The 288,358-nt window shown below is 41.2% G+C and overlaps 3 protein-coding genes and 1 pseudogene across 12 annotated transcripts; 1 reads left to right on the top strand and 3 right to left on the bottom strand.

Moving 5' to 3' along the window:
* Nucleotides 1-66,998: 66,998 nt before the first annotated feature.
* On the bottom strand, nt 66,999-112,439 carry LOC144601560 (protein NEDD1-like). Its single transcript, XM_078413757.1, has 13 exons — nt 112,225-112,439; nt 107,364-107,460; nt 100,590-100,706; nt 99,519-99,659; nt 96,320-96,549; nt 94,577-94,736; nt 82,334-82,439; nt 81,209-81,310; nt 77,933-78,084; nt 74,506-74,590; nt 70,596-70,743; nt 69,858-69,924; nt 66,999-67,106 (listed from the first exon to the last, which is right to left on the bottom strand). The coding sequence occupies exons 1-13, from the start codon at nt 112,437-112,439 to the stop codon at nt 66,999-67,001; spliced, it is 1,728 nt and encodes a 575-aa protein (XP_078269883.1).
* A 35,670-nt stretch (nt 112,440-148,109) lies between these two features.
* Nucleotides 148,110-274,052, bottom strand: LOC144601912 (dual specificity tyrosine-phosphorylation-regulated kinase 2 pseudogene; annotated as a pseudogene). 8 transcript variants are annotated; one of them, XR_013548389.1, is made up of 5 exons: nt 220,541-220,847; nt 201,735-201,892; nt 165,007-165,212; nt 151,693-158,146; nt 148,110-149,367 (listed from the first exon to the last, which is right to left on the bottom strand). The product of XR_013548389.1 is annotated as a dual specificity tyrosine-phosphorylation-regulated kinase 2 pseudogene, transcript variant X4 (transcript). The 8 variants fall into 8 exon arrangements; XR_013548392.1 differs by having other exon boundaries at nt 156,255-158,146; XR_013548388.1 differs by lacking the exon at nt 220,541-220,847 and adding an exon at nt 239,419-239,495 and having other exon boundaries at nt 148,110-158,146.
* Nucleotides 174,610-176,073, top strand: LOC144601646 (fascin-like). The gene has a single exon (XM_078413876.1). The coding sequence runs from the start codon at nt 174,610-174,612 to the stop codon at nt 176,071-176,073; it is 1,464 nt and encodes a 487-aa protein (XP_078270002.1).
* On the bottom strand, nt 262,831-274,877 carry borcs6 (BLOC-1 related complex subunit 6). Of its 2 annotated transcripts, XM_078414469.1 has the most exons (4): nt 274,064-274,877; nt 269,310-269,464; nt 267,029-267,112; nt 262,832-265,402 (listed from the first exon to the last, which is right to left on the bottom strand). In XM_078414469.1, exons 1-4 carry the CDS (start codon nt 274,494-274,496, stop codon nt 265,277-265,279), a joined length of 798 nt encoding a protein of 265 aa, XP_078270595.1. In that variant the 5' UTR covers nt 274,497-274,877; the 3' UTR covers nt 262,832-265,276. The 2 variants fall into 2 exon arrangements, with proteins under 2 accessions (XP_078270596.1, XP_078270595.1); XM_078414470.1 differs by lacking the exon at nt 267,029-267,112 and having other exon boundaries at nt 262,831-265,402.
* Nucleotides 274,878-288,358: the final 13,481 nt, after the last annotated feature.

Raw genomic sequence — 288,358 nt, 5'->3', positions numbered from 1 at the left:
ATGCCCCTTCCACCCGACAGCTGTCAGAAGCTCTGTTGACACTGTTAATGTTAAGATTACCATGTGTAAATTGATTTGACATTCTGCCCAGCATCTCATAAAATAATAGGATAGAATGGAAAATTAACAGAAGTTTTCAAATGAGAAGATACACTCAGCATGGATGCAAACCACTTGTCCCTGACAATGGTAACATCTTGCCATTTCACTGCCAACAGTCTTTAATGACCAAGTGTCAATTCCTCAACCATTTCTCTTGCTCCCATTCTACCTAACATATTCAAATAGTTCACGCACTGAAGACGACACAAATGAGGCGCTTTTAATAGCACAGTTTGTGGGTGAAGCGAAAGTGAATGAAAATCAAACACTTTCTGTTTTGCGTTACTTCCCTTGAAAATGTATGCTCCATTATACGGCATGACCTTTACAGAAATGTATTTAACACCCTTGAGTGGAGGTATGTAAGAATAGGAAACAGCTATGTAATTGTGGCGTATTTTGAGTCAAATACCCTAAAGTTGGAACTCCTATGACTCCGATGCGTGGGAACAAATGTGACCATTGTGTGCTAAACGCTGGCGCAGTCATTTTAAGAATGTGTCCTTTTAAACACCAATCCTCCTTTAAAGATGGTTGCTTAAAAATCTCTTGAATAACACCGTGCTTTTTAGCCATGGGAGTAAGTTTTATTTAAAACCTTGTTCACATGTAGTGCACTTTCACAATACCCACAAGGCCACTTCCTCGCAATTATTCAGGATTCCCCGGAGCACATGCCTTGCTATCAGTCAGCAAGATTGATGGCACTTGCACAAAGTGTCATGGTGAACATGCTGTTTGCAAAAGAACCAGCATCAAAATACTGCAGTGAATCTTAAACAGGAGCAAACTCCATCAATGCTTAAAGGGCTCATCTTTAGTAAGGTCACTTGGGGGGGGGGGGGACGAGTCTGAGGTCTTGACCTTCTTTAATTTAGGTCCTCATTTTATCTGGAGACACAAGAGACAACAGATACAGGCTCATGACCTGAAAAAATTGACAATTCCTTCCTCTGTTTGCAGGTTGTTTGTGTTCTCCTTTTTATCTTCCCAATTGTGATGAGTTGACCTCATAAGTCTGCACACACCCTATCAATAGTTGGTCGGTCCTCCCTCCCCCTCTTGCCACTGGTCCCTTCTCTCCTTCTTCTTCTTCCACCCCTTTTCATCCTTTCCACATTTTTTGTACTCCACAACCTTCCTCTTCCTGCCTCCCTTCGTCCTTCACTTTCCCTCCAAACCCTCCCCTTCAAACTTTCCTGTACCCTTCTACCACACTTTCTTTCTTCTCTCCTTCCCCCTCACCATCTCATATCCATTATCCCCTTCCATTCTTCTTACCTCACTCCTATCCTCTTCTGACCTCATTCCCTTCCCACCTCCAACAGCTCCATTGATTATCATCTGTTCTTGCCCTTTCCTCGCTCCTCTCCCTCTTAATTCCACTGTCTCAACTTTCTCTTGCTTCCCTCCTTCCCCAATCATGGCTCAGTCCTTATGCAATCTCCCCCTTCTTCCCTTTTTATTTCACTCATCCTTCCTTCCCTCCCACCATCTAGAATGTAGGTCTCAGTCATCTTTGATAGTTGAGGACATGGCTTGAGCTGCACAGTGGTGTAGCCGGTAGAGCTGCTGATTCATAGTTCCAGAGAAACGGGTTCAATCCGGACCTCCTGCTTCTTCCACGTAGAGTTTGCATGTTCTTCATGTGACCACGTGGGTTTCCTCTGGGTGCTCTGGTTTCCACCCACATGCCATAAGAGTGTGAATTGATAAGTTAATTGGCTCCCTTAAATTTCTCGAAGAGCGTGGGTGAGATGTGGAATGATGAATCTAAACTAAATGGGACTGCTAATTTCCCAACGAAGTGTGCACCATAGCTTTCAATGTGGAACTGTTGGAAATCGTGCCTCTAATGACCATCTCCACTCAGTCAGCTGCAACACTTTGCTCAACAATATCCCCTCTCTGGAATGGTCAGAGATCTTGGAGGAAAGACCTTTGTGCAAAAGTTCAACAAGGCCCATTCTATCTGGAACCTCACCACAAACTGTCAGCAATTCTCCATGTAATACCTCTTTAATGTATGAAACACACACTAAAAGATTCCTATACAAGAAAATTATTAGAAGCAAACTTTTTTCTAGGTACCACTTTAAAAATAGTGATGGGGCTGAGGTTTCGCCCTAGAGTATTAATTCTGCAGGAATATTGTGATGTCTGGGTGTGTTCTATTGAAGGCTGGAAAGCAAAGGGAGACAAAGAGGCATTGGATATTACAAAGGCAGAGCACTGACATTTGAGTCTATGAATTCTAAAAGCAAGTGTCAAGATTTCTGATGTCTCAGTTGTAAAATCACTGCCTGGTGCAATACTGAGCTGGCTGCTGAACTGATCTGAGCCAGATTCTCATCGGAGGTGTGATAATCAGTCTTGGTTAGTGGCTAAAGGAAAAGAGGGCAGGGATCTGATACTGGAGAATCTGAATGTAGAAAGAAGGAACTGCAGATGCTGATTTCCAAAAATAGGCACAAAGTGCTAGAGTAACTCATCGGATCAGGCAACATCCCTGAAGAACATGGATGGGCGATATTTCGGGAAGGGACACTTCTTCAGCCCAAGTTCTTGCTGTTGATTTTTTTCCATTTGTACTTGTCCATGGATCTGATCCTCCATTTGGTTTCCAAATGCAAGAAAATTCATCATAATTCATCACAATAGTTGAACAAACATTGAAGCATCATGAAAAATTGCTTTCTTCAAAGTGAAAACCAAAGTAATAAAAAGAACCACTTGAGCAGCAAACTCCATAAAGAAATGTCTACCATACACTCGTTCTTAAAAGGATTATTTCCTTTTTTATAAGTCCAAGATCTCTTGATGCGCACGCTGTGAAACTAATACCATTGTGGGTGTGCAGAAAAGCTGAACGGGATGTATTACAGGAACCTTGTTTGCTTTGCACGGATTAAATGAAAACAGCTCTTCAGTTCTAAAGGGGATTAAGGTGAGTTGTGCCAGGAAAACTCAGCAATCCCCTAATTCCAGTGCTTTCAGAGTGAGCTGGGATAATGAAAGGCTCTGATGATAATGAATCAGCCTAATTTCTGTTTGTTATGATTGCGGACGATTGCAGCTTAATGAGGGGGAACTCACTGTAAACACATACAGCAGGTGCACATTTACATGAAGAGACACTAATCAGTTGGCATCGGTTTCCCTCCCCCCCCTCCCCAAGTGCTGTGATTTAACTGCAAATGTCTTCACCATTACCAAAACAAGGGTATCTTCGCCCAAAGGTTTGTAAAGCCAGCACAGCAGGCTTCGAGATTACATCAGAAGAAACAGTTAACTTTGGCATTATATATTGTTTACAATGATGGAAAGCAGCACCAACTATTAAATTGATGCAGCCTATTGTAGGAATTATTTTCTTTTACTTAATTTTGCCTGATTATAAAATATTAGAGATGGGAATAACACGACTGTGGAAAAGAGAGCTATAAAACATTCAACCACACAATTAAGATTCCCTGACCTGCTGAGTTACACCTGCCCTTGTGGGGTTTTATTTTGCAAACCAGCAACTGCAATTACTCTGGAGAACATGCATGATCCATGTTCTCCAGGGATGCTGCCTGACCCACTGAGTTACTCCAACATTTGTATCTTTCCTTGGCAAAGCAGCATCTGCAGTTCCTTGTTTCAACATCCAAAGTTCCTTGTGTCTGCATTCCCTTAGTTTCCAACTGGTTTCGAAGGCAATGTGGCTTGAATTTGGGTAGAACTGGGTAGAACATTTAGAGGGAGTGCTGACATAGGTTGCCTGTTTTATATCTCTTTCAGCTTTTAGTGTTTGACGTGAAAGGAAATAAGCTGTCAGGAAATAAAATTGGAAGGGAAGGCAAACAAAATTCCAACACATTATCAAGCATGATACACCAGGGCAAAAAATCAAGACCTACCCCATTGGGTGCCAATTGAAAACAGTTCCTGTGTGACAGTGATTAAGCAAACATTGTTGGATAACACAAAATATGAATAGGGAACCATACAAGTACCAGTTCTTTGTTTTCTGAGCCTATTAACTATGCTGTGCTCTGTCAACACTTGTAAATGATGTCTTAATGTAACTCTTAGCGGCACAGTGTTGCAGCAATAGAGTTGCTGCTTTACAATGCCAGAGACCCGAGTTTGATCCTGACCATGGGTGCTGGCTGTACAGAGTTTGTACGTTTTCCCTATGACTATGTGGGTTTACTCCGGGTGCTCCACTTTCCTCCCACACTCCAAAAAGTAATTGATTTGTAGGTTAATTGGCTTCGGTAAAATTGTCCCTAGTGTGCAGGGCAGTGCTAGCATATGGGGTGTTCGCTTGTTGATGTGGACTCGGTGGGATGAAGGGCCTCTTTCCACGCTGTATCTCCAAAGCCTAAAGTCTGAAAAGTCTGCCTTTCTTGCAAATAGCACATCAGCTCAGATCCTGAATGGACAACCCAGATGGCTGAACAGATGATCTGTTGACTTGATTTTGAATCCTGCCAGGGGAGATCCAGAACTTAAATTTAGTTACGATATATTTTAAATTATAAAGACAGTGAATTGAAAAGCAAATAACCACAGTTGCTGGGAATTTGAAATGAAAATAAACAATGTTGGAAATACTAAAAGGTCAGGCAGCAACTGTGCAGAACAAAAAAGAGAAAACTGTTTCAGGTCAATAACCTTCCATCAAAACTAGAAGTTAGAAATCAAATGTGTCTTAAGGTATGGAGAAGGGGTTTGAGTGGTTTTCATTGGCAGCAGACTCAAGTCCGCACAAACAGTAATATTTTGCTATGCAGTAATTATAGAAGGATATTACTACTTAAAGGCAGACTCTCCATGTCATTCAAGAACAACACACAGGACAGCTTCAATGAAAGAGAAAGAGATGCCATAGGAGAGAGATAGCACCCAAATTTGTACGGGACATAAAAATCCGACTGCCTGAAAAATGTGGCAGGAAAGAGGTCTTATACACTAGGGGATGTGGATGGGAGATGTGTTGGGATCACCACGAGCGGAACCAGGCCAAAGGTGGGCAGAATGGTCTCCTCCAGGAGTGAGACTCCAAGAATGCAGGTTAATGTGGAAAGAAGTCTTATGATCCCACAGTTACATCAAGGCAAGCTTCATATCATGAAAATTGCTTCCCCATTGCCCATGCACCTGCCCTTCTTTCACCCCAATCCCATTCTCGCCTCACTAAAGGTAGGACAACAGAAGGATTATTAAGCATCTTTCATCGCCACTGTCTAGGCTGAAACTGTGATGAATAGTAGCGCAGACCTCCCAACATAACATTTTTCCTGCATCTAGCCTGTCCAATCCCTTAAGAATTTGATATGTTTCTATAAGATCCCCTCTCATTCTAAATTCCAGCAAATGAGCCCAGTCGATCCATTCTTTATTAGGAAATTATCCTTGTTTCCCCCTTCCAGAATAGCACCACTCATCACACAATGGTTATATTTTACAGCTGCCAAAAAGGCACAAATTTGGAGGTTACACAAAGTCTTTGTGCTTTTAGAAGTCTCACATCGTGATATAGTTGTAGATCTAGTCTCTGCGACATAGAAGCTTAAAGGTCTAAAGGAATAACAATAAGCCACCAGTCCTTATGAAAATTGTTTCTCAAGGAGGAGGTCCTTTGTAATCTACTCTGGCAATGCTTCCTCCTTCTCTGCTGGGAGATAAAACATTTGGTGATCATTGCCCTACACATAGACAGGGCATAAGAACTGTGTGGCTCCACACATGGACAGGCCACAGGTACAGTGAGGTCCTACACACAGACAAGACATACACACAGTGAAGTCCTGCACATGGACAGGGTGTACACAGTGGAGCCCTACACGTAGACAAGGTGTGTATACACAGCGAGGTCTACACACAGACAGGATGTAAACACAGTGAGGCCTCACACACAAACAGGGATAAGCACAGTGAAGCCAACATATAAACAGGGTGTTTGCTCAGTGTGGCCCTACACTGAGGAGTACACACAGTAAGGCCCCACACATGAACAGGCTGTACACAGAGTTAGGCCCCACATGCTGACAGGAATAAGCGCAGTGAAGCTTGCATATGAACAGGACATACACACAGTGAGACCCGACACACATACAGGGCCTTCCATGACACCAATGCCATTGGGAGCAAGGCCATTTCAGAAAGAGTGCAGAATAAGACTATATAACAATTTAGCTGAAGAAATTGACTGCACTAAGCTACACTCACTCGATAAGCCAGCTGTCAAAGCTTTGTAAACGGTTAAATATTCTTACAGTTTCCAATATTTAGAAATGTACTAAAACTATTAAAAACTGCAAAAACTGAAAATAATAATTTTTTTAAACAAAATGGCTAAAACCCTTATAAATAATTGTAAACTTTTACTTAAACTCATTAAACTTTTAATTAAACTCAAGTACTTATCTTATTTTCTCACGCCCTTCCCTTCAAATCAATGAAGAGCTCTATATGCCAGATCAAACTTGGTATAGATTGTTTGAATAGGTTTTCCACTCAAAGTACCAGGGGGTGTCCAGAATTCCCTGTTTCCACACTAGTATTTATGAAGTGAAAATTGTGGAGGACAGTTAAAGAAATGCTGATGTAGGAAGGAGCTTCACTATTTGTCTGCACCTGAAGTATCGAGAATACAGAGATGAATAAATATTTTGGTATTCTGAATGATTATCAATACTTACTCAAATTTTTGCTCAAGGACTTCAAACATGTTAAACCGGATAGTCAAAGTCTAAGAAGAATTAAGGTCAAGGTAGACACAAAAACCTGGAGTAAATCAGCGGGTCAGACAACATCTCTGGAGAAAAGGAATATGTGATATTTTGGGTTGAGACCCTTCTTCAGACTGAGAGTTAGGGGAAAGGGAAACGAGAGATATAGACAGTGATATAGACAGTGATACAGAGAGATACGGAACAAAATGAATGAAAGATATGCAAAAAGGTAAAGCCGATAAAGAAAACAGGCCATTGTGAGCTGTGGGCGGGGCGAGGTGAAAACGAGTTTATAGACAATGAGACTTAACAAGGCAATTAAGCTCCATGGATTGAAAAATATCTTTCCTCATCCCATCATTTCTTAGCTTTTCCTGTACATTTTGGAGAACTGAAAATTATACAAAAGTACTATACAGGGGTGCAGTGGTTCTTGGATAAGTCCATCCCACACATACATCAAGAGGCATCAACCCGATCAAAGAGAGGGCACGTTGAAAATAACACCTGGGTTTATCAGTGCAATGAAGTAGCAGCCCTGAGCAGCTTTGGTCTGTGGCCTTTGCTTGAAGGCAATTTGACAAATATGCTTGAAGGTTGGCTCGTGTCTAATTACACAAAGCTCAGTTAATGACCCATTTTGTTATTGTCAGAGATGAGTGTTTGTTGTATCATGTGCCTTAACAACTAATGGGAGGAAGATTGAAAATAATGGCAGTTGATGGAGGGGAGTGACAATTAGGAGCAAATCTACCTTGATGAGTTCTAATTAATCCAGCTGCCTGCTAGCCATTAAAACTATACTCCAGAGATAAATGTGGCAAACTGAAGCACCCTTTCCTTAATATTCATGAACACAGGATTTGGAATTAGCTGAAATGATGATTCTTTTCTCTTGCTGCTTCCCACCAGCTTGTTTTTTTCTCTTCGTCTGTGCTTTACTATGTTAATTCACCCAGGCTCTCTATTATATCCCCAGTACAGATAGTTTTGGTGAGGAAAGTTGAGAGGTCACAGATAAAAGAGCTCTGTCAGTCAGTCCTGCTCTACAGCAGCAAATGAGGAGGTACTGGGGATTTGACTGGGACTTACTAGGGTGGTGCAGAGGTGGAGTGGCTGCTGAACAATGCCAGAGACCCGGGTTCGATTCTCATTATGGGAGCTGTCTGTATGGAGTTTGCCGGTTCTCCTTGTGACTGTGGGTTTTCCCCGGGTGCTCCAGTTTCCTCCCACATTCCAAAGACATGCAGGTTTGTAGGCGAATTGGCTTCTGTAAATTGTCCCAAGTGTCTTGCACAGAACCAGTGCACGCAACAAAAGCTTTTCACTGTACCTCGGTACACATGACAACAAATTAAACTAACTAACTGAATGGATGATCGATGATCACCATGATCTTGGTAGGTGGGAGGGCCTATTTCCATGCTGTATCTCTAAAAATAAAACGTATTAAATATTTCACACTACCACACGTGATACAATGAACAAATTGAGAACCATGCAAGCAAAACGAGAAACAATATTAGCCACAGAACGCACTGCCGTTCTCCTGCACTATCTCCATTTCACATAACACTCAGAAGTCTATGTATCTTTGTTTTGAATGAACTTGATGACTCTGTTAATTGAGGCTTCATGGTCCTCCAGGGAAAAGAATTCCAAAGATTCATCATTTGCTGAATGAAGAAATTTCTCCTCAGATCATAAAGCCGAAATGAAGTGCCTCTCAGTCTGACGATAGACACAAATGGCTGGAGTAACTCAGCAGGTCAGGCAGCATTGCTGGAGCAAAATGGATAGGTGATGTTTCAGGTCAGGACCTTTCATTTCATCCTCAGTCTGAAATGGTGATCCCTGGTTCTAGACTCTTCAGCTGGGGAAAATATCCTTCTTGCTTCTGGCCTGTTAAGCCATGTAAGAGCTTTGTAGGCAACTATTCAGGATTTGGGTGCAAAGTATTTAGATAATTTTTAATTCTTCATTTTTAGAAACTAACCCACAAGCAGCCCCCTTCCCCCTCTCCTTTCTCTCCCCCCCCCCCCTCCCTAACTTTCTTCCTCCCCCACCCCATGGACACTGGCTACTCTTGCACCAGTTTCTTCCATCCCCTTCCATTACTTCCAATGGCTACACAATTTGCAATTTTTCAATTCCGAAGTTTAACAATCTGCAACTCGTTATCCTTTTTGGGCTTACACCTGTCATTTATCCCTGGCCTTTGTCCAACAACCCACCTATCAAACAAAAAACCCTCGCCTGCGATCACCTATTTCCTGCCCTTTCTCTTTTCCAGCTGTCTTTCCTGCCCCCTGCAATGTCTGAAGAAGTCACCTAACCATCTACTCCAGAGATGCTGACTGACCCGCTGAATTACTCCAGCACTGTGTCTTTCTACCACATAAACCAGCATCCGCAGTTCCTTGTTATTACACAATTGTTCTCAGTTTATATCAGTTTGCATGTATTTTTGAAGATCTGATATGGACTCCAATAAATTATGAAATTTATCAGGTACTGTTGCAAATTCCGGGTAACCACACAGTGAAAAGCTCATTCCCTTAACCCCCTATGGTCAGATATATAGATAAGTGGTTATGAGAATTATGGTCCAAATGCAGGCAAATGTGACAAGCCCAGTATGCCGATGGGACACAGGGCCTGTTTCAATGCTGTACAACTCTATGACCCCCATTTCCTCCTTCCAAGAATTCCATTTGCACACTTGATGTGGATTTTGAATTCATTTTTGGGGATCTGTGCTTCATTGGTGAGATCAGCATTTATTACCAATCCCACACTGCCCCATGAGCTGAACGGCTTGCTGGAACATTTAACAGTCAACCATATTGTTCAGTCTGGAATCAAATAAAAGCCACACCAAAAAAGGGTGGCAGGTATCCTCCCCTGAAATACATTTGTGAACCAGATGGTGATATCATCATTACTAATGTCAAGTCTTTTTTAAAATACTAGATTATTAATCGTAATTAATGTGCAAATGGCATGTTGAGATTTGCATTTAGATTGCTTGTCCTGGCCTCTCGACCACTAATCCAGTAAATTAATCACAGCCATTGTACTCATGTTATATAGGCATACTGAACCAAGACTCCAGGAAAGTCTATGAAGTTCCCAGGAATAGCCATGAGCCGGACTACATTCCTTCCAGCGATCAATCCAATTTTTTTGTAATTGAATTAGAACTGATATTTTCAAAAACAGGAAGATTGCTTAGTTTAGAGATACAGGGTGGAAACAGGCCCTTCGGCCCACCGAGTCCACGCCAACCCCCTAACATTTACATTATCCTACTCACACTAGGGACAATTTTCACTTATACCAAGCCAATTTACCTACAAACCTGTACGTCTTTGTGACTATGGGAGGAAACCGAAGATCTCGCAGAAAACCCACGTGGTCACGGGGAGAACGTACATACTCCGTACAGACAGCACCCATGGTCAGGATCAAACCCGGGCCTCCAGTGCGCGTTACAAGCGCTGTAAGGCAGCAACTGTACCGCTGCGCCACCGTTGCTTGAGTTCTCAGAGCAACAGGCCATAAAAAAACACAGGAAACAAACACTCGCAATATAAAGCAAAAAAAAATCTGGCTGACTAAATCAGGAGAAAAATGAAGGTAAACAGCGCTTCCTTTAGGTTGAGCTACCCTGGAAGAATCACGTGAATGTCATGAATGGCCACATACAGATCTCTGACGGGTGTGACAAGAGATATAGGGTAGAGAATGAGCTGTCACTGCATCAACTGACTGACTGTAAAATGACAATGCAACGTCTCAAGAAAGCTCGAGAGACTCGAGTGAATCCACATTGGGAGATGTACGAGAATACGTTTGAAAATCAGGTTATCATACAAACATCATCAATATATAATCAATGTAACCAAATCGTAATAACTGGAAGAGCTACTTAATTTACACAATAAAATCGGCCCGCATATTTCATTTCTTTACAGTATTATGATGTTAGCTACATAAATGTGCCATAAATATCAGTTTCAAAAATTCAGTATTTAATCTCCTCCTTCATAACCTGCCATTCCTTCCAGAGATTGTAGCCCATCCTAAAAAAAGTGTTAGGTTTGTGTAACTGTTCATATAACCTGCACTAATTATGAATGATAATCCCTTCAAGATAACCATGCTACACTTACTAGATGTGGATTGGAATTCATTGGATAATTCGCAGATAATATAGTACGGTGAAGAAGTGAGAAAGAGCACTGTCGTTTAACTGTGTAGGAAGGAACTACAGATGCTGGTTCAAACCGAAGACAGACTTCAGTCTGAAGAAGGGTCTCGACCCGAATTGTCACCCATTCCTTCTCTCCAGAGATGCTGCCTGTCCCACTGAGTTACTCCAGTTTTTTTTGTGTCTACTGTCGTTTAATTAATATTCTCTATGTTTAACTGGTGATCCTGTGAAGGAAAACGTAATGCTTCATTTCCATCTCCCACGGCTACCACACTATGGGCAAGGGAAATGTTGCAGCTTAATCCAGCAAATTTGCATCACAGTAATATTTTATTTCTGCAAGCACACACTTAAAAGTACAATTGGCATTGGGAGTGGGTAGGAATTTTTGATCGACTGACCCACACTACAGTGAAGCAGCTTATCAATCATTGAGACCCCACCGGGGAATTTGCCCTCTCCAGCTATCCAGGTGAATTAGTTGTGTGCGGACACAATTGCACACAATTTTCTTTTTCTCCACAGTCGAGGTAGGTATTTATTTTCAAAAGCTTATTCTATTGTTCACGTGGTTTCAAATACACAAGCAGGATCTAGAACTGCCAGTAGTCACGTAAAACCTTTATTAGATTTGAGATCAGAGTAACTACCTGCATTTATATAAAACTTCTCCCAAAACTAAACATTCCAAAGTGCTTCAAAGTGAGATTTTAATTGTTTGCCAGTTTGAAATCAAGTCCTATGATTGTTCCCCAGCCCTGTCAGGTCCACTGAAGCTCTTCCCTGGTGTTTAATTTACCTTGCAGTTCTCGGGTGCTTTTGTGATCAAAAGTTCACAGCTAAAGTAATGACAAGAGCCTTGGAAGCAGAGCTCTGAATTAGACACAAGTAGCTGCAGGCTTCTCGACCAAAGTATTCAGAAATGGAGCAACTGCAGGGAGAGATGTCAAGGATAAGAATGCAAGATGCAAGAGCCTCACTCAGCAGCCACATGCAGCTTTCAGATGAAAGTTCAAAGCACACAGGATCATGAGATATAAGTGTCACTATCCAGCCTCCCTGCCATTCTGTGAGGTTATGGCTGATCTTTTACCCCAGTGGCTGTTTCTTGGACTAACCGCATATTCCTCAATTCGCTTAATATCTAATAATCACTATCATGCAAACAAAGACTCAGCAAATGAGACTCCACAATCCTCTCGGAGAGTGAATTTCAAATATTCATAACTCACTGGGTAACTGCAGTGCCGCAAGGCTCGGTGCTGGGACCCCAGTTATTTACAATATATATTAACGATTTAGGCAAGGGAATTAAATGTAACATCTCAAAGTTTGCGGATGACACAAAGCTGGGTGGCAGTGTGAGCTGTGAGGAAGATGCTATGAGGCTGCAGGGTGACTTGGATAGGTTGGGTGAGTGGACAGATGCAATATAATGTGGATAAATGTGAGATTATTCACTTTGGTGGCAAGAACAGGAAGGCAGATTATTATCTGAATGGTGTCAGATTAGGAGAATGGGAGGTGCAACGAGACCTGGGTGTGCTTGTACATCAGTCACTGAAAGTAAGCATGCAGGTAAAGCAAGCAGTGAAGAAAGCTAATGGCATGTTGGCCTTCATTGCCAGAGGATTTCAGTTTAGGAGCAAGGAGATCCTACTGCAGTTGTACATGGCCCTGATGAGGCCGCACCTGGAGTATTGAGTGCAATTTTGGTTTCCTAATTTGAGGTAGGACATTATTGCTATTGAGGGAGTGCAGCGTAGGTTCACCAGGTTACTTCCCGGTATGGCGGGGCTGACATATAATGAAAGAATGGGTCGACTGGGCTTGTATTCACTGGAATTTAGAAGGATCATATAAAAACATAAAATTCTTAAAGGAATGTACAGGCTAGATGCAAGAAAAATGTTCCCGATGTTGGGGGAGTCCTGAACCAGGGGTCACAGTTTAAGAATAAGGGATAGGCCATTTAGGACTGAGATGAGGAAAAACTTTTTCACCCAGAGAGTTGTGAATCTGTGGAATTCTCTGCCACAGAAGGCAGTGGAGGCCAATTCACTGGATGTTTTCAAGAGAGAGTTAGATTTAGCTCTTGGAGCTAAAGGAATTAAGGGATATGGGGAAAAAGCAGGATCGGTACTGATTTTAGATGGATCAGCCATGATCATATTGAAAGGCAGTGCTGGCTCGAAGGGCCGAATGGCACTCTCCTGCACCTACTTTTCTATGTTTCTAAAGAAATATTTGCTCATCTCTGTCCAGAATGGCCAGACCCGTATTTTGAATCAGTGACCCTGGTTCTGGAGGACAGGCAGCATCTCTGGAGAGAGGGATTGGGTGATAGAAACATAGATAGAAACATAGAAAATAGGTGCAGGAGGAGGCTATTCGGCCCTTCGAACCTGCACCACCATTCATTGTGATCATGGTTGATCGTCCCCAATCAATAACCCGTGGCTGCCTTCTCCCCATATCCCTTGATTACACTAGCCAGAGAGCTCGATCTAACTCTCTCTTAAATCCATCCAGTGATTTGGCTTCCACTGCCTTCTGTGGCAGAGAATTCCACAAATTCACAACTCTCTGGGTGAAAAAGTCTCTTCTCACCTCAGTTTTAAATGGCCTCCCCTTTATTCTAAGACTGTGGCCCCTGGTTCTGGACTTGCCCAACATTGGGAACATTTTTCCTGCATCTAGCTTGTCCAGTCCTTTTATAATTTTATATGTTTCTATAAGATCCCCTCTCATCCTTCTAAACTCCAGTGAATACAAGCCTAGTCTTTTCAATCTTTCCTCATATGTGATGTTTCGGGTCGAGACCCTTCTTCAGACTGCACTTACACCAGCACATTTTATGTCTACCTTCTATTTAAACCAGCCATTTTGTGTCTACCTTTGATTTAAACCAGCATCTGCAGTTCTTTCCTACAAACACTGGTTCTGGATATATTCACCAGCAGAAACATCAGTTCCGCATCAGCCAAGGCCTTTGGGAATTTTGTCCTGTCTATTTACTCTCTCTGTGCATCCAAAACGTCTCCAGATAGCTTTCAAAGACCAGCAAAAAACAGAGCTGAAAGTTGATCAACATATCTTACAGTGTAAGTAAGTGAATCTTACTTTACATTCCCATGTGACCAGTTTTAATGCATTGCTCTGTTCAGAGTGCCCTCTCCTCATTCTCCTGATCATGTGGATATCCTGGAATAGGTAATAAAAGAACCAGATCTGGGATTAACAGAGCTTTGCTGAAGCCGTGAACTAAAGACCTACAGTCATGTTGTTTCAAAAACTGCCTGGATAGTGTCATAGAGGTATAGAGCGTGGAAACAGGCCCTTTGGCCTAAATTGCCCACACCTACCAACATGCTCCATCTACACGAGTCCTAACTGCCTGCTTTTTGGCCGATATCCCTCTAAACCTATCCCATCCTATCCAATCCATGTATAAGAAAGAACTGCAGATGCTGGTTTAAATCAAAGGTAGACACAAAATACTGGAGTAACTCAGCGGGACAGGCAGCATCTCTGGAGAGAGGAAATAGGTGACGTTTTGGGTCGAGCCTTCTTCGGGCTGGTCTTTGTGGCAACTGAATAGGAGCTGCATATATAGCTGACCCGAAACGTCACCCATTGCTTCTCTCCAGAGAAGCTGCCTGTCCCGCTGAGTTACTCCAGCATTCCAGCATTTTGTGTCTATCCTATCCATGTACTGTCTAAATGTTTCTTAAACGTTGCATTAGTACCTGCCTCAGGTTCCCATTAATTCTTTCTCCCACCATACTTTAAACCTATGTCCTCTGGTTCTCGATTCCCCTACTCTGGGTAAAAGACTCTTTGCGTTACCTGATCTATTCCCTAGATGCATCATATGGGCCCTTAGTTCTCATAATATTTTGGAAATCAGCAAACAGCAAACTTCAGGTGAGGCAACGGGGAGGGAAGTCCGTATGTTAAACTCTCAAACCAGTTACCTGTTATGCACAATAGCACAAGCTGCATTGCTGAACTGCAACATGCAGAACTTGCATGAAATCAGCATCTCAGGCCCCTATTTCAATATTTATAAGACCATGAGTAATATGCCATACAGCCTCTCAAGCCTACTATACTGATCATGTGGATCAGCAAGTGTAAGAAAATAACTGCAGATGCTGGTACAAATAGAAGGTATTTATTCACAAAATGCTGGAGTAACTCAGCAGGTCAGGCAGCATCTCAGGAGAGAAGGAATGGGTGACGTTTCGGGTCGAGACCCTTCTTCAGACCGATGTCAGGGGGGACGGGACAAAGGAAGGATATAGGTGGAGACAGGAAGGATATAGGTGGAGATAGGTGGCCCAGCCTGCCATGCATAACTTTGTCACGGGCCTTGTTAAAGTTCACATATACTACATATCAACTGTACATCGTTCCTCAAATCCAAATATTAAAATGATTAAAAAGGTAAATTGGCACAAATACCAACTCCACAGCCAGGCTAAAAATGAAATCATCTTTCCTCCATTGCAGGATGCTGTCAAACTGAACTCTATAATATTTTCTCCCCGGCATTCCCTCTTTCTCTATCCCTTACCCACCCAAGTCACACTAGCTTCTCATTTTCACCCTCCAAACAGCTTTATCATCATTACGTTTTTGCATATCTTTCATTGTTCTTTATCTCGCCACATCACGTCTATATCTCTCATTTCCCTTATCCCTAACCAGTCTGAAGGAGGGTCTTGACCCGAAACATCACCCATTTCTCTCCAGAGATGCTGCCCGTTCTGCTGAGTTACTCCAGCTTTTTGTGTCTATCTTCTATAATATTGTGTTGGTTAGATTCACAGGTATAAACACAGTAAAATGATTGCTGGCATAGCTGAAATGAAACTTCTGCAAAGTGTTATCCTCATACAACATTGTTCAGTTTGTTTGAAAGAAAATTCGATCTCACTGCTTCTCCCACTCCCACCACAACCGCCTTAGATCATTTCAAGGATTGCTTTTAGCTAAACAAATTAATTTTCTACACCATGGCAATCATTCCCTTTTTGCCCAAGATTCATGAGTGGTCAATATTTTGTGTAGCAACAGTAAGGAGGCGGCGATGTGTCCAGTTGGCCTGTCTTGCATCAACTGATCTAACAATATAAATCTATTTGGTGTGAAATATTATAATTGGCCTTTAAAATAAAATGCAACACTTAATTAATTCCAAATTGCGATTTTCGAAAGATCAGCTACTAATTATAAAACATCTCACTATGGATTACTGTGAAGATAATAAAGTCTTATCATTGAATGTTTTAGAGCAAATTGGCATTCAGACAAAAAAAAAAGCTGTGGTATTGCTGATAACTTGTCAAAGCAAAACACCAGAAGCTATTGAACTCCACTGTGAGTCAGACCTTCAAGGCGTTCCTCGGTGTCGCAAGTCCTCATCAAACCAGTGGCAGAATGAAATCCACCAGCCTTATTGAAATAAAAAGTAAATCTGCTATTTAACAATGGCGTAATTATCATGTCAATTAATTTGAGAGTGATGGAAGAACGGGATCGATAAGGCGGCACGGTGGCGCAGCGGTAGAGTTGCTGCTTTACAGCGAATGCAGCGCCGGAGACTCAGGTTCGATCCTGACTACGGGTGCTGCACTGTAAGGAGTTTGTACGTTCTCCCCGTGACCTGCGTGGGTTTTCTCCGAGATCTTCGGTTTCCTCCCACACTCCAAAGACGTACAGGTATGTAGGTTAATTGGCTGGGTAAATGTAAAAATTGTCCCTAGTGGGTGTAGGATAGTGTTAATGTACGGGGATCGTTGGGCGGCACGGACTTGGTGTGCCGAAAAGGCCTGTTTCCGGCTGTATATATATATGATATGATATGATATGATACGGAGCTGTGCAATTGCCATGGATGTCTTCAGCAATAATTCCACACAAGGTGCTCCATCCAGTTCTGAAACAGTCAGAAAACACCATCATGACATCCTTTTCAATCTTTAATTGCAAGAATGGCTCAAAGTTTTAATGACATTGATTACGAGTGTTTTCTGTTTATGTCAAAGGTTGTAACTGGCAGCTGCCTGCACCAAAGGAGCGATTATTGATGATTTTTTTTCCGGCTCATTGTGCAACGATTTACCCCATGAGTGCCGGGCCAGTGAATCTGGTTCCTCTTTTATCTCCGTCCTGCCTGACCAGTTTCATCCAACTCTCCTATTCAGTTGAAGTGCTGCATTCTCTTTGATCAGAAGAAAAAATAATCCAGGGTGCAATGAGCAAAGCAATCAGGCAGGCAGATCGAATTGTGCTCCAACAGGGTTTAAAATTTTTAAAAATAAAAACACGTTATAAGGCTTGATGGATTTCCAGACCAATAGTGCAGTGAAATTGGGAGAAACTTTCAGCTTTTGACATCATTGGCTTAGGTTTGCGGCTGTTTAACTCCTTCCTGGTGTAAGACTTTTTAATGCTTTTTTTTCCACACATATTCACGTTCCAATTTAGTCCAATAAAAAAGTATTTCTTGTTTTATTTCAGATTTCCTGCATCTGCAGCTTTGTTTTGATTTTCATACCATTATTTTTCTTTGTTGAAGACAGCCCTGCTTGCAGCAAAGCTTCTCAAGCATTTCACTCAAGTGGTCACCTTTTGTATTGGTGGCTCAAAGGATAATTGGCATTAGGCTATTTAGCAATGGAGATTTCCTATCCTCGATATGTTGTAGAAGAGCCAATCCCATTTCATAAGTGCTAGAGGAATCAATGATGTTGGAAATCAGTTAAAGTATGGGGAAAGCTCAGTTCACATGATGTCAAAATAGGACCAACTCTTTGTTTAATGCAACAAGCTGCTTAAGGTCTGGACAATGCATTGCTCCACAGGTGCTCCCACGTTTCTTTAAGGAGACGGAAAGCTTTATGAAATTGGCTTAAAAGACTCACCTCTCTTCACCGGAATGAGTTTTATGAAAGGTTTCAAAGGTTGGCGCATACAGATTTAGAGACAGTGCCAAATGCCTATTAAAAGAGTGTTATCTGCAGCTGTGGCCTCCAGTTCTGCCTCAATGACATTCTACATCCTCTCAAGTATCAGGCGTTCAAGCATTGCAGAATTCAATAACTGTAACTCTTTACTTTCTTTGAGATACTTCTTTAAAACTATTTATTTGCAAAGATCTTCCTCCTCTATCTGAATGTTTGTTTCTTTGTCTTTGCTTGTTTGTTTGTGTTTGCTTGATTAAGCTCTGATGAAATGCTTTGAGATATTTTACTATGTTGAATGAGCTATACAAATGCACACTTTTTGAAATGATATAGCATGAATGAATAGACACAAAGCATTGGAGTAACTCAGCAGGTCAGGCAGCATGTCTGGAAAAAAAGGATGGGTGACGTTTCGGGTCAGGACCTTTCTTCAGACTGAAATTACAGGGTGTGGGGGGAGAGCTGGAGGCGAGAAAAGACTAGGATAAATCAGGCCGAGCCACAAATGACCTCAGGCCACAGATGACCTGGTAGGTCCATTGTTGGTTAGGGAAGATGTGATCTCAAGAGATACAATGTGGAGAACTGTGGAACTGGTAATAACTACTCGGGAAGAGGAAGGGAAAAAGGAGGGAGTATGAGATGGAGTTTCTGAGAATGTGAGAATTCAACATTTATTCCGCTGGGTTGTAAGCTACCCAAGCAAAATATGAGGTCTGAAGAAGCATGTCATAATTTAGAGGACAACAGGGCCCCATGTGAAAGCCAGGGTTGAGCTCAAACACAATTCCCTCCAACACAGGTATTGATCGAAAATTAAAACAGATTGCATTTGTGGAGAGAAATGCAACCAACATTGTACATAATACCCTTGCTTCATTTTGTTGTAGAATATCCACATATGGGTGGATGTCGGGTCCCATCTAGTCTATCAGGTTCTGCATCAGTCAATGACTCAGAATAGAAAGACCGAAGGTAGACACAAAATGCTGGAGTAACTCAGCGGGTCAGGCAGCATCTCAGGCGAGAAGGAATGGGTGACGCTTTGGGTAGAGACCCTTCTTCAGACTGATCTCGACCCAAAACGTTACCCATCCCTTCTCTCCTGAGATGCTGCCTGACCCGCTGAGTTACTCCAGCATTTTGTGTCTACCTTCGGTTTGAACCAGCATCTGCAATGATTTTCCTACAGAATAGAAAGACTGTCATTACTATAAGAATACTTCATCTTAGCTATACACATACATTTTCAATCTCTGCATTGTTGGTGTCTGTTCAGTTTCCAGATCACTGCAGTAGCCCACAACTTCCATCCAAATTTGAACTAGAGCAAAAGTTAATTATATGTAATGGGAGAAGCAAGCTTCATTTAAGAGTCAAGAGTTAAGCTAAGATCATATTGTCCAATGCAAAACATACTATGTACAAGACTGTTCTTACAAATGGTGCGACTGAATTGGGAGCCTTATCTAGCAGCAAATAGCAGCTTAATAACCAGTCAAAGCATCTGAAGAATACTTTGTGCATGATTTTTTTTGGCAGGTGTGGTCAGTACGTGAAATACAATTGTAGTCAACAAGTTGTTGTCTGTCAACAGGTACTTGTATGTTTGATCTTAAAATATTCCACTTTTAGAGTTTAAAGTTTAGAGATCAGAGTGCAGAAACAGGCCCTACGGCTCACTCAGTCCGCGCCAACCAGTGATCACCCCGTACACTACCATTATCACACACACCAGGGACAATTTACAATTTTACCGTAGCCAATTAATCTGCAAACTTGTGTATGTTGGAGTGTGGGAGGAAACCAGAGCACCCAGAGAGAATCCACAAGGTCACAGGGAGAACGTACAAACTCCTTACAGACAGCACCCAGTCAGGATCAAACCTGGGTCTCTGGCGTTGTAAGGAAGCAGCTCTATTGCTATGCCATGCCACTGTGCCGCCCTTTTTTAATTAAAAAAATAGGCACTTTAGACTTTATTGTTACCTTTCCTGCTCTTAAATCTCAATGAACAAATGAATGATTGTATAAAATAGGGTATTGAATAGAATACCACTGAAGTAATGATTACTTTAGTTTATTATTGTCACGTATGTTGAAACGTTTTTGCTTGTTGGCTAGCTTGTCAAAAAGACTATACATAAAAACAATCAAGCCACCCACTGTACCCAGATAAAGGATAAAGAGTTTTAAGACATTAATTGGGACATAGTTACAGTACACGTCTAAATCTAGGCAATCTATGATGGCAAAGACACAAGAGCTTTGGAGTGAGCAATGCATACTCAATAGCATGATATCAAGACTGTAAAGCTGTAGTTATAAGGAGACTTAGGGCACCAAGATTATTTCCACTTGAACAGCGTTGTCTAAAAGGAAATACAACTTTTTTTAATGAACTGGAATTTTCATAGGAAAGGGAAAGGCTATTTTCTCTAGTTGGGGAGTCATTGACAAGGGGGTCATCAATTTCTAAATTATCATCGAGAGAAAGGAGCATGCTTAACGAATATATTTTATGCGGCTGATTCATGGAGTAAGCATGCCTTGCCTCAGGGAATAATTAAAGCAGAGATCATTGCTTATTTTAAGAGTTACTGAATAATTATTTGAAGCAGAGGAAGATAAGGCCACAGCAGCGAAATTTGTTTTGGATGCTTCTGTATCAAATTTGCATTACCATAATGACATTCTTCTGCGTTATACCATTCTATGATTTGCACTACTATGATCGTATTTTCTAAGCCAAAATCTTAATGTATAATGAAGTCCAAATAAGCAAAAATAGACACGGATTGGTGTAGATATTAGAGAGGAAGGCTAGATATAAGAAAAGCAATACTTTGCCTTGTTGGCTTGCTGAGTTTATCCCACTAGTTAACGGGTCAAGAAGCTCTCTAATTTAATCCCGTTGACTGAGGTTTTGTGCCTGAAGTTATTCCTTTTATTTAAGAGGACATAGGTTTACGGAGAGAGGAGGGAGTTTTAAAGGGGATCTAAAGGGATTTTATTTCAAACATAGGGAGTAAACCATCCTTGAGAAATATCTCTCTTTTTGGACAAGATAATCACTAAGATTTTGCACAATAAGGACAATAGACAATAGGTGCAGGAGGAGGCCATTCGGCCCTTCGAACCAGCACCACCATTCAATGTGATCATGGCTGATCATTCTCAATCAGTACCCCGTTCCTGCCTTCTCCCCATACTCCCTGACTCTGCTATCCTTAATCTAGCTCTCTCTTGAATGCATTCAGAGAATTGGCCTCCACTGCCTTCTGAGGCAGAGAATTCCACAGATTCACAACTCTCTGACTGAAAAAGTTTTTCCTCATCTCAGTTCTAAATGGCCTACCCCTTATTCTTAAACTGTGGCCCCTTGTTCTGGACTCCCCCAACATTGGGAACATGTTTCCTGCCTCTAACGTGTCCAACCCCTTAATAATCTTATATGTTTCGATAAGATCCCCTCTCATCCTTCTAAATTCCAGTGTATACAGGCCTAGTCGCTCCAGTCTACGTTGTATACCACGTTGTATCCAGCAACTGGAGTGAAGCCATGGTGTTCTACAGCAAAGAAATTGGCCCTTTGGCCCACCATATCCATGGTGACCCTTTCTCTCCATCTACACTAATCCTATTTGCCCACATTAAATATGCATCCTTCTATATCTTCACAATGGAAGAGTCTACTAAAACGTCTCAACCGTTGTGGCAGTATATGATTCCACCATCTCCTCTGGCAGTGCAGTCCAGATATCCCCCCAGCTGATATGAACTTTGTGGGAGGGAGTGGTGAAGGAGTCGTCCATAATAATGGACCTCATTGACCTGTGCGGAGATTAGAAAGATTTACACTGCCCCATTATTCTTGAGCCTTGTTTGACTTTATTAATGCAGAAATCCGAGAACTTGTGTTACCACCTCAACCCTCATAGTTGAAGGGACCGCTGACCCTCACTATTTCAGTTAATGTATTGACAATGGCCAATTTCAGAAGACACCCTGCATATGTGAAACCCTTCCTTCCACAAGATGTAAATGGGAAGGAGTGGACAACATTGAAAACAAGTGGTAAACACAATGAAAATGAAAATAAAAATACCAGTGCCAGAAAAAATTAAAAAGAGTAAGTGCTGGAAACACTCGGCATCGGTGGAAAAAGGAGTTAACATTTCAGGTGAGGAATGTTTCCAAAGGCTCCTTCAAGCCAAAACATTTTAGATAATGATAGTGTGGTGCAGCTGGTAGAGATTCTGCCTCATAGCGCCAGAGACATGGGTTCAATCCTGACCTCAGGTCCTGCCTATGCGGACCTACTATTGTGCCAGAGCTACTACACTCCAAACTCTCCCAGTTGACTGTGCCTGAATCCCCTGTCAGTGGATCATCAACTTCCTGACAGACAGGAAGCAGCATGCGAGGCTGGGAAAGCACCTCGGAACCGCAGACCCTCAGCATAGGAGCTCCGCAAGGCTGCGTACTCTCCCCTCCCCCCTTTACTCTCTCTCTCTACACCAACAACTGCACCTCCACAGACTCCTCTGTCAAGCTTCTCAAGTTTGCGGAAGACACAACCCTGATTGGACTGATCCAGGATGTGGAGGAATCTGCCTACACACGGGAAATGACACAGCTGGCGTCCTGGTGCCTTCGTAACAACCTGGAGCTCAATGCTCTTAAGACAGTGGAACTGATTGTAGACTTTAGGAGAGCACCCCCTCCCCTCCCCCCACTCACCATCAACAACACCGCAGTCACATCTGTGGAGTCATTTAAGTTCCTTGGAACCATCATCTCCAAGTATCTTAAATGGAGGGCACCATCGACTCCACGCTCAAAAAGGCCCAACAGAGGATGTACTTTCTATGGCAGCTGAGGAAACACAATCTGCCACAGGCAATGATGGTCCAATTCTATACTGCCATCGTAGAGTCTGTCCTCACCTTCTCCATCATGGTCTGGTTTGGCTCAGCTACCAAGCACGACATCCGGAGGCTGCAATGAATCATTTGATCAGCCGAGAAGGTTGTTGGCTGCAACCTTCCCCCCATTGACGACTGCAACGGCAAGGAAGCCAGTAGGCAAGATCATCTCTGACCCCTCTCACCCTGGCCACAAACTCTTTGAAGCACTTCCCTCTGGAAAGCGACTCCGGACTGTCAAAGCAGCCACAGCCAGACATAAACATAACATATAACATATACATATAACAACTACAGCATGGAAACAGGCCTGTCCGGCCCTACCAGTCCACGCCGACCATTCTCCCTGACCTAGTCTCATCTACCTGCACTCAGACCATAACCCTCCAATCCCCTCCTATCCATATACCTATCCAATTTACTCTTAAATAATAAAATCGAGCCAGCCTCCACCACTTCCACCGGAAGCCCATTCCATACAGCCACAACCCTCTGAGTAAAGAAGTTCCCCCTCATGTTACCCCTAAACCTTTGTCCCTCAATTCTGAAGCTATGTCCCCTTGTTGGAATCTTCCCCACTCTCAAAGGGAGTCCAAAGAATAAAGACCCAACCTGATCAACCTCTCTCTGTAGCCTAAGTGCTGAAACCCAGGCAACATTCTAGTAAATCTCCTCTGTACCCTCTCCATTTTGTCGACATCCTTCCTATAATTTGGCGACCAGAACTGCACACCATACTCCAGATTCGGCCTCACCAATGCCCTGTACAATTTCAACATTACATCCCAACTTCTATACTCGATGCTCTGATTTATAAAGGCAAGCATACCAAACGCCTTCTTCACCACCCTATCCACATGAGATTCCACCTTCAGGAAACAATGCACAGTTATTCCCAGATCCCTCTGTTCCACTGCATTCCTCAATTCCCTACCATTTACCCTGTACGTCCTATTTTGATTTGTCCTACCAAAATGCAGCACCTCACACTTATCAGCATTAAACTCCAACTGCCATCTTTCAGCCCACCCTTCCAAAAGGCCCAAGTCTCTCTGTAGACTCTGTTCACGAGTAGTAGCTCTACTCAATAACCAAAAGTCTGCAGTCTCGTTTTGCTCTGGTTTATTTCACTCACGTGTTTAAACTGTAATGTTGTATTCCTAATGTTTATGCTTTATTCTTAATTGTTTACTGTATGTTTTTTGTTGTTACTTGCAAGCGGAGCACCAAGGCACATTCCTTGTATGTGTACATACTTGGCCAATAAACATATTCATTCATTCATTACACATTCCCCTGCAACCACATGGGTTTCCTCTGGAAGTTCCAGTTCCTACCACGTCCAAAGTCCTGCAGGATTGTTGGTTAATTGGCATATGTTGAAAGGGTGATCAATGGTCAGCATGTACACAGTGGGCTGAAGGGTCTGTTACCACACTGTATCTCTGTAAATTAAACTCAGTTAACAGTTTCTCTTGAGTAGGAAGGAACTACAGATGCTGGTTTACACCAAAGATAAATACAAAATGCTGGAGTAACTCAGCAGGGCAGGCAGCAACTCCAGAGAGAAGGAATGGGTGACGTTTCAGGTTGAGACCCTTCTTCTCTTTCTAATTGTTGCCTGACTAGATATATGGAAGAGTTGCGTTCAATTCTAACTAATATTTGGCACCTTCTAACTTTTTGAAATTGTGCCAGAGTTGGTGTCAGATCGAGCAACCATCACTGTCAGTGAAATTACCGCACCATCCTTGAGGAGAATAATTTAAGAAAAACATATATTCTAAGATGTTGGCACATTCGCATCCACAAAGGATCAAAATGCATCCATCAATGTGGTTAGAGACAGAGTTGTGCAGCAACCTTGAAATCTACTGAATTATGGTTAGTTTCCAAAGTGTTCCACCACCTGCTCAGTTTCATTTCCTAAAATAAGGACAAGATACAGCCGCATCTCTTGTAGGACTATGTCTCATCTCAACAAACCCTCTTGGACACACCTGATAAATTCTGCCCCATCCAAACCCCTTGCAATTGGAGTCAACATTAGGAAAAGTTAGGAAACGTTTGAAGAAGGGTCTCGACCCAAAACGTCACCCATTCCTTCTCTCCAGAGATGCTGCATGTCCCGCTGAGTTACTCCAGCTTTTCATGTCTATTAGGAAAAGTTAAACACCCCCCCCCCACTATTATAACCCTATTGGTCTTGCACCTTCCTGCAATTTGTTTGCACACCTGTTCCTCCGACTCCTGCTAACTTCGGTGGTCGACTGTATAACCTCCGCTAAGTGATTGCCCTTCTCTTATTCCAGTTCTACCTATAATGGCCTCAATGGACAATTCTTCCAAGATAACCTCTCCAAGTACAGTTGAGATGTTCTTCATAATCAATAGTGCGGATCCTGCCTTCTTCCTTTGCATCAATCTTTGTTACATCTAATACCTTTACACTCTGAACACTGCGTTGGCCTGGCCTGTCCTTCAATCAACTACATTTCCCTGTGCTGATCCACGCTCTGAGCATATTTGACTGAATGGTGAGCTTACAAGCATTAAAGTAAATGCAGTTGAGCCTGACAGCCTCAACATACTCGCTAACCTGCAATTGTCCACTCTGCCCATTGGACCTGCTTGACTTATCCCCTACATGTGAGGCAAACGCCCACCTTGATCCACTGATACGATGCTTCCCACACGACAACCAACCGCCCCCGACCCCAAAAGATTCATCATTGATGCGAGCAGCGAGGGCTGTCTTCTGCTGAGAACTTGCATTTCTATATCACTCTTCACAACCCTGGACATCACAAAGCTCGTCGCAGCTCATTTTCAAGTTTAGTCGGTGTTCAAATGTAAGAAATGTAGTGGCCAATTTGTGCACAGCTGGATTTCACAACCAGCAATGTGATGACTATTACAAAATCTGTGAAGATACTTGAGGGACTAATACGCTTGTCAACATACAAGGGAACACTCAGCAGCTATTGTTCACATCGTTCTGCTTGGTTCAAAGTCTTGTGCTGAAGATGATACCTGTCAATAATGAATGGGACTGCTTCCTGCTCAGATATACGAACGATGTTACTCACATGGAGTCAAAATTACGTAATGCATAACCAAACTCACGTGGGTCGGTGTCGGCACTGCCACGTGCAAACTGATACCATGTTTCCCAATGAGAGAGCGCTTGCATTTTAAAAAACGACTTTGTAGGCCATTAAAGTTTATTCCAATTTGTTTCCCTTAGGACACACCACTCTTTGCTAGGGAATTGTTGTTGAGGCCTTGAACTCTCATTGTTTGGGCTATGTTTGAAGCTGTCTGCAACTTCTGGTAGAAATACTACTTCACTTGTCATGTTGGATCTTTCAAGACATGGGGAAAAACTGAATAATACCCTTGGTGAATCAATCATCTCTGAAGCTACAGACAAAATTGCTCAAGGAAGTGATTTCTGGAAACTGCGTAAATGAATGATTTGGAACTGTATAGCTTACAAAGACAATTTTTAAAAGTTACTTTAGAATGTAATGTACCTGAAATTACAGAATATAATATTTTAGAATTTAAGCAGTGAGAAAGTAAAGACTGAAAGCCTTGAATATTCTGGAAATATGAGAGACTGCAGATGTTGGAATCTGAAGAAACAAACAATCTACTGGTGGAACACAGTGGGTCAAGCATTATCTGTGGATGGAAACTAATGGTTGACCTTATCCCCACACCCCTCACCCCCCTCCCCTTCTCTTTATACTAGCTATCTTCCCTTTCCATTCTCAGTCCTTTATACAGTTTCAACTTGCAATGTTGACCATTCTATTCCATCCACAATATTGCTCGATTCGCTGTTTGTTTGTTGCTTTGAAGAAGTCCCGAAACATCACCCATTCCTTCTCTCCTGAGATGCTGCCTGGCCTGCTGAGTTACTCCAGCATTTTGGGAATAAATACCTTGTTGCTTTGAATGTTCTGTTAGGCTCTTTACATCTATGCCCCATATTTCAAAGTGTGCCCCAACTTACACTTACATCACATATCCCAATTAAGGACACAAAAGGTGTTGGTTTGTTGACCTGCTTCAACAGTGTTTATTCAAATTTGACTGAACCTGTCAGCAGAATGATGTACAGGAGGATCTTGAGGAGCAAGTCCATACCTCCCTGAAAGTGGCAACTGCAGTAGACAGTGGTAAAGACGGTATATGGTATGCTTGCCTTCTTTGGTCAGGGGATTAGTGAAGAGTCAGGAAGTCATGCTGCAGCTCTGTCAAACTTTGGTTAGGTCTCATTTGGGGTATTATGAGCAGTTCTGATCACCCTATTCTAGGAAGGATGTGGAGGTATTGGAGAGGGTACAGGAGAGGTTTACCAGAATGCTGCCTGAATTTGAGTGGGTTACAAGGAGGTTGGAGAAACTGGGATGTTTTTCTCTGGACCATCAAATGTTGAGGGGAGATCTGAAAGAAGCACACAAAATTAGGCCAGGTATATTTTGGATAGTCAGAATCTGTTTACCAGGATGGAAATGTCATAGATTAAGGCATAGCTTTAATGTCAAAGGGGGAAAGATTAAAGGACATGTACGGGTCAAGTTTTTTTCCTTATGCACAAAGTGGTGGGTGCCTAAAATATGCTGTCAGGGTGGTTGTTGAAGCAGATATAATAGTGGCATTTAAGAGTCTTTCAGATAAGCACATGGAAATGCAGTGATATGAACCACGTGTAGGCAGAGATTAGTTCAGCTTGGCATCCAGTTCGGCACAAACATTGTGGGCCGAAGGGCTTCTTCTATGTTCTGTTCTATGTTCTAAAATGAATGCATTCCCCTTAGACAAGAGCATTCATAACACAAGCAAAAGAATGGTATAATAGTGGAATTATAATAACATGGAACTGCAAATGCTTTTTGTTTTGCAGATGCAAATGCAGATGTATAACTGTGGAACTTTGCTCCCAGTTCAATTCTTCAGTCTCATCTGTTCTCAGAAGCTTTTAAAATCTTGGGGATATCAGGCAAACTTAGTACCCAGAACTAGGGAGTCATATGGCAGGTGGCAGCTACAGGAACACTGTGACCAGAAGAAATGGTCAGCACCCACTTTGTATTACAGAGTGCAAATGGCAGACAGTGCTGATACTTTAATACATGATGCACAGGGATTCATTGTGGAAACAAAGAACTACAAATGCTGGTTTATACCAAAGTGCTGGAGTAACTCAGCGGGTCCGGCAGCATCTCTGGAGAAAAAGGATGGGTGACGTTTCAGGTCGAGACACTTCTTCAGACTGAAAGGGGTAGACAATAGACAATAGACAATAGGTGCAGGAGTAGGCCATTCAGCCCTTCGAGCCAGCACCGCCATTCAATGCGATCATGGCTGATCACTCTCAATCAGTACCCCGTTCCTGCCTTCTCCCCAAATAGAGGGGGGGAGGGGGTGAAGAGCTGGGGAAGAGAAGAAGTGGCCATGCGCAATTGCAGAATGTCAAAAAATGCTCGTAGTCAATGTTTTGATGGAAGGTGTTGGTCAGTTTAATGTTATTTCTGTCAGGTTACTAGACAGTCAGCTGCAATGATTATATGAGATGGCTACTGGCAGTGCTGCAATTGAAAGGTCATATTGTAACAAAGCTTTAATAGCAAGGAGTCTGATAATTTGAATTTACTAAGAGATGATTCATTTGACTATATAATATAAGGTAGTAAGGACTGCTGTAAGGACTGTGCAAAATCTCTAAAATCAGTTAAGTTAATTGAGGGCTTTGTTTTTAAAATGGAGAGAATTTTCACTGTGTTAAACTCTGAAGACTGGTCACCTGATAATTTATCCTGTTTTTCTTTGGACAAGTACACAGTCAGAAAATTTCAGGGCCTGTCAGTAAATCTAAGTTTATCAGTGCGATCTTTAACTCAAGAAAACCAGTCCATAAGAACCATCAAAGATAGGCACAAAGTGCTGAAGTAACTCAATGGGTCAGGCAGCATCTTCGAGTTAGACACAAAGTGCTGGAGTATCTTTTGTATAAACCAGCATCTGCATTTCTTCAACACAAGAAACATCAGCCTCTGTGAAAACTATAGCAATAGAAATGAGATGGTGGAATTTTGCAATTACAATGCAAATTTATCCTGGCACAAAGTATCGTCAAAACAGAAGAATCTGTGGGGAAAGAAAAACATGTCCATGAAGATTTCACCTATTTAAGAGCTGAGCGTAAAACAGGGTTGATCAGTTTCCATTAGACAGGAGTCTCCAAGGCTCTGTCACTTCCACAATGGTACTCGGGGATCACGGGAAACAAATGGTTGAAATGCAAGAGGACGAGGAGGCTCACTTTAAACATTGATGTTACTTTTCACTGTTTAGCGGAGAAAATAACCCATTTTGTAAACAGCAACCTACCAAAACATTCTGGTCGTCATGCCTCTATTTCAGCAAATGATCAACCGACTCCCGTTTATAAATTATTTTCCATAGCCCGAGGCCAATGCAGCAGAGTGACCTTCTGCCCGCATTTTCTTTCCTTTTAAATCCATTATTCCCAATAAAATAGAAAGGAAGACCACGCTCTCTTCGCTGTGCAAAGCAGCAGGGACTGGTCCAGCAACATAAAGACAGTTCCTGAATGGAACATGTTTCTTCCCATTAACAGACACAGTTAGGTCTAGCCACATCAGCGGGTTGCTGACACTGTACAGGGGGGCAATTCTCACAACAGTCAAACCTGAAAATTATCAGGCATAAGGCTTTCTGTTCCAGAAACAGTAGTAGCTCCCTGAATGGAGTTTTTGTTCATGACCCAGCAAGGGAAACAAATATACTGCCAATCATCCACACTTTAGAAAATAGCCTCTTTGCTGAATGCTGCACCGTGCTAAGAATAATCTGCACCTGTGTTACTTAAAGAAACAGGGGCATAGATGTGTTCAGCATCAGAAAGGAACCACAACACTTAAGCTGGCTGTTCACAATGTCCAGTAAATCACTCTTACACTGCACTATTAGATGTTTCCTCCATTTATGTAATCAATATCTACCAACAAGAACATGAATTGCTTCTCAAAAGATGAATTTTCAGGTTATTCTTATATTAGTAAGAATGATGTGGCAACCATTTTGAAAACTGCAATGTTTTTAAAACCTCAATGGGATGCATAACTGGTTAAGATACTTTTGGTACTAGTGGTTGACACCTCAACTACTAGTATCAATAGTAATTTAACTAGTAACCTTAAGTAGCGAAGAAGATTTATGTGCCATCTGCAAATAGAAAGAACACTTGACCAATACCTGGTATTGGCTGCTAAAGTCAGTGCACAGCTACACCTTATGCAATGTTCTGTTCACACAAATACACAAAACCCACTATTTCATTTACATTTCCACTCCAACCATACAAACATGTATTGATATATCAACAGAAGCAATAACTAAATCAAGTAGCAGCTAGATTTATTCAGGGTTTGGGGAGGTGGCTGTAGTTGGGTTGTCAGATAGGGGTGTCACACCATGCCAGATAAGTCTGACAATTTTCTTTCCTATAATTCCCAAGTGCATGCACAATGCGACTAATGTGGGATACAAGGAGCAGAGATAGTCACTGTGATAATGGTGATTGTTGTCGGGCATAGCTGAAGCAACTCAGCGGGACAGGCAGCCTCTCTGGAGAGAAGGAATGGGTGACGTTCAGAGTAAACCCATCATCTGCAGTTTCTTCCTACAAATTACCATGAGAAATAGTTAAGGAAGTAGGCAAACACCATGGGTTCCAGCTACAAGACATTGCGCGTTTTTGAATCCAGGAAGTTTTCACTACTAAGAAATTACACAGCCTTTGTGTTTATGGATAGGAAATGTTGAGGGAGATATGGGCCAAACACAGGAAAATGGGACAAACTTGGATGGGGCATCTTGGTTGGCATGGATGAGTTGAGTTGAAAGGCTTGTTTCTGTGCCGGACTCTAGAGTCCATGACTCTGATTGAATGAATCACACCACTAAGGACATTGAAGAACGTAGCTCCCTGCTGTGTTTTTGCACTGCAACCATTGAGCAAGATCAGTAGTATCGACTGAGGACAATTGGAAGAACAGTTCCTACATCCCTTGGAAAACCCCACTGAAACTTAGTTTAGTTTGGAGATACAGCGCGGAAACAGGCCCTTCGGCCCATCAAGTCCGAACCGACCAGTGATTCCTGCACATTAACACTTTCCTCCACACACACAATGGACAATTTACAATTTGACCAAGTCATTGAACCTACAAACCTGTACGTCTTTGGAGTGTGGGAGGAAATCGGAGCTTCCGGGGAAAACCCTCACAGGTTACGGGGAGAACAAGGGCCCGTAGTCAGGATTGAACCTGGGTTCTGGCAGTGTAAGGATGCAACTCTACCACTGCACCCAGAGATGAAATACTCGAACAACAGTCTGCTCTGTGATTACAACATAATTTAGGACAGTGCTTCAGAGATTGCATTAAATCATAATACCCTCAAAAAGAATACCAGCTGCTCTCTAGATCTGTCTTCTGGACAGGCGTGCAAGCATACTAAAGTGTGGATTGCATGTCATTACGGAAAAACAAATCCATTATTAAAAGCATTTTTCAAAAGATTTCCTTATCATGAGAAATCTTCATCCATCGTGGGGAAAAATAAAATCATCAATTTTGATGGGTTTTGTTCCCTTTAAAAGTGGGTATCTCAAATTTAAATGTTTTCCCTCACACCAGTGTAAATATGAAACTGAACTCCTTCCACACACCACACTCTGCCATTGTACCACATACGTAGCAGTGAGGAACAATGTAACCGCTTATTAGTGGATCCGACTGAAGCTGAAGGCGAGCTGGAATCCACAGGGCTAATAACTGGGAACTGCTGTTCCTGCCGAAGAAAATAAAGAGTTTTGATTGCCAATGTAGGTGGGTATTATTTTAGGAAATTAATATTTATTTCAACGGAGTACTGCCATTTGCCTCTGCAATCCTAACCTGTTTATATTGCCGTTTCATTCTTGAAAGTAACGTATATTGCGAAATGGTCATGGTAGCATGGTGTCCAATTGCCAGACTCTGCTTAGTTTTAATTAACCAGGAATTTCTGACTTTTAAGGAATTAGTTTAGTTGAGTGATACAGGGTGGAATTGAGCCCTTCAGACCATCAAGTTCGTGTTGACCAATGATCATCCGCACACTAGTTCTAACTTACTTATTGTTAGGTAAGACGTAGTGTAAGATGTCTTATTGTAAGTTACATCTTACTTAAGATGTCTTAAGATGTATTGTATTGTAAGATGTCTTATTCACAGAAACCAGAACAAATCAAATTTAACACATTACCATCCTTTTAGCACTCTCCCTTTTGTCAGCTATTCTGTAAGGTCTAAAATGGCAACACAGAGAAATACTTATTCACCGATAATTTCAATGATATTTAGATGGAGTTTGCCAGGATCACCTAACCCATATAATATCACAGCATCAGTCGAAAAGTGGAGAATAGGACTCGATTCTTGAGCTACGCTGGGAATGATTGCCTTTGAAATGATTTTAACATCAACTATTTCCATTAAACTTCACGTCAATGTAACCAAGGGGAATATTTTATAATGATCTGAATCGTACATGCCACTCAGAAGATGGCTCTGGTTTTTAGGAAATCTTTAATTTTTGGACATCACTGCAGGAATTCGTCAAGCCAGTATCTTATGCGTAATCTACTCCTACTAGTTTACCAGTAATCTTCCTTCCATCTACAAGTCATAAATGGCAGTGATTGCATTTGCAGCTCCTCAGAAAATAAAATAGTCATTGCCTGGGAGTAGCAAAACCCACATTGGATTCAGGCATCCCATGCTAATGGCAAGTGGCATTCAGAATTTGCACATGATAACCATTTCTGACACGAGTTTAACCATCTAGCACTGATATTGAATGCCATTACTGCTGCCATACCCTCTACGTTAAGCATCCTGGTGTTACGATTGTCCGGAAATTGAAAAAGGCAAATAAATATGGTTGCAAAACAAAAGATCAGAATATAGTAGCAAAAAAAAAAGATTAGAAGCTGACTAACCTCTCAATGTCCCAAAGTCTTTCCACAATCAGCAAATAGAAATCAGGAATATAGTGGAATACTCTCCATTCACAGGATGAGTGCAGCTTACAACAGCAATCAAGCAGATTGATACCAGCTTTGGAGACACAAGGAACTACAGATGCTGGATTACAAAAAAATGGACTTCTTCAGTGAGAAGCAGGGTCCTGACCCACAACATCGTCTATCCACATTCTCCAGAGATGATGCCTAACCCGCTGAGTTACACCAGCACTTTGTATCTTTTTTTAATATACCAACTACCCAATCCTCTGCCCTCTGGCAAAGACACACTATGAATAAATATTCACCATTCACAAAACACACAGCAGCCCATCACCCAGACTTCTTCAGTAGCATCCCAAGCCCTTGACCTTTGCAACCCAGAAGGATAGGGCCAATGGGCATCAAACCATTTCACAATTCTTTCAGGCAATAGACAATAGGCAATAGACAATAGGTGCAGGAGTAGGTCATTCGGCCCTTCAAGCCAGCACCTCCATTCACTGTGATCATGGCTGATCATCCATAATCAGTACGCCTTTCCTGCCTTCTCCCCATATCCGTTGACTCCGCTATCTTTAAAAGCTCTATCTAACTCTCCCAAAAGCGAATCGGCTTCCACTGCCTTCCGAGTCAGAAAATTCCACAGATCCAGGGTGAAAAAGTTCTTCCTCATTTCCGTTCTAAATGGCCTACCCCTTAAACTGTGGCCCCTGGTTCTGGACTCATCGAACATCAGAACATGTTTCCTGCCTCTAGCGTGTCCAAACCCTTAATAATCTTACATGTTTCAATAAGATCCCCTCTCATCCTTCTAAATTCCAGTGTATACAAGCCCAGTCGCTCCATTCTTTCACCATATGACAGTCCCACCATCCCCGGAATTAACCGCGTGAACCTACATTGCACGCCCTCAATAGCAAGAATGTCCTTCCTCAAATGTGGAGACCAAAACTGCACACAATACTCTAGATGTGGTCTCACCAGGGCCCTGTACAACTGCAGAAGGACCTCTTTGCTCCAAAACAAGAGAAGTTGAGTATAGAAGGCCAACATGCCATTAACTTTCGCTGCCTGCTGTATCTGCATGCTTACTTTCAGTGACTGATGCACAAGGACACCCCGGTCTCGTTGTGCATCCCCTTTTCCTAACTTGACACCATTCATTTAATAATCTGCCTTCCTGTTCTTGCCACCAAAGTGGATAACCTCACATTTATCCACTTTAAACTGCATCTGCCACGCATATGCCCACTCACCCAACCTGTCCAAGTCACCCTGCATCCTCATAGCATCCTCCTCATAGTTCACACAGCCACCCAGCTTTGTGTCATCTGCAAATTTGCTAATGCCCCTTTTAATCCCTTTATCTAAATCATTAATGTATATTGTAAATAGCTGCGGTCCCAGCACTGAGCCTTGTGGTATCCCACTAATCACTGCCTGCCATTCTGAAAGGGACCCATTAATCCCTTCTCTTTGTTTCCTGTCTGCCAACCAATTTTCTATCCATGTCAGTACCTTACCCCCAATACCATGTGCTCTAATTTTGCCCACTAATGTCCTATGTGGGACCTTATCAAAGGCTTTCTGAAAGTCCAGGTACACTACATCCACTGACTCTCCCTTGTCCATTTTCCTAGTTACATCCTCAAAAAATTCCAGAAGATTCTGCCGCTATTTCATCGTTTATAATTGACTCCAGCATCTTCCCCACCACCGATGTCAGGCTAACTGGTCTATAATTCCCTGTTTTCTCTCCCCTCCTTTCTTAAAAAGCGGGATAACATTAGCTACCCTCCAATCCACAGGAACTGATCCTGAATCTATAGAACATTGGAAAATGATCACCAATGTGTCCACGATTTCTAGAGCCAGCTCCTTAAGTACTCTGGGATGCAGACCATCAGGGCCTGGGGATTTATCAGGCTTCAGTCCCATCAGTGTACCCAACACCATTTCCCGTCTAATGTGAATTTCCTTCAGTTCCTCCGTCATCCTTGGTCCTCTAGCCACCAGTACATCTGGGAGATTGTTTGTGTCTTCCTTAGTGAAGAAAGATCCAAAGTACCTGTTCAACCCGTCTGCCACTTCCTTGTTCCCCATAATAAATTCACCCGTTTGTCTTCAAGGGACCCTCATTTGTCTTAACTAATTTTTTCCTCTACCTTTCAGCACTATGAGAGTGTCTTCACCAGTGGGAATCAACTAACCACAGGCTTCCTAAGAGTAATGAAAAATGGAAAATGAATGCCCTTTTGCTTGCATTGCCACAGCTCGTTGAAGAATTAATAACATTCCTGTAGTGAACATCATGCAGATCAGTTTCAAAGAAGCTTTACCCCTCATTCACTGTAGTTTTGAAAATGAATCAAAGAAATCCTCGAGTCAAGGACAAACGTAATGGGGAAAACCCAGGCAGAATGATAATTTAGAAACTAAAGTCTCAATAAAATAATAATCCTGTAATTCCAACATGCTACGTGAAGTATCAAGCAATACATGGAGCACAGCAAGGTTCCATTCTGTTGTCACTCAGATATGTATCAAGCTTCAGTACGTGTCAGTATTCATATACATTTGTAATCTGGATAATTCAACATCTGACAGTATCAGATGCACAGTTTGATGTGAACCATTTTCCAACTGAACACTAAAGATTGAATGCTGTGAGAAAAATATTGAACAGGTGTTTCTTATGGGCTGGATCACGCAGTTTTTAGCCAGCAGTTCCACAAGGAACTGGCAGCCAGCTGGAGCCAGGGCCATGCCGCATACTGCTCTACAGAAGTACAAAATGTAATGGAGATCAGATGGCAGCATCTCTCGTCTTCACCCACTGCTGCTTTCAGCACTAAGTTCAATGGCAGGGCGGCACAGCGGTTGAGTTGTTGCCCTACAGCGATGGGAATCCGGGTTCGATCTCAACCACGGGTGCGGACTGTACGGAATTTGTACGTTCTTCCCGTGACTGTGGGTTTTCTCCACGATCTTTGGTTTACTCCCACACTCCAAAGAGGTAGACGTTTGGATGTTAATTGGCTTAGTATAAATGTAAATTGTCCCTAGTGTGTGTAAGATAGTGTTAATGTGCGGGGATCGCTGGGCGAATTTGGTGGGCCCAAAGGGCATGTTTCCACGCTGTATCTCAAAATTAAACTAATGTAATACTAAACTAACCTGAAGGACCAGATTATGGATCATATCTGGCTGATGTTATAGGTCAGCTATTTCTTGTGCAAGCCCATCCATTACATTGTGGTCACCAGCCATCATTTAAAACATAAGTAAAGTTTGGTGGGAATTTACCCTTTCTAAAGTCACTAACGATGGTTTTACGTAATTTTCACAAGATAATGTTTTGAAATACGTGTAGTTATTTCATTAATTTGTTGGGGTTTTTTTTAAGTCATTTGAATGTATTTCAACAGTTTTTCAATATATTGCAATAGTTTCATAGACATTGAGCTACAATGGAAATGGCCTCAGACACTGGGTGTCATCAGGACTGAACCAAGAAGCCAATTCTCTAAAGTAAAAGCCACCACCTGAGAATCTCAGACACTCAGGGACTGTTCTACTTCAAGGGATGGCCGTAATCATAGAATCATACAGCACAAAAACAAGCCCTTGAGCAACTGAATCAGCTCCAATGATCAAACACTTTAGTCCTAGCAAATCCTTTTATTCTACCACATTCCCAACAAATCTTGCCAAATTCTACCACTAATCTGCACACCAAGGACAGTATACAGTGGCGAATTGACACACCAAACTACCTGCCTCTGGGCTGCGGGAGGAAACCAGAACATCCAGAGGACTCTCACATGATATCAAGGGGAATGTGCAAACTCAACATAGACAATATCGGAGACAAAACCGAACCCTGGTCAGAGGAGCATGAATAGCTGGCCTACTGTGCCTTCACACTTCAAGGATTTGCAGGAGTGCAGATGCAAATGTTTATTGCATTTGCAATGTGAACACGAGCCAAACACTCGGCAGAGGTGTAGTCAAGAACAATCTTCCCCTGTTCTTTCAGTGAAGTTATCATATTTCAATCAGCCTTGTCTTCGAGAAAACTAAAATGTGTTTGTTCAGCATGACAAATCCACCTTGCATTTTTCAGACAGACATGGGAAATGAATTTCAGCCATTGTTCAATGGTTATATACTTTGCTATTTATCGCAATGGTTCATGCATAAACATGCACGTGTGTGGACAAGCAGAGAATATATTGTACTTTATCACATTCAAAGGACATTTCAAAATGCTTCGCATCCTATGAATATTGAACACCATTTAAAAATTCAGCACCGAGTGCGAGACAGCGAGACGAGATAAATCACCAGTTAATATAACATGGGCCAAGAGAGAAAAATGCATGGAAGAAATTGAATGGGAATCAGAGGAAAGATTTTACCCAAAGGGGAAAATCGAGAGAGAAATTGCAGCAAAAGGAGAACTCAAAAGTAGCTGCAGTATATGTAATACTGCTTGTAAAAATTATCATTACCTTTCAGCTGACACGCTTTTGAGAATAGTGAAATGCAACCAAGTGCTCCCAGGATTGGAGCAATGATGCATATAAAGTTCTAGAAGCCAAAAGACACCCTGCATCATGTACATGTCTGTACATTTTGTAATGAATAATGTTCAAGGTTAAAAACCCAGAGCAAAAAATATTACATAAAAGATCAACAAATGCTTGAAAGCAAGCATTTCACAATGGATTCAAATACTGAACTCACATCTGCACACCATGCACTTTATAACATCAATTACACACGCCATTATGTTTCATAACACTGAACATTCTACTGGGTTGAAAGTGCGAGATAAAACATGCAATTTATACGCTGTTCTAATATTTACACCTTCAAACCTTATTATTGCTCCAAAACAACCATGGGGATAGCAGCATGAAAACCAGAGTGGCATACAGGAAATGTCCATGATTCAGTTCATCACTACCCAGATATTGCCAATGACACAAAAGGTAGCATATTAAAAAAATACCATACGAAAACCATGAAGTTCCACATAAACAGAAATATTTAATTTTGAATGCTACTGACAAATGATATGTAAGACTTAGCACAGCTTTAGAATGAGTTTGCCATCTTGACTCATTCTGGTGCAAGTCAGGGTATCAATTAAATGATTCATGTAGATTATAATTATGCATCCAAAAACAAAATGAATTTGGCAGGATTACAAAGGTCATAGGATAACAATCCATTTCTTCCACTGCTATCCACATGAATAGTTTACGGAACATGCTGAGTAAAATCTCCGGTTCGGTATGTCTTCTTGTCAACCCCCATACATGCAGAGGCACTCTCAGTAAAAGCTGCCAATACATTCAACGCCAATGGATCCATGTGCCCATTCTAGTCCACCTATTACAAATCCTATTTAAAAGTATGGAAAACAAGACTTGCATATAATTCGAAATATTGAGGCCTCAAGTTTGATATGATACCAGGTTTTTTTAGCTGCCTACATTTGCAGTGTGAGATGCAATACTAGGGAGTAGTCTTTGTCCTAACTTAACCTCAATAACATGCAAGACGCCTGTACCTTAGTCAGAAGCCCACATTTCAACCTGTTACCTGCTTTAGATACAGCTACACCTTGGAGCAGAACAAGGACTGTATTGCAAATGGCGATGCAGATGATAGAGGGGAAATATTTCCAACAACTTAATTCACCAGCCACTGCTAAGAAGGAAGGACACAAATGTGGAGCACAGGACAGTCAAGGATGAGGGGCAAATGGTTGGTGGTAGCCAGTAATTTTGTACTATAGTACTATTTTAATTTTCCACCGCTCCAACAAAATGGCTCTGCAACTGTACAACTCTCCGAATCTTTACGAAACAGATCATGCCTTGCAACAGGAAGCCAACATTTCAGGCTTAAGGCAAGGAATAGGGCTGTCTCATAAGCCGTTGATTAACAGTGTACCCCATCCCATCCTACATGAAGTCAGAAGTGGGGGAAAGTGTTGAATTGTAGTGTTCTCTTCATTTCCAATAATGAAGCAATGCAGCACCTATCCCACTGAGTTACTCCAGCATTTTGTCTAGCTGCAGAACGTATGTCGATATAAATCATTTCAGGTAACCCCAACATTCCCCCTCACTCCATCCCTCCCCGACCCTAGCTGTCCTGCCAGTTCCACTGTTCACATCCATATATCCCTTCATTATTATTTTTTCCACAGCCAACAATGGACCACTGTGGGCTCCACCTTTCCTTGGCCATCGGTGCCAGCTCTGATTTGTTCTGAACATTTTTTAATCTCTAGTTTCCCTCTCCCCTGACTCTCAGTCTGAAGGGCTTCGGCCCAAAAAGTCACCTGTTCATTTTCTCCAGAGATGGTGCCTGATCCGCTGAGTTACTCCAGCCTTTTGTGCCTATCTTTGCTTAAGTGCTCGACTGGAGCGATTTCCACTCTTGAGCAAATGTTGCTTGCATCATTCACATTGTTCATGGTAATGGCCATCTGTGGCGAGAGTTGAGCCACCTTCCCTTATCATCAATGACCTTAATTACAACCAACATCATTCACATAAAAATCCCAAGGTAGAAAACCCTGAAACCCAGATAACCTGCACTTAAACCACAACTTTTAGAAAATACTTCAATGCAGACACATATTTTAACAGGCATTTCTCTATCAAGTCAGAGCCTTTGGAATGATTCCATATGCCTTGAGATAGTCTTTTATGAACTAATAATTAAACCTGATTTGATTGGCATGCTGTTAAAGGAACTCAGTATATTATTTGCCTTTTAAAACTGCAGACACTCTGTTGGCTGTTACATGCACCTGCTCATAATAATCTTACAAGTCTTTCCTAATTGGTATGCTGAACCATCATTCCATTTAACACGTTTTCCTTCATCTCGATTCCTATATTGAATATTTAATATTGGTAAACAACAAATGTGCAGAATTTATATAAAATGCATAGCCACAGTCACTATTCTAATTCTTCCCTGGAGCGCCAATCAGACATCAACATAAATTCAGGTCATATTTCTGCTCCTGTGCCAACTGAGGCAAATTCTGTAAATTATGCAAATTTAATATCTCGTCTTTTCCAGGCATATAAAATCAGCATGGTTGCTCTTTGACTATGACAAATATAAGCATAGGTGTATTTAATGTATTTCATGAAACTCCAACAGCAAACTGATTAACAAGTATTGGGAACTGTTTTGTGAAACAACAATCCTACATTTTTAATACACTATATGTATTATGTTGTACATTCTATGTAACAAGAGAGTCATAGTTTGACCCTCTCCTGATCTGGGTCTCAGCTTAACTCACGCACTGGCACGAGGACAGAAATCAACTGAAAGTCGCCATACGGTGATAATAATTAACCAGTATATCCAACATAAAAAAAGTAAGAATAAATATTTTTAAAAAGCATTGATTTGGCCAAAGGGTGGAAACAGACACAAAGGAGGCATAATCTGAAACCCCACATTTAGTACACAATTTTAGTCGTAATTGCTGATCACTATAATTTGAAGTTGCCTCGAGATGTTGAACCAAAAACTCTAGGCTTGGCGTAACTGTTGCACAGATGTTATTTCCATGTAAGCTTCATCCACACACTATCATAGTTTGAAGTGCTCTGTTCACAAACAGAGGAATACCAGAGAATGGCTCAGGGACAGAGGGAAAAGGTGTCTTGAAGATAAAATAAAGCCCAGTGAAGGAGGGAAGACCTCTTCTCGCAGCCTGAAGGATGCCATTGAGCCAATCCCCCCCCCCCCCCTTATTTTCCTGTTTCTCTGCTCAGCTTCATCCACTATCTTTCTCCCAACAAGTGATACAGGCAGGGCAAAATCAGCATTCATTCTTTTCTAGGGCAATATACTGAATAAATGTTATTTGGATGTAGAAGTCATGGGTGTGGGTGTTCAGTCGTTGAGATTGATAGATTTTGAATTCCAAGATGATTTAGGGATACTATGATTGAGTGGGAAATGGGCAAGGTGCAAAAACAGCAATTACCTCATTGAATCAAGCCATTAATATGGTCTACTCTTGCCTTCTGATAAAGCATTCCAAATTATGGTGTTTCACAATCTCCCACATAACTCCAGCACAAAGACAACATGAAATTTAGAGTAATGCTTTGCTTGAGCTGGAAATCAAAATAGTCACTACCTTCAGGACAAGTGTTAGTGATCACAATGGTCTGTGGTCTCAATGCACATACTCCTTGGTTCTCCAGCATGCTGTCCCTGGTAAGGTTAAATTCCTTATCAACACGGTGTCTTGGATCAAATATGTTTCAGGTCAAGATAATCACGTTAACCACCCCAGAGGATTGTTGTTGCCAAGAATCACTACAAAACAGTAAAATTCAAGGAAGGAGAAATTGAATCAACTAAATGCTAAAGTAGAATGGAGCAGCAAATGCAGTTGAGAGTTTGAGCATCAGAATGCTCCTCTGCCATGCAAAGAATATACTTTAGAACATCGACCTCAAAATAGCACACCTCGGGCATGGGATTTGATTCAAATTGCTTATTTAATTGCAGGAGTTGTATACACTTACCGATTTTTCCTCTATGACAACAATCATCTCAATTATCAACTAATTCATGCAACAACTGCCAACACAATGCGGTTGTTGTTTTTTATTTTGCTTAAACGTATGCAGCTATGAGGTACACAGATACCAAGGTATGTAATTTAAAGATGAAGACAGATTTGAATGCTGCAATATATTTCTAGTTAATGGATGGATACACAAGGGATATAAGCTGGATACTGGATCCATAGTTGAAATGCTCATCATTTTTGATTTGGATATTGTTTATCTCTTTTTAAAAATATGACACAGCAGTTTCTGCAAAGGATATACTTTAATCACACTTTCTCTGGACCATCACATCAAGGAATTAGATGTTAATTTTAGATACAAAAATCTATATTTGGCACAAATAAAGATGCAGGTTATGATTAATAGAACAGTGTCCATTAATGTGAAATGTCTGACTGCTTCAATGAATGCTACAGAATTGAGAAAATCAGAACTGTAATTATTGATAGCAGTTACGATGAGATAAATACCACCTGCCATGGTTAAAGTTTAAATAAATTAAACAAGAGGGCCATTAACAAAACCACAAAATCTCAGAAAATAAAGCAATTTGAGTGATTAAGAACAGTACATATGGAAAGGTTAGATTCTCAACACTGCTTGTACAGCAGACCATGAAAAGCTGAGTGACCCAAGAAAAAGCTGACCACGTTACACTCCATTGCACTTATAACCATTGATATTTTGCTTTGTTTATTACAGGGGTATATTTACACGAGTTATGAGCAATCGTATGTTGAATCACTCATCTATTTTCTGATGCACGAGAGTGTGTATCCTCAATACATACTGATCTATTGGCTTTAATACACACATGGAAACACAGAAAATGCTCAACCTCCTCACAGACATGTGAATGGTAACGGATGTTTGAAGCAAATTCACTTTAGTACTCAGAACATTTTAGCAGGGAAATTCACATCTTACGTCAAGGAAGATGTGCACAACGAGTTCCACAACAGGAGGGAACACTTGCAATCCCCAGATATATCAATGGCAACATGGGGCAAAATGCACAGGACGGCACAGCAGAGTTGCTGCTTCACAGCGAGAGACCCAGGTTCAGTCCTGACTTCAGGTGCTGTCTGTACGGAGTTCGTGCGTTCTCCTTGTGACCGCCTGGGTTTTTTCAAGGTGTTCCGGTTTTGTCCCACATTCCAAAGACGTGCAGGCTTGTAGGTTAATTGGCTTCTGTAAGTTGTTCCTTGTGTTTAGGATAGAACTAGTGTATGGGTGATTGTTGGTTGGCATGGACTCAGTGGGCCGAATGGAGTGTTTCCATGCTGTATCACTAAACTAAACAAGGCTAATCGAGAGGATAAGCGCTGAGGAATTGCTTGATGATTTTGAGCCCTTCAACTTCAAATCTACCGCTCAAGGGAGTTGAGCTATTGAAGATGAGCAACAGGACTTATACATAGAAAATACACTCAAATGCAGACGTGATTATGACTCTTGAAATGGTCCAGACTCTCAAGGGGCTTTGTTATAATGGTTACTAAACGTGTTAGTTCCAATTTTTTCTGTCAGTGTGCACGAGGTGCCACATTGGTACTCCTGCTACTGGCAGCTCCTGTTGGCTAAGAGGACTCCACCCAGCCCATCTGACATTCAACACACAATGGAGGGCATTGTGCCAAGATGGCAGTCTACGTACATTCAGACATAAGAAAATGCATTCCCCATGGGGAAGTTAGTCAAGTTAGCACCATGACTAACCTTTCCAGATGGTTCAAGCTCCAGGCACACGAGTACACCTCAGCATGCCACGGCAAATGCACGCGCTGCACTGTTGCAAACACAATCCTGTAGGTTAGGCAAAAACTTCCTCCTCCACCCAAACCCTATGAGGCGGATTCAAGATGGTCACTTAGGCCTGCAAACCAGATATTGAACAAGGCTCCAAAAATAGACTTTTAAGAGAAGGAAACCTTGAAATTTAAACAAATTTTCTACGACAAAAAAACCCAAATATAGTGTCATGGATTAACAGAGAAAGCTGACCTCCAAGGGATTACTCCCATGAGCATTCCACACCATTAGTTATACTATCGAGAATGTTTTCACCTCTCACCACAGAAAAGCCAAGTCCAATCTATGCTTAGAGCCAAAAAGTGAGCCAAGAATAAACTGTGATGGAAACCAGGTGAAGACATTAAAAACAATCCGCAGCAAATGCAAGAAAAGCAAATTAAGCCATTCTGCAAAAAAACTAAGAGCCAGAAGAGGGTAAAGATCTTTTCATGGATTTAGAGTACAGGAGTGTCCATTTGGGTAGGTGTTTGGTACAAGTGTTTGAAAGAGATATCCCTGTATCTTTTCTTATTTAAGCAGTGAGCTCTTTCTATTTTGAATGATAGTGTTAAGTCTGCTTCCATCATCCCTTCAGGCAATGCATTCTAAATTCTATAAAATTAATTTAAAAGGACCTCCCTTCATCTTCCCTCTGCCTCTTTGATAAACTTTGCTAAACCTGTGGTCATAAATTCCTTTAATGGTTTTCCCCCCTATCTGCCCTCTTTATTAAATCTCCTGTTAATCTTCTTTCAAGGAGAACCATTCTAACTTCGCGTAACTTAAGTTTCTCATTTCCAATATATCAAAGTGGAAAAAATGGTTCAAGTTTTTAAAGTGATGAGTGATGTATTGGAGCCACTATCTTCAGAAATGCAGGAACTTTCGCGGTGAACTTTTGTAACTTGCCTCTACAACCGTGGAAAGGTGCAGCACAAACTTGGAAGTGCCAATTTTCCAATTACAGTCGAATATTGGAATCATGGTAATCCGAGTAAATTGCCATCCGGACCTGCACCTGTTTAGACTGCAGAGAATATTAAGCATGAGGTGATTTCTCTGTTTTTTTCATTGAATTGTTAACATAAACAGAATTTAATGCATCTCAATTATTTAGAGTTTGTGGTTGTTTATAGAATTTTGTTTTTGAAACAAAGGGTTTTTTTCTCCTAAATCTTGAAGTTTTTTCAATGTTTGGAAATGTCAGAGACTTTCATAAACATTATAGCTTTTTGACAGCTAGCTCCAACTAGTTGCAAGTCAACCCTGCCTCCTGGAGCGTTACAGTGGGAGGCCTCCGCACTCTGCCAAGTTGGTTGGACCTGATTCCGGGAGGATGCTTGCTCCACCTGCTCAAGCAAAGAGCAGATTTAATTGGCAAGCTCAGGGGTCTCACAGCTCAGCAGATTTAGCCCAATCACACACATTTTTAGTAAAACACAAAGTGTTGAAATAATTCAGTTAGGTCAGGCAGCGTCTACGAAGGATGTAGATAGGCAACATTTTCAGGTCGGCACCCTTCTTCAGACCGGTTATAGCAGGAAGGGTGGGGTGGGCGGGGAAACAAAGAAAGCTGGAAAAGAGGTGGGAGCGAGACAAAGCCTGGTGACGGGTATTTGATTGAAAGTTGGGTGGAGAAGGCTAGAGATGAAAAGGAGAGTGAAAAAGAAAAACATAAAAGCTAATTACAGATCCCACAGGCTGGTTCAGAAAGGTAATGATGCATCGTGATTACTGTCTGCTTTTCCACCCACTCAGGCAAAGGGCTTTGGACATCTAAGCAGGAACGTGTTCCAACAATCAGGGAAAAAAGGATATCTTTTATTGTCACTGATGCAGATTTGAAGTACTGGTGTGGCAGATGGACTTCTGGTGTAGCAGATGATACATCTCAAAGTGCTCCGTGTCGAGGAATTCCAAAAGGGAAATCCATTTTGCTGCCAATATTTGATTTAAAAACATCACACGCCTAAAAAAGAATGAAAACTGCCCAGAGAGATTGTTGGTAATGTAATATGGCAAAAGTTGTGAAATCCAATTTCCCATTTTCATTGGTCTAAAGCATTGATTTGCACAGGATTGGAGCAAACATTAACAAAACATTCATCCCTCTCCAAATGATATCCTGCAACCTAGCAGAGTAAATTCCCATTGGTTTCCAATACACTGGAATTGAAAATGCATCACTTATGGAGTGAGAAGCTTTCTTGTTTGATGCACAAAAAGTAAATATATTCCTATGAAAGGGTTTTGACCCGAAATGTCACCCATTCCTCTCTCCAGAGATGCTACCTGTCCCGCTGAGTTACTCCAGCATTTTGTGTCCATCTTATGCCTATGAAAAGGTGGACACATTGGCCTGAAAATTGAGCGTCAGTTAAGATACGTTAAATGATGCACAGGGCAGTAAGCTCATGGTTTAAGCACAAAGTCACATGGCCCACAGCGCCGGCCTTGCACAACCAAATGCAACCAAAAGCCATTCCTTCCACTATTGTTAGAGATGGGAAGCATTGAGGCTTCAGTCAAGTGGTCTTCAGGACCTTAAGGGGCTGGTTCAGAGGGAGGTTGGCAGGAGGATGCTGAACAAATATCTGGGGGGTTTGAATTACTTGGCACATATCCATGGAAACAAATGTGAAACAGGCAAATAAAAGACCCATAGGCGGGTCCAATCCTGATTGCGGGTGTTGTCTGTATGGAGTTTGAACGTTCTCCCAGTGACCTGCGTGGGTTTTCTCCGGGAGCTCTGGTTTTCTCCCACACTCCAAGGACATATGGGTTTTGAGGTTAGTTGGCTTGGTATAATTTGTAAATTGTCCCTAATTTGTGTCGGATAGTGAGAGTATGCAAGGATCGCTGGTCGGTGTGGCATCGGTGACCCGAAGGGCCTGTTTCCGCACTGTATCTCTAAACTAAACTAAAGAAGCTGCCTGTCAGGATGTTCAAAAAGTGACTTCGTGACATCAGACCAAATCAGGTAGGCCCTTTTACATTTCCCACTCCCATTTCATTACTCACGTAGATTGTCGTGCCTGTGCAAGGGCAGGCCACATTCACTATGAGTTGCCCATCTGCAGGGAAACTTTAAGTGTCATCCATGTAGATGTTGAACACTACTGCTCAGCTTTTCCCACAATAACAAACACATGAAGCACACGAACAAAGTTTTTTATAGCAGAATTAGTTCTGCCATCACATGATAAACTTCTTAAAGCTCAAAAATCAGCATGCTTAATTCTAATACCCCAATAATAAAGTTGTTATAACCAAAATGCAGTCTAGCTTGAAACATTACTATTCCGGCAAAGTATTAACTTATATATTTTTTTAAATACAAAACTATATTGCTGGATAAGCCGATGTGTTCACAAAGGCTTTATGCAAGAGGGAAGATTAAAACTGATTTATTAACTGGCAATCAGACCTTTAAGGTATTAGAAGGTACAAAAATGCACATGATATACAAGAAATGTTCTCGTAATAAAGAACTCAGTTCTAGTAGTAACAGTCAGAACCCAAGGCCCAAAGAAAAATGAACATTAGAAATTAACATTCAGTGCATGCACAAGTATACTTTGTACTTTCAATTGTCAATCACAGCTTTGGCAGCAGACGTGCAATAAACTGTAAATTATTTCATTTCCATGCCCAGCATACATTCCATCCACTCTTTGTGCTTGTTTAATGTATGCAGAGGCACTTTACAGATTAGCTGATTTGATTCTTGCTTTCTCTTGTTTGTGTGGCATGTATTAAAGGGCAACTCCACCCTGATTGTACATGGAGCTGTGCTAAAAGGTAGCTGTGCTACCGACCATAATTAGCTGCCACAAAGCAACAATCAAAAACTTGCTAGGCCAAGGATATTTAAGTATATTCTAAAATGCACAGGCTCTTTGCAACCTGGTTAATCATGCCAACTTTCCAGACACACTCGATATCCTCAATCAGAAAGTTTCACTGAGATCATTAAAAATAAAATATATAATCTTAACAATTATGCTTGATTGCTACTCAAAGGGTACCCTTCTAATAAACCCCTCTATGAAACACATTCCCTTGGCTGGTACGTGTCTAAATTAGTATTTTAGCCTCACTCTCAAAATAGCACTGCCTGCTTCAGTGTAGATTTCTTTATTTGGCTGATGGATAAATGTTGCCCATGACTACAGCCAGAAATCAACTATACTTTACAAGAGTATTCTCTTCAGTTGCACATCTCATCTAAAAGATGGCACTTTACCAGTTGCATCAACAGATCCTCAGTATTACTCAGTACTGTTCAGTTCCATTAGTTACACTGTTGTCCTGCTTAGTTTCACTGTTCATACCCCTTAGTTATCACCTCTTCCACAGCCATCAATGGACCATTGTGGGCTCCACCTTTCCTTGATCACCCTTGCTGGCCTCGATTTGTTCTTTTCATACCTTTCATTCTTTTGTTCTTTGGACCTTTTCATATCTCTAGTTTCCCTCTCCCCTGACTCTCAGTCTGAAGGGTCTCGACCTGAAACATCACCTATACCTTTTCTCCAAAGACGCTGCATGATCCGCTGAGTGACTCCAGCATTTAGTGTCAATCCTCAGTCCAAGCCTATAATTCCAGCCTACATTTCTATGCTCAAATCTCTGGAATGGCCTTTGAATTCACAAATGTTTAGTTGAGAGATGGAGATTGCTACCAACTGAGCTACAGCTTGGAACTGATGGGAGAAGTCAGTGACCTGCAGCTATGTTGCTTTTGGCACAGGATATCCACAACACCTGCATCATGACTGGTGCAGATTGCAGCAGAATTAACCATTACCTAATTTGATCTACTACTTCCATCAATCCTACCCCAAAATACCAGCATCAACAGAAACTTTGGTACAAGAAAGGCCACGTCAAAGCTTTCAATGATCCAATGTAGCTTGTCTCAGGCACCAATTTGCAATGAATTTGATCACTCCAACAAGAGTCACGGAGAGTGTTCACAATATATGAGCTGCCGTGAAATCTGCCAAACGACCTGTGAAGAGACTCTTGGTTCTTCCACCAAATACTAGAGTAGGTGTAAAATAAAATGACCAGGTGATCAACAATGAGCTCACGGCTGAACTACCTTTCCCCCTCAAACCCATTCTTCTACTTTCCCCCTTGACCCCCGACACCCGTACGAATAATAATCTATCAATCTTTGCCTTAAAAACATCCATTGACTTGGTCTCCACAGCCTTCTGTGGCAATGAATTCCACAGATTCACCACCCTCTGTCTAAAGAAGTTCCTCCTCATCTCCTTTCTAAAGAATCAAATCAGCTAATCTGTAAATCAGAACATGCAGAATGATTTTTTTAAAATTATTAAATTTGTCTTTTTATCAAGCTTGTTGTTTGAGAATATTGGCAATTAACATTGGAACGATAATGTTAATTATCGTTCGATAACAAAAATCAATCATCTTTTCATCCCAACGAGTGGCTGCGCCTAACGGCTGCGGCTCTCTGGCAGTCTGTTTGTCTTTTTTTGTTTGTGTCGGTGTTGGGATGGTTTTTGTTTCTGGTTTTGGCTGTGTATGTGTGGGGGTGGGGGGGAAACCTATCTTTTATTAGGTCTCTTCCCCGGGGCGCAGCTCGGCCGCGGGACCTTCCATCGGCCGCGGGGCCTTCCATCGCCCGGCGCGGCTCGGCCCGGCCGCTGGACTTAACATCGCCGGCGCGGCTCGGCCGCGGGACCTAACAGTTCCCGGCGTGGCTCGGCTGCGGGACTTAACATCGCCGGCGCGGCTCGGCCGCGGGACGTTTCAGTGCCCGGTGCGGCTCGGCCGCGGGACGTTTCAGTACCCGGTGCGGCTCGGCCGCGGGACGTTTCAGTGCCCGGTGCGGCTCGGCCGCGGGACGTTTCAGTGCCCGGTGCGGCTCGGCCGCGGGACGTTTCAGTGCCCGGTGCGGCTCGGCCGCGGGACGTTTCAGTGCCCGGTGCGGCTCGGCCGCGGGACGTTTCAGTGCCCGGTGCGGCTCGGCCGCGGGACGTTTCAGTGCCCGGTGCGGCTCGGCCGCGGGGCCTTCCATCGCCCGGCGCGGCTCGGCCGCTGGACTTAACATCGCCCGGTGCGGCCGCGGGACGTTTCGGTGCCGCGGGGCCTTCCATCCCCTTGCGGGGGCTGTGCGTGTCGTTTGCCTCGGTAGGGGTCGAGCTGCCTGTCCGTGGGTGCGGGGGGAAGAGAGTGGAAGTTTTGTTGCCTTCCATCACAGTGAGGGGGTGTTTGGCGTCACTGTGATGGATGTTTGTGTTGGGGTCGTGTGTCCTGTGTCCTTTTCTTTTTTGCTGTGTCTTGTGACTGCTGAAATTTCGTTCGGTATTTATACCGAATGACAATAAAGTTCTGTTATACTGTTATATAACTCAACTGGCTCGGCTAATTAAGGCAATTCTGAACACGAATATCCAACTATCAAGTCTGAACTTTCAGTTCAATCATGCTCTTGATCCAACCATTAATTTGAAAAACGCTCAAGTCGTAGAATATGAAATTTTCATCAGCCGTCTCCCCAGTTGAGAGAGAGAGAGAGAGAGAGAGAGAGAGAGAGAGCGTATTGCACTCCAGAAGCTAATGACATCCATGATAATTATGCATCTCTTCAGGTGTTCAGTTGCACTGCACGGCCGAATGAATGATTTAGTGGCTACAGCTCACGGATTTGTTACTTGATTAAATTCTCAGCCAAAAGTGGAAGGATTTAGGCGATGCTGATTGCTGAAGAAGCTTTCTATCAAAATAGCTAATGCATGTCCTCAACAAGGGGCAAACTCAATGGCAACACTTTGCATATTTTCTTGACAAGGTAACTCAGTAATATTAATATAAAAACACTGAAAATCCTACTTATGTCAACACAAGTTATAAAAAAGGCTACAGTATCGAGCAGGAAATTCTTCTTTTGACTGTACATTTACTCCAGTTTAACCCAAGATTGAGAAACCTCTGTAAAAGGCAGGCAGCTATCCCTCGTATACAGGTAGTCTCGGTAATTTTTCTCATTCACTTCCTGAGAAAATGGGGTCTCAGCTACGCGACTAACAAATATATTTTATGAAGCAAATGAGGAAAAAAGGGGAGGGAAAATGCATCCAAAATAACTGTCGAGTCTCCAAATGCTTTGCTTTGGCAAAGAGTCTTAGATATTGAACAGACTGTTTCCAAATTTGGTTCCAACTGTTGGGGCTGTCTTATGTCTAAAGAAAATTTGAAATATTCTTCATCTGCAGAATTAGTGGTGCACTGATGGATATCTTCATACCTGTTTTAAGCCTCTTCAGGAGTCTTCTTGCAATGGAACCTGTTCCTCCAATACAGGGCACCCTCCTCCATCAAGACGGGGTAGCATCTGGAGATGGATGCGTGTTAAGTCAACACTGGCCTCTGCCACAGTTCAGTTTTTCATTTTCAGTTCAGTTTAGTTTATTGTTACGTGTACTGAGGTAGAGTGAAAAGCTTTTGTTGTACACTAGCCAGTCACCAGAAAGACAATACATAATTACAATCAAACCTTTCACAGTATATAGATACATGATAAGGGAATAACATTTAGTGCAAGGTAAAGCCAGCAAAGTCTGATCAAGGATAGTCTGGGGGTCACCAAAGACTGCTCTCTGGTTGGAGAAGGATGATTCAGTTGCCTGATAAACAGCTGGGATGAAACTGTGCCCGAATCTGGTGGTGTGCATTTTCACACTTTGGCATTGGTATGATTTTGGCTTCATCCTGACTGAACCTCCAACTCTTGAAATGGTTTGAGTTTCAAACCTTTGTCTTCTCCCCTGGGAACAAGTATAAATTACTCCCACTCCAGTTTCGTGGGAGCTGATGAGATCAACATGGGAACCTCACACTCTGCACAGGTAGGAAAGGTGAGGTTTGGGTACACAGGGTGGGTGGTTTTGGGGTAGGCATTGGGCTTCCTTGTACTCCCAACACAAGGATCTAAGGTTGTCAATGCCAACTGGAATGGCCGATAAATTGGACAAAACTGTGAAAACAAATCAATAATTACCAGATATATTTCCCATCTTGGTGAAACTTGTCTGACCCAATTTGGCCCAAGGTCTAAGTCTTGAATGTGAAGTTTCCTTTACTTGGCTCTTAAGACACTCGGACCCCAATGTGCCTGGACCACCTTGCGCAAGTGCAGTCTGAGAACTGGTTCAGCATCATGTTGCATCTAATTCCATCTTGTGGAAATTACATACAGGTAATTTTGACACATATCACGTGACAGACAATGGATATTGGAACATTGATAAATACTGCAATTTAACGAACAAAATACGGGCTATATCGATGAAGAACAGTCAGTGCTATGATTAGGAATAATTCATTGGTACTATAAAATACTGTTAACAGAGATGACAACCAAATGTTAAGATATTTGAATGCTCTATATTATGATTTGCATAGGAAATTTACAAAGCTACTGGCATTATAAGCTAATTAAAATAATAGAATGGCTTAATGATACATCATAATTACTGAAAAACAAAGTTCAGTACAAACAAAATACACTCAGAATATGAATTAAAGACGTATATGCACTGTATGGATGAGTGGGAGAGTGACAAGTTGGAAGATTACTATGAGTAGCAATACATTGTGTCCAATCAAGTTACCAAATATATATTGAAAAAGCAATGCAAATTTTCAGATGCAAAAGCTGCACATTACTCTGATCACTGGAGTCCATCATCCTAATATAACATAACAGGTCTATCAACATTTCAGAATAACATGGAGTCAAGCTCAAGACTGATCCTTAATGTTTCAGTAATCAAGTGTGAAAAATGACATGATAATCTTTGTTCTCCATAATCAAAGAAGAAAGGTATGTCAGATGTGATTTTATGGGAGTACAAGATAATTAACAAGATTGAGAGCAGAAAACTGGAATAATATCTTCAAATGCACTGAGAAAGCAGAGACAGGTTCAGGGCAGTAAAGGGCCATTTTAGAACTAAACTAGTAATCCTTCTTCCTGCACAATAAGATCATTAGCTCTGATGCATGGCAGAAATGAGGACACTTAATGTTGTTCAGAGGAGGAATAGATATAGAAACACAATCTCTAATGCATTAAACTCATACTTCTGTACCTCATGATGATAAACATTAAGGATCAAATATGATCCTTTAATATGAAATATGAAAAAGAGCCTTGCCTAGGGATCTGAATGAACTGATTTTGCCTCCGATTCTTGCTCGAGGAAATGTGTGGTCTAATTCTGCCCCACCTCTTGCCTGCAGCGCCAAAACCTCCCTCTGTTTCATACCTGGGGGTGCTGTGGCCTGTTCCTGATCTTGTTTCTTATATTCAGAACTCTACATTGCAAGATGACTTCAGCTCCAGAAAATAGAAAAAGCCAATTGCAACTAAAGGACTCTTCCCAATATATTGGTACAGAAATTGTCGTCACCCATTAGCTGCCCATCCTTGTTAATAAGAGCTGAGAAATGACTGCACATTCCTCATTTGGGCTTCCCAGTAGAATCCCTGGAGAATACCAGCTCCATTCCTCTCCTTGGCAACCTCTTCAACCAAACTGTCCGGAACTTGGAATCACATTTGAACTGCGGTTATACCTTTTACTTGAAAAGGGGGATTCCCACCACAAGACCTTCATTGGGCTTCTTCCACCTCTACCTCACTAAACCCATTGCTGAAACACTCATTCTTGTCTTTGTCACCTAGACACAGGTCAATACCATATGCTCCTAACATTTGGTACGCAGGTACATGGATAGGATAGGTTTAGAGGGATATGGACGAAACCCAGGCAGGTGGGACGAGTATAGATGGGGAATGTTGGTCAGGATGGGCAAGTTGAGCTCAAGGGCCTGTTTCCATGCTGTCATACTCTATGATCCAAAGACTCTTAAATCCTTCTGATTCAACCCAGCATTTGGTTATCAGTCCTAAAATCGACTCAACATCAATTGTTCTTTGATAATACATGCAACAGTCAGTAAAATGCCATGGAATACTTTCCCTAATTTACATGCATTAAATAGGATGTTGTATATCAGTGAGAGACACAATGCACTTCCTGAATTCTAAAATACTCCCAGTCATCCGGCGTCAGCAATAAGCCTTTAATCTAAACCTCGTTACCACCATTAAGAATGGACAGTTGGATCACTTTTCACGAAAGTGATAAAATGCAAATTGCTAATTTCTTTCAACGTCTACCATTATTTATTTACTGCCATGCCTTTTAATCAAGCTTCACAATTGGCCATATTCAATACACCTCCAAATTTATGTGATCCTCTTTGTTTAGATTCATGACATCTGTAGGTCCTCCCAGAATGTGAAGGGTTCAGTTCACAAGAATGATTTATATCCTGAACTGTTTATAAATTGGAATTATGGCTATGATCTGTGCTACCAAGCCAGCAAATCCATCCTCCCATATACTACTTTGTATGCATGGGCTATACGTTATGTCAGACATTATTTACCAGCTAGGGAGGTCCTGTATTAGTCTTAATTACTTGATCTGATATTAAATTTTATAAAGTGCATTCTCTCCTCAGAGGCCCTTTCAATACAGAGTTATTAATTCCCTGTTTAATTGTACAATCCCAGTTCTAAAGCAGCACATTTCCATGTTGGTTCCTTGACATGACTTTCTGCTGACTGGTTAGCATGCAACCAAAGCTTTTCACTGTACCTCGGTACACGTGACGATAAACTAAACTGAAACATGAATCCAAAGGACAAATTCACAAAATGCAAGTAGATTTGCTCCATCCAGTTGGTGGACTGAAACACTTGACTGCTATTACACATTAACATTTTCCTGATTTATATTCCTTCTGACGTCACAGAGACTGTTAACAAGCCTGGAAATTACTCACACTGATGCCTTCTGTGTCTTTTTGTTTCCTGTTTGTATAAAACTCATTCTACAAACATGTTTTTATCCCACAAGATCACTTCTCTCTAATGCCTTTGACCAATCCTTTATCGGGGCAAACTACCCTCACCCATTTTCTATTTTGCTTAACTCTTGTTAAAGTATCTGGGTTATGTGTAGGAAGGAACAGCAGATGTTCGTTTACACCGAAGATAAACACTAAATGCTAGAGTAACTCAGCAGGACAGGCAGCATCTCTGGATGGAAGGAATGGGTGACATTTCAGGTAGAGACCCTTCTTCAGACTGAGAGTCAGTGGAGAGGAAGACAGAGATAAGAAAGGGTAAAGTGTGAATACGATACTACCTGTCTATCTGGGTATTGTTTTTCCTCCTTTGATAACTCTGCAAATTCAATTCCATTTATCTCTACCAATACTATTAAAACATCCAGCTTATTGTGAAGACTTTGCACATTTCAACTTGTATCTTTCACTGATGTCATCTTAATTAATCTCCGTGAGAATAAGATAGAATTTTTATAGCTACATGATGTTCAACCACATTTACCATCCACATTGCTAAAATAAGAGCAAGAGCACGTGAACAATTGAAGGACGTGGTATTGAACCACACATCCTGCTAATCATTTGACTGGATGCAAGAGATAACTTTTGAGGCATCTTATTCCATTACCAACTTCTCAGAAGAATAGAAAAATTCTCCCTAGTGTCCAAGTCAATATTTACCTGAACCGATATTGATTAAACTCAGATCATCTGGTCTGTAGCGGCCAGCTTTATTCTTTCCTTATAAATTCCTTAAGCTTACCATTTGACGAAGGAGTGGGAGCACTGGTTCCAAACTCAAATAACAACAAAGACATCTTCACGACGTGGTCGTCAGTTAGTCGTTTATTGAAGCAAAATACAAAACAGATTAGTATATCTCCCGTCGTTAACTTGTTTGTTTGTATGTTGTAAGAATTTAGTTTCTCGCCGACACTCCTTTGTATCCTGTTACTACTTGTTAAAAACTTATTATCTTAGCAGGCTCTCAGCGTGTCACACACACTGAAGCATTACGTCAGTGCTGGGCAAGTTATACTATGATCTGGTCCCGCACAAGGCTCCTCCCAGTCCATATACACAAGCATATACACAAGCATAGTATTAACCTCTTGGTGTCCAAAATTAATACAGCTGGATACAAAGTAATGTAATAATATAATAAAATAACTAATAAACACAAATGGCTCCTACACACCGGCCCCTAATTGTTCTGTGTATAATACAACAATTACTAATAAACATTAAAAGAAGCCTTAAAACTTCATACATAATCAACAAAGCACGCACTATATATTGGCATCTAATCTACTATAGTGATTCTTCAATCTTTAAGGCCACCAGTCCTTGCTGTACTCGGGTATCAGCTTCCAGTAGCAGACATATCTTGGTTATCGTTCTTTCCAAGATGTTGCTCTTAGTCTGAAGTCGAACAGTACGCACAAAACCTTGCGCCTCTGGCATAGTCTCCAACATTCTGCCCATTAGACAGAATCTTATTCTCTTCCAGCTTAAGAAGCGGCCTGCTGTCAGTCCTCGCGATGCTTCACCTGCAGGATTTTCCTTTGTGCTAACATATCTCCATTGCGATACGTCAGTAGCATCCTTTACAAAAGAGATTCTGTTTGCTACAAATGTTTGAAAGCGTTTGGTTTCGTTGTTGGTGTACTTAAGCATCGTTGTGCTATCGGTCCAGAAGATAGATTTGTCCAGTTGAAGCTGTAATTCTTTTCGCAGCATTGTGTCAACTCTAGATTTTCCCACCATGAAGTTGTGATTGTATTGCTTGACCAGAAGCTTCTCTTGGCTTGCAATAGATATTTGATTGACAGCAGCAGCAGGGCAGCCATTTCCATCCCTGCTGTCGTGGTCTTTTCTCAGTTCACCATCCAGGGTTGTTCCACTTTGTAACCAAGATTTCTGAATAGTTTCGCTAGTGATGGATTAATTTAGTTTTCCACCATCAATAAAAACTGTAGAGTTCTCTGTGGAACTAGTTTTTTCAACAACTACTTTGGTTGAAATGTCTTCAAGGTGTGCTGGGTTTTCTCATTCTGGCCTTCCATCACAGTGAGGAGGTGACTGGAGGACTCACTGTGATAGATGTTTCTTTTGTTTGGTGTTGGTTATGATTGTATGTGTTATTGCATTTTTATTGATTATTCTTATTGGTCTTATTGTTGAACTGCGGGTAATTTTTCATTTCACTGCACATTTATGTGTATGTGACAAATAAATTGACTATTGGTGCAGGATCCCCTGCAGTTTCCAGTTCTATCATTTCTTGATCCAAAGATTCACGATTTCCTGGTGCTAGTTCAGAGTTGGTCTCAGTCATCTCTGTGCTCAGACAAGTATTTTCAGGACCAGATTCTCCAGCCAATGGATCGGCTTGGACTGCTTTGGAGAAGCTGCAGGTTTCTTCACCGGCCCCGATATGGTCACACGTCCGAGATGGGAGAATAGTATAATCCGCAATTGGCTTTTCCTTCTGTTCTGGTTTCTTTTCCTTGTCCTTTTGTTCAATATGAAGTATTTCAGAATGATTTTCTTGCACCTGTGCTTCTACATGTTCTGTAGTCATTGCCAAACTGCTTTTGGCTGTTTGCGGCTTTTCTCTTGCCTTAGCAAAGGTAGGGCCTTTGACAGTTCCTACTTTCAAATAAGAGTTCATCCCATCAGCTGCTGTCGAGCCGTTTCTTGATTTCCTAGCCTCAAGTACATTGAGTCTTGTCTTGGCTGCTGCTATCGCAACATCTAGTTCCAATCGTTCCTTCCGTCTTCTCAGCTGCACCTTCCTCTTCCAATCTTCTTCCAATTGTCTTCTCTTCTTGTCGAACTCCATTTCCAATTGTCTTCTCTTCTGTTCCGCTTCCTTGTTTTTCAATTGTTCATCTCTTTTCTTCTGTTTTTCCTCTCTCTGTTCCTGTGCCTCAATCTCATGCCTGTGTTCCATGATGGCAGCCTGTTCTTCGACAACGGCCAGGTCTGCCTTAGCCTTCATACGAGCAGAGTGCGTCCAAGATGCACGAGATGAAGAACGAGATTTGAAGATCAATTTAGAGTTTGAGACATTTGAAGCACCGTGTACTCCAAGTCAAATTTCTATTAACTTGGTAGCTTGTTTATGTCGTGAGTTTTTCTGTTTTTCTTCCAATCTCACGCTGGCTTTTCAGGGAGGCAACCCCCTCCAAGACGGAAGAGAACTTTGAAGATACACCTATTGAAGATACACCTATTGAAGAAAATTCATTGTCCCTTTGGGAATACATTCTGATGGCGCCACCTGCTGGCCGAACATCAGATTTACTTGTACGTCAATATCCCTTTAAGACGTACTGACGCAAACTCATATCTTTGGAATTCAAAACAAGCTGATAACTTGTGTTGCTCAAGGTCATTTCTATGTTCTCAACATTTTTCAGTTGTAGTTTTCTTATACAACATCTGAAAAACAGCTTTCCAATAAAGCTTACTGCAATAACGGCTTTCAAAGTTTAAAATCTCCATAGCGACTTTAACGCCGACAATGATTCCGTAGCTGTTTCAACTTCAGTTTTGCGACAAAACAATCCTAATTTTGTTGGTACCACAAAATTCTGGAGTAACTCAGCAGGTCAGGGAACATCTCAGGAGAGAAGGAATGGGTGACGTTTCGGGTCGAGACCCTTCTTCAGATTTTGTGAATTTTCCCAATTTTCCTCATTTTGTTAGTCGCTACAAATCTCAGTCTCCACTCCTAGAGCCAGTTCCTTTTAAATGACTCTTTAGAGACGGATTTACTTTATCTTCTCTCACCGAGGATAGCTCCTGATTTATTCTCCGGCTGAGCAAGCACTTACAGCTTATGGCTCACTAAGATAATTTCTTAGAATGCACTCCGGCAAGGATAAGTTCTTACCCTATGTAGCGGCCAGCTTTAGTCCTTCCGTTTGACGAAGGAGCGGGAGCTGTGGTTCTTGACTCAAATAACAACAAAGAGATCTTCATGACATGGCTGTTAGTTAGTCATTTATTGAAGCAAAATACAAAACAGATTAGTATATCTCCGGTCGTTAGCTTGTTTGTATGTCGTAAGAACTTAGTTTCTCACCGACACTCCTTTGTATCCTGTTACTACTTGCAAAAAGCTTATTATCTTAGCAGGTTCTTGGCGTGTCACACACACTGAAGCTTTAAGTCAGTGCTGGGCAAGTTATACTCATGATCTGGCCCTGCCCATGGCTCCTCCCAGTCCATATATGTAAGCATAGTATTAACCTCTTGGTGTCCAAAAATAATACAGCAGGATACAAAGTAATGTAATAATATACTAAAATAACTAATAAACGCAAAATGGCTCCTACATGGTCATTATTACATTGAGCTGAATGGAGCTGGATGCAGCTGATGGTTACCAAGGAAACTGCCAGAAATTAACCGCTCTCAAGTCATTCAGTCCTAAAAATGCACATTGTCCCTTGTGATTCAAGGATGTATGGAGTGCTGGAATTTGTTCTCCAAATTATACATCATTATATTTTTGAAAATTTATGAATAAGAAATTAATGTAACCATTTGCAGTGCAAGACTTGCCATTCTAATTATTTTGAAGATTTACATTGTCTGCCTGATATTAATTTCTGTGAGCAATAAAATTAAAGATATTCATGTTCATAAGTGATAGGAGCAGAATTAAGCCATTGGCCCATCAAGTCTATTCCGCCATTCAATCATGGATGATCCATCTCTCCTCCTAAACCTCATTCTCCTGCCTTCTCCCCATATCTCCCGACACCAGTATTCCCATTTAGATTCCAGCCCCAGTGTGCAGTGCCTTTCGCCAAACAGCTTTTGTACAAAATGTCCCAAGCTTTAATGGATCCCTCACAATTTAGTCTTCACGTCTTCCAGCACGCAAACAGGCCGTTTGACCCAACCTGTCCATGCTGACCACAGTGCTCCATCTAACCTAGTCCCATTTATATACCTGTGGTTGGCCCATAGCCCTCTAAAACCTTTCTACCCATGTAACTACCCAAATGTCTTTAAAATCTTATCCCTGTACCTGGCTCAACTATTTCTCCTATCATCTCATTCCATATTCCCTTCACTCTGTGTGCAAAAAGTTGTCCCTCAAGTTCCTATTACAAAAATTCTCTCTCGCCTGTCCTTTAATTCCCGATTCTCCTGTCCTGGGAAATAGACTATGTGCATTGATCCTATCTATGTCCCTGGCGCAGCGGTAGAGTTGTTGCCTTACAGCACTTGCAGCGCCAGAGACTCGGGTTCGATCCCGACTACGGGTGCTGTCTGTACAGAATGTGTACGTTCTCCCCATGACCTGTGTGGGTTTTCTCCGAGATCATCGGTTTCCTCCCACACTCCAAAGGCGTACAGGTATGTAGGTAAATTGGCTTGGTATAAGTGTAAATTGTCCCTAGTATGTGTAGGATTGTGTTAATGTGCGGGAATTGCTGGTCGGTGCGGACTCAGTCGAGCGAAGGGCCTGTTTCCGCGCTGTATCTCTAAACTAAATAAACTAACCAGTCTGTGCCAGAAGGAACTGCAGATACTGGTTTAAAGTGAAGATAGACACAAAAAGCTGGAGTAACTCAGCGGGACAGGCAGCATCTCTGGAGAGAAGGAATGGGTGACTTTTCGGGTTGAGACCTTCTTCAGATTCTAATCAGTCTCCACTGCTCCAAGCTATAAAGTCTGCTAACCTCTCCAGATAACTCAGGCCCTCAAGTCATGACAACATCTTTGTAAATCTTCAATTCGAGTTTAATGGCATCCTTACTACAGCAGGGTGACCAAAACTGAACATGATACTCCAAGTGTGGCCTCACCAACATCATGTACAACTGTAACATAATGTCCCAACTTCTACACTCTTTTCCTTGACCGATGAAGGGCAGAGTGCCAAAATCCATCTTCACCATTCAATCTAACTTTCAAGGAAAAGTCTTGGAACTTCTATTTGTGACAGTCTACAAACATCAGCTATTAATATTTTGTTGCACTGGAAGACCAAGCATACAAAAGCAAATCTCTCAAAGAATTGATCATCGTCCAACAGCACATTATGTTCTTCTGAGTGTGCATCCTTGGAACTGACTGGTGCACCCCTCTTACACACCTATTTGGTTCACAGGATATATAATTTCAAGCTCATTTATAGTGATCTCAGTTGTGCTTTTTCATGCTTCAATTGTTCATGGAGTAAAGACCAAATCAGCTCCACTATTTCAAATAAAATTACCCAATTTTAAAAAGGATGATTTAAAAAGTAACAAATCACTCAGCAGGTACATTACTTGATCACATCGTGCCCACTTTACAGTTGTCATTTGGACAGACATTGCTTGCTCTGAAATGTGTGGAGATGTATGGTTAGAGGAATAAACAGCTTCACAGATGGAACCAAGATGCACGAAAATGTAGAAGACAAAAGGGAAAATAGTAGAATCTTTCTAAAAGGCGTATCAGCTTACATAAATACTGTAAATGTGCTTCTGGATTCAAAAAGGAAGTGATTTCAGAGATAATAGACATACACACTGCACAGATCACGAAGTGGTTTGCCTTAGACATAGTAATGAGCACGTCTGGATAAGAAATATCGGAGGAACAAATTACATTTTTAATGAATTAAGCAAAATGAGTTTATAAAAGCATATGAATGCAGAGAAATTTCATTTCTATAACTGGTCATAAAATTGTTGCTTAGTCATTCGCAGTCAACAGCAGTCCTACAAATGCCAACAATAATCTAAAGCTGTTGCAACTTTACACATGGAATGGGACTTTGGGAAGATATACTTTCACAATTCATAACGAAACAATGCACAGAAGATCATTTCCAAATTGTGACTCATTTAGAAAACCCACAATTAATACAATAGTTGTCAGATACTGGAATCTTGTAATAAAAATAGGAAATGTTGGAAACACTCTGCAGGTCAGGCAACATCTGTGAGAGTAGAAACAATGTTAAATATTCAGGTTGAAAGACTTTCGTCAGAAGTAGAATCTTGTAGTTCATGAAGACTTTGGGGATGGAATCACCTTAATATTTTCAGTGTATCAATGGACAAGATGCTTAAAGTGTGCAAAATACACATTTTCTCATCAAGTTAACAATGTCAAAGCAAGAATTAATTATCTGAAAATATTGAAATATGCAACACCCCATTGCAATGAAGTCTATTCTGATTAGATGTACAGAGTTAGCAAATTATAATACCAGATTAAAAACCAAACAAAAGTGATTTTAAATTTCATTACAAGTTGTGTAATTAGATCATGCAAGTAGAATATATAAAATCCAATTACCATTCCAAACAATCAGATTTCATGACATCCTGTAAAGATGTCACATCGATGTGGTCTGGCAACATGCAATTTCAGTCCAAATGGCAAATGTTAGCTCAATGAAGCTCAGCAAGCCCTTCAGAATGCACAAAATATTCACTTAAAGTACCTTCTCAGAACTATAGGCACATCTTTGTTAGCAAAGGCCTTTGCACAAGGACTTTTTTTCTAGCTCATTAACCCAGTTAACCCAACAAAATTAATTTACTTTAATTTACTTTATATCTACTTGAACGGAATTTAAAAAATCAAACATAGTCAAACATTTTAAAGAAGTTTCCTTTATTTCAGCACATCACCTTTATGTGGTCCAGCAATCAGGATCAATCATGTCATTCTCAATACTTTAATTCCATCTTTCTATTAACTGCTGTCTGACATTCATTGCTCTCGGCCAATGGTAATTTTTACAGCAATCTTTAGGGTACCACTGGCACTTATTAATAAAGTACCCACATTCCTACCCCATCTGCAGAAGAGTTTGCAGATCCGTTGGCCTCTTCAGTCTCCTCAGCTCCCACAAAAACTACAAAGTAAACAAGTCACCCTGGCTTAGATGATCATCTTCAATCATAAAAGCACATGTCATATTCAAGGCAGGCTTTGTCCTTCCTGAAGATAGACACAAAATGCTGGAGGAAATCAGCAGGTCAGGCAGCCTCTCTGGAGAAAAGGGATGAAAATCTCTTCCAGCTTTCCTATCCCCACCTCCCCCAGAACAGTCAGTCTCAAGAAGGATCCCAAACTGAAACGATGTTTGTTGTGGATCAAGATTACTTCGCCAACAACATAAAACTCCACTTTTAATTACGTATTTTACTTTTTAAGGAACATTCCGTTCTCCCATCCAAGAACAAACATTGAAATGTGGTCAGTGTGTTCTTCAACATCAATTATTTTATAGTAAACAGCAGAAACACTCGTAGATGATCGTTGACAAATTATTAAAACACCCATAACAAGGTGACAAGATCCTCAGGAAGAAAAAATCTGCATGATTTGTGAAATATAAAACTGTGTGTGTTACTTTGAAATGCTTTGCAACAAACCCACTTTGGAGCACTGCGTCCAATTTTTGCATCCGCAACATCACAATCTGAAGAGCAACAAACAAGAACTCATGAAGTTATTTCTAATTTTTAATACTCTTGATGCCAAGCCAAAAGGGTTCTTTTCGTTAAAGAATTAAGAAATAGACTTGGACACGATCAGATTGACACAGCCAAAATGAAGTGTAGGATTTGAGGGCTAAGGGAATCATCATCATCATCATATATATACAGCCGGAAACAGGCCTTTTCGGCCCACCAAGTCCGTGCCGCCCAGTGATCCCCGTACATTAACACTATCCTACACCCACTAGGGACAATTTTTACATTTACCCAGCCAATTAACCTACATACCTGTACGTCTTTGAAGTGTGGGAGGAAACCGAAGATCTCGGAGAAAACCCACGCAGGTCACGGGGAGAACGTACAAACTCCTTACAGTGCAGCACCCGTAGTCAGGATCGAACCCGAGTCTCCGGCGCTGCATTCGCTGAAAAGCAGCAACTCTACCGCTGCGCTACCGTGCCGCCAATACCAGTTGGAAGATCTGGTCACATGTTTATAAATATATGTAAAATATTTTAATGTAGATTTAGATTAGATGGTGGTGGTTACTATTTATCCTAGATTTAAGTCCACAATGTAAATAGGCATATTATACCATCAACTTAAATATAGTTTACGATGTTCTAAAAGTGTGAAATCAATTAAATTGAGGCTCTAGTCCCCTCTCACATTTCAAGAAAGTGCACGTTGGTAGGTTAATTCGCTACTAAATTATCCCTTGTGCATTTGGGCATTGTAGAAACTTGGGGAAACGGTGGAAATGCGAGGATAATTGAATAGGATACCCCGATATTCAGCAGGGACTCAGAGGACTAAATGGTCTGTTTCTGTGCAGTATGGCTGACTAATTCCTCCATGCTATGCATAATGTTGCATTCAATTTAATATGGATATGCAATTACAAAGATTATACAATTGGAATAGATATCCAGAGAAAGTGTCAAAATCAAATCGACAATTGTTTTGAAAAATTAGTTGCCGTTTAAATCAGACTGTTTTGGTAATAGCGTTCAAATCAACTTGGCTGTCAAGCTGGTCTGGCTCATATGTAACTCCATCCAACACTTCATGTTGTCAAGCAAACCATTCAGTAGTGTACAAAGGCTCACTTAAAAACATTCATATTACCATTGGTCCAAACCATTTTCTTTTGGAACAGATTAACAGATCATCACAAATTCTCTGCACCATTCTAAGGAAAAAAACAGAACAAATTTCTAAGGAAGACTACCATTCCCTGTTACAAATATTAATTTTCCAAGTAGTTGTGAACAGGGTAATGTGGGTGGGGGGTTGGGGGGGGGGGGGGTCAGGAGGAGGAGGGATTTCACATTTTCTTGGTTTCTCAACACTTGATTTATTTATTTATGTACCCAGCAAATGAGTGGTGGTGGGTTCAGCCCCAAACAGTTAAAATTAGATAATATGTTAATGATGTAAAGGAGAGTTCCAAAATTTTGTTCCGATAAAATAGGCTTCCCCACATAATTCAGGCAATATGGGTTATTTTCCATTCACAGACGGACATCAACACTGCTCCTGTGGAATAGAGGGGCACATCTCTTGTGCTTCTGGTCCAGAAATTAGTCTGGGCAGTCCAAAGTTTTGTTTTATTTTGTGTTATGGATAGTTTCAACGCCACATTATTTTCTTTCAGATGCTTTAACTTCCATTTCTTCAGATGTACCAAATCTGCTTGCCCCCCTCTCAGCCCCACAAATTCACTCAGAATACCTTTTCGTTCATGCTTTGCAGTATTCCCACCACATTCCATGTGAATGCCTCTATTGTGCTACTGCACATATTTTCTCTTCAAATGCTGTAGAAATCCCCGTTATTTCCCAAATTATCTTAGCATTAAATCAAATTATTGTTTCATATACAAGGCAAATTATAGATCACAAGCAAAATTCCACTCCTGTTCATGGATTACATCTTGCCAACAACATTAAATCAGGTTTATTTCATCTATGCTCAATTTTTTTAATTTACTGCATTGAGTATAAAATTAGTTTTTATTCCTTCAAGGAATACTCAACATTCAAGTTCTGTTTTAAGTTCATAAGTGATAGGAGCATAATTAGGCCATTCAGCCCATCAAGTCTATTCCACCATTCAATCATAGCTGATCAATCTCTCCCACTCAACCCCATTCTCTCGCCTTCTCCCCATAAGCCTTAACACCCGTACTAATCAAGAATCTATCTCTGCCATAAAAATACCCATTGACGGCCTCCACAGCCAACTGCGCCAATAAATTCCACAGATTTGCCACCTTCTAATGAAAGAAATTCTTCCTCATCTCCTTCCTAAAGGAACATCCTTTCATTCGGAGGCTGTGACCACTGGTCTTAGACTCTCCCACTGATGGAAACATCCTCTCCACATCCATTCTATCCAAGCCTTTCACTATCAGCGGCCCATCTCCTTGCACAATGCTTCCTGAATTTAAAATCGTTTCTTCAAATAAAATATCTGCAATTTCTTAGTGATTTTATCCAAGTGACAGCAAATATGCACTTTGGTGGTTTGACAGAAAATATTAATTTGTTTTACATCCTTCCAGAATGAGAATTTGTATTCCAAATGCCAAATGGAACTTCATTGCTTTTTAAAATTTCTACGTTGAGTTAATTTGAATGACGTGACCAAGTGTTCGGAAGAATGATCATTTAAGAATAACCTTTCAAAATAATGGGAAGAAATTCACTTATGAGGCAAGATGGTCAGTGGACGGTGAAACTACAATGGAAACCAATTTTCAATGTTATCATTCTTCACAGGAAAGATAAAGTAGTCCCACCATTCACCAGTGCTAGCTGAAAAGATCTGGTAAATTCATAAATTACCATAACTGACCTCAAATCTGTTTTTTGTTTTCAGATGTAACTACATCAGAAAAGATAGAGTTAACAAGAAACATTACTGAGGTGTATCTTTTAAAATCACCATTCAAATTTTATTTTTTTTAACGGCTCATTTATTGTGCAGAAAACGGAGGCAACACTATAAAGTGTAAACTATATACAAATTATGCATACATTGATATTATTCATTATTTATCTGCAAATATAGAATGTGATCTTAAAGAGCACAAAATGTGCATAAAGGCAAAGGATCATGTATATTTACAAAGAGGAAAGTAGAAGCTTGAACTTTAGTTTTCAAATCCAAATTACTTAGGTTTCTTTGAAAACTTTTCTGTTCCACGGATATTGAGAGAGGAGTTGTACAGATACTAGGATATTAGTTTGTCAATCACGATTGTACATACAGGGCCTTCAACTCAGATAACAGGAGGGATATTAAACCACATGCTTTGGAAAAAAGTGTGTTCATGCAAGTAATCATTTGTCAAAAGTTGACAACTTCCCTTCTTGAATCCACTCCCCAACTTAGGAGTAATGTACGCATAGTTATTTTTTCCTTGTCAGGTAATAATGTGTCGAAAAAAGACGAACAGCCTTTGAGAAATTCAGATTTTCAGCCGGTGGGCAGATTAATTGTATTTTGACAGTCATTGTCAGGAGATCCACAATATGCACCATCCTACTGTTTAAACTCGACGATACTCCATCATGACTAACTGTGTGAGAGGGGAGCATTCTAGAGACAGTGCAGTAATTCTTTTACTAATTTATCTTAGAAAACACTGCAAACATAGGTGCCATTGCCACTGAACTAACCTCAGAGGTTAACCACTGTTTTCACTCATTATCCAATGAATTATTGGAACCAGACTTTGTGGAAATTATGCCAATTGGTTTATTAAAAAACTGTTTAGAGGTGGAACCATCTTCCCTGCACCGGCTCAAATCTTCGACAAGAATGGTCTGTTGCTTTCAGTCATTCAGGAAAGCAAATGAGTCTTATCATCAGCTGTGAAATCCTCAGCTCAATTGCTGCATTGTATTGATCTTGTAATGTAATTATAGAAAGGGATCCATTTCCAAAAATTAAAACAGAGATAGCATCTGAATACACTCAGAAGAAATCTTAGATAACAATACAACATCAGCACCACTCTAGGACACCATAGCTTGTAGTACATGATGTATTATATCATCTTTGAACACACATCAGCGAAAAATATTCAACTTCTGATTTTCTTCTTTTAAGGTCATAAATTCCTTTATCAGTTCTTCTCTGACTATTAAGTGCTTAAGTATAACATCACTCACTGGAATCTGAAAATAAGCAAATGGCACTCTGCATTATCAGTGTATGAAGGAAGTGCAGATGCTGGTTTACACCGAGGATACACACAAAATGTTGGAGTAACTCAACGGGGCAGGCAGCATCTCTGGAGAAAAGGAATAGGTGATGTTTCGGCTCAAGACCCTTCTTCAGACTGAGAGTCAGGGGGATCGGAGATGCTGCGTGACCCACAGTTACCCAAACGTTGTGTGTCTATACTTTGCATTATTAAATGGCTGCTCAATGTTGCAGAGTCTCCTAACTCACTTGAATGCAGTTGAGCTATCACAACTGGCGAGATAAACAGTCACAGGAGCTCACTGTACCTGAACGTCATTCTCAAAAATAGCCATTAGTTTTTGCATTGTCCTGAAATGGCATTAAAATAAATAGAACATGGGGTTTTCAGCTAAATTTCAGTCCTCTCAATTAGATCATTTTCAAGCCCCAATTCAAACACAGTTACGCTCAAAGAATTTTCCAAAAGTTGGCAGATAGAATTTAATCCCAACGGATGTGAGGTAATGTATTTTGGGAAGTCAAATAGCGGTAGGGTGCTATGGAACGGTGATGAACAGAGGGACCTGGCATTTCAAGCTACAGTTCCCCGAAAGCGGCAACGCAGGTAGATGGGGCGGTGAAGCCGGCATATGGCATGCTTTCCTTCATAGGTCAAGCATAGAACAAAAAAGTTGGGACATCATATTGCAAATTTACAAAACACTGGTTATGCAGGACTTGGAGTAACGTGTGTGGTTCTGGTTGTCGCACAATAGGAAACATTCGGCTGTGCTGGAGAGAATGAATAGGAGAACAACAAGGAGGTTGCCTGGATTGGAGGACTTTAGTTATGGGGGGACATGAAAAAGCTGGGTTTGATTACATTGCAGTGAAGGAGACTGAAGGGAGACCCATCATGTGCATAAGGTTGTACCAGGGCAGGGTAAGATAGGGCAATAGCCAAAATCTTTTTTTTTTCTCCCCTGTTGTAAGGGATATCGAATGCAAGTTTTTAACAAAATATTCACCAAATGGTAGATATCTGGAACTTACTGCCAAAGGAGTTGGTAGAATCACATACAATCACCAAGTTTAAAGAGACATTTCGAGAACCATGTAAACATACAGGAGAAAGAAGGATATGGACCAACAGGATCAGTGCATATGGGCCAAAAGGTCAGTTTCTGTGCTGTACATCTTTATAAATTACTTTGTGCAGTTTTAAATTTCTTTATTTGAAAATCTAGGAAGTGCATCAGTATGACTTGCAACAGGTTATTGGCAGCACTATTTACGGGAGGAAGCATATTTGACTCAACAAGGACAATCACAGCGTGTCAGAAAGGATTGAATCAGGCCTTCAGGCCAATCAGCTCTGCACTGATCCTCAAACCATCCTCCAGCAATCCCTTTCTTTTCATATTCTCCTCACATTCACAACTCCCCCTTGATCCCAATACATGCACACTTCAAAGAAACAAAGCCCAGGGTCAGGTTGCAAGAGCTAAGAGGCAGCAGCTTTACTTCCTTCATGGTGCCAGTAGTTGAAAATAAGTCATGTTTTTTTTAGAATTATTTTCCCAAAGTGACCCAATTTTGAGAATTAGTTTGCAATGCAAAACATATCTGGTACACCAAGATGATCCAAATATATATTTTTTAAACTATGACCAAATACATGGAGCATGCCAAGCTGATACCAGAAAAATTGCTATCTTGGTACAACATGATGTCAGTCATTTACAACAATGTGATTATTCCTACATGCAAAATCTTCAATAAGGAATATTCATGAGATAACCCTGTGGCAATTGGTGAAATTTAAATCATCAATAAAGTGAAAGATAAGAGTGAAGTAGAAAAGGGGGAGATTAAACAGATGATGTAAAAGTTTTTTCAAAGTAGTTCAGTACTTTACGTTTTGCTGTGGAGGAAATCAAATTTAACATTCCTAAAATTGCCAGCAGATTATTTTACTGGGATTTTCAAGATCACACGATTAAATATAAACTAGGGTCCATTAAAAGATGCATTACCCTTGTGTTCACTAGCAAGAGAGGGCTGACAAGACCTTCAGCAAAATGGTTCTACAGCAATCATAATCTCACTTCACTTGCAGGGGACAATTCCAACCAGTGAATGGTGAGGGGGAAATCAGCTGATCAGTTTGGATCAGCTGGCAGGCTATTCCCAGTCACTGATCCACTTTGAAACCGAGAGAATCACTATCACAACAGAAATGTTCAGCCATAATCTGACCGGAACTTATTTTGACTGCACAATATACCCTTCTGTTTCTTCGCAAATTTACTCCAAGATACAATTTTGTGCTTTTGCATGCCAGGATAAGAAGACACAAGGCAAGACTGAGCTTCTTTATGCTATGCTTTTCCACTCACTCTCCTTGTGAGATCTATTGTTTATATAGAACTGGTTATAGAAGCTGAATGGTGGTAATGGAATGCAATGAACATTACACATCTGGGATGTTAGACAAGAACTTCATAAATGTCGCAAAATCTCAAACTGGTCTAAAAGTGTTGCTTCGTGTTTCCTATCGTTAACACACTCGTTATTATCTACAATCATGTTCTGCTTTTACTGTAACTTAGATTCACTGAATAGAATCACTTCATCCTAACAAACAAACATATAGCACAATGTGCCTGGGCAAACTACCAAATGATGGTAGGAAATTATTACCACAATACCATTGTAAAGGATGAGAATTCTAGGCATACCTGCTGATTTTGAAATTCCTGAATCATGGCCAGCTGCAGTTGAACAATTTCTCTATGGCGCTCCTCACTGGTTACATGCAAGAAATAACCAGAGAGTCAACGTAACTCAATGGAAAGTCTTAAGGGGGTTGCTGATTAAAGTTCTAACAGAGCGCAAGTAAAATGTTACAGGTCTTATGTGCAAGACAGCAAAGCATTAAAAGGTGCAATGAATGGATGAAATTGACCAAAAAACACACAAAAAAAAGTTTTATCCCATGCATCACATCTCATCACAGATGTTTGCCACACCTGTCCTCTTGGAGAGGGCTCCCCATACTTTACACTCTAATTCCAGCCTATGACTTCTCTCATTGTCCTACATAGTTCTGTGTTTCTGGATTTTTTAATGTTGACAGTTACGTTGTTGTTGCAGGACCTCTATTGTATGCAAGATGTTCATTTCTTGGTGCCTCTCAAGGACCTTTGCCCAGTATCCCCCATGGGGTTGAGGGGGGAAAATAGATCAGCCATGATTGAATGGCAGAGTAAACGCAATGGGCCAAATGATCTAATTCTGCTTCTATGTCTAATGGTCTGTTTGAGTGAGGCCAATCTAGCACATAGTGCAAGCATTTCCAAGATATTTTTCACTGCCCATTGTTACAAACCCTTCAGTAAAACACTCCCTCAATCTAATAGATTAAATCCAAGTACCTCATTGCAAATCCTTAAATTGGGTGCATGAGATTAACAAACCTGAACTCCTCCAGGGCATCCTTCAATAGATTTTCCAGTAACCACACGACCAACAAAGGCACAGTAGGTTCTTCTTCCCCCTCTTTGCTTGGCCGGATAGATGGGTGACTGAGGGGCTTGGCCACAGTCTTGGGATTAATTTCTTTTTCTATGGCAAACATAAATAGATTTTGATTCACAGACATTTGGGAATATGGCCGACATCACCAGCATTAGAAATTGTGATCAACGAAATATGACCCACCCAGAAAACTTAGCGGGTCAATAAGAAAGTACTTAATACTTCAAAAAATGAAAAGGCATCTGGTGGAAATCTGAAATAAAAACATTACATGCAAGAAACACTCTTGCCGCTCCGGCAGCTTCTGCACAAGGAGAAACAGTTAAAATTTCCAGTCCAGGACACTTCATCAAAAGATTGTCGCTCATCTTTTCACACAATTCCCATGTGCAATATTCAGAAACCAGAAAACACAAAGCCTTGCTCACAAGCTTTGATCCAACTTCTCTGGCTTCACGAGTGATCTAAATTTAAAAAAAGCTAAAATAATGAAAGCAAGCACTAACTTTGGCAGTATACAATTTTTTCTCAAAGCAAGCCTGCCTGCCCTTTGACGATGTTCTGACTCACAGAAGGCATTTCTAAAATGAAAAACACCCACTAACTGTACCAACACAGGAAATTTACATTACAGTATAATATTAGCAGACATCTGGTGTTGGTTATAGATTGTCTCAAACGTAACAGCATGCAGACCTCATGTATGATTAAAAGTACTTGCACTAGTGATTTGTCAAATGACTATCTTCTTTCATTGTGCATTCCTGGTTGGCTTTCCCTCAAATCAGAAAAACTACATTATTTTGCTGCATGTTTTTACTTTTCATCAAAACTTCCTTCAATACTATAAATATTCCGAATGTCTACGAATTACTGATATCAGGGGACCACATCTTCATACTAGTAAACGCTCTTTAATATTCAAATCACCACACAACTTCTGATCTTGAGCTTAGTTGCAAGTACACAGAGCAAAAAAAAAATGTTATGGTGGCTGATTTTGAGTGGTATTTCATTAAGACCATTGAACATTACTGATCTGTGATCATTGAGTACAGAACAGTGAAGAAACCAGCAACAGAGAGCTGTGCAGAACTCGTATGTCTGAAGAAGTTTTGATTTTAGAAATTAAGAGAACTCAGTGCTGGGAAAGACTGGTAGAAGCTTTAGAAAACAGAATAGCTAAGTTTCACATTTTTACTTCTATAATTAATTATTTTAGTTTGGCTTTTTACTTTAAGTTAGCAGTGATCCGTGATTTCTGATGATAAAACTGAAATCATATTTTAAATTTTTCCACTGTTCTCGGATTGAGGAGAGAGCAATTTGAGAACTGGAAAAATCTTACAAGCTAGATTGGATCATTTGTAACTTTTTGTGCACGAGTAATTTATGCTAATGTACATACTCAGTGATTTGCATATCACAATTATTTTCCTATTAATATACCATGTGGAGAGACCAAAGCTATGACCTTAGTACCTTCTGCCAACTTCATTTCTCAGCCTCCAACTCAAACCCTTTCTCTGCCACTTATCTAAAGTAGAACCAAACGGATTGCAACTTTGACGTTATTTGTCTCAAAAGCTTCAAGTCTTAACCCAAAACATCAACAAATCCTTAAACCTCCATAGATGTTGCTTAACCCGCCGATTGATTTTTTGGTCCAGATTCCAGACCCGCAGTCTGCATCTTCTGCATAACTTTGACCACTTCTGAGAGAGGGAAAGTTTAATGGAGATGTGCGGGGCAAGTTGGTTGTTTTTTAAAATATATATACACAGAGTAGTGGGGGGCTGAAATGCATTGCAGGGGTGGTGGTGGAAGCTGATACGATAGTGGCATTTAAAAGGCTTTTAAATAGGCACATGGGAGGGCAAGGAATAAAAGCATATTGAATGTACAGGCAGGAGAGAGCAGTTTAACTTGCCATCTTGTTCAGCACAAACTTTATGGGCCAAAGAACCCGTTCCTCTGCTATGCTTTGTCCCAAGTCCTATGTCCCGTTTCCACTTCCATTGCATTGTTTGATATCATCCATGCCTCACCTCAGCTGCTCACTTCCATTGCATTGTTTGATATCATCCATGCCTCACAGCTGCTACAGCCCTCAATCTCACCTTTATTATCTCAAGATTCTAATGCTGGCCAGTCTCCTCCTCCACCTGTGCATTGTGATCTCAGGTTGATCCAAAACTTGTTCACTATTGTGTTTAAAGTCCAAAGCTGGTATAATTTTAAAATGGCCGTGGAGGGATTTGCAAAGATGGCATTCTCCCACTTGACAGATCTTATTCCTTTCCAGTCTTATAATCAAAATGAGAATTCTGCACTCCTCCAATTTTGCCGCATGAATATTTAATCATTCACACAGGCGACCGCAACTTCACCTGCCTTAACCTAGGGAGTTACCCAAAATTTTCTTTGTTGCAACTTGCATCTTGATCACGAATTTTGTCATCCATCCTAATATCCAACACCTCACACTTTCCCAGATTAAATACCGTCTGCCATCTCTCCACCCATGTCTATAGCTGGCTAATATTCTACTGAATACTTTGACAGCCTTCTTTACGCTCCACAACTCCAGCAATCTTGGTGTCCCTGCAGAAATCCACAAGTCACAGAACTCCGGCAAGAATAACAGCTCTCCACCTTTTACGAGTAAGCCAGTTCTGAATCCAAATGAGCAAGACACCATGAATACCATGCACTGTAATCTTCTAGATCAGCCTACCATGAGGGCCTTACAAAAATTAATGTAGGCAACATCTACTGCCCTACCATCATTGATTGTCTTCATCATCTCCTCAAAAAACTCAATAAGACGTGACCTGCTGCAGTAAAAAAAAATACATGTTGACTGTCCCTGATTAGCTCATTCTTTTTCAAATGAGTAAATCAGCCCAAAGAACCCCCCCAAGAAATGGCTTTCCTACCACTGGTGCAAGGCCAATTGGCACTATACGTTTCAGGATTATCTCCACTTCCCCTTCTTAAACAAAGAACAATTATTGGCACTCTCCAGTCCAATGGGACCTTGCCTTTGGTGAGAGAAGATACAAAACTCTTCACTCATGCCCCTGCAATCTTCTCTCTTGACTCTCTAAATAATCTGGGGATTTATCTACTTTAACGCTCTTCAAGAGCCCCAACACCACCACTTTCTTCATCTCAAACTGCCCTAGAATAGTAGTATCCCCATTCTGATCTCATTTTCCTCCAGGTCCTTCTCCTTGGTGAAAACAGATGCAAAACACTCATTTAGTACCTTGCCTACATCCTCTGACTCAAAGCATAAATTCCCTCGGGAGAAATAGACCCAGCAATTTATTCATGCTGATTTAGTTCATTAATAAAAATATACATGCTTAGTATTTCATCTTGTCCAATTTCCTGAAAAACGACATGATAATAGCCTGTACACAGAAGGGAGAGCTTACTTTAAGAATACCTTAAGAATGACACATACCTTAAGAACAGAAAAATTCCTTTGTGTCAGTTTGTTGTGTTATTTTGTTTATTTGTGAAGGAAAATTTCAAACCCAGACAAGCAATCTCACCTTCAAGGCTATTTTTCTCCATTTATCCAAGTATTAAAAATATTAAAAATTAATAATAGTACAGAACTTTATGTGCTTCTTCAACAAAACAAACCAAAGCACACAAAACATCTTTTGGAAATGTAAATAATATTCACCAAGTATCTAACCCTTTGACTGATCAGTAATGTTTCACCACAATTACATTGCACGAGCATAATTACAAGCATCTACCTTTATATTGATTATTATTCTCCAGCATCAGTGCTGTCAGAGTTAAGCCTTTGCAGATTAAGGTATAACCTACCAATCAATTCCAGCTCTGAATTACAGCAGTGTTGATTCTGGGCTTTGTCACATTTCTGTGCTGCTAAACAGGAGACTTTAATGAACTGGAAGAAAAAAGTTATAAATTAGTTGGAAAGTATTCGAGTACCTCACCAGTCCCTCAAGACAAACCAAGAAAACCTCCAGGAAATTATAATAGGAGATTTCTCTGCAATGTCAAATCAATAACAAGAAGCTATAAGTTTTGGAGTAGCAACTAGAAAGGACAAAAAAATGTAGCAGCTAGATGTTTCTTTCATTCTGCGAATTCATAGAATTATGTAAAGAGGTTGGGGAAGCACAAACAAACTTGGCCAGATGATAAATGGTCAATAGACAATAGACAATAGGTGCAGGAGTAGGCCATTCAGCCCTTCGAGCCAGCACCACAATTCAATGTGATAATGGATGATCATTTTCAATCAGTACCCCGTTCCTGCCCTCTCCCCGTACCCCCTGACTCCACTACCTTTAAGAGCTCTATCTAGCTCTCTCTTGAAAGCATTCAGAGAATGGCCCTCCACTGCCTTCTGAGGCAGAGAATTCCACAGATTTACAACTCTCTGACTGAAAACGTTTTTCCTCACCTCCATTCTAAATGGCCTACCCCTTATTCTTAAACTGTGGCCCCTGGTTCTGGACTCCCCCAACATTGGGAACATGTTTCCTGCCTCTAACGTGTCCAATCCCTTAATAATCTTACATGTTTCAATAAGATCCTTTGCTCTTCAGTGAGAACAAAGCTATGACAGCAACTTCACTTTGTACTGCACCCTTAACAAAGCGTCGCTAGGTGCTGCATCATCGCTAACCAAGAAGATTTAACATTAGAAATTAAGAAAATTGATCCAAGACTTAGATAACTAAAATATACTTTTTTTTAAAGAGAGAACAAAAATTAGATTTACAGAATTAGAAACTTTGCAAAAAGGCCATCAGGCCTCAAGGGCTTGAATATCTCTTTTGAAGAGCAGTTTAGCTATTTCATTTACTTAATTTTTCCACTTTCAATTCTCTGCAATTATCTTGTCTTTTTTATTTTGAATGCTGCTGTTCAATTTATTTCCACCATCTCTTCTGACATTGTATTCCAGATCCTAACTATTCTGCTCGTCAGATTCAATTCTTTGTGAGTCAGCTTAAATCCACAATTGACTTTTCAACCTTTGCAAACAGGTTTCTCTCTATTTACTGTAATCCTTTCACAATTTTAAAGCCTGCAGTCAAATCTCCTTAACTTTGAGGGTTCCAAGTTGAAAACTTCTGTTTATCCACACAACAGTAATGCAAAGCAATTCTAGTCTTTTTTTTCTTCTGTATCATTTCCAGTGCCTTCAAACACCATCTTAGAAATTCTTGCAACATTCCAATCTCAAGACAAGCTAATATTTCAGCACGGCTTCTGGGGTTTTGCATTCCGTGACTCAATTTATCATGCCCAAGATCTAACATACTTCATTAACAATTTTGTTAATGGGGGTTGACCATGGCAAGGCGCGAATACAATAACTGGGCACAAGGCGAAGTCAGGCAGCATCGCTGGCAAGAGTGCAGACCATCCTTATAAACTTAATGCATTCTATGCTCGCTTTGAGCAGTAAGTCAACAGGTCGATTAATCCGTCTCATCAGACTTTTTGTATAGGATATATATCGCTGAGAGAGCTATATTTTGTCTACTTTTTCCCAGGATTACTGCTGCAGAAGTTAGATCGGCCTTCCTGAGGGTGAACCCACGGAAAGCAACTGGCCCGGATGGAGTCCCTGGCCACGTCCTTCGAAACTGAGGTACTCAGGCAAGAGGTACAGAAGTTTGAAAGCACACTTTTCTAGATTCAGGGCCAATTTCTTCCCAGCTGTTACCAGGCAACTGAACCGTCCTCTCATCTCTTAGAGAGTGGTCCTGACCTCCCATCTCCCTCATTGAAGGCCTAGAATTATCTTTAATCGTGTTTTATCTTGCGTTAAATGTTGTACCCTTTATCCTTTATCTCTACACTGTGGGAGGCTTGATTTTAATCATGTTTAGTCTTATCTTTGTCTGGACAGCATGCACAAAAAGCTTTTCACTGTACCTCAGTACATGTGACCATAATAAACTAAACTAAATTAAGTTGACTTGTCCTGCCACTCAAAACATTTACGGAAATTCCCACTAATTTATTGTGTTCTCTGTTTTTCTGCACCCAACAAGTTTGTAACATTTGTTCAATCCAAACCATAAAATCTATTTCTCTTCCCACAGATGCAGAATATTCTTACCAGATGTCATCAGGCAACTGGACCGCCCTCTCACTTGCCAGAGTGCGGTCCTGACCTTCCATCTCCCTCATAGGCTTGTATACACTGGAATTTAGAAGGATGAGAGGAGATCTTATCGAAACGTATAAGATTATTAAGGGGTTGGACACGTTAGAGGTAGGAAACATGTTTCCAATGTTGGGGGAGTCCAGAACAAGGGGCCACAGTTTAAGAATAAGGGGTAGGCCATTTAGAACTGAGATGAGGAAAAACTTTTTCAGTCAGAGAGTTGTGAATCTGTGGAATTCTCTGCCTCAGAAGGCAGTGGAGGCCATTTCTCACAAAGCATTCAAGAGAGAGCTGCATAGAGCTCTTAAGGATAGCGGAGTCAGGGGGTATGGGGAGAAGGCAGGAACGGGGTACTGATTGAGAATGATCAGCCATGATCACATTGAATGGCAGTGCTGGCTCGAAGGGCCGAATGGCCTCCTCCTGCACCTATTGTCTATTGTCATTGAAGACCTTGAACAATCTTTAATTGGTCTTTATCTTGCATTGAATGTTGTACCCTTTATCCGTACTCTTGTGGACAGCTTGATTATAATCATGTACAGTCTGAATATCTGTCTGATCTGACAAAGTCTGATCTGCTAAATATTACCAGAATATTCTGCTTTTGTTTTAAGATTTGCAGCATCTTCTGATTTTTTTTTGTTGTGAAATTTAAAGTTTAAAAATGCACCATCTATTTTTTCTATGTTACATTCTACCTGGCCTGTGCTCATTGGAGGAATATCAGACCTTTAAGAGCTGGGCAACAAAAGACAGAGAGACCTGGGTGTTATCACGCTACAATAGGGGGAAAAAAACAGGAATCCAAATATCGCTCTCTCAGCGATATATATCCTATACAAATCCATTGAGAGTAGAGGGTACAGAGTAAACCTGACAGGAAAATCAGGAGGATCACAAGATAGCTGCAGCAAAGAAGATAAAGAAGAACTTGTGTAAAACTTTAGTAAAATTCCTGGAAAGTACCAACTTTACCACTAGCACACATTTCCTGCCTCTCACTGGCCGGAAATTCACACTTTGGAAAGGAAAAGTATAAACTCCGAATACGTGTCATTAGCAGTCGTAATGGTTCATCATGGAAATGAATCTCACCAGTCCTGATGTTTTGATTGCAGGCCTTGCGGCTATTGTTGAAAGATCACCAATATTCCTTCCACTTTCGGAGAGAGGAGAGCAGTTTAGGGCTTGGCAGGCTGGGGTCAGGGAGAAGCCATCAGCGATTGAAATATTAGTATGGTTCATATCTGAAAAAGGAAAAAAATGAATTCATAATACAACAGCTGAATGAATAATAAAAGCTCAAAAGCTGAGATTTTATCTTTAATAATAATAATAATAATAATGCATTACATTTATATAGCGCTTTTCAAACACTCAAAGACGCTTTACAGGGATTACTAGAACATAGAGAAGTAAATAAGTTACTTTGAAAAATAAGTTACCAATCAAGCATGTTAAAATAGCCTAAACAGTGCTCTGTCTGGAATAGTTCAACATTGATCAATGCATTTGCTTTTGTTTTTCGTAAGTAGGATATGCTTGCTTGTAGGAAGGTGCTAGCTTACACTGAAGATAAGACACAAAATGCTGGCATAACTCAGCAGGACATGCAGCATCTCCGGAGAGAAGGAAAGGGTGACGTGTCGGGTCTGAAGAAGGGACTCAGCCCGAAACATCGCCCATTCCTTCTCTCCAGAGATGCTGGCTGTCCTGCCGAGTTACTTCAGCATTTTGTATCTATCCTCATATGTTTACATGTTTCCATTTCAGTCACAAATGTAGCTGACATCTTTGTAGATGCTGCAGTAAACTGGTGCCTAGCAACTTATGGATGATAAAATCATTTACTAGATGCTTAAATCCTCCTGTTCACAGACATGGAGGTCACCACAGAGACCAAGCTCTCCGTGGCTCATTGGTCCACTCATGCCTCTCCACCCCCTTCCGACACCTGATACTTTCCTGCAACCACAGAAGATGCAACACTTCACCATACACCTCCTCCCTCTCCACCATCTAGAGATCTAAACAGCCTTCCAGGTGAGGCAAAGTTTCATGCGAAACACGACCAACCTAGTCTACTGCGTCCAATGGCGAGACCAAGTGTAGACTAAACAATCGATTCACAGAGTACAGGCTCTGACAACTGCATGCCATTTCAATTCCCCTTCCCAACTCACAACAACGTCCAGGCTTGGCCTGATCCACTGCCAGGATGAGAGTCAAACTCATATTCTGCCTGAGCAGTTTACAATCCAATGGAGCAAGCATTGAATTTTCAAAATGTGGGCAACTTCCTCTTCTATCTATTCATCGGCCCCATACTCATTTCGATTCTCTGCTTTTTAATTCCCTTTTCTAATCCGCTACCTTCTATCACTCACTTTCATCTCCCTCTCTTCTCCATCCTCCCGTCCACCCACCAACAGGTTTTCACCCACTATTTTACAAGCATATCAACCGCAGGCTTCCCCTGCCCACTACACCCCTCCGCCCCATCTTGCTTTGGTTCTACCTGGCACTTACAGCTCTCCCATTATCACCTTCCTCACTTAACAGACTTGAGGCTGAAGAAGGGTCTCGACCTGAAACGTCTCTCCAGAGATGCTGCCTGTCCTGCTGTTGCTCCAGCATTTTGTGTCTACCGTTAAATTCCTATATTTGGGTCAAGACCAATTTTGGTGGTATTTGACAGAAACTTTCATTAGTCAATTGAGGGGGGCTGTTTGTAGGTAAAGGGACATCAAGCAAGGGAGAGGATTTTAAATATGAGATAGTATGAATTCAGAATGAGAATGTTCCTGTTAAAGGGCAAGGATGGGAGGAATCAGGAATGTTGGATGACACGAGACATTGAGGCACTGGTTAAGAAAAAGGAGGCATGTCAGGATTTGGCAACTGGGATGAAGCAAATCCGTTGAGTACAGAGGGTCAAGAATATACCTGACAGGAAAATCAGGAGGGACACAAGATAGCTGGGGCAAAGAAGATACATTAACATTCAAAAAGATTAAACTAAAAAGGTATCACAAAATGCTGGAGTAACTCAGCAGGTCAGGCAGCATCTAGGAGCGAGGGAATGGGTGATGTTTCAGGTCAAGACCCTTCTTCAGACTGATGGGACTAAAACTGATGGGACTGATGGAAATGAAACTAAAAAGGATGCAAAAAGATTTACAAGGACATTACTGGGTCTGGAGGGTTTGAGAGGCAGAGGCTGAGAGATGACCTTAGATGTTCACAAAATCATGAGGGACACAAATTAAGGTAAATAGCCAGACTTCCCTCAGGATGTGGGTCTAAAACTAGTGAGTTAAGGTTTATGAGAGGAGAAGAGACACATTTTAAAGGGACCTGAAGGCAACATTTTCCACACGGAGGGTGATGCATGATGGGACGAGTTGTCAGCAGAGGTGATAGAGTTGGCCACGATTACAACTTTTAAAAATACACTGGGACAGGTACATGGATGAAAAACTTTTGGTGGGATATAGGTCAGGTGCAGGCAAGAGGGCAAGCTCAATTAGGTAACTTGGTCAGCACAAACAAGTTGGTCCAAACGCTTTCTTTTCTGACCCTATGACTAGAATTGTACAATTATCCATCTTTAAGATCAATCATTAGTTTAGTCCCGTTGAGGTTATCTGCCACAACCAGCTAAACAGAGTGCAATATGTTCTCTCCAACCTTTAAACAGCTGGCTCAGGCTTCATTACTTGCTCCATTGTTCGTTCTCTCTGAACCAAAACCAGAGCACTCTCTCCTAGAGCAAGTCCACAAGTTGTCTCAACTAGGAGGTATCCTGCTCAGTATTTCATTTTACACAAATTCGGGCAATAGTCCTAAATTTTATTATTTCATCAACGAGTATTTCTGACTGTCACATCTCAATATCTTCTCATCACTCACTCAGACACCAAAGATTCCCATTAAATTAATCCAACAAAAAGTTATTTCATTCAACAAAGTTACTCCCACATGGCTTCTGGCATACCTTAGACTGAAGAATGTAACAGCAATAAAAGTTAAAGCTCTTAAATGGTCAATGTTACATGCTTCAAGATCCAAGTTAACAGAAAAACTCCATCAAAATACACGGCATTTTTCTCTTACCTAACAACAGGAAACACTAGCTTCACAAAGTAACCATTTAAATTACTGAAGTGTGCAAAGAAGGTTGAGACCAAAACGCGGCAAATAGTGTTTTCAACAATTCAGAATGATGCATCTAGCTGAAAGTAAATAACATTGTTGTTCCAATATCCACAATAGGGCCAGATAACCATTAATACACCTTGGTGCCAACTCAACCAACACTGCCAAAGAAAGAAACAAGAAACTGCAATATAAATCATTCATGCTACTTACCCAATCTGATGGGTGAAAAGATTTCGCCAAAGCTGTTTGTTGCAATAAACATTACTTTTGTGGGGGGTTGGCTTGTGGTGCAATTGCTAACTTGCAAAGAATCTGAAAAAGAAATATCAACACGGGATTTGTAACCTCCTCCATCAACACACAGAGATCAATGCAGATTTTAGTGACTAAACAGGAAACTAAAGCTAACAATTTGGTACCAGAAAATGACTGGAATAATTTAAACTTTTGTCACTAATAATTGGAAATTCCTTTCGACCATGGAAAGGATTATAATGAGGGGAGGGAGAAAAAAAAAAGAGGATATTATGCCATTAATGACTATCTCGGAGAAATGGTCAAATGTCAATCTTGATGAATGTTTCATCCTGTCTTAGTTTTTGTCTGCCCCGTTCAAAGAACATTCATTCTGTTTTAACAAAGAGTCCACCACCCAATTAGAACTATATCAGTAATAATAAAAAATTATCCTCAAAATCCTTTCAAAATCCCTGTCATCTTCAGCATCTCATTTGGCTAGAAGTTTGTTTGACCTTGTGTTGCTGAGGCCAAATGATTTAGAAAATAAACAAGGAAAGCTTGGTTTGTGGAACTTCAACTTCATGAAGGGAATATAAAAGACCAGAAATACAGTAACTCCCAAACATAAATAATGAGCATAACCGAGCAGATACTTGGTTGTGGGATTGGGATGATTATCATCTCATCTACAGAGTAGTTTGTGGAATGTAAAATACTAAATTGCAAAAGGCAAACATGTATCGACACTAACTCAAATCACTTCCTTGAAGTTACCTCGTACATAAAATTAATGTTCTTCCCTCAGGATGGGCAACATTATTTTACAGCCAAGCACTTATGCATTCTTATGCTGGGTATCTCAAAACTAATTGAGAGCAAAGCTTTGCTCCAGGTCCTTTTCTATGCACCACCCAACCCCAACCTTTCATCCTCCACCTTTCCCCATTCTATCATCTCTCCCAGCAGAAGCCATTGTTATTTTTGATACACTGATCATTAGTTTAGAGCAAGTTACCTCATCAATGACGTGCAGAATGTCATCAACTGAAAACCGGGTGACAGGAAAGGAACTGACAACAAGAGAAAAATACTTACACGAGTCATTCTGATCTGAAGTGACATTTTTGTTACTGGCATCATTTGCCGCCGATACATTATGGACTTCTCCCTTGACACGACTCCAGGAGGTGGGCCATGGAGTCTGTAAAGTTTGGGGGTGAGGGGGAAATAAAATTGATTTATGAAACTTTACATTCCAATTTAAAATGTTTTCCGGGGAAGCTTAATGTTTCGCCTTATTTGGAGCTTAGAGAACTTCAAATAACAAAATGGCTCCAGATACAGCACTGACATTCCTCGTATTATTTGTGAAGCGCATTCAAATAATCAGCCACAACCACCGCATTGTTCCTAGCTTTTAAGTATGAACTGTTGCAATAAATAAAAATACTGTAGATATTGAAAATATAAAAAACGTAAATCCCATTTATATTTAAGATCTACTCCCAAGGCTCTATCTGCAAAAGGTCATCAACCTGAAACGTTAACTGTTTCTCTTTTTATAGATGCTGCCACGTTGTATATTTACAACATTTTCTATTTTTAATTGCATACCTCCTGGATTTGGAGAGTCAAATGACATTTTGTCAAACAAAGTGTTCAATTTGATCTCTAAAATAAAGATCCCACCTTTGCTTGAAAAGGCAGAGTAACATTTATATTAGCCAAACACCACTAATGGAATTTTTGAAAGAGAGTCAACAAAACCACTGGTATGATTAGAAATCAACAATTTTGATAACTAAATTGCCCAATTATGTTCCAGCAACCTTGAAAAATTGATTTGTGAAAATAAAAAAATCAATATCCATCAAACTTTATATTGCCAAACATGCATTTAGGATGTCAAAAAGGAGCCGGAATGCTTTTGCAAGAGATACTTCACAGAAAATAAATGTTTTCACAAGTTGGATCTTTATCTTCAACAAGTCACAAATGAAAAATATACCAGCAGACTCCTAGCACAGTAACCATCGTCAAAAAGCTAAACATGCAAAACACAATAACAATTGTGCTTTGTAATATAAATTGTACTTTAAGGTTATATTTAGAACAATCCTCCAGATTGTTAAATTCACTTACATTCACCCAGATCACTTTACACAATTAAGTATACTAAATGTACAGTAAATTTTGAAACACAAGGAAACATAGAAACATAGAAACAAGGTGCAGGAGGCCATTTGACCCTTCGAGCCAGCACCGCCATTCATTGTGATCATGGCTGATCACCCACAATCAGTAACCTATGCCTGACTTCTCCCCATATCCCTTGATTCCGCTAGCCCCTCGAGCTCTATCTAACTTAAATTCATCCAGTGAATTGGCCTCTACTGTTTTCTGTGGCAGAGAATTCCACAAATTCACAACTCTCTGGGTGAAAAGGTTTTTTCTCATCTCAGTTTTAATTGGTCTCCCTTTTATTCTTAGACTGTGGCCCCTGGTTCTGGACTCCCCCAACATTGGGAACATTTTTCCTGCATCTAGCTTGTTCAGTCCTTTTATAATTTTATACGTTTCTATAATATCCCCTCTCATCCTTCTAAATTCCAGTGAATACAAGCCCAGTCTTTCCAATCTTTCCTCATATGACAGTCCCGTCATCCCGGGGATTAACCTCGTGAACCTACGCTGCACTGCCTCAATAGAAAGGATGTCCTTCCTCAAATTAGGAGACCAAAACTGCACACAATACTCCAGGTGTGGTCTCACCAGGGCCCTATACAACTGTAGAAGGACCTCTTTACACAAATCCTCTTGTTAGAAAATGCAGCAGCAGAATGCAAGGCTCATTAATAAGTAATAAAATGGTCAGATTAAGACAGCTCTGGAGTAACTCAGGGGTCAGACAGCTTCTCTGGAGAACAGATAGGTGATATTGTGGGTCAGGACACTATGAGTGGAAGATAGTGGGAGAATTAACGAAGTCAGTGCAAGGGTGCAGGAGGTAGCCCTGATGCAGTCGTCAATGTAGCAGTGAAAGCTTTTTGAGATGATGCCAGTGTATGATTGGAACAAGGATTGTTCAACGTAAACAACAAACAGGCAGGCCTATCTGGGCAACACACGAGTGCCCATAGGTACACCTTTCACCTGAAGAAAGTGAGTCGTCGTCGAAAGAAGTTGTTGAAGACGAGGACGAGTTCAACAGGCACAGGAGAGTGTTAGTGGAGGGAATCCGATTTGGTCAGTTTGGAAATGATTGATTGGATTGTCAGTTTTAAAATATTGATTGTGGTAAATAACACTAATTAGCTTGTGGGGCAAAATACAAGGCCAGATTTTTTCCTCTTTGCTCACTTCAACTCCTATATATATATTTTTTCAGAACAGCAATTAGTTTCTGGCTAATGTTGAACATACAGTGCCAAAGGCATTAAAGGATGCAAGGTGTGCATGTACATGGTTCATGGTACGCCTCACTGTGAGAGACCAAGATCATATCCATTCTCTGCACCTCTCAAACCAAGCAACTCGTGTCTCTTAATTTTAACTGAATTGCTGGTATCATATTTTTGTGCAAAAAAATCATTTTCTATTTGAACACCATGTAGGAAATGGACATTTCTACCAGGTGGTTGATATCAGGGACAGCAGTCAATTCCCCATTCTATTTTCATCCTTTGAAAGATTAAACTGTTCCATAACAGCAGTGGTTTCCACTGTTCCAAATGATAACTTAAAGCATTGGGCTCAAGGGATTTTGTTTTTGTTGTATTATCTTCGAATTTAATGTGGCACCTGTGGGCACATGAAGAAAAAACGCCAAGGCCAATTCTGAAGGTCATATAATCAATCTCTGTGCAAGAGGCCAGTCTTCACAATGAAAGATGAGCACATTACCCCTTCTATCTTTATTTACAGCATTCAGTGAAAGATAGTGACAGGTTAAAAAAAAGTGTTCAGCACTTTCAATACAGGTCAAGAAAAAGATGCATTTCAAAACAAGCAAATCTGTAAACAGATCACTAGCTTGGTCAACTTACATCTGAAATTCTTACATATCCCATAGGTTTTTTATGCAATAAGTATATATTTTAATAAAATCCAGTTTCATCTAATTTCAAAGTTAAGCAATTAAGCAGAGCACTTAGCCATGGGGATACTTTTTCCTAAATAGGAATCCAGTACTTGAAAAACACTGAGATGCACCAAAACTGAAACACATCAAGAATGTTTAAGCGCATTACTTCCCATGAAGTGAACTTTTCATGCATGTTTTTTTCCTCCTTCAAATGATGGGCACTGAGGGAATGGAATGTTTTTGTCTTCATTGCGTTTGGTTAGCACTGTAAATATCATCTGAAGCAAAGGTCCAATGCAAGGAGACCCAGCTGCACTTTCCTGAACTCCATTACTCTGCCTGACAAACTGAAACAGTGGGCCTTTGCTTAAGATTTGTTTTCAGCAATTAACTTCTCCAGGACACTCCCAATTTAAGTACAGAACTCGCCAGTGTAGAAGTCAGACCTAGTTTCCCATGGCTGTAACACAATGGATTTCAAAGGCCAACTGCAGACAGCTGGCACCATCAAGGTCCCCATGACAGATATGCCCATTAGAAAGATCAGCTCTGGAAAGGAGCAGATGTCGTCATTGGTTTTCTTCCAAAAATATTTATGAGATATTGACTCCGCCAGCAAAGACAGTATTTATTGCCCATCCCTAATTGCCTACCACAAGGCAGTAGGAGCTGTCTTCTTAAACATATCTAGACTGCCTCTAAGGTCCTCCCACAATACTGTTGGTTAGTTTGTTCCCATATGAGAATGACCCCAGGTTAACACATGATGAGCGTTTGACAACACTGGGCCTCTGCTCACTGGAGTTTAAAAAGATGAGGGGGGGGGACCTAATTGAAACTTACCGAATATTGGAAGGCCTGGTCAGAGTGGATGTTTCCAATTGTGGGAGAGACTGGGACCAGAGGTCCTAGTCTCAGAATTAAAGGACGTTTCTTCATGAAGATGAGGAGGAATTTCTTTAGTCAGAGAGCGGTGAATCTGTGGAATTCATTGCCACAGAAGGCTGTGGACGCAAAGCCAATGGCTATTTTTAAGGCAGAGATGGATAGATTCTTGATAAGAACGGGTGTCAGGGGTTATGAGAAGGCAGGAGAATGGGGTTAGGAAGGAGATAGATCAGCCATGATTGAATGGTAGAGTAGACTTGATGGGCCAAATGGACTAATTCCACTCCTATCGCATGAACATATTTAGTTCTAGCATGAATGACATTTTCAGCAACATTTTCAGGTCAAGGTTAGTGGTGCTCCCATGAACCTGATGCTTTTTTCCTTCTACATGGTGATCATAATTTTGCAAGACAATAAACAATAGGTGCAGGAGTAGGCCATTCGGCCCTTCGAGCCAGCACCGCCATTCAATGTGATCATGGCTGATCATTCTCAATCAGTACCCCGTTCCTGCCTTCTCCCCATACCCCCTGACTCCGCTATCCTTAAGAGCTCTATCTAGCTCTCTTGAATGCATTCAGAGAATTGGCCTCCACTGCCTTCTGAGGCAAAGAATTCCACAGATTCACAACTCTGACTGAAAAAGTTTTTCCTCATCTCTGTACTGTTGAGGAAATCCTGCTGTGTTGCTACAGTATGTATTGCAAATGATACACACTATTTTCTTGGCACACTGCTGATGGAGGAAATTAAAATACAGGGTAGTGGATGAGGTTCCAGTGCCACTGGGTCATCAGCAGTTGCATATCATTGAGCTTTGACGAGTTACACCCAGGAAACAGTGGTGGAATAAGAAACTAAAATTGCTATGATAGTTGTTCCAGTAATCTCTGCTGACAGGTTCATGGGATCACTCTTCATGACTGAGATTTCCCATCCCACTTACCACGAGTCAAAAATTTGGTCAAGGATCCTGTTTTGAAAAGATTGGCCGCAGAGCCAAGGTGCACGATCCACAGGTTACCAATTTCGGGAAGCAAAAGGCAGAATGAGATGCATTTTGCATTTGCCATATATTAGCAACTGGAATTGCCTCCTGGCAAAGCCGCAAACCAAATCCTATTTTGTGGCCGTGGTGCAAGCAAACCACTCTGGTTTTCAAACTCCTATACCTTCTTCCCCCAAATGGCAGGAGTGAAATGAGAGCTTGGCCAGGGTGGTGTGGTTGCCTTTATGAGGCAGCGCCCCCTAAAGATCCCTTTGATGGTTCAATCCTTCACAATCCAAAGATCCCTTTGATTGTTTAATCCTTCACAATCCTTCCTTTAAGTGGCTACAGTTTACTGATTTACATGGATCATACAAGATTTGGGTTTCCTCCGGGTGCTCCGGTTTCCCAATAACTGTCCCAATTTACTGTCCCACATCCCAATAACTTGTGGGTTTATAAGCAAATTGGTCTCAGCAAGTAGTGCATGGAGTATAGGGAGTTAATGCAAAACAGTGTAGGGAGTTAATGCAAAAGTGAAATAACAGAACTAGTGTGACCGACAGATCGATGGTTGGCATAAACTCAGTGAACCGAAGGGCCTGCTTCCATGCTATATTTTGCAATCAATTAATTTTAGGGCAGCACAGTGGCACAGCTGGTGGAGCTACTGCTTCGCTGAGCCAGAGACCCGGGTTCGATCCTAACCTCAGGATGCTGTCTGTGTGAAGTTTGCAGGTTCTCCTTGTGACTGTTGGTTTCCTCGGGATGCTCTAGATTCCTCCCACATCCCAAAGACATGCGAGTTGCAGATTAATTGGCTTCTATAAAAATTGCCTCAAGTGTGCAGGGAACAGGTGAATGGAGAAAGAATAACATAGAACCAGTGTGAACAGGCGATCAATGGTCAGTATGGACTTGGTGGGCCGAAGGGTCTGGTTTTTTTTCTCCATCTAAAACTAAACTAAAGATCAACAGTGCTAGCTTACAAACAGGAATGCGTGACTATTAAACAAATGATTCGATAAAATAGTGCACTCTCAAGAGAGCAAAACATCACAACTTCCTCACTGCAATATCAATATGAAGAAAACTATTTGGCTTCACAAATGAGCACACTATTCCATTTGAGGGCCTTCAGACCATGAAAAAGTGGAGTCATTACAATGAAGCACTTAGATCTGCAGATTATAAATTACAGCATGCAATGAAATATTAATCCTATTATACTTTCAGAAAATAAGAAAGCGCTATCATTGTTATAGCTGCAGAAATTGAGCAACATAATCCTATTCCTGGCAAAGACTGCAAAATACATTAAAAGGTGCGGGTGTGAGCATGCAAGGTGGTGTATTTTAAACACTAAAGCAGAAACCAAGGAGCAGATAGAGAGCAAATGTAATTGGAGATTTAAACATCTCTTAATCAGGAAACAAAATTGATGGGATAAAAAAACAGGCTAAGCACATCCTTAAATGCAGTAGTCAGTTTTAATCCCACATGCACCCTCCCTCTCTCCACTCTTTTCTTAGCATGGTACAATTCTGCAGACATGCATATAAAGGCAATTATCTTATGTGTACAATGGTAACAGCTGTTCATGCAAGAACCTAGGTGGCAAGTTACATCAGCCGTCAGATTGGTTAATTATAGCAGACAAGGAAAAACCTAATGATAACTGTTCAATTGGATTCACTAAGTTGTTAAAACAGAATACAGATATATTCAGGGTGAAAAATAAAGGGAATCCACATATTAACTTTATTTTTGGATGATTGGAGGGGAGAAATCAACAGAAAAATTGCCATATTAAGCTTTAGTTTATTTAGTTTAATTTATTATTGTCACATGTACCGAGGTACATTGAAAAGCTTTTGATTGTATTCCATCCAGTCAGAGACTACATGAATACAATCAAGCCGTCCAAGGTGCAAAGATAAAGGATAAAGGGTACAAAATTTAGTGCAAGATAAAACCAGATTAAAGATAGTTCAAAGGTCTCCAATGAGGTAGACGAGAGGTCAGGATCACATTCCAGCTGATGAGAGGACAGTTCAGTTGCCTGATAACAGCTGGGAGGAAACTGTCCCTAAATCTAGAGGTCTACATTTTCAAACATTTGTACCTCTTGTCTGACAGGAGAGCGAAGAAGAAGAAGGAGTAGGAGTGACTGGGGAGAAACTGGTCCTTGATTATGCTGGTAGCCTTGCCGAGACAACGTGAAGCATGGATGGAATCAATGGAAGGGAGATTGGTCTGCGTGATGATCTGGGCTACGTCCACAACTCTGCAATTTCGTGCACTCTGGGATGGAGCTGGTCCAAAACCAGGCTGTGATGCATCCCGATAAAAGGGTTTATCCTGACCAAAACTTATTCACATTTCAATGTGCTTTTTCCAACAGTGAGCAAGTACAGGATTATCACCAACATGTGCAAATATTATACTTCCAGAAAATTAGCACACACATTGGAAGTTACAGTGCTTTAGCAGATGATAGTGTGATTAAGCAAAGCGATAGGGCCATGCAGCACACTTTGTAGTTTTGTGCTTGGTCTGGCTTTCAAGCTCAAGGAAGTTGACAAGTTCACCCCATTAATCCTTCATCTCACTGTGTGACACTTCCATGACCTTCTTCATATCATGGTAAGGAATTCATTTCATTTGTGTGCTGAGAAAGCCAAACCCAATACTGTTCATTCTGTGACCATCCTTAAAGTCCCCTTAGATAGCGATAGAAGTAGAAAGGAACCCCTCTGAATTTCCTCCCCTCGAAACAAGAGCTGGATGAGCAAAAGATTGTTTAGTCATATAACATATATATAACATATAACAACTACAGCATGGAAACAGGCCTGTCCGGCCCTACCAGTCCACGCCGACCATTCTCCCTGACCTAGTCTCATCTACCTGCACTCAGACCATAACCCTCCAATCCCCTCCTATCCATATACCTATCCAATTTACTCTTAAATAATAAAATCGAGCCAGCCTCCACCACTTCCACCGGAAGCCCATTCCATACAGCCACAACCCTCTGAGTAAAGAAGTTCCCCCTCATGTTACCCCTAAACCTTTGTCCCTCAATTCTGAAGCTATGTCCCCTTGTTGGAATCTTCCCCACTCTCAAAGGGAAAAGCCTACCCACGTCAACTCTGTCCGTCCCTCTCAAAATTTTAAAAACCTCTATCAAGTCCCCCCTCAACCTTCTACGCTCCAAAGAATAAAGACCCAACCTGTTCAACCTCTCTCTGTAGCCTAAGTGCTGAAACCCAGGCAACATTCTAGTAAATCTCCTCTGTACCCTCTCCATTTTGTCGACATCCTTCCTATAATTTGGCGACCAGAACTGCACACCATACTCCAGATTCGGCCTCACCAATGCCCTGTACAACTTTAACATTACATCCCAACTTCTATACTCGATGCTCTGATTTATAAAGGCAAGCATACCAAACGCCTTCTTCACCACCCTATCCACATGAGATTCCACCTTCAGGGAACAATGCACAGTTATTCCCAGATCCCTCTGTTCCACTGCATTCCTCAATTCCCTACCATTTACCCTGTACGTCCTATTTTGATTTGTCCTACCAAAATGCAGCACCTCACACTTATCAGCATTAAACTCCATCTGCCATCTTTCAGCCCACCCTTCCAAAAGGCCCAAGTCTCTCTGTAGACTTTGAAAATCTACCTCACTATCAACTACTCCACCTATCTTAGTATCATCTGCATATTTACTAATCCAATTTGCCACACCATCATCCAGATCATTAATGTAAATGACAAACAACAGTGGACCCAACACAGATCCTTGGGGCACTCCACTAGACACTGGCCTCCAACCTGACATACAATTGTCAACCGTTACCCTCTGGTATCTCCCATTCAGCCATTGTTGAATCCATCTTGCAACCTCACTATTAATACCCAACGATTTAACCTTCTTAATCAACCTTCCATGTGGAACCTTGTCAAATGCCTTACTGAAGTCCATATAGACAACATCCACAGCCTTGCCCTTATCAATTTCCCTGGTAACCTCTTCAAAAAATTCAAGAAGATTAGTCAAACATGACCTTCCAGGCACAAATCCATGTTGACTGTTTCTAATCAGGCCTTGATTATCCAAATAATTATATATATTGTCCCTAAGTATCTTTTCCATTAATTTTCCCACCACAGACGTCAAACTAATAGGTCTATAATTGCTAGGTTTACTTTTAGTCAACACCATGCCTGGAATATCCACGAGCATGGTTGATTGATCAAAGTGGTTCGGCTCCACACAAATGGCAGGAGATAAGCACCTTCATTATCATCAGCACCTTAAATCAGATTGAATCATTTTAAATCTTTTTTGGATCTCCATTACATAACCAAGTCTATTTTTATGTAATTATCATCTTTCATGCATTGTTCATGATTTAATTTGACTGGAAGCAAAATAAAATTTGATTAAGGGGAAAAAAAATCAGGAATGGTTCAAAACAAAGCCATCTTTTCCACCAGAAAAAGCAATTTTACTTCAACATTGTCTCGTTACTTGAGACCCATTTAATGTCTCCCAATAAGTATAGCATCTGCATACAGACTTCAGAATATAGGTTAAGAATGTACAACTGACAGGCAATATGATAGAACAATGTTTTTGTCTACACGATTATATGAAAGAGATTCAAATCTTTTTTTTCGTTGTAGATGCGGGTATTCAATGGGGCAGAATCAGCTGTGCATTAGAATAGCATAAAATATTTTACTGCCTCAAACGGTACAGAAGGGGCCAGTGCAGTGGTAAAAGTACATGTGTAATCAATGTTGTATTGTTAGAAACACATCAACTAATCTACACTCAGCGATGTGGTAATTATTCAAACATCAATGTTATTGATGTTGATTGAGATATAAATATTGGCTAGGGTTCAAACAAAATCTTCCCAACTCTTCATTAAAATAGTGGCAACCAGCACACTGAGATTTGCACATTGACCAGAGTTTGTAGGAAGTCTTTTATAGAGACACAAGGAACTGCAGATGTTGGAATTAAGGGAAAAAAAATCACAAGTGTTGGAAGAACTCAGTGGGTCAGACAGCATCCCTGGTGAACATGGATAGGTGTTGTCGGGACCCTTGTTCAGACTGATTCAGTCTGCCGAGTTACTCCAGCACGTTGTGTCATTTTACCTTCAAAACTAGGACCCGATGTCACTGGACTGCACCAGCGAGCTCATCTTCACTAGCTGCTGACTGGTGTGGTTGAGGTGGCTGTTATTGTGGCTCATGTTGTAGCCCCTGGCCGACAGCTCTTTCTTCAAGCCGCTATCACCAACAGGACACGTTCAGTCACTATGGGGCTCCCTTCCCTCTCCCCAGCTACCCCATCTTCCCATCAGACGTCGCTTTATCGGCTCCCAAGATGGAGTATGTCGGCATGTCATGGAGAAGGAGGGGGCGGCAGTGATGGGGTGGGTGGGGAAAGAGGCCAAGTGGACAAAGTGACAGGAAAAGGAAGAGGTGGCAGAGGATGGGGGGGGGGGGGGGAGAAAGGGGGTGACAAGGCAGAGTTGATAAAGCGACTGGTGAGAGGGGAGGGAGCCCCACGTTGACAGAGTGTCTTGTCGTTGGCAACAGCCTGAAGAAAATGCTGTCCCCATGGCCTTCACCATGAACAGCAACAACAGCCATATCAACCACACCATGCTGTGAGTGAAGAAGGGATCGCTGGTGCACCTTGTGAGTCAGGGGAGGCGTTGGATGTCGGGGCTGGGTAGGCGGTGTGAGCCAGGGTAGTATGGGCAGGTCCGTCTGCAATAACCTAAACCCGTTATAAAGGGGTCCCTTAAAATGACTGTTTACTGTATATGGATGGGACAGCTTTAGAGGGATGAGGACCAGGAAAAGGCAAATGGGGCTAACTCAGATGTGCAACTTGGTCGGCATGGATGAACAAAGAACATAGAACAGCACAATAACAAGCCCTTCGGTTGACAATGTTTGTGTTGAACATGATGCCACACCCAACTCTCATCTGCCTGCAAACAATCCACATCCCTCAATTCCTTGCATATCCTAGTGCCCATACAAAAATCTCTTAAATGTCACTATCATATCAGTCCCAACCACCATCCCTGGCACTGCGTTCCAAGCACTCACCAACCTCTAAAAAAAATTGTCCGACATATCTCCTTTAAACTTTGCCCCTCTCTCCTTACACCTACGCCAACTAACATTTGATTTTTCCATTCCAAGTAAAAGGTTCTGACTGTCTACCCCATCAACATCTCTCATAAACGTTATATACTTCTATCAGGTTTCCCCGCAACACCCAGCATTCCAGAGAAAACAATCCGTCTGTCCAACCTCTCCCTGCAGCTAATACCCCCTAACTCAAGCATCATTCATGCATCATTGTCAGAGTGAGGCCCAGTGCAAATTGGAGGAACAGCACCTCATATTTCGCTTGGGCAGTTTACCCCCCAGAGGTTTGAACATTGACTTCTCCCACTTCAGGTAGTCCTTGCTTCCCCACTCTATCTCCTCCCCCTTCCCAGTTCTCCTACTAATCTTCCTGTCTCCGACTACATCCTATCTTTGTCCCACCCCCTCCCCTGACTACAGTCTGAAGAAGGGTCTCGACCCGAAACGTCACCCATTCCTTCTCTCCTGAGATGCTGCCTGACCCGCTGATTTACTCCAGCATTTTGTGTCTACCTTGATTTAAACCAGCATCAGCAGTTTTTTATTCCTACACATCATTCAGGTTAAGTTCTTCTGCATCCTTTCCAAAGCCTCTACATCGTTCCTGTAATGAGGCAGCCAGAATACACCCTGACGAGTTTAGCCAGAGCCTGGTTCCATGCTATACAGCTCTATGACTGACTCCTTGCCTGTTGAATGTCCTCTTTCCTCATATTAGCCAAGCAGACCTTAGATTGATTGAAAATCATTTATGTAGGACCTAATTTGTAGGAAGGAATGGCAGATGCTGGGTTAGACAGAAGATAGACACAAATTGCTGGGGTAAAACAGCAGGGCAGGTATCATCTCTGGAGAGAAGCAATAGGTGATGTTTTGGGTTGAGACCCTTCTTCAGTATTAAATTCCTCTTCAAATCAAACTCTACAATGTGTTCGAGAGAAACAAAAAACACGAGGAATAAACTATTTGCAGATTTCATACTTGAAAGGACACAATGAGGCTTTGCAAGGTGTGGCACAGGTGATATTCACTGTTAAACATTGACAACATGATGAAAACTCTTTACTGACACAACAGATTAAACTATTCCAATGACAGATGAGCAATGTGATTGAAGATAAAGGATTCTGACCTGTAGCTTTCCCCTCACTGTCTGAAGTTTAATACACCGTACCGCACTGCTGTGCGCCTTTGAAGATTTTACAGGAAATTCCATTTTTCTGAAGTCGTATAGGCTGACCCTTCCCTGAGAGGATCCAATCAACAGTGTGGTCCCATCTGCCAGCAGCTCAACTGCAGTTAGTGGAGATCCTGCTCGAATGCTGCACAATATCCTGTAAAAATCACACATTTTAATGGGGATAAAACAAATACTAGCAACAATATGGGCATGGATTGCAATGAGAAGTGAACAGTTTAAAAACTGAAATAGTACATGGCAAGTTCATGAAAATGTTGATACTGATCTTTTTATAAGAGCAAATTTATCAGTCAGGTCTTGATGTTGGAACTTGCAGAATCTCAATGAAGATTCTCCACTAAATTTTGCCCGGAAACACAATTCTGCATTCATGTCTCTCAGAACTAGAGACTTTAAAGACACGGAGTTGCAAGGGAAAATGGGTTACTGACAACTCGAGCAAGTTGCCAGAATCCTGGGACATCCATGCATCATGAGAGAAAGTCTTTGCCTACATTAGGAATGCTGAAAGTTGTTTGAATAACAATCAACATTTGAATAACAATCAACATTTGATTAAAGACAAACAGAATGGTGCCCAACCCAGGCAACTTTCTGTGTGCTAGCGATAGAAGCAGATCTACAATCACATATTACTATCGCTCCACACTGTACACCTACAGCAATATTTCTTACTTAAACTATAATATTCCCGTATGTACCTGCGTACTGCAAATGGCTCGATTGTAATCATGTATTGTTATTCTGCTGACTGGTTAGCACGCAACAAAAGCTTTTCACTGTACCTCAGTACACGTGATAATAAACTAAACTGGAATAGAAGGAAGGGTAGGAGATGAATTTGAAACAGCAATGTGTATCCTATCCTCGCTCTCCTTAACTTAACCACATTCTTCCAATAACAAGGCCACATTCCAATCCAAAGAGTCATCGTTACCATGAACGCTACCAGGATGCATTCCATTTCCAAATCCACACTGAATTTTATACAACTACATTTGATTCAAGTTAGAATTTAAATCAATTTTATTCCCTTTTCAGTTTTTGATAACTAAGGTTCTAAGAATCACGAAGCTAAAAGGAGCAAATTAGATCAATCAAATCAGGCAGGCATGGTGGCACAGTGGTAGAGTTGTTGTCTCACAGCACCAGAGACCCAGGTTCAATCCAGACCACGGGTGCTCTCTGTATGGAGTTTATACATTCTCCACTGACCTGCGTTGGTTTTGTCCGGGTGCTCTGGTTCCTTCCACATTTCAAAGTTGTGCAAGTTTGTAGGCTAATTGGATTGATATAATTGTAAATTGCCCCTAATATGTGTAGGATTGTTAGTGTGTGGGGTTCGCTGGTCAGTGTGGACTCCATGGGCAAAAGGGCGTTTCTATACTGTATCGCTAAACTAAAAACAAACCACCACAAAGTCTTCAAAAGATGATACAGCCCACATGTTGCCTCTGAGACTCAGTGCACAACACATTTGATTATCAGAGATGTCGGCACTCAATGAAGTTCAGACCAGGAGTTGCCGAAAACTCGTAAAAGTTGCCACCCCACCGTTGTTTTCAGTTGCGTTCTCTTACATTGCTTTATTTAGGAACTCCCAGACTGATTTTGATGCACTTTAAATAAATTTTTAAAATATATAACAAGCTAATGGTTTGATATATGTAATTGAAAGGGCAAATACAGATTTATTGCTGTAAAATTAAAACTTACGATTTGCTACGAGTATCAATGGTGGAGATTCGTTTATCAAGACCAACGGTGACAAGTAAAGATTCGATCACAGGCGAGAAACAGAGTGCTCTCGCAGGGGCTTTGTGAATACCCTTAAAGCTGTGTTGCATCCGCAGAGAGTTCAGATCCCATAATACAACTGTGCCATCATCTCCAACACTTCCCAACTGCGATGCTTGGAGGCAAGAAATCTGCAGGTCACGGAGAGGCTAAAATAAAGAAGCAATATATAAATGAATCTCATCTTCATTATACAGACTAGATGTCAAGATCAACCACAACTTATTTGGCCCATCTCATTTATGGCAACTAAACATAGCACAAAAAGTAAGGAAATTTGTGTTTGGTAGATTATTTCTTTGTTGTAACAATGCTTCTTGGCAATAAATCTTATACCGTTGGAAAGCCTGTTTATTTCCCTTTTAAATGGTGCCACATTTGTAAGGAACAAATATCTACGGGTTATCTTAGCAAGATTTATTTTTCCTCCAACCTTAGAGTGATCAAACGACCTGTCGCTATCAACGTCTAAAAAAAGTATGCATTTACTGCACAGGCCTGAGAAATTAGATTATAATTAAGTTGATGGAGAAACTTAGTGTCTCACAGCACCAGAGACCACATTCAATCCTGACCTCAGCTGCCATCTATGTGGAGTATACATGTTCTCCATGACCACATGGGTTTCTGCCGGGTGCTCTGATTTCCACCCACATCACAAAGACGCGAGTGTATGTAGGTTAATTGACCTCTAAATTGCCCATATCAGGAGAGGTTGAGAAAGTGGGACAATATAGAACAAGTGTGAATAGGTGATTAATGTCTGTTGTGGACTTGTTGGGCTGAAGGGCCTGTTTCCATGCTGTATCTCTAAACTAAACATTCTGCCCGAGTAAGCAAAGAATGTGTAATACAGTCTATGTCCACTTGAAACCGGCAATGTCTGGTGATCCACTGTAGATCCTCATGAAAATCCAGAGAATTACATTTTACTGGTTAAACTCATGGTGGAGGGTGCAAAATGAATTTTCAAATACATATACATGAACATATATGACTGTGCATCCCAAAAGTTGCCTGTGACCTATTTTCCCTCTCTCACCACTATCCGTCAGAAGAAGGGCTCCGATCTGAAATGTGACCTGTTCATGTTCTCCCGAGATGTTGCCTGACCCGCTCAGTTACTCCAGCACTGTCTTTTTTTTAATTTTTAAATCAGCACATGCAGTTTCTTGTGTCTTATCTCTGCTTGGTAGCACGCATGATTCAGACATGAAGTTATTGCTTCAAGTCCCAATCAAGAAATTGGAATGCAAAATCATCTCAGCCCATATTCCAATGGAGTAGAAAGTTTCAGATAAGATGGCAAAGAGAGAGCTGTCTGCTCTTTTAGGTGGAGTAAAATATCCTAAGACACTGTTAGAAAAGCAATGACCTGGGCAATCCACATCACCATGAACAGTTTCTGATGATTATCAATCATATGGTCATTAGTGTGTGCTTCCAATGTACAAACTGGCTGTCACATTTACCACATCACAACTTCAGATTCAGTTTAATGACATTTGGTACTTTGGGACATTCTGAAAGAAATGAGATAATTATGGAAAAACTACTTTCCTGCTAGTTCAGTATTTTCATCTCACCTTTTACCTAGAAAATGTCAAGTCTTCACTGCTGAAGAACTTTTTTTCCCTCCTACTTCCTTGTGACAGAGAATAACGAATAGACTGATGAGAAAACCCTGATTCCAAATCACAGATAATGTTTTGTCGTCTGAACCTCTGTGGGCAATTTTTATTATAATCACCATCACTGTATTTCAGCATTTTTTTAAAAATCTAGTTTTCTTGACTTTTTGCTCCACCGCTTTCCTGAGGCAATGATTCACACAGGCCACGACTCAACAAATCATCAGCGGCTCTCCACCATCTCATTCAAGCAGCTAATTTTCATCCATGAGCTTGGACAGCAGGTGTCAGCTGACTACTCAACCGATAGAGTGAAGGGGTGTTAAACCACAGACAGAAATAGACTTGGGTAATGAAAGTTCACAATCACAGACCAAGAGTTTTCAGTGAGAATAACTGCAAGCACTGCACCCACAGGCAATTCTTTCTCCCCCAACCTTACCTGGCACACAAAACCTTATGAATTCATGGGTCACTTATTGGCAATGAATGAGACATTGAAGACAACTTCACAAGACCCCAAACATCTATAATAACAAATAAACAACCTGCAATCCCACCAAGAGTAGGACAAACATGTCCCACAAAAATGGCCTCAAAATTGAAAACAAAAATTATATTTCATCTCGTTCTTCGTGTCAATTGAATAAATTATATCCACATTCTCTTTTTTGTTCAAAAGTTAGATATGCAAGCTCTCAAGAGAGCAAATGCAAAACAAATTTTAAGAGCACGCATCATTTTAAAATGATTCTCAACTTGTTCTGCCATACTGCGCGTAAATAAAAATAAACTGCCCACAGCACAGGATTAGGTGAAAATACACCGTGAGATGTGAACAAGAATCCATTTCATGGCATCAACAGTTAGAAAGAACAAATTTGAATTTGGCTACACTGGATTAATGAATTTGATTGATACAATCTGATATAAGGTACAGATCTATTAGTAACACATTATGCTTCTCCATCTAGGTTATCATCCTTTAACTTCCCCTTGAACCCATTTGATCAGAAGATCCCTACAACTGATTCCCATGGCAACTCTTGCCTCCTTATATTCATAGATATTGAATTTGTCCTCTCAATACCTCCTGCTGCCTTCTCTACAAATAGACTAACCTTTCTCTCTCTCCCTCCCCACCCTCCCCCCCACCCATCTCTTTCCAGTTCTGACAAAGGGTCTTCTTAACTCCGTTTCTCATCCCACAGATTATGTGTGACCTGCTGAGTGTTTGAACCATTTTAATCACAAATCTAACTTGGCCTGACTAACTCATGCAGAGAATGTGAAGATTATAGCTTCCTTGATTAAAACATCTCTAACTTCATAACATTCATGTTACTTCACGGAACTAACCAACTGCAGCAGAAGATAAACTGCTTTGGTGAAGCATTAGCAAGTGCCGTGAGTTCAATAAACAAAATGTAAACCACATCCATTGCAAGTGTCACAGCTCCTTCTTGCGGTCACTATGCACACTTTACCTGCTGATCACGACAACAAAGCTTTGCGGCAGCCTCATCAGCATGCATGCTGTGAAGAACAATCTCACCACTCCGAGACCCGGAGAGAATCCAATGGTCATCAGAATCATTGGTGAGACAAGTCACAAAATCCTTGTGACCCTGAACAGAAAAGAAATAAAGCATCCAGCAATTCATTGTCATTGCAGCGTGATTAGATTATGTGCATTAATTCTCAATACAAAAACTAATGCTTATTGCCCCCATTTCATTACCTCCAATTGCCCCATAGAAGAACTCATTTACCCAACTATGAATAATAATTTGAGTGAAAGATGCAGCCATTTTAACTAACAGTTGGATATTTAGCATATGTTCGTAGCTCCCTACACAGAAAACACCGGCTTTATGGAGGATAAAGAGGAAAGGCGGAATAAAAGCAGACATAATTGTGGAGCAAATGGTTAAAGAGAAATAAAATAATCACCACCAGATTTTAATTACTCTCATCCAAATTCAGGACCACCTCTAACATTCAAAAACTTTTGGGTGGTTTTAAATATAGGAACAGAAAGGCCTGGAAGCTGGCTTTAGATTCACTCATTCATCTTGTCTCCCGTATTGACCAAAGGACCTTAAAATACCCAACAACTGTTCAGAACTTTTTCAGATCCATCTGTTTACTTTGAGCCCTTCTTAATTTACTCTGAGGCCTAGGGTATTATGCCCTATTATATTTAAGGGTCAGACATCTCCTTCATACCACCGTTAGTTATTTAAGGCATGCAAAAAAAGACATTTAGTTTCAATGGATTTTATTTTACTGATTACGTTATGCGCAAAATTAATAGGAATGGCCTGCTACAAAAGCATAATAGCTCAAGAACATTGCAATAAGTAATGGGTGTGTGCTGTGTGATTTAAGTGATTTTGGAAGAGTGGTATGGAGAGGACATATCCTATTCCATATGCCAGCAATACCAAATATGATGATATTTAACCCTACATTCCTCCATGAATGGATAGCAAACAAAAAAAAATTGCAATTCCAAACTGCACTCTTGAATACACAAAGTTCCCCAGGTATCTTACCTTGTAAGATTTCTGCAGTTTGTTGGTTTTTAAGTTCCATGTATTGACAGCACAATCTGTTCCTCCACTTATAATCAAATTTGAAGTAGAATTCAGCGAGACACACGTCTGTCCACACTTCACAAGATAAAGCATAGATTTAACTGTTGGAGGTCATTGTTAACATTTGTGTATCTAATTATTTGCTAGTTTAGGTCTTTCAAAAGAAACTGTAGTCATGTAGAACCCCCTACACAATTATTTGTCCTTCCCGTTTAGCCGTGTATTTCCAGTATGGTCACTCCAACCCCCTCCCCACGACTACCCCTATCAAGGAGCAGGAATTTCCCTCTGCTGCATGAGAAATGCGATATCAGAGTTAGCATTGAAGCAGATAGTAGATCAACACCAAACATAGAAAAGTGAAGGGAGTAAAAATGAAATGAAGCAAAATGGGTACAGAGGTATGTGTAGGAAGGAACTGCAGATGCTGGTTTAAAACTGAAGAATATAAACAAAAAGCTGGAATAACTCAGCGGGACAGGCAGCATCTCTGGTGAGAAGGAATGGGTGACGTCTCGGGTCGAGACTTCTTCAGACCTTCCTTCTGAAGAAGGGTCTCAACCCGAAACGTCACCCATTCCTCCTCTCCAGAGATGCTGCCTGTCCCGTTCGAGTTACTCCAGCTTTTTGTGCCTACCTTGCGTATGGAGGTACTTGTGATTGTGATGATGATCATCATGGAGGTTAAACATACACAAGCTGATTGATGGGAGTTGATTTTCTCTTCTGTTTCATTCAAGACATTTAACTCAAGACTTCAGGGAATAATATTCTTCCTGCGTACGTATTAAACGCATGCCGACAGAGCATGCTGAGGATTTGTGTGACAGAAAATAAGAAAATAGCAATAACTTCCTTAAAAATGTTAATTTTCTTCCAAACATTGATAACTGTAATGAGAACTGTTTTGAAGAAGAATTTCAGTTTTTCTGAAATGAAGAGTGTGTGTTCGGCGTAGAAGTGAATTCGAGAAGAAACAAGAAAAAACCTTCGGATATTAAGGTATGCAATAAAATCGGTCTATTTTGTCAGGTATTTAAGTATCTCGTTAAGCTGGAAAGACTGTAAAAAAGATTCATGAGAACTGTGCATGGATCGGAGGGCTTGTGTTGCAAGGAGAGGTTGGAACAGTTGTCCTTATCATATCATATCATATATATACAGCCGGAAACAGGCCTTTTCGGCCCACCAATTCCGTGCCGCCCAGCGATCCCTGTACATTAACACTATCCTACACCCACTAGGGACAATTTTTACATTTACCCAGCCAATTAACCTACATACCTGTACGTCTTTGGAGTGTGGGAGGAAACCGAAGATCTCGGAGAAAACCCACGCAGGTCACAGGGAGAACGTACAAACTCCTTACAGTGCAGCACCCGTAGTCAGGATCGAACCTGAGTCTCCGGCGCTGCATTCGCTGTAAAGCAGCAACTCTACCGCTGCGCTACCGTGCCGTCCTTGGAACATAGGAAGTTAATGAGTGACTTTATAAAAGGTATAATTATGGGAGGGGCATAAGTAGGATGGATGGTCTTTTCCCAGGATAGGAGAATTCAAAACTAGAGGGCACAGATTAAAGTGAAAGGAAAAGATTTAAAAGGTGCCCATGCAGTATCATTTTTCACACAGAGGATGGTGGGTAAATAGAACAAGCTGCCAGAGGAAGCTGTTGAGGTGGGTACAATTATAATATTTTAAATACATTCAGACATGTGCATGGATAGAAAAGATTGAGGCCAATATGCAAATACAGGAACATTGGACTCGTTCATATAGCCCCAAGTTGGGCCAACCCATCTGTTTTTGTGCTGTATAACCCACTGAATCAACAATTCCTAGGAATCAGAAAATTAGATGAAAAACATAATGCCAATGTTAAAAAGTAAAAAGACTGGCAGGGTAATAAACCCAATATCCAATTTAATCAAAGACATTGAAAGACGCGAAAAGACACAAAAACAAAGGATAATTATATGCATGTAGAAGTATGGATTAGCAAGAGGTTAAGGCTGTGTAGAACAGAGGTCACATCTAATGACGACTTGGAAAGAATCATTTCGATGATGATAAATGAGCCAGCAATTAGATTTAAGCAGAGTTTTCATAAATGGGGAAGGAGTCAATCCAGAAATGTCAAGGTCAATAACTGAATATGAAGAGTTAGCAAATACAATGAGATGCCTGCAAAGGTGGGGGAAGAGTCAGAAATTAGGAACTTAAAACACATTTAAGAGGTGTTTTACACAAAATTTTACACCTTACTAGATAGGCGTGGACCCATTGGGTCCAATCTCACGGCAACCCTCCGTGCAAAACCCCCCCACCCCCACTCCATTCCCCCATTATCCCCCCTCCTCCCCCCCCACCCACTCCATCCCCCTTAACCCCCCCATTCCCCCTCCCCCCTCTATCCCCCCCTTGTTCCCCCCTCCCCCACTCCATGCCCCCTCAAACCCCCTTATCCCCTTCCTTCCCCACTCACCCTCTCCATGCCCCCTCAAACCCCCTTACCCCTCCCCCACTCCATGCCCCCTCAACTCCCCTTATTCCCCCCTCCTCCCCTCACCCAATCCATGCCCCCTCAAACCCCCTTATCCCCTTCCTTCCCCACTCACCCACTCCGTCCCCTCAAACCCCCTTATCCCCCCCTCCCCCACTCTATCCCCCCTCAACTCCCCTTATTCCCCCCTCCTCCCCCCTCACCCACTCCATCCCTCCTCAACCCCTCAAAACACCCCCTTGGCCAGGGGCGGGCGAGAGGAATGGGGAGAGGGAGCCACTCAGCCCGGCTCCGGGCGGGCAGCAGCAGGAGAGCTCTCCTCACCGCCCCGCCCCCCCCCCCCCCCCAATTGGCAACCACTCCCATCCCTTGGGCGGGTCCCACCCCCCTCTAAACTCCCAGCTGTGCATGTGCAGACCTTCTCCCATTGTGACGTCAAAAACGGAGGCAGGCGCGGCTGACGGGCAGGGAAGGTGAAAAACTGATTTATTAAAGTTTAAAAAGTGATTTTTTAATTTTAAAAAGTGAAATACTTTTAAAATATAACAAACATTTGAACCACAGGACAATGGTGAGTAAGGTGGCCCTAAAATTGTTGAACTATCACGTACCATTTTGGCTGTATTTTGAAAACAAATATAAGCACAAATACACAAGATGAAAGTTTTAGTAATATTTAGATAGATGAGTGCAAAGCAGATGACACAACCAAAGTGAGTTTTTTGTCATAAGCAGAAGTGCAGTGAGATTAAAATCTTGCTTGCAGGAGGATCACATACATCAATTAAGGCACCACACAAAAAAATGTGCATAAGTCACACAAATTCTACCAGATATTGAAAAGAAAAAGACATCAGTGCAAAACACAATTGGAAAACAAGTCCATAGTAGTGCAAAGGATGGTCTGTGGTATTGTTGAGGGGGGATTAGAGATGTGCAGGCCAACGAGAGTTCTGCAACATCCTCTCTCGATGCTTTCCCACTGTGATTCCTTCTGCTCTGTCCTTTATCATTGTTACTCTTTTGCATATCTTTCATCATTGTTCTTTATCTCTCTACAACATCATCTGTGTCTCGTTTCCCTTTTACCCAACGTCTGAAGAAGGGTCTCGACCCAAAATATCACCCATTCCTTCTCTCCAGAGATGCTACCTGTCCCGCTGAGTTACTGCAGCTTTTTGTGTCTATCTTTGGTTCAAGACCTTGCTGGTTGTAGATCATTAGCTGTTCCTGAATCTGAATAGTGGGGGAACTCAGGTACTGTAACTCCTGCCCAATGGCAGTAGCAAAAGAGAGATTTACCCAAATGGTGGAGATACTGGATGATAGATGCCTTCTTGAGGCAGTGCCTCACTAAATCCTTTTGATCATGGAGCGCTGTGCCCGTGATGGACCGGACCGAGTCCAGCACTCTCTGCAACCTCTTGCATTCCTGTGCATTGGAATTGCTGTACCAGGCCATAATGCAATCAATCAGGATACTTTCTGCAATCCATCTGTAGAAGCTAAATGGAATACCTGGTGACGGGCCAACTTTCCTAAAACTTCCAAGAAATTTGTTGTGCTGGCATGCCTTCTTCACAATTATAACCCAATGCAGCACCCAGGACAGTCATCGGAGATGCTAATGCCCAGGAATTTGAAGTGCTAACTCTTTCTACAGTTGACCCACCAATAAAAACTGGCACATGGTCTCCCGACTTCCTCTTTAGTCTCCAATAGGACGATATCCATCAAGAAGATCACGAGAATAACCACAAAGACTCGTTGAACAGGAAAGCAGATTTTGTTCTCAACAAGAGCGAGATATCTACTGAATTAAAAAGGTGAACAGAGACATGCCTCAGCAATCAGATAAATGTGGGATTTGAACTTTATCTCTCAATTGAGCAGGGTATGAAAAATCTGCCTTGGCCTGATCACAAGAACATGCAATTGATAGAAAGAGTTTCAAAATAAAACTTAAGCACAAAACAAAATTAATGTTTTTGCCTACTCAACGTTAATTATTTTTTTAAACTTCAACACAAATGTATACATGGGGACCACCGTGAGACAGAGATACTGCATGTTGAAAACATTGGTTGTCAACATAGTTGAAACTAGACAATTCTAGCCATCATACTGTTTAGGTGTTGACTGAAGATGAGAAGTCAGATCTTTGTGGGACGGGCCGACGCAATGGAAAAAGGGCAGGAATGGAAGCTATTGCTGGAGCTGTGCATGGTGGGTTTGAACAGAAAAGTGCAATACATCAAGACATCATCAGAGCTAGACAATGGAGAAGGCAGAGTGGGAAACCATATTGGATTGTCAGAGATTCAAAACAAAAAATAAGAGGAAAACCCCAGAATCACATATACAAATCCAATATCAAAATCATGGATTTGAAATGTAAAGCGCCAAAAATGAACCAACAAACTTAATTCAATTACCCAAAACAAAAAATCAGAGTGTAATTGATGGCCTTTGCAAAAGTCAGCAGACCAAAAACCCAGCCTTGAGACCAAATGAGGTATGTTTTACAAGAATTTGGACCAGGTCTGAGGATTTATCAATTTTAATCCTTCTCAATAGACAATAGGTGCAGGAGTAGGCCATTCGGCCTTTCGAGCCAGCACCATCATTCACTGTGATCATGGCTGATCATCCACAATCAGTACCCCGTTCCTGCCTTCTCCCCATATCCGTTGACTCCGCTATCTCTGTAAGAGCTCTACCTAACTCTCTCTTGAAAGTATCCAGAGAATCGGCCTCCACTGCATTCTGAGGCAGAGAATTCCACAGATTCACAACACTCTGGGTGAAAATGTTTTTCCTCATCTCCGTTCTAAATGGCATACCCTTTATTCTTAAACTGTGGCCCCTGGTTCTGGACTCCCCCAACATCGGGAACATGTTTTCTGCCTCTAGCGTGTCCAATCCCTTAATAATCTTACTTGTTTCAATAAGATCCCCTCTCATCCTTCTAAATTCCAGTGTATACAAGCCCTGCCGCTCCATTCTTTCAACATATGACAGTCCAGCCATCTCAGGAATTAACCTCATGAACCTGTGCTGCACTCCCTCAATAGCAAGAATGTCCTTCCTCAAATTTGGAAACCAAAACTGCACACAATACTCCAGGTGTGGTCTCACCGGGGCCCTGTACAACTGCAGAAGGACCTCTTTGCTCCCATACTCAACTCCTCTTGTTATGAAGGCTAAAGTGCCATTAGCTTTCTTCACTGCCTGCTGTACCAGCATGTTTACTTTCAGTGACTGATGTACAAGGGCACCCGGATCTCATTGTACTTCCCCTTTTCCTAACTTGACATGATTCAGATAATAATCTGCCTTCCTGTTCTTGCCACCAATAGACAATAGACAATAGACAATAGGTGCAGGAAGAGGCCATTCGGCCCTTCGAGCCAGCACCGCCATTCAATGTGATCATGGCTGATCATTCTCAATCAGTACCTCGTTCCTGCCTTCTCCCCAAGTTGGATAACCTCACATTTATCACATTAAGCTGCATCTGCCATGCATCTGCCCACTCACCCAACCTGCCCAAGTCACCCTGCATCCTCAAAGCATCCTCCTCACAGTTCACACTGCCACCCAGCTTTGTGTCATCTGCAAATTTGCTAATGTTACTTTTAATCCCTTCGTCTAAATCATTAATGTATATTGTAAATAGCTGCAGTCCCAGCACTGAGCCTTGCGGTACCCCACTTCCCATTCAAAGCATGGTATTAGTTCTTATCGTTCTGAACATATGCTGAAACCTTTTTGTATTCGCTTAAGGATACCGCCATCTTCAGACTGTTGGCGTGCAAAAGTTAAAGCGATTCTTCAAAAATAACAGTTACAAACTCCAAGATAACAATAATTATGAAAATAAACTAAGTTGGTTGAATAGTTGTTCAACCTTCCCTCACTTTTCATTTACATTTATATTTTCTGATTAACATACCCCATTTCACTTAATTTTATCCTCCCACTTCCCTCCAAACTCAATTTTTTTGCAAGCTACTTTGCAATCTGAATTAAATCTTTACAAAGTCAGTTTCTTAAACAAAAATCTAAAGACCTGCTTTCCAGCCACATCTCCAATTAGAATGCAGCCCCCACTGACTCCAAAAACTGAGATTAAAAGATAAGAACATTTATACCTGCCCTCGACCCAAACAGTGAAATAATTGGCATATTAATAAGTATTGATCTATTGAAAAAAGTGGTCACTGCACCTGTTCTGCCAAACTGCAGAGTTGCCCTGGCTTGTTGTTACAGGTGGACACGGAAATTTTATCACCTCCGTTGGAAGCACTGATGAGAGACTGATGTCTAATTAGTTAAAGAACATGAATTACCATGACAATTCAATTCAAACAATGATGTATGCATCAAGGATAGACAAAATAATGCATCTCATATTTTGTTGGAGAGGAAAGGAAAATCAAGCTGATTTCACTTTAGCATAATAGATTGGTGTTATAACTTGGCCTTTCTCCAACAAATTTGCTCAGTTTTCAAACAAGAAATGTTTCCAATTAGATTTCTTCTTTTAATGCAATGTTGAGAGGCACAATGTGCCAGAGGAACACATCAAATGGCACCCACAGCGTATTTTGAAAGGGACCATTCAGCACACATTATTTTCTAACCTAAAAACCATTAATGCTGCAGTCACGTTTATTTACAAACAAATAAAAAGCAAAACAGTAGTTTTTGATAGTTTAAGAACAAAAGTAGTAATGTAATCTTGTAAAAATGCTGAAAATACTCAGCAGATCAGGCAGTATCTTTGCAAAGAGAGACATCACTAATATTTCCTGTCAAAGTACCTTCAATTTTGAACCAAAACATTAATTCTGCTTCTTCTTACACCAATGCTTCCTGACCCATTGAGTGTTTCCTGTATTTTGTCTTACATTTCAAATTTCCAACAAGTGCAGATTTTTGTCGAGCTGTATTTGGTATATAAAGCAAAAAAAACAGAAAAGCATACCATACATCTCGTAAAATAACCAAATAACACATTGTGCATTATCACTTTGATGAAAATGTAGATGTACTGCATGGTCAATTTGCTTTAAAACCACATCCGACGAAAGTCATGAAAAAAATCACATGATGCAATGCTCTCTAGATAATGCATCCCATCTGAATTACAAGCTAACAAACTGCAGGAGGAACTCAGCAGGCCAGGCAGCATCAGTGGAGGGGATTGGACAGACAATGTTTCAGTTCAAGACCCATTTTTCAGTCCGAGTCATACTACACAGAAACAGGCCCTTCACCCTAACTCATCCATGCCGATCAAGGTTCCCCAACTAAGCTGGTCCCATGTCCTATATTTGGCCCTTATCCCTTTAAACCTTTCCTGTCTATGTACCTGTCCCAATGTCGTTAAATGCTATTTTACCTGCCTCGCCTACTTCCTCTACCAGCACATTCCATATATCCACTATCTTCTGTGTGAAAAGCTTAAGATCTGAAGATCAAGATCTGAATTCATCCGACTCACCCATCAGGCCTCTAGCATCGAAATAAATATCATTTAATCCAACCATCTTTTCTCACTCCTTGTCGTATTCCTGCCTACTCTGCTTTCTAAAACAGCTGTTATTGACTTCCTATAAGACTTCCAGCCTCCCAGCTGCCTCACTACCGCATTGGATCCCATCCTCCTGCCAATCTGGTTTAAACCTTCCCAAGAAGCACAAGCAAACCTGTCAGCCAGGATATCAGTCCCCCTCCAGTTTACGTGCAACCCATCCATCTTGTACAGGTCAGCTCTGCCCCAATGGTCCCAAGAGATCCCAATAATCCAGAAAACTTAATTCCTGCCCCCTGTACCAACTCCTCAGGAGGAAGAGGGAAGTTCTAACAAATAAATCCATCATACTTGTTAAAATTAGAGGCAAGCTCATTTTTGTGTGTCGCTCATTTGATAAGCAACCAAAAACATAACTGGTCCCGTTTCAGAATTAACCACTCTTGATTGTCTATATCATGCGACTCACAATCAACCCACTAGTTTCACCCACCCTTCTGCTGACTTTAATCTTTCATTACCTTTTTCCCCTCCAAAAATTGATTTTTGAATAATAATGATTAAAGTACAATCTACTTCATGTGATTGAAATTTATCAATCACCTGCCTGGCATTTTTCACAGACTGCATTAACATTGCAGTTCCTGGTTCCTGCACAGCTAAATGCAAGATATTAGGGCACAGTATCATTTTGTGTAGAAGGCAACACCAGTACCACCTCCTGGCCAAAGCAGTGTATTACAGCTATAAAATATGCACAACATGTGAATGCTCTGCAGATGCAGGTTACTTTTGGAGCTCAGTTTCGAAACAAATGGTAAGAGCTGCAGTTCTGAAAAGCAGCAGACATCACATTTCAAGTAAAAAGTTCTAGTGTGCACTTATCCACAAAAATTGAATCAACATTCCCCAAAGAACACAGATGCAAGGAACTGCAGTTGTTGGTTTATCAAAAAAGACAAAAAAGACAAAGCAACTGAGAAGGTCAGGCAACATCTCTGGAGAACACGGACAGGTGACTTTTGGGTCAGAACCGTCTTCCAAAGAACTATCAACTACCTTTATGTAGTTCAGGACAAATTAGAGTCTTAGCCATATACTAAAACTAATATAAAGAATCCCCATCCTAATGTGCTGGTGTTTTTTTTAATTAATTTTTAAAACGGGTCAAATAAATCATTATTGCTATACATGTAACCTCCAGCCCAACTGAAGCACATGAAGGTATCTTGTTTGCCTTCCTTATTTACATGGCACTTGACTTATTATTGTCTAGTCTAAGCCAAGAGACATTTTGATTCGCTACAAAATAGAGCAGTTACATGAATATGTAATAAAGAAATGGATCTGCTCCGCCATATCCAAGGCTTCTCCAAGGACCTGGATTGATGGTCAACAGCTGCAGTCAGCTTTCACACAAGTGCTGAAGTGACTGAATTACTCAACTGTGAAAGACAACAATGCAGCTCATTTATAATCAAATGCCCTGCGGTTCCATTCGTTCACAGCAGAATGCTCAAGGCCATTCCAAAATGTCCATCATAACTATCCAAGAGAAAGAATCAAATGTTACATTCCAAAAAACGAGTGTCATGCAATTTTTCTTGAGCTAGTTTACGAAAACATTCTGGAGCAGCACCCATTGAACTGGCCTTCGGATAAAATAATTGCCTTTGGAGCTTGCACTTTAGTAGTACTTATTTGCATGCATTGAGAGAGGCCCAATATGTAAGATGAGGGTGTTTTAAAGCAATAACATATGTTTTTAAAAGCCATTTAAGGGTAGATAGGCAAATGGCCAAAGGTTTAAAGATGTGGACGGACAAGGACAAGGACACAGACACGCGCGAGAGAGCTGAGAACGCGCTGCCAGGAGTGACGGAAGCAGATACAATAGTAATATTTTAGAGACTTTTGGAAGGGAACATGGATATGCAGGCAGAGATTATTTTAACCTGCCATCACATTCGACATGGCCAACATGGTCCAGGGAGCCTGTTCCTGTGCTGCACTGTTCAATGGTTGACTTGTGGAACTGAAATTGGGTTCTTTATCAAATTAAAGTAGAAATACCCAAATGCATGGGTGGATGGCACATTACACAACTGTTATAGGCAATGGGATTAAGCCAAAACTTTCAAAATGGCCCTGAAAGCAATTATTTTACCCAAAGTGGGAACTATTTTTGCTTTAAAACTAAATTTTAAACTGAATACTTTGTCCAAACTGCAACCCCAGCATAAACTGCAATATGGCAGTTTTGTGTCTCATCACTGTACATACATGACTTAAGATTTTAAAATCCATTCTCAATAGCATGTTGACACAAGAATTGAAGGATATTGTTAGCACTCCAGCAAAGGGAAGACACTTCATAACCAGGTTCATGAGGGTTGAAGTCAAACTCTGGCGAGAAGAGCAGCAAATTCCAGACCTGGATGCAATCGCCTGCTGACACTAATTTAATCGTCTCCTGCATAATCCTGTGTAAACATTGCAAATTTATTAAACCGATCTTTAAAAGCAATGCATTTTAAACATTTCTCGACGTTTTCAACATCCAGCTGCAGAACACAATGTAGTATCCAGAAAGTATACGACTTATCTTAATTTATTTATTGCAGAATACATGTTTTAATGCAAATTTTAGTGAACGCACACAATTAGACTGAATACCACTCAGTTCATTTTAAAGATTATAGCTGATCTGATCACAATCTCAATTCACCATTTTCATCTATCCATGGTAACTTTTCTCCTCGTGGTTGTCAAGCATTTATCCACATTTGCTTTAAATATTTTCAAAGACTCTGCTTTCATAATCCCTTAAGGGAAACACGTCCAAAGATTCTTAACTGTTTGAAAAAGTGCACCGTTTTAGTCAGAGATCTTAGTTTAGTTTAGTTTAGTTTAGACATACCGGACCTTCAGTCCACAAGTCCGCAGTGACCAGCAATCCCTGCACACTAACACTGTCCTACACACACTTGGAAATTTTTTACAAAAGCCAATTAACCAACAAACCTGTTCATCTTTGTAGTGTGGGAGGAAACCGGAGCACCCGGAGAAAACCCATGCAGGAGAACTATAAATTATATTTGTTAGTGAAGGCTATGGGAGCACATTAACTAACTGGGCTTAAGGCTGCAGATCAACAACCATAAACTGACAATCTGCCAGAGAGACCTATGGAGCCAACAGGCTGATTGCTCTTGCTACAATTGCTTGCTTCTTGTATATCTTAGAAGTGGTGATGTGGATGTTCAGGAAGGGAGGAGGAAGGTTAAGAGAGAAAAGGGGGAGAGAAAGAGAGAGGGGGAGAGAAGGGGTGGAGGGCAATGGTGAAAAATCACCAAGGCTTTCAATCCTCAACAGAACTGAAAGTGATGCAGAATCAAATTTGGCACCCTTTCATAATTTTTAAAAAAAACAAAGGGCATTTTCAAATTCAGGAAAAATGAACAGTGCACTATAGTATATCTGGATAAATGGAGGGAGAAGAATACAAGAGGTTTGGAGAAAAACACAATCACAAATCCATCAACTCTTACAGCTTTCTTGAATTTGCTTTCTCCCATCCAATTTCTGCGAGGTCTCCATTACATTCTTCCAGTTCTGGTTGCATCATATCCCAACAACACCAACCTCCACCCCAATGCCTTTTGTGTGCATTAATTTTTTCCTTAACCATGGTTAATGGGGCTTTCAACTGTGTCTGTTCCATTTCCTGAACTGCCAGTTGTTGCCTTCTCACACTCAAAAACATTGTTGGTCCTCACCTTCCACTGCTCTAACATTCACAATCATCCTCTTTGTTCTGTAAAACGTTGTCAAACTTTTCCAAATTCTGAAGAAAGATCACTAAATCACTCTCTCTTCGTAGATGTGGCCTTGTCCATTGAGTATTTTCATCATTTTCTGTTTTTAATTTTGTGATTACTGTTTGTTGAAAATCGTATGGTTTCCCAAAACTCTCTTCAGAGTCTGCGGTTGCCTGCTTAGTCTTCTGAGGACTTGTATCTCATCATCAAAAGTTATGGGGCGAAGGCAGGAGAACGGGGTTAGGAGGGAGAGGCACAATTCTACTCCTATCTCTTATGACCTTATGAAAAAACCTGCAAGTGAGGTTGGATCATTTCTTCCTTTTCATGTATGAGAAATTTATGCCAACGTGCATATTTAGTGATTTGCATATTACAATTATTTTCCTATTAATACATCATGTGGAAACACCAAAGCTATGACCTTAGTACCTTCTACCAACTTCCTTTCCCAGCCTCCAACTCAAATCCTTTCTCTGCCAATTATCTAAAATGGAACCACGGCTACTCCTGTCACTTATTACTTTAGATCACCTGGCATCTCATCTCCAAGTTTTCTCAGTTCGGATGAACATCCCACAGATGTGGCCCGTCCTAAATACTTAACAGCATTTCTAGTTTTTCAGGTTTCCAGCATCTGCAGCTATCTTTCAGAGTTTGCACTGTTCATTTTTCATCACTTGGCTTTCATTATGTCATTTGTTGGAGTCCAGGAATCTTCTTTAAAATAGTGTTGTCAAGTTACTTATATGTTGAAAGACTGGAGCGACTAGGCTTGTATACACTGGAATTTAGAAGGATGTGAGGAGATCTTAGAGGCAGGAAACATGTTCCCAATGTTGGGGGAGTCCAGAACAAGGGGCCACAGTTTAAGAATAAGGAGTAGGCCATTTAGAACTGAGATGAGGAAAAACTTTTTCAGTCAGAGAGTTGTGAATCTGTGGAATTCTCTGCCTTAGAAGGCAGTGGAGGCCAATTCTCTGAATGCATTCAAGAGAGAACTAGATAGAGCTCTTAAGGATAGCAGTCAGGGGGTATGGGGAGAAGGCAGGAACGTGGCACTGATTGAGAATGATCAGCCATGATCACATTGAATGGTGGTGCTGGCTCGAAGGGCCTAATGGCCTCCTCCTGCACCAAATGTCTATTGTCTATTTCTGTAACCCAGTTTTATACTTAAGCAAATATAGGGCCATTTTTTTTTTTAACAGTACTAACTCTATTTTAACATTATAAATTCAACATCAGTATGTAGGTTGGTTAATAATTTTGTGGTATGTGGTTTTGTATTTAGCAGCATCAACTATGCCATTAAGAATAGTTAAACTACGCCAGTAAGAATACTATGAATGCAGGATTGTAGTGGAGCCAGATACAAGAGTGTGTTTAAGGGACCCTTTGATAAAGCACATGGATCTGCAGTGAATGGGGGGATATGGGCCATGTGTCGGGTTGCCAACTGTCCCGTATTAGCCAGGATATAGGGCTAAATTGGTATGGGGCTAAATTATCCCATATATGGGGCTAAATTGGTTTGTCCCGTATTCGGCCTGGGCCGGACAGTATAGGCCCGGAGGCCCAGGCGCTGCCTGACGGAGGTTTTGTAGCAACCCGCCTCCCAGCCCGGGCGGCCATCATTGGTGGAGCGGGAGCACGTGGCCGATGGCTGGGTGACGTCACCCTTTGTCCCTTATTTGGGAGTGAAAAAGTTGGCAACCCTGGCCATGTGCAGACAGATGAGATGAATTAATCTTGGCATCATATATATATATATATATATATATATACACAGCCGGAAACCATCATGTTCGGCGCAGACATTGCAGTTCCTGTTTCTACTGTTCCATGTCCTATCTCCCAACACTCAAAAACTCTTAATTCCACAAAATATACAACAGGCAAAAGACACATTTCCCTCTGTTAGTTGCCATTGTAACAAAATCCTTCACCGCCATGTTGTTTGTTAAATGGGGTATTAAAACTCCCACCAGTTACTGTTTATTCCTTGTCGGTGTGCAGCAAATTGCAGTTCCATTAACTCCGGCCACCGCCGAAAACAACCGCACGCTCTCTATATTAACCCAAAACTGATTCAAATTAACCTTGCTCTTTATTCCCGCACAAAGTTGTTGATCAACATGGGTGTATTTTGAAAGCCTTAAGAAATGCCTCTCACCAAAGCAGTTCCAACAAAAGGAAAATAACAAAATACAAAAAATATATACATTGTACAAGTTATTAAGTCAGACGCAAAGTGCTGGAGTAACTCAGTGCACCGGGACCAACGACACCCATTCCTTCTCTCCAGAGATGCTGCCTGACCCGCTGAGTTACTCCAGCACTTTGTGTCGACCTTTGGTATAAACCTTTGTTTGTTTCTACATTATTAACACCAATAATATGCACATCAATAAGGAGAGGTTTACTTTTTTAGAATAATACTGGAAAAATTTGTAATACAAGGGGGGAAAAAAGGTTTCCCAAAAAGATGTGAGGGAACAACCTACTGTGGATTTGGAAGGGGTGGGGTCGTCGCCGCCGCTTCTTCTGAACCAAGCGCCGGTCGCCCAGCAGTGACACGTCCAAACAGTGGCTGGACTGACTGACCGCTCCCTGCGGGGTAGGACAACAAGACGCCAACGAAGCGCGCACTCGCCCCCCTCAATTACAATGGCAACTCACTGCCTCCCACCTCGCCTCAAGCCTTTTAGAATAAACGACGGGGTACGTTAATCAATGAAATGGAGCAGGGTTCACTTATCTAGTCATTGGGAGATGGAGACGCTTTCGTTTGGCCCAAGTGGGCCAGGAAGAGACATTGGGACTTGTTGGTGGGATTTCCAAAACACTCACGAGGAGACGGTGGAATCGTCAGGAAAGCCGAGGTTTTGTTTTTTTTACTGCCACAACTTATTTCAACAACAATAAATGTTTTGAGAAAAGGTCCTGGTTGATTAAGTGGATCGAGATCAGAGGACAATAGACTTTGGCATCACCTTTACCAGCCCTGGATCAGAGAGATATTTGACCGGTATTGACATGTGTTTATGGTAAACCAAGGACGCTATTTAGCGATCACGGGTTGTTGGTGTTTAAGTGGATCATGTTAAGGAAGAGGTTGGAAATATGGGGATATGTCCGCCCGGACATAGATTCCTAGATATATTTAGTAATAAAGAGCAGCAGATGCTGGTTAATACACAAAATGACACAAAGTGCTGGAGTGACTCAACAGGGCAGGCAGCATACCTGGAAAACATGGATAGATGACCTTTCGGGTCGAAAAACCAGTCAGAAGAAGGGTCTCGACCTGAAGCGTCACCTATCCATGTTCTCCAGAGTTGCTGCCTGACCTGTTGAGTTACTCCAGCACTCTGTGTCCTTCCTGGATACACATTTGCAATTGCTGGATCTTCTTTAAATGCATTCTCCCAGTGACCAATAAACCACTTCCTGAATCGCAGTGTGGATTCCGTCTATTTAGAGTTAGAGGAGTTGATCTTCACCCCATATATTTGGAATGGGTGGAGAGGAGGTTTACCAGCATGGTGCTTGGAATAGGGAGTAATAGCTACAGAGAGAGGTTGGACTGGCTTGGATTGTGTTTCTGGAATGCCGGAGGTTTTGGGGAGATCTGCTGGAAGTATATACAATTATGAGAAGCATAGTTAGCAAGCAGTAGACAGTCAGAACCTTTCTCACAGCATGGAAAAAAAAATCACATCTAGAGGGTTTGCTTTAAGGTGAAAGGGGCTAAGTTTACAGGCGATGTGTGGGGTAATTATTTGACACAGAAGGTGGTGAGTGCCTGGAACACACTGCCTGGGGCAGTGGTTGAGACGGATACGATAGTGGCATTTGGATAGGCATATGGATAAGCAGGTAATGGAGAGATACGGATTACGTGCAGGCAGATAAGATTTGTTCTTGGCATAGACATTGTGGGCCAAAGGGCCTGTTCTCATGCTGTACTGTTCGAAAGCGACTTCCAGAGAATTGCAAAGGGATATAAGAAAATAAGAGTCAAGCTATTTGACCCCACGCCAACCCTGCCAATAAATATGGTCATCGATGATCTATCTCAGGCCTCATCAATACTTCAAGGCCAATTCCCCGTAGCCCTCAGTCCCCCTATCTTTCTACCTTTTTTAATATCCCCAATCATTTAGCCCCCACAACACTCCAGGATGGAATTTTTCAAAGATTCATTACCATAAGCAAGTAGGAGTTCAGATGCATTCCCATCTGATGTGACTACCTTGTAACTATGATCCCTTAAAAAACAGTACCTTTTTTTTACTCTAACCAATGTTACATATGGTTTACTGTGCATGTTCTGCACACATTACTGTATATTTATTCACAGTAAGATCTGAATAATTAATGTCATAATTGCATTTAAACGGCTTAATTAGTCCCCATAATATGTAACTGCTCTTGTACGTCTCATGAACCTTTTATAGTCAGATAATCAACAAATCCAATATTACCACAAAGTATTATAATGAGTTAACAACAGGGATCTGTTAGCTGTTTCCAAAAGAAAGTCATAATTAATCAATGTTTACCGATGATGTATTTTCTACATACAAACCCATATATTAGGTGTAGGAGATGGCAACTCTCTCCCTCAATCTTGCTCGGTCTCCAATAAGAACATATTTCTTCCAGTTGTAACCATATTCAGGTTTAGGTTTATTATCATCCTATGTATCAAGGTACAATGAAAAGCTTTGTTTTGAATGCTATGCAAACTGATCTGATATTCAATACAATCAAATATAATCAAACCAAACTCAAGTACTATAAATAGAGCAAAAGGGAAGATACAGAGTGCAGAATATAGTTCTCAGCAATACAGTGCAATGTGATGCATTAATTCCAGAGGCAAAGTTTAATGGCCTTTGTGGGGTAAGCATGAATCCAACAGTATCCGAGCTCATGGGAGAACCGTTAAAAATCCTGAAAGCAGAGGGGAAGTAGCTGTTCCCAAGTCTGGTGGTGCACATTTCCGAGCTTCAGTATCTTCTGCTGGATGGGAGCAGGGAGAAGAAGAAATGCCCGGGTGGGACGAGTCTTTGATTTTGTTGGCTGCTTTTCTGAGGCAGCGTGAATGTAGATGGAGATGGAGGGACGTATGGTCTGTGTGATGGACTGGGCCACATCTACAACTCTCTGCAATTTCCAGAAACAAAGACGTTTTTGGTTGATGTTGGTTGGTTTACAACAAAAATCACAATCCAACACTTTGTTTCTTTTTTTGTACTCCAGCATTTTGTATCTTTCTCTGCATCTGCATCTCTGTATCTTAAATATCCTCAGTCTCCTCAGAACCATCCATTCTGCTGACTTTTCATATCTGTGCCCTGCAATGTATTCCTTCTCATGCATACTATGTCTCCTTGTTTCAATTTGTTTCCCCATTAGAGTCATAGAGTGATACAGTATGAAAACAGGCCCTTTGGCGCAACCTGCCCACACCGGCCAACATGTCTCAGCTACACGAGTCCCACCTGCCAGCCATTGGTCCACATCCCTCAATACCTGTCCTATCATGTACATTTACCTACATTGAGGAATAATTGGTAGTGCCCTATGAACCAACCATCACATTTTTGGGATGTGGAAAGAAACAGGAGCACCAGGGGGGAACAGATGCAGTCACTGGGAGAGTGTGCAAAGCCCACACAGATGGCCTCCAAAGACAGCATTAAACCCATGTCTCTGAAACGATGAGGCTACGTTCTTATCTCTGATGTCTGGATTTCTCCTTCATTCCATTTCATTTCATAATTACAACCTCGCCATGCTGCGCCACCGTGCCACTCCATGGTGTGGTCAACCATGCCTTCAGTCACCAAGATGCCCTTCAGCTTAACAGCGAGTCTTACACACTGCATCCCTTACTTCGATGTTGCTATTGGACCAAGGATGCTCTGGAGTCAGTGAGGATGTTGCATTATATCAAGGAGATTCTGAGGGTCTATTTGGCGAGCCTGCTGTCAGACATCTGAACAAAATGATCTGCCTAAGAAAACCAAATATGACACGATAAAACTTTATTTATCCCAGGAGGGAAATTGGTCTAATAATTAGGTCATAAGTGGTGGGGCAGATGGACTAAGTGAGGATGCTGATGTTGGTTTGCTTTTCCTGCCAGTGAATTTAGATTTTGTAGACACAACATTGGAGATAGCTCTGCGGTGCTTTGAGATGCCTGTGGTATGCAGTCCTAGTACAAGTCACAAAAGCATAAAGGTACATAGCGAATACTGCTGCCTGGTAGACTAAGGTCTGTGCTTAATTAGAAGTCATACAGCATGGAACCAGGTCCTTCGGCCCAACCTCCCACGCTTGACCCATACCACACTAAACATTTCTGATCCGTGTACCTGATATAGTGTAGAGTCATATTGTATTGAAACAGGTAGACACAAAATGCTGGAGTAACTCAGTGGGTCAGGCAGCATCTCAGGAGAGAAGGAATGGGTGGGTGACGTTCCAGGTCAAGACCCTTCTTCAGACAGAATGGTCTCGACCCAAAGCGTCGCCCATTCCTTCTCTCCTGAGATGCTGCCTGACCCGCTGAGTTACTCCAGCATTTTGTTTCTACCGTTAAACCAGCATCTAGTTATTTTCCTACACATATTGTATTGAAACAGGCCTGATCAAAAAACTTCCTTTTCAACAGATGGCTTAGTTCACGGTGTTGCACAGAAAGCAAGGGTGAATTTTACCATCAACGTCATAGAGATGAGTCCTGCGATTTTTGAAATGCTCTATTTTTTCCAGGCTGTTTTGACCACAAGTCTGAGCCAGCTCCCAGAACAATTTCATTCTCCACTTATTTCTCTTGAACCTATTCTCGCTCTCTTGTGTCCATGCACTCTCCTCGGGTTCTGTTACCACCTATCTAAATTAGTGGAAACAGTGGCCAATTAACCTGTAATTCAGCGTGTTTTGGGAATCTAAGCACCCAGGGATAATATACAAACTCCACACAGATAGCAGTGGGTTGCTGGAGTTGTGAAGTAGCCTCACTACCTGCAGGTAGACACAAAATGCTGGAGTAACTCAACGGGTCAGGCAGCATCTCTGGAGAGAAGGAATGGGTGACGTTTCGGGTCGAGACCCTTCTTCAGACTGCAGGATCACTCTGCCACCCACCGTGCCTTGGTTCTGAGGTGAAAACAATTGAACAATTACCCTTTAGTTCTGTAGGTTAAATCTATTCTCACGAGAAAGTTCCCAGCAGATAGTGTGTAGCATTGGGATAAGATTACTTTCTCACACTTAAGTGTTATAGCTTCCATACAACTTTGAGCTTACAAAATCATTTTGTACCCTCCCGCCTTGCTTATTCTGTTCCGAAGCAAATTGCATCTCTGCATTTTGCACCTTAAATTTAGCCAAATTCAACCTAGTTGCTTATGATTATGCACTGAACAAAATGTTGATTAATCAAGTGAGAAATCTCACAAAGTAAAGTCTGAATGATGCCTGAAAGGAAAAACATTGCCGCACAGGAGACTCATTCACTTGCTCTTTATTAAGGTGCATTTTTGGATACAGTTTCATTCCTCCAGCGTCTCCTGTATTGCGTCTGATCCAAACCTTCTTGGTGCTGGTGTACCCGAGTAACGTAGTGCAATAAATAAACTGTTGGAAAAACCCAGTGGGTCAAGCAGCATCCTTGGAGGATGATGGTTGGCATTTCAGGTCGAGACCCTGCATCAGGACCAAGAGTGTGGAGAGAAGATAGCCAGTATATAGAAGTGCAAGGGACAGGTGAAACAGAGACTGGTAGTGGACAGATGGAAACACAAGGAAAAAAAGGCCAATGAAGGCAGGTGGAGGAAGGGAGAGGAAAGCTAGAGCTAGAGGCTACCAAATAAGGGAGGGATGATGGGCAGGCAGAAGCAAACAGGTGAGGGAGGAGATAAAGAAAGGTGAACCAAGAGAAAATAACTCGGGTAGAGGTCTGTGCAGGTGATGGGCAGATTGATCCAGGTAGGATGATGAGTCCAGGTAATAAGGGGGCGATGGAAAAGGTGAACAAAGTGAGAGAGACCATGGACGGTCTAGTGGGAGTGGGAAAGAAACACAAGGGATGCAAGATGCTGAGCTACCACTGAGTTACTTCTGCATTTTGCATCTATCTTCGGTATAAACCAGCATCTGCAGTTCCTTCCTGCACATGCACGTTATTTATAAGTTTCAGCCTCTGCCTCAACACTCCTCCTTACCCCCTCTGGCTACTTTTCCTCCACACTCTCAGTCCTGCTGCGGGGCCAGGACCCAAAACATCAACCATCCATTTGCCTCCACAGATGCCGCTTGACTCATTGAGCCTCCTGCAGTTTATTTTTTTGCAAATTCCAGTATCTGCAGTCACTTGTGTCTGAGTGGCGTAGCCCTGCTTTGCCACTGGGTGGCAGCAGTGCACCATTTCTCTCCAAGAAAACTGCTCATTTAGATGAAAATGAACAGGTGAAACAATAACACTTGACTTTCAATAGTCCTTCATAATCTTCAAAAGACCTAAACCACCTTGTAGCCAATGAATTGTCATCAGTGCCATGTAATATAGGCAATGTGTCAGCAAATATGAAGAATGTACTCCCATAAAGAGTGAGGTATTGATGACGAGATAATCAATTTTTTTTAATGATATTGAGGAATAAATCTTAGCAATGACATGTGGGTTAGTTCCCATTTGTAACACTACCATGCATCTTCGTCTGGAAAACAGAGAGGAAGTCTTTCTAGTGGCCTGTTGGATTATCCTGCCTCCGTCACTGAAGTCTCCCCTCAATCCTACAGTAGAGTCAGAGGGGAAAGTAAGCTGATATGCGTTGATAGAAACATAGAAACATAGAAAATAGGTGCAGGAGTAGGCCATTCGGCCCTTCGAGCCTGCACCGCCATTCAATATGATCATGGCTGATCATTCAGCTCAGTAGCCTGTACCTGCCTTCTCTCCATACCCCCTGATCCCTTTAGCAAAAAGGGCCACATCTAACTCCCTCTTAAATATAGCCAATGAACTGGCCTCAACTACCTTCTGTGGCAGAGAATTCCACAGACTCACCACTCTGTGTGAAGAAATGTTTTCTCATCTCGGTCCTAAAAGACTTCCCCCTTATCCTTAAGCTGTGACCCCTGGTTCTGGACTCCCCCAACATTGGGAACAATCTTCCCGCATACAGGATTCTGATAGGAAAGTCGCCAATGCAATGTACAAATGGGTTAAAGAGCAATGCTTGCAATATGAACACACCGATAAGAAAATATACGATCAACCTGACTGTGGAGGCAACCTTGGTTCAACCCTGACAATGGAGAACCTCAGAATCCTTGCTCTTTGTGCTATCTAGTTAGCAGCAGTGGACATACCAAGATTTTAGTTCAGCATCTCAAGGAGAACAGAATCCATGCTTGCTGGTGACTATACAGTATACCTTGCCCATTAAAAAAATGTATGTGTATTCTTTTCATACATCAAAGTTAAAAGTAACAGGTGCTGACTACCATGTAATGCTAGAGCTACATTCTCTACGGCAATGTTATGGGACAGAAACACTAATTGCATGGTCCAATCTCATTTTATTTCTTCATGTGTCCACTTCCACTCCACTACAACTGTCTTTCCAAAAACATTGGTTGGGTCTGTAATGTCGTACTTTGTGCATTGCTTGGAGGTCTCTGTTCAAGACAGCAAATCAGTCTTGAAATGTATGCACTGTTCATAAATGTAGTATCCATTTGAGCACAGCAGAGTCCCATGATTAGCAGTGACCTGTAAATCAAAAGAGAGAAATGGAGTGACCAAAATAATTGGCCATGTTAAAGGCCATTTAAAGTTTGCAGTATAGGAATTGCATCAGAAATCACATTTATGAAGCAAATTACATCAGATGTAAAATATTTATCGAGGATTCTTTCTATTTCTCATGATATTTTTCAAGCATTAACATTCAGCTGCAATACATTGTCAATAAACATGTCTAGTTTTAACATCACTGTGTTTGAAATAATGGATCTGAAATTTTATTTTATTACAAGGAATCCAGAATATCTACATCCAGAAGCAGGATTGCCATAAAGCTCACGTTAGCTGAACCGTAACTCAAAACTCATCAAGTAAATGACAGACATTGATCTCCATCCATCATTCTGAGAACAGCTGGGCTATATCAGTCAAGATATTTTTGATGAGTACCATTGTTGTTTATCCTGGAATTGAAGTCTTGTGATGGTGGTTGGAGTTCTGACACCCAAAGATATGACTATTTAATTAGTTTTCCATGATTAAGTAATAATAAACACATTATTGAGGTGCGGTCGAGATGTTAGTTCTCATATCACAACTGTGGGCAGCACAGTGGCACAGCAGCAGATCTGCTTTCTCACAGTGCCAGAGACCTAGGTTCGATCCTGACTAAAGGCGCTGTCTGTGTGGAGTTTGTATGTTCTCCCGTGACTGCATGGGTCTTCTCAGGTACTCCGGTTTTCTCCCACATACCAAAGAACTACAGGTTTGTAGGTTAATTGGCTTCTGTAAATTGCCCCTAGTGTGTAGGATGCGAAAGTGGTTTAACATAGAACTAGAGTATGGGTTTCCACGCTGTACCTATAAACTAAACTAAAGTAAATTAAAACTAAACTGACAAAAAATGAACTGGGAGAGGAAGCAGGAACAAAGCAGGAGTAGGATGTAGACAGGCCCTATAAATGATACAGGACACTGGCTGAGCTAATGGATAGATTGTGATGCATTCATGCCAGCAAGATGAAAATGCAGAGGCAAAGCCGGGAGAGAAGGCGAGACACAATTCGGGTTCAGGGGTGGTAAGAGGAACAGGCAAGATCAGGAGATGGAAATTGGTATTGGGGCTAGGTGATAACGAATGAATGAATGAATGAATGAATGAATGAATGAATAAGTTTATTGGTCAAGTATGTACACATACAAGGAATGTGCCTTGGAGCTCCGCTCGCAAGTAACAACACGAACATACAGTAAACAATGAAGAATAAAGCATAAAACATTAATACATTAAGAATACAACATTACAGTTTAAACACGCGAGTGAAATAAACCAGAGCAAAAATAGACTACAGACTTTTGGTTATTGAGTAGAGCTGCTACTCGTGGAAAAAGGCTGTTTTATGTCAGGCTGTGGCGCCTTTGACAGTCCGGAGTCGCCTTCCAGAGGGAAGTGCTTCAAAGAGTTTGTGGCCAGGGTGAGAGGGGTCAGAGATGATCTTGCCCGCTCACTTCCTGGCCCTTGCAGTGTACAGTTCATCAATGGGGGGAAGGTTGTAGCCAACAACCTTCTCAACTGATCGAACGATTCGTTGCAGCCTCCGGATGTCGTGCTTGGTGGCTGAGCCAAACCAGACCATGATGGAGAAGGTGACGACAGACTCTACGATGGCAGTACAGAATTGGACCATCATTGCCTGCGGCAGATTGTGTTTTCTCAGCTGCCGCAGGAAGTACATCCTCTGTTGGGCCTTTTTGAGTGTGAAGTCGATGGTGGGCCCCCCATTTAAGGTCCTTGGAGATGATGGTTCCAAGGAACTTAAATGACTCCACAGATGTGACTGTGGTGTTGTTGATGGTGAGTGGGGGGAGGGGAGGGAGAGCTCTCCTAAAGTCTACAATCAGTTCCACTGTCTTAAGAGCATTGAGCTCCAGCTTGTTGCGATGGCACCAGGACGCCAGCTGTGTCACATCCTGTCTATAGGCAGATTCCTCCCCATCCTGGATCGGTCCAATCAGGGTTGTGTCGTCCGCAAACTTGAGAAGCTTGACAGAGGAGTGTGGAGGTGCAGTCGTTGGTGTAGAAAGAGAGTAAAGGAGAGGGGAGAGTACGCAGCCTTGCGGTGCTCCTATGCTGAGGGTCTGCGGGTCCGAGATGTGTTTTCCCAGCCTCACATGCTGCTTCCGGTCAGGAAGTTGATGATCCACTGACAGAGGGATTCAGGCACAATCAACTGAGAGAGTTTGTAGCTCCAGCACAATGGTGTTAAATGCAGAGCTAAAGTCCACAAACAAAATCCTTGCATAGGTCCCCTTTCGGTCTAGGTGCTGGAGGACGAAGTGCAGGCCTAGGTTGACTGCATCATCCACTGATCTATTGGCCCGGTATGCAAACTGCAGGGGGTCCAGCAGGGGGTTTGTGATGTTTTTCAGCTGGGCCAGCACGTCTTTCAAAGGTCTTCATGACTACTGAGGTCAGTACGTCAGGCCTGTAGTCATTAAGACCGTGTCTTTTTGGGTACAGGGACAATAGTGGAGACTTTGAAGCAGGCAGGGACAGTGCAGGTTTGCAGGGACTGGTTGAAAATGTCTGTTGTTCGGCACAGAGCTTGAGGGTAGAGGGGGAAACATTGTCTGGTCCTGGAGATTTCCGGCTTTTCTGTCTCCTGAATAGCCTCTCCACCTCCGCAATTTCTATTGTTGCGAAATTGAACAGAGTCAGAAATATAGCGTTACAATTTGCAGAGAAAATGCAGATTAAAAAAGTGCAACGTCTGCAATAAATTAGATTGCCCCTAGCTTGTGAAAGGTCTGTTCAACAGTTTGATAACAGCATGCAAGAAGCTGCTCCTGTGGTATGTGCTTTCAAGATTCTGCATCTTCTGCCCTCAGGAAATAGACAGGACTTGAAGATGGAGCAGAATCACGCAGAGCTAAGGCATGTAATAGGACACCAGCAGCATGAGGTGAGAGAGCACATCAAAGGCAATGTTATTCTAAAAACATTCTACTTAAAATGAAAAATACAACATAGGTCCATCAGAATATGAGAATTGAAAAAATCAGCTAACCTAGAGACAACAATATCGCATATATTTTCTTTAAGCTTCCGTACTTAATACGAAATTCCAGAATTCTATTCTCTGGGATTCTGCAGAGTTCTATTCTCAGAAAACTGAAACAATTGATCTTTTCCTAGTGTTCAGTAAGCTTCAATCTTGCACAAGCCAGTTTTTTTTTCATCTGCCACAATAAATTAAAAAAAGTCAGTAAAGCAAAAGGCAGAAAGGAAATGCAAGATTTTCTATTGTCCGCTGCTGACATACTGATTGAGTTTAATGGGCTCTCATTATCATTATTCGTGCGAATGATGTGTTAATTCCTGTAATCAGCCAGGCCTCTCTCATCAGCATGTTTAGGGCATGTGGCAAGGGTTGGCAGTGGCAATGGGGTGCACCTCATTTTTGCAGCACTGCTCCTATAGTTTTGCTTGAGTACATTCAAAAATAGGAACAGAGAGTAGAAGACACGTTCCAGATATTTGTCACCACAACGTGTGCTGTTGCAATGAAGTTTTAAAATAAGCAAGTAGACCTTTCTTTCTCTCTGTTTCTCTGGGCATCACCTGCTGGGATATTGACTCATGCATGTTAACACTGCTCTAAATCCTCACTTATGTTTGAAACAACATAATATTGGTTACTTTCATTAGCTATCATGACAAAGATGTAGCAAATGAGTGAAAGAAATGTGAATAACTTTGTTGAACTTTAGCAAATATGTATTATGTGCATTTGAGTATCTTGTTTTTATGTATACACTCACATAGAATATGCACTCTGTTTTGTCTGTTTTGTTGGGTGGGGGGGGGGGGCAGGGCCGTTTTTACAGCATTATGGGCCCCCGGGCAAAGCAGTGTACTGGGGCCCCTACCGTTACTCTCCCCCACCCCCCTTTCCCTACCAGCCCCTCCCCTGTCGTGCCGGCAAAAAGCACTTACCGAAAAGCACTTAGCGATGGACTTAGGGTGCTACATTGTTGCGAAAAGCACTTACAGATCGCTGTGAGAAGCACTTAGGGACTGAAAATGTTGCGAAAAAAGCACTTATTGAACCTACATTTTTAAAGTAGTATTTATTTATTGCAAGTCACTTAATATACACAGATCAGCATGGGGCCCCTATGCTCGTGGGGCCCCGAGCAAGTGCCCATCAGGCCCATGCGTTAAGACGGCCCTGGGGGGGGGAGGGTGAATTATGTGTAAAAACCGCAGTGTATTCTTTTAGTTTAGTTTATTGTGATGTGCACCAAGGTACAGTGAAAAGCTTGCTTTTTTGAGCAAATATTTGTGGATTTTGTAGTATGTTGTTTTGTAAATTTATTGTATGTGTGCATATGTATTTTATTGAAATATATTTCAATTATCCAGAAAGAGGGAGTGATATATATCAGGGAGAAAATGTAACAAAGTAGAGTGTCTATCTTATTTTAGGATATGGAGACAAAAGGTTTTCTGAATCTCTGATTGACAGTGAGGAACCCAGCTGAATATATTACACTAGTTTGGACCTGGAAATTATGAGCACTGCTCCATTTATTTGAATGGAGGGGAATGACTGCAAGGCTGGTTGACAGCCAATGTCATCAAAACATTAATTGAATCTGTTTAAATATATTTTTTTTAACTTTCTAAAACTTCAATTTTAATAGTTCCTCAAGATTTGGTGTTCAAAATATGCAGTTTGAAACCTTGGCAGATGGATTATGTTACAGTAAACTCAAAGTCATTGAAGAACTTACCATGATGTATTGAACAGTTCTGGACTGCAAGCTCCCAATGGGGTAACCATGTCAAGCAAATCAAAATATTTTACTGGCAACATCTGAGCTAGTTTGTTTTGGCTCAAGTTACCTTGACTATAATTAGGCCAACACAATGGCGCAGTGGGTCGAGCTGCTATCTCACAGCACCAGAGATCCAGGTTCAATCCTGACCGAGGGTGCTGTCTGTGTGGAGTTTGCTTGTTCTCCCTGTGACCGTGCAGGATTCCTCCAAGTGCTCCAGTTTCCTCCCACATCCCACCAAAGATGTGCAGGTATGTAGGTTAATTGGCCTCTGTGCATTGCCCTGAGTGTGTATCGAGTGGATGAGAAAGTGGGATAACAGAAATAGTGTGAATGGGTGATCAATGGTCAGTGTGGACTCAGTGGGTCGAAGGGTCTGCTTTAGAGCTCTATCTTTAAACTAAATTAATCATTGGTGTTCAATTCTTTTTGGACTTTTAGAGATAGAGCATGGAAACAGTCCCTTTGCCCCAACGAGAACAAGCCGACAATCGATCGCCCACAGTATTTCTATGTTACTAGTTCTATGTTATCCCACTTTCGCATCCAACACACTCGGGGCAATTTACAGAAGCCAATTGGCCTACAAACCTTTGCATGTCTTTGGAATGTGGGAGGGAGCACCCACAGAAAACCCACGCAGTCACAGGGAAAATGTACAGACTCCGCACAGATAGACCCGAAGCCAGGATCAAATGCAGATGAGGCAGCACCTCCTCCACTGCGCTATTGTGCCACTTTTTGGTACGTCACTTGCAGTTAATGCCACTTGCAGTTCTGTCTACATGTTGTAAACGGATGGATGTTTCAAACCCTCAATCTGGAAAGCACTATTAAATCCAGAAAAGTCCTTGTTTTCAGGATAACCTCTTCCTACAACTAATTATTATTAAAGGATTATTAAAGACTTCACTTGCACATTTGTAGAATAGTTGTAAAATATTCAGAGGGTTTACATTCATTTCCTGGATGATCTACAGTTTAATGACTTAAGGTGGAATTTACTTTTCTTTGTCAGTTTTTATTGCAAGTGCTGCATATGTGATTTATGACAATTGGGTTAATGTTTGATGAGATTATGAAATTAAATGACCAAGGCAGCCTTGAGATAAGTAATGAGATTGTTCTGCTTAGAATGTTTTGTTACATTCAAAATTATGAACAAGTTGGTATCTTTCTTTTGGAACAAAAATCACTAGTTTTGGGGTTAGGAGAGGAGAAGTGAGAGATCTTGATCACGATAAGTCATCATGGGTCAGCAGTGCCCATGAGAAGTCGTGCGTAGAGATCTTAAGTTTTATTTTATATTGGATAGAGTTCAGATCAATAGAGCCTACCTGATCTTCTTGCTTAATATTGTTTCTTTTCTCCGTGACTTTCGCCCAAATATATGTGTATCATGCTTTGGTCAAAACCCATGAAAAATATATGAAAATAATATCAGGTGCTGGATTGAAATTAGTTTGCAAACTAGTATGATATCACAATTCAGAGTACATGTTTATTACTAACCTCTGAACAAAGACTACTGACAGCTGTTGATCATTGAATGGACTCACTCTAATCTTGGTTCTGTGTCAGTCAGACCAAAACGGCCCGAACCAGTTGGACCAGGCCTATGGGCCAGAATGGCCAGGGCTAGGATGAAGTGAACCCAGCCTCTATTCTATGCCAGCCAAGGGCCGATTGTCACCAACAGGAATGACTCTTTGCATCCATCCTGCGCAATTGCTGAGACTCTGTTCCCCTAAGCCTGATCACTCCCAAAAGTCTGATTTCTTCTCAGAAGACAAAGCAGGAGCTGAGCATTCTTTTGTCAAAGCTGTAATTATTTTAAACTATTCTTAAATGCCTTGCCAGAAAGAGCAATGAGCTTGGAAATTGAAAGAAATCACATAATTCGGCAAAGAAGGACCAATAAGGCAATACTAACATATGAAAATTCTACATCCACTAATTTCCCTCTCATCCATTCTGTTAGATCTCAATGTAATCCTAACTTATTTGTCCAATGTGGCTTCCCATTCATAATTGCAGGGGGACACTGCCCAATCTTATTATTTTTTATGTGCCTTGCCATCACTTTGCCACTAATAGTTTCAATCAGTTACCTGAAAACAGATGTCTGTCTGTTCTTTGATTTCTGTCTTCCTCCTTTCACAAATGTGGGGTTACATTTATCATCTTCCAGTCTTTGGGAATCATTCCTGAATTGTGGGATTTTTGGAAGATGTCAATCAGTTCATCAATATCCCCTCTTTCAAAACCATGGGATGCAGCAAGCCGTGACCTGGAGCATTATTAAATTTCAGTCCAATGAATTAGCAGCTTATCAAGACTACAGTTAACCCTTGTTACTTTGACACATATCGTGGATTCATGGATTTGAGAAGATCATAAGGTCACAAGGAATAGGAATATAACTAGGCCATTCGACCCATCAAGTCTACTCTGCCATTCATTTATGGCTGATCTATCTCTCCTAACCCCATTCTCCTGCCTTCTCCCCATAACCTCTGACACCTGTACTAATCAAGAATCTATCTATCTCTGCTTTAAAAATATCCACTGACTAGGCCGCAACAGCCTTCCGTGCCAAGAATTCAACATACTCACCCTCTGACTAAAGAATTGGAAGGATTTGACTCAAATACAGACATTGGTACTTGCTTGGACGGACATGTTGGTTGGTATGGATGAGTTGGGCCACAGGGCCGTTTCTATATGACTCCATGTTGGCCCTCATGAATCCTGTGAATAAAATGGCAGTCGTGTCCTGCTGGTGTTTGTGAGTTTATATCTGGGGATCATAAAAGGAAAAAAATTACCTCTGTACTCCTAATAGCTATTGCTTAAACATAACTGAACTGAACTTACTCATTATCCATGGAGTTCATATCATTTCAAAAAATCAGACATTGGGATGGATGTGCAGATGAATCTGTTCATAGTCGTCGTGGAAGGGAACGGTATAATTAAGGAGAAAGATCTTGTGTCCTGCAGTCTGAAAGTTGCACTCCAAAGGTTGGGTTGCTCACTCAATTCCAATTAAAATCCCTTATTCATGGCTGATCAAGAGCATCCAGCTTGGCATAATTACCATCAGAAAGGGAATCATGATAGTTTGGAAATGTAGAAAGCACATGCATCATCAGAACACCTTCCTTGCAACTAAATTGTTTAAAATGCCTTGAGATATAATAGATGAAATATTTTTGAGTATGTAAGATTACGTAGAGTAGATGTGTCTTTTTGGCATAAGCATGCATAAGAAGCAAAGGATGCACTGCAAAATTCTGTGAGCCTTTTTGAATGCATGGGTAACAAATAGAACAGACAAAACTTGAAAGGAAAGAAATCTTTGTGCTCTGCATGAAATATGTAGCTCTGTTGGTTACGTTTTCTTTGACAGATCTTGAGGAATATAAGATCGTGAGGAACAAGGATAAAGTGAACACTCATAGTCTTTTTCCTAATGTAGAGGATTCTAAAACTAAAGGCATTAGCTTAAGATACGAGAGACATCAAAGGCACTCAAAGTAGTCGATATCTGGAAAGAGCTCCCAGAGATTGCGATAGAACTTGATACACTCAATTTTTGTTCAATTTAAATTTGGACAGATGAATGGATAGAAAGAGTATAGAGGGATATCAACCAAGTGCAGGCAAATGCGACAAGACTAAAATGCCAACTTGCTCAGCATGGACAAAGTGGGCCAAAGGACCTGTTTCTGTACTCCAGTTTTGACTCTGAGATCCTTTGGACATTAAGCAACTTCTTCCATGTCCTCGGGAAATATGCTTTGCACATTAATACTGGTTCCCACCTGCTAGTTCTTTCATTTACCAGCTCATGGAGATCCCAGCTGGTGTACACGTGATAATACATTTCAGCAATATTTTCTCAAGTATTTCCCAAAGGTTTGCTTGAAATATTTTGTGGCCTTTAGACGAGGGAAACAATAGAACTTGGCTCCAAGTAAAATCACATGAAAGGATTTAAAGAGACCCAGGTGCCATATTTTTAAGGCTAAGTAAGTAGAATTTGTTAGTTCCTGTCCACGGTCTATAACTTGCAGCATCTGCCATTGCTGTAGCATAAAATATGTACATGTTTTATGGTCCTCTATTATTTATGAGTGTCCAGGAAAGTAAGTTTTACTATGTACTGATGGTTTGACCTTAAACATGGCCTAAATGATTGATATGGCTTCTCATCATTAGGCAACATAGAGTACAAGTCTGAGAATACATCACAGGGAAACAGCAACGTAGCAAGTGATTTCCGAACATAAAATAGAGCAGTGACAATCAGGAAGTGAGTTATGTTATGTAATCTAATTTTAAGACTACAGTTGTTTTTATTTACAAATAACAACTGAAGCATCTGGAACATTTTAAAGAAATTTAGGCTGAACAGTTAGGTTAAATCCAAGGCTATAATCCAACAGATGGCTTCGTACAGTATGTTTTCTTGTAGATAGTAATAGTGAATCAACAGTAAAGTTACTAAACAGGATAAGAACATAGGCTACAGAATCGGTAAAAAAAATAGCTTATATATTTTCATCATTCACCCCATGAATATTGTTTTGTTTGAACTCAAGATTGCAGTTTATTCTAAATTTTCAAATATTAATAGTCAATGGTTTAGCATTCCATTTGGTGATTGACTCAAACACATGCATTGAGTGAATTTGAATTTCTTAGGCAAGGACCTGAATCAGCTTGGTAATGTCCATATTTTTCTGTTGTGACTTCACAAGGCCAATTGCTACAATCGTCTGCCTGGTATAAAGACCATTAAATATATAAAGCAAATTTAAAACAAATGTGAGAAAACATTGCTAAACCCTCAACATTGCAAAGTCTAATGAATTATCACCATGTCAAAGATGTCAGACTCATTAATGCACAGAGATTGGTGCTCATTGTGATCCTTTTAGCCACAGGCAACGGAGATTCTGGCCTTACTGTGCAGATGGAATTTTGTGTTTTGTCTCTGGCATCAGACTTTTTTTCCATCACCTCCATGGTGAATCTGCTGAGGTATTGTTGCAGATGAGAGAAATGGTCCCTAAACGAGAAGGGTCCTGACCTGAAACATTACCTATTCAAGTCTTCCGGAGATGCTATGTGACCCACTGAGTTACTCCAGCACTTTGTGGGTTTTTTTGTAAGCCCGCATCTGCAGTTTCTTACTGTCAACCTTGTATCTACATAAACATACTTTTTCTGGTGGGCCTTCTGTAGAAGATTACTGATATGCATCTACTTTCTTCACTCTTTCAATTATACACTATTAAATTCCACTCTAATTCCATTATTTCAATAATTATTCATCTATTATTTCAATAATTCCATTATTAAATTAAACTGCCAAGAGATACCCAAGTCTGGGAGCAACTGGATGCTTGACATCAACAGATACTCATTTCCTTCTGCAAACCCAGTCAATGTAAATCACCAGAATGCCTTAAACTTTGGAAGAAGACTAAGCCAAAACTTATTCCAACCACCCAATCTATAACCATAATCTCTTTAAACAATACAGGAAGTTGGGTGGGAAGAGGTGGAGGGTGCTAAATATTAGGCCTATATAATTTGAACATATGGAACAAAAAAGATTAGCCTTATGATTTGGGTAGAACACTCTGCTGACCCATATTTCTAAACAGCTTCCGCATCCACTCTATCCAAGCCTTTCACTATTCTGTACGTTTCAATTAGGTCCCCCCTCACTGCTCATCATATGTTAACCTACTCATTCCTGGGATCATTCTTGTAAACATCCTCTGGACCCTCTCCAGGGCTAGCACATCCTCAGATATGGTGCCCAAAATTCCTCACAATGTTCCAAATGTTCATACAATGCAATTCAGGAATGTTTAACTTTGTCTTGTGTTATTCAGATAAATTAATACATGCATAGTTATTGTAATACAATTAAATTTAATCACAACAAATACATGTTATGCAGATTTAACTAAACATTTCACATGGATTAATAAAGAATGACCGACCGGATTTGTGTTATCACACCCACAAGTGAAAACATACCACAAGGTATGACATCTCTAGCAGATCTTGTAGCATAATTTCCTCTCCTCCTAACCCCCAATCCCAAGTGCCAAATGGAGCCAGAGACAGTGTTCCTTCTGGGATCTCACTCAGCCATGTCTTATACTACACATTGGTACTGGTGTGCCATAAACGCCTCAGCAACACCTATTGGTAAAGATTGACCACTGATACAAAGGTTGCGATTCTAGCTGCCAGAGGTATGGCAAGGAACTCCCTCCATGAGCATGAGATTGGCAAGCAAGTGGTCAGAAGGTTGTTGGCTTGGTGACTGGTGAATGACTTAACCAATCCAGCCACCTTCCAACCCAGAACAATAAATTGGTTGATTGATTAGATGTTCTGGTCTGTGAGTTTATAATTATGCATTTCCGTGATGCAGTATTACTGGCAGAGCTAACATTTAATTTCCTTTGTTTGTTGTCTTTGACAATGCAGTAATGAGTCACCACCTTAATCTACAGCAGTCCTTGAAGCGGAGAGATTCCCACAGCGCGAGAGGTAAAGAGTTCAAAGAATTTGACTTGGCAGCAATAAAAGGATGGTGATATTTTTCTAAGTTAAACTCAATTGTGATTTGCGGGTGAACTTATAAACGGCAGCATTCCCATATACCTACTTCCCTTGTGCTTCTAAGTAATAGAGATATTGGTGTGGTAGTTGTTTTTTGAAGTTGCCTTTGCAAATTGCGACAGTGCATTTTGTTATTAATGACAGCCTGTTTTGGAGGAGGTGAATGTTCAGGACCATCGTTAACGTGGCAATAAAGCAAGCTGCTTTATTATGAATGGTATTACAATTCTTAACTATTGTTGGAGCTCCACTATTCCAGACAAGCAGAGACTGTTCCATTGCACTCCTGACTCATGCCTTTCGGATGCATAAAAGGCTTTGTATAGTCAGGAGATAAGACACTATAGCTTAAAAAAAACATTGTCTCTAATCTTTTCTTGGTGCTTTAGTTTAGTTTAGTTTAGAGATACAGTGTGGAAACAGGTCCTTCGGCACACCGAGTCCATGCCGACCAGCGATCCCCGTACACTAGTTCTATTGTACACACTAGGTACAATTTACAGAAGTCAATTAACCTAGAAACCTGTCCCTTCCTGCCACACTCTGCCCATAAATATCCAAATTATTCCACAGCTACATGATTACACTGAATAAAACAATTGAATATGCTTAAAATCAAAACCTCATATGTTCCAAAGTGTTCCAGACAACCCCATTTGTTTTAAATTGCTGACATTGTCATTACATAGGGTAGGAACCACCAAAAGGAATCACAGAATGAAATGGCCTGAGTTTCCATGCTGCAAAAATTCACACGATTTATCAGATATGACTTCCAATTTAGTTTAATAATCGCTGATTTATTTACAGCTATGACAATTATCTTTTCCTGTTTAATGAGGGCTAAATAATATCACATTTGTCTAAATGCAGCTTTCTTTTTAAGAAGAGGCTTTAAGGCTCTACCTTCCTGAGACTGCTAATTCAAATAAAATTAAGCAAAGATCATTTTTTTAAATTTGGCAATAATTTATTCAAATTTAGGAGGGCTATGGGAAGATGAGAATTATATGTGGAAAGTATAACTGAAATTATAAATGGTTTCTTTGGAAAGATGATTCCATAAAAATTAAATAATAACAGATTTATTTCCTCAATAAATTTGAGGCTTTATTACATTAAATGGTCTTAATTTCAAAAGGAGAATGCTCCATGAGAGATAGGAGAATAAGTGGCTAAAGTTTTACTATCTTTAGTTTAATTTCGAGATAGAGTGCGGAAACAGGTCCTTTGGCCCACCGAGTCCACACCGACCAGCCATTCCCTCACACAAACACTATCCTACACACACTAGGGACAATTTACATTTTACCAAGCCAATTAACCTACAAACCTATGGGAGGATACCGGAGATCCCAGAGTAAACCCACGTGGGGCACGGGGTGAACGTACAAACTCCGTACAGACAGCACCCGTAGTCAGGATGCTAACCCAGGTCCCTGTACCACTGTGCCTCATCTTTTGATGGTTTTTTTTGGTTTGCACCCTTGAAAACAAACAAGAATAAGATCTTGATCTTAGTCAGATTAAGATTGGTGGAGTGAAGGAAAGCAAGAGGCTGAGAGCAAGTACAGGAACAAGTTATAAATGGGTAACACAATTAAACTTTCTTAGTAATAATTATTTCAGAAATATTCCTCATAGCTTTTTACATTCCCATTTTCAGTTCTGAAATAATTGCTTAATTTCAATCATGTATAGGTACTTGGGTAAATATATAGAAAGATGTGCAAGTCTCTGGGTACATTAATTATGAATTCATGAAAACAAAAAAACGTCTGCCTCCTAATTCTTAATGGACGTGTATTATTTTTGGAAGAATCTATCTGGTATTGGATGCAACCAGTAGGAGTTGAGGTAATGATATTTACCACTGGCTTCATCCCCATCTCCATTCTTCCCCATCCTTCATCCCCATTCCCATCCCCACAGAGACCACCACAGGAAATCATCTTCCATACCCACTGGCGAAAATCCAATATTTTCTCTTCTCCATCCCAGTTACCTCAGCTCTTTGAAATTTCAACAAGAATGTTACAGTATGGTTGAGGTAATTGTAACATTTCTTTGTACACATGACCAGGGCCCAATATTATCCTTTAATAACCTTGCTCAGCATGTTTGCAGAGAAAAATAGTTGTTTTTGTGCAATCAGTTAATTCTGTGTTTGGATGGCAGTGGAGTCATTTCAGAAATGAGTCATAAAGTAAGGTAGAAACTTGGTCTTGAACAGTTGGGGTAAAAGTACACATATCAACATGGGTTACACATTGTTTTCCAGTTGCAATGTTCATCTCCAATTTGAGCCAAATTTCTGAAGTGGAGAACAATGCATAGCAATGCATCTTTGTGCATTTCACGCAACCAAAACAAGGATAGCCACATATCTGCTACAGCGAGTTAATTAAGCTACTTGTGAGGTATTCCATTAATTAATACTGATTGGACTTCAATGCAAGCTATGCAAAAATCATGGTTATGCACTATAATGAAATGGATTGAAGGTATTAAGCAAAGAAATCAAACCATGCACATAATCATGAAACGTAACCAACTCCTGCTTCACTTTTACTGTTGGTGGTGGCATCTTCATCTCCAAAGAGACAATTTCTGTGTACACATCATCAATATGTACCTTTGCTTCGTCCAACTTTCATATTGATCAATAACACTAGGGACTAGATGGAAAACCACAAGCATAGATTTCCATGACCCCGGCATATTCATCATCTGCAAATATTTTCTTTAATCTAACTAGACAAAATTCCCCAAGTAACTTCATGTAAGATATACCGATGAGCCAAAACATTACGACCACTGAGAGGTGAAGTGAATAACATTGATTATCTTGTTACAATGGCACCTGTCAAGGGATGGGATATATTAGGCAGCAAGTGAACAGTCAGTTCTTGAAGTTGATGTGTTGGATGCAGGAGAAATAGGCAGGACTAAAGACCTGAGCTACTTTGACAAGAGCCAAATTGTTATGGTCAGATGACTGGGTTAGAGCATTCTGAAAAGACAAGGCTTGTGGGGTGCTCCTGGTCAGCAGTGGTGAGTACCTACCGACAGTGGTCCGAGGAGGGACAAACCACAAACCGGCGACAGGGTGTTGGGTGCCCAAGGCTCATCAATGCGCGAGGACAACAAAGGCTATCCCGTCTGATCCAAACTGACAGGTCTACTGTGGCACGGTGGAGGGAGTGTGATGCTCTGGGCAATGTTCTGCTGGAAACCCTGGGTCCGGCCATTCATATGGACATCAATTTGACATGTGTCACCTACCTAAACATCGTTGCAGACCAGGTACACCCCTTCATGGAAATGGTATTCCCTGATGGCAGTGGCCTCTTTCAGCAGGATAATTTGCCCGGCCACACTGCACACATTGTTCGGGAATAGTTTAAGGAACATGATGTTCATGGTGTTGCCTTGGCCTCCAAATTCTCCAGATCTCAATCCGATTGAGCATCTGTGGGATGTACAGGATCGACAAGTCTGATCCACGGCGGCTCCACCTCGCAACTTACAGGACTTGAAGGATCTGCTGCTAATGTTTTGGTGCCAGATACCACAGGACACCTTCAGGAGTCTTGTAGAGTCCATACCTCGGCGGGTCGGCGCTGTTTTGGCGGCACATGGAGGACCAACAGCATATAGGCAGGTGGTCATAATGTTTTGACTCATCAGTGAATAGTTGCTAACCGGTTTTCATAAGTTGATTCACTGCCAGGTTAAGGAATAACCATTTTGTATTGGCACTTCACAGTAGCTCTTTCCATTCACTGCAAACAAACTTAAGGAACCTTTGGAGATTTTGTGGCCATGGTGCAGCTGTAGAAAAATATTTGTATAATCTCTAACCAATTTTTTTTGGGGTCAACTGATACCCACAATTGAGCATCAACATCATCTGAGAACAGAGCCATTTCTAGCACATAATAATTGATACGTTGAATGGCATTTTCTACAGTTCATATTTACATTATATGAGAAGCATACAAGAATGCAATAAACCCGAAGCTGGTGTTCTCAAAGTAGTTCCTTATAGCAAAATGAATGCCTTTTGCAGATTTCCGACAAATTCAGAAGCTTGTTTTGGACTCCAACCAATACACTTGCCGCTATTTTAATCTTAGTTTTGCAGCTTTATAGAACTTTGGCAAGGCCACATTAGTATTATGTGCAGTTTTGGTTGCCCCATTACAGGAAGGATGTGTGGGCCTTGGAGAGGGTGCAGAGAGATTTATCAGGATGCTGCCTGAATTAGCTATAAGGAGAGGTTGGACCATTTGGATTTTTTTTCCTCTCAAGTTACAAAGGCTGAGGGGAGATGTAACAGATATATATATATATATATATATATATATATATATATATATATATATATATATATATATATATATATATATATATAAATACACAAATACACGAGGTACAGATACGATAGACATAGAACAGTACAGTACAGAAACAGGCCCTTCAGCCTACGATGTTTATGTCGAACATGATGCCAGCTAATATCCCCAGCCTGCTCATAATAATAATAATAATATATGCCTTTATTCGTCCCACACCGGGGAAATTTACAGTGTTACAGCAGCAAAGTGGATAGCAAGAGAGCAAGAGATCATTCATTATTCACCCATCGGAACACAGCTACCAGACTTGGAGGGCATCTACAACACACGATGCCTCAGAAAAGCCACCAGCATCCACAAAGACTCTTCACACCCCTGCAACAGTCTGTTCGAACTCCTTCCATCGGGCAGACGATACAAGGCCTTCTACGCCCGCACCTCCAGACTCAGGAACAGCTTCATCCCCAGGGCCATAGCTGCTATGAACCGGTCCTGCTGAGCCGGATGGCCACAACGCATAGATCAACTTGCACTTTACCCTGTCTAAAAACTGTTACAATTGTTTCATTTCGTTGGGTTGCTGTTAATTACTTAAATTATTGCATCGTATGGGAGGCGCATTCCCAATCTCGTTGTACCCCTGGGTACAATGACAATAAAGATATATTGTATTGTATTGTATTGTATTATAAATAAAAGATATATGACCCATATTTCTGCATTCCTTGAATGTAGATGTGCCTATTCAAAAGCCACTTAAATGCACTTTTGTATTGACCTCCACCATCACCCCTTGCAGAGCCTTCCCAGTACTTGCCACACTCTGTGTAAAAAAAAAACTGTCCTGCACTTCTCGTTCAAACTTTGCCCCTCGCATCTTAAAGATATGCCCTCCCATCCTGGAAAAAAAGATTCAGTCCACCCGATCTATGCCTCTCATAATTTTATATACTTCTATCAGGTCCCCTCAGCCTCCATCTCTCCAGAAAACAATCCAAGTCCGTCCAACCTCTCCTTATAGGTCATACCCTCTAATCCAGGCAGCATTCTGGAAAACCTCTTCTGAAGCCTTCATATCTTGCCTGTAATGGTGCGACCAGAACTGCACACAGCACTCTAAATGTGGCCTAAGCAAATTCTTATAAAACTGTAACATGACTTCCTGACTCCTACACTCAATACCCTGATTGATGAAACCAAGCATTCCAATATGCCTTCTTTACCACTCCATCTACTTGCCAGTTTCAGGCCTCTACGATCCCTCTGTGCATCAGTCCTGCAGACAGTCAGATGTTTTTTCTTAGGATGGAAATGCCAAATACCAGAGGGCAGAGCTACAAGGACAAATTGAGAAAGTTTAAAGAAGATGCACAGTGCAAGTTTCTTTTTACACAGTGGAGTGGAAGGTGGCTGGAACGATCTGCCAATGGTGGTGGTGGTGGAAGCAGATACAATAGGGGTGTTTAAGAGATTTTGGATAATTACATGAACTTGCAGGGAATGAAGGATGTGGAGCATGTGCAGACAGAGTGCTTAGTTTAAGTAGGCATCAGATTTGACACAGAAATCATGAGCCAAAGGGCTTGTTCCTGTATTGTATGCTTCTATGTTCCATGAAAGCTCCAAGTGTGTCAGCTAGAGGGCATCATATGATGAGGATGCACAAAAGGAATTCAAGGCATGAAGAACATTTCAATGAGAAACAGAAAGGAAAAAGAGAGGAAACTCTGCAGCTTTAGGCATAGCCACAAAATCACTCAACGACCAAAACAATGGCACAATACATTCAGAGATAGACTGTTCCCACTTGTTTTCAGGAGAGGATCCTCATGCATTTTCTGCTGATCGTCACAACTGCAGCTATAAATGTGTCTCAGGGTTTTCGATGTGGAAAATGTAGCTGAAGGCTATTTATTTTCACTTCATAAGAAATTTTGCCTATCAACTCACTTTTGTTGTGATTGGAGAATGCAAATGTTTTATATTGATACGAAAATGTACAGGAGATAGTCATTCTTATCTTTCCTACAAGTGTTGTCCTTTCCCATTCTATTCCTTCACACCTGCTAAAATGAATACAGAGACAGTATTCTCTAAATACAGTATTGAGCTGGTTACTCAAATGCTCAGTTCCCAACATCTCAACTAAATTTCTCTCATCCAATGGGCAAAATCAGTTTAAAATTAAGGACTTTGCCACTCAACTGGTCAGCAAATCGATAACAGATTTTTTTGGGGGGGCTTTGTCAGATAATAATACAAACCAAACAGTATTGAGTAAAGGAAATAAATGTTTCATCCATTGAGCTAGATAAGTGTAATGGATTGAACGTATTATTTTTCTGGCTTTGTATCATCATTGTGTTAAAGCAGTAAGTTAATTCTGTTGCAACCCAGCTTTTAAGAGGCAGTAATCCCATCACATAAATTGCTTGTCTCACAAAAAAAAATTATTGATGCAATAAAGGAGGATGGAGTAGAGCATTGGATGGGATAGTCATAGAAAGATGCAGCTTGGAAACAGGCCCCTTAAATCTTCAAGTACACACCGACCATCATCCATCAATTTACACTGATCAATTTTTTATTCTCTCCACATTCTCAACTCACCACAGATTCCACCACTCACCAACACATTCATGGCAAGTTACAGTGGGCAATTAACCCAGCTATGTAAAATTGCTCCTGTTTGCCTCCTCCCCACCTGCAATATCCACATGTGTCTTCAGGCTACATGTCTTGGTCTACAACAATGTCTTCGTCTTGATTGATAAACCCCTGCACACTTCCATCAGGAGCACCAGATACAGAATTGTTTTGCTCAGTTGTTAAACCTAATTGAAGTGTGGTCACATTTGAGATATGTAGTGCATTGGGAAAATAAAGATGCATACTCAGTGCTGTATGATCTCCTCATTTAAGGGAAGGTGTTAATGGATTGGTTGCATTTCAGAAAGGGTGTCAATGAAATAAGTGAGTTGCCTTCTCGGGATAAGTTGGACAAGCAAGTTTTGTATATGTTGGACGTTGGAAGAGTGAGAGGGGACTTAAATGAATGTTATAAAATCCTGACTGTAGAGAGAAAATATTTCCTCTTGTGTAAGAATCTGGAACAAGGAACATTATTTAAAAATAAACGGTCACCAACAATAAGTCAGAAATATGATACATTTTCTCTTTAAATATGTTGTAAATATTTGTCACTCAAGGGACTATGTGGTCTACTCATGTTACTAAACTACAAATGTTTGCAAATGTCCAACAACCACAATTATTCAAGTAATCACACTTAAAATAGTTTTAAAGCTATAAAATCATTTTGCTAGATGCTTAACCAATCACTGGAAATTACAGAAATGTACCTCTCTTCCTTGCGATTGGTCCTTTCCTTTGAACTGGCCAGAATCAGTGAACCTGCATTTGACCCAGCCTGACCCAGACACATTGAGCAGATATGTGAAGCTCCAGCATTGCAACTGGGAATTGCCAATGAACACCCATCAAGAACCTCAGGACTTGTGCACACTCACATGGCTGCGGAGGACCCCTGAGCTTTCTGATCATTATGGGTGGAAGCGTTGTTTCAAAGGATAGTCCAATAAGTTATAGGTGGACACAAAATGCTGGAGTAACTCAACGGGTCAGGCAGCATCTCAGGAGAGAAGGAATGGGTGACGTTTCAGGTCGACAATAGACAATAGACAATAGGTGCAGGAGGCCATTCGGCCCTTCGAGCCAGCACCGCCATTCAATGTGATCATGGCTAATCATTCTCAATCAGTACCCCGTTCCTGCCTTCTCCCCATACCCCCTGACTCCGCTATCCTTAAGAGCTCAATCCAGCTCTCTCTTGAACTGAAGGGGCTCGACCCGAAACGTCACCCATTCTTTCTCTCCTGAGATGTTGCCTGACCCGCTGAGTTACTCCAGCATTTTGTGTCTACCTTCAATTTGAACCAGCATCTGCAGTTATTTTCCTACACATCCTGTCCAAAAAGTTATCCACTGCAGGCAGGTCCTGGTCTTGGTCATATCATGGGTGTAGTATTGACTAAAATGCAGGAGGTAGAGAGCAGTGGTGACTGAAGAGAGAGACGTTATGTACAAATGACCCAGACTTGACCAAAGGAAGAACAATTTCAAAGTCAGTAAATAATATACAAGCTGCTAAAGTGATAAATAGTGAGCATGACAGTGGCAGGGTGCAGGCTGGTGCAATGCACAGGCATGTGGCAAATGCTAAGGTTGAAAAATCTAAATGGTGCTATTTAGAAGGAAGTCAAAAGGTTATCCTGTGCTGAAGATTTAAATTAACAAAATGGCCAGAGGGAACAATTTAATCAGGAAAACAGTTTTAACATCATTCACAAAGGAATTAAAAAGAGTATTATTTTTTCTCCCCAGCATGCCATTACCAAGATTTAAAATGCTTTGCCTGGAAGGATGTTGGAATCAGATTGTACAGGAAGCTTCAAAATATAATTGAATATATTCTAGTGGCCTAACTTGCAGTGGTTGTGAGAAAAAGTCAGAGTATAGAGCCAACTTGAACTGTTCTCCATAAACTTTATAACAGTGAGATGGATGGTTTTCTTGCAACAGTGCCATAAATCTGCGCTCAATAATTGGAGAAAGAAGATCGCAAACCACGCAGATATTTTGCAATTCCAAAGCCATGCTATCGACTCATGCTGCTGTATTTTCATTATTGATCCCATTTGTTCTTTCTGGAGCTGATTTAACGAACACCTGCAATCATAAAATAATTATTGGAGAACATTTCTTAAAAAACACATAAATCTGACACATAGTAAATTACATACATTCTTTGAAAGCCTTCCAGCATAATTTCTTTCAATTCCTGCATGTGTGCTCTCACCCAGTATGAATCACTGGCAGTTCTTCCACTCCAGTCTACTGCATATGGTGTTGACAAAGTGGCCTCCCCAGCAATGTCTCGGTTCACATCAGGATCATCCTATTCTAAAAGGTGGATTTGATTCCTATCAGGTTTATTGTGGATGAATTCCACAATTAAAACTACTTACAAATAATTAAAACATCGGAAGGATTTGATCAATTCCCAATCGCTTCAAACAGAAATAAAAGAGCACACGAGGTGAAGTTTCTTGAATTAAATGTGTTAATTGGAAAGTAAGTGGAAATTTGGAGAAGAACTTTGGAGAAGATTCTCACAGTTTGTCTCCATTGTGTGGCCTGGTGAAAATGCTCCATTTACATCTTCTCCTGCATCGTATCTTGGTGTTCTCCGTTGCAATCACTCGGCAGATGCTATTCAGTCATTCCTAGGACACAGCATTACTCACTGTTCCTCTCTCCACTTTCTGGTAAGACACTAATCTAATTAGGGGTCACACTCTAACGGTCAATGATTGGAGTTGAATACACAGCCCATGTCTTTAATTACATGAATATCTTAGAGTTAATTGCTCAAGAATGAAATCAACAAGCAGCTTATATTTGGAAAATGAGCACTGTCATTTTCTGGCAGAAGAGCAGACCATTAGCAGATTTTCAAGGGATACTATGAAACAGTTGGTAGTCTAGGCAAAATATGAAACAGTTGGTAGTCCAGGCAAAATAATGTCAACAGGCATGCAGTGACTGATGGCTTGTTCTTTGGGGAAAACTGGCAACATTGATGAACCTGTGAATGGTGATATGTGCATTATGGAAGAGAAGATTCTAATAATTCTAATTTGGCGTGACAGGATAGACGCAGATATGATTACCTGCGAGATGTCTAGAACCTCACAGTCACAATCTTGCAAAGTTGAGTCATTCATCCCGACTTGAGATGGCTACAAAAAATTATTTACTTAGAGCCTGGTGCAACTTTGGAATTTCCCACCAAGAAGGCTCTGGATCCTTGGAGGTTTGAGTATATTCAAGTTGGAAAGAGGTATATTTATGGATATTAAATAAATAGACATAGGGTTAATTCAGGAAAATAGTACTGAGAAACAGGGGTCAACCATGATCTAATTGAATAATAGTGCTGATGTGAGCTGAAACAGCACCAATGCAGGGCTCTAAGTACAGGTCAATGAAATTGACTACACAAGCAGATAGAGCAGCAAAGAAGGCATATAGTTTGCTTGCTTTCATTGGCCGGAACATTAGAATAAGAGTCAGGAAGACATGTAGCAGTTTTATAGGCCCTATTACAGGAAGAATGTGGAGGCTTTGGAGAGGGTGCAGACACGGTTTACTAGAATGATGGCTGGAATGTGAGGTTATTAGCTATAAGGAGAGGTTGGACAGACTTAGATTGTTTTCTCTGGAACTTCGGAGGTTGAGGGCAGATCCAATAGAACTATATAAAATTATGAGGTGTAGATAGGGTAGACAGTCAAAACCTTTTTCCCAGGGCGAAAATGTCAACGAACAGAGAGTATATCTTTAAGGTGAAAGGGGCAAAATTTAAAGGAGATGTGCGGGGCATGTTTTTTTACAGATAAAGTGGTGGGTGCCAAGAAAGCACCAGCAGAGATGGTGGAGCAGGCAGATACGACAGTGGTGTTTAAGAGGCTTTTAGATAGGCACCTGAATATGTAGGGTAGGAGGAATATGGACCATGTGGAGGTAAATGAGGTTATTTTATCATTGTATCAGACAATGTAGGCCAAAGGGCCTGTCCCTGTGCTGTACTTGTCTATGTTCTAAGAAAGGGTTATTCCTGCTTTTATTTGCTGTGTTCTTACTTTGGCAACTGCTTGCATAACATGGGGGAAGTGACTCTTGCATGGTTAATGACAGGTGCCTGGAAGATTGCTGTGAGCGCTGTAGCCATGGCAATGTAATGCCTTCGATAACAGTGCCTAAGATTGTCTAGAACTAAGCCCCACCCACTCTCTTCTTACTGACACAAAACCAGCACACTACATAGCATCTGTGATACCCTATTTGTAACCCATTCCATTTCATGTCCGCTACAGCAGCCCACCATCTAATTGAAATGTGAAAATGAATAGACTTTAATTTCTATGTTTTAAAACCTTTCAGCTCTGAAAACAATGTGTTAACAATCCAAATTTTGCTTTCCTTTAAAACAAATCCCATAGTTCAGGACTCACTTTTAGTTCACGCCTGTTTTCACATTCTTTTTAAAACAGTTTTATAGATGCTTTTTTCTTTCTGCTTAACTTACTTAAACCCATTATTGGTGTGAGTCGGATTCAGGTGACGATGTTTATTAATACATCCCAGCTGCTCACTCCGATCTAATTAACACCAGGAGCAAAATAAATCCCACTGTCTCAGCAAGCAATCCGAGCTTTCACAGGGAGGAAATGAAATAACATTGGTGAAATAAAGGCAGAAAAAGCGGAGGAATATTACCTCAAGCTCTGTGAGATGTTGCGTGAGCAGCACCCACAAAGACACAGACTAAGATCATTTACCACCAACACTGGGCAAGAAGAGAGATTTTGTCTATCGGTGTTACATCGCTGGGAACCTGATAATATATATTTTTCCCCAATGTGTCTTCATTAATATTCATGAAAGTTTCTTGGCTCAAAACCATCGTCCATATGGTGCTCCACATGGCAGGTGTTGAGATGGGAAAGGAGAGGCAGAAGAATCCAGAGTGCAGCAGTAGAAACAATCAGCAGTAACCATGTATATTTTGCCCAGAATCACGTGTTTCACTGCTGTACTAAGATAAATGCCATTTCCGATCACCGAGCACACAAATGTTAAAGATAATTTCATTGAGATTAGTTAAGCAAAGCGAGACCCAGTTTTGTAATATCCTCACTAATGTGAATATATTGAATATTTTTTCTGTTGAATTAAACTGCTTCAGGAATTCAGTTACTGAGAACACAATGATGGATCAGAAAAATTCAGGATACATCTTCAGCGATTTGTATGGAAAACCCACCACCCTAGCCAGACTGTAATTACTTAGCGAAGAGCTTGCATCAGCAACTTCCCCGAGAAATAATTTGTAATGGAAAAATGGACAAAAGATATGACAAGAGGAAGCTATTTTAAAAGTACATTCAGATGTAATATACCTTGATGGTGTGCTACACTGCAGATTTTAATAATAATTCACCCTCAGTCATTTGCTAAGAAATAATATTCAGATTTTACTTGCCTAGTATTCTCTAACCCTCATGAGTAAGCCGACGATATGTTCTAAACTTGTGAAAACTTACAAAAATGTAATAGTGCAGAACGGTTGAGAGAGAACAATCATAAATATATATCTTTTACGATGATTTTTTCAAAACCAATAATCTGCTACTTATTGGACAAATTATGATAATGGTTTTTGAAAACGCATAAGGCAGTCAGACCTTGTGAGGGGAAAAGAACTAATATGTTTCTTTACTATTTGTCAGAAATAAATTATCAAAGGGTATGTTTCCATACATTGTTCTCTCTGGTTTATATAGGAATGAACATTAAAAGACTACTTTGATCATTATGCGAGACACACCAGACAATTAGTTTGTGATGAATCATTTTTATATTAATTTTGTAAAATTTTAACCACTGTACCCCACCAGTTCTCCCAATTCTGTTGGTACTCTCATTTTGGAAGAACTGAACAGAAATGATCCAAAATCACTTTTTTTATTAATGCTCAACTCTATTCTAAACAAATTGTGTAAAGGTGTAAATAAACATATACGTATATATTCACAAATTAAAACACTTTAAAACAGATTCTCTTTTCATACAATATTGACACAACTGATAGAATTGAAATTGTCATAAACCCAATGGCTGCAATGCATTCCTATATTTCATACAGTATCATCGTGTTAAATATTACAATTTCAGTTAGTATCTATTGCCTAAGGTACCACATCCTCTAATACTAACAATCATTGACAAAGCTGAATCTTTAACTAGTCCAACACTTTTTTTTGTACAGAAACACACCACAAACAGTCCTTATATGAATCTCTTATTTGCATTAAATAATCAGAGGTATAAGGAAACACATCTGCCTGTTGGGACAAAAGCATTTTGAAAAGATAAAACAGTAAGTAATGGCTACACCTGTACAATTCAACAGTTGGTTTCACTGTGGTAAAAGTGGGTTAAGGCACAGGCCTGCAGGCTGGAAATTTCTACTGACACAACCATCAGGTTTTGCAAAAAGGTGCACATTTCTGAAATTTGGAAACAGAAACCGATCCCAGCTAACAAGCCAGGGAGGAGAGAAGGTATCAGAGCATGAGGCTCGATTGTTTTCATCACATGGCAAATTGTGCAAGGAGTCAGATGGCAAAGTGATGACATTTCTCCACATGATTGCTATTATCGTGTTCTATGCAGAGAAACTGTAGAAGAGAGGCTAGCAGGCAGCTTCTGGTGGTCACAAAGCCCTTTAAATGCACCCACTTTAATTAAATGGTGAGAATGTTGGAAGTAACTTGCCGAGTCCATGATAACAATGTGCATTGGGAGCATGATTACAGATCCAAAGGATAAAACACGGTTAGTGGGAAAGCCTAGAGTCCACCATAACTATTCTGAAAGCATTTAACCAAGAAATAATTGAAAACAATGAACGATAGCTGCAAGAACAGAGATGAGGAAAAACTTTTTTAGTCAGAGAGTTGTGAATCTGTGGAATTCTCTGCCTCAGAGGGCAGTGGAGGCCAATTCTCTGAATACATTCAAGAGAGAGCTAGATAGAGCTCTTAAGGATAGCGGAGTCAGGGGGTATGGGGAGAAAGCAGGAACGGGGTACTGATTGAGAATGATCAGCCATGATCACATTGAATGGCGGTGCTGGCTCGAAGGGCCGAATGGCCTACTCCTGCACCTATTGTCTATTGTCTATTGTAAGAAGGTATTTATTCACAAAATGCTGGAGTAACTCAGCAGGTCAGGCAGCATCTCAGGAGAGAAGGAATGGGTGACGTTTCGGGTCGAGACCCTTCTTCAGACTGAAGAAGGGTCTCGACCCGAAACGTCACCCATTCCTTCTCTCCTGAGATGCTGCCTGATCTGCTGAGTTACTCCAGCATTTTGTGAATAAATATCTTCGATTTGTACCAGCATCTGCAGTTATTTTCTTATATAGCTGCAAGAAGAGATGCCGTGATATTTGAATGATGATATGTGCCGGTACCGTATAATTTTACTCCGCTTAGTATACTAAAGTAAACAACAGATAAATATCTTTCCACTTCATAAGGACCATGGTAGAGATCTGATTTGCTCTGAGGTTTGAGCCACATGGATACATTGTCGTATTTTGCCAATTAGTTCAGGATTGCTACTGTGATAATCTGTGCGTTTATTTCAGTAAATGATACAAGGCCATTGCACAAAGGTGGGTTCTTAAATTATAATTGATGGTTGAAAGTTTTTTTTTTTAAACGCAAAGGAATAAAGACATTTTAAATCAAAACAGGGGTAAAGCAACGTTTTCTGCAAAACCGGAAGCAATGTTGGGTAGTTGCTGCAAAATTATTCACGTTATTTGTTACAATTAATTTATGTATTAAAAACGAAATAGCTCTGATCAGCAAAACACATGATTCACATTCAATGTGGGGCTGACCTAAGAGCCTCCCAGTAATATACCTGATGATCACCTTTCATTTTAATTATCTTTAACTCTAACAAAACATGAGTGGACGGAAGGTTTTCTTGGATACTCAAAGGGTAAGGGTGACAGTCTGGTCCCAGGATATTCCAAAGCTGCACTTCTGCAGGGGAACATGTCAACCAAAAATGAAGGGGTGTCATTATTCCAGGAATTAATTTAAATCATCCCTCATTAGTTTCTTCTAAAATATAATAACCATATTTTTAAGTGTCTTAGGTAAAATAACAAAAACTCAGTTACAAGGAAGCTCTAATGTCATGATCCCAACCTGTAAAGACTGAAGCCACCAATATTGATCCCTCAGAAAGACTTCAAGCTGGAGTCCAGAAACCAGGGGTTTTCTGGCATAATTTCTAGATGGTCATTAAGACAGGAGAACCATCAGGCTTATTTATTGAAAGTATGTGCACTGTGACTAATCTTATCGTCATTTGGTACATGGGTAATGAACATCGACTCACAGACCCTCACACCAAACCAAGGCCTAACACCTTAAAGAAGAGTACATAAAGATAATCACTTGGTTTTTCTTCAGTTCCCTGTTGTTCTCTCAGTGGAGGCCAATGCTGAGCTATAGATTCACAATTATTAGTAGCCCTTTGTTGTGTGATTAAATTGGCTATTCTTCATGTCTTTACCTATGGAACACAGAATGGCCAGGCCTGAATAAGAACTTATTCACATAATCATAATTAAGATTCTGAACCTAAATATTCCGTAACCTCATTTTAACGTAATCTTACTTGTAACTTGAAGTCCATAAAGTAGAAGAACAGGATACTATACCTAATAATGACGTTCATTTTGAGATTTTCTACAAAAATATTGTTTGTATTCATGAGAATTGTTAATGAACATAACATTATTATCGGGAACTGGATTCACCTAGTCTGCTTAATCATTGATACTGATTATTTTGTTGATTATATTTCATCTCCTATTCTGTAGTCTGTGCTTTCAAAGAGGCAATGGAAGAGGGTGAATTCAAATCTAAAGTGCTTTCTCCAGCCCTGTATAATTATATTTTTCCTTTCATTCTTTGTCAATGGTTTCCAACACCTCTGTCATGGAAGAGCTCTTATATTGCAATACTCTTTGGATCAGGTAAATTAAAGAGATATGATCTGGATAAAATTACTGTCATATTTCAAATATTTTGAAAATTTATGATTTAAAAAAGTTGCTGACAAATGAAAACCTTGGAGATCAACCTTTCATTTCTGTAGCCCTAAAATATGGTTTGGTGCATTACTGGGTGGTTGAGGCATTTCTCATTCAGATCTAAAATAAAGTTGTTAATGTCAGCATTAAAATGGAGAGGTGAACCTACACTGCCAGCTGATTGTATAATCACTGGATCCATATGTTTACAGTTCTGTAATGGCAAATATTCCCCTTGCAAACTATAGCGGCCGACAAATTAGCTGTTCTATCCAACAAATGTACACCATTCATTGTGACTACATTATACTTGTTATCTTGCATTGTCATACCAATTGGCATGGATCTGTGGATTCATGGGTTGTTTGAGATTCAGTGGCTGGTCGGAGATCAGTACCTGATGGGAAGCTGGGACCTGAAGTGGAACAAAAGGGGGACACAGGGGAGTTTGGGAGATAGGAGAGTGATCTGGCTTTGCGGAGTGGATGGTCTTGATGATGATCAGAATCTATCAGAGAGTCAGCCATTTAAGCAAACACAGCACGCTGTGGAAAAGGGTGAGCAGTTCAGACTGTGGAATCAGATCAGTGAGCACAATACTTGGAGAAGCAGGGTGATGCCTGAAGTAAGAACACAAGGGATCTATCTGAGTGGGTTACAGCTCGGGGTTATGGCTCCAAGGATTACATGGTCTAATTTCCCCACCATTTTTTAAAGGAGCACATTAGATGCAGAAATTGCATCATACACACACGTGTGATTCTCAGAAGTGCCCAGTTGAATTTCCAGTGTGGTGCAAGTCAACTCAGAAATGATCTTAATTGTGTTCAACTCAAGAAAAAGATAACAACTTTTCATGTTTGATGCTGAAAAAAAGTCTCTTGGAGCAGACCCCAGTTTATTTGTTGATCAATACAATTGAATGGGTCATTTGTTGAGATGTCAGTTTATTTACTTAATTTCAGAATATTTAGCTCAGTAGCATTTATAAAATACTGAAATGATTTATGATGATGAGTGCAAGGTAAATGTTTCCCTTGGTTGTGGAGACTGAAATCACAGGTGACAGTTTCAGTGGGGATTAATAATCTCAGCATATTTAACTTTAATGTTAAATTGAGGTTAGTGTAAATGATAACATTTAAACAGCACTATAGGAGAATAGTGCTCAAAAGAATTAAATGATCAAAGTCAGCAATAAATGAGAAGAAACATATTCCATTCATTGATTTCTTGTTGTCTGTATGCCCATGAATTTCCTGGAAACAGTGCAAGGCAGGCTTTTCGAATGGAGTTGAAAAAGTTTTTCCATTAGTAAGATGTACACATCTACACTGAGAATAGAAAGTAGACATGTGTAAGTTGATTAATATTGAGCTAGAATTCATGGTCGGCTGAGCTGCCTACATTTGCAATAAATTGTGGAACTCGTCTAGAACGATTGAGGCAATGTTAACTTATGGCAGGAGTTGTCTGAAACCCTCCTAATAAGACCCTGAAAGGGAAGGCATCTTTCCTCCAGGGTATTAAGTGGTTATGGGTTGGCGACAGTGGTAAAATCACATGAACATTGGCTGCCAGTTTAGCCGCACTCACTAACATAGCTGTCACATCACTGAAGGACCCTGATGGTTTTGCACGTTCAAAAACATTCAGAGGTATAAAAATGTTACAGGTACAATTTCCAAATATTCAAAAATTTATGAACAAAACCATTTAAGAAAGCCAATAACATTTAAAGACACTCAATTTGAAAACTATAAGTTAACTAATACCTAACAAAGTCCTTTGCACTTATTCACCTGCATTAAAATTAATGGAAATGTCTCTCTGTGCCAAGTGCAGAATGTTAATGTCGGTTCCCAATAGGTTTTGGGCATCAGCACAGTTTCATGTTCTCAAGCTAGACTCCAAGAAACCAATGAGACAAACATTGGGGAACTGCCAACCATAACTTCATCGCTGCTGCATTGTAATCTGCACAAGTAGAAAGACCAAAGTTATTGTCATTGTGCAAGAGCTTCCTCTGTTCCATTAACATTTGCCAGCAAAATCTTCCAATCGTCCAAAACAGCAGGCCAAATCATGCCACCGCTTCCAAGGAGAGTAAGACAGTGCTGGCATTTACCCAGCTCCACTGCAGGTCCAGGGGAAACCAAATGACATAAATTAATGTACCTGCCGTTCCACTCTGTCACTGGAATCTGCGTGGAATCCAGTTGCAGGGCCAAATGTAAATGGGGTTTCCTCACCTGGTATTTGCTAGGTTACGTATTGTACTGTAGTTCAATATTTCAAATGATTTGTGTCTTTAATCTTTAGGGCAGCACAGTGCCATATCTGGTAGACCTGCTGTCTCACACCGCCTGAGACCCAGGTTTGATCCACACCTCGGGTGCTATCTGCCTGTGATCGCGGGTGTTTCCTCTGGGTGCTCCAGTTTCCTCCCACATCCCAAGGATGGTGTGGGTTTGTAGTTTAATGGGTCTCTGTAAATTGCCATTGGTGTGCGGGGAGCGGATGAGAAAGTGGGATAACATAGAACAAGCGTGAATGGATGATTGACGGTCGGCCTGGACTCGGTGACCCGAAGGGCCTGTTTTCATGCCGTACCTTTAAAATACACTAAACTAAGCTTCATTTTAAAAAGATTTTAGAGGGTGGCTGAGTGGAGTACTGGACTGCGTTCACACGAGTGCTTCAACAGACAGTGAGACTCCACCATTGCTGGCTGTCCAATTTGTCTGTGTTACTGTCTACTTGGGAATGTCTTTGATGTTAAAAATCAGTATCTTAAAAAAAAATCTATATTTATTCCATATTCTTGCACAAGTATTTCTTTAAAATATTGAAATTGACATCAGTAAGTAATAAGAGAAAGTAAGCACTTACCCTTTTCCCGGCAGCTGAGTTCACCCACTCATTTGAATGGGAATTGCTGTGCTTGACAAGTCCACCCACGTAGCCACAACTGGCAGCCACAGAGTGATGGATGCCGCCTGCCACTGACTTAGGGCATTGTCTGTGCATGAAACTGCAACTCTTGTAAGGATACCAACTTATGTCACCTCCAGGTTCCGAAACAGCTTCCTCCCAACAACTACTAGGTTCTTGAACTGCCTTGAACAACCCTAACCATAACCCTACCACCTCAACCTACCAAACTAATGCAAACTCGTCACTACTACGGTTGCTCCATGTACCTATTTTGCAGAAGCATGATCTGATTTACCTGGAATAACTAAACAATTATTATTAATTTATTGTTGTTGTGTCTAAGAGGCTTGTTAAGCTACAGCAAGTAAGAATTTCATTGTTGGGGTGCATATGACTGTTGACTTCTTGACTTGATGAGCCAGCATCAGTGCTGCTAGGGAGGCAAAAGACATGCTTCAGTTTTATTTTAATTATTCACAATAATTTTAAGAGTTAAATCTCGCAGAAAATTGAAAACTCATTAAACATTGCATGTGGCTTTAACAGGAATTGCCACCTGACCTCAGCCTGTAAGGAATCTCCACAGTGTAAACACAGAGTCCTGGTCAGTGTTGTGACATGGTTACATCTGACTCCCAAGGATGGAGAATTACATCAGGTTTAGCCGGATGGGGACCAGAGACAATGGACCAAATCTGTCTGAATTCAGCTCACGCCATTATAATCTTGTGAGTGCGACACTGAAAGGGTACAACACTGATCTTATACAAGAAGATAGGAGGAGGGGGAGTAAACGACTTGGCCCTCAAGCTTGCCCTGCCGATCGATGTTTATCATGACCTGCCTGCTCCAGGCCTTAACACCTCTTTTGTGCCATTTCCACAGAGCCTTCAAAATGACTAATTCTGCTTCCACCACCCAACCAGGCAGTGCATTTTAAATTATAGCAACTCAACAAATTAAAAATATATATCATTCTCCGTCTTCCCCTGGAAATGTTAGAGTCTATATTAAAACTGTGGCCTTTGGTTACTAATTCATCGACCTGATAGGTTCCTCCAATTGACAAATATTTTTTACTTGTTGCCCTAAACCACTTGGTTGGCTCTCTTAACCTTTACTCCTGGCTTCTATATATTGGAAACTGAAAACATCTCATGTCAGTCAACAAATTAGGTATTTTTGACAAAATGACAAGGAAGCTGTTAAAATGTTAAAATGCTGTAATGCAAAGGCAATAACAACTGAACATTAGTGGTGGAGGGAGAGGGTAATGACCTAAAATTTAATTAAAGAGATGAATTCTAACGAAAGATAAAGATGGAGGGATTTAGGGAAAGAGTTGCTAATTGCTCAATACATGTATTTAAAGCTTCTTTGCCTATTACTCCATTTGGAGCAGAGCAAAAGAGAACTAAAAGGAAATTAAAGTTAGAAGTATGCCCAATCCAGGGCCGTCTTAACGCATGGGCCTGATGGGCACTTGCCCGGGGCCCCACGAGCATAGCGGCCCCATTTTATCGACCATTTACATTTTTATTCCTGTGAGTAGTTGTCGTAGGGGCCCCAGTACACTGCTTTGCCCGGGGTCCATAATGCTGTGAAGACGGCCCTGGCCCAATCATAAAGATAATGGAAGCTATGGTGCGAAGAAAGGGGTTTAATTAGGAGGGACATAACTTTGGGTAAAGACTGAAACAGTCATGGGGCGAATGAAGATAGACAAGCATTAATACAAACAGTGAAACTCAGCAGGACAACAGTGAAACAATGATTAGGGTGGGGGAGGGGACGGAGAGAGGGGGGATGCGAGGGGTACTTGAAGATAGAGAAATCAATATTCATACCGCTGGATTGTAAGCTTTCCAAGCAAAATATGAGGTGCTGTTCATCCAATTTGCATTTGACCTCACTCTGACAGTGGAGGAGACCCAGGACAGAAAGGTCAGCATGGGAATGGGAAGGGGAATTAAAGTGTTTGGCAATTGGGTGATCACATAGGCAATAGAGGCGTATCCTGTGTGCAGGACCTCTCTCTGAGGGGCTGCCCATATATCACACACATGCAACAAAAGGTGGGTCAGGATCAGTCTGCTGCTGTTTCTGAGAAACTTGTGATTGCAACCCTCATGACATCTCATTCGCACGGGACATTTGCACAAATAACACGCACACAGAAGTCCAATTCTCGTGGAGAATTGCTCACTGCAGTCAGCAAGTGCCCAAGGTTCAAAGGTGGAGAACCGAACAACTATGTTGACAAAATGAGCACTGTATCCTCGCAGAACTTTCTCGACACCAACACAATGTCTTGAGAGACACCACTTACAGTGACTCAATATAGTAATTGTGACGTTGAGTACGTACTGCCAGATGTGCTTCACTTTTGCATTGCATTAAGTTCTGACAAACCAAGCTACGATAGATTTAAGTTACATAATAGTTAAGTAAAATTAAGTGAAATACAGCAATCAGACTGGCTGTTAAGGAGCAATTAACATATTTAACTTAGTGACTTGCCTCTCTTTGAATGCTCAAATTATATCAGGAAAATTGCAGGTTTATATCCGGTTACTGATCCACCGACTATTCTGTGGATTTAAAGCTTTTTGCCGCAGAGGAAACACACCCACTCTCGGGGGACAAATTTCCATCCCCAACTGCACCCCGCCACCAGGAGACGAAAATATAAAATAATAGACAAACAAATAAACAGATTTATCTTTTCTCTATCTGAGCGGTACCAATGAGAGTTCCTTTCTGTCATCTTCTTTAATAGATCATAATATCTTCATAAAACAGAAATTGAAGCAGTAAAACAACCTGGACACAAACGCAAAATATAAATGGCAAAATATCTCTCCTCCAAGGCCAAAATTTAAGGTGATCTACCCACAGGTTTTGACGTTAGCAGCTTTTTTGTTATTAAGAAAAATGGCCCACGTTCTGGGAAGTGTTGCGGTTCATTTGAAAACCCCCTCTAGGCAGTGGCATTCCCTGCATGTAAATTAACACAGCACCTTGAACAAAGCAATTGAATCAGCGGCTCTTGCCTCTCTTAGATAGTAAATTGGGCAGTATGGGGGCAACACCATCACTCCCTTGTGTGCCTGGCCACTTTATCACTCTCGCAGTGTATAAGAAATGTTCACCTGGACTGCCAGCCAACCAACCTATGGTCAGTTTACAATGGGGTATTGGTGGTGACAACTGCAAGAACGTGAGAATTAACAAAAATGGAGTATGGTTATTTTGTTTTCAATAAAAAGTGAATGGATTAAAGCTACTTTTATGCACAGCAGTTTCTTCAGTGAATGCAAGGACACTTTTGGCCTTCAAATAGATGGGGACCAAAGGATTAAAACACAGCTATTTCTGTGTAGGGTTTTACTGATGTGAAATAAATAATAATCCAATCAAAGAACACCTTTTTCATTTGTGCATCCAGCCCAACTGCTTTACTGTGAACGTCAATGGGTAGTTTCCGTCATTGTACAGTGTAAACCAATGCGTACAGTGTGGCTTGATGGGAGCTGCCTAGTAGTCCTAGAGCAAACTCAGTGCAGACTTGCAGCCTAGTAATAATCAAAAGACCTGTTGTTTCAAGTCACATTGGAATGTAGAAAGGAAGAATTTGTGTTCCCTGTATACTGCATGCCACAAAAATTCATATTGTGAGTGTCAATAATTATTTGATTCTTTTGTTTTGTTTCAAGTATCCAATCAGCTGACCAGCTTTGGAAGTACAGTCCTCTGAGTCACATTGGGATTGGGATCGTTATTTTGATTGGATCGCAGTTTGTTGGCAATGTTGGCAGAAGTAGGAGGTAGTTTAGCCACTGCGTCCATGAGGGCAGTAGGACTTGCTGACATGCGATTCACAAATGTTGCTTTGTCATTTGTTGGAGGCTTTGGCAGCCGTCTTCGCAGCCAAGGGTGCCTTAAGGCCTGTGCTGGTGTCAAGCGTAAGGTGGGATCCCACTCCAGGCAGTGTTTCAGGAAGTCAATGAAGGATTGGTCATCACACCCTTTGAGAGCATTGGTCCAGTCCCGTTGACCGGGGGGACCGCGATTCTTTCCTCTCCGTGATCGTCCACCACTCAAATGTACAGTCCCGTCAGGAAGCGTGACAACTGAGGAATATCTAGGGTAACCCTTGGAGCTGATGAACATTTTGGCCCTTTTCGAACATTCTAGCAGCATTTTCGACGGCATTCCTAGTAATTCTATCATACAAGCCAGCTGATCTCCCTCGTCTTCCCCTGGTAAGAGTGGATGTCCAGTCAACAGTTCAGCAAGAATGCAGCCCAAACTCCACATGTCAATACTCATCCCGTACCGCGATCCTAGAATCACCTCAGGAGCTCGGTAAAAACGTGACTGAATGTACGTGTAAATCTTTTGATGGTCATAGCAACTGGATCCAAAGTCGATCACCTTAACTCCACTCCGGCCCTGTTGCTTCAGCAAGATGTTCTCAGGCTTCAAGTCACAATGGATGATATGGCTCTTATGCAAGGCATCAAGGCACTGCAGGATGGAGTGTGCAAATTTACGGACCAGGGGCAGGCTGAATCCTTGGAACTTGTTCTTTTTGATGAGTTCGTAGAGGTTCATGCTTAGTAGCTCAAAGGTCATACAAATGTGGTTGCGGAAGGAAAAACTCTCATAGATGTGGATGACATTCATGGTGTTGTCTTTGTCTTGCTTCCTCAGATGTTCGAGTATCTTGATCTCCTCAGCTGCTTGCCTATGGAATCGTTTTTCGTTCCGTACCATCTTCAAGGCAATGTATTGGTGGAGTTTGTGATCGTATGCCTTCACCACCTGGCCAAAGCTGCCCTTCCCGATTACCTTGATGACTTCATATCGATAAGCGATGTGATCATGTGGCACATAAAGATAAGAACCCTGCTCGTCATCATAGCTATTATTATTTGGTGCTCCAATAATGCCTGGTCTTTTTTTAGAATTTGGTCCAACAAAATAGATTTCTGAATAGCTAGCTATCTCCTGTTCTTCGTACGGTGTGAGTTTGTGTAAATAATGTTTCTTGGCCTCCGCTGCTGTCATTGGTTCCCCTTTCGGTCTGGTCGAGACATCGTAAGATTTAATGGAACTGGGGTTGCTTTTTAGTTGGAGAGAGCTCTCCAGCTTGATGGTAGGCAGGAAACCCTTTTCGTTGGCACTGAGACTACTGTTTGGTGTTGCGCATGCTGTCTTTGTTGGCTCATTTTCTTCATATAACTCTTGACCTTGGAAGTGTTGATCACCTCCCATACAAAACTGATCATTCATGATATCTGAATTGTCACTCTCCTGAAACAGAAGAAAAAAAAAACGGATTCCTATGTGAGTGCTTCTCAACAATGGCAAATGTGTAATAAAAGAATGTATAAATAATAGTGTATTCCAAGCTCGGAGAGACTGTGCTCAATTCACCTGAACTCCGAACAATTGCTCCGAACATTGAGGGACGCATGTTTTTTCTAATGCTGAAGAGATTTTAAAAGTATATCGCCTGACCAGCAGTTATTTTCCCTCTAAACTTGAAAGACTCCGCAACAAAACAGGTCTCACAATTCACTCCCAAGCCTACAAAGACCACATACAGCACTATAAAGATGCCCTCTCCCGTGCCCACTCCACCTACTACTCTCAAATAATTCACTCTGGCTCCAGAAACCCAAAAACACTCTTCTCTACAATAAACAAACTCCTCAGCCCCCTGGACACCATCTCCCAATCATTCACAGTTGACAAATGCACCACTTTCCTTTCATTCTTCCAAAGCAAAATAGACAACATCTACAGCACCTTAACCACCAACGCACCTGCTCCCCCTCAAACCACCTGCCCCCCCTTATCCTGTCAGCCCCTGCCTCAGTTCTCCCCAATCTCCACCACCGACCTCTCTGACCTCTTCACAGGAATAAAAACTGCCACCTGCTCTCTGGACCCCATCCCCTCCAGCTTTGTCAAGGCCTGCCTTCCTGCTCTCTCTCCACTTATCACTGCAACAATAAACTCCTCCCTGTCCACTGGCATCGTCCCGCCATCCCTCAAAATCGCTGCTGTCACCCCCATTCTGAAAAAACCTGGTCTAAACCCTGACACCCCAAACAACTTCAGACCAATCTCCAACCTACCCTTTCTGTCCACAGTTTTGGAACGTGCTGTAGCTTCCCAACTCAAATACCACCTCTCTACCAATAACCTGTATGAAACTTTCCAATCCGGATTCCGCTCAAACCACTGTACTGAAACTGCGCTCCTCAAAATCACAAATGACATTCTCCTCTCCTCCGACGCTGGCAACCTCAACATCCTCATCCTACTTGACCTCAGCGCCGCCTTTGACACCATAAATCACTCCATTCTCCTCACCCGACTTGAAACCTCCCTTAACATCACCGGCACAGCCCTATCCTGGTTCAAATCTTACCTCTCTGACAGACACCAGTTCATCTCCATTAACAACTGTAAATCCCCCACCGCTCCCCTCCCCCAAGGTGTCCCCCAAGGCTCAGTCCTTGGCCCCCTCCACTTCATCCTCTACCTGTTCCCCCTTGGTCAATTAATCCGCCGTCATGGTCTCAACTTCCACTGCTTCGCCGATGATATCCAGCTCCTCATCTCCACCAAGTCAATTTCCCCCACCACACACTCTACACTGACAAACTGCATTACTGAAATAAAATCTTGGCTTCAATCAAACTTCCTCAAACTCAATTGCAACAAATCTGAAATCATCATCATTGGTCCAAAAACGCTCACCAAATCCACCCAAAACTTCATCCTCAACATTGATGGTCTCCCAGTATCCACCTCACCTCACATCCGGAATCTTGGAATCATCCTTGATCAAACCCTCTCCTTCGACAAACACATCAAACACATCACAAAGACAGCCTTCTTCCACCTCAAAAACATTGCCCGTCTCCGTCCATCCCTCTCCTCCACAGCTGCAGAAACCCTCATCCACGCCTTCATCACCTCCCGTCTGGACTACTGCAACAGCCTCCTCTATGGCGCACCCTCAAAAATCATCAATAAACTTCAATACATTCAAAACTCCGCTGTCCGTCTACTCACACACACCTCGATCCGTGACCATATCACCCCCGTCCTTTATAAACTCCACTGGCTCCCCATCCCCCAGAGAATCCAGTACAAAATCCTCCTCATAACCTACAAAGCCCTCCATAACCTGGCCCCATCCTACCTGACCGACCTCCTCCACAGGCACACTCCCACCTGCACCCTCCGCTCTGCCGCTGCCAATCTCCTATCCCCCCACATTCGGACTGAACTCAGATCCTGGGGGGACAGGGCTTTCTCCATCGCTGCTCCCACCCTATGGAACTCACTACCCCAAACCGTTAGAGACTCCCCCACACTCACCACATTCAAAACATCGCTGAAGTCTCACCTGTTCAGTACTGCCTTCAACCACTGAAGATCACCTCACCTTCTGTCTCCTTTCTCTGTTCATTTATTTATTTACTTATTTATCTATTTATTCATTTACCTATGTTCTCAAAATCTCTGTAAAGTGTCTTTGAGTATATGAAAAGCGCTATATAAATAAAATGCATTATTATTATTATAAACCCTTTTAAAACACCTTCCTATCTCTAAATCTAAAAAAAAATCTATGCTTTAAAAACTATGCATTATAATTTTTGATATCCGTACCATGGGGTAAAAGATCTACCTTACCTACGCCCTTATAATTTTATTTACCTCAATCAGGACAACTCTCAGCCTCTTTTGCTCCAAGGAAAACAAGCCCAGCATATCCAATCGCTCTATAACTCCAGTACTCCAGTCCAGGCAACATCCTGGTCAAACTTCCTAACTGACCTAAACACACTCACTGACATATTATAAGCAATGCATTGAGGGATATTCCAAATATGTAAGGAGTGTGTAATCTATGTGACACTATGTGGATGGTCCCAAGTGTGTAAGGAGAAAATCTTATGGAAGTAAAGGAAGGATGTATTTTATAACATGCATGCGTTCTGTTACATTTTAACATTGTTCAAAATCTGAATATTCACTGCATAAATTTAAAACACTATTAATTATGATGTAAAAGTATACATAAAATGAACCCGAATGTATACACTTTAAAGGTCAACATTCAAAAATGTTCGAAAGAAACACCTCTCTTTGCACAAATCTTCACTCTTCAATTCCAAATGACCATTTAGCCACCACATGCCGCAATGTCAGCACATCCAACTGCAACCTTACCTGTACGATTAAACACCATGATCAATGGAGCAACAGCCTATCGCAATTTATTCAGAATAACAACAATGGAAACAGAAGTCATTCAATGGAGAAAATAATACCCTGAGAAAATTTGACCCCTTTTATATGGTATCAGTAAATTGGTGATAACCATTTTCCTTCCTTCATTATTTAATCAATTCCAAACTTGCTGGCTTTACCTTGCACTAAACATTATTCCTTTATCATGTATCTATACACTGTTAATGGATTGATTGTAATCATGTATTGTCTTTCTGCTGACTGGTTAGCACGCAACAAAAGCTTTTCACTGTACCTCGGTACACGTGACAATAAACTAAACTGAAATGAACAGAACTCAAATGAACCTTCCTCTGAAGTATTAAAAAATTAGTATCAATTGTTAATATTTCTGGAGATTTTTCATGTCTGTATAAACACAGTGCTTGTTATCAACTGAGAATAAAGCCAAAAATCATTCCTGTTTAGTTCTTTCTTTCCCTGTGAATTATATTTATTAAAATTGAAGTATCTTGTGGGGATAAAATATATCATGTCTGGTAAAACAGTTGAAAATTCAGGGGCATTTCATCAGAGTGACATCCTTCCATCTTTCACAACTTATTCTGCCTCATATCACCATCAAACCATCAGCATTCCCAGACTGTTGATGAAAAGGGAAATTGAGTCTTTGGACCTTCCCCGAAACTTGTTCTTTAGTGGACAGAAATGATCTCTGTCCTCTTTATCTTTCTTAGACATGCACTACATAACAATTATCACAAAAGGTCAAATCAGAGCAGGACCTTCACAATGAATAGCAGGGCAATGTAGAGTAGCAGGATCGGAGTGCAGGTACATAAATCCTTGTAAGTGGCACCACCGGTAGATAAGGGTAAGAAGGTACATTGGCCTTCATCAGTAAGCATTTTGCGGATAGATGTTAGGATGTTATGTTACTGTTGTACAAGGCATTGGTGAAGCTGCATTAGGAGTATTGTGTTCAGTTTTAGTCACCTTGCTCCAGGAAGGATGTTGTCAAGCTGGAAAAGTGCAGAGAAGATTTACGAGGATGTTGCCAGAACTTGAGGACCTAAGCTACAGGGAGAGGTTGGGCAGGCTAGGACTTTATTCCTTGGAGCGCTGGAGAATGAGGGGTGATCTTGTCGAGATGTTTCAGATCAAGAGGGGAATAGATCGGGTAGATGCACAGAGAGTTATTCCCCAGAGTAGGAGAATCAAGAACTAGAGGTCATGGGTTTAAGGTGAGAGGGGAAAGATTTAATAGGAACCTGAGGGGCAACCTTTTCACACGGAGGGTGATGGGTATATAGAATTAACTTCCAGAAGAGGCAGTTACTAAAGCAGGTACATGGATAGGAAAGGTTTAGGGAGATATGTGCAGGTGGGACCTGCATAAATAGGGCATCTTGATCAGCATGGGCAGGTTGAGCTGAAGGACCTATTTCTGTGCTGTATGACTCTATCAATCATAAATGTCTGATCTTGTTGTATAAATAAAAGCATAACATCCATAAAATGAACAAATTAATACAGTTTCTTAATATTGTACCCTTTTAGATAAAGCCAGGAAAATATAAAATTGCCAAATATGGTGAAGAGAAATAGGATATTTAAAATGAGTGACATTTGGGATCAGATAATTAAGGTGTTTCATATGTTTTTATAGAAATGAATAATAGTATTTAGGAGACCAGTATTCGTCTTTTGCATCTATGTAATCCAATTACTGGAATGTCTAGCAAAGTTTCAAACACTGTCAAAGTGGAACAAATTGGTAAAATCAGTTATCCTTTACTAATAAAATGTTCCTACTCAAGGGAGATGCACTAGCATATTTTCAACAAAAGAACCGCAGCAAGGTATACCTCAAAGCGAAGGCGCTAAGTTATGTGATCCATGTAGAATATTAGCTTATCACCACCGACTCAAGGGCAGTCGGGAATGGGCAATAAATGATGGCTTTGCCAGCACCACCCAAACCTCCAACAAACAAATACACCAAAGATTAATACATTTCAAGGTGACGGCACATAGCTCCTCCTGAAAATAGGCAAGAATTAACTGATTTACAGATTAATTCCAGGTCAGCTTACTGGGGTGAGGTATTTATATTCCAGATGATTGATTTTCCTATCCTTTTACATTAATTATACATCAAAACATCCTGTATTATTTCTCAGTAATGCCTTGTAGAGTAGGCTTTTACACTGGACTCTACATCCTAGAGGTCTGCAAATGGAGTCAGCACGTCTGAGCTCAGAAGATTTATGCATGTCATCGGTTCTTCTGTCATTTCCGTAATGATATTTCTGGGGCAACTTGCCCCAGAACATAGGTTTAGGGTTATTATTCTCACGTGTACCAACGTATAGTGAAAAGCTTTATTTTGCATGCTGTACAATCAGATCAGCTAATACTATAATGAAATGTTGTCTGCAATAATACCACTCTTGAGTAGCCTGTATTGTCTTGGGCAAAAGTTGGATAAGCAATTCTTTTGAGGTCATCAATATCCCATGGACTGAAAAATTTGAAAACCAATGTGTTATCGGCAACTTGGATGAAAATTCATTGATGAAAGATAATTAAGTTGAAACATTAACTTAGTTTCTCTCTTCAAAGATGTGGCATGATCTTCTGAGTGTTTCTGTCATTCCTCTGTGGTTCTTTGATTATAAAGTGGTTCAACTAATAGACCTGCTGCCTCACAGCTTCAGCAGCTCAGGTTCAGTCCTGACCTCCCAGTCTATGTTCACCCTGTGACCAGGCGGGTTTCCATCGGGAGTCCGGCTTCCTCCCTCATTCCAAAAACAGGTAACTTGGTAAGATTATCTGGCTGATGTAAAAGTTGCCTCTCATGCAGATGGGCATGGAATTAATGGGAATATGGGGAGAAGAGGTAAAATTATTAGGATAATGGGATTCCAAGATGCAGGACAGAATGGTGATCCTTCGTTCCTGTGCCTATCAAACTGTACAACTCCTCCCCCTTCTGTCGTGGGGTAGACTGAGACTGAGACTGACCTCTTCAATCTTTGCACATCCCCAAAGCCTTACAACTTGTCACTTTAATTTCATGTTTCATGTATTTGTATGTTTTTTATGACAGTTGGCAAATTACTTCCCATCCTGGGGTAAAAAAAGTTCCATTGTATCGTATTGCTCTGTGAACTAGCATAGACTTGATGGCCTCGTTCAATGTTGTAAGGATATATGGAATAATTAATATGAATAATGCAGTGCAGAGTTCTACTGAATACCAAGTCACCTTCCTTTATACTCTGCACTTTTAGATGTTCCTGCCTACGAGTTGGGTTTAAAGAGCAGAATTTAAGATGACCAATTCCATTCATTTAATATCCATCTTTTTTTTTAAAAAACACTTTTGACACAAGACACAAAAGATACAATAGTATTTTAAAACTGTTAATTTCTGGGGATTTAGACATTGGTGACAATTGCAAGTTGACACAGCAGTGATCCGCCAATATTCTACATGGGTCATGCGGCCCGACACAAAGGCTCACCTTGCTTCAGTTTCTTCATGGAGAGGTTACCCATGTATCTCTCAATTTTAAAGTAGTACCCGATTAAGTAATCCTTGGTGCAAAGTGGCACTGCAATTATTTGAAGGAAATTATACTATTTCTACTCTGTGTCCAAGTTAAAAGATCAGCGTCAATGAATGGATTCAGTTATTAGCAAATGTGTTTTGTGATCATATCACTGGGAAAGTGACCTGAAGAAGAGGCATGATGTTTAGGTTTAGGTCCACTGGAAGATCAATTATTGCAACAGCCAGAAAAGTACATGCAAAGGGCCTAATTATTTTGCAGTAGGTTTTTCATTGCACATGGTGCCCTGCTCATGGATATGAGATTTAGAAATTTTACCCCACTGATCCAAGCTGTGCACCGCTGTTGAGTTAACTTGCACGGGCTTGGTGCAAGATCACTGAAGCACCCTCGAGTCGGAGAATGCACCTTCGGACTTCCGCTTCATCATTCCTTTGGCTGCAGGAACTCCTTTGAGCCAGGTGCCACTCAGTCAACGATGTCATCACTCATTGGTACTGAACATTTATGCGATATTCAAAAACCTAAAGAAAGACAGAGAGAAGTTGATAAGAGGGTATGGATTTGAATTATTTTGTCACATCCTTTTGTACAAGGGAATCGTTAAAAAAATCTTCTTTTCACACAAAAATGAAACTGGAATCTGGTCAATTAATATATTATAAGATAATGCTCGACATTAATAGGCTTCAAGTATCAAATTGTTGAATGAAAACTGTTGTTATTATACGAACATGTACTCGTGGTAAAAGTTAATTTGCTCAATACAATGCTGCAAGCAAAATGACTAACGAGGATTGCCTGAAGGAAATTTTCATGTAATAGCAAAAGCATCAATACAAATACATGAGCAGATAATCCCTTACAATAGAAAGAAAAACTTCAATTATGTTATTCTGCCACAACTGTATAATTAAAGTTTTTGAATCCAAGTCATGGTAAATAGAAACAATTTTAGGCATAAATTAACGATTTATAAGCTCAAAGAGTGCATCATTTTTTTCACACCATGTAATGAATGCCATTGCGTTACCATTGCTGATTTGTTTAAATTCATAAGTTCATAAGTCATGAGAGCAGAATTAAGCCATTCTGCCCATCGAGCTACTCCGCCATTCAATCATGGCTGATCTATCTTTCCCTCTCAACCCCATTCTCCGACCTTTACAGTTTAGATCCGTTTAGTTTATTGCCACATGTATAAAAGGTACAGTGAAAAGTTTTTATTGCGTGCTATCCAGTCAACAAAAAGGCAATACAAAATTACAATCGAGTCATTTACAGTGTATAGGTACCTATAGCTCTGCCTTCAACACGGTCATCCCCACCAAGCTCATCACCAAACTCCACCAGCTAGGCCTCAGCTCGTCGTTATGCAACTGGATCCTGGATTTCTTGATGGAGCGACTACAGGCAGTGAGAATGGGCCCACACCTGTCCTCCACTATCACCCTGAGTACCGGCACACCACAGGGCTGTGTTTTGAGCCCCATGCTCTACTCCCTATTCACACACGACTGTGTTCCTGCATTCGACACCAACACCATTGTCAAGTTTGCAGACGACACAACGGTGATCGGGCTGATCACCAAAAGTGATGAAACAAAATACAGAGCGGAGGTGCAGAACCTGGCGGACTGGTGCTCAGATAACAACCTGTCCCTAAAAACCTCCAAGATCAACTTCCGTAGGTCACATAATGGGGAATACGCTCCGATATTTATCAACGGGGACAGTGTGGAGAGAGTGTCCAGCTTCAAGTTTCTGGGCACTCACATTTCGGAGGACCTCACATGGTCCACTAACACCACTGCGCTGGTCAAGAAGGCACAGCAACGACTGTTCTACCTGAGAACACTGAAAAAGTCTGGTCTGCCCCAACAGCTGCTGACGACTTTCTACCGCTCCAGGGCCATAGCTGCTCTGAACCGGTCCTGCTGAGTCAGATGGTCACATCGCACAGCGAACCGGCACAGACCTATTTGCACTTTATTCTGTTTTAAAACTGTTTCTAATTTTGTTTCACTGGGTTGTCTAAATTTATGCTGATTAGCTAATTAATTTATTGCATCGTATGGAAGTCGCATTCCCAATCTCGTTGTACCCCTGTACAATGACAATAAAGATATATTGTATTGTATTGTATTGTATTGTATTGATAAGGTAATAACGTTTAGTGCATGGTAAAGCCAGCAAAGTCCGATCAAGGAGAGTCCAAGGGTCACCAAAGAGGTAGATAGTAGTTCAGCACTGCTCTCTGGTTGTGGTCGGATGAATCAATTGCTTGACAACAGCTGGAATGAAACTGTCCCTGAAACTGGAGGTGTGCATCTTCTGGAGGATGCCTTCTCCCCATAACCTTTGACAGCCTTACTAATAAAGAACCTGTCAATCTCTGCTTTAAAAATATTCAATGATGGCCTCCACGGCCTTCTGTGACAATTAATTCCACAGATTCACCACCCTCTGATTAAATAAATTCCTCCTAATCACCTTTCTAAAGGTACGTCCTTTTACTCTGAGGCAATATATTCTGGCCCTAGACTCTCACACTAGTGGAAACATCCTCTCCACATCCACTCTATCCAAGCCTTTCACCATTCGGTTAGTTTCATTGAGGCTCCCCTCATCCTTCTAAACCCCTGCAAGTACAGGCCCGGAGCCATCAAACGCTCATCATACGTCAACCCAATCATCCCCAGGGCCATTCTCATAAACCTCCTCTGGACCCTCTCCATCACCAGCACATCCCTCCTCAGATATGGGGCTCAAAACTGCTCGCAATACTCCAAATGTGGTCTGACCAGTGCCTGAGAAAGCCTCAGCATTACATCCCTGTTTTGATATTCTAGTCCTCATGAAATAACTGCTAACATTGTATTTGCCTTCCTTACAACTGATTCAAACTGCAAATTAACCTTTTGGGAATCCTGCACCAACACCCCCAAGTCCCTTTGTACTTTATTCCTACTGCCAATGTGCATGACTGCACACTTTGCTTCTCTGTATTACAAATTCTGAACTAAGTAACTAACTATGAACTAAGTAGGAAAAGTAATTAAATACTAAGCACCCCAGCCAAAAAAAAGCCAAATTGTTCGAGAATTTTTTAAAGCTATTTCCTGATTTCTGATTCATGACACAAAATGTATAAATCTAATCATTTATTTTCTTCAGGTGATCATATGTGAGTGAGTTGGCCATAATGAACAATTTAGTCACGTGCCATATGGAGAGAGGCCACTATATTTGCTTGCTCACTGAACTGTATTGGTTCCAGGTCCAGCAATGCATCTGCTGAAAATTCACTTCTTTCAAATTTGTCCTCAGACTTGCATCACTGTAACCTTCTCCAAACCTACAATCCTTCATGATTGCTGCCCTACTCCAATGACCTCTTGCCTGCCCTGGTATGAATAGTTCTACATTGGAAACTGCTTTCTACTGCCAAATATTGGTGTTTGCTCCCTGGACATTGCTTCCCTTCTATCTCTATCTCTTTCAAACTGCTCCTTAAAAGACATCCATGGTCTTTTAAGGAGCTTTCCTAACATTTGTGGTTTGGCGTCATATTTGCTCCTGCAAACTATCTTCAGGGATGTTTGGTTTAATATTAAGCGATCTATAAAATTACTGTATTCTTTTGGTTTGAGGGTTGATTCTTTAAATTGAGTCATTTTACATAAGCAGCTTGTTAATGAAGCAAGCTGAACTCAATGCAATGTTGCAAATTTCATTAGGTGCAGCCTGAAACAATATCATTTGAAAATAAGCAACACTGTGTTCACCAATGAGGCAGGGCTCAAGGCAGATGGGACATGGTTGCCGGTGTGAGCAAGTTGGGCCGAAGGGCCTGTTTCCATGCTATAAGACTCTATGACTATAACTATATGGAATAAGGTGAGCTGTTACAAAGTGGTGTATGGTGTTAATCTCACAACATTTTAAAGACACTTTTTTGAGGACCAGCACTACAGAATGAGTTATTCCAGAATGATCTGCATTTTTGGGGGGGGGGGGGGAGTAATCCAGAACAGTTATAGATCATTTTAAACGGCTCCCAACCAAAAATATATTAGATCATGTTTCGCTGTAAAAATAAAGATGAAGCTAACGATGTTTGCCAATATTTATGCGTAAATCAGTCAGCAACTTCCGGCAAGCTTATTTTGTTGTCTGAGATGCATCACCCTTCTTCTTTCAGCTATTTAAAGCCAGCATCTCACTGCTTGGCTCCCTATTTAATGCTTATACCAGCATCAAATACACTTTCTGATAAATGTCTACATTAAATCAGCTGCATATTCCAACCGAAGAAGCCTTCTGCATGGTAAACTTTAATCCCATTGAAGTAAGCTTCGAGATGCTGAAAATTAGATTTTATAATTGTGGGATTTCATTTCTTTGGCCTTCAGTTTTTCTTGGAGTATTTTATTAATATTTATTTTTGTTCTTTCTTCTCACATCTTCGTATTTTCCCTTCCCTTATTTTTAAATTTTGTTCATTATTCTAATTGACATTTCTTGGTTGAATTCGAGCAGCTCATTAACAGTATTTTAATCTTATCAGGAAAGGATAAGCTCTGTAACTTGGCCTGTTTATATGGGTCCAGGTGGTTTGCAGATGGCAATGCACCATTTTGATGAGTAGCTTACACCAATTTGCTGTGGAAAATACCACTGAATGTCTATGGCAAGTGCTTAGAACACCAGATGCTATTCATTTGCTATGCAGAGCAAAATTTGGCACATGAATTTAATCCTTCAAGATTGGCTTTCAGACTTCACTGATTTGAGTTCAGTAAAATATATTTTTTGTGGATGAGCTCTCCTTGTTAGGACCAATTCAATCCTATTCCTTGCAAAATGGAGCAAGGAGTTGCAAAATGAACAAATGAGCACTTAGAGACATGGGAGCTGTGCAGTTGCACTCCAAAAGCTATGCAACACAGGTGTGTGGGAGAAGAAATATCCTCTCTCAAACTAAAGCCTAGGCTCCTCATTCAAATGATTCCCCTTATGCTGCATTATGTTGCAAACCATCAACGGTCCACGCAGAAATACGTGATGCTCAGGAGGCAAGCCTACAAGTAGAAGTGCTAAATTGAGCTTCCAAACTCCTTCAGCTGAAAACTTCCTGATCTTTCATCTACCAACTTAATTTTCTCTAATTACAACCTTTTTGCCATTTTGGTCAGAATATGTGGATTACCTCATGAACCTACTTCGAGTTTATTCTTTAAGTAAGCACCACTCAGCATCCCACCCACCAGCAATCACCAGCCCCGGTCACCTCCACCAACCAAAGATCGATTTGCCTGGTTCTTGTCAGGATGGGATCGCTGGTCCTTAACGTTGATCTATTGGCAGTGCCAGGACTGGAGAGGCTTGGTTGTTCTTCTTGAAAATACTGTAGTCAGTTTCTGAACTGTAAAGCTCATCCTGCAGGATTATCCTGAAGGTTTTATGATCTGTTCTGACACCAAGCAATGCAGTTCATGGGAAGAAGACAAGGAAGAGAAGAATTCTATGATCACTGCAGCTCTTGCCTTTCTTTTATCTACCTGTCTCCCTTCAGCCCGTTGCTTCTTCCTTGTATGTCTGATAACGTGTAACAAATGAGGCTATTTTTGTTCTGCTGTTTGACGCCAGGCAGCACAGTTGATTCAGGTGTCTTTGTGTAGATTACTATAAGCAGCATGGTGGTTGAAGTTTTGAAAAATGTAATATTTTAATTGGTTACGTTTTTGCTACTTTTCACCCATCTCCTTTTTTTCCCCCTCTCTCTTGATCCAATCTATGTTTCCCCACTTTTTATTTTACTTTGTGTATCCAATTTGTCACAGAATTCATCTACACCGATTTATTCCTTCTTCTTCTGCTGGCTGCTGCTTATTTCCTTGATCCTTATTTCCATATCCGTGAATCTCACTGCTTAAAAAGATTGCCTGTGGTTCCCTAATTCAAACGGGTCCTTGGTGCCTTGGTTCACTGCATCACATTTAGCATGCACAAACAGCAATATAGTTTGAGAGGAGCATGAAGAGGCAGCAGCAGGCACAGTTGAACATTCTCCCACTGTAACATTTTCTTTGTCTGTTCATATTCTGGTAGCAACAAGCATCTCACGAACAATTGATGTCAATATTCAGTTGTTCAGCCCCATGTATAATGGTGCCAGCCACTCTTATTACTGAATATAATTATCCTTTGCAAAGGATAACACCGTATGAAACTGTTTGAGTAATACCTGGAAAACATCTCACACTGCATCTTCATTTCCTCTTTGTGGGAAGTCATCTGTGCTCCTGCCCACCCACAGTGGCGAGGTTGATAGCAGGTAATCAATTAATGGAAAATTATGATTGTGAATTCATACTCCATTATTTGTCGCCAAATGCGTTGGAGGCCTGCAATTAGCTTTTTTCATTCTATATCTCTGCCAGTGTAGTAACATGCAAATCAAGCTTGATGAAGCACTCCATAAATAGATTGAATGAATGAAAATTATTTATTGAATGAACTTTCGAACCATGAACACAACTCACAAAGTTATGTCTCTGCTTTATGATGTCATGACTCTTTCTATTAGGGAAATAGGAGCGCTTTCTGTATGGCTAGAATACAGAAGTGATGTCATTGGATTATGTTGTAACTGCAGATTTACATAAAGTTTATGCATTGCACTTGACTCAATGGCTCTCACTGGGTAGCAACATTGGTCATAATAGCACACAAAGGTTATTAGCTTAATGGATGGTAAAATGCTGTGTGATTAAGTTAGTGTGCAATGAATTTTTTCTTTCCCTCTTAAATTTTGGATACAGTTTTATGATTATTTAAGTTCACAGGGTGAGGCATGTGCTAGTTGATCGAATATTTCTTCTAAGTACAGCTGCCAGGGTTGGTACCAAGTGCTCATACTGGTTTTCATCTGATGTTATAGTATGTAAGGGATATATCATATTGAGGGTGATGACTTTGAATTCAAATGCCCTTATCCCATTTTATTCTCCCCACTTTCTCATCAACTTCCCCAGATTCTGTCACTCATGTCGGGCAGCACAGTGGCCAGATAATAGAACTGCTGCCTCATGGCGCCAGAGACCCAGGTTCAATACTGTCCTCGGGTGCTGCCTGTGTGGAGTTTGCAGTTCTCCATGAAACTGCATGGCTTTCTTCTGGGTGCTCTGGTTTCAAAGGTTTCAAAGGTCTTTTATTGTCACTTGTACCAATTAAGGTACAGTGATATGCGAATTACCATGCAGCTACACAAAATAAAAAGCAACAAGACACACCACTGCATCAAAGTTAACATAAACATCCACCACAGCAGATTCCCCACATTCCTCACTGTGATGGAAGGCAAAAAAGTCCAATCTGCTTCCTCTTTATCCTCCCATGGACGGGGCAGTCGAACCATTCGTCGGGGTGATCAAAGCTCCCGCAGCCAGTGATCGAACACCCCACTTCGGGGCGATCGAAACTCCCATGTTGGGACGATCAAAATTCCCGCGTCGGGAATGTTGTTGAAACTCCAGCGGCTTGTACTTCCCGAAGTCGGTCTCTGATGTTAAGTCCGCAAGCACCCATGGTTGGAGCTCCGAGGTCGACCCCTAGCCAAGGGATTGTGAGCTCCGTGATGTTAAGTCCGCAGGCGACCGTGGTGGAGCTCACAAAAATCGGTCTCCAGCAAAGGCCGCCAACTCTTCGATGTTAGGCCGCAGTGCGGACGGAGATACGATACAGTTTCCTCCCATATCCCAAAAGATGTGTGAGTTTAAAGGTTAATTGGCCTCTGTAAATTGCCCACTGTGGGAAGTGGATGCAAAAATGGAAATAACAGAACCAGTGTGAATAGGTGATGGATGGACAGCATGGTAGGCTGAAGGGCCTGTTTCAATACTGTGTCTTTCAATCAATCTTTCAGTCAATCAAAAGCCGATGCACTGAGGACAATTCACAATGGCCAATTAACCTAACAACCCACTCGTCTTTGGGATGTGTGAGAAAACCAGATCAGCTGGGGATTTGTATAATAATAGAGAACATGCAAACTAAAGGATGGTGAAGGATGGGATAGAGGTGGGACCAAGGGGCAGATACAAATAGAGGAACTCATTTCAGTTTGTTACAACATTTATGAGTTGTTTTGATCAAAAAAAGAAAGCAGTGCATCCAGTTAATGTCGGCAAGATGCAGCAGAAAGCTAAGCATTTCAATGAGAGCCTCGAGAGGTGAATCTATGATGGTGTTATATTTTGTGCGATGTTTTAGTAAGGCGACTGTTTCCCAAAGAGATAGTCAAGGGGCACAGTCATCTTACCAAAACATCTCACAAGATACTTCAATGAGGTTAATGTTTCTAAGTATTCAACATAATAGTTCCCAGTAACAAACATATCCATTAAGGTGCATTAATAAAAGGTGCAATTGCTCTTACCTCTTCGGGTATTTCAGCATTATTCACGTGGTATATCCACATGCTAAATAATACAATCAGTATTTACTTCAATTCCTTACACAGTTCTGACAAATTACTTGGGTGCAGCAAGAAAATTATTTGATGACAGGTAGCTCTTTGCAAACTGAAAGTAACAGGCTGACCTAAAGATGTGCTGTTGCTGCACTTGTTTCGCAGGTGCGAAGCAAACATCTAAATATTTGTTAAAGTAAGCAGGAAGCATCTGGGGCTTATATTTGAAACAAGTGGGAGATCTTTGGCCATTTGGGAATAAAGCTCTCTGGAAGAGTGTGTTAGCTTGAATGTGCAAGGCTGACTACTTCAAAGAAAATGTTGTCACACCAAGTGACCACTGGAAAATGCCACTACAAATGGCATTATTTTAAAAGAGTTCTCCCTTGCACACCACAATGATGCCAAACACTCCTCCATCTCCCCAGCACAACCCATTTACAACCATCTATCTACCATCCTCCACCACAACCATCTTCCTCTTAATTACTTCTACACCTCTTCCGTACCTATCTATCAGAACAGGAGAACCTGCAATCCACTTCTCCGGCCAGCTGCTGGCTGTCGGACATCGCAGATATATGTGCAGCCCTTCTGGCCTCATCTACAAATAGCTCAGTATCAAATGTCTTGGATACCCCTATTCCTATGCAAAAAGCAAACCTTATCCCTAAGTCATCTTTTCGCATTCTAGCCATTAATGCACAATCAAAGCAGCACCATCATCCTCAATATTGCAACTTGGATGGCCCAAAATTGTGTGGTGGTCTGTGCTCATGAAGTCTGGATCAAAGAACAAGAGACAGCTGATGTTGTCTGGAATCTGGAGGAACAAACAATTTGCTGGAGGAACTCAGCAGATCAAGCAGCATCTGTGGAGGAAAATTTTGAATCCTTCATTGTTCCCTATCACATAGTTAGAGTCCACAGTACCAGAAAAAATGCAGGTGATGTTATTATGAAGATTCGGATATAGGTATCAATCATAGCTATAGCATCAGGCATTAATGGCTGTTGGCCATGTTTTAACCATGACTACTTTTTTTAGATTTTAGTGCTGGATTTTCTTTACACTGCAAAGTCAAGGATGTCATAATTTTTCGCTCAATAATAGGCACTGATTGCAATTAGAATTAATATATGCATGCATTAAAAAGTCAATCTCCTCAGAAAAAAAGAGTGTATATTTGAATCGCAGTACTAATTATAGTACTTGTGTAGAACAGCCAAAAAAAAAAATCATAATTTCAACAAATATTAGACATTTTGGTATTAAAGAAAATGTTTGAAGCACCGCCTAACACATTGCTAAAAGTCATTGAATCTTTCACTGCTATGTCATAAGCATTGCTAGGGAATAGGACAATGATGTCATTGGATGTATAAAAACAGCTACTGGCCAGAGACAGGGGCACATTAATGTATAAGGTGAGAAGTAGTGGGAAATGCCATTTAAAGTACTTCCTTTTGGCCTAATTAATTCAGCCCAAAAATACTTGACTGGAGAGGTCTTCAACTACAAAGTGAATGCAACAGGTTCCTCACTGAACAGAAATCAAATATGGACCATCGAGTTCACCAGGGAGGACTCCCCCTTCGTTCATATCAAAAGTTCCTTTAATAGGTACATTGCTGCAGACAAGGATGGCAAGGTCACCTGTGATCAGGAGGTTCCCACTCCAAATTGTGTCCTCATCATGATGCTTCACCCAGATGGAAGAATTTCCTTTCAGTCAGAGCCTTCCAAACGGTATTTAGGAGGAAACCAGGACAACATCACCTGCTTTGCCCAGGCAATCTCGGACAGCGAGAAGTGGGTGCCTCACCTAGTCATTCATCCTAGTGTCAACATGTTCAACCCCAGCAGCGATAGTTATCTCCGGCTGAATGAAAAAAACGAACAAGTGTGTTGTGATAAGTGCTTACCCTGGGGCTCTGATTGTGTAATGACGCTTTACTTTGACATCAAAGAGAAAAAATATGCCATTAGGACAGGAAATGGAAGTTTCATTGCATTTAATGGGAAGACTGAGCCTGAAATATCACACAAGACATTATATCATCTGCAGATAAAGAATGGGATGATCTGTCTGAAAGACGTGCATGGAAAGTTCCTTTCTGTGAAGGACTGCAATGTTAAAGCAATCAGAACTTTGAATCCAGGTGCAGATGAACTTTTCATCTTTGATCCTTCTCCTGGGCAGTTCAGTATCATGTCCTTGGCCAATAAGAAGTATGTGTCCTGCAAAGCTGGTCCAGATGTCTACTCTAATGTCGTTGATGCAAAGGATGCCGAAACCTTCCAAATTATGGTGCACTCGACAAAAGACAAAGTGTGCTTCCAACACATTTCCAGCTATTACCTTGCAGTTGGTGACAATGGCTTCATTGAAATCTGTACCGAGCTGGAATTTAACTGCTGGTTTCAAATAGTGTACAACGGGGAAAAGGCAGCTCTGAGAACAATAAATGGGAGGTTTGTGACCGTCAACAACGCAGGTCAGCTCTTGGTGGGGCCAAGTTCAATTGGAAAAGAGGAGGAATTTATCTTCAAACTTGCCAACCGATCACAGCTGATACTTCATAGCGATTTTGGTTTTGTTGGCATTTTGCCTGAGAAGCAGATTTTGGTGTGCAACAGGCCAATTTTTGAGGCAAGCCAAATAACTATAACTGACAATGGATTTTATCAGTTCAAAATAGTATCTCTGGACAAATACTGGGAAGTAGATGAAGATGGCTGGATCAATGCCACAGGAGAAACTCCTGTCAACTTCACTATTGAATTGATCACTTCAGATCAAATAATCCTAAAAGGACCCAATGGAAAATACATTGTAGCAAAACCTGGTGGTAGCTTCAAAGCCGTGGGGGAAGATGCCATATCTGCCACTTTGTTCCGATATTAAATATCTTACGCAGATAAAATCTTGCTGCTCAAGTTTGAAAGTAACTCAGTTCCAACCCAAGTTAAACCACGTTGAATCAAAGGAACGAGTAACATTCAGATCAAAAGTATTAAACTATATTCCTGCTATCATCTGTGAGTTTCACAACATTTAATACATAGGAAATATTTTACTGCCAATAGAGGTGATGTGTAGCTAGTCTCTGTGGTAAGATGCAGTGCTCTGCAGTGTGCTAGACATAGTAGTGAACTGTAAAAGAAAACATCTGTTCTCCCAGTGAATTAATTGTTAATTTAACTAGGGGCATTGTAGGGCAGGGATAGACAAAGGCCCGATGACGAAGAGGAAGGAAGAGGAGTATTGTTCTTGCTCAGTTCCAAGAGGATAATTCCAGTGGTCCTGATAAAGATCCACAACAGAATGCATGCACCCCTTCCTCATCAATGACTTAGAAAGACTAAAGTATCTTGTTGCCACCCGATTCTTATATAAGCATCTACCTAAGGCATAACTGTTTAAAGCTGCACAATATTAATTTTGTGGGCCAGCAATAGCTGTAATTCAGTGAGAAACTTAGCCCTGAGCGATTCTTTGCCCTTCTTGTATTATTGTATACATTTCTGCAATGATACCAGTAGTTTTTTTGTGATTCAGGCAGCTCCAACAAAAGTATTAAAACCTTTTTTGTGTAAGTTAAGAGTTGTATGGTTGAAGAATTGAAGATTACTAGAGTTTCCTATGTGACCAATTAAGCAAAATCCTTCAGTGTATTTAAATATAATAAGTCTTTAGTGATTGTTTAAATCCTTTACTGATACAATAATTGCGATGCACAGTATAAAAATGTGCAAATGACAAGCCTTGTCAGTGTGGTTTGAGACTTGAAACCTCGTAATTCCAAAAGACAGTGCAAAAGAAAAGATTGCTAATTGGTGGGGATTGCAAATTTTATCCACAGACCATATTTATAAAAGACAAATTGCTACTTTTGAGATATTGGCCCAAATGTTGCAGTTATAATGATGGGAAAAAAGGTGTAGCATTGCCATCATCAGCATTAAGCTGTAAATGTATAAACTTTGGGATTTCTGCTCATGCTTAATTTAGCTATTCCAGTGTGAATAGTTCTTCAGCATCGCAATCTTAAATGCTTTGAGGGGTTTTTTTCTGAGTAACTAACTCATTTCATCTGAGATAAATAAATTGTAATTACGATGATCATCAATTCTGGCAAATAGTGTTTGCTGTGTGATCAAAACCAACAAGCAGAATATCAGGATTGTGAATAACAAATTATAATCCTGATTCCTATCACGAACCAGAGCTTTTGTGCATAATTCCAAGGCTTTGGGTTGGTGGACCTTGTGACTTCCTAAGGATATTAACTTTTGTCCTCATGTATGAAACAATTTCATTCGCATCAGTTTCTGATGTTCAACATTCAACCTCCTACAGTTTCAATGATAATGTTTAAATAGCGGAGAAAGAATTTTTAATGAGATAATTTTCTCTGATGGGCTTTTAGATAACAAGTTGTTTGCATTTGCTCAAATCACCCCATCAACCGACTGCCTCATCCTAGGTGTCGAAGACTAGAGGGCATTGCTTTAAGGTGAAAGGAGCAAAGTTTAAAGGAGATGTGCCGGACAGGGTGTTTACACAGAGCCAGCAATGCATTGCCAAGGCTGGTGTGGAGGCAGTTATGATAGTGGTGTTTGAGATGTTTTTACAAAGGCACATAGATTAGCAGAGAATGAAGGGATATGGATTATGTGCAGGTAGATAACATTGTTTTGGAATCATGTTTGGCACAAACATTTTGGGCCAAAGGGCCTGTTCCTGTGCGGTGGTTTTCCATGTGCTATGTTCAGGCCATAAATTATTTCTGTTTCCAGAAACATATTAACCTAGATTTTTGCGGATTTTTTTTTCCACAAGGATTTGCTGGCATTTACACATGAAAATGCTTGCTAGTTGTGGGACTCCCACGTTAATGCAAAAGTCCCCGTTATGCTGGATGAGGTCTGCTCCAGAGGGTAAGATGAGGAATCTGCTCCACGATAATGCACCAGTTGAGACCACTTGCAGGATCATTGAGTCAGGATAGTTAAGAAGAGAATCAGTCACATTGTTTTTAATTCTTTGTTTTAATGCTTTTAATTACTTTAAAGTGGCTTAAGCTATTTTAATTTTGTTATTTAAAAAATGTGTTCAAGAAGGTGGATCAGCAACACATGATGTTGCAATTGGGAATAAGTAGTTACTTATCACTATTAGCGATGGCCATCTGAACATTCGGATAGACATGGCACAAGTGGACTAGCAGTGAGGAGATCACAGTGTACTATTCCTGTAGGCGAATGGATTTTGCCTTTTTACACAAAGCTCTGGGCAAAATTGGTGCACTTTTGTCCCCTGAAGCATTCTACATGTTTTCTGACAGATGTACCAATGTACAAAGCCTTTCATCAAGCTTATTTTGTTGATGCTACTTTGAAATCTGCCTGAGTACCCCAGCAGAAATTGTGTACCATCATACTATCTGGAGTTCAACAAGATGGGCTGCCCATTCACCCAACCTGGTCACAGGCCAACTGATACCTAATGATCCACCGTGTGTAAATCCCAACTCTAACCTATGCTCCACAACACACAAAGTACTAATACAAAAGCTGGTACACTTAAAGGTCATGTTGAGTGATGTGTGTCTTTTCACCACTCCCTTGCTGCTTAGACATGACAGACTAGCCAGTTAGGGGTTGTTGGCTAAAGAGAAAGCCACAAAAGTGGTTGGTGGTCAGTGGAGGAATTGGGAGTAGGGTGGTTGGAGAATGGTTGCCACAATTAAATGTGCATGCTTATACCAGCTGCATCTGCATTATACCACGCTAGCATGCAAGACGAACAAATAACAGCTCATTTGTCTCATTTCCTCTAGAACGTTAAACTTGTCAGCTCTGGCTGAATGCTCAGATTGGGCACTGCCAATGCCAAGTGCTTGCACTTCTCATAAAAGAGAAGTCAAATTGTATCAAGAGTTCTGCAGTTTGTTTGGGTGATACCTGCCATGGTATATGCCCGGCCGTGTCTGCAAGTTACAAGTTGGGGATGCAAGAAGCATCACTTCTTTTAATGTCAGGTCTTGAAATGAGGGTTGGTAGGGAATAGATGTGGGTTAATGCAAGGAGAACCACATGTTTGTCATGCAATTGTAGGATGCATTCACTGAGCTTGACACAAGATCACTACATTTCTTGTAGCAGCTTGGCTCCTGATCCCACTCATACCACCTTAATTCCTGCCAGTTGACTTTATGTCTGGTGGATACCTACCATCCACAAAGGCCTCTGGAACAGCTTCTGAAAGTCGGGGTGTTACTAATGCTTATGTTTTTCATCACGCTGCCAAGTCCTCTAAAATGATATCCATGTGTAGGAAGGAACTGCAAATTCTGGTTTACACCTAAGATAGACACAACATTTCTGGAGTAACTCAGAGGGACAGGCAGCATCTCTGGAGAGAAAGAATAAGTGACGTTTTGGGTCGAGACTCTTCAGACTGTCTGAAGAAGAGTTTTCTCCAGAGATGCCGCCTGAACCGCTGAGTTACTCCAGCATTTTGTGTCTATTTCTTTTAAGAAATGCAGGCAAAGATTTTATAGGCAGTAACCATTCTGAACTGGTGAACTCCTGAAATAATGTGCCATGGTTATGTACTAAAGAGTGAGTTTATCACCATCATCATATGACTGAGGATGCAGCATTAATTTTGAGTATGTTCTGTAGCAGGTCAAATGGCAAGAGTTAATATGCCGGTGATACGTGTCTGTTTTGCACCACAATCCAATTTTGCATCCTATGAAATATCCTTTGAATATCTCAACAAAACAAGATTTTCATGTCCTCCATACAATTTAATGGGGCAATCAAAATGTAATGCTGTTGACATGAATTAAAGAGAAACATAACCACTGCCATGGTGCAACCAAAAAGTAGATTAATGTAATTTAATATTGCAAGCAAAAATGTATAGAGTTCAATTTATAAATGATACATTCAATAAAATTGAGTAAATTAAACTCAGAACTGCAGTATTCTCCAAATTCTTCATCCAGCTAGCTGTGACCACATCAATGCTTACGCAACAAGATTAATTATAATTTGTTGCAAATTCATCTTGGAATGATTTCAGCTATTAATCACAGTGAAGTCTATTTGAAACCAATCGAAATAAAATATGAATTTAAATAAACATGCCAATGGAGGGATATGAACCTATTAACCCATGATGAACCCATTTTTAATCAAAGTAATCTGCTTCTCCACCCCATTCTGGGAAGTTGTAGTACAGTGGAACACAGAAACGGGGCCTTCGGCTCACCACAGGGCCGCTGTAGAGAGGCACAGTGGAACAGCTAGTTGAACTGCTGCATCATAGCGCCAGAGACCCAGGTTCATTCCTGACCTCAGGTGCTTCTGTGTGGAGTTTGCGTGTTCTCCCTGTGACTGATGAGAAAGTGGGATAACATAGAACTAGTATGAATGGGGCATCAATGGTCAGTGGGCCGATGGGCATGATATATCTTTAAACACATCTATGCTGACCATTTTTCTTCTCCACACTAAAACCATGTTCCCACATTAGGAACGTGTCCTTCAGTGCCATCTCTGGCAAAACATTCGAGATATCAATCATTCGCTATGTATTAAAACTTACCCTCAAATCTCCATAAAAACACAATTATCATTACTAGTGATAAATCAAAGCAAACTACTTGAAATGCTCTATTCCTTGTTTATACAATGTTTTGAATCTTTCATTTGTGCATATTTCAGTTTCAATATTTTTTTAAAACAGCAGAGAAAGTGTTAATAGTTCAAAGAGCATGTATGGTTAAGGTTCCATCTGAGAATGTTTAGGCCATGACCTATGGATCGGCATCTAGGCTGACTCCACTATTGATCCCTCCACAACATGTGACACCACTGTGAGACAATGTTAGAGAGAAAACCAGTTGTAATTTGCATCAAAAAGGAGGGATGAGAAAACAAACAAACGGGAAGGCCTGTATTTGGGCAGAAGGCATGAGAGACTAACTGAGAAAGAGGTGGGTCAGTTAAGTAAAGGCATCAGGCATATGTGTCGTTATGAGCAGGATTCAGCATTGTGTCACATTCCACCAGTTACTCCTGTAGAAGTCTGTTTTCAATTCACTTCTTAGCAGACTACTGTATGACTTAAGGGAACTCTGAATATGTCTCAGCACAACACTGCAAACCAGCCTCAGGTCGACCCCATTTAATTACCTAAATTACATGTCAGTACTCTGTTTAAGGAACCCAACCGACACATCTTCAAACACTCAGCAGTCAACTCCAGACTCATTGACCTGCAATATCCCCTGCCCTTGCAATTGGCTTGCAATATCCCCTGTTAAATGCAATTTGAACAATCCAACCTTATCTCCAATCACCAACACTGCCCTCTCCCCAATCACCAATGCCAACTTAAAAAATGATTACCACACCTGAAAACTCGCGAATCCACCTCCAACATCTATTCACGGCGTCAACAACCTTGAGGCACATCACCCACCAGGTGATCACAAACCCTAAATGCACTTCACCAGCCCAGCACCTGATAATAACCAGTGACAGTACTCAACCCAACCTCAACAACCAACCATAGTCCCAGACTATGATCATACCAGCCCTAACACTTGACCATAAATCTGTATATACTATCCCCAAAACAATAACTGATTACACACAGTCCCACCAACCCCTAGTTCAACCCCTGACTATACTATGCCAACATAATTGGGCAGCACAATGGTGCAGCGGTCGTGTTGCTGCCTTACAGCGTCAGAGACCCAGGTCGATCCTGACTTTTGGTGCTGTCTGTACGGAGTTTGTATGTTCTCCCCGTGACCTGCAAAGGGTTTCTCTGGGAGCTCTGGTTTCCTCCCACACTCCAAAGACGTACAGGTTTGTAGGTTAATTGGCTTGGTAATGTTGTAAATTATCCCTAGTGTGTGTAGGATAGTGTTCGTGTGTGGGGGTTGCTAGTCGGCGCGGACTTGGTGAACCAAAGGATCTGTTTCCGCGCTGTATCTCTGAACTAAACTAAAATTATCAATCACAACCCTTACTAATATTATCCCTGCACAACTGAAGTTCACAACCCTAAATTCTACTAATCCTAGAGCAGCATATATCTCAGCCTGTCTATACTGTCTAAATTCCAACACCTAACCTCAGCCCCCAACTAACCTTCTTTCATCCCTAAATTATAGACTTTAGACTTTAGTGTAAAACCTTTAGACTTTAGAGATACAGCGTGGAAACAGGGCCTTCAACTCACCAAATGCACACCGACCAGCGATCATCCTGTACACTAGCACTATTCTTCAGATCATTGACTTTAAAAGAATCATTTTGATTTTTTCCTATCTGACTTCATTATAATTGGCAGTTATTAGTTCAATGTTTTTGGTCTATTTTCATAATCTTTACTCTTAGGCTAAGTTTTTATGAATTCATTTTCTTGAATGTCACTTTGGCCTTTATTTCACCATTATAGAGCACTGATTATGTAACATTAATCAAATGCAACTTGTGATCCATCCATTTTGTCGTCCCCTTTATGAACAAGTAAATATTGCTGGGGATTGATGGCATAACATTTATTTATTTCTGAGCTTCACATCGCACATTCCACTTCTATTTCAATCCATACTAACACATTGTAGTACTAAAGCAATATTGCATCTTTAAGATAACATCTTGAACCAAAGCCATGATTGAATATTTGAAAATAAAGAATCTGTGTTGGTCATCAGGTTTTACTACATACAAGTAACCCCGGCTGCTTTTCAATATTAATTGAGCACAAAACATTTTACACCGAAAGGATGTGATAAACTCTGCAAAGGTTTACGTAAAACCACTGGCCCCAAAAGAAGGTTGCCCATCTCTCACTGATAAAAGTTGACTTCAAGATGGTGGCAGCGGAGGACAGAGGAAAACAACGATGCTGGTGAGCGGGCTGTGGGATCTGACCTCCTGCACTCTCAGACGCACTCTGGGTATTTTGAGGTTGGCTGCGGGAGACACCCAGGGGGCATGGAGGCGGAGCAGTGGGCGCTTGAGGTGAAGGACAGTGTATTCACGGGCCAATGTGCAATGTGTCCGGATCAAGGCATCAGTGGAGTGGGCCCCTGGAGGCCCTGCAGCAGCCTGGGGCTCAATTAGATCATGTGCCGCTCAATGTGGCTGAGTGCGCAGAATGGATGCGGCCTACTGTGGCATGGAGCGGCAGAGAAGTGATGGAGGACATTGACACATTGGCGAGGCCGACCCCTGCAACTTCAACCCAGTGCCACTGCCAGGATGTTGGGCCTTTATGGCCAAGTTAAGACTCTGACATTTTCAATAACTTTGAACCTGAAGGGTACAAGATGACACTGGAAACATGGCAACTCTAGTGTACTGCCTCAGTGTAATCTACTAAATTGCACCCTTGTATATAAGTATGATTGTGCCTAATGTATAGTAAGATTGTTACTGCACTGTATACAAAAGACAAATTTCACTATACCTAGGTACATGTGACATGATATTGATATTTACTGGATATAGTCAAAGTTGGTTACAATATTTGCTTACTTGACTAAAGTGACTCTACTCCACAAATAAGTATTATTTGTAAACTGTAGGAAGGAACTGCAGATGCTGGTTTACACCAAAGATAGACACAAAATGTTGGAGTAACTCAGCGGGACAGACAGCGACCCTTCTTCACACTGATTGTTTGTAAACTCTTTGGTACATTCTAAAAGCTATATATATCCAAACACTTCTTTTTTCATTGATGCATCAATCAGTTGAGTATTAAAATGGAATCAGGATTCTTCTCACATTGCAGACTTCATTTAAGGAAAGCTTTTAGCCACACGCCCTGCACTCAGATATTCCAAGTGCTCTGAGTGAAAGTCAGTAGTGAAAGTAGGCACTTTCTTCACATATGCAACCAGCGTAATTTCACCAAAATCCTCCCCGTAATGCATATTTATTTTGCATTTCAACCACATAAATTCACATTCATGCCGACACTCTCTTCTCTATATTCAACCACACATATATATATATATTGGATAAATTCCAGTCTTAATTGAAAAAATAACTTAGAAATTATGTTGTCCTTCTTTATGGGGTCAGAATGGCACTTGTTCAGATTACATTTTATAAGCTTGACACATGACAAGTGAGCATCACCAATCTTTCTACTGCTCTCTGCTGGAGTTTTTACCTGACTCATCAGTGCATTTAGCAGGAAAATGTGATCCAGTGCCAAGTTATTGAAAATACAGTGACTAATGGAAAGACACAGAGCCATGCCAAGACAGATACAAATCATGGCTCACCCACAATCATTGTGCACAACTTGGCGTGGATTGTTCTCAGCTAGAAGATGAACCGACAGCTGTGAATTCAGGGAATTCTGCAAGCTACTGTGCTACACTGGTATAAATCAAGGGGAAATAATACATTGCATCTAAAAATCACAGTTAAGGTTGAGGTGCAGTGAACCAAATTGAGCTTTCAGAAAATAATATGCTTAATTTCAGAATAAGTTTGGATGTTTAGAGTCACAGAGAGATACAGTATGGAAGCAAGCCCTTTGGCTACGAGTCCACACTGACCATCCACAAGCCACTTATTCATCCTATCTTTAATTTCATCCACATACCCATGAACTCCCCTCAATTCTATCATTCACCTGCACAGAAGGTGGCCAGGCAATATGTCGATGTCCCCAATCGCTGGTCTGCCCCTCCATGCCAATGTAGGCCGCATCCCTTCTGCGTGCTCAGCCTCTTGGAGCGGTGCATGATCTAATTGAGCTCCAGGCTGCTGCTGGGCCTCCAGCGGCCCACTCCATGGAAGTCTTGATCCGGACACATCGCACATCAGCTCATGAACTCACATTGGTCAATTTTCCTTCCAAGCCCTTTGCCTTGGGATGAGAGAAGAAAGCGGACCTCCCTGGGGAAACCCACGCAATCCAGACAGAGCAGACAATCAGCATGCAGACCGCACCCAAAGTCAGGACTAAACTCGGATCTTTGGCAACACAAAGCAATAACTCTACCAGTTGTGGCATGAGCTGAAATATGTTTCAATAGTAATATTTACCTGTATCTTTTCTTTCAACTTGCATTATAGACCACTGTAGCTAACCCTACGATTGTTGGCTTGAATTTAAGACTCGCAGCTTCCAAGTGTCATTGATATATGGAACAATGTTGTATGGTAAGCCCAAATCATTGGTCTCTCACTTTCACTTTTTGAAGGCACTGATTCTGCAATGTCAAAGAGAATGGCTGTACTTATACCTCACTCCAGTGGCACATGGATGTACAGGGAATAGAGGGATATAGATCATATGCAAGCAAATGAGATTTATTTATCTTGGCATCATGTTTGGCACAGACATTGTGGGTCGAAGGGTCCATTCTTGTGCTCTATACTGTTCTATGTTCTAAGATTCTATCAAGCAAGAATTGTATCCATTGACAGGAACTTATGTTAACATAGAAACATAGAAAATAGGTGCAGGAGGAGGCCATTCGGCCCTTCGAGCCAGCACCATCATTCATTGTGATCATGGCTGATTGTCCCCAATCAATGCCCCGTGCCTGCTTTCTCCCCATATCCCTTGATTCCACTAGTCCCTAGAGCTCTATCTAACAATATTGTTTCCTTGACTGTGCTGGAATGGTTGCTGGTGTTCTAGCGTAAGCTACCCACTCTTTCACTGCTCTGTTTCTGTGCCTTTTTAATGTTTTATTGATTTAATTCACCCTTAACTACCATGATTGACCAGACGGATAAAGCCATTGATAACAATGCATTCTGCATCCTAATAATACTTGGCATGTTTCTTTGATCTTCATTTATGTTTCCCAGATGGTTTCTAAATTTACTTACTTAATTACCACCCACTGAAAATGTTTTGCTGTGGAGAGAGTGAAACAAAAGATAATGTTCCAGATCCATGATTTTTTAACAGAATTGGAAAAAGTTAAGAAATGAAACATCCTAGAAATTGGAGGACACCTACAAAGATCCATTAGCCAGTTGGTTTGTGAAAGGCCAGTAAACATTTCTTGTTCGTTATTCTCCACTGGAAAACTCAGTGAGAACCAAGGTGTTGGCTGTACCCGAGTGAGTGGCTTAAGTGGCTGTAGGTCTTTCCACTTTGTGCTCTGCCTTTGGCCATGTAAGGTTGGGCCGAGCTTGTCTCCAGGTTGAGGGGGTGGAGTTGGCAAGGCAGCTAGTGGATAATTGGGGATTATTATAAGAGTAGAGATTGGTGCTTGTGTGGGTCAGTGTGACAGCTGGTGTGGGAGAGGGGGTCGTGGTTAGAGTGAAGATCAGTTGGTTGAGATTGGTTGGGAGTAGGGGATCTGGGAGGGGAGGGGAGTGGAGGGGGCATAGTAAGTAGAGAGGAGATAGGAAAGGACGCAAATGTCAGGGAGGGACAGTCTGGATAATGAAGTCAGCAGGTCATTTATCAGGAGGGAGACCGGAAGCAAGAAGAGGGAAATTTATGTCAGGCTTGTCAGGAGTCAAGTTAGGGAAATTGGTTGGCGTGGAAATTGATTGGGTGGGTGATATGGGGAAGGCAACAGTTGAAAGATGTTAGCTAGATGCTGGTCATCACTGCGGGAGATACTGGCCATCACTGCGGGAGATACTGGCCATCATTGCGGGAGATACTGGCCATCATTGCGGGAGATGATGGGGAAGAGTAAGAGCCAGGGAAAGAGCTCAATAAACAAATAACAGTACAAGCATAGAGTGGCTTCCCAGCAATGGGGTTTCGTTACTGGAGCAGCTCTATAAGACTTCGGTTAGACTGCAATTGGAGTATTGCATGCAGTTCTAGTTACTCCATTGCAGGATGGATGTGAAGGCTTTGGAAAGGATGATAGGAGCTTCACCTGAATGCTGCCTCGATTAGAAAGTTTCAGCTTGAGGGAGAGGTTGGATAAACATGGATTATTTTCTCTGGAACATCTGAGGTTGAGAGGAGACCTGATGGTAGTATATAAAATTATGAGAGGCAGCGGTAGGGTAGACAGTCAGAACCTTTTTCCAGGGTACAATACTAGAGGGCATAGCCATAAAGTGAGAAGGGAAAAAATTAATGGAGATGTACGGGAATTTCTTTTACACAGATAGTGGTGGGGGCCAGGAATGCATTGCCAAGTGTGGTGGTGGAGGCAAATACAAAAGGGGCATTTCAAAGACTTTTAGATAGGCACATAGAAGTGCAGAGAATAGAGGGAAACGGATCACGTACAGAAGATGAGATCGGGTTAGCTCAGCATTATGTTCGCACAAACATTGTGGGCCGAATGGCCTGTTGCCCCGCTTTACTGTTCTATGATCTATTTTAAGTCACACTGAAACAAGGTTCAGAGGCACTTTCAAAGCAAAATGTTGTAGATGCTACACGTCTGAAATTAAAAATTTGCTACACATCTGATATGCTGAAAATACTCAGCAGATCAGACAATTATATTGACCTGAAACCTTAACTCTGTTTCTGTGTCAGAGAAGGTTTCAGGTCAATATAAGATGTCATAGTTATGACCAGATTGAAGAGTGTTTCCAGAATTTGTCAGGGAAGTGTTGCAAACACCTGCTTCTGCATGAGCAGCCTGCAGGGGGCACTGGCTTGGTCGGTGTCAATGAAAATAATCAAGGTTCTGACCAGGCACACTGGGCATTTCATTCAACACTTGTCCAAATATTAGCAAAGTGCAAGGGAATGCTGATATGATCAGTACAGAAACAAAATGTGAATCTGTCACAAGTATAAATGTGAACAAGAGAAAGATTATCTGCAACTGTTGAACTCGTGTTGAGTCTGAGCATGGGAGTTGAAAGAATAATGCCGCTCTTTGAGGCTTTTATTGGGGCTTCAGCAGGAAAATATAGGAAGCTGAGGACTGAGTTTAGAATGGGAGCAGAACAAAGAAAATGGAGAAAATCTATGCTCCCTCTACAGCTGCCACCAGACCTGCTAAGTTATTTTTGCTTCTTTTTGATTTCCAGAATCCATAGCACTTTGGTTTTGTAAGAAATGTTCACTATTCATCCTTTCAAATGTTTCATGATATTTATGGTTGTGTTTCTCCATCTGCAACAGTCAGTGAAACGGGCAGAAGTTGTGCTGAAATACGCTGGTTTCGATAACGTTAGCGCTCAAATTTATCTGTACATCACCAAATGCAAAGTCTGCAGTGAGCAATCTGCTTGTTGATGGTTTATAACATAGTTTTTTTTAAACGTGCTTTGGAAATATTCCTTAATAAATTTAGGAATTATATTAGTTTAGTTAGTTTAGAGGTAGAGCGTGGAAACAAACTCTTCGGCCCACCAAGTCCTCACCGACCAACGATCCCTGTACACTAGCACTTCCTACACTCTAGGGACAATTTACAATTTTATTTATTTATATTTTATAATATTTTTTTTAAAATTATTATTTTTGTTTTATTGGAAGCATTTGTGTGAAAAAAACATGACAATTTTGTAGCTTTATGAACAGCTTCAATTTTAACACTTTTCAAAAAGGGCATTTAATTAAAAAGAGAGAGAAAGAAGGAAAAGAGAAATAAAAAAGAAAAAAGGGGAGATATACCTGACAACCCACCCATGTGCCCGCTCACCCAGCCCTACGAGCGATTTTGAATTGTGTTCAAATATTGTATTGTTCGAGAAAATCAATAAAAGGTGACCATATTTTTAAAAATTGCTTCAGTTTGTCATTGGAGATAAACCTAATCCTCTCTAAATGTAATGTGTCCGTCATTTCTGTAATCCACATCTTCACTGGAGGAACTTCAGCACTTTTCCAGAATTTAAGTATGAGTTTTTTTGCTAATATTAGTCCATAGCCGACAAAGCATCGCTGAAAAACAGTCAATGTACTGCATGCTTCTGATATTCCCAGTATTATCAGTTTTGAGTCTGGCTCTAATGGGATTTTCAGTATATTGGAGAAAACGTTGAATATTTCCGTCCAAAAACTTTCTATTTCTGTACATAGTATGAAACTATGGATTAAAGTGGCTGCTTGGAATTGACACTTATCGCAAAGAGGGGAAGCACTGGGAAAAATTTGGACCGTATATGTTCACCAAAGTCAATGAGGTTGACTACACTTCTCCGGTCACTATGATATACCTGCCCTCCTTATCAACTATTGTAGATTTATGTTTGAACGGGGTGCCTTTGCGGATTAAGATTGCGGTACCACTGGCTTTGGAGGGAAAGGTGGAGTGGTACAGCTGTCCAATCCACCTGCACCTCAGCCTATTGTGTGAGTCATTCTTGAGGTGAGTCTCCTGGAGGAATATTGTGTCAGTGTTAAGGGATTTTAAGTGAGCTAGTATTTTACCCCTTTTTATTGGTTCATTCACCCCCTTGACATTCCAACTACAAAAGGTAAGTCCTTTCCCCCAGTTTTGCTTGCTACATCATCTTGCATAGTTAGTGTATGTATCTTCTGCTGAAATAAATGCTCTAACACAGTAATTAAAGTATTTTTTGAAATACTCAGTGCTCAGCCACTGTGAGATCAGGTTGGTTGAGGCTGACTGAGCGAAGGTGTTGAGCGAAATGATTGTCGAGCCTGCGTTTGGTTTTGCCGGTGTAAATAAGTTGACATCTAGAGCAGCAGATACAATAGATGAGGCTTCTCATCTAATGTGAGTGTGTCTTTAAGTAGTTGTGCTGTAAAGTCACGGGCATTTTGACCGTATTCTTTACCTTCTTTCACTCCGACTATTCTCAAGTTTTGACGCTTGGAATGCCCCACCAGATTTAGGCATTTTTCTGATAGTTTTGATATCAAGCCGGAAATGCGCTCCACTTCAACTTTCAACTCGTCCGTAACATCAGAGCTATCTGTAGCCGTTATTTCCAGTGCATGGATAGTCTTACTGTGGGCGAGTAAAGTAGCCTGAGTAGTTTCCAGCTTACAGTTGATGTCGGTTTCTAGACGTAAAATTTCCCCTCTCAAGTTCGCGATTACCTTTAATGCAAGAGTCTATTTTGGCACATATTTCTTGCTTCACTGCAGAGAGTTCTCGGCGAAGGATTTCAATGGCTTGTAAGACCGGGGTTTGGTTTGTTGTCTCTTCACAGGACTGTTTCTCAGGCGAGCTCGGGGCTTCTGTGCGGCCTTCCTCTCCGTCTGTTTTCAGCCTTTGTTTTGGTGGCATTGTGGTCTGTTTACCGCTCCTCTGTAAAATTGTGTATCAGTAATGAGCTGTTTAACCAGTGGATACGTCGCTAAATGAACTGTTTTGTTCTTTTATTCTTTTGTTGACGTGATTTGTTCGGCAAGGTGCAGAGCTACTTAGACATACATCCTATCTCTCCATAACGCCACCGGAAGTCCCACAGTTTACAATTTTTACTGAAGCCAATTAAACTGCAAACCTGTACATCTTTGGAGTGTGGGAGGAAACCCAGAGCACCCATCACCCACGCAGGTCACGGGGAGAACATACAAACTCTGTACAGACAGCAGCCGTGGTCAGGATCGAACCCAGGTCTCTGGCACTGTAAGGCAGCAACTCTACTGCTGCACCACCATGCTGCCCACTTATTTAAAGCGACATGGTGTTTATCTTTATAAACTTTGATGAATATAATCCAAAAGTAAAGTGGTCACAAAATTATGCATTTAAATTTGTCAATCAATTGTCTTTGTGTGATCAAATTTTTAATAACACTGACATTTGAAAATCCAAAATTATTTAATGGCAGGATGGGGGATATAATGTAATAGTTGAACATATCTAAAATCACATTTGAAATGTTCCTGTTGATGTTTTTGTTCCCGAGATAGGCAGCTTGATATTATCCTTCACATCAGTGCGGTTATGATGAAAGATCACCAACTTGAAACACATGTCCCCTTCTCTTTATAGAAATGAGAAACTGCAGATGCCGGTTACTCCAGCAAGGAAAGACACAAAATACCGGAGTAAGTTATGAGGTCAGACAGCATCCCTGGAGAACATTGATAGATGATGTTTCGGATCAGGATCCTTCTTCAGACTGAGCGGAGGTGTGGGAGGAATGAAAGCTCAATGAGTGGACGGGCATGAAAAAGCATGGCAGGCCATCATGGCTGGTGAACACCGGCGAGTAGTCGGACAAAGACCAGAGATGAACACACACAAAGTGTGAGTCGAAAGGATTAGAGAGTTGCACAAACAATTCTCAACTCATCAATCCTCTAGCTACACAATTTGTAACTCTGTTCCTTTGGCCTCCGTCCAACCATCTGCCTATCAAAAGCCCCCCTTGCCTGTGATCCCCAATGAATTGTCATTATTTGTCCTGCCCTCCACTCTCCAAGCTTTCATCCCTCCCACCCCTCCAATCAGTCTGAGGGAGGATTTCGACCCAAAATATCGCCGATCCATGTTCCCCAGGGATGCGGCCTGACCCATTGAGTTACGCCAGCATTTTGTGCCTTTCCACTTATCTCTCCCTAGATGCAGTCTGACCCACTTTTTATTTAGTATTTTCTGCTTTTGTTATTTTTAACACAAAGTTTTAGTTTTACGTTTTAGAGATACAATGTGGAAACAGGCCTTTCGGACCACTGAGTCTGCACAGACCAATGATCGCCTGTACACTAGTTCTGTCCTACACACGAGATGCAATTTACAGAAGCCAATTAACCTACAAACCTATTCGTCTTTGGAATGTGGGAGGGAAACGGAGCACCCGGAGAAAACCCATGTTGTCATTGGGAGAATGTTTAAACTCAGTACCCGTAGTCAAACCCTTGGAGCTTGGCACTGTGAGGCAGAAAATCTGCCACGGCATCACCATGCCACCCTATATAGTATTGTGTAAATTTTGAACACGGTTCCAGTCAGTTTCAAACCTGAGACTGATGGTACTTTGCAATACAAGAATGTCAAGAGAATCACAGATAAAAGGGTACAGATCTAATTGAATAATGGAGCAGGGCTGAGAAGCTGAGAGGTCTACTATGGTCCAAAAAGGCCTAAATTGTAGCTGAAAGGCAAGTTCTGGCTGTATTGTAATCGTGAAGCCTGTAAGCAGGTATATCTAGACCCTCCTGCTGTTCTTGGCATGCCATAATGTCTTTGAACATTATCTCTGCTATTTCTCTGCCCACAGGCAGACCAGTTAACGAGTGGGAGATCTACCAGCCGAGAAGGATGCAGATCAACACCACCACTGAGGAGTGACGCCAGAGGAGGGGGGGTCGTTATAATGCATTGAAATTATGAATGGTTAAGTATTAATGTTGAACTGCCAGCACAGAACAGTATACTCTACAGCAGCTTGTTGGCTTAGCAGGGCACAAAATTGCACCCGATTGACCAACATGTTAGGATTTCCAGCAATCCCATATGATTGGAATGGCCCTCAAATTCTGTGGAAAACTAGCTGCCCCTTATAAGATCAGTGTGGTGCTCACTTTTACTTTTTATTTTCCTTACTACAGGGGTCGAGACTCAAGGCTGGAAGGACACAAATGATCGGGATCCTCCATTCAGTGGCAGACACTGCCTGCTCAAGTAGAGAGGAGATAGGATATGACTCGAGTGTGGGGCAGGGACGGTCTGGATTATTAAGTCAGCAGAAGGTCATTTATCAGGATGTAAGAAGAGGGAAATTTATGTCAGGCTTGTCAGGAGTACAATTGGGAAAATTGGTGGTTGGGAGCAGATCAGTGGGATGGGTGATATGGGGAAGGGAACAAGTGAAAGATGTTAGCTAGATGTTAACTGCATGCCTGTTCCAAAAGAAATGTACACATACCTCAAAGTCAGAACAGTCCCTGAAACTTCCTTGGAGGGAGGCAAGGGAAAGAAGGGGAAATGTGCGGGAGGAGGAGAGAGAGGAAGAAGGGTGAGGAAGGGAGCCAGCAGTAACAAGATCTCCCTCTGGACCACCTGTGCAATATTTTGGAATGGATGATTCTTTAACAAGATGTTGTTACCCCTGGTTAAATTCAGCACTGAGTACATTTTTCCCAACTATAGATGTATTAGCCTGGCTTTAGAAGTATCACATAAAGCCTGACTTTATTTAAAAATACATATCGCCTTCCCAAAGCCATTGGGCCTCGCAGGGAGTGCGGGGATACCTTCATGCACAGTGCATGTTCCACGTCATTTAACATTTTGTCATGTTTCACATTTCCAAAGAGCCACGGTTTGAGCCTGATCTCATTGTGTCACCGTATATTTTCACCCAGTGCTCTGATTACCTCTGGTTTCCTCCTTAAAGAAGTGCTGGTGGATTCGTTCATTAGTCGCTATAAATTTTACCCCATAGGTGGCAAAACCAGAAAAAGGGAGATAATGGGGATATAAGCCATTGAACTACAAGAATATTGGGAGGGAGGGGTGGTGATGACACTGATGGGATTGCTCCACTAAGAGCTGACATGGATCCAAAGAGCTGTATGGTCTCCTGTGTCATGGTAAGTAAGTAAACAGTGTTCTGCGAAACTGATTTCCCTGGATGTGAATTACTGGGCTTTCATGGTATAGTATCTGCCCTTGAGTGGTATTAATAACGGTGAGTCAAAAGGAACCTCTCAGTTCTTTAAGGTGCCTATTTAAAAGCCCACTTTATAATTAAGTCAGAAAGGCAAATTAACTTCTTAGAGATACAGCGTGGAAACAGGCCCTTTGGCCCACCAAGTCCGTGCTAACCAACGATTACCCACATACTAGTTCTATCCTACAGACTAGGGACAATTTACAATTTACAGAAGCCAATTAACCTACACACGCACATGTCTTTGGAGTGTGGGAGGAAACCAGAGCTCCTGGAGAAAAACCAGCAGTCGCGGGAAGAACGTGCAATCTCCGTACAGACAGCAGCCACAATCAAGATCGATTCTGGGTCTCTGGTGCTGTCAGGCTGCAACTCTATCGCTGCGCCACTGCGCCGCCCTGGCCTTGACCTTTATCTATCAGTCAACATCAGTCACAGCTTTTCAAAGTTAAATTGTGATGGGGAAAAGTAAACCAACATCCATTCCAAACGCAGTTCTATCCAGGTTGTACAGTTCATGCTGAGAATTGAATGGGAAATTGTAAAGCAAATCACATCTTCTCTGTGGCCTGTATGCTAAATCGAAATTGTCAGAGCTCTGCTGTTACCTTGAACATGCAATTGCTCTGGATGGTTTCTTGGCTGCTCTGTGGCTGCTGGCACCTGCTTTGTGGAGTGCATCATGTCCTTGGCTGTAAATGGGTACTTTCTCACACAGCATTCAAAATTAAATCCACCACCGCACATCATTAACCATCATGGAATTGACAAAACATAAAATCCACAGAGTAAAGTTTTATTTTTTTGTAATTTCTGTCAGCTGTGGCTTAGTTCTTGTTTATTACCCAGTGCAGCCACTTCAAGTCATCATTTATTTCTGCATGATAAGATTTCTCAGATCATCACTGATTTCCCATTCCAAGCTGTTCATTAACAAATTGAGCCTGATATGTGTGTAAGTATTACTGTGTAACTTAACCCCAAATGGATATCTAAATGATAATTGATTTTCACTGGCTGTGAATTATTGGGCTTTCATAGTATATTAACTGGTCTTGAGTGGTATTAATAATGGTGAGTCAAAAAGAAACAGTACTCACTGTTCACCAAGGGATTGAACACTATCACAATGTATACACTACATCAGCACTTGGTTTTACAGATGGCATGAGTGATAGAAAGAGGCCCATGCCTCAAGTTGGTTAAGAACGAACTGCAGGCTGGGACATAGCAAGATTTGGATGAAAGTATGACTTTGATAGCTCAGAAAGACAGGAATTCCTTGGGTCCTGGCTGATTTGCAGATAGAGGCTTGGGTTCTTCTCGGTCTATTTTCTGCCATTTTCATACTTTACACCATGGGAAGATGGAAAATGAAGTTTTACTCACTTGCCTCTGTTGTTCCTGTGTTATGACTGTTTTGAATTATAGAGCTATGTACAGCACAGAGACAGGCCCTTTGGACCTCCTTGGCCATGATGACTATGTTAGCATACTGGGCTTGATCTATTTGGCTGCATTTGGCCCATAGCCCACTAAATCCTTCCTATCAATATATCCATCCAAATATATTTTAAAAGTCGGAATTGTATCCGCTTCAAAAGCTTTCTATAGCATCTAATTCCACATATGGACGACTCTCTGAATATGCGTTGCCCATGTGGTTACTCTTAAATCTCTCCCCTCTCACCTTAAGCCCAATCCCTCTGTTTTTAAATTTTGAGTAGAATTTGAGCATTCAATGAGTAAATAAGAATTGGTGCTTTTCAGAACAGTAAGGTTAAAGAACTCATCAATGACCATTTTTTGTCTAGGGGTGTTTTACCCAAGAAAAAGTGCACTAATGAAATTACTGTTGAAAGCTCAGGGTTTGACTTTAATGCTGGGAACTAAGATTGGGAATTGATGCAATCTAGCTTCCTTCTGGTTAAATTGTAAAAATAATTAAAACTTTTTTTCTTGTATGTAAAACCATATAAATTCTCTTGCATAGAGAATGAAAGAGGTTTTGAATAATTGAGAATGGCAGCGGGAAAACTTGATTATGCACACTGTTGAATTAAAATTTATTTTACTTGTTGGCTTGGGATGTAAAGGACATTGTGGGTGGGAGTGAATTACATGGCAAAGCAAAAAGATATGGATGAGTTTGTAATTTTACAAGGCAGTTTTATTCGCTGTGATTTACTGGCATTTATATGGGATTCTGTCTAGGCTGCACTTTGATTTTGATAAAGTAAATATATTGGAGAACAAATGGGAAAAAAACATATTGAAGAATAAAGTACAAATCATGTCTCAATGTGTACAGCATAAAAAGGAGACAAAATATGGCACTACTATTTAAAAAGACTGAATGTGCGCCTTGTGGACACACTAAAGAGCAACAACAAAAATATTTGCAGGTAACTTTGAGATGCAGCTCACTGCTTTTATAACTCTAGGAAATCAATTCTCACATGCTTAAAATCATACATTAGAAAAATATTCTTCACTTTGGGGAAAATGTAAGAAATGGGACCAAATGTATTGTTGGCAATTTTCCAGTAGCACAAAAATGTTATGACTCTTTCTTCAAATCAGATGCCCCTTGGTTGTAACCCCCAGCTTCAGACATTGATGGTAATCATATTGTGTTTCCCACTGCCAAGAACAGGAGATACGTTATGCAAGAGATAGGAAGATACTTTGAGAGGTAGGGAACTTGTAAAGATTGAAGGCCAATTTCTAAAAGCAATGCCTTCAGCAGATGTATTGGAGTCGAGTTCAGAAGAAACTTTGACCACTATGAGATCTTCTGCTTCCATGAGCACAGGGTGAGTATGCCACGGGTGGGAGTGAAGAATCTCAGGACAATTAGTTTTGTTTCCAGGGCCTGCTGGCATCTTCCACACAACAGGCCTGGAAAAACAGCAATGTGAATCAGCAGGCAAGCAAGTGGTACAAGGCACCAGGTCCATCTACCTGGCAGACAGGGTAGAAGATAACCAGTTTCATAACAGGATCACAGCGGAGAACTCTGGTCATTGTGCCAACCATTTTATTCAATAATGATCTTATCGTCTTTCAACCGAAAACCGTGAAATCATAGCACTGACCAAAACCATTCGGCCTATGGCTCTGCTGGTCCTTGCTCATGCTTTCTTCCAATAAACCACATTTCTCTAAGCTTTCCCAAAGCCCCTGGCGATTTCCCAAATTCTCTTTTTAAAGTATTTCACTCTCCGTCAGGCAAAGCACTCAGGGAAAGCACTCAAGATCAACGCTCATTGCACAGAAAGAATTGTTTTCTCAGATCAGCTTAAATTTATACGGTCATTTGCTGAACATTTGCTGCTGAGAGGTTAATGCTTATTTACTCTCATCAAAGCTATTCATGGCTTTTTCAAATCAACACTCAACTATCTCTGTGTTAATGCATTTTTATAAAGAGCCTTCCCTACATGTCTTGCCACAAATATATGTTTCATAAGCTATGACCTAAACTTGTATCTGCAGCTCCAGACCTTATTTACCACACTCCACATATTTAATTGTGCTCTCTGACCACATCTTATACAGTTTCTGTTCCCTCTCTGATCCCATCTGCTCCGAGTTCTTCCCACTCTGGCACTCATTTGCTTCTCTCTGTCCATCCTTCATATTGTTTCTCTACTCTAATGCACAGAGTACAGCCAACTAATTTAAAGTCAATCCCATGCTATGAATTTTTCTTCCTCTGAAGACATTGATTAAAGCTCTATTCAGGTGCTCACCAGGAATTAATCCCACAGTACCAAGAATTCCTCTGCCACGTCTCCAGCTGAACCGTAAACTGTTTTATTTTCCTCTTCCTATACCCAGCATCGCGAGACGCTGGAAGTAATGCAGAGATAACCACCTTCAAGGTCCTGCTTTTAAATTTTGTCAACCATATCCCAACACCCTGAGTGCAGGATCTCACCCCTTTAACTTATCTCATTTCTTCCCATGTGGATAACAATTCCAACTGCAAATGATTGTTTACAAAAAAAAAGACACAAAGCGCTCGAGTGACTCAGTGAGTCAGGTCGCCCAAAAAACGTCACCAATCCATGTTCTCCAATTTCAGGTTCTTCCCTCCACTCCCCTTTCAAAGTATTCTGCACCATCTCAGGGAATCCAGGGAAGGAACCATGTGGGATTCACAGAAGAAGGTGTCAGGAGTTATGGGGAGAAGGTAGGAAAATGTGGTTGAGAGGGAAAAATAGATCATCCAGGATTGAATGGTGGAGTAGACGTGATGGGCAGAATGGCCTGATTCTGCTTCTACCACTTATGAATGGCAGAGTAGACTTGATGGGCCAAATGGCCTAATTCTGCTCCTAGAACTTATGAGCTTATGAGTTACTTAAACAACTAACTGTTCCGATGTCAGTCAAACCCACTCAGAAGAGAGCACTGTAGCTCAATCTCTATTATCTGCCCCCCTCTTTCGTGGATGTTCTCCAGACTGAACCTCTAAGATGTGCTCTCCATCACTGGTAATCAGCCTCTAATGCAGCCACACCAGGACTGGTGTTACATGAGAAAATAAAGCATCCTGATAATTGATGAATAAACAAAACATTAGGTTGACAATGAGTCAGCAGCGGAGAGTCTAATAAGTGGGGTTAATGTTCGCACTGAAATTTTACTTGTCATGTTTGAAATCACTCACAATCACAGATATCTTTGTAGATGCTCAGCTTCCCTCATACTGTTTCATTGTATCCTGTGGTCCACTCAGTGCCAAACAGTAGTACATGCAAGTAGTTCAGTGGCACCAACTCACTCTGACTCAAAGGTGTCCTGATCTGTTGTATTTCATCCTTTATCTCACCTCTTGTTTTGACAGAAATATTTTTATTCCTGTCACATCAAGGATTACAAACATCAGTCTTCAAACTCATAATTCAAAAGACTGCTCAGACACTTTTACCTCCTTCCTCAGGTAATCAGCTAGGACTACCCAAGGAAACCAGATCTCTCCCACCTCAGAGAACATATTTCTGCTCTTTTGTTTTTCCCTTTCTTTATCCATTGTTTTCCTAGCCATACCCAATGAACCGTCTGATGCTTCATGCCAGCTGTGACTGTTTCACCTTCACTGGAGGCAACACCTCTATAGTTCTCTACTCCATCCAGGATTTTTATGGACACTAGATTTTCCTTCACAAGAGGCCCAACCAGTCTACCTTTTGGACACAATGTGCTGAAGTAATTCAACAGGTCAAGCAGCATCTCTGGAGAAAATGGATAGGCAACGTTTCAGGTTGAGACCCTTCTTCAGACGTCTTGACCAACATATTGCCTATCCGTGTTCTCCAGAGATGCTGCCTGACCTGCGGAGTTACTCCTACATTTTGTGTCTATCTTTGGATTAAACCAGCATCTGCAGTTCCTTCCTGCACATTATAACGCTGTACCCTTTCTGAAAGAGACTGCTCGAACGGCTGTTACCAACATTTAATGCTTTTCTTCCAAATGTCCAGTATCTGCAGAATTTTATATTTAATGGACATTAGACTTTTGGCTCAAGACTTCCTCCATTGCAGGCTTGGTTCTTCATTGCATCACTATACATTTCTTCAATTATACATCTCCAAATGTTTTCACATGCAAATTCCAAGAACATCTTTGTGGAACTGCATAATGCAGTGCTGGGTTTGACACAAGTGCCACCTCAGCAAACCTTTCTGGTACAAAATTATAACGTCAGAAATGTAAAAATGCCAGACTCAGTGTCATATCCTCAGACTGTCAGTGCTTGACGACCAGCTTCACAAAATTAAGCTTCAAGTGTAATCTGCAAACATGCAATCTTCACCCAGAAAACGATAGAAAAATGCCTCACAAATTATTTTGAATTACCTTAGCTATCATTAGAATGATAAATCCACACTCTTTTTCTGACTGAAGGAGGTTTCATGAGGGCCTTAAAGGTTAGGATAGAATAACAAGGGCAGGGGATAATGTGATATATTATCTACAGTTGCTATAGTTTATTTAAAAAACAGCCTATTTGAGCTGGATTTCATTCCACGTGTTTACAGAAGTAAAATAGTAGAACACAGCACAATAAATGTGAAAACGTAAGCAGAAACAACCATCATGAACATTAAAGAAAATGTTTTGAAATTTCAATGCAAGTAATAAATTGCTATTTAGTCATTTTGATGCATTGACTAGCTTACTATAACAAATAAATGTTCTGAAGCTATTTAGAATGCTATTAAGTGGTTGAAGAGTATTATTTAATATACAGCCCCACACCACCCACATATCTGTAATTATTTATTGCCTTCAGAACTGTTCAGCTTAAGATTTACTGTAAGAACTCAGTGAGATGAAAGTAGTTTGTTATATTGATCATTTCCTCTGTTGTAACATTTCTTATTTTTTAGAATGGGTGTAAAAAAGGAGGTGCAAAAATGAAATGCAAAATTTCTCACCTCGTTTGAAGAGCTTATACTACAATGTTGGAAAGAGACCCAAAATGGATCAGATTCAAAGATTGGAATGTATAGCAGTATTGAGAAATGTGAGGCTATGTTTAGTTTTAGAGATACAGAGAGGAAATGGGCCCTTCGACCCACCGAGTCTACACTGACCAGCAATCCCCAGACATTAACACTATCCTACACACAATAGGGACAATTTACGTTTATACCAAGCCGATTAACCTACAAGCCTGTATGTCTTTGCAGGGTGGGAGAAAACCGAAGATCTCAAAGATAACCCACAGAGGTCACAGTGAGAACGTACAAACTCTATACAGACAGCACCCGTAGTCAGGATCAAACCCAGGTCTCTGCCACTGTAAGGCAGCAACTCTACCGCTGCGCCACCATGCCACCCCTCTAAGGCCTTCAAAGAGATTCAGTTTATCATAAAGAATTGGGAACGGAAGTTGATCTTCTGACCCTTTGGACAAGTCTACCACAGCTCCATTTTTCTGCACTTTCCTCATATCGTCTTGATTCCTTCAACACTCAGGAATCTATCAATCTCGTTTGAATAAACTTAATGAGTGAGCTTCGGGGAAAGAATTCAATGCAGACACCAATATCTGAGGGAAGATCCTCCTGTTAGATCACAGAGAGATACAGCATGGAAACAGGCCCAACAGCCCACCAACTCCTTGTTGACTATCAAGTGCCTATTTTCACTAATCCAACACTAATCTCATTAACTCCACCCATATTCTACCACTCAGCTACACAAAAGGGACAATTTTACAGCAACGAATAACCCACCCGCCCATATGTCTTTGGATGTGGGAAGAAACCAGAGCACCTGGAGGAAACACATGTGGACACAGAAAGACCTTGCAAACTCCACACAGACAGGACCCAAGGTCAGGATTGAACCTGGTCCTCAGGTGCTGTGAAGCCGCAGTTCTATTACCTCAACCACAGGACTACCTTGAGGTTTTCATGCCATCCTCAAGGGCTGACAACCTTGCTGAGACCATGACTACTGGTTCAATTTGTGGCTGAAGGAAAAGGAAGCTAAAGATATTTTGTGTTTATTTTTCTAGCCATAAATTTTACATGAATGAAAAATGATATTAAAATAATAAACAGAGAGAAAGAAATTAAGTGAGGCAGTGCTTTGGGAAAAATTGTAAGTTGGAAATAGTGCAAGTATATTGCTGAAATTACATGCTCAATATAGACACGTTTTTGACATATTCAATGGTAGAGAAATAAATCTGTTCTCAAATAAGCCGATTACTTTTATGGTTTGTTTCATGCTCATTGTAATTAAACCTTAAGCAAATGGTTACCCGAGGGAACCTAAAATTCTGTAGTGTTTAAATTTTAAATGTATTTAGAGAAGATTTGTAATCATTCTCCTCACTCTTGATCAATTCTCCAAAGATAATTTGAGGTCAACTTGACTATCATATATATACAACTTCAATGAAAATATCCTCATAATGATAGCTCAATACCTAAATCAACAAGAGTACAAACAATCCTCAGAGCAATTCATTCATAATATTTGAGAACTGACCTGAAATTTTTGAACAGACCAGTGGCGTCATGAGTATTAAGATGTAACAGCAAAAGACACAAACGAATCCACTTTGACTCCCCACGGTGATGTTTTGGAGTGATTATACACCTTTCATTTCATCAATCCTCAAACAATTTCTCTCAGGAGGCAGCAGGCTGTACAAAGCAAGTAAGATTTGACAATTGATTCTTCATACAGTGAACAAAGATTGAATGGAACATTATGACATTCTGTCACAGTCAAGGTGGAGTTTGGATATTCTAATGATGTCATAAACCCCACAGCACATCTCCCTAATATGTAGTCGCTAGAATCTGTGTCCTTTGAGTTGATTTACATCAGCATGGATCCACATAGAGTTTAATTTAGGAAGGAACTGCAGATGCTGGTTTAAACCGAAGATAGACACAAAAAGCTGGAGTAATTCAGCGGGTCAAACAACATCTCTGGAGAAAAGGAATAGGTGGCGTTTCAGGTCAAGACCCTTCTTCAGACTGAGAGTCAGGGGGCCTGAAGAAGGGTCTCGATCCGAAACGCCACCTATTCCTTTTCTCCAGAGATGCTGTCTGACCCGCTGAGTTATTCTAGCTTTTTGTATCTGTCTATAGTTTAGTTTAGTTTATTGTCACGTGTACCGGGGAAGTGTGAAAACCTTTATTGCGTGCTAACCAGTCAACGGAAAGACAATACATGATTACAAATGAGCAATCCACAGTGTACAGATAGAGAGGGGGAAACCAAATCATGGAACTGATTAGCACACAGCCTTTAACCCTTTCGACATTTTCTTGCAAGCCCTTGGTTCAAAAGAACCAAGCAATATTGAAGAAATAAAATTTGTAGCAGAGGCGCAAAAATATGTGATTGGAACTGACCATTACGCAGTGAGTATTTCAACATAATGTTGTGCAGTAACACTGAAAAATGTGCACTCAATTTAAAGGGAGATATTGATCTTGGTGCAACAGAACAGCAAAGTAGTCTTAGTATAAAATTTTATGGAGTAGAAATTCATTCTTTGTCACTAACATTAAGCAAAGAAATTATAGTCTCCACTCATATTCACCTCTGCACATTTGGTCCTATTGAAGTTAATGGAAATTACTATCTAAATGTCATTGGCTTAATGTACCATTAAACCAAAGCCTTCTATTAACCTTTACATTGTTTTCTACATAATTGCCACCACTATTCCCCTATATTCTCAGAATGTTTCTTCAAAAGTAGTGCATCAGTGCAAACAGAGTGTGTCTTCGTGCCATAAAGCACAGTATTACAGCGTGGGGTTTTTTCCAACAAAATTACATTGCCTTCCATGCAACTTTAAGCTTTATTGCCCATGAATTGCAATTTGCAGCTGATAAATTAGATAAATTGTTCCCTATTTTTCACATACTGGACCATGAGAAATTGTAAATAATCACTTAAAGGTAAATTAGTTTGATTTCCATAACGGATTGCTAACCCTTAACATACACACTAACAGAATTTTACCCTTCTCGACTCGAAACGTCACTTATCCATATTCTCCAGAGATGCTGCCTGACCCACTAAGGAACTCCAGCACATTGAGTCCTTTTGTGGAATTCATGTTCATAAGTCAGAGGAGCAGATTTAGGCTCTTCGGCCCATCGAGTCTACTCCACCATTCAATCATGGTTGATCTAACTTTCCTACTCAACCCATTCTCCTGCTGTAAACTTTGGCACCCTTACTAATTAAGAACCTGTCAATCTCTGCCTTAAAAATGCCCAATGACTGGGCCTCCACAGCCATCTGTGACAATGAATTCCATAGATTCGCAACCCTCTGACTAAAGAAATTTCTCCTTATCTCCTTTCTAAAGGTACAGCACATCCTTTTACCCTGAGGCTATGCCCTTCGGTTCCAGGCTCTCCTACTAGTGGAAACATCCTCTCCACATCCACTTTATCCATTATTTGGTCAATTTAATTGAGGTCCCCCCTCATCTTTCTAAACAGCAGTAAGTAGAGACCGTGAACCGTCAAACACTCACCAATAATGGAACGTTCTTCTGGTCAAAATAGATATTCTCAATATCTCAACAGAACTTACGTAGCAGAGGTAATAGGTAAGGCAGTGGTTGAAGAGGTGTCCATAATCAGGTCACCTGGTCCATATGAGAAGTAATGTAGATTCCTTTCCAAGGTAGGGCAGAGGTTCTCTACTGGAGGAGCTCAAAGCATTTCATGGCATGTTGAACAGGCAAACTTTGAAATACTATCAAGGCATGTAACCCATCCTCCGTTGGCTCTGTCCCATATTTCTCAGTGGCATAAGTCAGAACTGCTTTCACGGGTATAAACTCTTGGAGAGCAGCCAGCACCATTAGAGCCCCTACTCCCTGTACACACATTGGTTCTGAAATCATCTGGCCACTGTATTCGTAATATCTTCAACCTCTTACTTCAACATATCCCCATCTGCATCAAGGAAATGGTCATCATTCCAGTTGCCAAGTAAACTAAAGTGGCCTGTCTTCTAAGACTGCTGTCCAGGGGCACTAACTTTGACTATAATGAAGTGCTTTGAAAGTTTAGTTATGGCCCACATCTGTTCCAGTCTTCCAGACAATCTAGACCCTTTGCGATTTGCACAGAAGAAAGACACTATCTCCCAGGCATTACATTCAACTCAGGATCACCTTGACAATAAGAACACAGATGTTAGAATGATATTCATTGACTAAGCTGAACCTAACACCAGAATACTCAATAAGCTCTTCTCTCTAAACTTCTGACTAGGGCCTCGGGCACCCCTTCAGCAACTGGCATCTGGACATCCTGATCGGCAGACCTCAGTCGGTTAGAATTGGTCATTGCATTTTCTCGCTCAACCCTGGTGCTCCTAGGTGTTGTGTGCTAACTCTCTTGTTCCACTCCCTATACACCCATGACGATGTGGCCAAGTGCAATGGGCAGATTGATCTTTAGGTTCGCCAATGATACCAATGTTGTCCAACGGTGTAGCGACAGTGATGAGTACAGGAAATAGACTGGGTAATTTGTGTCACGGTACCAGAACAACCTAGCCCTTAACATCCGCAAGGTAAAAGAGTTTGGTGTTGACCTAGAGAAGCGGGTGGTGAAAACAATCATCAATGGAGCTAATGTAGAGGTGGTCGACAGCTGCAAGTTCCTTGGTCTCCACAATCACCAGTCCCTTCACGATGATGTGTTGATTAAGAAATGTATCAGCATGTTTACTTTCTGCCCAATTCCGCTTAGTATGGTGCACAGCTTCCACGCCAGATGATTTGTGCTTTCGTCGGGGATTTTTGCGGCCAAGAAAGCTATGAAATGACCCACTGTGGGTTGGAGTCCGTAGGCCAAAAACTTTCAAACTTACAAGTGCCAAAAAGCTGAGCAATGTGGTAATCTATGAGGAAGACGATGATCAACTGCAAGGTACAGATAGACTGAATGGCCAGACTAATGGTGGATGGAATGAGTAAGATGTTATGAAGTGGCATATTGTTGGAAAAAATAACAAGACAGAATATAGATTAAATGAAAAGTTTCATGGGGCGTGCAGGAGCATGGAACCAGAGCATGCATGTGCATAAATCCTTAAAAATCGAATGCAATGTTGAAAAGGTGGTTAGTAAAGCACATGGGATCATTGGAGTTATAAATAAAGGCACAGAGCACAAAAGCAGGAAGATTATGTTCAATCTATGCAAATTCCCCATTATATCACAGCAGGAGCATTACATCCAATTTATCATGCTTTAGGAAAGATGTAAAAGTGCCAGAGTAGGCGCATAAAAGATTTGCTAGATTATTTCAGGGATGACAAATTTGACTACACACTAAGGTTGGACTGAAGAATATGAAATTGTTGTCCTTGGAAGTAAGAAGATTGAAAGGCGATGAAAGTAGGGAATTTTAGAAACATTCAGCAGGTTGGGCAGCATCTGATTGGAAGGAGGTTTTCTAAAGGTGCACAAGATCATGATTGGTTTATTTAGGGAAAAAAAGAACAGAGACCGAATGGCCAGACAAGTGGTGTATAAAATTTAGCAAGAATACCTTTCTCTAAAATCACTCTTACTGTTTAGATTTTGAATGTAAACTCTGTAGTGATATTTTAGTTCACATTTTTAATGTTTTGTTTGTTTTAATTATATACTTTAGATGTAATAATTTTAACTGTCTCGGAATGTAAAATATCAAAACATTATGAATATCAATAACAATGGTGACAGAAACAAAGCCCCACCTCTAGTTTTGCCAATTTTAAATGGCTGTCAGAGGCATGTCCAAGGCACGCCGTCCCCTTTCTGCTGCTCGAAGTCCTGTGAGTGAGAGTATGCCATTTGACTTCAGGATATGGGGGCCATTGAGATAGGTTATCTGTATTCTGCACAGAATACTACTGATGTTGGGGGGGCACTACAGATGACAGTTCAGGAAGGGGCACTACGCCAGCAAGACCTGGCCTCCTATCACTCTTGCAACAGTGGTGCAGCATACACATGGCCATCCAACCACCAAAACAAGCTATGGTTTCAATTAAGTATAAAGCAATGTCTCTTCAGCAACTGATCAGAAATCCACTTTAGCTACTCATCCTGATGTGATCATTTGAAAGATGTTAATTCAATTAACCTTTGATCGGCGAACATTTTGCATTGACATTTCTTCCAGTTTTGCCACTGACATCACATTAGTTTTTTTATCGAATATGGACTCACTTTCTAGAGTAACAATATTGTAATTTAATAATTTATACGAGCTTAATACATTCTTATGTACTTTCATAACATTACAATCAATTGTGAAATTTTCAAATTCTGTTTAAAGAGTAGTCATTCAATAAATTGTTAGGAACACCATATGGACATAAGCAACTGGAATGGGTAACGTGACCCCGTGAGACACTCTCCTGTTTAATGATTATCGCTCATCTGGTGCCGCAACAAGTTACCCACCTCAGCTCCATTCAGGTTGAAAGAATTCTTTGAAACTCTTCTTTGAATATACCCTATACTAGAAGGGTCTCGACCCGAAACGTCACCCATTCCTTCTCTCCCGAGATGCTGCCTGACCTGCTGAGTTACTCCAGCATTTTGTGAATATACCCTATACCCTTATGAGTTGTAGAATCCAATGACTTACAATAATCTGCAAAAAGAAATTTCTCCTCACATCATTTTAGGTGACCAATATTTCATGCTGAAACAATGCATCTCGGTTGTAGATTGTCGACTTCTGTGACAAATAGACCCTCTACTCCAGCACTCTCTCAGAATCTTGCATCCCAATAAGGTCAACTCTCATTCTTTGTACCTCCAGAGAGTACTCAATTTCTCCTCATAGGTCAGTCCCTCAATAAGCCCAGTGAATTGAAGCTACACTGGCATTCTCAAGTTCAGAGATGCAAATTGCACAAAACATATTCTATATTCGATGTAGTACAAATTAGATCATGTCAAAGCCCAGAATAAACTCCAAACTGTTTGCAATAAAGGCTAATAGACCACATGCAAGTTCTTGTACATGTACCATGAACAAACAGTTGAAGGATTTATTGTTTTTATTTCTGATAACTAGTAAATGTAGCAGAAACATTGAGAAATAAAAATTATATTTTGTGGAAAACTTTAAGGTGAAAGGGGTGAAAGGTATAGCTTTAAGGTGAAAGGGGTAAAGTTTAAAGGAGATGTGCAACCAAGTTTTTTTACAGAGAATGGATAACTGGAATGCACTGCCAGGTGTGGTGGTGGTGGTGAAGATGGATACAATAGTGACCTTTAAGAGGCTTTTAGATAGGCACATCAACATGCAGAGAATGGAGGGATATGGATCATAAGCAGGCAGATGAGATTAGTTTAACTTGGTATCATGTTTGGCGCACACATTGTGGATGAAGGCCCTGTTCCTGTGCTGTACAGTTCTATGTCGATGCTCAATAAACTCACCACAGGAGGCTAGAATCACATGCTGGATGGCTCCAATATGGAACATGATTATTGGAGATAGGTCAATTATATTGAAGGATTTCTGAAATGTTAGTTGCTAGAATGTTCCAGACAGTAAAATGGCAAATAAAAAGGCCTTTATTGTATTACTTTGTAAAATTGTACTGTTATTAAATAATATTCATATGCAAGGCAGCTACCTGCAGACATAAAGCGTAAGAAAATAACTGCAGATGCTGGTACAAATCAAAGGTATTTATTCACAAAATGCTGGAGTAACTCAGCAGGTCTCTGAAGAAGAGTCTCGACCCGAAACGTCACCCATTCCTTCTCTCCTGAGATGCTGCCTGACCTGCTGAGTTACTCCAGCATTTTGTGAATAAATGCAGACATAAAGCAATCAATTAAATAATAAAAAACATCAACTGCTATGGTGGAAAGGGCTTCTCTCCACCACAATAAATCGTAAATAATTGCAACTATTAAATAATAGTATTCTATCAACCTTTACTCCAACTCGTTTCATCTGACCAACCAAAAGTATGAGGCCAAGTGAGTTTCTGAGTAAATCAGAAAATCCATTTTGAAATACTAAATGTGGAGTGCCGAAGAACATCCAAGGACAAACAACCTGGATCCATGAAAGCCAGTTACCAACCTGTGATGACATGAGAATACACTTGCGAGGGAACAGCTGAGAGTAGGAGCGGTGCGGGAGATTTAATAAGCAGCAGTTAGTGTTCAGGAGTGACTGCTCCTAGTGCTTATAAAAGGAAGGAAGGCAGTGGCAGCACTGTGGCGCAGCAGTAAAGCTGCTGCCTTACCCGGGTTTGATCCTGACAATGGGTGCTGTCTGTACAGAGTTTGTAAAGTCTCCCTGTAACCGCATGGGTTTTCTCCAGGTGTGACCAACCCAACCCGACTCAACCAAACCAAATCTTTCAGTAGACCTGAGCCAAAATTACAGCAAACAGGACTGAGCTGGTGTAAAATTACAAGGAGTGACATGCTATCCCACATCCAGAGTACTACATGATTTAAACTTGGAGCTGAATGGGCTGGGATAATATATATATATAAAGCATGTGACTCAAACATGCAACCGAGCAGTTGAAATAAATAACTGAAACCATAACTGACTCATTAAAGAAGTCTGGTTCATTAAAATTTGTGAATGTAACTGATGTCGAGGGTGGAAAATAAGAGTTTTAAATAAGAATTGTAATTGCATGGTGTGAGTCATTGTTTGTACATACTGTAGAATGGAAAACCAGAAAGCTTTATGAGAAAACGTGTAAATAATTCCTGTTATGGTGTCAGATCACAGGTTCAACAGTTCATTCTAAATACTGGGATGAGCCATAATTTTAAGGTTATTACATGTTACTAATTTCCCTCAACATTGAGATAACGGGGATAAGAGAACAAAAGTAGGTGAAGTTTTCTAAACCAAAGGGATGCCAATATTCTGGATAAAGATCCTCACCCATTTTCCCCCATTCCAAATAGCCTGACAATAGTTATACTTCAAAACATTGTATTTGTATTCTCACTGATGATATTTCCATGGCCACAGCCACATAAAATACAGTCTCATAGAGTTTACTGTTGTAAACTGTCTATTCATAATTTTGACAGATGCTAATATCCACTATTACAGGGGAAAATAAATCTCATGAAGCTCAAGGTTTACTTGTGCCTGCAGAACTTTTTTTTCTCTCTACAGTTCTTCAAATAGTAGAAACTGCTAACAATGACCATGCTACAGCCAGCCTGAGTGGAGATGATTTGATTATTGCACAGTCAGGGAAATCAGAAAATCCAGTTTGAAATATAATTTTACTAAATGTGGAGTGCCGAAGAACATCCAACAACCTGGATCCATGAAAGCCAGTTAGCAACCTGTGATAACATGAGAATATATGAGAAGTAGCTTGCTACAGGCAAAATGTGAAGGAAGGAACTGCAGATGCTAGTTTACATCAAAGATATACACAAAACGCTGAAGTAACACAGCAGGTCAGACGGCATCTCTGGAGAAAATAGGTGACGTTTCGGGTTGAGACTCTTCAATACGTCTTGACCCATAGACCTATTGAAAGGTCTCGACCTGAAACGTCACTTATTCCTTTACTCCAGAGATGCTGACTGATCTACTGAGTTACCTTAACATTTTGTGTCTATCTATGCTATAAGCAAGGCATTGTGATCCCACAGTCAATGGATGAAGATTTTCCAGGCTAGGGGATCAGGCTATCAGCATCTACCCTGTCAATGCCTTTCAGAATCTTATATCTGTTAAGTCTTGTTCTTACAAACTCCAAAGTGTATTAGCCAATTATAAAACAATTAATAGGATAATCAGCTCAGGAATGAGTACAGTTAATCTATGGTATAGTTACAAGGGGCATATATATACATCATTTTCTTACATACAGGAAAAAGTGCAAACAGTATTTCAGGTATAATTTCATCAATGTTCTAAAAAAATATTGCAAGATTACTTCTTGTCCTCCAGGCCACATGCAAAAAGTCAAAATACCACACTAACCTTCTATGTAACATGCAGCTAGCCACAAAAACCTTAGTGTGAATTGGCTTCTATTCATTTTTCAATATTTAAAATTATTTGTTCTATTCTTCCTCCAAGATTTATTTTATCTATCTTCATGATCCTTTGTCACCTTTTTGTCCATATCCTTTTTCATTTGTGCTCGTTACAGCTCACATTCCCATTTTGTTCGTATTATCAGAAAACTGTGATATGTTGTGCCCTGTTACTTCATCCTAGTCATTAATATGAGAGCAGTTGGATGCCCAATGCTGACTGAGGCAGCTCATCATTAACAGAATGTCAAGCTGAAAAATACACATTTATTCTTACTCTGTTTGCTTTCCTTGACTAATTTTCTTTACTCTAGTTTAGAGATACTGCGTGGAAACAGGCCCTTTGGCCCACCAAGTCCATGCTGACCAGCTATCCTGTACACTAACACTATTCTACACAATAGGGACAATTTACAATTATTACCGAAGCCAATTAACCTACAAACCTGTATGTCTTTGGAGCATGGGCCGAAACCGGAGCACCTGGAGAAAGCCCATGCGATCATGGGGAGAACATACAAACTCCATACAGACAGAACCTGTAGTTAGGATCGACCTCTGGCACTGTAAGGCAGCAACTCTACCGCTGCGCCACCGTGCCGCCCTTTTTGCCCTATAATCAGTCTTCCATCCACCGCAAAAGTAGTAGTCAACTTAATGTGGGACCAAACAACTCGAGCAAAACAATGCAGAATGAAAAGGGGGGGATAACTCTCCAAAGGTTAGAGTCATAACTGAAGCAATGAAAGGTAGGTGCGATTGCTGAAACACATAACATCAGTCCCAGGATAGCACCACTGGAGCTCCTCAGGGCATTGCCTTCAATTCAATTGCCTCCCTGCTTATTTTGCCCTCCACCATAAGGTGAACATTCCCCATATGATACAGAGCATGACCACAAGATCCAGACATTTCCAAGCGTTTGCCAAACATTAATCTACACAACATTAGGCGATGAACAACTCCAAGGTAACTGCCCTAACCAGATAGTCAATAGCATTACTATCACAGAGGTCCCAGCAATGGAATTCAGAAAAGTGAATGTCACTATTGATCAGAAAATTAGCCCAGCAAATGAAGTCCTTGTAAAATTTAGTTTAGTTATATCGTACAACCAAGCCCTTCGACCCACCAATCCACGACGAACAACCCAGTAACGGACTGTTCCAGATGCTACGGTCAGGCAAACGCCTCCGCTGTCACGCTGTGAAAACGGAGAGGATGAGACGGAGCTTCTTCCCACAGGCCATCAGGACTGTCAACTTTGATAACCCCAGAGACTAAATTTTTGTTGACACTTTTTGTGCTATGTTTAGTAACTTATTAACTTTATTTATATGCTGTAACTGTAATTATTTTTGTGCACAACCCGCAGGCATTGCCACTTTCATTTCACTGCACATCGAGTATGTGTATGTGACAAATAAATTTGACTTGACTTGACTTGAGCTGCAGCCGATTCATAACGCTGCTGCTCGAGTCCTCACTAAGACCAAGAAAGTGGATCACATCACTCCGGTTCTGAGGTCTTTACACTGACTTCCAGCTTGTCAAAGAATTTATTTCAAAATACTACTGTTGGTTTATAAAGCACTGAATGGTTTAGGGCCAAAATACATTTCCGATCTTCTGCTACATTATGAACCATCCAGACCTCTCAGGTCATCTGGGACAGGTTTGCTTTCTGTCCCCAGAGTCAGAACTAAACATGGAGAAGCAGTGTTTAGTTTTTATGCACCACATATATGGAACAAACTCCCAGAAAACTGCAGGTCTGCTGCAACTCTCAGTTCTTTTAAATCGAGGCTGAAGACTTTTCTGTTTGACGCTGCCTTTTATTAAATCAAATAATTATTCATTTCTTACACTGCACTGTAACTTTTATTCTTGTATTTTCTACCTGTCTTATTTTAACTTGTTTTTATTTGCTATTCTCTTTAATGACTGTTTTTAATTGCTTTTACTGCTCTCTAATGTTTTATGCAAAGCACTTTGAATTGCCTTGTTGCTGATATGTGCTATATAAATACACTTGCCTTGTCATACAATCGTTCTAGTCTGACACACTAGGGACAATTTACAGAAGCCAATTAACCTACAAACCTGCAGTTATCTGGAGCACCCAAAAAAAAACCATGCGGTCACAGAGGGAATGTACAATGTCCGTACTGACGGTACCCAAGGTCAGGATCAAACCCAGGTCTCTGGTGCTATAAGGCAGCAACTCTACTCCACTGCGCCACTGTGCCATTCTGTGCTTGGTAGAATTATTTTACCATTCTCAAGGATGAGATTACATCAGCTCTTATTTTCTAAAATATGAAACCATTTCTAACATTTTTTGACAACCCTTCCTTTACATTCCAATTCATAAAAGTCTATGTGTTCTACATGCAGCGAAAAATAATTACAATTATGATGGCAACACGATGAACAAACTTTGAATCGCATGTGCCTGTTTTGCCTAATGAAGACCGAAATAACTTATGCCGTTACAAGAAAGCCTTCCAACTCTTTCCCACCTTGTATGGTCTCAAAGCATCACAAAGAGCTTCAGAGCCAGGGAGGTATTTACTGTTTTGAAGTTTACTGACTGGTATAATGGAGGAAATGTAGCAGTCAATCTGGAGAAACAAGAAACAAGATCATAAACAGCTGTGGTATTGACTGATGGATAAATATTAGCCATAATGTCGAGATAACACACTTAACCTTCTTCAAAGTAATCTATTGGAATCCTTTATGTCCTCCTGAATGGGCAATGGGGCTTTACTAAATGAATTCCTTCCTTAATGAATCATTAATTTGAACTTGTAAAAAAAACTGGATATATTTGGTTGCCTGTTTACATTTTAATATAGTGTCGGAAGGAACTGCATATGCTGGTTTGTACTGAAGATAGACACAAAATGCTGGAGTAACTCAGCAGATCATGCAGCATCTCTGGAGATAAGGAACGGGCAACATTTCAGCTCAGAACCCTTCCTCAGACTTCAGTCTCTATGTTTTAATATTCCTCTTTTCAATGATTACTGTCAACCATAGATTTTTAAGCATTTCCTTTTGACATCCAATTGAGCTCTCATCCAGAGGTTAGCATTGCCCAGAAATTTAACACAATTATGCACATAATTACTGTGACTACAAATGAAAATCAAAGGCTGGTTATTTTTTGTGAGTTATTCATCTCCTGCCTCTTCAAAGTCATTCCACCCAAAAGGCATCAGCCGGGAATGTAATAAAATACTCATTACTTGCATGGATTGAGTGCAGTTCCATCAACATTTAAAAATTACACATCATTTGAAGAATGGTGCTTTTGACTGTTCCTTTCCCCACCCTCTCTCCATCCACCATCTGAAACATTCACACCTTCTACCAAAGACAAATCATGGCTGCAATATTTGCATTTACAACATATTCAGCAGCACCTCCTAAATCCAAGCCTTCTAAGACCTGGCAGAACAATGGCAGCAGCCACAGGGGAGGGAATCACAACCACAATTTGTGTCTCAAGTCGCACACCATCCTTGCTTGGAAATATGTCACTGTCCCTTCACTGTCATGAGCCGACATGCAGGATCTCCCAGCAACATTAGTTTAGGTTAGTTTAGAGATACAGCATAGAAACAGGCCTTTCGGCCCACCAGGTCCGTGCTGACCAATGATTACCTGTACACTGGTTAATGTACACTAGTTAATGTACACTGATTACCTGTACATTGGTTACACTGGTACAATGATTACCTCACTGGTGCTATCCTAGACACCAGGGACAATCTACAGAAGCCGATTAACTGATAAACCTGTGCGTCTTTGGAATATGGGAAGAAACCAGAGCAATCGAGAAAAAACCCCACGGCCACAGGGAGAATGTACAAACTCCACACAGCCTGCACCCGCAGTCAGGATTGAACCTGGGTCTCTGGCACTGTAAGGCAGCAAGTCTATTGCTGCGCCACCCTACTGCTGTGGGAACTACTTCATTGCACAGACTGGTACAGTGCAAAAGGTCAGCTTCTCAGGGGCATTTAGAGACTGTCAATATTTGCTCACCACCAGAAATGTACAAATCCCTCAAAAAGAATAAAAGTACAAATAGTTAGATAGATATCAACCTTTCACTTTTGTTGTAGTACATTGAACCATGAAAATATTTTACCTAACTTTGGGGCATGTTTGTTAATTATGGGTTTCGCAAACTCACTTTGATATTGTACAAAAATAAGAAACTGTAGATACTGGTTTACCAAAAAAAGAAACAAAATGCTGGAGTAACTCAGTGGGTCCTGCAGCATTCTGGAGAACATGGATAGGTGATGTAATGGGTCGGAACCCTTTTTCTTAGATTTGGCAGAGAATAAAGTAAAGTTGCGGTCCATTGCAGGTCTGGGTGAATGAGGCCCGGAGCTGTGGGACAAATTGAGCGAGAGCCTGCTGGTGCCGACGCATGGTGGAGAGTGTGGAACGAAGTTCATGGAAGGAGAAATGTTACGAGAAGCGGTTGATTGAGTGAACATACCTGGAATTCTGGATGGGTCCAAATTGGGAGGCCTGGAAATGGAGCTGGAGGCCACATGGCACAAGATGGCGACACAGGAATGTGTTGAGGAAACGCATGTGGCTATGGTTGTGAGTCCGAGTCAGAACATGGTCAGAGCGCAGGAGAGCAGCAGGAATCACAGAGGGGCAGCAGTGAGGAAGGGTCTCACAGAACTCCCAATGGAGAGAGGAGGAGAACTTCTTCATACTTTGAGGAGATTTTGCAGTGGAGCAGTAAAATGTAGAACCAAAGAACTGCAGATGCTGGTTTACAAAAAAAGGCACAAATGCTGGAGTAACTCAGCAGGTCAGACAGCATCTCTGGAGAACATGGATAGGTGACGGTTTGGGTCGGGACCCAAGAAGGGTCTAGCTTTGATATTGGTTTAAAATTTGTACTGCTGCTTATTTTAATGAAGACATCAACAGCATTAATTTGTTTCTTAAAAATATTGCATGATAATTTAATAACTTTCAACTGGAAGATAGTTACATGAGCGGAAATACGAATGTCTGCTCACTGGAATAGATTTTGTACAACAGTGTAAAACAGGGGATGGAGCTGGCTGCTCATTTCATGTCTTTTACAATTTCAAATTCTATTCATTTTGCTATTCACGACAATACAAAATAGACTCCTGTTTTTGCTATTGTATAAAGTTTAGATTTATCTCATTGAATTTACGATGCCACTACAATTTTGACTAGACTCTTTGATTATTGTCTGCAAATGTTGCTCAGCGTGGAATGCAAGCAGTAAACAAAATTTCAACACGTTTGCTGGGGAAATATACAGCATCTGCTTTATAGATGGTGCCAAATTAATGATTAGGAATAATGATTTGGAATTAGTGATTGGGAATAATCAGGGTTCAGATGCTGTGCAATACCTCAATTGCGGTATGTGTTACTCTCTCACTGATTTTATGCAATGATGTGTATTATTTCAATTTGTTATTGGCAACCACTTTCACTTGAGCTGCCTACGCAGACTCCTTCACATCAGGTGGCAGGACAAAATTCCCGTCTTGGAACGGGCCGGAATCCCCAGCGTCCACACCCTCCTACGGAAAGCCAAGCCAGATGGGCAGGCCATGTCGTCAGAATGCCCGAGCGTCGACTGTCAAAACAGCTTCTGTATGGAGAACTATGTCAGGGCAAGCGCTCAGTAGGAGGACAGAAGAAATGGTTTAAGGACTGCCTCAAAGTGTCCCTCAAAGACTTGGACATCAACCTCAGCACTTGGGAGTCTTGCTCTGGACCGTCCAACCTGGCGTAGCAAGCTCACCACAGGAGCCCGTGCAGCAGAGAACAGACGCACTGCAGAGGCCCAGAGGAAATGCACAGCGCACAAGGCCCGAACTACCTCCACTTCCACTGTAGCACCCATCCACTTGTGTGCTACGTGTGGGCATGCCTTCCGGGCTCGGATTGGCCTCACCAGTTACTTCCGGACCCACAGTCACCAACCCTCCAACTGAAAGTGAAGTCATGGTCATCTTCGAACCCGAAGGACGAACAACAACATATTGGCAGTAAATAAGTCAGTACATGTTCAATTAATTGATTATGTCTGTGCTGTTTTTAACAACACTTGCAGGGGAGTTACAATGACTGTGCAAAGTCACTGCACAGGCACAATACAAAGCTCAACAATGACTTTACAGCCTTCAGAAGAAGGGCAGACAAAGGATTAATTAAAAAAGTGCTACAGATGTAAAAATTAATCTTGTCAATTTGAACAATTCTATTCCCACTTTATTTTAAAGAAACTTTAATGGAAAGAAGATTCTGCCTAAAATCTGGAGTCAATTTTTAAAGTAGTGGGTTTTTAAAAAGTAGTTACAATCAGTATGAAGAAGGTCCCAACTAGAAAAAATGCAAATCTATGTTCTCCAGGGATGCTGCCTGGCCCACTGAATTACTCCAGCACTTTGTGTCCTTTTTTTGTAAACTAGCACCTACAGTTCCATGTTTCTACTCTAAAAGGTAGTTGGATCATGTGTGTACTCCCAGTTCATGAGTTAAGTTGGGTGTTAGTTACGAGCTTTTAGGTGTTATTTAAAGATGACTATTATCATTACATAAATTGTCAATGGAGCAAACCTGTGCCTCATAAACGTAGTGTTCGTGAACTAAATGGTAGAAGAAACGTTCACTTGATTGTTCAATCATTGGGATTGATCTTTCACAAAAACAGTGAAAGCATTGGCCAAGCTTGTGTTATATTTGGTTGATAAGTAACAAACCTTAATAAAATCATGGAATCATTGTGGCACAGAAAAAGACTGTTCAGCCCATTAGCAGCCTGCTTTTCAATAACTTTCTCTGTCATTAAACAAGGAAAACATATTTCATATTAATATTGCTGATAATTCTACAGCTGGTTTGAATGATTTCCTCATGTATTAAACAGGGAGCTACCAGATTTTGAGCCAGGTGATGTCACAAGATTGTTACTGTTCTCTTCAGCCATATTTAAAAGGAAAGATACAGATGAAATAAATAGCACTTCAGTGTGTCTGGAAAATAACCAACTTTAGGTCTAATTTAAACTTTGGTTTATTTGCCTCTGTAAAAAGCAGCTTGAAGTTACACAACACTAAAGGCATCAATCTTCCATTATTATAATGCGGTGTTCTTTTGAGCATGAGCATTGACAATGATGTGAAAGATAATGACAATGTTGTGTGTAATATCTGACATTTGTATATATTTTCTCCAAATGTGTCTTTCCTTGAATCTTTGTAGCGCAGCTAGATAGTCATTCAATTCATTACCACAGAGCAACAGAATGGAAATTCAATCTGGTGATTTCTCAGATGGAAAGTTAACAGAGTCAGCAACTCTAGCTTAGAAATCCAACTGCCTCAAACCAACAGGTACTGTTTCATAAAGACAGTCAGCCATACACTGTGATTGAGGTCTGTACTACATTTCTTTGTTGACTTACCCAAGCTTGAATGATTTAGAAAGGGAAGGCTCTGAGTGAAGTTGCCTGCAAACTGTGCAGTTGGAGCTGGGATCAGGCTTAACTGGACTTTGACAAAAAAGGATGTTGAAAAAGCTTTAAAAGTAAAGAGAAAAGTCAAGGCAGAGGAATTTTGGGAACGAGTTCAGAATACAAGTGCCATCCAAAAATGAAGTTGATAAATGCATAGGTTCTAGGAGCAGAATAAGGCCATTCGGCCCATCCAGTCTACTTTGCCATTCCATCATAGCTGATCTATTTTTCTCTCTCAACCCCATTCTTCTGCCTTCTCCCCATAACCCCTGACACCCTTACTAATCAAAACTCTGTCAATCTCCACCTTATAAAATATCCATTGACTTGGCCTCCACAGCCACAAGTGAAGTGAGAGGGTTGGACACAAAAGGTCAGAGTAAGAGGATAAATGATAATGGAAGACAGTAAGGCTTGAGGAATCTGAATAGATTGATGCTGGAAGATTTGTCAACTACACCGACCAATAGATACAATGGATTGAAATCAGTTGCACAATGTAAAGTCTGCTCAAAAAATTGAAAACTTTGGTCTCAATCTTCGCAATGTGGAAGAGGTTGTGGCCATCTATGGCCAGATCCATGGTTGTACATTGGTCTCACATTGCAGAGTGGTTTGCATTAAACTCGAAGATCTTGTCACGAAAATATGCAGCTAAGCTGATTCTTCAGAATGTTGTCTCTGATAAGTGGCAAGTAGACAAGGAGACCAAGTATAGAAAGAACTGCAGATGCTGGTTTAAATCGAAGGGAGACACAAAATGCTGGAGCAACTCAGCGGGACAGGAAGCATCTCTGGAGAGAAGGAATTCCAGCAGAGATGCTGCCTGTCTCGCTGAGTTACACCAGCATTTTGTGTCTACCTGTCCTTTTCTGTTTTCTTCATTTACTTCTTTAAGTGCGGTCTTTGTTAGACCGTCAGAATTGTGGCAGTATGTTCGCCCGGGGCGGGGGCGGGGGTTGAGGATAACCAGAGATTGTGTTTTTTGTGATATTGGTTGAGAAATAAATATTGGACAGGTCACCTCCGGGTAATTGCTCTTCCTTGACGGAGTGCCTTGGGATCTTTCGCATCTACCTAAGAAAGTGGCTCGACTTAACGTATTGCCGGGAAAAGACGGCACCTCAGATAGTATGAGGTGTATGAGGGGGCTACAGACACAGAATACGGCTGCATGAATTATCGCGGTCACAGATAACCTTTTGAACCCGTAAAATAATTATTAAACACAGTGTATTCCTTCAGAAATGTCACGTACAATATCCGCTTCAATCAGCAATATGTCATTCCTATAACTGTCTCTTAGGCTGCAGTCTTGAAACCAGATGGGTCCCGACCCGAAGCGACATCTATCCATTTTCTCCAGAGATGCTGCCTGATCCGTCCAGTTCCTCCAGCATTTTGTCTCTATCTTTGGTATAAACCACCATCTGCAGTTCATTTTTTTTATTACATCTTGCTATGTTTTAGTGAATGTGTCCATCTAGCTCGGTCCCTGAACCGTACTGCCGCCTGACACTTTACACACTTGAAACGGATCCTCAACTGTTTGTTATTCGAGCACCATTGTCAATTTCACTCGGGACCAGCAATGCAAATACATTGTTTTCTAAGGCTGGAGACCAGGCGAAGATAGCCCTCCATCCCGCTTTTATTCATCGGTGACAGTATGCGGTGGATGGTATTTGTCATGGCTTTGCTTTCCAGCCAAGAACCAATCGAATTGAATAGATTGCATCCGGCCCCAATACACATGCCCTCAACATGAGTCAGCGCCTTCAGACGAAGTGGAGGGAAGACCATTGATTTTCAAATCGGAAATCCGCGGGTTCAGTTCTTGTGAGGACTTTCAAGATATCAAACACCCTTTAATTAATATATATATATTAATATATATTTAATTAATATATAACTTGCAACCTGGATGAATGCAATTGTTAAAGAAACAAATCTGGGGGTTAAATGAGCTTGAGATGTTGAGGGGGGGGGGGGAGGGAGGGGGGTCTCTATAGGCTTCAACAGCTGGGAGACACCACGATATGAAAATGAAATAAAGAAAATTTGTCCATGGCTCGCCTCCAGCTGCAGTTGATTTTCCTGAAATGCTCCACGCAATTATATCAGAGTCTGGAGCGGCTGCGAGTTATGTATATTTGTGATAGGGGAGAGGTCGGGTCCTTGCAGAAACTTGACATTACCAACCTCTGCAAACTTGTTTCCATGGCAATACACGTCGCCCTTTGTCTTTGTTACTCGTCTCTGGACAGCTGGGTAACACCACCATTTCTTCCCAAAATAGTAACAGACAACAATACAAGAACAACCCCCCTCCCTCCCTTCCCACCTAACATAACATTCACAAACGGCATTTAAAATTATTCATTGGGAGAAAAAAAATAGCTCATCTAATTGCACAATTGCACGTCTTTTTTTTTTGAGTATTCACACTTCTGAAAGCACAGCGCAAACCTTATCGTGATTGTTCAATACAATGGTTCTGCAGAAAAAAATAATCTATTCCACATCAAAATGCAATCAGCTGCAGGGAAAGCCGTGTTGCAATTCGAGCGGAAAATGTTACACACCAGACTCAACTGACTTCCCTCTCGCGTCCCGTGCCAATTTACGAAAAGATGGACTATCGCTCATATAATTCTCTGTCATGTTGCCGTATCGTTTCCCTTTAGTTTTCAGCCCTCAGCTCACCTGCCGACTGCCGAGTCCCGGGTGGAATGGGTGGCCGCAGCAACAGCGAGGGGAGCCCGGCGTCAGGGTTCACTGGAATCGCCAGCCACACCGAGCAGGCAGCTCACATAGTGAGGGATAAAACGGAGTGGGCATCTCAGCGAGCGGAACACAGAGAGAAAACACACATATACACACACATATAGCCGGGGGTGCAGGCGGGAAGACAGGCAGCCATGCAGGTGAGCCGATGTGATTCTGCTACATTACAGCGTGCGGATCAGGCAGAAAGTATGAGAGCAACGGGAGGCGAGATGGAAATGGACCGTGTGGGGCGCACAGAGAAAAAAAAAAGCAAGGGGAAACTGAGCGCGAATGAAACATCCCGCACACAGTGATTAGTGGGTGGTTCGTGGTTTCGAGCACCTCACCACGTACACAAGTCAAGTACCAACGCGAACTGGATCTGGCATTAAACTTCGGCACAGACAGGATTCCGCTATCAAATTCCAAAACAGGGTCTCTAAGATGTAAAAAAGGTGGAATAACTCAGCGGGTCAGGCAGCATCTCTGGAGAAATGGAAGAGGTGAAGTTTTGGGTCGAGACCCTTCTTCAGACTGAGTCAGGGGAGAGGGAATCTCGAGATATAGAAGGGCAAGGTGTGAAAACGACAGATCACAACGGATGGTGATAAGGAAATGTAGAATGGTTCATTGTTGGCATTGAAGGGTCGGAGACCCTTCTTTAGACCTGCCTGACCCACTGAGTTACTCCAGCTTGTTGTGTCTGTCAACGGTTTAAACCAGCATCTGCAGTTCCTTCCTACACATTTTCTCTAAACTCTGATATAGACAAGATTCAATGTAAGGCACCAAACAAAAAGAATCTGCATACTAATTTCCCGCACAGACAAATCCCCATACCAAACCACGGAAAAGTATTTCAATATCATGCACCAAAATTAATAGCATTTCAATACCAAACTTTGGGATAGAAAGTATTCCGATATTAAATTCCAGAACAAAATGGATTCCAATATCGTCTGAAGAAGGGTCTCCACTGGGAAGACACCTACCTATCCATGTTCTCCAGAGATGCTGCCTGAATTGCTGAATTACTTCAGCAGTTTGTGTCCTTTTGTGTATCAACTGGCATCTGCAGTACTTTATTTCTACTCTTCTAATAGAAAGATCTGGCATAAACCAGGTCCCAGTGTGAATAAATGAGATCCACAGAAAGCCAAACACCAGACAATGCAAGATCTCAATATGCTACCTTTGGGAAATACCAATCTCTGGCCGTATCAATTACACAACACAGGTCGAGTAGCAATAAGTGGATGAGGGACTGACAAGGACTGCCAATATCAATTATCCAAGGGAGCCCCAATATTAAACACTTGGAATTTGCAGGATACCAATATCAAATATCCAGGCATATCTGATCTCAATATAACAAAAAAAACACAAGCATATCTCCTATATCAATCATAGTTAGGTGACTCAGCGATCTTTAAGCTGAACACCTCCGCTCAGTCCGCCTAGGCCTACATGATCTCCCGGTTGCTAACACTTTAACTCCCCCTCCCATTCTAATACTGATCTTTCTGTCCTGGATCTCCTCAACTGTCATGGTGAGGCCCAACGCAAATTGGAGGAATAGCCCCTCACATTTCACTTGGGCAGCTTACAACCCAGCAGTATGAATATTGTTTTATCTAACTTCAAGTAAGCCTTAATTTACCTCTCTCTCCATCCCTCCCCCCCCCCCCCCATCCTAGTTCTCCAACTAGTTCTACTGTCCTCCTGAATAAGTATTACTGATTGTATGCTTGAACCATGAACCATTCTACATTTCCTTATCATCATCTGCTGTGATCTGTTGTTTTCACACCTTACCCTTCTATATCTCTAGACTCCCTCTCCCCTGACTCAGTCTGAAGGGTCTTGTCCCCAAACGTCACCCATTCCTTCTCTCCAGAGATGCTGCCTGTCCCTCTGAGTTACTCCAGCATTTTGTGTCTAAAATCAAATACTCAGCAAGCAGTGTATCTCAGTATCAAATAACCTCCAGGAGGGAAGACATTGGAGCAGAATGGTTACATTTTTGGTTTAGGATCTACAGACGTGCTTTATTGATCCAGAGATATGAGATGAATCTCACCATTTGTAACTGGAAAATGAATCTTTAAGTGGAAAAACATAACATTGATCTGGTTCATTTTGTCTTTGTTAGTCAATGCTGAGTTCTGCACCTGCTCTGTAGCCTTGCAGGACACGGCTTTTTATATACATTTCCATGCACTTTTGATCTGTGTCTAATGTGTCCCCTCCCCCTCCCCTCCCCCCAGACCCCTGCCACCCTTTGGAGTAAAATCCTTGTCTCCCCCTCTGATACTTCTTGGAATTACTTTAAATTCATTCCCTCTGGTTTTTAATCTCCCAACTAAGGGGAAAAAATGGTATTTCCAATTTACTCTGTATAAACCTTTATATCGTGAGGTCAGACATCTCAATTGTCTCCCCACAATCTTCTGAAGCTCTCTTGATTCAAAAACTGTTCCTTTAGATTGGAACATTACACCTCTCATTTTTTATTTATGAAAGGTGAGAAAGAGAAACCAGGGATTACAGACCAGTAAGCATAACATCTGTTGTTGGGAAATTACTAGTCAGTAATTAAGGTCAGAGTAACTGAACATCTTGAAGATTTTTATCCGATCAGAGGGAGCCGGCATTGTTTTGTAAGAGGTAGGTCATGCCCAGCAAATTTGATTGGACTTTTTGAACAGGTGATTGAAGTGGTAGATAGGGATTTTACATTTGGGTATTATTTACATGTATTCCAGTAGGTGACTGGTAAAGTTCCTCAAGATGGCTTGCTGGCTCAATTGCAGGCAAATTATTGTTCTGATTGGTAAATTGGCTGAGTGGAAAGAGCCAAAGAGTCAAATGGGCAGGGATATGAATCCTAAACTTATGCAGAGATCTGTTTTCGGCCATCTCAGTTCTCTGTTTCTGTCAACAAACAGTGAAGGAAAGAGAAACCAGATAACTGTATAACCAATAGCTGTTTTCATAAAAAAGATAGATTGCACTGACAGTGCTGTATGGAAAAAAGCATAAAAATACGAAGAGATTAAGAAAATGAGCATAACCAGGGAAAGTGGAGACAAATGAGAGATTATCCATTTTGACCCTAAGATGGACAAAGCTGAATATTTTTTAAATAGTGAAAACCCAAAAACAATGGATGTTTAAAGAGGATGGGGTAGAAAGAGGCCACTCTGCCAATCAAGCCCGTCCTGGCATATTTATACAATTACCCAAACAAACTCACTCTTTGTCTCTTTCCCTATTGCCCTGTAATTTTATCTTTCACGTATTTAATCAATTACTTTTGTGAGCTGAGTAGACACCTCGATGGTAATCTCATTTTCAGCTGTCTTCATGATCATATAATTTGAAATTATATTACTTTATGTCTACTCCATTATGGACCCACTATTTTCAGAATTTTATGTTTCTCATCCAGATTTTCTTTAAAATGAATGTAATTGATAGCACACTTTGTATGGGAAATAACAAATTGGCATGAGGTTGGCGTTCAGCCAGGACACAAATTGGTGCTGCAACAGTTGATGTGAGCTTATTGCAAATCTAAACATTTAAAATGTGTTTTATTAAATATCCTTTCATGGTTATTGGACAAATTCAAGTCCATTTGAAATTGTAGGTGCTGTGGAAACTGAAGTAGCTGTGGGACAGAAAGTTAGAAACAGGGTTGAAAGTTTTTCAAACTGAAAGGAAGAGTTTGATACTTCTTGTTCTGTTTAGTGCAGATGTTTAATATAAGGTGCTGGATGTGCTCAGTGCTTGATATTTAGTTGTCTGAGGTATTTAGAAATATAGAAACATAGAAAATAGGTGCATGAGTAGGCCATTTAGCCCTTCAAGCCAGCATCGCCATTCAATATGATCATGGTTGATCATCAGAAATCATTACCTTGTTCCTGCTTTACCCCATATCCCTTGGTTCTGTTAGCCCTATGAGCTATATCTAACTCTCTCTTGAAAACATTTGACATTGAGCTCTTTTGTGTACAAAATCTTTGATATTGAGACTAGTTTTGTTTCAGCTGCATGAAATTGAACGCATTGAAATTGGTTCCCATTTTTGTGTGAAGCTCTTATTGTCCCTGATTATATTATATATTTGATATTGGGGTCCTAATGTACCCCAGGTGATTTTTGGATCAATTCAATTTGAGACTTGTTATTGGAATCTTGTTTGCTGCTGATATTTAAAATTTGAGCCAATCTGTCCTGAATGGGCAACATCACTTTTTATTATTTCTGTGGGTTATTTTATTTGCTGGGCCGATGTTTGTGCTTTGTGTGCTTTGTTTAAGCCCCCTGCTTATCATGGATATTGAATCCTGATTTAACAAGGAGTTTGAGGTTGGGATTTTGTTATCACTGGTTTTTGACTGTGCTTGGTGCTTGAAATTGGTTTGCATTTGGAACAGATTCTAAACATTGTGAATCTATTATGTATGTTTAATTTTGGAATTGTTTATTTATATTAGGATCTTGTCGATCTCTTGGTTGATGATGGGATTCTAATTGAACCAGATCTTGAACACTTATTGGAATTCTTTCCACAGTTATGCCAATTTTTCAATCCTGTCTAACTTGGATGTTCGATGCTTTTATTTGGTGTGTCTTGCCTATAATATGAGGATGCTGTGTGTCCTGGGCATTTACCATTAGGATACATTTGACTTCCAGATCTTATCTATGGTATGTTTTTGATAATTGATGATAAGAATCAAATGTTTCTCCAATGCTAATAAATGGTCATTTAAAAGAAATGCGTAGGACTAGTTTTATTTGCCCGCATTTGGTCCAAATCCCTCTAAACCTTTCCTATCCATGTGTCTGTCCAAATTCTTTTAAACATTAGACACAACATGTGGATGACGTAGGGTCTCGACCCGAAACAGCATCCATTCCTTCTCTCCAGAGATGCTGCCTGTCCTGCTGAGTTATTCCAGCATTTTGTGTCTATCTTTGGTGTAAACCAGCATCTGCTGTTCCTTCCTATGCATTTCTTTTAAATGTTGTTGTTGCACCTGCCTCAAATATCTCCACTAGCAGCACATTCCAACTATACCTACAATCCTCTGAGTGAAAAAGCTGTCCCTCCGCTTCCTATTAAATCTTTCCCCTCTCGTCCTCTGGTTCTCCTTTCCCCTAGCCTGGGCCAAAAAAACGCTTGTGTCCTGCATGTTCTATGCATTTAATATTGAAATCCTGTGTATCGTAGGATTTTTATACTGCGATACCAGTTAAACCCAGATGTACGATTCTTTTATTTTGAATATTCTGAATGTTTGTTGCTGGAATTCTGTGGCCAGTTATGGAAACTGTAATTAGAAACTCCGATACCAAGTGTCATATGTTTTGATACATTGTAGGTTTTTGCCAGTATATTGTGCTTTGGTTATTGATATGAGGATCTATATATTATTCCTTTATTTGTCCCACACCGGGGAAATTTACAGTGTTACAGCAGCAAAGTGGATAGCAAGCGAGCAAGAGATCATTCATTATAAATAAAAGATACATAAATTGTCATCAGTTTTCTGTGTGTTCTTAGCTGTTATTGTTGACTCGGCTGCTAGGAGCAGTGCTGGTTGTGCAGTCTCACAGCAGCGGGAAGGAAGGACTTCCTATATCTCTCCTTCACGCACTTGGGGTGAAGAAGTCTGTCACTGAAGGAGCTACTCAGTGCAGTGACAGTGTCCTGCATGGGGTGGGAGTCGTTGTCCAGCAGCGATGTTAGCTTTGCCATCATCCTCCTCTCTCCCACCACCTGCACTGAGTCGAGGGGGCAACCCAGGACAGAACTGGCCTTCCTGACCAGTTTGTCGAGTCTCTTCCCTTCCGCCGCTGAGATGCTGCTGCTCCAGCAGACCACTCCATAGAAAATGGCCGATGCAACCACCGTGTTGTAGAAGGTCCTTAGGAGTGCCCCCTGCACTCCAAAGGACCTGAGTCTCCTTAGCAGATAAAGTCTGCTCTGGCCCTTTCTGTATAGCGCATCGGTGTTTTCAGTCCAGTCCAGTTTATTGTTGAGGTAAGCACCCAGGTACTTATAAGAATCCACCCTCTCGAAGTCCATTCCCTGGATGTTCACCGGTGTCGGGGGACCTGGCTGTGCCTGCGGAAATCTACTGCCATCTCCCTGATTTTCCCCGCATTGATCCCTAGACAGTTCCGCTGGCACCAGTCCACAAACTCCTTGATCAGTTCTCTGTACGCCCTGTCCTCGTCGCCCGTGATGAGACCGACGATGGCAAAGTCGCCAGAGAACTTCTGTAGATAGGAGTCTGCAGAGCTGTGCCTGAAGTCCACAGTGTACAGGGTGAACAAGAATGGAGCTAGCACTGTTCCCTGTGGAACCCCAGTGCTGCAGACCACCCTGTCCGAGACCGGGTCCCTTGTCCTCACATACTGTGGTTGGTTGGTGAGGTAGTCCAGACTCCAGGATGTGAGGTGGTGATCCACTCCTGTGCGCTCCAGCTTGCCCCCCAGAAGCCCCGGCTGGATGGTGTTGAATGCACTGAAGAAATCAAAGAACTTGATTCTCACAGTGCTATCCGGCTTCTCCAGGTGTGAAAGAGCTCTGTTCCGTAGGTAGATGATGGCAATAGACAATAGGCAATAGACAATAGACAATAGGTGCAGGAGTAGGCCATTCAGCCCTTCGAGCCAGCACCACCATTCAATGCGATCATGGCTGATCACTCTCAATCAGTACCCCATTCCTGCCTTCTCCCCATACCCCCTCACTCCGCTATCCTTAAGAGCTCTATCCAGCTCTCTCTTGAAAGCATCCAACGAACTGGCCTCCACTGCCTTCTGAGGCAGAGAATTCCACACCTTCACCACTCTCTGACTGAAAAAGTTCTTCCTCATCTCCGTTCTAAATGGCCTACCCCTTATTCTTAAACTGTGGCCACTTGTTCTGGACTCCCCCAACATTGGGAACATGTTTCCTGCCTCTAATGTGTCCAATCCCCTAATTATCTTATATGTTTCAATAAGATCCCCCCTCATCCTTCTAAATTCCAGTGTATACAAGCCTAATTGCTCCAGCCTTTCAACATACGATAGTCCCGCCATTCCGGGAATTAACCTAGTGAATCTACGCTGCACGCCCTCAATAGCAAGAATATCCTTCCTCAAATTTGGAGACCAAAACTGCACACAGTACTCCAGGTGCGGTCTCACCAGGGCCTGGTACAACTGTAGAATGACCTCTTTGCTCCTATACTCAACTCCTCTTGTTATGAAGGCCAACATTCCATTGGCTTTCTTCACTGCCTGCTGTACCTGCATGCTTCCTTTCAGTGACTGATGCACTAGGACACCCAGATCTCGTAGAACATCCCCTCTTCCTAACTTGACACCATTCAGTTAATAATCTGCCTTTCTATTCTTACTTCCAAAGTGAATAACCTCACACTTATCTACATTAAACTGCATCTGCCATGTATCCGCCCACTCACACAACCTGTCCAAGTCACCCTGCAGCCTTATTGCATCTTCCTCACAATTCACACTACCCCCCAGCTTAGTATCATCTGCAAATTTGCTAATGGTACTTTTAATCCCTTCATCTAAGTCATTAATGTATATCGTAAATAGCTGGGGTCCCAGCACCGAACCTTGCGGTACCCCACTGGTCACTGCCTGCCATTCCGAAAGGGACCCATTTATCCCCACTCTTTGCTTTCTGTCTGTCAAACAATTTTCTATCCATGTCAGTACCCTACCCCCAATACCATGTGCTCTAATTTTGCCCACTAATCTCCTATGTGGGACCTTGTCGAAGGCTTTCTGAAAGTCGAGGTACACCACATCCACTGACTCTCCCCTGTCAATTTTCCTAGTTACATCCTCAAAAAATTCCAGTAGATTTGTCAAGCATGATTTCCCCTTCGTAAATCCATGCTGACTCGGAATGATCCTGTTACTGCTATCCAAATGCTCAGCAATTTCGTCTTTTATAATTGACTCCAGCATCTTCCCCACCACTGATGTCAGACTAACTGGTCTATAATTACCCGTTTTCTCTCTCCCTCCTTTCTTAAAAAGTGGGATAACATTTGCTATCCTCCAATCCACAGGAACTGATCCTGAATCTATAGAACATTGAAAAATGATCTCCAATGCTTCCACTATTTCTAGAGCCACCTCCTTAAGTACCCTGGGATGCAGACCATCAGGCCCTGGGGATTTATCAGCCTTCAGTCCCATCAGTCTACCCAAAACCATTTCCTGCCTAATGTGGATTTCCTTCAATTCCTCCATCACCCTAGGTTCTCCGGCCCCTAGAACATTTGGGAGATTGTGTGTATCTTCCTCAGTGAAGACAGATCCAAAGTAACGGTTTAACTCGTCTGCCATTTCTTTGTTCCCCATAATAAATTCCCCTGCTTCTGTCTTCAAGGGACCCACATTTGCCTTGACTATTTTTTTCCTCTTCACGTACCTAAAAATTTTTTGCTATCCTCCTTTATATTATTGGCTAGTTTACCCTCGTACCTCATCTTTTCTCCCCGTATTGCCTTTTTAGTTAACTTTTGTTGCTCTTTAAAAGAGTCCCAATCCTCTGTCTTCCCACTCTTCTTTGCTATGTTATACTTCCTCTCCTTAATTTTTATGCTGTCCTTGACTTCCCTTGTCAGCCACAGGTGTCTCTTACTCCCCTTAGAGTCTTTCCGCCTCTTTGGGATAAATTGATCCTGCAACCTCTGCATTATTCCCAGGAATACCTGCCATTGTTGTTCTACCGTCTTCCCTGCTAGGGCCTCCTTCCAGTCAATTTTGGCCAGCTCCTGCCTCATGCCTCTGTAATCCCCTTTGCTATACTGTAATACTGACACTTCCGATTTTCCCTTCTGCCTTTCCATTTGCAGAGTAAAACTTATCATGTTGTGATCACTGCCTCCTAATGGCTCTTTTACCTCTAGTCCCCTTATCAGATCTGGATCATTACACAACACTAAATCCAGAATTGCCTTCTCCCTGGTAGGCTCCAGTACAAGCTGTTCTAAGAATCCATCTCGAAGGCACTCTACAAACTCTCTTTCATGGGGTCCATTTCCAACCTGATTTTCCCAGTCTACCTGCATGTTGAAATCTCCCATAACCACCGTAGCATTACATTTGTGACACGCCAATTTTATCTCCTGATTCAACTTGCACCCTATGTCGAGGCTACTGTTTGGGGGCCTATAGATAACTCCCATTAGGGTCTTTTTACCCTTACAATTCCTCATTTCTATCGATACTGATTCAACATCTCCTGATTCTATGTCACCCCTTGCAAGGGAATGAATATCATTCCTTACCAGCAGAGCAACCCCACCCCCTCTGCCCACCTGTCTGTCTTTTCTATACGTCCTCCACCCCGATGTGAGTCTGGTAGGCGAACTGCAGCGGATCCATTGATGGTCTCACCAGGGGGCGGAGATGGGCGAGGACCAGATGCTCCAGTATCTTCATCAGGTGTGATGTCAGTGCCACCGGCCTGTAGCTGTTGAGTTCCTTGGGGTGCAGCGTCTTTGGTACCGGTACCACGCAGGATGTTTTCCACAGCTGTGGAACTCTCCCCAGTTTCAAGCTCAGATTGAAGACATGCTCCACTATTCCGCACAGCTGGTCTGCACAGGACTTGAGGAACCTCGTACTTTCTCCCAATGTCGAACATTGGGATCTTTGTCAATCTGCAAATTTGTATTCAAGGTTTTGTCTATCCTGAAGAAAGACATAAAAGGCTGGAGTCACTCAGCGGGTCAGGCAGCAACACTGGAGTAGAGGAATAGGTGACGATTCGGGTCGAGATCCTCTTCAGATTAATTTTGTCTGCCCTAGTTGTGTCATGTGATGATGCTCCTGGATGTTTGTTTAAGTTTAGGTGTATTATTGTCAAGGTATAGTGAAAAGCTTTATTTTGCATGTTATCCAATCAAATCAGACAAAACTATACATAAATACAATCAAGCCAAACTCAAACACAATAGGTCGAGCAATGGGAAAGAGACAGAGTGCAGAATATAGTTCTCAACATAATAGCACAATTTCCCAAATGCTTTTGATGTGTGAATGTGACAAAGTCAGCATTTATTGTCCATTTTATCAGAATTGGTCATCAGCCTAACACCCTATTTCTCTCTTTAAACACTCTGCTTGACAAGCTGAATGTCTCCAATGTTTTAAATTTTTATTTCAGTTCCAGCATCTGCAGTATTTTGCTTTTACAACATTTAGTTGCCATCCATACTCAACCTATCTCCTCATGTATTCTTCCTGTTGGTTTGCAATGGGCTCCTGAGCATTCTTCTTTCTCTATTCAATTATAATTTATTTGTTCATTTAGTGTTTGTTATCCCTGACATTTTCATTCCTACCCCATTTTGGAAATGCTACTTTCAGTTATGTCACCATTTTGTTGTTGTGTGCATCTCTTCCAGTCATCATCTGTGCTAGTCAGTGCATTTTAGTTTGCCATTTTTTAACTTTATGTTCTTCTTTATTTCTCATGGCACAGATGGCATGTCGAACCTTTGCCCTTTGGGAGTTTAGATTGGTTTGTAGCATATTACATTTCTTTCTGAGCATATTTCTTTAATCTTCTGCTATTTTATCTATGAATAGAATTGCATAATTTATCATGGACATTCACAACCTGATCGCACTGAAGTCATCCATGCTAGAATCTCAGCAGCTGTTTAGCATTTCTCACTTCTAAGTACGATGTTGAACTCAAAAACATTGTGCTTACTATTAAATAAATATGTAGACTTAACTTGCGTATTACTCATTACTAAATCTAACATAACCTGGCTACTTACTGGTTCCGCAATATACCATTGCAAAAAGGCTATCTTGAATTTACCCAAGGATATCATGACACTGTTCAGAAATGATCATAATTATAAACTACAGGTAAAAGCACAACGCCAATGTCAAACAGCTGGATCAAAAAAGAATACAGATTTTTAAAAATCTAGTGCAAACAAAATGGCAAAGTCAAACACAGAAGCAAGATCCATACTATAAACACTGGGCATAGTTGACATATAATTGTCAAATAATATTGGGAGAGACAGTTCGAACATCAACCAAAAGGATACATAAGATCTAATTTTGATCACCTTGCATGACCAGGATCTCATATCACACTTGCTATGTATACAAATTATTAATATTTAATGCATGGGCCAAATAAGATTTGAATATTAAACAATTGCAATTAGCATGATCAGAATATCTAACAATAACCTGGACAAAAGGATTTTTCCAAGATTAAACTAATCATAATACCTCCAGTTTAATTTGAGGAGTAAGTGTAGCTCACAATTTCAGCTGCAAAGTTTGAAGATTATAGACATGTCCCATACAAGAGATTTAAAAGTTCATAATTTAGTTTGCCAGTCTTGAAGAAGTGCTGCACTGTTAAAGATGCTGATTTTCAGCTAAGATATGAAATTGTTCCATGAGATCTTCTCCATCCACTCAAGAGAGCAGTTTGCATCTTGGGTTAATGCTTTAGCTGAAAGATAGTACGTACATACAGACAGTATTTTCTCAGTACAAGTACAAAGGGCCAGTCAACATTATGCATTCATGTCACTCGATTTAAACCTGAATACAACTCCACCACATATTGAACACAATGCAAATACATTGCCACCATAATGCTACGTTAATTGTGCCCAAAATTTGATGCACCTGGAAAGATAAACAGGAGAAAATTTGCATGATTGCCTTTAATTATTACTTCACAAAGGCTTATTAAGTAACAAAATATATGCTGGTGCCACAGTTTACACTCATTTCCATTAATCCTGCTAAATTAGAGTCACAGAAAGTCATAGTCATACAACGTGGAAACAGGCCCTTTGGCCCAACTTGTCCATGCTGACCAACATGTCCCAGCTACACCAGTCCCACCTGTCTGTATTTGGCCCACATCCCTACAGACCTGTCTTATCCATGCACCTGTCTAACTGTTTCTTAAACGTTGGGATAGTCAACTACCTCCTCTGGCAGCTCGTTCCATACCATCACCCTTTGTGTGAAAAAGTTACCCTTCAGATTCCTATTAAATCTATTCCCATTCACCTTAAACCCATGTCCTCTGGTCTTCTTCCCCTACTCTGGGCAAGAGACTCTGTACATCTATCTGATCTATTCCTCTCATGATTTCATACACCTCCATAAGATCACCCCTCACCCTCCTGTGCTCCAAGGAATAGAGTCCCAGCCTACTCAACCTCTCCCTATAACAGACACTCTAGGCCTGACAACATCCTCGTAAATCTTCTCTGTACCCTTTCCAGCTTGACAACATCTTTCCTATAACACGGTGCCCAAAACTGGACACAGTATTAAATGCAGCCTCACTAATGTCTTATATAAATGCAACATGACCTCCCAACATCTCTACTCAATGCTCTAACTGATGAAGGCCAATGTAAGCCATAAGCCTTTTTGACCTGTGACTCCACCTTCAAGGAACCATGCACCTGCACTCCTAGATCCCTCTCCTCTACCACAGCCCCCCGAGTCCTACCATTCACTATGTGGGTCCTGCCCGTGTTAGACTTCCCAAAATGCAACACCTCACATTTCTCTGCATTAAATTCCATCAACCATTCCTCAGCCCACATGGCCAACTGATCAAGATCCTGCTGCGATTTTTCATAACCATCTTCACTATCTGCAATACCACCCACTTTTGTATCATCTGCAAACTTGCTAATCTTGCCATGTACGTTCTCATCCAAATTATTGAAATAGATAACAAACAGTAACAGGCCCAGCACTGAACTTAGAGGCACACCACTAGTCACAGGCCTCCAGTCTGAGAAGCAATCTTCTATCATCATCCGCTGCTTCCTTCCACGAAGCCAAATTTCTATCCATTCAGCTATCTCTCCTTGGATCCCATCCGATCTAACCTTCCAGTGCAGCCTACCATGCAGAACCTTGTCAAATGCTTTGCTGAAGTAATCCTGCAAAGGGTAACTCAAAACTCACAATCAAATTACGGTAAATTCATTCATTAATCAACCCTTATGCACAGATTTTTAGATCTATTTTAAAAAATTGCGCAATGAATAGTGGTGAAAGTCATTTTATTCCAAACTATCATTGCCATTTTGGTGCCTCCATGGAGACAAGCAGTGGTCTGAAAGTTGTTGCCATTGATTTTTTTTAAATTGACCAAACCCCTTTTTATGAAGCATTCTTACTGCCAGTAGACATGCTGGACTGAACCCAAACCAGGTTCCAGAAGTATACCACCAATAACTATCCCACAATAACTGTGTGCAACACAGGTCACCTTGCAGAAAATACTGCAAAAAGGAAGGTAGCTCGAGAATCATTCAAAAGCACTAATCTAATCCTTTATGGAAATGACAGGGTTGAATTAATCGCACTTCACTTCTGTATCTTCCAACATTGTTTCAATCTCTCAATAAGATTGCCACCCTCTCAACACTTCTGCATTTCCATTATTCACTATTTCATTATACATGCATTTCCTGAGCCACACATGGTGTGTGAATATTGACTCATCATTTTTAAGAATATCGAACACAATGGTGTTGAAATTCAACTGCATAACGTATGTTGCACATGCACAAAGTGAATGCATTTTGGCATAAAATCAAATGTGCAATGCAAGTGGTAGCTTTCACAATGCATAGCGACACTGTCAGTCACGTACTTCCCTGTACATCCTGCGGGTTAGGCCAAAACACACATAGCTTGCAGGGTGACCTCAGTTCCCATGCAAGCCATGGTTGACACCTTTCCAGTAATACAGTCAAAGAGTTAAAGATATTTTCAGCACAGGCACAGGCCCTTTTGTCCATTGTGACCACAATCACTCATTTACACCAAACCTCTGTTAATCCATTTTTTTTAATACTCCTCGTAGTCTCATCAACTCCACTCTGATTCTATCATGCAGCTACACATTGGGAAAATTTCCAGTGGCCTATTTATTTATCTACTTGCGCTTCTTTGAGAATTGAGGGAAAAGAAAGCAGCCCGAGAAACTCATGAGATGACATGCAAACACCATGCAACAGCATAGAGTCATAGAGCTATACAGCATGGAAATGGCCGCTCTGTCTCACCTTGTCCATGCCGACCAATTGGTATAAAAAGGCCTACCTCATTTACCTACATTTTGCCCATTGCCTTCTAAATTCTTCCAATCCAAATATCTCTCAAAATGTATTTTGAAATTAATAATTATACCTGCTTCTATAGCTTCCTCTGGTGACTGATTCGAGGTATGGACTACCCTCTGAGTGAAAAAGTTGTCTCTAAGGTCCATCTTAAATCTTCCCCCAAAAGCCAATAGCCTCGATTTTGGATCCTCTACCCTGGGAGAAAGACTCGCAGAGAGAATTGCTTGATCCCGACTACCTAAACCTGATGACTGCCTCTTTCATTTTCCAGACAAGAGCTTCAACATCTCTCATCAACCAGGGTTCCTTTCACCCAAAGAGGAACATATTGCTTTTCTATCACACAGGTAGGTACTCTTTTGAAAGCCTCCCACTTGCCAACTATCACCTTACCCACAAATAGACTTTCCCAATCAACGCCTGCCTTCAAAATCGCCCTTTCCCCACTTTATGACCTTAACTTGTGGGCCAGTCCTATCCTTTTCCATGAGTAAAACTAATGGAAATATGGTCACTGTTCACAGTGCTCCCCCACTGTAACTTTAGACACTTGCCTTACCTTGTTCCCTCAGAGGAGGTCTAGTGTTGGGCCCTCTCTAGTAGGGTCCTCTATATTAAGGAAGCTTTTTAAGACACATTTAACACATTCCGCTACATCAAGCCCTCCCTTTAGACTATGGGAGACATAGGGATGTTGATATGTCCAATTTATACGACCCTCTTTATTTTACAGTTATCTGCAATCTCCCTACAAATCGGCCCGCCTGATTTACCTGACTATTGGGAGGCCTGTAATACTGTCCCATCAAAGTGAACATTTACTTTCTGAATCTAAGTTCTACCCATGTAGCCTCACTGGATGATCCCAATGGATATCCTCTCTGACCACTGTAGTCATGTCCTCTCTGATCAAAAGTGCAACTCTACCCCCTCTTTGATCTGTATATCCATCGTGCCTGTAACCCGCAGCATTGAGCTACCAGTACTGCCCTTCTCTCAGCTACGTTTCTGCCATGGCTATAACAGTCCCCTGAGCCAATCCAGATCTTAAAATCGGCTCCCTTACCTGTTACGTGTCTTTGGAATAAATAGTATTGGAATAAATATCAGTCTTTCCTCTCTCGTCGCTGTGCACCTGCCTGTTCTGTCTGCCAATCTAGCTCTCTTTGACTGTAGTATTATCCCCCAACGTCTTATCGACCTCCTTTATGCTCCTGGACACCCCCCCCCCCCCCCCCCCTCCCCACCGGCCAAACTACTTAAAATCCTTCTGATTGGTTCGGGCGAATCTCTCTCCCAGGATATTGGTTCTGTTTCAGTTCAGATGCAATCCGTCCCTCTTTTGTACAGGTCATGTCCTCCCTAGAATAGATCCCAATGATCCAAAAACATGGACCACTGCCCCCTGCACCAGCTCCTTGGCCACATTTTCAACTGGCCTATCCTTCTATTCCTGACTTTCCACATCCTGCACCGAAGGTCAGCCTTGATCATGCATCTCCAGCACTGTGATGCAGCAGCAGTACTAGCTTTGTCTCTGTGCAATCCACAATGTACATAAAAATCATCAAATGACATGGCACAGGAAATCAGAACTGAACTGCGGAGAGAAGCCCTGCACCTACCCTGTGACAGGGCAGTTTCATATTTGTTGGGGGATTAATTCTGACAGAGTTTACTGGAGTCAACCACATTGACCTATGGAGCTCTAACACTCCTGGGCCTTTGTGAGAATTATGGAAGAAATATCTCTTAAAAGAAAAAAGCTGCTTTACATTTGGATCTAACATGAGGGGAGTTTAGATTTAGTTTGTATTTTGTTTAGAGATACAGCACGGAAACAGGCCATTCGATCCCCATACACTAGCACTATCCTACACACTAGGGACAATTTACAATTTTTACCAAAGCCAAATCAACCTACAAAGCTGTACATCTTTGGAGTGTGGGAGGAAACTGGAGCACCTGGGGAAAACCCACATGGTCACAGGGAGAACGCACAAACTCCGTACAGACAGCATCCATAGTCAAGATCAAACGCAGGTCTCTGGTGCTGTAAGGCAGCAACTCTACTGCTGTGCCACCGTGCTGCCCCAGATAATAGAAATGTAAGGCCTCTCTGCCTCTCTCAAAGAGAGAGAGAGAGAGAGAGAGAGGATAAAGGCAATGGAGTCTGCTAGGAGCCAGGCTCCTACCTCAAGCAGTCCAATAGCAAAATAACTTGAAGGTCAGGTTCTTTCAGAAACAGTGAAAGATGTCTGTGCCTTCTGCAGACGCAGCCTCAGCCGTGCAAACCTTCCCACACTGCCTTGCCCGTGCTGATAAAGCTCACTGAACTTCATCATTTCCAAATCATTCCATGTGGTAGCAGCTGTGCCTGTATCTTGCTCTGCTGTTTGTAGCTCATGCGGGACACGACAGATGCTCCTGATTCAGGAAAAAGAGAATTCAACATCTGCAGACATAGACCATCGAGCAGCGTGGACACATGTGTAAGAAGGAACTGCAGCTTCTGGTTTACACCGAAGATAGGCTCAAAATGCTAGACTAATTTAGCGGGTCAGGCAGCATCTCCGGATAAAAGGAATAAGTGATGTTTCGGGTCGAGACGCTTCATCAGACTCATGGACACAAATGTTTGTTTGAATTTTCACCTGAAGATTCAGATCATGACAACCAACACATTCAGATCCAGCCCTCTGTTAACTGGGAAGGTGATCACTCTCTCGATTGCTAGATTGCAAGATACAGCAAGTTAGATTTAGCTCTTAGGGCTAAAGGAATCAAGGGATATGGGGACAAAGCAGGAAAGGGGTACTGATTAGGATGATCAGCCATGATCATATTGAATGGCGGTGCTGGCTCAAAGGGCCAAATGGCCTACTCATGCACCTATTTTCTGTTTCTATGAAACAGGCCTTTCGGCCCACTTGAGTCCTCGCTGACCGTCGATCACCCCGATCATTAATTCTACGTTATGAAACTCTATCATCCACTCCCTACACACTCGGGGCAATTTACAGAGGACAATTAACCTGCAAACCCGCATGTCTTTGGGATGTGGGAGAAAACAGGAACACCCAGTGGAAACCTACATGGTTCACAGAGAGATTGTGGAAACTCCACACAGACAGCACCCAAGGTCGGGATTGAACACGGGCCTCTGGCGCTGTGAGGCAATAGGTCTACCAACTTGCAGACTGTGTGACTACCAGCATGAGACCCTTGCGTTCAATGCCATGCACCTGATGAGCTCCAATGACGTGTTCACCCAGGGGCATGCAGAGATTCCTCATATATTTCAGCTGGCACGCTGGATGGAGGACAAAAGCTAACCCCTGGACCCATGTCTTCTCAATCTAATCTGGGCCTCATGTTGGATAGCACAATCGCAACTGCCTTTGGGACATGAAGAGTTCAGTGGAGTATGTAACTGGGTCCAGAAAATGGGATTGCACTACTTCCAATGCCCTACAATACATTCCAGTGTGGTGTTCATATCTCATCATCATCTGCTGTTGACATTAGAACATTGGTCTTTCTCTCTGCATAGCAATAGCAGGAAGGGGGTCTAAGGAGTTGTCGGGTGGCAATTACAGGAAACCTCCTCTGGATGTACTGTCTTGGACTCAATATTGAATTTTATGACTTCAGGTAACCTGATTTCTTTGTCTGTATCAGTCACCCATCTGTGATTTGGGCTCACTTTTATTTTCTTCCTCGTTTTTGTCTTTGTTTTCCTCTTGTGCAAATGGAGGACATGCCCAAAGATAAGGCCATATATTGGTAGATCAAGTAAGGAATTTAGAAATGAATTCCTTACTCAGGAGAATGGAATGCAACTGCCTGTAGATTTCCCTGGGGTGGAGATAAACACTTTTGCAACTTATCATCAAGGGATATACACATTTATAGCCAATAGTTTCACTGGCTGCAATGTCATTTTCTGTTTTGCACATTGGTCTGCCATGTTTCCTATTCTATAGCAATGTTTACATTTTTAAATCAGTAAATTCTAATGTGCTGCAGTGGTGAAAACTGCAACATTATTGCAAGTCTTTGGAAGTTCTTCGAGCTGAGGCTGTCATCCTTAAGAAACATTCTTGATTAGTACAGATGTTTCTTGATTAGTACGGGTGTTTCTCGATTTGTACGGGTGCCAGGGGTTATAGGAAGAAAGCAGGAGAATGGAGTTGAGAGCGAAAGGTAGATCAGCCATGATGGGATGGCAGAGTAGACTCGATGGGCCAAATGGTCTAATTCTGCTCTTATAACGTATGAACTTATGAACCTTGTCTAATTCAGCAACTATCAACCTGTGGGTGGACTGCTGGACTTGCTCGGTTCATGCATAAACTTGGGTTTCCTTTCAGTTCATGATAGTTTTACCTGTTTCATCTTCCAATATCCCAATCTCAACTTCAGCACACCTAAATGTTTTCCAAGCTTTCACAATGTTTGCAGAAAATTTTATCCCTCTTTTGACCATCCCCTTTAATTATCTGCCACCTCATAAATTTAATCCGCATTGCAATTTTACACACCTACTGTTAATGTACTCCCTGCACAGGTCAACAAGCTGAAGGCAGTTATCAACAGAGCAAATGAACTAACCGTGAGAGGCTGAGTGAATATGGCAGACTTCATTTCATGTCGTTGTGCCTGCAAACTGCCGTCCTGGAAAATCTGCACATTGTACTTCAATCAGCACAGTATTCTGCATGCAATATATGTGCTCTCTCTAGTATCTGTACATTTATGCTATCGACAGATTCCAGCGGATTGTGTTTTCCTTGTGTAACTCATTCGAACTGAATGATTATTCTACAAAGGAATTGTGGTTGGCTAAACAATTAAATGTTTCACAGTATATACATCTCCATTGTCATGGCATGCATGTTAAAAACAAAGAAAAATGGCTATTGTTTATTTTTGCTTCCCCAAGACTTTTATAAAATTTAATATAACGTGGAAAGTGTCTTGAAGCCCATTTATCGAGTGTTAGCAATGCCTTTACCCAGCACCTTAAAATACAGCAGCCTAGTTACCTAGCAACCTATTTCTTATTTGCATTCAGGGCAAATCCTTCTTCAAACACTATGATTTCAAATTTGTCGCAAGTTTAAGTGTCTTTCTCACGCCAATCCTTCTTTGTGCAGAATCATTTATAAATAGAAAAGTTGATTTTTTTAAAATCCCATTAGTAGGTGCATATTGACGAGGGACATTTTATCTTTGCTCTTTAAGAAGCTCAGGATATTTGTACAATTAAATACAGCTTCACTCTGGCTTCAAAAAACATTTACGCGAGAAGATATCATTTGTGGTAATGTGAGGAAAGAATCAATAGGGTATGCTTTATGGTAAATTATGTAGCACTTGCATATATATTACATGTGGTTAATAAAGCTTGTAATTTGTGGGGACAATTGTGTTATGATATCCTGTAAATTGTGTAAGTATCAACAGTAATAATCCAAAAACATCTTCCTATAACATGATAACTGGAGCATAACAAAAAAAAATAGAGTGGTTCAGTGATGAGAAGATAGCCTCTCAACCCCTGGAGTTCAAATCCAGCCCAGACAAATATGATGAAAATCTGCTCTGTTTGGTGTGAAGATTTAATGCAAAACCAGTTAAAGCAACTGGGCTTGACCCAGCACAAAACTGCCTGCAATCTATATACTAAAACTCTCGTTTGTTTGTTCCTGAACTGGAGCCAAAACGGTACACGATAGCGCGACAATTCTAGGCCCGCCTTACTCACCGTCGTCCCTTTGGTGCTAATCGAAGAAGTTTAATTGAAATTGGTGTTATATTTTTACAGTTATTCACATTTTAAAGTTTAAATCTATCTCCTAGGGAGGGAGGGGGAGGGGAGGGGAGGAGGGGAGAGGAGGGTGGGGGAGCGGAAGGAGGGGAGGGAGGGGGGAGAGGGGGTAGGGGGGAGTGGGGGCAGTGAGGGAGGAGAGGGTGCTGCACCAATGCAGGAGGCTTGGGCCCAACAGGTCCACTTGGTCCAGTTTAACAATGATTGGCAACTTCAGAGGCCACTGGCTCGCTGGTGTGCAAGACATCACACCAATGCAGTAGAGATCTTCATACTGACATTCTCTAAAAATAAGGAGCAGTCTGTTCCCAATCATTGTAATATAGCACCCTCGTGAACATAACACAGATTGGAAGGAAAGCTTGAGTTGTTATAGCTGAATGGGAAAACAAATGGCTTGTTAATTAAAATTTGAAAACCAGTGCATTTCAATATCCACAGAGCCTAATGTTATATATCCAGCTCAGACTCTGTGAAATTGTTATATTGCTGTTCTCTTTAGAAAAATGAAAATGTATGATTTTTTTCCACTTACTGTCAGTGGCGATAGAAAAAAAAATCCATAAATTTCCCCACTGTATCACCTGTCTCATTTCTTTCTCTTCTCAAATATCACCTACATTAACGGTGATACCTCCTATCAGTTCATTAGCTCCTCCCTTCTATCATGCCACATTTCGCTGCGGATGATAGACAGTCTTGCAATGCTTTCTCCCCTGTTACAATAGCTACCAGTGTTCAAATCCCTGGGTTTCAATAAACTTCACATGTGCTGCCCTGTACTGAATCTGATTTCATCACCTCAAATAGTTCCTTCCTAATTAAAATTTCTTCAGTCCAAAATAATCTTTGAGGTAAAGCATAACTCAGAGCTTCTCAGAGCTTAAGGTTAAATGGTGTTTTGCCACACCTTTTACTTCTCTTATCCAGCTTTTTTCCTCATTACTCCATCGGTCTGAAGAAGGATCACAACCTGAAATGTAGTCTGTCCATTTCCCTTCACAGAGGCTAATGAGCTTCACCAGTAATTCGGTTTTTGCTCAAGATTCCAGCAGTTGCAGTCTCTTGTATCTTGAGAAATTCCCAGTTAATGTTTAAATTATTTTTGATTCAACATGCAAGACATTCAGAGCAACATTCTCACTTCTTTTGGATGAACTTCATTCCACCTTCAAAGTAACCTTGTCCATCTTTTGGTTTGTCTCTTTCTTTTTCCAAACAAATTTCTGACAATTCAGCTTTGGCTCTGTTTTTTGAGTTCACATGGACAAATTTTGGTCCTTTCTATTTGAAGACAGTTGAACACTTTATGGCAATACAGCTATGTGCTTGGTGATTAGAAAAAAACATTACATTCATATTTATTAGGTAGCACAAGGTGCAGCTGGAAGACCTGAGCACAAGGTAACATGGGCAACTTAGGCTAACCAACATTTACATACATAAGTGTTTTGTACATGGGTTTGCACTGATCAGAGAAAAGACATCAGTGGATATTTAAGCTACATGGGATATGACCATCATATAAAGAGGGATTCTTTCAAGGTGTAATTTTGGTTTCAAAAGACAATTCCAGGTCAGGCACAAAAGCTGGAGTAATTCAGCGGGTCAGGCAGCATCTCTGGCGAAATGGGATAGGTGACGTTTCAAGTCGAGACCCTTCTTCAGACTGAAACACCACCTATTCCTTTTTTCCAGAGATGCTGCCTGACCCGCTGAGTTACTCCAGCCTTTTGTTGTGTCTGTCTTCAGTTTAAACCAGCATCTGTAGCCTCCCTAGACAATTCCGGGTCATGTTTTCTGCTTTGAGGTCTTCTTTCAGTTTTGAAAGCTTCGTACAATTTCATGCCTTGGAGAAACTCAGAAATTTGTGGATTTTTCTCAGAACGATGTGGATTAAATGATTTACGAAGCAAGATCTGAAAAAAGGGCTGGGGAATATTCTGAAAGATGTGGTCTTAGCTCATTAAATGGCCTAAGATTGAAAAAAATCAAATAGTGTATTGTAAGTACAGAGAAAATGACTGAAAAGCAAAACACAGTGAACATCTCCCACTTCTTCTTATCGTGTCCACTAAATTAAAAAAAACACTACTCATCTCTACTGTTAGGACTTTGATGTTGTCATCTTCTGAAACGGAGTGAAACAGTGAACCTCTCCCACTGATCTGGTTAAAGATCATCCCAAACATGCAGTTGTGCTTCACAAAGGTCACCCAATGACAACTCTCACAGCTTGCTGTCCTTCTTCAGTCTTCTTTGATTGTGTTGTGCACTCCATTTAAATGGTTCGCTTCCAAAGCTCTCTAATCTCAGAGTTTCACTGTTACCTGTTTTACGAGAAAATATCATGGAAAGGGGGGGGGGGGAGGGGTTGACAAATTGGGAATATGAAGATGGAGTTAAAGGGGAAGCTTATACAGGAGAAATTGCAAAGGACTCTAGAATAAATGGGAAGGAAAGTTCTAGATGGGATTAGAGAGTAAGGTCGAGTAAATGCTGACCGGTGTGAGAGGGGAGGTGAATACCGAAGTTAAAGTGTTGTATTTAAACGCGCGAAGTATAAAAAATAAAGTGGATGAGCTTGAGGCTCAGTTAGACATTGGCAAGTATGACGTTGTGGGAATTACAGAAACATGGCTCCAAGAGGACCAGGGCTGGGAACTGAATATTCAGGGGTATACGACCTACTGTCCCTCCCTTCCCCTCCTCCTTCCCAGATCTCCCTCTATCTTCCTGTCTCCACCTATATCCTTCCTATGTCCCGCCCCCCTGACATCAGTCTGAAGAAGGGTCTCGACCCGAAACGTCACCCATTCCTTCTCTCCCGAGATGCTGCCTGACCTGCTGAGTTACTCCAGCATTTTGTGAATATATCGAAATGACAGACAGGTAGGCAGGGGGGGTGGGGTTGCTCTGATGGTAAGGAATGATATTCACTCCCTTGCAAGGGGTGACATAGAATCGGGAGATGTAGAATCAGTACGGATGGAAATGAGAAATTGTAAGGGTGAAAAGACCCTAATGGGAGTTATCTACAAGCCCCCAAACAGTAGCTTCGACAAAGGGTGCAAGTTGAATCAAGAGCTAAAATTGGCATGTCGAAAATGTAATGCTACAGTGGTTATGGGAGATTTCAACATGCAGGTAGACTGGGAAAATCAGGTTGGTACTGGACTCCAGGAAAGGGAGTTTGTGGAATGCCTCCGAGATGGATTCTTAGAATAGCTTGTACTGGAGCCCACCAGGGAGAAGGCAATTCTGGATTTAGTGTTGTGTAATGAACCTGATTTGATAAGGGAACTCAAGCTAAAAGAGCCATTAAGAGGCAGTGATCATAATATGATGTTTTAATCTACAAATTGTGAGGGAGATGGGAAAATCGGATGTAACTAGGAAAATTGACAGGGGAGAGCCGGTGGATGTAGTGTACCTTGACTTTCAGAAAGCCTTCGACAAGGTCCCACATAGGAGATTAGTGGGCAAAATTAGAGCACATGGTATTAGAAATATAGATATAGAAACATAGAAAATAGGTGCAGGAGTAGGCCATTCGGCCCTTCGAACCTGCACCGCCATTCAATATGATCATGGCTGATCATCCAGCTCAGTAACCTGTACCTGCCTTCTCTCCATACCCCCTGATCCCTTTAGCCACAAGGGCCACATCTAACTCCCTCTTAAATATAGCCAATGAACTGGCCTCAACTACCTTCTGTAGCAGAGAATTCCACAGATTCACCACTCTCTGTGTGAAGAAATGTTTTCTCATCTCGGTCCTAAAAGACTTCCCCCTTATCCTTAAGCTGTGACCCCAGGTTCTGGACTTCCCCAACATCGGGAACAATCTTCCCGCATCTAGCCTCTCCAACCCCTTAAGAATTTTATATGTTTCAATAAGATCCCCCCTCAGTCTTCTAAATTCCAGCGAGTATAAGCCTAGTCTATCCAGTCTTTCTTCATATGAAAGGGTATATTGAGGGTAGGGAACTGACATGGATAGAAAATTGGTTGGCAGACAGAAAGCAAAGAGTGGGGATAAATGGGTCCCTTTCAGAATGGCAGGCAGTGACTAGTGGGGTACCGCAAGACTCGGTGCTGGGACCGCAGCTATTAACAATATACATTAATGACTTGGATGAAGGGATTAAAAGTACCATTAGCAAATTTGCAGATGATACAAAGCTGGGTGGCAGTGTGAACTGTGAGGAAGATGCTATGAGGTTGCAGGGTGACTTGGACAGGTTGTGTGAGTGGGCCGATGCATGGCAGATGCAGTTTAATGTGGATAAGTGTGAGGTTATCCACTTTGGTGGTAAGAATAGAAAGGCATATTATTATCTGAATGGTGTCAAGTTAGGAAAAGGGGACGTACAACGAGATCTGGGTGTCCTAGTGCATCAGTCACTGAAAGGAAGCATGCAGGTACAGCAGGCAGTGAAGAAAGCCAATGGAATGTTGGCCTTCATAACAAGAGGAGTTGAGTATAGGAGCCTTCTACAGTTGTACAGGGCCCTAGTGAGACCGCACCTGGAGTACTGTGTGCAGTTTTGGTCTCCAAATTTGAGGAAGGATATTCTTGCTATTGAGGGCGTGCAGCGTAGGTTTACCAGGTTAATTCCAGGAATGGCGGGACTGTCATATCTTGAAAGACTGGAGCGACTAGGCTTGTATACACTGGAATTTAGAAGGATGAGAGGGGATCTTATTGAAACATATAAGATTATTAAGGGGTTGGACACGTTAGAGGCAGGAAACATGTTCCCAATGTTGGGGGAGTCCAGAACCAGGGGCCACAGTTTAAGAATAAGGGGTAGGTCATTTAGAACAGAGATGAGGAAAAACGTTTTCAGTCAGAGAGTTGTAAATCTGTGGAATTCTCTGCCTCAGAAGGCAGTGGAGGCCAGTTCTCTGAATGCTTTCAAGAGAGAGATAGATAGAGCTCTTAAGGATAGCAGAGTCAGGGGGTATGGGGAGAAGGCAGGAACGGGGTACTGATTGAGAATGATCAGCCATGTTCACATTGAATGGTGGTGCTGGCTCGAAGGGCCGAATGGCCTACTCCTGCGCCCATTGTCTATTAAATTGACATCACTTTCAAATTTCTGGATTAATTAATTTCATCATCTCACGTGGGTCCTTTGATACACATAAGAATAGTGGATTATTCTCATTTTTACATCCTAATGAAAAGGTTCTCCCTCTCAGTAACCCCGTTGAAATGAGACATATTCTTGAGAATTATCTATTGGCCATTACTGTTTATAAATGAGTTTTAGAATTGTTATGCTTGCAGCTATTTACTTCAATGGGTGGTTGTTGGTTGGCACAAATTCAGTTGCCCAAAGGATTTGTTTCCATGATCTATGACACCATTACTGTGATTCCAAAACAGTTATAGGACAAGTTCTCCAAAGTCCAGGTACCAACTAAAACGAGAATATTCTAAGAATCTGCACACTAAAACTTGCCTCCCCCCCTCCCCACTTGCCCCCATCCTCCACCCTTGTAAACAGTGGAATTACCAATTCCACTGTTCTCCACATTGTTTCCCTCTTTAGATCACCCTAGCCAGCAAGGGGACTACCAGGCACCACCCTACCCGAGGTCATTTGTGGGCAGTCTTGAGTGGTCCTGGTCTTTCCTTGCCTCCAGCTCATCACCCTACTCCCCTCCCCCTAGTTTCAGTGTGAAGAAGGATCCTAACATAAAACGTCTAACCATTCCTTTTCTACAGAGATGCTGCCCAACCCTCTGGGTTATTCCAGCACTTTGCGTCCAAGTTTCAAATAAGAAAGAACTTGCACTGTGCTTTGTGAAGGCGCTTTGGAGCTATAAAAGTGCTTAAGAAGTCGAGTGAACATATTGAAACACAGCGGCTAGTTTGCACACAACTAAAATCGCAACATGTTTAAGGAGCAGTAAACTATTTATACAATGTATGAATAAATATTGTTAAGATACAAGAGAACTGTCCTGCTCTTTGTTCAAATAATACCAAAGGGAGTCTAATGCCTTTGATTAAGACGTATTGGTGATATATACAACAGTTTAAAAACAGTGCTCCAGACTGTCAGAGCTCCAGGAGTGAAGCTTAAATCCTCTCCCAGACTATCCCAAGGCCACGTGGTGTCAAGAAAAAATGCATTGCTCTGGTTATTGTCTCTCTTGCAGCCTAATGAGTTCTTGGTCAATCCGCAGCCTATCAGATATCCCCTGGTAACAAGCTGAACTGCACATTGATCCAGTTGCGATCTTTATGTTGTGCTTATCAGCAATTATGTTTCTCTATCATTGTGAATGTGCAGCTAAAGTACCTTCACAGTCTACAAAGCACCTTTGGACACCTTGATGCCAATGATCTCCCTCTCCATCTACTCCTCCTCTTCTTCACTGCTTGCAACTGCGAGAGAGCTTCAGAGCTGAATGCTCATAATGGCCGGATTGTGAAGCATGCAACAGTTATGACTGTCTCTGGAGAGGGTCACATATTGGACCATGTGCTGGAATTGCATGGACCCCTATGGTATTCTCCAATGGTCTTCTGGTGTTTCCATGACTCAAGGTCCATCTGCGCACAGGTGCACAAGCGGAAAATGGAGAGTGGGTGGAATGGATAGTTCTTTTTGGATAGTGCTCTCACAGATGCTGTACTTGTGGCGTGACAACTGAAATATTGCAGGAACTGCATACTGGCTGAGAAGAGAGGAATCTCACAAGCTCTCTGGAAGCAAGGCATGAATCATATCAAATTTCACCTCATTGTCAAGGATCAATTGGTACTTCACGCACTGATAATCTGTGCTCACGTGAATGCACTCTCACTACTTGACCTTTGGGATGCTTGAAATTCTCACAAAATCACATTCTCACAAAACTTGCTAGATTTCTACTCAAGGGGATAAAAATGCATTTTCTTGTTAAATCAAGATTGTTAGTGACATTTCCAGTGTTGTAGTTAGCTACAAACTGATATTTGACACATGTCAACCTGGAAAATTCTGGAGGCTAGTGCAATTGGCATTATCTACATGGACTTTAAAAAGGCATTTGATAGGTTACTGCATAGTAAGTTGGTCTACATAGAACATAGAACTGTACACCACAGGATCGGGCTTTTCAGCCCACAACGTTTCCTCTGAACACAATGCCAAGTTAAATTGATCTCATCTGCCTGATCCATACCCCTCTATTCAATGCACATTCATATGCCTATCTAAAAGTCTCTTAAACACAACTATTGTATCTGCCTCCACAGATACCCCTGGCAATGCGTTCCAGGCTCCCACCACTCTCTGTGTAAAAAAAACTTGCCACGCACATCTTCATTAAACTTTTCCGCTCTCATTTTATACCTTTGGCCTTTAGTGTTTGACATTTTCACCCTGGGAACCTGGTTGACTGTCAACCCTATCGATGCCTCTTGTAATTTTATATACTTCTCTCAAGTCTCCCCACCATCGCTAACGTTCCAGAGAAAACAATCCAAGTTTATCCAACCTCTCCTTGTAGCTGAAATCTAATCCGGGCCGCTTCTGGTAAACCTCTTCTGCACCCTCTCCAAAGCCTCCACATCCTTCCTGTAATGGTGCGACCAGAACTGCACATAATACTCCATATGTTGCCTGCTCTGGTTGGTTAGATCACATGGAATCCAGGGCGAGCTGGCCATTTGGATACAAAATTGGCTAGATGGTAGGAAACAGAGGATGGTGATAGAGAGCTGTTTTTCGGAATGGAGGCCTGTAGCGAGTGGTGTGCCAGAGGGATTGGTTTACATTACAGTGTGGTTCTGAATGTAGGTGGCATGGTTAGTAAGTTTGTGTATGCCACTAAGATTGTGGGGAGATGGGACAGTTAAGGAAGTTATTTAAGATTCTAGCGGGATTTTGATGAACTGGGCGAATGGGCTGAGGAATGGCAGATGGAGCTTATTTCTGATAAATGTAATGTGTTGCTTTTTGATAAGGCAAACCAGGGCAGGATATGCATATTAAATGGTGAGTGCGGTATAACAGGGAGATCGAGGCTACAAGTACATAGTTCCATGAAAGTGGCAAACCAGGTGGACAAATTGGTCAAGAAGGTATTTGGCATACTTGCTTTGATTGATCAGGTGACTGAGTACAGGAGTGATACAGCCATACAATACATTGACAAAGCCACATTTGGATTACTGTGTACAGGTCTGATATAGGATGGATGTTATTGAGCTAGAAGAGATACAGCAAGAATTTAAGAAGATGGTACTGGATCTAGAGAGTTTGAGTTGTAAGCATCGATTGGGTCATTTTTCGCTGGAATGTAAGAGGCTAAGGGGTGAGCCTATTGAGGAAGGGGTGAGTCATCGGAAAGACAATCCATGATTACAATCGAGCCGTCCACAGTGCACAGATACATGATAATGGGAATATCGTGCAAGATAAAGCCAGTAAAGTCCGATCAAAGATAGTCTGAGGGTCTCCAGTGAGGTAGATAGTAGTTCAGTACTGCTCTCTAGTTGGTGGTAGGATGGTTCAGCTGTCTGATAACAGCTGGGAAGAAACTACCCCTGAATTTGGAGGTGTGCGTTTCCTCACATCTATACCTTTTGCCCGATGAGAGAGGGGAGAAGAGGGAGTAGCCGGAGTGCGACTCGTCCTTGATTATGTTGGTGGCCTTGCCGGGCAGCATGAGTTTGAGGTTACAATCAGTCAGCCATGATCTTATTGGGTAGTAGGACAGGCTTCAGAGGCTCAGTGGCTACCACTGTTTCTAATTCATATGCCAAAAATAATAATAATTAGTTCACCCTTTTTAAAAAAAACAGCGGTGCAATGTTAGCTGTCCCCAAAACCGCTGGTATCATCCCTGTAGCCAGAGAGGATGTAAAAATTCTAATCCAGGCCTCTGCAATTTCCTTCCTTGCTGCCTTTAACATGGGGCTGGAATGTTTCACCAGATCTGATGCTTTATTAAAGATGACAAACCTCTTAATACACCCTCTAATATTATGTGTAACCTCTAATATTTCACACTCTTCACCTCGCCTCCCAACATTGCATCATCTCCCTGTATGAAGTCTGTCCCAAAGGTTTATTAAGAACCTTACAAACACCTTCTACCTACATGCGCATTGACTTTATAAGCCATGAGATATGCCTTTGCTCCATATACTTGTAAAACGTCCTGGATTTTCTTCTGATTATACTTTTTATTTCTCAAATCCTACTTTTACTTCCCAAATTATTTTCAGTTTCTTGTTTTGCTTCTACACTTTTTGGACATTTACACACTATTTCTGTATTATGTCCTCAGGATAGGTCATAAAGTGATAAAGGCAGACAGCATGGAAACAGGACATATGGCCCATTAAGATCACACCGACCATCAACTACCCATTGACACAAATCATACATCATTTGCATTTAAAAAAAATTCTCCCTACGATCTCAACTCTTCAGCAACAGATATTGCATTGCTATGGTTGCGGTGGTGTACCTAGAATAATTCATCATTTATCATCAGCCAACATAATAAAAAACGACATACAGCCAATCTTTCCGGCTTTTTCAATAGTGGCCCCACTGCTTACAATGTGAGCAGGATCTACAAGAGAATGGTTATAGATGCAAAGCAAATGAAGGTGGATTTATAGCTCCACAAGAGTATTCAAATTCTCGTCTCCAGATATCCAAGGAGCTCAGTTGGTGAGCACTGAAGTAGGTTTTCTGCTGGAGGCAGAATTCCAGCCTTACTTCACAGCCAGGATTCCCCTGCCACAGAATCATAGAACTGTACAGCATGTTAAAAGGTCCTTTGCCCAAATCGTCCATGCTGACTAATTTACCTAACTGGACATGGCCCACATCCCTCCAAATCATTCCTATCCATGTACCTGTCCAAGTGTCTTTTGAATGTTGTAATTGTACCTGGCTCTACCACTTCCGCTGGGAGCTCGTTCCATTACACACTGCCCTCGTGCAAGAAGGTTGCTCCTCGGAGAATATAAAGGGAAAAATAACTATGAAGCTGCAAGCTGATTCTGTCTCAAGCGATGCTGCAGCAAGTAAGAATTTCATTGTTCCGATTCGTATATGTGGTGATATGACATACAAAACCTCCTGACTGTTGATTACTTTCTGCCTGCCTCAGCTGCATTGTTGATTCCCATTCTCAAAGTAAGCTCACAGAGTGTCGCTTTGCTGCATCAATTAACAGCTTGACTTTCTCACCAGACTCCTACAGGCTTCATTGCAGATTTTTTTTTTCTTTTCTAACAACAATACCAACACCATCCGTTATTACAATGACTTCATGATTCTATATATATATATTTATACACACACAAACAAGTCCAGGCATAATAAACTGAACTGTTATCTGAACAAATTCATTAAATAAGGAAAATGGAAGTGTGATACATTAACCTAGAGCTTTGGAGCTTTGGATTGGGTCAATTTTACTCCAAATTCACCAAACCAATCTACTTTAGAGATACAGTGGGGAAACAGGTTCTTTGGCCCACCGAGTCCGCTGATCAGTGATCACCCCATACACTAGCACTGTCCTACACAATTTCCAGGACAATTTTCAATTTCCAAACTTAATCTACAAACCTGCTCATCGTTGGAGTGTGGGTGGAAACTGGAGCAACCAGACAAAACCCACGCAGTCACTGGAAGAACTTACAAACTCTGTATAGACAAGACCCGGTCAGACTCAAACTTGGGTCTCTTGCGCTGTGTCACTGTGCCCCCTTAAAAACCGATCCTACCTGAAAGTTAAATCTGTGTGCTCTATTTCCTAAATATTGAGAAAAATATTCAAAACATTACGTTTTTCAGAGGCTCCTTGTCATGTGTTTTGTGTATATTTCAATGGGTGAAGCATTAGTAATCTTGTGTGAACTCTTCATCCTTTGGCAACACTATGTTAATAAAAATTGTTTTCTTTACTTTGCATCTATGTTGTTTTTCTCCATACCTATCTCCCAAGATTATTTTATTCTGCCCTCATCATTACCTCATTCAACTGACCAACCCTTAGAACCCATTAAATACAATCCTGTCCAAACGTATTGTCTCACTGCCAGTGCTCACTTCACACACTCAATCATAATCTAACGCTTGCCTGTTTTATAGCAGCACGAGTTCTGTCTTTGCAATTCATCGCCTGCTGTTATGAAACTTAATAAATATAAACCTTCATTGTTCCTAACACAAAATTGCTCCTCTGCTTAAGGAATGCAGTAAATCAGGCAAGATAGCAGGAAGACTGTTTGAAGAGTTCCTTAAGAATGATGAACCATAGAAAATCAATCTAGTCATGACAGGAATATGTGTCGGTATTTCTGCTGTCAAAATACATTACAAGTGTCAATAACAAATCAAAAAGCCACCAAACTGAAGAAAGTTTAGGTTGAGGGAAAGGAAAGGCTGAATTGTCTTTCAGCAATTTTCTGCGTCCTCTGATAGATTTATTGGGTACCTGTGCCATTTAGTCAGGAATGGAACCACCTTTGTGTGATCCTAGCTTCGGAGTCCTCCATTTCCTAAATTACATTAGGTTTACCGTTTTCAACTCTTTAAAATGATATCTTGCGAGAAACTGAAGTTTGACACATGGCAGAATATTCAACTATGGAATTTGCCATCCTGCCACTCACCATCTACATAAACTTTCCAGCAGGAATTGTTGAGTAACAATCCTGATCAAGAACGTTGACAACCCTCTCCATTCAGCTGAATGCAACTGCACTCACATGGCTCTATGCTTATCTATCCAATCCACAAGCAGAGAATCATCAGTAATGCTTCTCGTTCGCGTGTCCACAGTATTTCCACTGGTATTGAACATATGCTATCTCCTTTTACTTTGCTTCAGTGTGCTGGCTCTGGGGTCCCATCATCCAGTTCAATTAAACAACTGAAGCACTGAAGTAGGGTCCTGAAAAATCAATGGTTCAATGGCACTTTATTGTCACGTGCACCGAAGTACAGTGAAATTATTTTCTTGCATACAGTACAGTGACAATCCTATTTCACATTAGGCACAATCATACTAAGTACAAGAGTGCAAGATAGTAGAGCACACTGAGTAGGTACACAAGATTTGCCATGTTTTAGGTGCCATCTTGTACAAAAATGTTAGTGTTTTAACCTGGCGGCAGCACAGGGTCAGGGTTGCAGGGGTCATCCTGGCCAAGCGATGTGCTGATGTCCATCACCGCTGCTCCGCCATTACATGTCACTGCAGGTCAAGTGCGATCCGCACTCAGCTACTTGGAGTGACAATGATCTAATGGAGCCCTCGGCTGCTTCAGAGCCTCTGCTGACTCAACCACTCCGTGCCTCCTCATCATCGGCCCATGAGCGTGACGTCTTCACCTCCGATAACTTCGCTCAGTGTCCGTGCCCTGGGGCGTTCCCTCCAAATATGCTTCCTGACCCACTGAATTACTCCAGCACTTAGCTGATGGGCTGCCATGTATCAGAGAACACAAAAGAGACGATCTGTGATAGGAAGCAATCACAATATGTTGAATTATACAAGTGTGGGGTAGGAACCGGCAGAAAACCTCCATTCAGTCTGCGACGATGACCCTGAGCTTCCAGTTGTCTGCCAGGATAATCCCATCCTCACATTGATCTGTCCAAGTTACAAAGGTCAATGTAAACTTGAGAGAAAGCATCTCAGCTTCCAATATGGCAAATGCAAGTACTTCAGATAATCAATCATTCTACTCTTGTTGTCTCACGTTTCTATCATTTGTTTTAATATTCCCTCTCGGGATTTCAGATTTCATTAGCATCGTTATATTGAAGACTCAGACAATTTTTTTTCGTGTTTATTAGCCTTTACTTGACCTTTCTCAGCCTGCACCACCACCACTGTGTCAATCTCTCCTGGTCCCCACCCAATTATTAATACTATATTTCCGGTGTTCTCTCCTCCTTCCAGGTGAATTTATAATGGGGAACAAGGCAATGGCAGATGAGTTGAACAGGTACTTTTGGTTCACTAAGGAAGACACAATCTCCCAGAAGTACGAGGGAACAGAGGGTCTAGGGTGATGGAGGAACTGAAGGAAATTCACATTAGGTAGGAAATGGTGTTGGGTAGATTGATGGGACAGAAGGCTGATAAATTCCCATGGCCTGATGGTCTGCATCCCAGGATACTCAAGCAGGTGGCTCTAGAAATCGTGGACGCATTGGTGATATTTTCTAATGTTCTATAGATTCTGGATCCGTCCCTGTGGATTGAAGGATAGCTAATGTTATCCCACTTTTTAAGAAAGGAGGGAGAGAGAAAATAGGGAATTATAGACCAGTTAGCCTGCCATTGGTGGTGGGGAAGATGCTGGAGTCAATTATTAAAGATGTAATAGCGGCACATTTGGATAGCAGTAACAGGATCGGTCCAAGTCAGCATGGATTTATGAAGGGGAAATCTTGCTTGACTAATCTTCTGGATTTTTTTGAGGATGTAACAAGTAAAAAAGGATAAAGGAGAGCCAGTGGATGTAGCATGTAGGATGCTGTGTATCTGGACTTTCAGTAAGCCTTTGATAAGGTCCCACACAGAAGATTAGTGGGCAAAATTAGAGCACATGGTATTGGGGGTAGGGAATTAACAGGTCCCTTTCAGAATGGCAGGCAGTGACTAGTGGGGTGCCACAAGGCTCGGTGCTGGGACCACAGCTATTTACAATATATATTAATGATTTAGATGAAGGAATTAAAAATAACATTAGCAAATTTACAGATGACACAAAGCTGGGTAGCAGTGTGAACTGTGAAGAGGATGCTATGAGGATGCAGGGTGACTTGGATAGGTTGGGTGAGTGGGCAGATGCAGTATAATGTGGATAAATGTGAGATTATCCACTTTGGTGGCAAGAACAAGAAGGCAGATTATTATCTAAATTATGCCACATTAGGAAAGGGGGAAGTGCAACGAGACCTGGGTATCCTTGTACATCAGTCACTGAAAGTAAGCATGCAGATACAGCAGGCAATGAAGAAAGCTAATGGCATGTTAGCCTTCATATTGAGAGGATTTGAGTTTTGGAGCAGAGAGGTCCTTCTGCAGTTGTACAGGGCCCTGGTGAGATCACACCTGGAGTACTGTGTGCAGTTTGGGTCTCCTAATTTGAGGAAGGACATTCTTGCTATTGAGGGAGTGCAGCATAGGTTCACAAGGTTAATTCATGGGATGGCAGGACTGTCATATGATGAAAGAATGGAACAACTGGACTTGTATTCACTGGAATTTAGAAGGATGAGAGGGAATCTTATAGAAACATATAAAATTATTAAGAGATTGGACAAGCTGGATGCAGGAAACATGTTCCCGATGTTGGGGGAGTCCAGAACCAGGGGCCACAGTTTAAGAATAAGGGATAGGCCATTTAGAACGGAGATGAGGAAAAACTTTTTCATCCAGAGTTGTGAATTTGTAGAATTCTCTGCCTCAAAAGGCAGTGGAGGCCAATTCACTGAATGCATTCAAAAGAGTTAGATAGAACTCTTAGGGCTAGCGGAATCAAGGGATATGGGGAGAAGGCAGGAACAGGGTACTGATTGTGGATGATCAGCCATGATCACATTGAATGGCGGTGCTGGCTCGAAGGGCCGAATGGCCTACTCCTGCGCTTATTTTCTATGTTTCTATGTTTCCTGCTTCATTTGTCTCACTTCTTCTCCCTGTGTTGATGAAAGAGCATCGACCTAACATAATAATGCTGATTTTCACATCACTGATGTTGCCTGACATGTTGAATATTTCATATTTTTGTTTCAGAATTCAATAATCTGCAGTATGCCTTTGGGTGCTGGAAACCATTTATTTTTTGCACTGTGCAACTATAGCACCATGCAACTGCACTGTAACAACAATGAAAAGATGAGCCAGATACTTTTACGATGTTTTCTCTTTAGGTTGAAATTGATTTTTAAATTTTACAAAACTAGTAGAGGTTTGGAAGCATTGCTAGGGATGCGGGTGAAGGCAGATACGACAGTGGTGTTTAAGAGGCTTTTGGATAGGCACCTGGAAATGCAGGGAACAGAGGGATTTGGATCATGTGCAGGCAGATGAGATCAGTTCATCAAGTCCGGCACAAACACTGTGGGCCGAAGAGCCTGTTCCTTTGCAAGGTTTTATGTAGTACCTTTGATGTGTAGAGAACAACAGATACCTATTTGTGATCCAAGTTACTCAGAATGTCCTTCTTTCATCCTGTTGAGCCTGAAAATGGTGTTTTGGTTGGAAGTTAAAGGGTGAATTTGAATTGATGTCATAAAAATTCTATCATACTTTCATGTTTCATTAAAAATATGTCAGACCTTTGCTCTAAACTCATCAGATCATTGTTAATCAATGTTACCCATGTTTATTGGAGATAGATCGATGCATCTTCTGGGATTCATTTGCCACTGCATGGATTTATCACTCCTGCACACTCCCCACTTTTGACTCCCCACTCAACACTATTTCACATCAGAAACTAATGCTGTTCCTGTATTCTCCTTGCAACAGCAATATTAATCTAATAACTTTAATTAAGAATATTGACAGGTTTCCAGTCTCCACCACTATTTGCAGATGTTTCTGACAGATTTTTGCCATTTTCTGTTTCATTTCGATATGAGGATCTGAATTTTATAAGAATTTGTGTGTGGCATGCATTCAACAGCATCCCCAGCTGGTGAACAGTAAGACTTCATCAATTTACTCTCCTGTATTAGCTATTATATTCCAATTTCTACACATCAATGGTGCTCTCTGCTGGTTTACAAGAAGAATTACTAAATGGATGCCATGCTCCATAATTTCCTTTTCTCTCTTGAGTATAGTTTAGCGATACAGCGTGGAAACAGACCCTTCGACCCACGAGTCCATGCCGGCCATCAATCGCCCGTACATTAGTTCTATGTTATCTCATTTTCGCATCCTACACAGTGGGGCAATTTTATGAAACCTACAAACCTGCGTATCTTTGGAAGGTTTTCACTGTACCTCGGTATACGTGGCAATAAACAATAAACTAATCTGAATAAACTAAACTGAAACTGAAGGTGGAAGGAAGCTGGAGCAACCAGACAAAACCAATGCAGTCACAGGGAGAACGTGCATACTCCGCACAGACAGCACCCGAGGTCAGGATTGAACCCGGGCCTCTGGCACTGAGAGGCAACAGCTCTACCGCTGCACCACTGTGCTGCGCCCTTTTAAAATTGTTATTTTATTTTCAAATACTGCAATAGGCGTCGTTTCTTGTCCATTCAGTGCCGATTGGTATGGCCCTGGAGAGGATGTGAATGAATAGAGATTAAAAAGTCTCTGGTAGAATATTTGATTTCACGTGCCAGCATTTCATCTGGTGCCATGGTGTGGAAGTGGTCAACAGTTTCCATTCCTCCTCTAGCCCTGTAGGAAATTGAACATTTGTTACCAATTTCATGCAGGAGCCGAGGTCTCCAAATCAAGCCCGTAATCGTTCTTCATGCGACAATCAATGGTGTGAAATTAAGTACCTGGTAGCAGGAAGAAACTCTTGCATGAATTCAAGCATTTGGCCACTGTAGTGTGGCTGCAATTGGTATCTGCTGTCACCTACCATTTTCTGTTTGATTAGCCAAAAGTCAATGCTATTCCAGCAAGGATATGGAAAGCTGCTAATTGGGTTGATTTCAAACTGTCTGTGATAGTTTGGCAGCTGTGTACAGCACCAAAATAAACTTCTTTCGGATGGAGTATACCCACAGCATTCTATGGTAAACTGTACCAAAGTAATATGGACAATTATGAAGGCCTTGATTGTGATTGAGTTCAATTTCCATTTTAAATGTTCAAACTTCTGGATAACCTTTTCATCTACCCTCTATGGGTCTTCAAAGAGTGTGGTCTCACTCCAAAGTAAAAGCGGTGTCACACATAATGCATCCGGCGGCATTTCAGTTGTGAATGGCTGACCTGTCCGCAAAATGGTCCCGACCCGAAACGTCACCCATCCTTTTTTCCAGAAATGCAGCCTGATCCGCTGAGTTACTCCAGCATTTTATGTCTATCTTCGGTGTACACCAGTGTCAGCAGTTCCTTTCGCAACATTCCAGTCGATATTTTATTCTCCCCACACATCACTGATTTATGTTGTGGGGTTGGATTTGCTCAAGGTTGTTTGGCAATCTAATGTTATTTCAGTCTGGTGTATGCACCAACAGAGTGTTCTATTCAAGTGGAGGATTTGCTTGTGCTGTAATTACTAGGTTGTCAGTAGTTGATGGGTTGGTTAGTCATTCTCATAGATTTTAAAGGATGCTAATATACTTCCTTGTGGGATGCCCGTTGCTTTGTAAATTTTAACGGCTAAGGCTCACTGAGTTTTACCTGGAAGCAGCACATTTTTAATCTGCTTGGAACATGCAGACTATTTGGTGGCCCTCCATTATATCACAGCTGTGTTCAATAACAGACAGTGCTGAATGGTAATAAAATTATCTCTTCAAACCATTTTCAATTTATTGAGTGAGATTCAGCATCTGGTCAATGCATGATTTGGCAGGGATTCAGTTTACTGGGGGAATAATTATTCTTCCAAAATTAGAGAAAGCCAATTCTGAATAAAATGCCCAAAGTATGTGGGGATTCCAAAGCAAATGGGTTGGTCAAACCTGTATGTCTTTGGAGTGTGTGAGGAAAATGGTTGTGGTTATATCAATAATATGGATGAGTGTGCGAGGAAACCGGAGCACCCGGGGAAAACCCACGCAGTCACAGGTGAAATAGAAAACATAGAAAATAAGTGCAGGATGAGGCCATTCGGCCCTTCGAGTCAGCACCGCCATTCATTGTGATCATGGATGATTGTCCCCAATCAATAACCCGTGCCTGCCTTCTCCCCATATCCCTTGATTCCACTAGCCCCTAGAGCTCTATCTAACGCTCTCTTAAATCCATCCAGTGATTTGGCTTCACTGCCCTCTGTGGCAGAGAATTCCACAAATTTACAACTCTCTGGGTGATTTTTTTTTTCTCACCTCAGTTTTAAATGGCCTCCCATTTATTCTAAGACTGTGGCCCCTGGTTCTGGACTCGCCCAATGTTGGGAACATTTTTCCTGCATCTAGCTTGTCCAGTCCTCTTATAGTTTTATATGTTTCTATAAGATCTCCATAATTTTATGTTTCTATAAGAGCCGCTGTACAAATGTACAAACTCTGGATCGAACGCAGGTCTCTGGCACTGTAAGGCAGCAACTCTACCGCTGTGCCACTGTTGGTCCAGTCTTTATTTAGTATAGATGTCTGGCGAGCTCAAAAATGACCCATTTTCATGTGTTTGATATTTTTAAACCATTATATTTTTGTGCTGGTCATTGCAATTTGCTTTTGTACCATATTGGGTGGTTTATTCTTTTGAAGCAATTGATGCACCACTTCGTTAGCTGTTACATTATGGTGCAGACTCTATTTTAGTTTAGTTTAGTTAGTTTCACATGTACCGAGGTATCTATGTATTTGAAAACTAGTCAAATATTCAAGGTCAAATATCCAAAAGACTAGAAGTCCAAGGCTCCAGGGAACCCAGAACATCTATTTCAACTAAATGGTAACTGAAAATAGAGGTACTCAGCAAGTCAAGCAACCTCTGTGCCGAGATAAATAGAATTAACATTTCAGGTTGATTACCTCAGAAATCTGAAGCTGCTTGATCTATTGATTATCTTTCTTTTTCTATTTTAATTTCAGATTTGACAGCACCCAGTTTCTTGCTCATCCATTTCCACTAGCGCTTTCATTTACATTAAACATTACAGGTTAAATCCATTAATTCCTAGTAAAGAATGAGATCGATTGTTTGATGCTGATGCTCCATCTTCTACCCTTATCATTGCATTTTCTGTACAATTAGTTTTTACGGCATAACTTTGACACAGCTGCTGTCTCACAGCAGCGAGGTTTGATACCGACCTTGGTCGGACACTGCCAGTGTGGAGTTTGCATTCTCCGTAACCATGCGTGTTTCCGCTGGGTGCCCCAATTGTGTAAAGGGATGGATGAAAAAGTGGGATAACAGAACTAGCATGAATGGGTGATCGATGGTCAGCGCGGACTCTGGTCAAAGGGCGTTTCCATGCTGTATCTCTAAACATCAATGGCCATGAAAAGTTTTTTTTTCTGCAGCATATGGGACAAATACTATACTGCTAGCATCTCTAAACCAGACCAAGAGTTCTTGGCATCATTGCTCCCATGCATTAACTTAGATTTATTTCACTAACCTACAATGAGTTATAATTTTTTAAAAAACAAAATACCGATTTTATTTTCTTTAGTGAAAACATTTAGAAGTTTCTCCCTCAAAGAGTGGGGGGCAGGGAAGGGAAGAGTGTGTTAATGTTCTTAATGAATTGGTAGCTAGATTCTCAATAGGTGGGCCACAGGTTAACAGGGGAAAGGCAGGGATGCAGCATTATGGCTAAAATTAGATACGCCTTGGATTTATTGAATGATGCGCCAGCTTTGAGGGGCCAAGTAGCCATATCTGCTCCAAATCAGTATGTTTGTTCGTACACAAACTTAAATGCATGGGTGGTCATAAAGAAAGTAATTTTTATCATTATTATATTATAAAACCCTTTAAAAATATCAGATTTGTGTAGGATTCTCTGTTACCTTATCTGCCAGAGATCACACGTCCTCCTTTTCCTCACAAGTGTCCTCTTACATCTCTCATATAAAAGGGTGATCCCAACTGCCTGTACCTGACATGCGTCTCCTTTTTCCTGAACAGTGCCCCAATATCCCTCGACTAGCAGGATTTCCTAATATTGCTACTCACTCTAATGAAAACATGCTATCCCTGAAATCTCACTTGTACGAGTCGCTGACATGGCAGACGCTCCTCCACCTGACAACGGCCTGAGCAGTCATATCTTTTTCTGTAACTATTTAAAAATTAATAGAATTATGGTCACTGGTCCCAAAGTGTTTCTCAACTGACACCTGCCAGCCTCCCAAAAGGAGGTTGAGCATTTGCCTCTCTCTAAGGCTGACTGTAAGAGCTTTCCCAGAAACATTTAATAAATTCCACCCCCTCCAGGTCCTTTACAATATGTCCAAGTCAATGCGAGGGAAGTTGAAATCACCTTTAGTCCCAATCTATGGTGCTAATAGGGTTTAAATGCATGCAGATTTTAATGCAACACTCAGACAAAAACAAAAATGGATGTAAATTAAAATGGTTCATAAAAATGATTACAAGCATCGAGAAGTTAAACCAGGGCAGGGCATGCATACTGAATGGCATAGTTACTGAACAGACCTTGTGGTGCAGATATATAGATCCTGAAAAGGGTAAGGCAGATAGACCAGGCATTAAGTGAGTATTATGACACACTTACCTTCATCGATTAAGGCATTGACTTAGAGTTAGGATATTGTTAGTTATATAAAATATTGCTTCGAATGCACTGTGTGTGCAGTTCTGGGCACCACACTAGATGGTTAAGTTAAAAAGGGTGTAGAAAAGATTAACAAGAATAGCACCTGGATTAAAATGCCTTGAGTCATCAGGAGAGATTGGGTAGCTTGGATCTATTTTCCCTGAAGCAAAGGGGACCAAGTGGTGACATGATTTAATTATGAGGCATAGATAGCCAGTGCCTGTTTTCCTTGATTTGGGGGGGGGGGGGGCGGGGGAGAGAGATAACAGTACAAGGCAAAGGTTTAAGATGATTTGGAGGAGGTGTTAAAGAAATCTGAAGGTCAACATTGTCACAGACAGTTTGTATCTGGAATCAGCTGCCAGAGGTGGTGGAGGAGGGAACAGTAACATTTAACGAGGCATCTTGACAGGGAAGTTGAATGAGCAAGGCATAGCAAGATGGAGAATGAATGCAAGCAAGTGTGATTAGCATAGATACATGTGATGGTGGGCACAGATGTGGTGACTGAAGGGCATGCTCCTATGGTTTGGAAATCGATGATTAGCCCAAAGTAAAATACATTTAAATACTTTACAGACCATCAAAACAGATGGAGTGAGAAAAGTATAAGGTAAAAAGAAACAATTCTGCATCAAAGATAAAAACCAGCTGGCATGATTTCCATTATGAAAAGGTTAACCAAATAAATCTTTAAAATACATAGTTATTATTCTGGATGCTAGGTTGGTTTGGGATACAAGACTGCTCATACTAAATAATTTTCAATTTATTTAAATTAATTTGATCTACGGTAAGAATGCCAGCTGATTAAAATGCAGTGAATGTTCTGTTTCGCTATGGTTTGGATTCAAATTTGAGATACTAATTAACTTTATTCCCAAGGGAAAGACTTCCTTGACAAAGCAACCGAAACACTGGTGCTGTCTGCCAAGGTCTGCTGGAGCTCCTTGTTCTTGTTGTTAACCATTTTAACTCTCCTTCCCCTACCGACCTTACTGCCCTTGACCTCCTCCATTGCCAGAGTGAGGCCACATGCAAACCAAAAGAGCACCTCATATTTTGCTAGGGTAGCTTACAACCCAACAGTGTGAATATTTTCCAATTTCAAGTAGTACTCCTCCCCTCACACACACATTTCCCCCCCACTAACTCCTTTGACCCTGCACCTTTCCCCTCCCCATGCACGCATCCTGTTCCACATTTCCTTTTTATCATCTCTATTTCTCCTCCCCATCCTCTTCCACACATCTCTCTGCTTCGATTTACATTCTTCTCATAACCCTCTTTTCTCAGCGGAAATCTTTTTTCCCCTCCCTTTTCACGTCCAGCCTTGTCACTTACTCCCCAACTGCCAATCACCCCTCATCTATTTTCATCAATCACTGTCCCAATCTCATCTCTCTTTTCCAACATTCACTCCTCTACGCCAATCAGCGCAAAGGGCCTCCCCAGAACATTGTCTGTCTGTTCTCTCCACAGATGCTGCCTGATTCACCGAGTTCCTCGCCTAAGTTCCTTCCTCTGCAGTCTAGTGTCTGTAAAGGCTCATAACCAAGCTCACTTAAATATGCTGGGTGATCTAGTATGGGGTTTTCTCCATTAATTTGTCTCAAAGCAAAAAACTACATATAGTAAGAGATACTGGAGGTACTCTGTGGGTCAGGTCGAATGTGCTGTCCAGATGGTCTTGAACTGAAACGTCGATTTGTACATTTCCCTCCACCAAAGCTGCCTGACCAGAGTTCCTCCAAGAGTTTTCTTTTTGGCACTTTTAATACAAAGAACCCCTTTCCAATCAGAGTGTGTTGTAGGAGTTTCACGTGAAAAATTCTGTGGCAATCTTAAACAAAAAGCATATTAAAAAGCTAACATACATTTGTTTACACACCAGGTGAAGGATGCCTGGTTTAAAGTCAGTACACAGTACAGGACAAAATAGCAGAACACCAATGACATGTTTTGGTTAATTTTATTCAAATCATAATCTTCATCTTTGAAGATTGTGTTTCGGCAAAAATTATCTTTCACTGATTGTTTTCTGGAACCATCTTAAAAGAAGCAAATTTATAAATGTTCGATAAAACTCTAAAATTGGTTTTGCTTCACCTGAATGCAGAGCAAATACAGACCGTCACAGGATTGTGCATCCATTCCAGGCAAATCCACTTGACTGACAACATCAGCCCGTGTCCAAAAGAAAATTAACACAAGATCCTACATAAAAACTCCCAACAGATGTGTGCAGCCAATGCAGTGTTAATAACACAAGCAGTTCCAGGCATGATTGCCTTCCTGTTTTCCTTCCCTTCAGATGATTAAACAGCTCCAGGTTCCAACTACAGATTATATTGGCATGATCCACTTTCCATCTTTTATATTTAGAGTAATTCTGTCTGAAGGGTCCTGACCTCAAAACATTGTCTGTGCATTTCCCTCCACAGATGCTGCCTGACCCACAAAGTTTCTCCAACACTTCATTTTTTTGCTCAAAATTCCAGCATCTGTAATCTTGTGTCTCTCCATTCCCTCACTTTTTTTCCCTGCACTGTCTTCAACCTGTCTAACAGCTCTCACCCCTCTGATTCTTCTACCATATGCCTGTGTCTGGGTGTTTTCCAGCGGGTAATTAATCTATCAACCAGCACATCTTTCGGATGAGGAAGGAAACCCGAGCACCCCTGGAAATATCCCAAAGATGATTTAAAGCAAATAATTTTTATCTGGGCCTAATGCAGTTGCAAATTCGGTAAATGATCTGGTTGTGATTGAAGGAAAAGACTCAGTTCCTCTTTGAAGTGTCACTTCATCTTTTACCCACCCTAGGGAAGTAATGTCTGAGTTTGCCATCTCACTAAAGGGTTGCATTTCTGTCTTTGCAATATGTCCTCAGTTTGGCACTGAAGTCATTCTAAAGTACATGCTTTAGTACATTAACTTCTCCAACTTTAGATAGTTCCTCTCTTCCCCTCCCCCTTCCCAGTTCTCCCTCTATCTTCCTGTCTCCACCTATATCCTTCCTTTGTCCCGCCCCCGACATCAGTCTGAAAAGGGCCTCGACCCGAAACGTCACCAATTCCTTCTCTCCTGAGATGCTGCCTGACCTGCTGAGTTACTCCAGCATTTTGTGAAATAAATACCTTTGATTTGTACTAGCATCTGCAGTTATTTTCTTACACTAAAGTACATGCTGTTAGTTTGAGGCAGGGTTTGAATGTACTATCTTATGACTCAGGAAACATGCTATCACTGAACTATGACGACATTTTTATGATGTATAGCACCATCCTTATTTTACACTTGAGACCTTTTCACAGATTTTGTGATTAGCAATGAATTTAACAGTAGCTAAATTAATTATCAGATACAAAAAAGCTACAAGGTTACTAGAACCCCATATGTACCCAAACTCGTTTGACAAATAAGGTATCAAGGTTTTACAAACAAATCCAAGATGGAGTTACTGCCTTATTTCAGTTACTTATAAAGGCAGTTACAAAACAAATATGAATCATGTCAAGTTAAATCAAACATGATTTATCATAGTTGTGCACTGATTAACATATTCAAATGGCTTTTGGAAATGTTACTGTAACTTCAGTAATGCAGACTATTTCAAGGCAGTAATATGGCAAAGCTGAAATAGTTTCATACAAGTACGTCCTTGTCAATAGTTCTCAGTTATTACATACTCCTGTCGCTTTCCCTACAAATTTGTTGCAAGTGCATTTTATGATAAATATCCCAATTTCTCCACCAAAAATTGTGCTTCTCATTCAGTAGACAGGCAAATTTACAATGCTAAACATTTGCAGTTAATTAAGGGCTGTTCTCTAAAACATGCTCTCCCCATCTAAAAACGTGATTAGGCCAATCCATATTTGTCCATAAAGGTCTTCAATTTGAAGATTGAATGAGAGGTACTGAATTACTGCCTACATGCAAATCTCCTCAAGGACTCGCGAACAATCTTTTTAAGCTAAATGCATGGTTTTGTTTAGCAGCTTGATAATCTGTCTTTGAAGGATATTTAGACATTACCAGAGCCTCTTTGTGGGATTTCAAATGCCACACTCTTCAAAGCAGTTTCTGTCTTCTTACTTTCGACACTGGATTGTTCTGCTGGTGCGGCAGTTCATGACATTGTCCAAACCAGCTTAAGTATTTTAGGAAGTTCAACTATTAAACTATATTAGCAAATATCTTTACTTGCAGAGCGTTTCAAACATTTCCAGAGTTCTTTTGACATCACGAATCTGTTTAGATAGCACAAGAATGGGCTGCATTGATCTGTCCAGCTCTTCACAGCGGGCCATTAGTGTATACATGCCCTGCAAACACAATCACATCAGCATTAATCTAAAGGTGGTGAAATAAGGCACCATAGCCTTCAACAAAATGGACTGCCACTAAAAGGATTATAAAAGGATCTTTTTACTCTAAGAGCTACAATTGTTAAACAAGGATATTGGAGAAATGAATGTGTCTTTTTAGATGGAATCAATTGGAGTGGAAATCCGTCACATTATTTTCCAATTTATCATTCCATCAGCAAATAACTCAGTCCCACCTATTAATACAGATAGGTGATGTGCATACTAAGAGATTCATTGGACAAGAACATTCTTTTTATTGGTGTAGAAAAAACCCATCAACAGGACTTAAAATATTTAGCTGGATTACATTTGCTCTATAATGCAATGCCAGCAGCAGTTGGTGTTTGCTCATTGGCTTAATTGATCTAATTCTGTGGATTCTTTAATAATTGTATCCAGAAATCAGTGCTGCATAAAACCCTTAATAATTCCCAGGCATAGAAAAAATAAACAACTCCATCTCTTTTTAATAACATTGATAGATAAAAAGGATGTTAAAGTAAAAAAAGCAAAATACTTTCACTTGGAGGTCACAATTATCTTGGTAAAAAAATTGAACAATTTGGTGGCGAGATGCAAGCTACAATTACTTCTATACTTATTTGTTCTTGGGATTTAATGATGACTTTTATCTGATTGAGGGTCAGAGCACACATCCTCACCACCACAAATGCTGTTTACTTCCACAGTTGCACCACTAATCTCTACCCTCAGTTTCAAATTAATAGATGCAAAATCAACTTGTTGAAATTCTCAATCAGTTCTCACTAGATTCATTCCTCCCAATCTCTCATCTTCACTCCTCAGATATCATTAGTGCCCCTTCAGTTCTGGTTTTAAATACTGGTTTGAAGCCCTAGAGGGCACAGCATTAATGCCAGAGGGGTAAGATTAAAAGTAGATGTACGGGCCAGTTTTTTTTTCAACACAGACAGCGGTGGGTGCCCAAAACGTACTGCCTGGGGTGGTGGTGGAAGCTGATGCGATAGTGGGGTTTAAGGGGCTTTTAGATAGGCACATGGATATGCATGGAACAGAGGGATATGCATCATGTACAGGCAAAAGAGATTACGTTAAATTGGCATCATATTCAGCACAGACACTGTGGGTAAAGGGTCTGATTCTGTGCTGGGCTATTCCATGTTCTAACCGAGGCAATAATTATGATTTTAAATGATAATATATTTAAAAATGATGATCACACCATGTTGTATTTTTGTTCCTTAACTTCACAATGTTCTCCTTGTAAAAGGACAAGCTGGATATAAACATAATCATGGACTGAATGAGTAGGTAGCTGTTAAATGTTTAAAGTGTCGTGTTGTTAGGAGCAAGGTTTCCTTCCCCATTTCAGACCGGGAACCTCATGTTAAGTTATTTTGCCAAAAATCAGACAAAAGTTAATGAGTAAATAATTTAACATAATTCAATGAAAGATGAAACGAAATTCAACATTAAAAATATACACTATATAACTAGTTAAACAATAAGTATTTCTGGTGTTTACTTAGAAATTGAAAGTGGATTAGAAAAATGAGCATGTATCTAAACAGATAGTTTATTTTGGCTCCTCGCCCTCACCTTTATACTCATATCTACTGACTCTCCAAGACTGTCAACTGAATCCCGATAAGTCTGAATGTAGCCCACACTTAGTGCCGTCATCTGGATTTTCAAAACAAATCGTAAGTCAGTATGGAAAATAGTTTTTTGTATCTTCAAATAAATTATAAATTGTACAATTAAGCTGATACAGAAAGGTTCCAAATGGCAAATGAAAGAATAAGATCATTACTATAGAGTGCGATCTAATTTCATGTGCACCAAGGCCTTTTATTTAATAGGTCACATAACAACCAATAAATAATTCAATGTGTGAACATGAACATCGGGCGATATGAACTCTGGTCTTGATTAGGCAACCTTTAAATAAATGTATTTAAAAACAAAGGAACAAATAAAACACAAGAATAATTTCAAAAGTCTTGCACAATCTAGATTTCTCAAAATGTAAGAGTCAAATTTCACAATAAATAAAATTTCCACACCATCCCTCCACTACTTTTTTTTTAAATTACTAACATTCAAACTGAAGATGGGACAGACCAAATGCAGATGGTACATTGGAATCATATCTGGTTAGAGTACAAAGCTTTGAGCACTTTGCTTTTAACTATCATGGTTAAAAAAAATGTTTCCAAGGATAGGGATGCTTTAATTATATTAAAAAAGAAACCAGGGAACTCTTCAATGAGAATCAGGAGCTAACCTCAGCCCCAACTTTCAGTCTGAAAAAGGATTTCGACCCAAAACGTCACCTATTCCTTCTCTCCAGAGATGCTGCCTGACCTGTTGAGTTACTCCAGCTTTTGTCTCCAAAATTATTTTTTGTGATGGAAATCTATTTCCATTGATCAACATTGGTCACGGATTACAGAGATCTATCATCTACAAAAGAATAAAGTAAAAGCTGGTAGCACTCAGCTGGTTGGACAACAGCTATGGAGGGAAACAGTTATCATACTGGTGACATTGCATCAAGAAAAGTTTGAATTTAAATATTTGTATTTGCAGAGAATGTGATGGGTGGAGAGCACAGAGAGGAAAGTAAGTATCTGTGAAAGGGCAGAGACTGAATGACACAAGTGAACGGTGCAATTTGGGAGAAAGGTAGTGAAAGCATATTAATGGCTGATCTGGTGGAATTGTGAAGAGCAGGTGAATGAGGAGTTGAAGAGGGGAAATAAATCAATGCTAGGCATTGGAGATACACAATACTGAAATAGGAAAATTGGAAAAAGCCAGCAACTGAGGTACCATCCATGAATAACAAAAATAGGAACACTTAATTTGGAAATTAACATGCAAAGAAAATGCTATCCCAGTAAAAAAAAATAGATTAGGTGAAAAAGTACTGTGTGCATGTAACCTTTCCACAGTAATCAGATACCTTTGTCTCTTAAGAACCGAGGCTGCTGGTTTTATGGGCGGTCATAGAAATTGACAAGCAATCCTTTTTATTTGCATTTGTGAAGACACAGAATAATGGAGTAAATTAGCAGGTCAGGCAGCGTAGGGGAATATGGAAAGGCAATGTTTCGGGTCAGGATGCTACTGCACAAAAAGTACTGATTGTAACGTTACTTTTCTATGTTCTCCTGGAATGCTGTCTAACCCGCTGAGCTACTCTAGCATTCTGTCTTCACAAAAATCAATAGAATGGATTGTCAATTTCAGTGGCCACCCATAATAGCATCTTCTTCTGCAAAGGAGTATGTGCATTTCCTAGTTCCTACTACTGACATGTGTTTTTGTTTGACACTCTATTAGACAATGTAACCCTCAGCCGTTGGTATTTTTAGCTTGCAGTAACAGACATAAACTTGCAGCTATTACAAATCCTCTGGGGAAAAAATAACTGTTCTTTGGCACCAGATCCTAAACCTCCTTTTCCACATTGACACAATTGTTTTTATAACAGATTTCTCAAAAAAATTACTTGTGTTATAGCAGAACTACTTGCACGTTACAATAAATTATTTACACTAATTCCAGACTTTCAAAAAAGCAACTAATTAGAAACAAAGTACAAAATCAGTGATCCGATACAAGATGAATATATTTCTATTTTTGGAGGCGAAGTGATGTGTTAAAACAGAAGGTGTATAGATCTAGGGAAAGGACCTTGGTAAAATTCTCAAAGACGCAATGCATTTGAGAGCTGGCCAGATTACCGTGCTCGATATTTCTTTCACTGCTGAAAATTGTAAGCATCCGATTGACGATTCCAGCATGTGTCTTCACAAATCAGAATTTTTTTTAATTAGTTAGAATACAATCCCAAGTATCAATGTATACCTACATTCTGGATAGTGGCATTTAAGCTTCTCATCATTTGATCAACTTTTTGTGCCACCTCTTTTGCATCTCGCTCCAAATCTTGTAGTACCCCAGGGTCTATTGGAGGAATGTCTGATTTCAACCTCTGCATACTTTTGATTTTCACACTGCTTCCAGCTGGTAAAGACAAAAGAAAGCGTTAAATCCTCTCTTCTGCATTTATACATTTAAATAGAGCTTAAAACACGAATCAAAATTAAAAGTATGCACATCCAAGTTTTGCACGCGGACTGTATACAATTGCTCCAAAAGATGCCTAGGTAGATACCAATATCTTGCCATTCACAACCACACATAAAATAGTTTCAAAACCTACAAAACTAACATATTCAGGGTTTCAAGGTCAATCAAGGTACAGTGAAATTTGAATTACCATACATACAAAAAAAGCAACAAGACACACAACTACATAAAAGTTAACAAACATCCACCACAACGGATTCCCTACATCCTCACTGATGGAAGGCAATAAAGTCCAAAACTTCTTCCTCTTTTATTCTCCCGCGGTCGGGGCAGTCGAACCATCCGCAGTTGGGGCGATCAAAACTCCCGCATTCGGCGATCGAAGCCCCCACGTCGGGGCAATCATAGCTCCTGTACTTGGGAGTTCCCGAAGTCGGTGTCTGACCAGCTCCGTGATGTTAAATTCCAGCAGACTCCCGCGGTAAAGCTCAGAGGTCGATCCCTGGTAAAGGGACCACGAGTTCCATGATGTTAAAGTTCCGTAGGCACCCATGGTGGAGCTCTCGAAATCGGTCTCCGGCAAAGGCCACCAACTCCTCGATGTTAGGAAGCAGTGCAGACAAGAGATACAATACGGGGAAAAAACGCACCTCCGTCGAGGTAAGGGATTAGAAAATGTTCCCCCAACTCCCAACATAAAACAAGCTAAAGAACAGCAAAAACATACATTTAACACAAACAACAAAAGGAAGGGACAGACAGACTGTTGGCGAGGCAGACATTGCTGGCGCCACCACCGGGCGGTGCGTCTACGTGAATATACAAGTCTGCAGAAGACCAGTTAGGGGTAAGACTGAGTAAAGTTCTCCAAAGTTGTTGCATACTCAACAGCAAGTTATGTGCCACATTCAAAGGTGCTTTCTTATTAGTTAAAGAAATAGGAACAGCTGCAAGTGTCTCCGGTAAGAGTGGCATTTATTTAGAAAGTATTACACACACTTTTAAAAAGTAAAAATGTACGTCTAAATTAAGGTAATTCAACCCCCCCCCCCAACCAAAAAAACTTCCGTTATTCAACAGGATCATTGCTGGTTTATGACCATATTCACTCAGTATATACTTACTGACTGTGCCACCATTTCATTTCTTGTATAAAGACTCCAAAGAATCAAGAGTCCAGGTCAAACAAGTTTCTTTGCATTGTCCTGAATAACTGACACGTTATTTTGGGACTGTGTCGCATAGTTCTACGCGCACCATGCTAGGGGCAACATCATCTCTTCATGCACCCCATAGGATTCTTTAAGAATTTAAATGTTTCTATTGAAAACAACTCATTTATTTAAACTGGTGAGCCTTTGCTGCACACCCTCTTGGTGTGGCCTCAATAGAGTATTTTTACTATATAAAAGTATTTTTACTCTTGCACTCAAATCCATCATCTACCTTGTAGGCACTTCTTAACTCTTCAAATATAATTCACAGTATGTCCTACAGCATACCTGGCATTTCACATCAACCATTTACTTCTCTATCAATTTTATTATCATTCCATAAGATTTCCCACAGCAACTTATCAAGTGCTCACAGTTCCCAAGCACACAATATCGTCGGACATTCATTCTGACAAGGAAAAGCATGTGCTTCACACTAATATGCCATGCCACATTTCGATATCTTTCTGCTTTGTTTAGTTAGCAATCTTGATATCTTTGATACTCATCCCCAAATGAGCGAGTTCACTAATCATTAACTTTCCGAAGAAAGTTATTCTTTCCTTTTGAGATACCAAATTTGCATGTCACAGCAGGGAAACAGGACCCTAGTCCACTGAATCCATATCTATTACAAAGCACAAATTTACTCTCCCATTTTATTCTACCCAAGCTTTCATCCTCTGTAGACTCATAAATTAGGTTTTTGTCCCATGAACAAGTACGGAAAGATACGTACAATGAAAATCTTGCTTGCAGTAGCACCACAGGCAGAAACACTTAAACAAACACATAAAAAATGATTTGTGCATAAATTACACTTAACATTTCTAAAAGACTGCAACACCAAAAAATTGATGCAAAACACAATTAGAAAAATAAATAAGTCCATGGTAGTGAGAACTGATCTGAAGTGTTCCATTGTTGAGGTAGGATTAGGTTGTGGGGTTTTTCAAGATTCTGATTGTAGGAAAGTATGTATTCCTAAATAAAACTGTAGATGTTAAATCTAGAGCAAAACACAAAGTGCTGGAGGAACTCAGCTGGTCAGGCAGCATCTGGAGAATTACTGGATAAGTGATGTTTTTGGTCGGGACCCTTCTTCAGACTGATACGAGAGAGAAAGGTGAAAAAGAGGCAGTGGTGAAACAAAGCCTGGTGAGTGATGGGAGATATAGGGGAGTGCTTGTAACTTTTCCTGAGCCTGGTGGTGTCAGGCTTCAGACTTGTTGACCTCTTGTCTGAGCAGCAGAAATGAGAAGAGGCATGCCTCTTCTCACCTCCATACAGTGACCGATAAACCTGCCCAGCTTGTCTGCTGCCAGCTATGCCACTGTACCATCCAAATTTACTGGTATGCCTCAGTTAACCTCACAGCAACCTTGTTGTCATTGTTTGAATGCCAAGTGAGTGAATAATGTACTAACAACTCAATGTACAAAAATAAAACACGCTTGGTCACTTACTACAGAAGTGCAATTCATGGTGCTAGTTGTTTTCCAAGGTCACTTAGTATCAAAAGTGTTCTTTTGGCTCATTGATGATGCAAGCTTTTATCATATCTGTCACTAGAAAAAGTGTCCCTTTCAGCCAAAAAAGGTCTTTTGCACAAACTACCAGGAAAATGCAGAGAAATCAATAAATTTCGGCATCAAACAATATGGGGATTATGCAAGAAAATGGTCTTGGGTAGGTTTGTCCTAGTTTCAAGAAATGGCAGAGCAGGCTTGAAGGAATATGACCTACATCCATTGCTTTTTCAGGGAATTCCAATTCCAAATGTCAGACACCAAGAGACAAAACAGCACGACAAACACAAACAGTAAATCCCAGAGTACCCAATACTAAAAAAGCAAAAAGGGATCACATTAACCAGATGGTTCAAAATACTTTAAATCTAAAGGAGGTATTTTTGGGAAGTAACAGCTCAAAATTTACAGTCGGCAGTGAAGCAATGTACAAAGCTATTAAAAAATCTCATGTTTGGTGGTGACCATTTGCAAACTGTAGATGAAATTGATGCATCAAACTGCCCAGCCATTAAAAGATTCTTATAAATTTTGATCAGGACAGTATTTTTCAATTAACATTTAAAACAGCAATTGGCAAATACACATTTGATTGAAGCAGAAAATGAAATATCACTAATAAATATTAGTATAAAATACATTGATGTCCTTTATGGTTTGAAAATTTCATAGAAGGAAATTAAAATTCATTAGTTTCTCAGAGGTAGATTGCTTTATTTACTAAATGGTACACCCTGAAGAACTCAGTAAATATTAGGAATTTGAGATCCAAGTTACTTAACAGAGGAACAAGTTCATAAAGCTAAATTCAAATCAAGCAGTCTTAATTGTTGTGTGCCAGAGAAGACCACAACAGCAGAGACATTAATTTTATGCTAGATTACTGACTACAACATTACGCATACCAAAAATGAATAGTAGAGCACATTATTCAGTTACAAAGATTATTTTCTGGCCCCAAGAACTGCAACTCGCAGGGCATAAACATTACTGCACCATGCTCGTTAAGCCTCTAAAAAGTGATGCGTTATTGGTTTAACATTGTTACCTCAAAAACCAAACTTCCATTCTGACATTGGGTGTTGTCAGTGAGGAGTTTGGAGTGTGCAAGTCCTCTTGGTTACCGTGTGGATTTTCTCCCATAATCCAATTACATGCTATTTTACAGTTCCGAGTACAAATTGCCCCTAGTTTGGGCAAGTAGCAGGAGAGCCTGAGGGGCAAGGAAGGGTGAAATTGACGAAGGGATAAAAATGAATTAGTGTTGAGTGCTTTATGGTCGGCATGGATAGGCGACGTTTCTTGTCGAGACCCTTCTTCAGACTGAAAAGGGTCCCGACGCGAACCGTCATCTATGCCCTCCACAGATGTTGTCAGACCCAGCGAGTTACTCCAGCACTTTGTGTTTTGCTTAAGAATCAGCATCTGTAGTTCCTTGTGACCCCAGGTAATTTATTGTAGTTATCTTGAAGGGAAAATACGTGCGGACTTTCGATAAATCTTCTTGGAAATAGATGCCAGATATATAACACTTCATCCGAGAGACGATACGTCTGAAATACAATACCCCTTCGGCTTGGCCCGTCCTCAGAGATTACTTACAATTGCCACGGGAGCTGGCTGACAGGTGAGCGGGTTAACTTGTTGCACATTGCAGCTCTCTCCTGCAAGTGTCGGGCGTGCAAACACAAATCAAAACAAAACAAATCTGGAGCCATGCACGGCTGCGAGCTTTGGGCGGGTCGGATGCAAAAGTGGTGTGCGTTTGAGGAAGCCGCCGGGTTACTCACTCTCCAGGTCCAAGTTCTGCCGCGAACTCATCTTGATCTTGTGCTGCAGGTTGTTGGCCACATAGTGTGTGAGGTCGCCGTCGTGGCTGACCGTGCCCTCCAGCTCCAGCGCGCTCGAAATGGTCGCCCTCCGCCCTTCCACCTTGCTGTCTCGGCCTCGGAGACCGCCTAACACCTGGCTGATGCCGTCAAGGCTCTTGCTGTCCTGCAGGCGGCCGCACACCCAGTCCCGGGTGGCCGGGTTCACTGAGACCGGCTTACTCTGGCCCACTGACGGGGGCAGCCCAGCTGCTGCTGCTGCTGCTGTTACGACTAATACTCCCTCGGCGCATTCCGACGATTCGCCGCCGCTCTCCCAAGACTCTTCCTCGCAGCTCTCCGAGGTATCGGAGGGCGGACTGAACACCGTGGCTTCCACCTCGGTCTCTGCCATCGCCGTTCGTTGTCGGGATGCGATCGGTTCGGGGCAGGGGCCTGGCCTGAGCCGGCCTCACCTGCAGAGCCGAGCCGAGCCAGCACGCGCACGCGCACTCAGCGCCCCGCCGAGCCGCCCACGTGACCCGGGCCTGAAGCCGCAGGCGCCATTTTGTTTAAGGGCCGAGAAAGAGACGAACAAAAAAAGAGCCGGGCTAATTTTAATCTCTAACAAACGTTCCTCTCCTTTCTTTGTCGAGAAAGGGAAGTGAAAGGAAAGTAAAACTTCGGTCGATTGCTTGCGACGCCGGAGAGAGGTTGGGGGAAATAAGCCGCAACGGAGGGGGCGGAGAGTGATGCCCGCCAGTGGAGGAAGGCTGGCCGTGAGGAGACCGAGCTGGCCCTACCTACCTACCTACCGTTTGCCATCAGGAACACAAGCCGAGCACGAACGCCTGGCCAGCGAATCAAACCACCGGCCTCACACGAGTTCCTTCCTCCACAGGGCGGGACGGGAGGGAGGAGCTGGGGGTTGTTCCACCCAGAGTCGAAACGTACGCCAGACCTGCTGTGTATTTTCACCACTTTCCCCTCCCTCCCTCCTGAATGATGTTCAGAATTGATCATAATTTAGTTTAGTTTAGAGATGCAGCGCGGAAACAAGTCCTTCGGCCCACCCTCCACACACGAGGAACAATTTACCATTTACAATTCTGCAATTACCACACATTATAATTTTATCAAACCAATTAACTACAACACCTGTATTTTTTGGGATGTGGGAGGAAACCACAGGACCCGGAGAAAACCCACGCGGTCACAGGGAGAACGTACAAACTCCGTACAGCCAGCACCAGCAGCCAGAAACTCTACCCCTGCCCTGCCCCACCGTGCAACCCTTTGTAGTTCATGATTGGCCATTTGTAATTTCACTGTATCTTTTATTTAGGCCCTTCAATCTACGTGGTATTTAGCATTTGCTGTTATGAGGTTAGGTTGAGTTTATTCCCATAAGCACTTTACGGTGAGGTGTAAATGCAATGGAAATCTTACTAACAGCTGCATCACAGGCACGTAGAGCCATACACAGGCACAAAAACATATATTACACATAAATTGCAGATACAAATTATACATAAATCATATATAATTTACACAAAATTTCCTACGGTAATAAAAAGGAAAACATACTGCAAAAAAACATGTCGTTAGTGCAATACATAAATAGGTTTAAAACATTAGGTTGTCTGTGGTGGTCTATTGTCGAGGATTACAGTTATGTGGGTCGATTGAAGAAGTGAGTAAAGGTGGCATATGGCTTGCCTTCATTGGTCGAAGCATTGAGTATAAGAGTCAGGTGTTCATGATGCAATTTTACAGGACATTGGTTGGGTTGCATTTGGAGTATCGCATACAGTTCTGATTGCTCCATTACAGGACAAATGTGTAGGTTTTGAAAAGGGGGCAGAGGAGATTTATCAGAATTGGTTGTAGCAGATACGATAGTGGCATTCAAGAAACTCTTGGATGGACATGGATATGCAAGGATATGGATTATATATAGGTAGATAAGCATTGGTCTGGACATCATGTTCGGGCGTAGGCATTGTGGGCCGAAGGGCCTGATCCTGTGCTGTACTGTTAGATATTCTATGTTGCAGCACCATTCAACCAAATATTCTATCTCTCTTGAACGCTGATTCTTCATCACCCATGATTTGGCCAACCACAGTGGTGTCGCGAATTTTTAAATGGCATTGGAGTTGTGCTTAGCCACACAGTCATGGATGTAAAGAGAGTAATGCGGGATGCTAAGTATGCAGTCATGAGGTGCACCTGTGTTGATGGTCAGTGAGGAGGTGATGTTATTGATCAGCACTGTTCAAGCTCTGCTGATGAAGGATCCAGTTACGAAGGGAGGTACAGAGGCCCAAGTCATGGAGCTTCATCATGAGTATGGAGGGGATGATAGTCTCAACATGTCTTCCTGTATTCCGATGGCCTAGAGCATTGTGACCCAGTAAGATGGCATTTGCTGTTGTGGTGATAGACCAATGGAGTGGATCCAGTTCATTTCTGAGGCAGGAGCTGATTTGCACCATACCCAATCTCTCAAAAGTACTTCAATATGGTAGATCTGACTGTGTAGCAGATTTGTTTGGTTTTGTTTAGTTCAACAGCGCTGAAACAGGCCCTTCGGCCCACCGCGTCCGTGCTGACCAGCGATCCCTGCACATTAACACTAGGGACAATTTGTACATTTACCAAGCCAATTAACCTACATACCTGTACGTCTTTGGAGTGTGGGAGGAAACCGAAGATTTCGGAGAAAACCTACGCAGGTCACAGGGAGAAGGTACAAACTCCGTACAGACAGCACCCGTAGTCAGGATCTAACCCGGGTCTCCGGTGCTGCATTCGCTGTAAGGCAGCGACTCTACCGCTGCGCCACCGTGCCACCCTGCAGTGCAGATTATTCTGCTCTTTCCAGGCACCGGTACCAGAAATAAATTTTGAACCAGGTGGGACCTCACACTTCAAAGTGAATTTGAACATGTTTTTGGATATTCCAGCCAGTTGGTCCCCATAGGTCTTTAGTATGTGACTAGGTACGCCATCTAGGCCAGAGTGTTTGCATGGATTCACCCTCTTGAAGGATGTTTTGAGGTTGGCCTGAGAATAAGATCACAAGATTGTCTAGGCTGTGCAGATTTGTGTGGTTATGTCATTGTTCTTCCTTTCAAAGCGTGGATAAAAGGCATTGAGCTTATCTGGAAGTGATGCATAATTAGTAATGGCCAGAATTCTGGATTCTTAAATCAGTAATATGAGTTAAAATATTATTATGACAAAGGGGATTTAAACGTACAAAATAAAATAGATATGTACGTAAGAGAAAGAAATATATCTTCATTTATTCACAAAATGCTGGAGTAACTCAGCAGGTCAGGCAGCATCTCAGGAGAGAAGGAATGGGTGACGTTTCGGGTCGAGACCCTTCTTCAGACTGACCTGCTGAGTTACTCCAGCATTTTGTGAATAAATACCTTCGATTTGTACCAGCATCTGCAGTTATTTTCCTACAAATATCTTCATCCAGTCTATTCAAGATGTTAGCATGGACCCACCTATGTGCCCTGTCAGTTAAAGGGGAATGAGGGGTCGACAATTAATACAACCATTGCCAATGCCACCTGCATCTCATGGATGCAAATGACAAAATGAAATCAGTCATGAAATCATGGCAACGCATTCGCCAATAGTCTCACATTGTAAGAGGCATCCCTTATTTTAATTGTATTTGACAGCCTATTAATGTTATCTGGCTTAGGCACATGATCTACAATATACAGAACGGTATAGTGCTCTGCCTCACAGCTGCAGGAATCCTATTCTCAACTGCCCTCTGTGCAGAGAAAGGCATTTTTCCTTTGAGTATGTTTCTACCAGATGTTCTGGTCTTTCACATCCCAATGTTGTGCTGGTAGATTACTAAGCGAATGTAAATTACACTAGTGGAAGTGCACAGCAAAGGAAATTAGAGAATGGGTCGATGGAATTATTGTGCTGGAAGGCGATTATGGATCCGGTAAGCTGAATGACCAATGTCATAACAAGCATACAAATTGGAAGTATAAGTAGGTTAGTTGGCTCGTCCAGAGTACTAAACCTTTTAGCAAAATTGTGGTTGAATTGTTGGTAACTTTAATTCTACGTACATTTTACTTGTAACATTTTATGCCTTTGCCTATCAAATGTCTGTTTACCTCTAAAGGGCAATTCAAAGGCTTGGATGCCACCACGCTGTGAGGAAAAGAGTTCCAAAACCTTAAGGCATCATTCACGGTGATCCACATACTTGCATAAAGACAGACTTTTCACTGCTGGGGTTTGAAGGTAACAGGATGGAGGATTTTTTTTTTTTTAAAGGATGAACGGGGCATAAAGGTGGAAGGAAAAAAGAGAAGGGAAAGTTTATGGGAGCTGGGTGTAACAAAGGAGGATGAAGTTAAAAGAGCTTTTCTCAGCCCCCAAAAACGAGAAAACGGTTATCAATGCAAATTGATTTTTTATCATATAATTGTCCCAGGTATCTGACTTACGATTGTGGCCAGGGTAAAGTTGAATGGTCTGAGCATTATTTGTCCCAGAATTACCCAGGAAAAAATGTGCCAGTTTTATCCAGCCAATACTATTTGGAGGCAGGTATAGAAGTTAAATGTAAGGCTGTTTTCCATGATATTATTGAGGAACTAAACACATTATACAAAATACATTATTAGCACGGTAATGGGGCCTTGAAGGAATTTAGAAATATAGGAATTATTGAAGATTGCTCTGGCATTTATCTGAGTAATTGGCAAGGTCCATTTACTGAGTATGTGAGAATGGAGATGTCCAGCATGCAGGCAAAATGGAGTCCAGGATGATGCAACCTAAGCAGTTGAGATGCAGGCGCTTTTGGGCTTGTCTTTCTAAAGTTCCTAAGTTTAGTCAATGTGCTTAAATGTTCAGAAAATGCAATTTTGAATGAGATGTTAATAGAATTCCAGGATCTTTTAATATCAGGAATTGAACATATTGTAGAGGTTCACACTCAGTTTAATATTTAAACGATACAGCTCAACTATTAGTACAAGAGGGCAAGGTGTCTGTTAACATGTTGACTGCGAGGTGAAGACTAGCTCCGTCATCCACTGCATCGTCCAGCAGATCACCCAGCAGCGGTTTTGAGACGTCGGCGATGGTAAAGGTCTACTTGAAGCGACAGGAGTTGAAGTTGAGCGGGATCGTGCAGTGGACGACGGTATGTTCTGATGTTGCTGCTGTTGGTGGTGGCCAGGGGAGGCCCCTTCTTTCCGGAACGAGTATTGTGTGTGTTAACGTGTTGACTGCAAGGTGAAGAGTAGCTCCGTCGTCCGCTGCACACCGCCAGCAGACCACCCAGGTCGGTGTTGATTGGTCGGATCAGATCACGCTAGGTCCACACGAGTGCTCGAGCTCGACGAACGACAGTTCGAGACCAAAGTGGCTTGGCCCGCCACAATATGTAAATTAACAAAAAAACAAGGCACTATATATGGCTCCCATTATCCCATAATAAATAATTTCTACTGCCCATACATTTTTTTTTGACATGTGCATTGCATGTTTCATTAATATACATGAGATGTTATATTGATTTTTGTGAAGATAGGTGGCATTTGATGTCCAATGACGGGAGTGACCTGTTGTCTTGTTGTAGTCAGAAGCAAAGTTTGGTGGCCAGGATATTCTAAAGATTAATTTTTTAATTTATGAAAGAGGAAGATTTGTTTCTAAGAGTGTGGGATTATATTTTATTGATGAGTGGGTGATGTTTAGTTTGAATGGGAGAAAAGAGTTGGAATTTTGGAGAGGGGGAGGCAAAAGAGCATAAAGCAATAGAAAAAGAGCATTTGATAAATTCACTCATGATAGGATGTTCCAGAAGATTAAAGTATCACAAAATGCTGGAGTAACTCAGCGGGTCTGGCAGCATCTCAGGAGAGAAGGAATGGGTGACGTTTCGGGTCGAGACCCTTCTTCAGTCTGAGGGGGTGGAGGGGATCTAAGCTCCCGCACCTTTAAGGTTGGCTGCAGGCGCCATCCCCCGGGGCATGAAGGTTGAATAAGATTAGAGAGATGGCTTGCTGGCGAACCGTTTGAGGGGAAGAGGCAGTTGGACCGAGGACGGGCTGCAGAGAGCAAGGAGAGACCAAGGGAGGGGGGGATGGGTGGGAGTTGGGGATGGGGCGAGAACAAAGAAGGATCATTGGGACTCTAATGATTACTTTTACAACTTTGTTGGACTCAGATACGTAATGACTCTGTGTATTTTGTGTATTGTATGCAAAAACAAAGAATTTCATCGTACCTAGGTACATGTGACAATAAAATATCAATTAAATAGCAAATTAAGTTTAATCCAAGCCAATACAAAGTGTTGTACTTTGTGAGGTTTAATGTAAGGGGAAACTATACTATTAATTGCAAGCTTCTTCACAGTGTACAGAGGGATCTTGGGGTCCAAGTCCATAATTCTCTGAGAATGGCAACACAGGTAAATAGAGTGGTAAAGAAGGTGTATAGTATGCCTGTATTCATCGCTCGGTGTATTGAGGATAAGAGTTGGGAAGTCATGTTTCAGTTTTATAGTTTAGGCTGTGTGTGGGGTATTGTTTGTAGTTCTGATAGCCCCATTACAGACGAGGTTTACAAGAATGCTGTCTGGTTTAGAGGACATTAACTGCTACAAGGAGAGGTTGGACAAACATGGATTTTCTCTAGAGCTTCTGAGGCTGAGGAGCAACCTGACAGAAATATATAAAATTATGAGAGGTATAGAAAGTGTAGACAGAATCTTCTTCCCAGCGTGGAAATGTCAAAGATTAGAGGGAATAGCTTTAATTTGTGAATGGCCACATTTAAAAAAGATGTGGGGGCAAATGTTTTTTAAGTAGTAGAGTAGTGGTGCCTGGAGCCGCATTGTCAGGTGTGGTGGTAGAGGCAGTTATGACAGCGACATTTAAGAGATTTTGGATAGGCTGATGGATATGCATGGTATGGAGGGATATCGATCATATGCAGGCTGGGGAGTTTAGATTAACAGCCTCATATTGGGGCACGGGCATTGTGGCCGAAAACCCTGTTTCTTGTGTTGTATTTTATATTCCATGTGTGAGTACTGGACAGATGAAATAGAGTTTAAGTTGAGACTTTGCGACTGCTGAAATGATGAGGAGTGTCGTGTTTTGGACTTTTTGGCAGTTTAATAGTGAAGTTGAAAGACTACTCTGAGCTGTAATTGATACCAGTATTTGAATTGGAATGAATGGAACTGAAACTCGATAAATGAAAAAAAACATGATTGAAAATGGGTGTTATAGGTTTTAGGCATCAAATAGAGTGGCTTCAAAACATGAAAAATAAATCTAGTTTGGTTGTAATAATGGGAAAAGTGGTTTGGGATTTTGGAAGGTTTAGGCAAGTGGACATATTAAATAGTGAAGGGCCAACCCTTGACTCGGTGTGTGGGTGGGTGATAGAAGAGTTAGTATGAGATTATTATGAAAGAGGTGTTCTTGAGATTACTATGAAAGAGATGTTTTGAAGCATATAAATAATTACAGTTTTTTGCAACCTCATATTTTCATCCAAAAAGTTGGATCCCAAATTGCAATCGTAGGGGGTGTCATCAACCTTCATTGCTCACGATTGTTCAGAATCATGGGGAGATGTAATGGTAAATGGGAAGAGACTTCTTACTGGCAAGAGGTTGGTAACAAGAGAACGCAGATAATTGGCCAAAGGTCCAGGGGGAAATAAGAATTGTTTTCACTTGCAAGTTGTTATGATGTAGAAAACACTGCTTCAATTGACGGTGGATGCTGATTATTTTCTTGCTTTGAGGGAATTGTGTGCACACTTGGAGGGAAAACATTTGAAGAACCAAGAAGCAAGAACAGGTGAGAGTGACAAACTAAATAATTCTTTCAAACTACCAGTGTCGCGACGATGAACTAAACTGAATTGACAGATCCTGGGCTGTACAATTCTAGGATTTAGTCGGCAGTCATCAGATGAACAGCTGGAGTGGCTGTTCATGACATTATTTGCTTTCCCAAGGGGTGATAAATTCAAAGCAGCAGAATTATCCAGGGAACAATTTGTTTTTCACTCAACAGCAAACTTTGAAAAAATATCGAGCAGAGGTAATTACTGGGGCAGCAAATGCATAAGCCTGGAAGTGGAAGGATATGTTTTTGCTGGAGAATATATTTTAACTCATTAATCTTGCCCTCAAATGAAATTCATAGCAGCACACATTTGAATATTGACATTAAAAACAAATGCTGTCAAACAACCATAAAACAAAATACATTTCTAATTATATATAATTTCTGTGGCATTAGACTGCCAAACAGAATGGAATTCTGTTCACACTCATCTTTTGTACATTTTGTAACCAATTAAATTGTCCATTGATTGTATCTTCCAGGGCTATAGCTGTGAAAACTGCATTGTTTTTCCCTTTAACGTCATAGGAGCTCCATGCACAGTTTATAGAGCCATTTAGCAATCACTCATGAAAGAGAATTGTAGAGTCAAACAGGATGCAAATTACTGAATATACCCTGGGCTGTGCAGCATGTACTGAAAACTTCCGATTTATTACATGAATCAATATGCTGTTCAAAGACTAAAGTCAATTTAAGGAAATCACAGTACTCAACTCTACAACCAGGAAGCTACGGAATGCATTGGACGGAGACATGTAGAAAGGAACTGCAGATGCGGGTTTAAACCGAAGATAGACACAAAATGATGGAATAAGTGGGATATGCAGCATCTCAGAAGAAATGGGTGACGTTTCGGGTCGAGACCCTTCTTTAGACTGAGGGGGAGGGGGAGATACAGAGATAAGGAAGTGTAAGGTGTGAGAACAAGACATCAAAGGGGGTGGAGCAAGGAAAATGTAGAATAGACCATTGTTAGCAAGGAGAAGATAACGTCAAAGCAAACAAGTGTAATCAGGGACGTGTAGGAAAATAACTGCAGATGTTGGTTCAAATCGAAGGTAGACACAAAATGCTGGAATAACTCAGCGGATTAGGCAGCATCTCAGGAGAGAATGAATGGGTGACGTTTCGGGTCGAGACCCTGTCTGAAGAAGGGTTTTGACCCGAAACGTCACTCATTCCTTCTCTCCTGAGATGCTGCCTGAGAAGCTGAGTTACTCCAGCATTTTGTGTCTACCATGTAATCCGGGACAGTCAGACTGGTTGGAGAACTGGGAAGGAAAGGATGGAGAGAGAGGGAAAGCGAGGGTTATTTGAAGTTAATTTGTGCTGGGCTTCACTCTGACAATGGAGGAGGCCTAGGACAGAAAGGTTAATGTGGGAATGGGAGGGGGAGTTAAAGTGTTGAACAATTGGGTTATTAGATAGATTTAGGCAGAATGAGCGGAGGTGTTCAGCGAAACGATCACTGAGCCTGCGTTTGGTCTCACCGATATATAGGAGTCCACACCTGGAACAGCGGATACAGTAGATGAGGTTGGAGGAGGTGCAAATGAACCTCTGCCTCACCTGAAAAGACTGTCGGGGTCCCTGGACAGAGTCGAGGGAGGAGATATAGGGACAGGTGTTGCATCTCCTGCAGTTGCAGGGGAAAGTACCTGGGGCGGGTTTGGTTTGGGTGGGAAGGGATGAGTTAACCAGGGAGTTGCGGAGGAAACGGTCTCTGGGGGAAGAGGTGGAGATGATAAGATGTGGCCAGTGGTGGGATCCCGCTGGAGATGGCAGCTTAGCAGGAATATGATTGGCTCATATCTGCCCTCTAAAAAAGCCAAGCAAGTCATACATTGTAACAAACCTGCATTAAAATAGAACAGTTATAAATTCACATATATTAGGACCTCAGCAATTTATTGGGATATAACAAAATTTGTGCCAGCTCAGTTTGTAAAATGCTGGCCATTGAGGGCTTTCAAATGTTAAAGAATTAGGTCAAATATGGGCAAATAAATCACCCAACTATCACTGACCATCCACCCTCAGCTAATGAATGAGAGTCTGGTAAAAAATATTTGGAAGAAGCATGAATAGCTGGTGCATCAAAAGTATCAAGTGGGCACTTCTTTGAAGACTCTTATCAGAAATAGCCCAGTATCAGTGCCACTGAATGAATTTTGAAGGACATAACTGTCAGCACGACACTACACTGGGCACAAATCAACTTAACTTACCAATTGTCATTTTTTTATTACTGGAGATACATCTGTCATTGCAGTATTTTTGGCAGTATTATTTTCTGACAGTGGATTGTTTCCACTGGATTGCGTGGCTAAATGGGATAGAGTGAACTTGGCAGCACGTAATTGAGCATCCATGAGATCTTGCAGTTGGTTAATATGTAACTACCAGATGCCCCACTTCGACATTTCAAACGTATTAACTTTTCTTCAAAGGTCATGCTGGGAATAGGATTCTGTTCTTAAAACTGAGGTCACAACTTGGTAAACATAGAACATAAACAGAATAGAACAGCACAGGAACAGGCCCTTCAGCCCACAATGTTCATGCTGAATGTAATGCCAAGTTAAAATAATCCCCCCTGCCCGCAGATCATCCATATTTCTGCATTTCCTGCATATCCTTGTCCTAGAAACATAGAAAATAGGTGCAGGAGGAGGCCATTCGGCCCTTCGAGCCAGCACCGCCATTCATTGTGATCATGGATGATCGTCCACAATCAATAACCCGTGCCTGCCTTCTCCCCATATCCCTTGATTCCACTAGCCCCATGAGCTCTATCTAACTCTCTTAAATTTTCCAGTGATTTGGCCTCCACTGCCCTCTCAGGCAGAGAATTCCACAAATTCACAACTCTCTGGGTGAAAAAGTTCCTTCTCACCTCAGTTTTAAATGGCCTCCCCTTTATTCTAAGACTGTGGCCCCTGGTTCTGGACTCGACCAACATTGGGAACATTTTTCCTGCATCTAGCTTGTCCAGTCCTTTTATAATTTTATATGTTTCTATAAGATCCCCTCTCATCCTTCTGAACTCCAGTGAATACAAGCCTAGTCTTTTCAATCTTTCCTCACATGACAGTCCCACCATCCCAGCGATCAATCTCGTGAACCGATGCTGCTCTGCCTCAATTACAAGGATGTCCTTCCTCAAATTAGGAGACCAAAACTGTACACAATACTCCAGATGTGGTCTTACCAGGGCCCTATACAATTGCAGAAGAACCTCTTTACTCCTATACTGAAATCCTCTCGTTATGAAGGCCAATATGCCATTAGCTTTCTTCACTGCCTGCTGTACCTGCATGCCAACAAGGACACCCAGGTCTCACTGCACTTCCCCCTTACCTAACCTAACACCATTGAGATAATAATGTGCCTCCTTGTTTTTGCCGCCAAAGTGAATAACCCCACATTTATCTATATTATACTGCATCTGCCACGCATCGGCCCACTCACTCAACCTGTCCAGGTCACCCTGCAACCTCCTAACATCCTCGTCACAGTTCACACTGCCACCCAGCTTTGTGTCATCCGCAAACTTGCTAGTGTTGCTTCTAATTCTCTCATCCAAATCAATATATACGGTAAACAGTTGCGGCCCCAACACCGAGCCTTGCGGCACTCCACTCGCCACTGCCTGCCATTCTGAAAAGGACCCGTTTACTACTCTTTGCAAAGGCCTCATCCAAAAGCCTCTTCATTGCCACTATCTCATCTGCCTCCACCACCACTCCTGGCAGAGCATTTCAGGCAACCATCGCTCTGTAAAAAAAAACTTGCACATCTCCTTTAAACTTCCCCCCCTCTCAGCTTAAAAGTACGCCATCTAGTCCTTAATATTTCCATCCTGGGAAGACAATTCTGACTATTTTACCTCTCATAATTTTACTTCTGCTTAAGGCATCCCACTCTCAATCATTAGCAGTATCATTGATGATGTCACTGAAAATGTTATCAAGTATTTCTCACCATTAACCTCACTGCGACTCGGTTTGCAATTCACCAGGGCAGTCTGGCTCCAGATCTTATATAACCTATTTGATACAAAAATAATCAAAGGAGTTGAATTCTAGACTTAAGGCAAGAACAACTGATCTTGACAGCATGGAAGCATGACCCAGGAAAACATAGAAACATTGGAAAATAGGTGCAGGAGTAGGCCATTCGGTCCTTCGAACCAGCACCGATCCTGTCACTGCTTTCCAAATGCGCTGCTATAACATCTTTAACAATTGACTCAAGGATATTCCCCACTACCGATGTAAAGCAAACTGGTCTATAATTCCCTGTTTTCTCTCTCCCTCCTTTCTTAAAAAGTGGGGTTACATTGGCTGCCCTCCAGTCCACAGGAACTGATCCAGAGTTGAGAGAACATTGGAAAATGATCACTAATGCATCCACGATTTCGAGGGCCACCTCCTTGAGTACTCTGGAATGCAGACCATCAGGCCCTGGGGATTTATCTGCCTTCAATCCCAACAATTTACCTAACACCATTTCCTGACTAATGTGGATTCCCATCAGTTCCTCCCACTAGATCCTCGGTCCACTAGTATTTCTGGGATATTGTATGTGCTTCTTTTTGAAGGCAGAACCAAAGTACTTGTTTAACTGTTCTGCCATTTCCTTGTTTCCCATTATAAATTCACTTGTCTCTGGTTGTGAGGGACTTACATTTGTCTTCAATAATCTTATCCTTTTTACATATCTGAAGAAGCTTGTAGAGTCAGCTTTTATATTCCCTGCAAGCTTTCTTTCATGCTCTTGTTTCCCCCACTTAAGGAGGACCCTTTTGTCTCCCTGTTGAATTCTAAATTTCTCCCAGTCCTCTGGTTTGCTGCTTCCTCTGGCCAATTTATATGCCTTTTCCTTGGATTTAACACTATCGATTTCCCTCGTTAGCCACGGTTGAGCCGCCTTCGCCGTTTTATTATTTCTCCAGACAGGGATGAACAATTTTTGGAGTTCACCCATGCAGTCTTTAAATCGGTGCCAGTGCATCTCTACCGTCAACCCTTTTAGTATTATTTGCCTGTTTATCGTTGCCAATTCCCATCTCATACCTTCAAACTGTAAGAATGAAGTAATTTGGCTACAAATGTCACTGGTGAGAGTCACATCTCAAACAAAGGATGATTGTTTTGGTGGTTAGTCCCAGCACTTCAATTTCAGAGCCCTTCAGGACAGTGTCTCGGGCTCAACCACCTTCAACTGCTTCATCTTTGCTCTTCCTTGCATGATTCATGGATGGCTTTTGTGCAAGTGCATATATGTCATAAGGAATGATAACAGAAAGTTATTGATTAATGCCGAGGGAATTTCATGTAAATGTGAGAAGGTAAATGCTTAATTTATAAAGGCATTTGTGAAACCACATTTAGATTTCTGAACAACATTATTCAGTTTATTTGAGGAAGGATGCAATTGCATCGGAAGCAGTTCAGAGAGTGTTATTAATCTGGAATGAGTGGTCTGTCTTATGATGAAAAGGCTGGGGCTATGGGGCTATATCTACTGCTATATAAATACAGTGGAGGAATTGATTGAAATGAATAAGATCCCGAGGAGTCTCGATAGGGTGGATATTGCAAGTGTTTCCTCTTGCGGAAGAATCTAAAGCTAGAGGCTAAGATTGAGAAATATGGTTTGACTATTTATGACGCAACATTATTTCTCTTGTTCCTCAAAAGCAGAATTTTTGACTGGTTTTGAGGTGGAAATAAAAGGAATCTTAATAAGTAAAGTGAAAGGTTGCCTGGGTAAATAGGAATACAAAATTGTGGTTGCAGTCAGATCTGCAATGATGTTATAAAATGGCAGTTCAGACTCAAGTGGCTTTATGACCAATTCCTGCTTCTAATGTATATGTTTACATGTATCACACTAACGAGGAATACTTGAAGGAAAACGATCTGTTGACCAATAAACATAATATTATGTTTTTCCATCAGAACAAGCATGTGAGCAAAGTGTCAGCCAATTGGAAAAGGTGATGCTTGGTCCTTGTCTTAAACTAGGCAAATACCAGGCAGTTTGGTGTGCATTCACGGAGAAACAATCTGTGTATATTGCCATCTCAGCACAGCAGTCCACCTAACATGAGTGTGTGGGATTCCTCCCCTTTATCTTCAGCTCCATGATTTAAAAAGTTGCATTAGACCCCACAAAGGCGAAAGCAACTTGAAATGATCATATATTCTTTCCATCGATACAGTGCAGCCTGGGTGTGCTGTAACTTGATAAACTACGCATGAATGTTTTTTCTCCTAAAATGTCTAATTGCACTCAATATATAAACACCTCAGAAAGATATCTATGAAAGTGG

This window comes from Rhinoraja longicauda, chromosome 17 (genome assembly GCF_053455715.1).
Source record: "Rhinoraja longicauda isolate Sanriku21f chromosome 17, sRhiLon1.1, whole genome shotgun sequence".
NCBI classification, from domain to species: Eukaryota; Metazoa; Chordata; class Chondrichthyes; order Rajiformes; family Arhynchobatidae; genus Rhinoraja; species Rhinoraja longicauda.
The sequence above is the reverse complement of the archived record's forward strand: the minus strand, read 5'-3'. Positions and strand labels throughout refer to the sequence as shown.

Bases quoted from the DNA above. Each gene is read 5' to 3' on its own strand.
- LOC144601560 (XM_078413757.1), bottom strand. From the start codon at position 112,439: ATGTTTTTGAGTGTGAGAAGGCAACAACTGGCAGTTCAGGAAATGGAA. The intron at 82,440-94,576 runs GTACGGTGTATT...CAAACTTTACAG, and splicing joins CAAAGGCGCACAGCAGTGCG to ACTCCATGGCCCACCTCCTG. The intron at 81,311-82,333 runs GTAAGTATTTTT...TTTCTTTTTCAG, and splicing joins TTCAGATCAGAATGACTCGT to ATTCTTTGCAAGTTAGCAAT.
- LOC144601646 (XM_078413876.1), top strand. From the start codon at position 174,610: ATGCCATTTAAAGTACTTCCTTTTGGCCTAATTAATTCAGCCCAAAAA.
- borcs6 (XM_078414469.1), bottom strand. From the start codon at position 274,496: ATGGCAGAGACCGAGGTGGAAGCCACGGTGTTCAGTCCGCCCTCCGAT. The intron at 269,465-274,063 runs GTGAGTAACCCG...TGTCTTTACCAG, and splicing joins GCAGAACTTGGACCTGGAGA to CTGGAAGCAGTGTGAAAATC. The intron at 265,403-267,028 runs GTGAGGGCGAGG...TTGTGTTTGCAG, and splicing joins CAGTAGATATGAGTATAAAG to GGCATGTATACACTAATGGC.